The sequence below is a fragment of the Carassius gibelio genome, chromosome A7 (genome assembly GCF_023724105.1).
Source record: "Carassius gibelio isolate Cgi1373 ecotype wild population from Czech Republic chromosome A7, carGib1.2-hapl.c, whole genome shotgun sequence".
NCBI lineage: Eukaryota > Metazoa > Chordata > Actinopteri > Cypriniformes > Cyprinidae > Carassius > Carassius gibelio.
Genome location: NC_068377.1, coordinates 21223996 through 21438261, shown reverse-complemented (window position 1 = coordinate 21438261; position 214266 = coordinate 21223996). Strand labels below are relative to the sequence as shown.

The following is a 214266-nucleotide window of genomic DNA, read 5'->3' as shown; positions in this document are numbered from 1 at the left end:
CAGAACAGGAGAATGACATCACTGTCGATTCACTATAACATGCTAAAGCAATTGAAATATATATACCAGATGAAATTACGGTTTTTTTATGGTTGTAAATGTAAACAAAAAGACCAGCCAATAATGGAAAACAAGCTATTGATGTTCTAATGAATAGAACTGTATCAGCTCTTTATTTGTGTTTCATTTCAGAGGCATTGTCTGATGTTTCCCTGTTCATTTTATTTGCACTCTTTGTTTGGAGGCCCAGTGAGTTGAGGAGGCCTGTGTGCAATCAGTCTTATATACAATACAACATTTCCGGGAGTGAGGTCAGTGAAATTAGTTGTTTTCAGTTTTGGGATATGCATGAATATCTACTGTTTGATTGCATTTACTTAACATAGACATTCCTAGGAGACTCTTTCTTACCAAAGTGCACAAGTAGCTAGGAATACGCAATGCTTGCTAAGGTCCTCGACCCTACTATCCATCGCACAGCAGTGCATGATGGCAGCCTTCAGAATCCTCAGTAGCTTCTGCTGTTTATCTTTTTTTATTTCATCCAACACAATGAAATATCAGCTGGAAGTCAGTGACTCATCCTCTTCAGCTCTTGTGTCATTGGACCTCATTGCTGATTGTGATTGGCTGCTGCGTCTGAGATCTTTGTGAAAAAAACATTGATATAGTATAAAAATGGATTTCTGCACTCCAGACTAATCCGGGGTGACTGAACTAATCAAGACTTCATTTGTCCAGAAGTCCCACGCTGCCAGAGACTGAGTCAGACATTCTTTTTGTCAACATGTGTTTACATAAAGTAAAGAGCAAAGGAGACTCTCAGAGTTAATGAAAGGACACATGATAAGGTGCTTAGCATCTCATTCACAGACAGTGTAATTTACACTGTCATTATGTAGTAGATGCATGACACCCTAACAAACAAAATACTGAAACACATGATCAGTAAAGGTCAGTCACAACCAGCTTCTTTCTAACAGCTGTCATGTTGCATCTATCTATAATCTATATCTATAGCTATAGTTTGCTGTTTTATACAGAGTATTAAAATTGTAGAGTATTTTGTATTGCGTTGTACAGTATAAAACGCTTTACCAGTGAAACGTTTGAGGTCAGAAAGATTTAATTAGTTCCTTTCTTCAGCAAAGGTGCATTAAACAGATCAAAAGTAACAGTGAAGACATTTATAATGTTACAAAGGATTTATATTTATAGTAATCAAAGAATCCAAAAAAAAATAAAGTTTCCACAAAAACTGTTTTTAACAGTGATAATAATAAGAAATGTTACTTGAGCACCATATCTGTACATATAACTACAAAACATAGTTTCTATAAATTTTCTGCATAATGTGCATGTGCCAGAAACTCTACGTCATGATTTAGTTATTGTAAATATTGTAGACCTTGTATATTCTGTACTTACTGCTTATTGCACTTTTGGTTAGATGCTAACTGCATTTCGGTGCAGTGACAATAAATTTGAATCTAATCTAATTTAATCTAATCTAATCAATTAATAAGCAAAAAATAATAAGTTTTTTTTGTTAAGTCAACTTTAAAACATAGTGCCACTCTTGGCTAAAATTTTCATGTTTTCACAACCATTAATCAAGTCCAATTGACATAAGAAAGTAATTTTTCCTCAACATCACAACTTAACTTTTTGAGTTTCCTAGACTCGATTGCTTGCTTTGACAAGAAGAGATGTACCTGGAACCAGATTTTTTTATGAAATCAACACAACTGCAAAATTGAAACTCTCAGCATTTTTTTTTTTTAACAGATGCATTGCACCCAAAAACACAGACAAACGAGTTTCTGATGCGAGGAAAAAGACAAAGGAGCTCTTATTTGAATGACTAAAGGTGGATTTTTATGGACCGCAAATAATAAGTATACCCTGATTTGTGCTTTCTTTCATGTAAAAATTAGGATTGTTTCGTTTGCGCTCACCAACGGCATATTGATTTCAGGCTATCAAATTTGACAAACTTGATTAGTAATCAGGAGCCACACGCACTGCCAGGCACATTTTTGCTAACTATACAGTGTGTTAGACACCGAGCTGTCGAGACGTGAGCAGAAAGATAAGTTAATGTTGGTAAATAGATTTAAAAAAAGTGTACATATAAGTTACTTTTTAGTGTGATCTCATTATCGTTAGCAACACAGAATGACATTAATATCTGAAGCACCGCTGCCAGTCCATATTTGTGTTTACCATTACGAATAAAATTGATACAGTACTTTGGCTCAATTTACTGCAAGTTATTTCAACAAATACATATAAGTTGAGTGAACTTAACTCCTAATGTTGGCTAAACTTAACTAAGATGACTTGACCAAGTCAAGTTGTGTCAACAAAACATTTTTTACAATGTGTAGCTGCTAAAAGTTCATCTTTGTTATCACAGGAATAAATCATATTCAAATGGAAAATGGTTATAATGATTAAATTATTATTAATTTCATCTCAAAATATGATTGTTTTTAATTTGTATTCTTAAATTTTAAAAAAGCAACCTCGGTGAGCATAAGAGACTTCTTCTAAAACAATATATATTCTCCTTTTTCTGTTCTATTTTATTTTATTTTCTTCATTTCTATTTATCTGACTTAGGTCTCATGTAGTGTCACCATTTCTAGAGCCGAAAAGCAAACAGAAAACAGTGCTCATATAAACAGTGCTCTATACACTGTGTGCTGTAATACAACAAAAAAGCACACAGCAGATCTCAGTTGGTCAGACAGAGGTTCATCTTTCCATAATTGTTAAAATATTTGTGTCTAAGACACTGTGAGACTGGAGATAGTGTACACTTATTAGCTTAAAGCTTTGCTGTAAATGAATAGTGCTCATAAATGGCTCTTGAGATAGTATTCTCACTTGAAACAGAGCAACAGTATTCAACATTTGACTTAGCAAGCAGATACATATTTTCCTCTGACAGCTGAACTGCAATAGTGAGATATAATGTCACTGGGCCCGAGGCTATAGCTTATTGAAGGGCCCACCCATCACAATAGTTTATATATATACAGTGTATATATATATATATAAATGCTGTAGAAGTGTGGTTCATGCTTAGTTCATGTTAACTAAAGTAGTAAACTTTATGGTTACCATATAGGAATAGTTCACACAAAAATGAAAATTCTGTTGTTGTACTAAACCCGCATGAGATTCATTCTGCTGTTGAATGCAAAAGAACATAGTTGGAACAATACTGGTAACCAAACAGTTTTTGGGCCTCCACGACTTAGCATGAAAGAATGCATAGTATGAAAGAAATAAAAGTAAAATAAATGGAAAAAATGAAAAACATACACTATTGGAGTCAATGGGGACCAGAAACTTTCTGCTTACGAGCATTCCTCAAAATGTTTTTTTGTATGTTAAGGAAAACGAAGAAATTCATACAGGTTTAGAACAACTTGAGGCTGAGTATAAATGATGACAGTATTAAAACGTTTGGGTGAACTATCCTTTCAAGAAATCATCATAATGCCAGGATCTCATATAGCAGAAGCCTACTACTGTTTTATCTTTTAAATATTAACATTCATGTAAAACACAGATGACTTTAAAGAACTCAAGTTTACTTAGGCACTGTATGTGCAGGTGCATGCCGCGCATTTCAGGCTGAAACGGTAACGCTAGCTGTGATTTACCAAAATGAATTCTGTCCCGCTGCTTTATGTTCCTGAACATTTACATTTGTTTATTTTAAACCACAATGCTTAGAACGCGTTTAAATGATAAGCATACATCATGACGCGCAAAAAGATTGACATATTTCTACTGGGCTATGTCCCAACCCTTAAGCGATTATATAGTTTATTCAATCACACACAAAAAAAGCAATATACACGCATCAAGTTAATAATCAAACTAACCAAAAATCTGTGGGGATGATGACGCTGTGTTTTTATTTGCTCCATGTGCCCGGTCCACTTAAGTTGAATGACTAAAATTCTAAATGCAGATTCAAAAGTGACATTTCAATTTCTAATGGTAATGCATGGAATTTACAGAAAAGGTCCACTAATGACTTGACGTGGTGGGGCCTTAATGATTGGCGCTACAGATGGGCCCTATTGTTAATTCAACTCAATAAACACAACATCATGACAGGCAAACTCAATAAAGCTATGCTTTACCACTACCACTGTGTGTGGTGTTAGTTTGAGTGGCACAGAGTAAGCAAACTATGTTCAGCTGCTGAGGGTGCTGTGATCTGACATCTATGCTGAAGCTATAGCTGAACCACTTCTGCCTTAAACCTCTCATCAGGATGACCACATCCTTCACTCTGAACTCCACTCGCTGACACAAACCTTCTGACCTTACTACACACAGATGAAAAGGAGAGATAGAATTAGGAAAAGAGATGGTTTCCTTCCATCTTCCTTACCACAGAGCCCTTTTTGCATACTGTATGTTTCTGCCTTTTATATACCCAGTAATCACTGTCTGCCTGTTTGCCTGCTTTTATATGCTCTCTTTTTTAATTGAAGTATGTTGAAGTTCTGTCATGATTGTTGGATAAGAAATAAAGCTGTAACAGTTAAGAAAGTAAAAAAAAGAGAAAAGAATGAATGTTTTCACTGTTACACTGTAAAATATTAAGGAAACAGCTTGCATAGCTTTATAGAGTTGAATTACAGTAATCTACAATGGGTATAGAAAATAAACGCCCCTCTTTAAAATAAAGGGATGTGTTTGCTGTGTTTGCTTTGCCGTCTGAAATGAAGATGGACAGAGGTTTTGTTTTTGCCAGCTTTATTTACTCAGTGCAACTTATAACATGAAAGATGTCTGAAACATGTCTGAAAAACAGAAAAAAAAACAGAACTGAAGGTTGAAAAAAAGAAAAACACTTATGTCAGTATTTTGTTGAACCACCTTTTGCTTTAATTTCAGCTTTCAGTCTTGGGATGTACAGGCGCATCTCAATAAATGTGGAAAAGTTCATTTATTTCAGTAATTCAACTCAAATTGTGTTTTTGAGCGCACGCCTTCAGATTAGTTGGACGTGGTTGTGTACAAGAGGTGAAAACAGTATAAATACTGTTCGTTTTCTTACAAAGACCGCTCGTTTCGTGTCTTAGGTCATCAATGTGTACTTACGATGGGGAATTGTTTAATTTGGACTCCTCTGTGCATGCTCTTTGAGGTGGTGACCATAGACCTCCATTTTATGAGTCACAGACAAGAACAGTTTGACCTAAAAATATCAAAATGGAAACTACTGCAGAAACAAAGACACCTTGTCCTTGGATGTCCTTGAGGTAAGCTAAAACATACCAAAAATTAATTCGAATGTGAACTATCCCTTTAAATAGCCATGGTGTTGTTCTGCTTGTCTGGCCAGCAAACTCACCAGACCTGAACCCCATAGAGAATCTGTGGACTATTGTCAAGAGGAAAAAGAGAAACAAGAGACCAAAAAATGCAGATGAGCTGAAGGCCACTGTCAAAGAAACCTGGGCTTCAAGACCACCTCAGCAGTGCCACAAACTGATCACATCGACGCCACACCGAAGTGAGGCAGTAATTAAAGCAAAAGGAACCCCTACCAAGTATTGAGTACATGTACTTGCTTTGCTTTGCAATGATTTGTATCGAAAAAAGTGAACTTGAATTGAATTGAATGTACAGTAAATTAACATACTTTCCAGAAGGCCAAAAGTCTTAAACTACTTCAGTCTGTGTGCATTTAATGTAATACACGAGTTTCCGATTTGAGTTGAATTACGGAAATAAATTAACTTTTCCACGACAATCTAATTTACTGAGATGCACCTGTATCTCTGTCTCTACTTTGCACATTTAGACTTTGCAATATTGAGTCTGGGCTTTGATCAGGCCATGCAAGGACATTCACCTTTTTCTCCTTCAGCCACTGTGTGCTCAGTTTTGCTGTGTGTTTTAGGTCATTATCATGTTGGAAGGTAAACCTTCTTCCCATTGATAACTTTCTGGCAGAGGGCAGCAAAATGTCCTCAAAAACTTGATGGTGTTTTGCCCCATCCATTCTTCCTTCTATCCTGACAAGTTCTCCAGTCCCTGCTGCAGAGAATCACCCTCATAACAGGACATTACCACCTCCATACTTTACTGGAGGAATGCTGATATTTGGATGGTGAGCTATATTGGATTTCTGCCAGAAATATATTCTGTTGAGGCCAAATAGTTCAATTTTAGTCTCATCTGCCTCAGAATCTTCAAGTTGTGTTTTGCAAAGCTCAGCCGTGACTCGTGACTGCATGTGGCCTTTTTTTTGAGGAGGGGCTTTTTTCTTCCAACCTTCCCATACACAAGCCACATCTGTGGAGAATTTGTGATATTGTTGTAATATGCACACAATGACCACTCTTTGTCATAAATTCCTGCAGCTGCCTCAGAGTTGCTGTAGGCCTCTTGGTCGTCTCTCTGATCAGTTTCCTTCTGACTCTTTCATCCAGTTAGGAGCGACGTCCTGATCCAGGGAGGGTCTGTGTTTTACCAAATACCTTCCAATCTTAACAATAGACTTCACTGTGCTTCTAGACATTGATAAAACCTTTGAATTTTTTTTTTTATCCATCTTTTGATTTGTGTCCGTACACAACTTTATCCTGGAGATCTTTTCACAGTGCCTTTCCACTCATAACTGAGTGTTTGCTTCAGTTGCACTACCAAGGACTGAAATGCTCCAGGAAAGCTCTATTCATGCTGAGCTGATCAAAATGGCCACATCTTAACACAAATGAAAATCAAATGGCCTTGTGTGCCATTGAGAAAGTGATAAGCCTCACCTGACTGAGTTTACAAGTTATTTTCCGGCTGCAAAGCGACAAAATGTGATTATAATTTTTTTATTGGGGGTGATTCTTTTCTATAATAACTGTACTTAATTATTCTTATTAACTTTATTAATTATTATTATTATTATTATTATTAAGTATAATTTATTTTTCATAAACCATAAATGTTATACAGAAAGCTCAAAATATTTTAAGTTGTCAAGAATTTTATACAACTTACTTTTATTACTCGTGTAGTTTTAATGACTCATGATGCGCTTCGCCACCTTTTCTTTAAAAATATACATGGAGACTGAAGTGCGTGCTGTTTAATAAATAAAACTACTTCTGAATAGAAGAACTATACTAATTAAGTAAACCTTTTGTTATATTTTTAACAGATTTCACCCCAAAAATATATATCTACGTATATATATATATATATATATATATATATATATATATATATATATATATATATATATATATTTTTTTTTTTTTTTACAGTAGACTAGCCTGTAGATTATTACACTAAATGGTTGGACAATGGAAATAGTTCTGCATAAACTCTTCTATGCCAATGCATGAATTTGCCTCCCACAGAACAGTTTTAAAACTGTAGCTGACAGGATTCTTAGCAGCGCAGGTGCCAGCAATTCCCCAGAGGCTTTCCAGTGTAAATTGTGTGAATTAGAGCAGAATTAAATTGCTCATATTTCATTTTCAATGTTTGCAGCAGACTTGATGAAGAGTAAGTATCCCAATAACAGAACACTTCACAAGCTGTATGTTTGAAACTCGAATAGAAAAGGCTGCTGTGAAGTGGTTTTTGAATAAAACACACAAAACCCCCACAATATTTACATTTATGCATTTAGCAGACACTTTTATCCAAAGCAACTTACAGTGCATTCAGGCTACACATTGTTATTATGTGTGTTCCCTGGGAATTGAACCCACAACCTTTTTCACTGCTAACACAATGCTCTACCACTGAGCCACAGGAATATGAAGTTGTTTGAATTTACATGGAAACAGAAACATTACATGCATGTTTCTGCTAGAACAAATGGTATCACTTATTCACATTCACTTATTAGGTCCATTCTTTTTTTCCATTTGTGCTTGTATGTACATGTCTAGGTGTCTGTGTGTGTTTGTAGTTTGCTTAGTACAGATATTTTGGCACTAGTCTCGGCCTAAACTGTGCCTTTGTTGACCCTTACTTTTCTGCATGCATTCTGCAATAGAAAATAAACCAACTAATTGCTTTGCAGTATTTCTAGAAATAATGAATGTTTCCAGTTGTTCTAATTTATGAATAAAATGACCATAATAAGAACAGTGAAGCAGTCCTGATGACTTGGACAGAGCTCTAGGCATCCCTTAGGAAAATACTGACTTCCTCAGTAAGGCCAGGGATCTCTCTTGTGGGGTTCATTTGTGACTCATTTAACAGTGTTGACACACTGAATCATGTCAGTGTGTGCTAACATACAGTAGGGGCTGCTGGTATAGATTGTGTGTGCAGGATGTGTGTTATTGAACAGCACTTAACAGGCACAGTTTGTGAGTGATGTTCGTCTATCCTGGGAGTAATCATATGCAGCCTCACACAAATGGCACTTTAGCATACCGTCCTGAAAAGAAGAGGGAAAGTCTGAATCATAACATTGCAGAATGATCAGGTACATCTGTGCAGTTTGTGTGTGCGTGATAGCTTTATTACTAGTCATCTCTCCATCTGTTGCTAAATGTTGCCCCGACTCGTATGGAGCCAAAAGAGTCTCAATAAAGATAAATGCACACACTACATTCACATATGCACACACAGGATTCATACATGCACACACATGATTCATAAATACACACACAGGATACACAAATGTGCACAAAATTTACAAATGCACACACAAAATTTAAATTGTGTGTGCATTTCTGAATTTTGTATGCATTTGTGAATCTTCTGTGCTTTTTAAATTTTGTGTGTGCATTTGTGAATTTTGTGCTCATTTGTGTATCCTGTGTGTGTATTTATGAATTACGTGTGTGCATGTATGAATCCTATGTGTGCATATGTGAATGTAGTGTGTGCATTTATCTTTATTGAGACTCTTTTGGCTCCATAGACTCGTGCTGAGTTCATCTACATTTGTTTGTAGCACACTGATGAAGAAACCAGATCAGACAACGCCAGACTTCAAATAAAAAACTCCAGACCCCACACACCATTTGCAGAGGAGTTTATTTGTGATTATGAATTGATAAATTGGAGTGTTTCCTCAAAGCACACTGCAATTTTACATGCTACTGAAAGTTTCCGGAAGGATAAATAGCATTAGCTGCTGGTCATTATGTGGTACAATTTGGTGTGCAGGGAAAAGAGGTATAAACCAATTTTTTACCATTTTAAGAATTGGAAAGCAGCCTTGGATAAAAGTAAAAAAATATATCTATGTTGAAAGTAACTTAGGTCTTATGTGGTTTGAATAATTATTACATTTTATTGAGAGATTTGAAGTTTGTATAATAGTAGTATGTTGGCTTTGTCATGGCAACAAATTTATTGTAACTCTTGTTACTCAAAACACTTGTAATTACAATAATCACATCAGTTATAATCAGTTTGTAACTATGCACATTTACAAAGACTCCAAATCTAGTTTTTATGCTTATGACCAGTAATTGAGTTTGTTACGCTCATATGCTGTATCACGTGCAGATAATGTTATGTTACTGCAGACATTTTTGGAAGAGATTAATATATAATTTGACAGCAGTTAAATTCTGTCAATATTATGCCATACTGTAAGTCATGTCCAGTAAAACTAGACAGAAACATAATTTAAGTTACCAAAATCCAGACATCACTTTCCTTACGCTGAGAAATGAAGGGAAAAAAACTATCATTGAACTAAAAGAGGAATGGAACACAATGCCATGATCGCAAAGGTAGCCGTAGCTTTATTATTTTATGGATTATTCTCATGGTTTGGTGGACAGTGTGGTTCGTGAATCACTCAGGAAGATGAGAGAGGTTAGAGTGAAGTGGACTGCTTCTGGGTCAGTGTGCATTGCTGCTTTAGTGGGGGTTTCAGCCTCCTCATGCAGACCAGACCCCCAGTCTTCTGCTATTACACCCCCCCCCCACACACACACACACCATCACCACATCAGAACCATGCGGCCATGTGCTCCGCTCTCCAGCCTCAGAAGTGTGTGCTGCTGCTGAACAGGACTGTGGGAGCAGACACACCCTTCTCTCTTTCTCTCAGACTGGCAGACACGCTGACCCCATGGATTGATATAAATATCCCTCTTATTGCTGGCTGCTTCTGGGGTTGCTGCCCAAAGCGTCTCATTTTGTATTTTGACCGAAATAACCAGTAAACCTCAGAGAATAAAAGACACAGAGAGCGAGTGAGAGAAGGAGAGGCTATGAAAGGTGTGCGTCTGAGACGGAAGAATAGGGACAGATGAGGGAATTCACTACCGCTGAAAGCACACAAACATAATACACTGAAGACAATCTATCTATCTAAAAATTTAACTTATTCATGTGGTAAAGCATATATATATATATATATATATATATATATATATATATATATATATATATATATATATATATATATGTATTTATACCAATAAATTACTATGTAGGGAATTAAATATGTGTGTGTTTATAAAATAATAAAAGATCTAATTAAAATAGAATTTTAATATATATATATATATATATATATATATATATATATATATATATATATATATATATATATATATATATATTTTTTTTTTTTTTTTTTTTTTTTTTCACTTGGAAAATAATATAAATATAAAATGAAATGACATTTTATGTACACATGTTTAATTTTAAATATAATATATAAAGGATTATCAGGCGATTAGATTGTTTTGAACATATGATGTTTCTGTCCCTGAGGTCTGTAAGATGAGTCACCTGTCCCTTTGTTTCTGGGATACATCCCACCCCCTTCAATAACAGTGTCACATTAGAATATTTCATGTTTATGTGAGAATCATTCAGATCTGCCTCAGGTGGTGTGTGTGTTTATCAAACTTCACTGTTCTCACAGACGTCATAGGAAAATGTCAGGATCACACACATCCACACACATGAAAAGGTCACCCCTTACAGCGCATCCTGTGACCTCTGAGTCTGATCTGGTTCTGTCCTGCTGATGACTACTTTTAAATTATCATACTGAACACACACACAAACACACACCATAAAAAAACTATATATTACTACATATTAAATGACATATACAGTATGATATATGTACCAAACACACAAAACCACACCATACACCATGAATCGACATCATATTAGACAACCAGATGTATGCACACTATGAAAACCACTAATATATGGTGACATTTCAGCAAGCATGCATTTTCTGTCATTAGATGCATTTTTTTGCATCTATTGAAAGCCAAATAGAAATCTTGCTGTATTCTTCCAATGTTTTGCTTAATTATAAATACACCTACATTATGTACAAACAAACACATGAACACATTGACCAAATTGTAAATCTTGAAAGATGATTCTGTACTGTTGATGATTCCACATTCGTCTGTCTTCTGACGCTCTTCCTCTGGCTCTGCCTCACTCTGCTCTGAATAAATCAAACCTGATAAGTGTTCCCACACAGTCACAGTAGGCACTGTAGGTGGCAAACAGCTCAGTGTTACTCTAATGCACACTAAATATGGCTTCACTAATTTTGCCACCCTTAATTTAGTGCTTACATTTATCTCATTACACACTAAACACAACTGTGCTAGTGCACATACAACCCATACAAAATAGACTTTTAGTTACAGGTTCATGCATTTGCAAGCATTTCATATAATATGGTAATATAAATTTTTTATATTACAGTCAATCCAGATTTACAATAACATGTTATATCTGTTTCATCACTGAATTTCATTGAATTTTCCTCTGCTTCATTTCCAACAAAACAAACCGTTCAACCCAGATAACTAGCACTAACCAAAGAAGACACCACAAATGTTTACTTGTAAAGATATATAAATGTTTTCAGTTTATAAAGCTGCACTTTGTGAGACGAAAAAGACATTGTTGTATGATTGTGATTATGTGCAAATATCTCCAGGATATGCAGAAAATCTCAGGTGACTCTGCATTACTCTGTATGAATGCATGTTTGGATGCAATCAAATTAAACTGTGTCTAATTTGCAGCATAATGTTGTTTAAATGTTGCAATATTCCAGGTATCTGGCTTAGGGCATGTATAAAGCTGTCATCTCCATTATTCTTTCTCTTTCTCTCTTTTTTGTTTTGTTTTACATAAAAATCATTTTCTTTTCTCACTCATTTTGTCACAGCTCCCCCGCATGTGCGTACAAATATACAAACGTCCATCCCTTTATGTAACTACATTTGTAGCAGTGTCATATTGTTCTCAGTTTCTCTGTGATAGGATCTTCCAGAACAATGCCCCCCCCCCAAAAAAAAACCCCTCCCTGAGTGATGACTAACTCACTGACTCACTGTTGTGCACACATTGCAACCCAGCTAAAAGATGCATAAATCACAGGCAGCAGAACAGAGAACAGTTCTTTCCCCTTCTCAGACTGATAGTCTATTTTTAAACAAGTAATGCAATTTTTAGCCCTATAATGTGAAGATAACAATATAATCAATTTATTGCATTAGAAGAGTGGTTCTTAACTGGTTTTGACTAAGATTTTAGATGAAGTGACACATTACAGTACCAACACTGATTAGTGTGAAATAAAAGGGAAAGTGACATGACATCCAGCCAAGTATGGTGACCCATACTCATTTAACCCATCCAAAGTTCACACAAACACAGCAGTGAATACACACACACCGTGAGCACACACCCGGAGCAGTGGGCAGCCATTTATGCTGCGGCGCCCGGGGAGCAGTTGGGGGTTTGATGCCTTGCTCAAATGTCCTAAAAAACCAAACATCGAAATTTATTACAAAGACCATGGGCTGCATGGATGAATAGCACAAAATATGTAAAGAAATTTACTAAATACTTTACATTACGAAAATATAATGTAGCAATCTTACAATGTTTTATTTTATGACATTATATAGAACAATTTAGCACATTCTACCCTACAGTTATTTGTATGATGTCTATTGTCTAACTCTTTTTATTGATTGATTCTCATTACTGTAATAAATTCATTTTTATTAGTATATACACTATTTATGCTCAAAGCAACATTTATGTGATCAAAATACAGTAAAAAAGTGTATTGTGAAATATTATCATAATTGTAAAATACCTGTTTTTTATTGTAATATTTTATGTAGTTTATTTCTGTGATGCATTACTCCAGCCTACAGTAGCCACGTTATTCTGTTATGACTGTTGAAAACAATTGTTCTGCTTAATATTTTTGTTTTATTTGAGTTTATCTTTGCTTATAAAAGCATGATTAGGGAGTGGAATGAATTCAGCCAAGATGCATTACTGTTAGAACATACCGGCTACCAATCACAAGTTTGAGGTTGATGAGATTTTTGAAAGAAGTATCTAAAGCTCACCAATGCTGCATTTATTTAATCAAAAATGCAGTTTTTTACATTGTCAGATGTAGTTTATCCCTGGGATGGCATTACTCCAGTCTTCAGTGTCACTTTATTCTTCAGAAACCATACACTAGTATGCTGATTTGGTGCTCAAGAAACATATCTTATTATTAACATTGTTGAAATGAAAATAGTTGTGCTGTTTAATATTTTGTGGAAACAATTCTTTGATGAATAGAAAGTCATAGAAATTGATATATTTTGTAACATTTTGTAATTTTGTTTTTATAAAGTTATTTCTAAATGTCTTTTAAATGTTGAAAACATCCAGTTTTGTATGTATTAAGAAGGTTTTGGCTTTGCTCTGCTAATTAGAAAGGCATGGACAGCGACTGTAAGAATATTTAAAACTTGCTGACCAGTGTCAAAATTTAAGACAAAGTCATTTGAGTGCTCCAGACTTGCTGTGCTAATGCGAAAGGTCTGGGCAGATGTGTTCATGTGGGTTAAGCTTTGTATTTAAGTGAAGTCAGTGCGCTGGTGCGGAAGTATTAATGGAAACATCAGCCTTCGTGTTTAGCCCTCCTCAAGATCAACAATGTAAAGAACTCCGACCTGCAACTATACCTGCGCGACTCAACCGAAAATGCACAGTAGTACAGAGAGAGGCACAAAATCACTCTCAAGGACGTTTTCTTTTGCCGTACCCTGTTGATGGAATGACATAACTAACTTCATCCAAACAGCCAAATCCCTCACAATTCTCAAGAAACAACTGAAAACTCATCAACTGTATAATAATAATAATAATAAACATTTTAAAAAAAATTCTACCTTCACTTTTATTTTTAAATAAAGGCAGCACCACAAATCTTACAATAAAAAAATGTTTATCAAGGCCTAAAATTTGCTAGCCTGGTAATACCAGACTCTGCTACTTCACTTTGCTTCGTAGACAGAGTCTGAGTACAGAAGCGAAATGACATTGAGCGAAAGTAGGAAGTCTAAATAATTAGCAAAATTGTCCTGAAATTATATATATATATATATATATATATATATATATATATATATATATATATATATATATATATATATGTATGTATGTATATATATATATATATGTATATGTGTATATATATATATATATATATATATATATATATATATATATATATATATATATATATATATATATATATATATACACACACACATATACATATATATATATACAGGTGCTGGTCATATAATCAGAATATCATCAAAAAGTTTATTTATTTAAATAATACCATTCAAAAAGTGAAACTTGTATATTATATTCATTCCTTACACACAGACTGATATATTTCAAATGTTTATTTCTTTTAATTTTGATGATTATAACTGACAACTAAGGAAAATCCCAAATTCAGTATCTCAGAAAATTAGAATATTGTGAAAAGGTTCAATATTGAAGATACCTGGTGCCACACTCTAATCAGCTAATTAACTCAAAACACCTGCAAAGGCCTAATTCTTTAGGATACACAATCATGGGGAAGACTGCTGATTTGACAGTTGTCCAGAAGACGACCATTGACACCTTCCACAAGGAGGGCAAGACACAAAAGGTCATTACAAAAGAGGCTGGCTGTTCACAGAGCTCTGTGTCCAAGCACATTAATAGAGGTGAAGGGAAGGAAAAGATGTAGTAGAAAAAAAGTGTACAAGCAATAGGGATAACTGCACTCTGGAGAGGATTGTGAAACAAGCCCCATTCAAAAATGTGGGGGAGATTCACAAAGAGTGGACTGCAGCTGGAGTCAGTGCTTCAAGAATCACTACGCACAGACGTATGCAAGACATGGGTTTCAGCTGTCGCATTCCTTGCGTCAAGCCACTCTTGAACAACAGACAGCGTCAGAAGCGTCTAAAGACAAAAAAGACTGGACTGCTGATGAGTGGTCCAAATGTATGTTCTCTGATGAAAGTAAATTCCCAGAGTCCCAGAGTCTGGAGGAAGACAGGAGAGGCACACAATCCACGTTGCTTGAGGTCCAGTGTAAAGTTTCCACAGTCAGTGATGGTTTGGGGTGCCATGTCATCTGCTGGTGTTGGTCCACTGTGTTTTCTGAGGTCCAAGGTCAACACAGCCCTATACCAGGAAGTTTTAGAGCACTTCATGCTTCTTGCTGCTGACCTTTATGGAGATCCAGATTTCATTTTCCAACAGGAATTGGCACCTGCACAAAGTGCCAAATCTACCAGTACCTGGTTTAAGTACCATGGTATCCCTGTTCTTAATTGGCCAGCAAACTTGCCTGACCTTAGATTCTCTATGGGGTATTGTGAAGAGGAAGATGCAATATGCCAGACCCAAGAATGCAGAAGAGCTGAAGGCCACTATCAGAGCAGCCTGGGCTCTCATAACACCTGAGCAGTGCCACAGACTGATCGACTCCATGCCACGCCGCATTGCTGCAGTAATTCAGGCAAAAGGAGCCCCAACTAAGTATTGAGTGCTGTACATGCTTTTCATGTTCATACTTTTCAGTTGGCCAAGATTTCTAAAAATCCTTTCTTTGTATTGGTCTGAAGTTATATTCTAATTTTCTGAGATACTGAATTTGGGATTTTCCTTAGTTGTCAGTTATAATGATCAAAATTAAAATAAATAAACATTTGAAATATATCAGTGTGTGTGTAATGAATGAATATAATATACAAGTTTCACTTTTTGAATGGAATTAGTGAAATAAATCAACTTTTTGATGATATTCTAATTATTTGACCAGCACCTGTATATATATATCCAGCCTTTGACATCAGTAGTAGAAGGTATGGAATTCATTTTGTTATCCTAACTGTAATTATATGATTGGTTATTTGTTTTCACCATTGTTATTCCCCTGATGTCAATGGCCCTATGAGAACAACCCACAATATCAAAGCAATTACATTACAATTCTGCACAGTGTGTTAATGATTTGTGAAGTGCAGCTATGATTCCACTTTACAAATAGTAACAATTTATGTTAATCTCCTGTGCACTTGTTGATTAAGATCTTTTGTGAGTTGGAATATTCTCATTTAAAATCCTTTAACACATCATTTCTCGTGTTCTGTCTTCCTCTTTAATTTATAACCCCCCCCCCTCTCTCTCTCTCTCTCTGTACGTTTTTCCTCTCATTTCATGCTTGAATGTTCATTCATCAGTCCTGTTCTAGCTGTTGTCATAGTACCACTGGCTCTTCTTACAGTGGACTGCTTCGTAAACTACGCAAGTATGTTACCAGCCAGCATCTACGATCACGACATCATGACTCAGGTGCAGTCAGTGTGTCATCTGCTTCCAGATGTCATGGAAACACTGATGATCACTGCAGCACACCTGAAACGCATGTTTGACTCGATCAAAATATTTCCTTCTCTCTTAATGTCATTTGTTTTCAATCCCTCTGTCCGCCTTTTACTTGGCTGCTGTTGTTACGGTGCAGTTGACTGCTCTGCAGTTTCTCTGACCCTCAGTACAAACAGATCCCATGTTATTTAATGCGAGCGTGGTTGTCATGGATACAGTAGCTAGATAGACTGTCATGGATTTTGAACCCGGCTCAGAATCTCAGAACGGCATCTCAGAGGCAAGATCATACAGGTGCAGCTATTAACAGTGCACCTGTTAGGTCTCATTAATGTTGACCGAGTCCTGTGTAATGCAACGTCGCTTTTGCCAAATAATTCACTCTCCGTCCAAAGACAGACTTTCACTAAATCAAAGCCAGGAAATGTTAAATTCAAATCATATTGCCTTCATATGAAATGTGGGGTTGAGATGTCAGAAGATCAACATAAAACTACTGAGAACAGTTTCCTAAACAGCAATTCAGATTTCATTTATCCTCATCGGATTTAACCTGAAAGCATATTTGTAGTTTGTTTTGATCTAAGCCATACCTGCCCTGGCTGTGTTGTAGGACATTTCTTTCTTTCTCTTTCAATGAGCCACTCACACCCAACTCACTGAAATATTGAACTACATTGATGGCTATCGGCTCTGCTTGTTTCAGCAAGAAAGGCTGGGTTTCACAGGCCTGCTTTGTCAGCGGCCCAGAGCTGTGGTAGGCAGTACAGAAGGATTGTTCTCGGAGGCTGCTCGATGATTGTGTGTCCTGACCTTCCTGTCTTCAGTACCCAGGCTCTGTTCTCCAGTTTCATTGGGTATATGGAAACTCCTTCACCTGTGGCTATGATGTTACCTCACATACTGTAAAGAATGGAGAGACTGAAAGAGGATTTTACTCAGTGTCTATCTGAACATGTGACACTGGGGTATTCAGATTGCATAAGTGTTTTTGTTTTGAGTGTGTGAAAGATTTGCACCTGTTATTTTAGGGTGCAAAGTTGAGATCTAGCATGTGAGAGATGAAGTGAACTTTGAGCAGTAAGTTCAAGGCAGCTACAGACAGAAATTTATTTTTCTTTAAGGGATGATATATGTCCACTTAAATAGAATTTAAATTTTTTTAATTATCATATTTCATGTCAGATTCAAGTGGAATAATAAGATACTGTAGACAAACAATATTAAGACAATGCTGAGATTCAAATATAACATTATGTGACAATTCATGTCACTCGGCAGCCAAGTGCATCTCCTATCTCTTTGAATGGGGAAACATCAAATTCTCCAAAACTATAATCTAAGTTTAGGATTAAATTTCATATTTGAAATCAACAAAGAAGTCTGACAACAACTGTGTCATAAATGTTGTTACTTTTGCTCAAATAGTGTATAAAAAGCTTATTTCCCAGGCTAGATCAGTCAGTGCGCATGCGGAGTTCCAAGAGCTGACTGTTTCTATAGCAACCGGGACTTCTAACGGCAGCTGCAGTAGCGATTGGCTCTTCCATTCAGAAGGCGGGGCTTCCTGCGAGTGGCCATATTGAGCGTTGCATTTTTCCCCATTCAAAACTACAAGTGACACGTCTTGGGTAGCCTATATAGACTTTGACTGAAAACCACCAAATCTAACCTAAGTCTTAATGAGTTAATCATTAAATCATTCATTCAACAAATTTGTTGAAAACACTGGTTTATCTAGAAATTAAGCCTTTGACTCTTTGTAAATTGCTCATTGAATCATTCGCTCGACCACTTCGTTCAAAAATGCAGATTCCTTCAGCAACAAAACATCACTGTGTGTTGTTTGAAGATCATGCATGACTTGTTCTGCTGTAGTTTTGTGTGCCACTTTTTGTTTTGTTACCATATAATGACAACAGGCAATATTTTGACAAAATTGTCTTTAAAATACAAGTGCTTTAATATTAGAAAATTGTTGATTGAATAAAATATTGTATAAATTGCATAAAATCATTATCACATTTGCAGTTATGCTGACATTTTGAAAAACAACACTCTTATCTTGAATTTTTGGAGGATTTATATTAATTTTGGTGGCATTTTTTCTCTAAGCCCCTGTTTTTTCCAACCCATCTATACACATATTTCTTATGTAAGCTCTAAGTGCAAATGGCCCGTCTTGTTGACAAAGTCTATTTACGCTAACTCCGCCCAACAACGTTTGATTCAGCTAGTCAACATTACAAAAGACAACTGACAGTCCTTGGCTCCAGTGACGCAGATGATAAGACGTGTGTCTTACCTTTTTTGATGCGATCGACCTAGGTTCAAATCTGCCTTTTGGCTAACTTTTTTTCTCCCTTTTCAAATTTCAAATCAAATCACATCAGAAAAGCATTTATTTTCAATGAAAATTAAGGAAATAATAAAAAAGTTGAAAACAAAGTATCGGATAGGGTTAGGGTAGATGTATGAAGAGCTGTATTGTCCCAATAAGGTGCCATACATTTAATAATAAAAAAAAAAATGAAGATTTACACTCTGTAAGTTATTGCATGCTGTTTGTAGTAGATGTAGATAGAATGCTACTATTTGCAATAAGTAGTATCCTATATGAATGAAAGAGCAAATATATATAATTAGCAGAAAATCCTGCAATTTTAATAGAATCTATAGCTATTTGCACTTAGTGTAAATAACAATCACTAAAAAAATGCTGCTATTTTAACTTAGTGTAAATAGCATCCATTACTATTTGCCCTTAGTGTAAATAGCATCTATCGCTAAGAAAATATGCTATTTTCATTCAGTGTAAATAGCATCTAATTGCTATTTAAACTTAGCCTAAATAGCCTCTATTGCTATTTGCACTTAGTGTATATAGCCTCTATTGCTATTTACACTAAGTGCAAATAGCCGCTGCCTATTAATTTTGGTGTAATAAAGACAATGCTTTAATAAAGATGCTTTTTTTCTAAGCTGAAAAGCTTTTATATTGTAGTTGTACTAAAATAAATTATAATATTACCTGATTGTTATTAAATATGATAATAAACCTGAAGGGAAACATATTTTAAATATTCACTTAAAAACAATTTCAAACACTTTTAATTCATATGTTAATATATGAATAATATACTATAATATATTACAATTAACACATTAAATTTGATAGCCCTATAAGATTTTTTGAGCATTTGCCTTCCTCACTTTGCTTTAGTCTGGAGTAAGTGTCCAACATGAGCTCGGTGCGGTGTGCGTATATCTGTGCATGTTGTCCACATAAGAATCACTCTGGGAAGCTTTGGAAAACCTCATTTGTATTCAGTGGGGTGAACCTCTCACCTGACAGGAGATCTTGATTATTCTGGTGTTTATCTTCATAACTGAGTGAATGCTGCTGTGTTTAGAGTGACACCGGTGCAAAGAGTTCTGGCCCTCACCCATAACACACACACGCACACACACACACACACACACACATAGAGAGAGTAATGCTATAATCACATCCCACTCAGAGTGTGCAGTGTAGTCTGTAATTGTGGAGTGAAGGCTCAACGGTGCTTTTTGAAAAAGAGATGATCATCTTTGCTTCCTTGTCTTTGCGGTGTGCGTTACAGTGTCACCCGTGCCCTCTGGATAGCAGTGCGTGTGAGCATAAATGGCTCTGCATGATTAGTGAAGAATAGGAAGGACGAAGGGAGTGGAGATAATGAATGAATTAGATGATGCTGTGGGAACGGAGAGCAGAGATGTCATCCACTGATGCCACTGTCAGCTGTCTGGTACTCTCAGCCTCTTTCATCAACACAACCTTCACAGACCTGCAAACAGTGCACAACCATAACCTTCCTCCTCAGCCTCATTAGCATTAGCGGAGCAGTGAGCATATTAGTCAGTCATCTAATTGGTTAATTAAGAGAAAGAAATGTCTGATTTAATTATGCAATGACTGTTCACCTTTATTTCCTGTTCCCGACATGCATTGTCCCCCAGTAGCACTGCAAACATCAAAAACACTCAAATTTACCTGATAAGTTAAACCAGTACAGCGATGCTTTAATCTGATTTTAGTGTGTTTGTGTTATAAGCAAGTATAGTGCTGGTAAAAATTATCTCTTGTGGACTATTGCACCCTGAAGCATATAGATATTGCTTTCTCAGAAGTGAAAATGAAGCTTTTTCAACAATTCATTCTGAATTTCTCTTCCTCATTCTTCCTCATTCCGTCACACAATTGCAATGTCATTATCATCCTCTGGAGACATATAGAAACAGGATAGAGAAACTCCATTGAACCTTTCATACAGGACAACTGTGTCAGTTTTGGCACCGGTTTTGACACCAAACAGAATTTCAAAATAATGACTTTTCAAACAGGTTCCCCCACACCCCCCCACCCCTATCTGCAACCTGTTGAGCAAAAACCTCATGCCTTTTGTGAGATATAGATCTTTTGAAGAATGTTTGAACTCTTTTTGTCGTTAAAATGAAAGATTATTGAGCCTAAAATAACACTGGTCCCCAATGACCATCACTGCATTGATATTTTTCACAATATCTGGTTTTGTGTTCCAAAGAACAAGAAAAGCATACAGTTATGGTATGATATGGTGACAAAATGATAACACCAAATTTTCATATCTAGGAGAGACCATTATCTTGAGTTAGGAGAAAGTATTTTCAATAAACAAGCTACAGGTAGTCCAAAATGCAGCAGCTAGAGTCCTTACCAGGTCAAGAAAATATGATCATATTTTGATTAATTGTAGCACTGGCTCCCTATTAAGTTCTCCTGCGTACCTAACTAGCCTTATACCACGCTACAACCCATCACGCTCCCTTAGGTCACAAAACGCTGGACTTTTGGTAGTTCCTAGGATAGTAAAGTCCACTAAAGGAGGTAGAGCTTTGTCACATTTTGCTCCCAAACTCTGGAATTGCCTTCTAGATAATGATCGGGGTTCAGACACACACTCTCTCTGTTTAAATTTAGATTAAAAATACAGCTTTGGCCAAGCATTCAAATAATCCATCTCATAATTTTGGATTACAGTTACCGTATATCTGATCAAATGTGCATTATAATTCTTTAGCTTGTGTTAAACTAATTAATTTTACTTGGTTGGAACAGCAGTTATGCTAATGATGTCTCTATTTGTTTCTCTGTTTTGCCACGGAAGCTCCAGTCTGGATCCAGAACACCTGAGAAGAGATGATGCTGACCCATCAGAGGACCTCAGATGATACAGAACTACCAGATTTGGCTATAAGTTTGATTGCATCATATAATAATTGCTGTTAATAGTGTTCATCATCTGTTTGATTACGTCTTTAACTGATTTTTCTGTACATTTCTGCCATATGCAATAAACTGATAGTCACCACTAAGCTGCTACTAAATATTGTAGAAAAGTAATTTTCGATAGATGATGCAATGATTTGTATCGTAAAAAGCGCTATACAAATAAACTTTAATTGAATTGAATTTTTTCCTTAAGAAATTACACATTTTGAAACTAGTGGAAATTTACAACAATCAAAACTATTATGCATGAGATTTGAAAAGTGAGATTTTCTAATCAAAACTTTAGCTAACCACAAAGGGATTTCACAATTGTCATCAAATTTAACCTAAAGGTAATTTTACTTTCTGATACGGTGATGTCATTTAAGTGGTTTCCCTAGAATTTTAATTCGAACTGCTTTGCATGACACTTTTGAGAAAGTAGTATATTTAACAGGGTATACAGCGAAGCTGCTGATCTGAGAGGCGTGTGTGGGGACGGGGATGGGGGGATTGGAATTTGCAGCCCATGTGGAGACACAAGGCAGTAAATAAAGTGAAACCTCATGGTTGCTTTACTTTATGGTGTTTTTCCAGTTTGTCACATTCCACATACTGTTTATTAGATGTGTATGTGTGTGTGTGTGTGTGTGTTTATTGTGCAGGGGGAGGACGGAAGCTTCACATGACTATAAAAACCATACAGACAGGAGAGCTGACCAGGTGTGAGGGTTACCACGACAACTTTAAAGAGATAGAGAGCTCTCCAGTGTTTACAGGCTGATTGACGTCAGGGAGATTCTTAATCTGTGGAAATAAGGAGGGATTCAATTTAGCTCAAAATATTACTGTTTCACCTGCACCACATGCTCATTTTAGAGGACTACCACATTTCCACACTGTGGTAGGATACTGGTCGGTCATCACATATCCTCTCAGAAATAAAGGTACAACAGCTGTCACTGGGACGGTACCTTTTCAAAAAAAAAACATAGACCAAGATTCTGACTGATCATCAGCGTCAGTAACATGTAACAGTAATATCTGTTTGTCTCATCACATCGTTTGATCACTCTTGTTTTTATATTACAGTATTACTTTCTAAATTATATCACCTTTTAAAAGATTTATTAATTAGCTGACTAGTGCATAGCGCCTCCTTCCAATAAAAAATAAAAATAAATAAAAAATCAGTCCAGTGGGCCCAGAATTCCTAGCGAATCCACTGCAACAACCTCTAATATTATAGTTGGACTGCAATGAAAATGACACAGGTGCAATCCCAGGTAAGGGAAACCTGTAAACTAGACTTGCTTAGAGAACCCTATCACCAGTGTATCCTTGAGCTAATATGAACTTGGTCCATAAACATCAACCATAACAGTTATTAGTAATTCATAATAAGTAGAGATATTTCCACCTTCACTTGTCTGAAAAACAACTTGACTCTGCTTGGAGTTACATAACACAAAATCACTTGTAAACAAATGTAATGTGTAGAAGGTAGGATGTGAATTGAAAAACGACACCTTTCACTTCAAATAGAAATTCCATTATTAAAGAGCAGGTTTCTGGAAAACTAGGGCACCTTGAATGAAAGAGAAACAGAGAAAAAGCAGGAAAGAGAGCTGTAACAGTATCCGAGGTAAAGAAAACTGCCAATGAGAAAATCATTTCTGAGTTTTAGGGTTAATTCTTAACAACTGTTGTGTGAACCCAGCACACTTGATCTGAATTGATTTCTCATCACTTGAACGGACTCTTATCATTCCAAAGACAAGAGCAAATAATCTGAAAGAGGAGAGCAAATTAGTGAAATGATTAAGTGGAATCAATCTATTTAGTCCTATCCCCCTATAGTGAATTGATTTATTGCAATGACATAACTGGAGAATTATCCAGTCAGACAGAGTTAGTTTGCCATTCAAAATGTTGAAAAATAGGTAGTGTGAAGAATGCACGTTTTAAAGGTTAAATTGATGTCTGGTCCACTGCCTTTAATGGATCAAATTTCATAAAAAACGCTCTGTACTTTATACAGAAGACAACAAAAGACATCACACGGTCTTAGAGCACTCCTCCAAAACATCATCACATATGTATACCTATTTATCTTTTATTATAAGATTTGGTTTTACTGTTAGGACCTAAATGTCATCTTTAGTTGTGTATGACATAATTATGAAATCATTTATGTCAGTTCTCATTTGATATTATTGTCAGTACAAATGTATTTTACTGCGGAGTAAAGAATTTAACAAATACATAAAAACCTATGCCGTTATTAGATCTATTTACATGTGTCCCCTTGCATTGTAAATTCAAGTTCACATTTTTTCCTTTTTTAATCAACTTAGAGCATATTTGAGATCCATTTTAATCTGCGTCTTGTATGAATTCAACATGGTTAAATGTGTCTCTGTTTCATCAGTAAGGATTTGTAGGTGTTTTGTGGTCTTAAACACGTTGTACTACTCGTTTTAAAAGTGGAATTTAGATTTGCATAATAGACAGCCAGGGCTGTATACTTTGTTGAATTCAGTCTTTCATGTGCGTCAATGGCTGAAGTGCTCAGAAATCAATGCTCTGTCACTTTAAATGAAGTGAAAGGTGGGTGTTGCCATTGGGCGCAAAGAGCGAGAGCAGGGCGGGGACAATATTAAATATGTATGAGTCTAGTTACCCCTTAGAGACTCAACGCAGATGAATGATACAGATTTGGAAGAAACACGCACGGCCACCTCGCGTTAATCACGTCTAATTCCTCCGACACTTCCAGAGAAGTGTAAATGGGCAGACTAGAGACGCTCAGTGGATGAAGGCGACTTGACAGTGCAGACGAGCGCACGTCGCTTAAGCCACACATAACAGTCTACTGGTTGCGATTTTTGAATTGGATTTCAACTATTTTGCACCCTATCTCACCTTTGAGATATTGTTATTGCTTTCCAAGCATTTTTTCTTAATTCACAGCCGATATGGACACCATATTGGACAACCTCGCTTCGGACAAACTTTTTCCCAATTCCAACCTGTTGGACCTAGAGGATCTGAATGAGAGTGATTTCTTATCCAATGTGGTATGTCAAACCTCCGCATCTTCCATCATTATGAACAGTAGCAGAGAGGGAAGATATGCAGAATCTGTCTTACGTTAATAATTTTATAATAATTTTTCCTATCCTGACATTTATACCATATTTTCTTATAAAGTTCATTCGTATAGATATCACTCTTGACATACTGGTAAAAACAAATGTATAGTCTGAATGCACTGTAAGTCGCTTTGGATAAAAGCGTCTGCTAAATGCATAAATGTAAATGTAATGTAGAGATCGTTTTCTTATTATCATAGGCATAGATAGGATAATACAATATATGCTTATGCTTTACATTATATACATTTAATTTATACTATAGGCCAATATATATACGTGTATATATATATATATATATATATATATATATATATATATATATATATATATATATATATATATATGTATGTATGTTTGTGTGTGTGTGTGTGTGTGTGTGTGTGTGTGTATGCGTATAAATGTATGTTTGTATGTATATATATTTATATAGCTTATATGAGTTTCTTCTGTTCTGTGTTTATTTGTCACACATATCTGGGATGTTGTGCTGCGAATTAAACGTAAACAAGGGCAGGAGTTCTCAAGCTGTGAAGTTTGCCCAGCTGCACACAGATAGGGGCACTTTCCAATTTCAACCGGACCTTTGGGGAGCGGGGGCGGGGTTGGGGGTGGGGGTGGTCTTCGTTAATATGTTATTTATTCAAACCACGCCCACACGCCGTATCATCCTGTTTAACCAAATCACGCCCATACAACAATTCCAGACCACGCCCACTGATCGCTTCATCCTGTTTCTCGTGTCCGGCCACAGCGGGTGTAAGATGCTCAGGTTATTGGACTTTGCAGTATATTAGCTTTCTGTTTGGAGGCCAGAAACACAACTGACGAGTTTACCTGGCACAGAAAGTAGGAGAGCAAGAAAACTAATTTACTTGAGAACCAATTCACGTTGTGTTAGTTGTTGACTCGAAATTATGATTATCCATGCCAACAACAACAAAAAAACCTACCTAATCTTAGATGACATTTGCAGTTAAGTTAATGCTAGATCACTGTGAGATAAAGGTGTATATGAGTTAACTTGGGGCAAACAAACTGCACAACAAAACTGTGACTTCCAGCATGTGAAGACATCAGAAGGAATAGTTAATCCCAAAAACTTATTTCTCCATCATGACCTTCCAAACCAGACGTTTATTTTTCCATGGAAATCTAAAGGTGAATTGTTTTGAAAATAGCCCAGTTTAATATACTGAAAGTGCATGATGACTGGAGCGGTCAAGCTCCAAAGTCAAAGTGTGTGGGGGAGAAAAGTATTACAGAAGTGGCCTCAAAGACTAATCTGATCTCCATTCAGTTCATGAAAAAGAGCGGCCAGTGCATTATTCCTAAAGATCTTCTACGGAAGAAAGAAAGTCATACTGGTTTGGAGTGATGAGAGTGGGGAAATGAAGACTTTATTTTCATTTTTGCATAACATATTCCTTTAATTAGGTCTATAGGAAAGTAATGTTTTGGTAGTTAATGCATTTCACTTGAAGTTAGCGTAATGTTCCATGTGCATGCGATCCATTAGGAGCCCAGGACACTTCTGCGGTTTCCACAGTGATTCAGACACTCCTATGGCTAATGCTTCTGACTGACACACATTCATGCTAAGGTTCTTTTAATCCCTTCCCAGAGAGAAAGAAAGAGACCAAAAGAGTCATCACAAATGTCACTATTATGAGGCTGAGACGAGATGGAACAGTCTTGACCTTTATTTTAACAGGGAAGCTGCAACATCATCTTAGGATCTTGTGTGGATGGACAGACCAGAGATGTATTCTGTAGCTTCTTATGAGCTATAAGTCTAAATGCTATTATCTACAATGCAAAGTCAGTTGATAAACTATACATAATAAACTATATTATACCTCCTTAATGTAGATGCAGTGGTCAGATAAACAGAGGTACTGTATGTCCTGTGGTTTGACACGATATAATTAATCTAAAGGGTAAAATTCAACCAAAAATGAAAATTATCTCATAATTTACTCACCCTCATGTCATTCCAGTCCTGTTTGACTGATATTCTTCTGCAGAACACAAAAGAGGATCATTTGAAGAATGTTTGTAACTGAAAAATTTTGGTGACACTTGACTTCTATTGAATGGACTAAATAAAGTTTTTATTATTATTATTTTTTATTTTATTTTGTTAACTATCCATTTAAATAATATTTTCACATTCTTCTTTGATTGTATGCATATTGTGTCCTCATGTTAATTGAGAGACTAAAAATTTAGAGATGTTTCAAAATACATTTATCACACTGGAAGACCTTATTTTTTATTATAGACGTAAAATTAACTTGTGTAATTAATTAAAGTTGGTGAAAAACTTTTTAAAGAAATGGTGGCTATTTACAGTACCCAAAATATACACTTTCCCTTATACATATATATAAATTGGACTTATAACCTTGATGATGAAATAAAAATACTACCGTAAATAGAAGTGATATATATCAACTATATAGACATATCATTTTAGTCACTGTCTGGCTGTGGATCTCTAATGAAAACCTGTCTAGTCATATAAAGCTAAGAGAGTTAGTGTTTCTTATGAAGATTTTGTTTTAGCGCCTGTCTGTCTTTTTTTTTCCTGCTGGTCTGTTGGTTGTTGAGGGCATTTAACGGGTAGTATTCAATCCAGATGTCCCTCATTGAGTAACAGCTGTGCTCCAGTTTGCTCTGTAAGGACCTGACTAAGGCGAGAGTGATGATAGAGAAAAGAGAGAGAGGCTTGTGAGTGAAGGAGGCTCATTCATGGCTCCTGATAGCTGTCTGTGTATGTGTGCATGAGCATATGCATGTCACTATGCTCCTGTGTGGGTGTGTGAATAGATGTCTGTGAAAGACCACTCCAGACCCTCCACGGTCCCCCATTCTACCCCTTGGCATGTGTGTGTGTGTGTGTGTGTTTGTATGTGTGTGAGAGAGACACTGGCCCTTGAAGGCTCAGTGAATGACTGCCTTGTGCCCTCGCAGAGGAAGCTGCTCCTGGGTTACACACACTGGTTTCTGAGCTCCTGTGTGTTTTTGTTCATTCTTTCTGGCATTATATTTCTAAATGTTAGTGGGTCGCTCCGGCACTGTTGAATTGAGATCTATTTATAATCTGAAATTCCTCCACACTATGAATTTGTGTATGTGTGTGGGGGACCAAAGACAGTAACACCTGAAATCATAAGGAAAACAGCAAAATTTTTCATTTGTCACAATTTACCTAGCTTTATGTCACTGCCAATCAGAATGACTTTCTAACAGTGCAATGAATGGGGTCTAAGGCTTTATAATTTCTAAAAGCACACCTGAGTACCATAAAAGTATCATAAAAATATTACTATCTCAGAATAAAAAACTATAGAAGGCAATGGAAAGTCCCTACAGTGATATAAGAACGTGTGTGTGTGTGTGTGTGTGTGCACCAGTCTGGCTGCTTAAATCACAACTTTAGCGTAATTGCATGGCTTGTGCTAAAGGGTGGAAATCAGTGTGTCTCACTCTACTGTGTGTTAAAGCTACAGTAAGATCACAGAGAGGACTGTGAGCCACAACAGTGCAGAAAAACCTCAGGCTTATTTAAATGACTTTATATTATATATCGGCTGAATTTCATTGGTTCATCCTTTATATAAAGGGAGCTGCTGTTGTGATTCTGTCTCTTTCTTTGCATTTATATTGTTGTTTTTATACTGCTGTTTTTTGCCCAATTTCATAAACTGACAATGGCTTTGGTGATAGAGATTCGCTGTGTTAATGTCATAAACAGGATACTGTGATCCATCTCTTTCACACTAAAGAGAAGACATTAATATGGAAATAAGAGCATTTGATCTTAGTTCACACAATGCAGAAATATACATTCATGTAAATTCAATTAAAATCTCTCTCTCTTATTTATGTATTCTACCAACATTTGACTCTTCGCGTTGCTTAATTCAGTGATGCAGAGGACGTCATGCAACAATATTGTCAGGGAAATGTGTGAATAAAATTCCGAGAGGTAATTTGTTGCATGATGGTAAAAAGTCATCTACCAGTCTAACATCTTTTATCTTTTCAATCCCTTCCCACATGTGAGGAAAAAACAGAAACCTGAATAGCAAGGGTGGTCGGATGCTTTTCCTCAATCTATTCTGAAGTGAAGAAGATGAATCAGATGCAAAACCATTCTTTAAAAGCGTGTAGCGTGTCTAAACACTACTAAAGAAGACAAGAGTTGATATCTACAGGTTAAGCAGGTCCCACTCGTCCTAAAGGTTGTTTCTGCTGTACTGTTTCATCTTGTAAACTCTGAGCCTGAAGGGGATGGGTGGCATAGATACCATAACTAATATCTGAAGCAAAATATGATGCATTTGAAGCATTGCATGTGACTGAAATATGAAATGATGGTCTTTGGTTAGGGGTGACAGAGAACGTCTGGAGGTGAATGTTGAGGGTTTGGAGTAGGGGGAGGTGAGGAGCATCTGGACGGGAGGAGTGGAGGAAAGAGAGCACATTCCTCCAGAGTTTTCTCTCAGATATACTTGATGCTTCTGATGGAACCTGTCCACATAAAAAAAACAGACATAGAGAAAAAGAAAGAGAAAGAAAGTAAGAAAAGAGGTTGCGTAATCTGCAGAATGACTGGGCCAACGATAAAGATAGTAGTGATACGGCTCTAACTGTTACTCTCATCTTAACTCTCAACATCTGTGAGCTACAATTAAGATGACGGTAAAGAATGAAGAAATTATGACACTTTCTGGGTGTGATACAGAAATAGAGGCCACAGACGTTCAACTCTATGATCATGGAGTTTGATTCATCACAGCAGCCACATGATTTAACCCACATCTCTCCGACTGCCACCCAAATGAAGGTTAAAGCTTTTACTCAGTCCGTTTTTCCCAGTCTGTGTGTGAATCTACAGAGTGAATCCATCACCTGATCTAAATAAATTCAACCACTCTGTAAATCTCACATATGCTTAGTTTTCACACACATGCCTTATGCGTTCTGCACAGGACAATAATGACGATCAGTTTTGTCATTACACAGGATTGTATTCCTCAGTAAAGGTTAAGTATGGCTGCTGTTGTCATACCTTTGGCTTGGGTTTGTTCACATGACGGACATAAATAGAGAATAGAGAGCTCAGTGAGGTATGTTCTTACGTGAGCACACATTCACAAACGCACAAAATAACCAAATCAGCAGTTAGTGTCTAGAGGCTTGAGGGTGTGTTAGCTTTGGTCCTGTCAGACCAGATCCTTTCATTTATTTATTTAATTTTTTTTCAAATTGCCAGATGCTTTGAATAGCTTTGAAGCATTTGTAAAATACCTAATAGACAGGCAATTGTTCACTGATAATAGTGGGCGCCCACCCTGTTATTGTGAAAGACATCTAAATATATTTCACATACCGGTAATTATTTTATTTAAATATAAACAAATAAAACAAACCCAAACTAGGATCTCAGTCATCACTCTGATCTCTTGTGAGAAAATTAAATAGGCAGTATTAAGTTCAAAGCTAATAAGGTAAATTTTCTCATAAATATTGCATTGCAACTCACAGAATAAATTGTATTATGGAAAAGCATATGACCCTGTACATAAATCAGTTTATTGACTCTACAATGTAATTACCATAACAAATCAGACTGTACTTTTGCATTTTTACATAAATAAGCCCCTCTAATTTTTGAAAATATGTAATGGGGGCTCCAGGTCTGTCCATGCATTCAACAAAAGGGCTGAAAATCCACAATCTAGACATATTTTAGTATTTAGTGCTATAACTATGTGCCTGTGGTTGGAGAACAGTCAGGTGTCATTTAACTTGACATTATTAACTGGTTTGAAGTGCTAAAATACCCCAGATGAATTTTTCTTCATTCCTCTCCTCAGCAGGACTTTCTTGATGTACCAGAACTCCTCTTGCTCTCCAGGCGCTCTCTCTGTGTTTTTCTCCTGAGGGGCAGCAGTGAACAGAGCTGTGGAAGTCATAGAGATGTCAATCAACTGCTCTGTTCAGTGACCCCCTGAAGTGAACTAGATTTAACCTCCACAGAGATTCCTATCTCAGTTGAAACAAACTGCAAACTGGCATCATGATGGAAGAAACATCCAGACCAGTTTAGCGGATCGCTGTCTTTACTCTCATTGAGAAAATGAGCAGCAGTGCTAGGACAGGATAATGTCTGATTTATATCTAGAGCACTTATCTAGCTTTGCTCAAATCCTATCAGAGTGTTATTTTGCGACTTAGATGTTGGCCTGAATTGCTGCCAAAAACTTGATCAAAAAAGAAAGTCTGCGCTGGAACATATTACGTTACGGAGGTACAGAGGCTTTGGGGTAAGACGTTTCCAGAACCTTTTAAACTGTTCTCTTGGGTTGTGTCCAGTATGTGTTTTGACTCCTAACCTTTGCGTTAGAGCATGTATAACTTATTCTTCACATGTGGGAGACATACTCTTAGCCCCATTCTAAGCCAGTGAGCCCTGCAGAGACAGATGTGTACCCACTCTTAGCTCTGTCCCACCCCTCAGGCTCTGAATAAACATGTCAGGTGTGTGTCAGTGTTTGCAGGAACACGTCGTCAGCTTACCTTGAGGTCCCTAGATATTCAGCATAACTCAGATATCCAGCATTGTTTTCCCAGGCTCCCTCACTACTGAGGATCAAAAACCTAGCTGATTATATTAATTACACAATGACTTTTAATTCCAGGGAACAGTTTGAATATGCAGTATAACAGAGATGCTAATCAGAGTTTTTATTATTATTGTAGCTGCAGTTGATAATATATTTAATTCCTATCAAAACTATAATGAAGGGTGTTTCTGCCTCAAGAGTAAAAAGCTTTAATGTAATTGTGATTTTATTTTTCCTAATTGCAACTTTGTCATAACTACATTTTCATTTCTCATAACTGCAACTTCATGTTTTGCAATTGTGGCTTTCTCATAATTGTGTCACATTCCTTGTCTCACAATGTGACTTTCACATTATTGTGACTTTATATTTCAAAATGTGATCGTTTCACGTTTCACAGGTTTTTTTTTTTTTTTGTAGTTGTGAATTTATATCTGATTGTGGCTATAATTCATAATATGACACACATTAGACTTTCTTGTAGTTGTGACTTGAGTGTATCTATTTTTTTGCGATTTTATTTCACAATCTGAATCTTTCACACATATTGTACTTTATTTCTCGTAATTGCCACTTTATATCTCACAGTTGCAATAATATTTTTCGTAATTGTGAATTGCACATTTGTTTCTGAGAATTGCAACTTTATATTTCACAATGTGACCTCCTCACAAGTTGAACTTTTTCCTGTAGTTGAGACTTTATATGCCACAGTTGTGACATATTTACTCTCAATAGTGATTTTAATAATATATTTAAACTATTATGACAACATCAAAGCCTCATCTTTTCCTCGCTGTGGTCAAACAGGAACAGACTAGACTAACACAGCTATTTGGTCTGTATACAGGATATTCTTCTGCCCAGGGCTGTGTTGCCACAGGCTTTTTTGAGAGAGCCAATTTAGACTAGACAAAATTACAGAGTACAGGGAGCCCTTTGAAGGGGGGTGGGGATGGGGAACACACTTGGAGACCCCCTCCCCTCCCGAAATGCAACAGTAGCAGAAAATAGAGGCTGGTTATGGGGATTCCGCGCTCCCTAGGATATCCCTTTAGTTCAGCTGTGTCCTTGTTCCCTTTCCCCTCTTCCTCTAAAGGTTGCAGTGTCTGTCACAAAAATCTAGTTCAATTTTTTTACATATTTTTTCTCATACTTTCACCTCCAGAAGAGTTTGTCTGGTTTTTGGCCCTCAGTGGCTCCCGACTGGAGGTGGGGCTGAAGCCCAACTGCCTCCTGTGGTCATGGTTCTCTTGCTCTGTGGCTGACAGCAAAACGTAAGAAAAATCTGGAACTGAAATTAAGAAACCAGAGGAAAGTGAGAGGGGGAAGGGACCTAAGAGTTGTATTTGGAAAAGTTAAAATGGGAGGAAGAAGTAAGAAGGAATGACAAAGAAAGAAAATAAAAAAGAGGGAGAAGGGAGTGAGGGAGCAGGAGGAGAGCAGGGACTAGAATAAAACCGCACATGCAGAATTAAATCTACCTAGCACCTCGTTCTCCATCTTATCAGAACTGCATTCAAAAAGGTCTCTGGGTTATAAACACAAAAACTGGCTTCTTTGAAATCCTTTTGGTGAGAAACCTGTGTGACCTGATCTCCAGAGAGATGGGTCTGTGTCTGGTGGCAAGCTTACAAGAGTCACAGACTGCAGCTGTGAACTTGACGCCATGCCTGTAATCTAAATCAGCCCTCACCTGTGAACACCTGCATAGGCCTGGCACCATCATGCATGCTGAGCAGATCATAATGAGCGTTAGTTCATGACTATCCTCCCTGACCCACCTCTGATCTCTCCTGTTGAATCTGGATCTGAATCTGAGAATATGAACTGGCTTTAAAGTGCAGATCTGCTGGGTTGGAGACAAAATGAAGGCAAAAATACATCCTCACCCCACATTCACATGAATGTCCCTTACATTTAGGTAAAAAAAGTCAGATCTAGTGCATATGAGTTCATGCATGCCTCTTTGAAGAGACAGCTCTAAATACTTAGATATGTAAACAAATAAAACTGATCAGATCATGTTGTGGCTGAAGCTGATGTTCATGCCTCATGAGGGGACCATATTTTTAAATGAATCACACATTGACTAGTGTAAACACTAAACATCTGCAAACTCCACTTACAGTTCAAGAACTTCCCTCCCTCTCTCCGTCTCTCTCTCTCTTTTAGCAACTCTGAGAATGAATCTCCTCATTGTGACTCATTGTTCTCAGAAATAAATCTTTTGCTCTGCGAGAGGCACATATTCCCAAAAATTGTGGGTTTTACCGTATACCCAATTCCAAATGATTAAATGCTAAATTATTTTTATCAGCATATTTATTTTTCCAAAGACTAATGCGTTATTTTCTTCTGCACCGTGCTGCTCCGTTCGGACCCTGCACTCCAGCTCCAAAATGACAAGCTCCCCTCTCCTCATTTACATACTGAGCTCCGATTGGCTGGAGTGCAGATGGGGGTCTGGAATAAGGGAATGGAATGCGATGAGTCAAGCAGCCGTGCAGTTTACCAGCCCGTTTAGACCAGGACATGACCTAAACGTTACTTCAAGGAAATGGATCAGATGGAAAAATAGAGCATTGCTCAGCCTGTGCACACATGCTTTGCACTGCTGCAGCTGTGGTTCATTTTTAACAATTTATGAAGAGCGCCCAAGTGACAACTGGCTAATATTTTAAATGATAGTATTGACTAAGCTGAAAAAGTATTTATATACATATACATATATATATATATATATATATATATATATATATATATATACACACACACACACACACTGTATATAGGATATAAAGGAGGACTTCTTCTAATTATAAAATGCAGAAATATGACTTTGTCTTCCTTGTTGTACTCAATACAACATAGGGTTAAGCCTGAGATATGCCTTGATTTCATTTCTCCTAAAATCTGACCCTAATGACAGAGACACACTTTTCCAGTTCTTCCAAGTTCTTCTGGTATTCCTCCTCTGAGGAGTCTTCCAGGTGTGGAATTTTCATGACTCCTACATCAGCACCCCAGCACTGCATCATTACCATTGGCCCCTGCAAGGTCATCTGAAAACCAGACAGACACTACACTCTTAACTGACACTTGTCAAAACAGGAAAGCGCTCTACAGAGAGATAAAACCAATTGGAGAAGCGTTCTGACTGTCTGCTCTGATAACAGATGTACGCAGGACCACACAGACAGGGAAGTCGCACACGTGAATACAGGTTTTCATCAAAGCTCATGCGTAATAGGGATCCTTGTTGTTTGCATTTTGCACAAGGCTAATGTATTACTTGACAAAACTACTTAGCTAATTAAAATACACACACACAGCCTGGTAGCACATGCAGCTCAGAGTTATGAAATAGCACCTTCATATTAATCAAGTCTGTAAATATATCCGCCCCACACATCCAGGAGCAGGAACATTTAATTAACTTCAAAGGGTGGGACTGTTTATATTGTCATGCTCAGCCACGATTATTAGCCGTCACTGACGGCAGGACAGCTGCGTCATTTCACAAACTCTATTTACAGGGTGTTCCCAGGATGTCATTCGTCAAACAATACGGATAACTGCCATTGCAGGGTTTTTTTTTTTTTTTTGCCTATGCATCCATTTGGTGAACAACAAGTTTGACCACATACCATGAGCTACAATACTCCGTTCTCCCATAATTCTCAATTCAGGTTCATTGTTGTGGAAGCTCTGTTTGGTCAACTAGAGACAGCCAGAGTAAATATTCATAACAGCACAGCTTTCCCAGGCCCCTCTTCATAGAACTGTTGCAGTGGCCGGGGGTTTGTGTGGGATCTCATCCAGGTGCTGGGAGTGTGCATGTGTGCACGTGTACATATCTGTGATATGTACATAGCGGCTGGTTTACGGTCAATGCGCTACAGGTGTGTCATTCACACACCTGTCACCGTTCACCAGGATGTAAACACGATCAGGTCCTCTCACACCTTTTTTACACCCTTGCTCAGCAAACACATATTTGCATGCCTCCACTGCAGAGATGCGAACACACGTCTTTCCATTCCCAACATGACGACACACATTATAAACACACGCATGCATAGAAGAATCCATGTCTCTTTTTTTATACCCATCTTTCAGACACACACTCCTCGAACTAAATGACAGAAGGGTTTAATCAAGTGTTGCTCCGGATTTCAACAGTGACTATATTTAAATGATCACTTGAAAAGAGGCTGTATATCAAATAAGTATCTCAATGTTATTAGAGTCTATCTTTGCTAATAATAACACAATCAGAGAATTCAGCCAAATAATGATTTGTTCCCACATTACTGTTAGAAGATACACTACCTTTCAAAAGTTTACAGTTTGTTAAGATGTTTTTGAAAGTCTTTGATGCTCACTCCATTTATTTGATCAAATGTACAATAAAATAGTAATTTTGTGAATATAATGTTACAATTTAAAATAACCATTTCTATTGTGATATATTGTCAAAGGTAATTTACTCCTCTGATGGCAAAGCTGAATTTTCAATACTACTGAATTTTCAGTCACCACAGTTTTCAGTGTCACATGAACCTTCAGAAATCATGCTAATAGTTAGGGAACTCATGGCCTAATGGTTAGAGAGTTGAGACTCCCAATCGAAAGGTTGTGAGTTTGAGTCCCGGGCCGGCAGGAATTGTAGGTGTGGGGAGTGAATGTACAGTGCTCTCTCCACCTTCAATACCACGACTTAGGTGCCCTTGAGCAAGGCATCGAACCCCCAACTGCTCCCCGGGTGCCGCAGCATAAATGGCTGCCCACTGCTCCGGGTGTGTGTTCACAATGTGTGTGTGTTCACTTTGAATGGGTTTAAATGCAGAGCACAAATTCTGAGTATGGGTCACCATACTTGGCTGAATGCCACGTCACTTTCACTTTTTCACTAATATTGATAATTGTCAGTATTAATAAACTTATAGTGTCCTTGCTGGATAAAAATGTTAATAATTTCATTTAAATAAAAATATTGTCTTTGTGGTCTCTTCCCCCAGCACTTCTCCGAGCAGATGGAGGATTTCTCCAATGACCTTTTCAGCAGTTTCTTTGATGATCATCTGTTGGCGGAGAGGAACCCATTGTTGGATATGGATCTGGACCCTCCAAACCCTGCCATCCAGGCAGAACACAGCTATTCTCTCAGTGGGGACTCTGCCCCACAGAGCCCCTCCATGCCCATCAAATCAGATGATGATGCAGGTTAGCAAGCAGCTCAGCATACCCTATTCATTCCTTTTCTTGCTTGTCATCAATCCATGCAGAAAAGCAGCTATCCGTGCTAGATAATCAAGAGAAGATTTCACACTCCTGATAAATGCCATAGCTCAAAGCATCATCCATCAGCAGCTCTGGTTTTCTGTGAAGTCTCTTTCTTTTCTCTGCATCGCTCCTCCTTATCTCCCGAAGCACCCGTGCAGCACAGGGTTCCTTGACAAAGCTCTAGCCAAGAGCTCCGTCTACCATTGGAAGCTGGGAATTCCAGGAAGACGGCCAACACTCACACTCGCTCGCTTTTTCTGTCAGTTCTTCCGTCTCTCTCTCTCTCTTTCTCACACAAGCCACGATCAGGCCAAGGAGCTGTAGACATCCATAAAATAAAAAGGGATCTGGTTTCCAGCTTGAGATGGAGAATTTGGTGGGGGTGGCTCAGAGAATTGCATCATCCTGAACTTAGGTTGACTAGACTATGTGAGGAGTGTGTGTGCACTGCGCAGACTTCATTCCAGTTAGGCTTCAAATCAGCAAATACTTAAAGAAGCATGAAGGTACGGCAGAAATCCTTGATCCATTTAGCCATGTAATGCCCTGAGCATCCGAAATGAAGGTCTTTCTGAACACATTCATGCTTTTGTTTCTTTCTCTCGGTGTGTCTTCTAGCTCGAAGAACTGAATTTACTGAAAAATGGTACATTTAGGGTTATGGCTGGATACATGAATGTAAGAAATAACAGTTTAAACTGAATGAACAATTAACTTACTGGCAATAAATGTAATGATAAAATCTTCAGGCCTCATATTGAGCTGTCCAAAATTTTGAAAAATATTTCAGCCATCTATACCCTTCCATCTGTTGCCATTCTTATATGTACCTTTTAGAGGTAAATAGGCAACAAAGATGCCCCTTTAAGGCAGTGATCCTCAAATCTGGCTCGCGAGATCCACTTTCCTGCAGAGTTAGCTCCAACCCTATTAAAACAATCCTGCATGTGATTTTCTAATAATCCTGAAGACAATGATAAGCAAACTCAAGTGTGTTTGATTAGGATTAGAGCTAAACTCTGCAGGAAAGTGGATCTCGCGAACCAGATTTGAGGATCACTGTTTTAAGGGTACCACCGCAGTGACTAGATAAAGTGTTTGCAGAGCTTTTGTCTGAGAGTGTAGGGAATTTAGATGACCATAGATGTGTTTCAGTAATGTGTGATATCCCCTCTGATCCATTAAAGACTGAGAGTGGCTTTAGGGGCTAGTTAACGAAAGCACTGGCTGGTTCACTACTTTGTCTCCTGTTGTTCTGCTGTAACTTTAAACCCGCTAATGAGCATCGCTTTTCCATCCCCGCCGGCCTGGAGTCGCCTCACCATGATACCTGCTGTCCTGAGAGACATCAAAGACTTACAGTGCCCTGTGGCCAGGACCCAGTAGCTTCTGTGGAGGATATAAGGAGGGACTTTAAAAAAAAAAGTTTTTCATTTTTAATGAAAAAGTGACAAGTATGATTAAATGTTCAATTATAGTCAAGCTACAGCAGGTTTTTGCCTGGTCTTTATCTATATGTCTGAGTACATGACACAATGTACTATTTAACAACAATGATCATATGTTGCGATCAATCTTATGAAAAATTTGGTAGTTTTGTATGATGGTTCAGGGTTGGCGTCATCTGAGATCCTCGGAGGGGTACCTCTTTAACTAGCAAGACTTTCCAGGTCAACCAGCCTCTCCAGAAAGATTTTTCTGCTTGACCTGCTTCACAAGTAAAGTTTTGCAATTTATGACGGTTCACCAGCCATCCCATGTAGGTTTATACTGGTTATTGCAAGTTTGGTGCTGGCGTCAGCTGGTCTTTTCAGCAGAGATGTCCTCAAACTAGAGAGACAAGCGGTGAGAATGAGAGATTCCTTATAGATCTAAGAAAACCCTCAGATCTATCAGATCCTTCAAAAAGTGTACATTTGGTCTTATCATGTTTGAAAAAGCTGTAAAAAAGACTTCACAATAGAGGCTACGCAGAAGAGTGTGTTTGCTGTAGTGCACCCAGGTTAAGGACAGACTCTTATGGTCTAATCTGGTGTACTGAACTGAAGGGTTAGGCACTTTAACAGAGGTTCCCCACAGACTGAGAGCGGTGGAGTATAAAATCCAGCATTCTCCACCAAACAGCAGAGCTCCTAAAGAGCTTTCCTCTCCTGTTGTAATCAGACTCCTGCTGATGTCCTTCCCTAACAGAGGACTAATATGAAAAACCTGCCATCCTTCTTTTACAAGGCCGCATAATGTTTTATCGATTCGGCAGTGGAGCCTGCACACAGATGCTACCGGGTGCTCCCACTATACACAGTGCTTTCCTGAAGTGTCCAGACATGTAGAGCCGTTCTCTAGCCACCCTACATGCCCCCAATCTCTCACCTGCCCCTCTCACACCATAGGCTTTTGTGTTAACAGTATAAAGAAAAGCTGGTTTGCTTTACCCTTCCGGTCATTAACTGAGTCTGTCCTCTTCACCTGCAGCATAACAGGCTCTGCATGAAACCCCTTTATATGGGGTCTAGACTGTGAAATGTGTCACCTCCCTGAAAACATCACGCATTGATTACGATCCTGCATGATATTTTAAGACACATTTTCCCATAAGGCCCTTCTTTTAAAATGACTAATGACTAAATATTGTCTGATACACAGTGATGAATTAAATAATTTATTCATATATAATTATCTTTTGTCCATCAGTGAATTTAATTAATTTTTTTAATTGGTATGCTGAATAAATATATTAAATGAATGAAGTTGAAGCAGATAAAAAACACAAAGACACTGTGGACAAACAATTGTTTTTCTGTTTTCGTGTCATAGTACATAAGTTTATCTGTGGCCTACTGTCCACAGGATTTTGCGGTTCGATTTTTCCAATGTGGATTTACGTCATCTGTCAAGTATTTGAATTTGTGCTTTGACAAAATCTGCGCTTTGTTTGAGTCAGCAGCTCTCCCTGTTTTTTCACATCTGATTGATTTGATGTGATCCTTGCGTCTCTCGAGAGACTTTATTCATTAAGTATTATCGTTCCAGATGTCATTCCTCAAAGCATTTCTTAAAAACACTTTTAAAATGTAACAGTCAGTACATGTTCTCTGGTTTCTGGTTGTTCGAGCCTGTTATTTCTTTCCTCAGACTCTGAAGGGATGTGGTCGTTCAGTCAGGATCTCACAGCCATTCTAGTGAAGCAGGAGCCCAGCCTGATGTCGGAGAGCTGCCCTGATACAGCGCCCCCTCTGGCCAACACCAGCACCTGCTCACAACCCCTCACTCTTGCCCCTCCGCCACAGAGGAACCGCACAGGGGAGAAGGTAAAGCTAGTCATCCTGCAACTAATCTTAAAAACTGACATTGGAGTGAAATGCTTGTTGTATTAGTCAGGTAGATGTTACTCTAGAGTGGATATCAACAGATGTAAGTGAGCTAATGATAGTGAACCTTACACACACTGCACACCAGATGGACCATTGTGTTAGCGTGACAATAAAAAACATGAGCACACTCGTGCTTCATGTGCTATTTTGCTCAGCTGGCAGCTTGCTCGACTTCTCTGCCCAGTGAAAATGTTCACAGTACGAGTGTGTGTGTGTGTGTGTGTGTGTGTGAGGAGTTGCAGCATCAGCTCCAGCAGCATCAGTATTAAGTTGAGCGTAGATTAGTTCTTTGTAGCTGCTGAGGCCTCTCAAATCTGGCACCGGACTCTCTTTGAACATCAGAGCCATGGAACTGCTCTCTTCTCCTCGACTTGACACTAACTCAGGCCAGACTTTCCAACAGCTAACTTCCCATAAACTCTGCCCTCTCCAGGGAGCTGGATTGTGCTGTGTGAAGATACCTGTCAACAAAATAAGCAAACACACAGAACAAGGGACTGGACATTCTTTGCTTATAATTTAAAAAGTGAGAAGAATAACTTGGCTAGATTGATGGAATTTGTGTAAACACATGTCCTCTATTTAAGAAGGGCAGCAAGACGCACACGTGGTGTAAAGCTGTTCTGCTGTAATGTCAGAGTGCAGCTGTATTGGAGAACGTCCTCTTGGAGACTCTGTGACCGTGTGCCACAGGAAGAGCAGCTCTCACCAGATAAACACAAACCATATATATTACATGGCACCATAATAACTATAATTCACGGTATGCATATATTGCATAATCCTCAGGCAGTGCTTTGGAAGTTTTTCTTGAGGCCACCTTGGAATGTTGAAGAAGTCCAAGTTATTGGTCCAACTAAAACAGAGAAAGATTTTGCTGTAGTTTAATTTAATGAAGCTTAACTAGAAGAGGAAGAAGGTTCATTGTATTAGCTATTTGAAATATGTTTTCATAGACTCTTTTGAAAGATTCTGTAATTACAGTTTATTTGTGTCTGTGTATTGTTTTATAAAACAGTCCCAGTCCTCAGATTTGAGGCTGGAAGGGTGTATAGTGGTAAAGATTTTTCAGTGATTCTCTGCATGTTAAATCATTACACAAGTATGTAGCGACAAGTGACTAAGCTGTGCAGTGCACATACAGCCTGATACTGGAGGTGCGACGCTGGACTATTAAAAAAAGATCTATATAGTATTACGGTGTGCATCCAAAATGTTATTGTCATGTGACTTACAGCTTAGTCTCGTCACTTCATTGCCATTTACATTTATTTCCTGTGACATCTTGAGTCACATTTGTAATTTTGTACAAAACACAACTGCAGAAAGTAGTTGACTGCCTGGGTACTTTCTGCCTGCTTTTTTATGAATACTATGAATTTGTTCATACTCCTCTTTCACTATACAGATTTTCACCTACCGCACTTTTTTTCATAGTTTGGCTGGTCCTGCGACTTATAGTCAGGTGCGACTTATTTATCAAAATTAATTTGACATGAACCTAGAGAAATGAACCAAGAGAAATAAACCAATAGAAAACATTACCGTCTACAGCTGCAAGAGGGCGCTCTCACGGCTGTAGACGGTAATGTTTTCTATTGGTTCTTGGTTCTACATAAATGCGACTTATAGTCCAGTGCAACTTATATATGTTTTTTTCCTCATCATGACGTTTTTTTTGGACTGATGCGACTTATACTCAGGTGCGACTTATAGTCCGAAAAATACGGTACTATTTATTAGGCATATTTGGACACTTTATGTGCAACTCAATGAATCATTGACTGAACCGTTTTTTTAAAACAGTGATTCATTACGGAACTTATCAAGTGATTGTTTTTATGAGTGAGTCGTTGAATCATTGACTCAGCTGATTCAATAAAGGTTAAGTTTGCTTATTTTAACCAGTTTTGTTGCAATGATTATAGTACAGTATATGTAAATAAACCATGTGTACTCTTTCTCAGTGTTACCTGCACCCAGACGTCCCAGTTTATTTGTCAGCAGAAGTAGAATTTTGTATCAAAAGTTGAATTTTGTATCAAATGGCAGACATTTGCGGACAAATAAACAGGAAAATCTGGGTGGAGGTAACAGAAAAGTAGTGCATAATAGTCTTAAATCTGTGTTTTTCGATGTCAACTTGCAACTAGCAATATCACACAGTCGCACTGTTGTACTAAATATCAATAGCATATCAACAGCACTCTTGCTCATGTGATTCAGTGTATGTAGTGTTCAGTCTCTAAATACACATAAGGCTGCTTACATAATATAGGAACCCTGCATATGGCAGTAAAGTGTCATGGCTTGTAGCATTGCAAGTTATAATATAGCCTGACAACTTTCCAGCTAATAGCACACCACCTACATTTTTACAGCACAGTATTTTAGTCTCTCTGTGCAAAGGCCTTTACTAGTTCAGGTTGGTGGGAATGCCGTCCATGTCCACTGACCCAGAAAAATAATAAGAGGGAGGCATGAAGAAAAGTGAAGCAGCCCCTCTGATCTGAAGCTCATGTCACCTCACTTAGTGCATGACGGTTGGTCGCTGGCCAGACTGTGTGTGGTTAGCAGGCAGGTAGCCTTTGCTCTGTCAGTGTAAACAGTCTGAGTCTGCCTTCAGCTGTGTTTACTGTCTCAGACATTCAGCATGGAGCACATTTAGTCCAGTACCCTGCCAGTTCAGTACCATCAAAAATCATTAAATACTACAGACCACTGCAGTCTGATATCATCAGAGGCTCAAAGATAAAGATAAATGATGTCTCCGTGCCACATATTGCTGTAACGTGCATTGAGAAAACACAGACAGGATGCTTCTTTCACAAGTACTTCAGTGAATAAGCATCTGTTGTATGTTGTAATGAATGAGAATTTTACTTTACCTCTTTAATGTGCCAGCATTTTGAGTGATACATGATATTTAATGTATAAAAAAATGTAGGGTGAGAACATGAAAGTTATTAAAATATATGACACAAAAACGCACATATGAATTATGTGAGACCAGGAATGTGCTTTAATTAGTGCATTAAAGTTTGATGTCATGTTGGCATTAATTGTTGTTTTGCTGTTTGTTTTTGTTGTTAGATTTCCAAAAGCCTGAGCTCAAACTCTGTTCCTGCCATCAAAGCAGAGCCCAGAGAGGTGAACCAGTTCCTCAGTGTGCCCTCAGGTGGGTGTGAAATCTCTCTTTAGCCCTGCTAAGCTGTTTGACCGAGTCGTGCTGGTTTAGCTAGTTAAGATGACTGCTGGGGCCCAGCATTGAAAACATAGCAATTGTGATATTTTACTGTATACTATGACTGTACTTTAAATACAAGGTTAGAAAGCATGCACAGTAGCCCTCTACTTTAAATGCACAACAACAAACGAATGTACTCAACATATAGCACTCAGTTGCCATATATGACCAGTGCAGTTCTTCCACACTAGCTTAAAGATTGCAAAACTAAGCAAATTAGCCCTCTATTATTCTGCTTCATTGCTTTACGGTAAATTCAGGGTTATAAATACTCTAATGGTGTTCCCTTTCCAGTGGAAATGTGGCTTAGTGTGAGTGTTTCTTTATTTAACTTTTGCATGCGTTTGACAAAACTCTCAGGTCTCAACTTTAGCTCTTTCTGAATGACCCATTGATGAAAACCAAGTCTGATGCAACCTCTGAGAAATGCATTTTAGTCTGTTGTATAGTGAGTGAATTGTTTGCATTTTGTGGTCAGTTTTTATTTAATTATGCTAATTATGGATGCATTTTAATTTAATCAAAAATTCAGCAATATTTTGAAATATTGAAGATTATAAATTACAATTTAAATGTTCTCTGATTTAATTTTTTTATTTATTGTTTTTGCTGTAATGGAAAAGCTGAATTGTCAGCAGTCATTACTCCAGTCTTCAGTGTCACATGATCCTTCAGAAATCACTCTAATATGCTGATTTGATCCATAAGAAACATTTCTTAAAAAACCATTGTGCTGCTTAGTGCTCAATATGTTTACGGATACAGTGACACGTTTTAAAATAATTTGATGCATGGGCAATGCAAAAGTATGTTTTATTCTTGCTGTATATTTGAATACATTTTTGAACAGAAAAAGTAACTGGATGGTCATGATATTGATAAGATGAATCTCACTGTGTGTTCTTCAAATGTACACTTTGCTGTTATTTAATACAGTCATTAATGTTTGGTGTTGGTTCTAGACTATTTTTAGGATCTGAGCTCGTAATAATAAGATTACAGGTTTAATTAAGTCCTGCCATACCACAATTGTGCTGCTGAGAAAAGGCACTAAACCCTAAGTTTCTCCAGTCCCAGACAGCAACATAGTGTCGGCCCAGATCCGGCCCACATCTAGCCCGCATGAAATCCATGCGGGCCAGAAGTGGGCCAAATCTGGACCGAAACTGCTTGCTGCCAGGGGTGTGACTGTCCCCTCAGTATACCACACATGATTTTGGATGAAAATCTACTAATGGCAAGCAACATATAGCTCCAGCAGGTGTTGTCTGTCTGGCAGAATGACGTCCTTTCATTCTGCTCATCCAGAAAAATGGCATTAGAGCAGGGCTGTGTATGTAAGAACACATTGCCAGACCAAACACATGATCAATCCAACACTCACCACACTTAGAAGCATTGTGCATGCATGTGTTGTGTTGAAAAATGCCTGAAAGCTCCCAAAGAATCAGGCTTTATTGGCTTTTCATGATAAAAAGTGAATAGACTGAATTTCAGTTTCACACTTAGGCCTGGCATTGCAAAAAAAGAGCAAATTTTAACTTGCCGTGTTTGTGTAACTTGTACAGAATCAAACCACAGGTGTTTCAGGTACATCATGATTATCTCTTTGTTCCCAACAGATGAGCATCTGCGGTTGCCACCCACTCCTCCCAGCAGTCATGGCAGCGACAGCGACGGATCCCAGAGCCCACATTCACTGCCACCATTAAGCCCTGGCCACCTGCAGAGCCCACAGTCACTGCCTCCGTCCAGCCCTGCCCGGCTACAGGCCCGGACCTCCACAGCCATCTCCTCGTCCCCTCTCCTCACTGCCCCGCATGTGAGTCAAATGCAATTCCAGCATGTGACACAGCACGCTCATTTTATAGAATCCAAATGGAAATTCATATATAGCTATTACAGTTTTTTTCAATCGCTAACAAGCGCTTAACCATACTTCAGATACTTTTTCTAACCTCTTAACACAGACTAACACCTACAAAACACAATTGGCCAAATGGATAATTTCCTTCTCAAAAACACATTTTGTTAAATATATACTAAATCTTCATTTCAAAATAGAACACATCTTTCTCTGCACACACCAACTTTACCAAAACACTGGAAATCTGACTCAAAATTAAATTATTCTGTCAAAGAATAACACTTGTTTTCACCTCAAAAGGTACATGCAGTCAATCAAAGTACACCAGGTTTCAAAATACTGGCTATTGTTGACATTACAAAAACTGCATAGACTTTTCAGTCTCAGTTTTACAGGTATTTGCATGCAGAACATGCAATTCACTGTTTTACACTGAATTTCCTGGTTAGGAACTGCATGTCCAAATGTACAGTAATGTTCACATTCAAGCATTCCAGTAAAAAGCTATTTTTTTCCTTTACTGTTTACTGCAGGAGGTACAGTAGAAACACGGTATGATAGAACAGAAAAGGTTTGACAGTATTGCTTACAGTGAACAAAATATCCATAAAACACATAAGAGCATTCTGAATAAAAAAACAACAACAGCGAAAAAGCCAAAATAAAAAAAGGGGGAGGGGGGGGGGGGTAAAATAAAAACAATCTCTCACTGCTCCTCTCACTGCTCCTGCTCCTCTCACTGCTCCTCTCACTGCTCCTGCTCCTGCTCCTCTCACTGCATCTCTCACTGCTCCTGCTCATCTCACTGTTCCTGCTCCTCTCACTGCATCTCTCACTGCTCCTGCTCCTCTCACTGCTCCTCTCACTGCTCCTGCTCCTCTCACTGCATCTCTCACTGCTCCTGCTCCTCTCACTGTTCCTGTTCCTCTCACTGCTCCTCTCACTGCTCCTCTCACTGCTCCTCTCACTGTTCCTGCTCCTCTCACTGCATCTCTCACTGCTCCTGCTCCTCTCACTGCTCCTGCTCCTCTCACTGCTCCTCTCACTGCTCCTCTTACTGCTCCTTTCACTGCTCCTGCTCATCTCACTGCTCTTGCACCTCTCACTGCTCCTGCACCTCTCACTGCATCTCTCACTGCTCCTGCTCCTGCTCCTCTCACTGCATCTCTCACTGCTCCTGCTCATCTCACTGTTACTGCTCCTCTCACTGCATCTCTCACTGCTCCTGCTCCTCTCACTGCTCCTCTCACTGCTCCTGCTCCTCTCACTGCATCTCTCACTGCTCCTGCTCCTCTCACTGTTCCTGCTCCTCTCACTGCTCCTCTCACTGTTCCTGCTCCTCTCACTGCATCTCTCACTGCTCCTGCTCCTCTCACTGTTCCTGCTCCTCTCACTGCTCCTGCTCCTCTCACTGCATCTCTCACTGCTCCTGCTCCTCTCACTGCTCCTCTCACTGCTCCTGCTCCTGCTCCTCTCACTGCTCCTCTCACTGCTCCTCTCACTGCTCCTCTCACTGTTCCTGCTCCTCTCACTGCATCTCTCACTGCTCCTGCTCCTCTCACTGTTCCTGCTCCTCTCACTGCTCCTCTCACTGCTCCTGCTCCTCTCACTGCATCTCTCACTGCTCCTGCTCCTCTCACTGTTCCTGCTCCTCTCACTGCTCCTGCTCCTCTCACTGCATCTCTCACTGCTCCTGCTCCTCTCACTGCTCCTGCTCCTGCTCCTGCTCCTGCTCCTCTCACTGCTCCTGCTTCTCTCACTGCTCCTGCTCCTCTCACTGCTCCTCTCACTGCTCCTCTCACTGCTCCTGCTCCTGCTCCTCTCACTGCTCCTGCTTCTCTCACTGCTCCTGCTCCACTCACGGCTCCTGCTCCACTCACGGCTCCTGCTCCTCTCACTGCTCCTGCTCCTCTCACTGCTCCTGCTTCTCTCACTGCTCCTGCTCCTCTCACTGCTCCTCTCACTGCTCCTCTTACTGCTCCTTTCACTGCTCCTGCTCATCTCACTGCTCTTGCACCTCTCACTGCTCCTGCACCTCTCATTGCTCCTCTCACTGCTCCTCTCACTGCTCCTGCATCTCTCACTGCTCCTGCTCCTCTCACTGCTCTTTCACCTCTCACTGCTCCTGCTCCTCTCACTGCTCTTGCACCTCTCACTGCTCCTGCTCCTCTCACTGCATATCTCACTGGGCCTGCTCTTCTCCCTGGGCCCCTTGCTCTTACTCTTCCTCGTCCATACATTACAGTGTTTGTCTTTTCTGTTTCCAAAAATATCACTCTTCAAAGTCCTCCCTTTATTGTATAAGTGTCAATGTAATAGAAAAAAATAACCCCTGCCATTGAGTCTAAGCCAGATTGGAATCAGTTGTGGTTGGCCCAATTTACACAAAATAAATCAGCTAAGATATATTGTTTTTGAACTGATATCATTGCAGAAGCAGAGCTTTTTATACTGTATCTAAGGTTTGGAACATTGTTTTTGCTATTGTGGGATGTTGTGTGGTAACATTTGTAAATACTACCAAACCGATCCATAATTTTGTTGGGAGGTATAGCTTGTCTGTTCAGAAAATGTAAGCATTGTGGAAATGTGTTCAATGACTCCATATTGTGTGAAAACGACATGAAATGTGTGAATGGTATGGCCACAATATACAGATGCTGTGCTAATTGTGTTTAGAGTTTTGAAAATGTGACAACTGCTTGGACAAATGCTTGTTAGCGACTGAAAAAAACTGTAAACACATATATACAGAGTGAAAACCGCTGACTTGTGTTGTAATGCAGAAGCTGCAAGGAACATCAGGCCCTTTGATGCTGACAGAGGAAGAGAAGAGGACTTTGATTGCTGAGGGATATCCTGTCCCCAACAAACTACCACTCACCAAAACTGAGGAGAAAGCCCTCAAACGGGTGCGCAGGAAAATAAAAAATAAGGTATTACTTATGATCACATATTAATATGGAATCAATTCAGTTAGAATCATCCTATCATAGGACATTGGTGCATATATATATATATATATTATGTTAATGTATTTTTTTGTCTTTTTTTGTCTTAGATCTCTGCACAGGAAAGCCGCAGGAAGAAGAAGGAATATGTGGAGTGTTTGGAGAAAAAGTAATTGTCTCTCCTCCTTTGTTATCTACCTCTTCCATCTCTTCCCGCTCCCTTTCTTACAGCTTTTCTTTTCTCTCCTGCTCTTATTTTCTCTCGCCCTCTCGTGCATTGTTTGTCTAGCATCACTCTCCTCTATATTTTCTTGGTGCCTTCATCCTTCTTTCTCTTCGTTGACCTCCTCTCCTTTAATCCTCTCTTCTCTCTCACCCCTCCACACTCTCTCCCTGCAAACTACTCTATATCCTGCTTGCTATTTTATGGCTTTTGTTGTGTGAATGCGGCCAATGGCTACAGTCCATGCACTCATTGGGGTGTGTGTGCGTTTGGCGTTTGCATGAGTCATTTTCCCTGTTGAGCTGCTGTTAGGCTCTCAGGGTTTGGATAATGTGCTGGAGAGACTGGACTCACACTGGACACACACATACACTGTTTTTTCCACCATGCTGTAGTCAGTCAGGCCGACAGGGTTATGTATAGTTGCATGCATGGAAAAGGTTTATTCTGTCATTGTGACTGTGTGCAATAATACTCTCTTTCTCTCCTCCCCAGAGTTGAGAACTATACTTCAGAGAATAATGAACTGTGGAAAAAAGTAGAGACACTCGAGAATGCCAACAGGTGAGAGAACATATGTGTGCTTGTGTTTAATCACAGTGAATACTTTATAGGTGGATTTTAATAAATGTAATTGTAACCGTATTTGCGGTAAGTGTACGCAGAAGCCTCTTTGCAGTCAGCAGGTGTTGCTAAGTCGGTCCAGATGCACACAGGTTTTAACATCCCCTTCTGATCATATAGCACAGTACCTTTTCATTCTCTCCTGGGTGGCCTAGTCAGAACATAGGCGCTGTCGACGGGGCGCTGTCTGTTCCTACTGTTTAGAGAGGCAGAAAGAGAGAGCACCATGGGAGATAGGGTGTTATCAAAGTCAGCTCTTTTTTTGTGGATTAGTTGTAAAACCTTATTGAAGAGAGCAGCACTTAAAGGGGTAGTTCACCCCAAATTAAAATTCTGTCTTTTCATTCTTATTATGCCGTTACAAACCTGTATGAGTTTCTTTTTTCTGTGGAACATAAAAGTTTTTTTGAAGAATGGTTCGGTGTTTTTGGAGTATCCTGACTTTCATTTTATGAACAAATAAACAATCCTAAAAATATATTCTTCTGTGTTTTGTACACGAAAGTATGCTACATAGGTTTGGAAATGTTTAGAATGAAAACATGTTGGGTAATCTATTGAAATTATACAAGAAAAAGCACCGTATATAATATAATTTAAGTTTGGGGTCAGTCATTTTTTTGTAAAAATTCAGAAATTAGGATGCACTTTGATCAAAAGGACAGCAGACATTTATAATGTTACAATATATTTATATTACAAATAACTGCTGTTCTTTAAAACTTTCTAATTATAAAGAATGCAGAAAAACATGTATTGTGGTTTCCAGAAAAAATAAATATTATATGATGATAATAAGATATCATCAGTGTTCTCAGTATGTAGGTAAGAGTGACTTGAGTATGTGTGTTTAAGTGTATAGTAATGCTTTTTTTTTTAAATAGAGGATTGGCTCAGGCCATTATTAACAACACACTTAAAGTAGCACGCAGCACGGTGCCTACCTGCCCCTCATTACAGGATAAAAAGAACCGTGTGTGTCGGCGCTCTGCCGATTTTTATTAGGATAGATCCTTCTCCCTGAGATAGCTAAGAGAATTTAAAGAGACAGCAGGGGGGAGTTTGTGTTTGTGTGTTAGAGGGTGGGCTGTATATTAATCTGAATAAAACCACTGTTTATAGGATCAAATTGAGATGATTATTGCTAGGTTAGTAGGGCGGTCTGAGTCCCTCTCAATGCTGAAAACATACTGTCTGGAGCACTCATTAGAAGCAATTCTGTATGTGTATGTTTAGGTGAAAACTGATATACAGGTTTGTTTCGGGGTGATCTAGCCAAGTGGGAAAGCATTTACCTCCAGGGGTCCTGAGAGATTGTCTCTGTTATAATGTAATGTATGTTGCATTGGATAAAAGAGTCTGGCAATTGATGAAATAGTATAGTAGTATTTTTGTTTTGTTTTCCAACATGTTGCAATGGCTCCCTCTGGTGGTGAAGGAGCTCTTCATTATTGCATGGGATGTTGTTTCTTAGTTCCTCCACTAGAGAGAGCTCAATGTCCTTTTGTAACACAGTTTACAGCTTATATACTGAATACAGCGGGGAATATGTGTTTAAATATATTTTTACATGCATGTATATCATATCTATATGTGATTATCTCATTACACTGCATGTTTAATTAAGTTCAGTGATAATCTCGGAAATAGTTATCATACATTTTTATTGTCATTTTGTGTAAATCAGTCAAGAAAGAGAAAAATCTGGGGCTCATTTGAATTCCAGTTCATTCATGACACTGAAAATGAAAGGTTGCCAGGTTGAACACGTTTACTCATGCCATTTGCTCTCTACTGTAATTGTGTAATGCACATTTATTGTACTAGGTAATCCAAGTATCGAAGTATTCCATACATACCACATATATACTCCAAAAATATTATGCATAGCACGTGGCTATAAGTGTTGCAGTTGTGTCACACTTGTGTGTGAGAGGAAGTGTATGTTTGATTGGCAGCTGATGAAGGAAGTAGTTGAAGGGGAAATAAATCAACACCCACTGCACACATGCAGCAGCGTTGAGGAGGAGGTGGAGTGCATTTTTGCGAGAGACTGTGTGAGTGGTGTGAAGGGGAGTTCAGTTTATGTAACACAGTGATGAGTAAGAACTGTATTATCCTCACATGCCATTTGAGCTCAAGAATAAGAAGATCCTACTGTTACAAAACGGCACTGAGAAGAACACGCATAGCCTACACTGGGATCTAAAGAATTTACTAATCATTCTTCTTTTCTGATGTGTTTTCTGTATCATCTGTAGGTCTCTACTCCAACAGCTTCAAAGACTTCAGGCTCTAGTGAGCGGGAAAGTGCCTCGGTCCTGCAAGATCGCCTCCACACAGACAGGAACATGCCTAATGGTATATATATATATACACACATTAACTGTGCAAACACACACATTCATTCCAAACACTCATTTTCACACACACAATTTCCTTTCTTTCTAACAAATCAGTGTCTTAAAGGAATAGCTCACCCCCCAACCCCCCCCCCAAAAAAAACTGAAGATGTACCTCAGGCCATCAAATATGAATATAAGTTATTTTTGTCATTACATCACTTGCTCATCAATGGATCATCTGGAATGAATGAGTGCGGTCACAATGAGTGTCTAAACAGCTGATAACAGCATTACAACAATCAAAAAACAAGACTCCAGCCCATCAGTTAACATCTTGTGAAACAAAAAGCTGTATGTTTGTCAGAATCATTATTAAGACATTTTTAACTTTAAACGGTAGCTCCCAGTCCTCTGTCCATAATATTGCTTACTCAAATGAAAGCGTTGTCTTATCAGGAAAGATTGCGTGTCATTCACACTGCCAAAACTCTTCTAAACAAATATGTTAGTGGATTTTGATGTAAGGAGACAACAGTGGAAGAACTTTTTCATTGGAAGAAGCATTATTATGAATTGGTATTTTGACCAGAAGCAAAGTTTTAAAATTAAAACACCTTAATAATGGAGTTATTGTTATTTTACCAAACTGCAACTTTCATTTCACAAGATTTTAATTGATGGGTGGAGTTGTGTGGATTATTGTGATGTTTTTTTCAGTTGTTTTGATCCACTTCTCTCAGAGGATCCAAGTGGTGTGTACTAAATTTCTCCATGTTTTTTCTGATGAGGAAACAAACTAATCTACGTCTTGGTTTAACTATTCTTTTACTGAAATATCTTGTCTATTTATTTTAGTGCTTTAATCCTAAGCATGTAAAGGCAGGTCAGAGCTGCTCTGTCAGCTGTAGTGCAAGTAGATTACATTGGGGCGGTGTGCTCACCGTGTGTGTGGTGTTCCTCCTCCTGGCCAGGTGGTGGCGCTGTGTTTTGTGTTGGTGCTGGGCTCGCTGGCTCCCTGCCTGCCCGGGCTCTCCCTCTACTCTTCCTCCTTATCCTCATCATCCTCACACACGGTGAAGTCAGCACCGCTGCCCTCAGGTGACCTCTACACCACCAGCCAGGGTATGTTTCATCCCTGCCCGTAATGTGTAGATGAAGGTCATCAACTTTCATTGTGTACTTTGCATGATATGATTACATTTTCCTGCACATGTGCAAAGAAGCATTTATCTGTAGGTCATCCGGCTTTTAAGACACATTAAATTATCCAGTCAGCTAATAGCTATGGGTCTTGGACAGCACCTATTTCATTCCCCCCACTGGAGTCTGAAAGACTGCCATCCCGTCTCTTTTCTAATGGTTATTAGCAGAGCTCCTGGGCCAACAGTGCCCATTCTTACCCTCAAATAACTGTCAGACATCCCAGAGAGCTTTCGATTAAAATCCTTACTTCCCTAAGAGGAGATTGTACAATCCTCTTTCAACGTTACAACACACACCAAGCCACATCTCCTTCGGCTCTATCAAAGCTGCTCTTGAAAGGGGCTTCAGCTGGATGATGGTGATGGGATTGCTGTAGTTACTGAAAGTGTGTGTTGTTTCACCTAAAAAAGAGCAACTCACTCCAAATCTTGCTCTTTCTTTCTCCCTTAAAAACTCTCTTCCAAAAAATGCTTTTCTTCACTATACAGATCTCATGAGAGTCAAAGTAAGCAAAGCATGCCAGATGTGTGACATGAGTAACTCTGTTCTCTGTGTGTGTAGTCCGCTCCCGCAGCCTGCTCTTCTATGACGAGGGTGCCCCAGTGGAGGACGGCCACAGGGGCGTGCTGAGTGTGGACAGGATGGAGGGGGTGCCGCGACGTGTACAGGACCTGACAGACAGACACGTGCAGGATCGGTCTGCTCTTGTGAGCAGGTACTTGAGCCAGGCCCAACCGGAGCCTGCAAGCTACAGCAACACGTCCGCGGCCCCACTCCATCCCCCAGAAGCACACTACCACTCCAGGTGAGGCACACACTGACAGTGCTTTTCATTCAGTCAGGATTAGTTTGTGGTATATTAATGATTAAGGATGCAGTGATATAAAAAAATCTGGTGATATAGATAAGCTAAAGCTTATTTTGAAGTTATGGCAGATAACTGATAAGTAGCTGGTGTTCAAATTTGACACTATTTTGTCTTCATACATTAACATGCAAACACAAAAGAAAGTGAAAGTGAAGTGACATACAGCCAAGTATGGTGACCCATACTCGGAACTCGTGCTCTGCATTTAACCCATCCAAAGTTCACACACACAAACCGTGATCGTAGTCGTGGTATTGAGGGTGGAGAAAACACTGTACATGCACTCCCCCCACCTACAATTCCTGCCAGCCCGAGACTCGAACTCACAACCCTTCGATTGCAATTCCAGCTCTCTAACCATTAGGCCACGACTTCCCCTAAATTTAGGCCTTTTTATAGATTAACTAAACATGTTAGAGGATGGAAAAAGTTTTTTAATTGTACAGGTATCATTTGATATTGAAAATTTTATATCAACTGATAACTGATTGTACAGATTTAAAGTGCCGTTTAATTGCTCTTTAATTTATTTTATTTTAATGCTGTTCTTTTAAACTTACATCACAACAGTTTTTAACAGGCTTGATAATCATAAGAGACTTATATTTAACATTTAAAAATCATACCTACCCCACACTTTTGAATGCCATTGCATAATGTGAATAAATAGTAATGGTCTCTTTCTCTCTCAGAAAGCAGGATCCTGAGGGAGGAGCTGAATATTTTTAACCCCTCTGGGTCGAGCTGCCTCATCACACAGGCCTCCATTGACGTCCGATGATCCTGCACTACTTGGCCTTCGACCCTTGCTGTTACAGATCCTGAGTCTCCTGACACCGTCCTAACAAACAAACAAGCCTCATGCCACAATCCAACCCCAATGACATTCAGCCCCAGAACTGTGAGAAGAGAAATGTGTCCATCCATACACTGAAACTCTCCTTAACCGGCAAGCACTGAGGTTACGGACTGAGAGAGAAGAGAGGAGATGGATGTGATTCTCTAAACCCTTCACACACAGGGTGCGGGAGGGAAAGTACATGAGTGTTTGTTTTGATTTTTCTAAAAAGCCATGAGACTGTCCATTTACTACATATCCTTACTTCAACCCCCTTTCTTCGTTTTATGATGACTTTTCAAATCTCTGAATGTTTTCCAGCAGGTGTAATCACAGGTGCCTGACGTACTCTGCAGTTTCTTCCTCTGCCATCTTGGCTTGTTTTGTTTTTTCTAGCTGGATTGCACTTTTTTTGCACTAGGAAAACCAATTGATTTAAGTGCCTTCACATTCTTTTTCACATAGTCATATTTAAGATGCTCCTAATCGCATAGTTTCCTCTTAAACTTTTACTTCACTTACTTTTATTAATGCGTTTTATTTTCGTTTTCTACTTTTAAAAGGCAGAGGCTTTTGTACTGAAATAAAAGTTTATCCATAATATATTCTAGTATTTGCAGCATCCAAAAAGAGCATATTTATTTTATGCACAAAAAAAAAATATGAAAGTTATTGATTGTTTGTTTTTTAAATGAAAGATGATGTAAAGTTTACATGGTCTTGTTGTAATAACTGTTAAACAGTTTTTTTTTTCAGTTATCTTTATTTCTGTGTAAAGAAAGTTTTGTATATATAGAGAAAAGGGAACAGGGATGATCAAATCCTGTGCACATCTGATCACGTTCAATTTCTGAAGAATTCTGTACAATCCATATGAATCTATTACAAAACCAAGGCTATAATGGATAAACAATTGAAAACAAAGTCGTTCCCTTTAAGAAAAGTGAACCTCTTTAAAAATGTATGTTATTTAAACACATTTTTCTGATTATGGAATACTTGCTAGTTTAGACTGTCTATATTCTGTACATGAGCGAACTGTGACCACTGTAAAATTCACCGCAAATATCTGGGAGTTGATAGAGCAGTTATGTAAAAATGATTTACGGTTGTCTTTTTCTTTTCTTAAAGGAGAGAATTGTTTTTATGTTATAGATGTCGCTGTTTAGAAACTATTTGTTATTCATAAAATCATTGTCTTTTGATTTTTCTTTATTAAATCAATTTCCATGAAGTCCTCTGATGCTTTAGCCGCAATATAATTTTTATTGTACAGCTAGAGATAACCACTGATATTTTCATGCTCAATTTGTTTTTTGTTTTTTTGGTGCTTATTAAACTTTAGTAATGAAAGTGGTTGCCACAAAGGAATTCATCACTGCCAGTTTTAATAAATTACTCTGTGGTATATGTGCCAGAACACAATGGGAAAAAAACCCCACAACTGTAGATAACATCCTATTGTCAGAGTAAATATGAATTCACTGTAGTAGGTTTTTTTTTTTTAACTGAATGTTTATTGGTTTTTAACAGGAATATTCACCGTAGTTTTTTAAAGAGCTTTTTGACTTCATTGCACAATGTTCACAGAAAATTTGTCTCAAACCTGGAACCCCAGAATATCTTGAGTGTTCTGGAATTGAATCTAATGCCCAGACTATCAATGAAGTTTATGCTTTAAATGTAATTGTTGCTGATATTACCTGTATCTCTGCCCTTTGTACATATGACTGATTATATGGTTGGTTGTAAATATGGAGGACGTATTTTTATATTTCCTGTGCATTTTGTTAATCACCACGCGGCTTGGGTTGATTTGTATCTATGTATGAATCTGGCTCTGTATCTAAGCTCTGAACCTCTTGTTTTTTCTGTCTTATCTAAAGTAGAATTAGAATGAAGCAAAATACAAAAATTTGCAGATGCAACTCAATGTCTCCTGTCTTATTTTCACTTTTATACCATTTTTATCAGAACCAGCTTTATTGCCAATCTGGGTATACGTGTACAAGGAATTTGTCTTGATGTACTGGTGCTTAACAAAGACAATAAAATACAAGAATACATATGATAAGATAATAATTGTAATGTGAAACGGGTAAAAGGAAAAATATAAGAAATAAATTATAATTTATAAGAAATATGTTAGTTATTATTATTATTTCACCTAAAAAGTTGTGTGTCCCAACTGATTTTTAGGGTCATGGATTGTCTCAAGTGTTCATCGTATTTCCTTTTTTTATGACCAGCAGGGGTCAGGCCTTTAGCTGTCCCGTACTATACACATCTGTGCAGTATGTTGTTAGTTTTTTTCTTTTTTTCATTGGGCTATGACAATATGACCAGAACTTATTTAATTTTTATGTAAATTTTTATGCAATATATAGTGTATACATTTTTGATATTTACAAATATATTTAAAATTAAGCAATCTCTACCAAAATATCTGAGAATTTCTGGCATATAACCTGGTACAGCACTAAAAACAAACAGTATCACATATTCTGCTTCTGCAAACTACAGTATATGTGTGAGCGCATGATATGATAAACAACACTGAACAAATATCAGTTCAAACTGGTATATCAGGTTTAAAATGCATTCAGTAATGAACAGTAGTAAAGTGTCAATCAATGATGATAACTGTGTGAACATGTCTGCTGCTTGTAAAATGTTGAGGTCAAATAGAAGCATCACAATAGTTTAAAATAGTTTTAACAACATACATGAAACTACTATGTTGAAGATGTGCAAGTAAACTCTTTACCAGATTAACTGTAATTGATTTTTAGGCTTCAGAATGATTGTGCAGGACTGAGTGTTACTGTATAGAAACTGGATTCATTCAGGGGCCCTAGTATATTTCAAAATGTCTAGCATTGCTTTAGTTTAAAAGTGACAAAAAGTGCAGTTTAAAAATGACAACATTACATTTTAAAATATGCAGCATGAGCCACCTATGAATATTTCTACATTTTAATGCAACACCTACAGTATTTTATGTGGAGAGAATTTGCTCTGTGGTTTCTTTGGTTTCCATATCGATTCATCCACTTTATGACTAAAACTGTCCAGAAGCACACAATCTTGCAAACAGAATTCATTCTGACCTACTGTAATATTATTAACAAAACAATGACAACACTGTAAGTCACTCAATTTGTATGTGCTGTTAAATTGGGCTCCATCTTGTTAATGATATTTCCTGATAGATGAAGGTTATGTCTTTTCTAGGATCTTATACATGTAACATCAGCCATTTTGTGCTATAAAGGTACTAATTGTAAGAACACTTACACACTTCTCACAGAGGTTGTGTAAAGAAAAATAAAAGCCAAAGAGAGAGAGAGATGGAGGATAAAGAAATTATGAGAGGAGGAAGAGAAAAATAACATAGACTGTGTTCTGCCCACACAAATATCCATAGTTCCCCATACCATCATCCGATTCTCTCAGGAGAAACCTCGTGTTATGATCCTGTTAAGAAAAGTGTTCCTATTAAATTCAGAATTTTAAATATTCTCTCTGCCTCTGTTTCAACAAACTGAGCTTTCCATGCAATTCTATCAACACCAATAAATAAATAAATTAATAATAATAATAATAATAATAATGGTAATAATAAATAATAGTTCACTCTTGTCACTCTTGATCCTTTCATGGCAGGAAAACAAATAAATATAATTCAGTTATTGTTTGCACAAGTTTCTCACTCACTGACTACACATTTTCAGATGAAACACAAAATTGCAGAGGTGTGTGTGGAAGTACATTAGTAGGAGGTTGTAATGGCTGTTAGATCATCAGTGATCTGAATTTGAGACAAAAAGATTTGCGCCCTAACATTTACACAGAAGCTTTAATGCATGAAAATTCCAGCAACTGTTGGGACTTGAGAGCTGAGAATATGTGTGAGTATAATTCAAAATTCATTCAGGATGACAACATTCCTGGTATTGCATCCAGTGATCTGTGAATGTGTTGCATAGTGGTGACTGTAAAACCGACCTACATGATTCAAAACCATTGGAATATTATCGCCAGTGAAAACAAAACTATGTCAGTTTTTGCTTTATTGTACTGAATTGAGTTTAATATCACAATATGTTCACACGCATACATACTATTCAAAAAGAAAACAATGCTCTATTTCTAAAAGCAGACTTTTGTACACATTTATGTACAAATAGTGTCGACTTGTCAACAAATAAATAATACCGACAACTTTGGCTTCTGACACAATATCATGTAATGGTCAAATTTGACAGTACACGGAATCTGCGTTTTCCTGAGTCTTGTCTGAAGTGCTGTGGCTCTGTGCCAGTGCCAGTTGTTTAGGTTTAGTTTATGGTGACACAGCGAGAGAGAGCGAGAGAGAGAGAGCGTGTTCTTTTTTGTGATTGGATGATTCCGCGGCTGTGGTTACGATGGGTGGGGATTATTGACATTCTCACATATGATTGGCTAAACCTGAATCGGTAGTACATGTGGGCGGGGCCTTATTATGACACAGTCAGCTGTGTGTGCTTCGAGGTGGTCGTCGTAACCGACTGTGATGACCAAATATATCACAAACTGCCCCGATACAACAATTCTGCAGTTATTACACTCGTGCGACCTGACGGTAACCACACATATCCTTTCAACGTCGTCTGCACCTCTCAGTGTGACACTTCACGGTTATTAAGTTAGTTTAATAAATGGCATCAGACGCGACCGCTTACGGTTCGTCTCGCGAGGCGCTCAGCTCCGCAGACTCACCGGTCGTGATCTCCCCGACCTTGGAAGACGTGGTGGAAGAGGAGGACGTGTTCCTTTCTGAAACCGGACACGGCGGAGCAACTTTAAAACCTCACGAGTGTGAGCGACTGACTCCTGAGAACCAGGCGGAGAGCAGCGAGTTCCTACACCTCAACATCCGGAAACAGGTGTCATACAGGTGAGTCTCGCTCACGGTAAACAACTAGAGCAGCGCAAACCAACTCCCACCTGGTTCAACTGACCTTTGACCAACGGCAGTTATAATTTTTGAAATTGTTTTGTTAGTATAGTTAGTCACAGACAATTATTTAACTTACGACTTGTTGAATGATGTCGGTTACTGAGGAACTGTCTTCCGTGATTCTGCAGAATGATCTGTATCACTGGCAGCATAAGCTGAAACACCACATTCGTGTAACCTTCTATTTAACTAAATTACGCTTTCACACACACACACACACACACACACACACACACACACACACACACACACACACACACAGGGCTGGACTGGGACAAAAAATCAGCCCTGGACTTCATCCAGACCGGCCCACCATGCATGTAAACATGCGCACACACACACACACACACACACACACACACACACACACACACTATATGTCTATACATACATTAATCTGGATGTAAAATTACTGATTAGAATGTATTACTATCAAAACCAAGAAAAAACTATTAAAATAATAAACAAAGAAAATGTAAATTATTTTATCAGGCTTTATTTTAAATATCTAAAGGTCTTAATTTATGTGCTTCTTATTATTCTAATATAAATATTAATGCTTAGGGTACACAATTTCTGCTGTAACTATATTTCATGTGCTGCAACATAACACTTTTTTTTTTATATTAATTCACACAAATTACCTCTGACCTGTTGGCTGCTTATAGTAGGCTAGTATTAAGACCACTGAACTATAGTAAGCATTATTTATAAAGACCACTGATCTACAATAAAAATAAAAGAGTAATTAAGACAAAGAACGTTGTGTAGTGATTTATTTTAAATTTTTCATAACATAATCAAAGGCCTTTAAAAAGCCGCAGCATAAATGGCTGCCCACTGCTCCGGGTGTGTGTTCACAGTGTGTGTGTGTGTGTGTGTGTGTGTGTGTGTGTGTGTGTTCACTGCTCTGTGTGTGTGTGCACTTCGGATGGGTTAAGTGTGGGTCACCATACTTTGCTGAATGTCACGTCACTTTATTCAAATGCAGAGCTCAATGCTAGGGTTCAGAACTTTTCTTGCCCTGCCAAAAATAAATACATAAATAAAGATAAAAATAAAATTGCTATTGTTTTCTTTGTAAATAAGCTGCAATCTCATTTCACAATTGTAATTTCAATACCACAATAAACACTAACTATTAAGTTCAGACATTAATGAAGACAAGTGAACAGTCAGTAATAAAAATGTTAAAAAATCATCATAAATAGCACCGTTTTCAGGTACAGATATTGCATAATCAAATGTAAAATACTTTAGGTGAAAATATAATAAATATGTTCTGTAGTGCACATATTTTGCAAAATACTCCTTTCTTATGGCTTTTTTTCAATCTCAACTAACCTTGCTATGGTCTTTAAAGGGCTTTCTTGAGGTAAATGTAACATTCTGTGAAATAATTGTTCTCCTGCTGTTTTGACTGATAACTGATCGATATTATTTCTGAGGCATATATAAATTTCTGTAAGTTGTACTGTATCTTTAAACAGAAAGTAACAGATGATCGGTTTACTTGAACTGAGGCACTAAAGCGATCTGTCACGTCACATTCTCTGACGCCAAAACAGTATTGTCTGAATTTTGTAATAAAATAGACAGAACTTGAGAGCTGAGAATTTTAAATGCAATTTATATAGATCAGCGAGTGGTGGCATATTACACCTGGAATATCCTAACTTTTTTAAACAAAACAATGCAGTAGCCTCCGTGTATCATTATATTTCTGTCTCACCTCAGCAGTCAAGTCCCGCCCTGAGGACGTCTTCACTTAAGTCTTTTGCCTTCCAGCAAATCATTTATTTATCTTGACACATTTGGTGGCATCTGCCAAGTGCTTGTCGTTTTCTCTCTCTCAACTTTCGGCCCCTCCTTTACGCGTAGATATTTTATTATTTAACATATTGAATTTCGTCGCAGTTGTAAAGCGGCCGCTTTTCAAGGCTGTAACTTGATTCTGATTGGCCAATGAGCAGTGAACACGTCACGTCTCGCAGCTCGCATCAGCATCATGCGCACGCGTCATTTTATCTATTATTTATACTGCTTTTTGTAATGTTTTAAATAAATTATTGTGACTAACGTAAAAACAAAAAAAGCATCTTGCGGCTTCATGAGAGAGACACGTAAGGCCGGAATTGGACTGTACAAAAATATACTTACGAATATATTTGCGATAAATAATGATTTAAAAACAAAATACATAACGCACTGGCCCAACCAGACCGCGGCCCACCGGGAATCTCCCGGTAGTCCCGATGGCCAGTACATGCCTGCACACACACACACAGACACACAGACAGACGTTTTGCGTAGCTAAGTGAAGACATTACTTAGACTTATATTGGTTTTATATTCAGATAATTATACACTTTTTTTTTTAAGCCTAAACCCACGCTTACCCCTCACAGAAAACTTTATGTATTATTAAAATTTCTGATTTTTTTTGTTTTGTTTATTTTATACTACTTTTAGTAATGAGGACGTCCACAAATTTGAGTTTTCGGCAATTTGATCAGGTTTTGCTCACATTTGTCCCCCAAATCTGGTTAGGTAGGTACACACACACACATTTGCATGTACATTTATATTTGTTGCAGCTTGTTTTGACATGTAGTAGTGTGGTATGAGAAAATGGTGATTAATTATAGTTAATCAGGCCGAACAACATGGCTTTCCTGTCATCAGGGTCATGTCAATTAAATTATGGTGTCAGATGCCATAATCTCCTTGCATACAGTATTATCAACGTCCTCATCATTAGGACAGCTATTGCAGGCCTGCTGGAAGGGTCTTACAATGTAACCTCGGTGACATCAGCCATGCGTATTTATTTGTGCAAAATGCCACGTCTGCAGATGGTTACACAGTCATTTATCACAGCACATGCTTGGTTTCTTAGAATGCATTTGTGTGTGCACTCTAACTCTGTTATTTTAGTGGGGTTGTAGCTTTACTGGTCCATTTGCCATGCCATGTTGGGCAATTAATGCATTTGTTTTGTCATTGTTCCTCGCGGACACTTTGCTCTTTTCGTCTTTGGTGTGTCATGTTAGTTGACTGTATTATGTTACATGGGCTAGGCAATTGGACTTCATGTTCCCTTGAATAGTGACTGAAAATATTTATTGTAGTCACAGTAATGTAGGACTAACTTATATTTGACATAATGACTTTAATGGAGTCAAATAATGTTAAATATAAAAAAAGTGTTATAGATTTGTTGGTTTTTATTGTTTAGCACATTTTTTTGTGTTGGATATTGTTTCACAACATCTACACATAAGGTTTATGATTGTGTTCCTGAAAGTCTTGTTCTTTTAATGGTCTGAAAAAGAGGAAGTGTGGGGTCCCTCAGTTTTTCTTGGCCAGTGTAACAGGATCTTTGGGAAATACTACAGCAGATTTGCTCTCCTCTCTTGGTTTAATCTCAGATGAAACCGGCAGCAGCTGTGCTGATTATGTAATAATGTTCAGGGTTTTTATGCAGTGAAAAGTGATGGACCTGCATATGTGTCTGTAGGTCTGATGGTGGATGGGTTCTTTGCTCTGAGTGTGTTATGTAAGAGGATGAGGGAAGTGGTTTTGCATTGGTGAAAGCAGTCAATGCCTGTCTGACCTCATGCATGGAGGGCAGATGCTGATATAACCTTAGTGGTAGGGTCCTATGCAATCTCACAATTTTTCCCTAATTCTGTTATATTTTTCCCCATTTTATATTTTTTCCCCCATTTATGTTATTCCTGGACTTCGTTTTAATGGATTTTTTATTTTTTTTTGTAATCAAAAGGCATATCTATGAATTGAAATCATGAAACGTATATAATTTAACAACAATTTATTAACACTATAACAAAAGTAAATTTTTAGGGCCCTATGAAATGGGTTTTATGCGTCAGACAGTGCATGGTTTATAAGGGTGAGATCGGTTTATGAGATAGGAATTTATAGGGACCACCAATCAATTTTTCCAAATCGATTATCGGCCGATAGCAATCGGTAGCCAATCAATCAGAGCAAGAAAAGAAAGAGGATCTCAACCAAATCAGGTTGGAATAACCTGACAATAACAGGTGGAAACACAATAGTAACCAATCTGTCCCTGTAGCCTTCCTCCTCAGTGCTGTTATTGTGACCTCAGTAATGTGTTTGGGGCAGTCATCATGTGGATCATCCTTCTAGCTTTGATTAGAGTGGGAGTCAATTAGCAGCTAAAAGAGAGCGAAATATGTTGACAGCTGCCCATGGGAATATTAACGAAGCAAAACGATGCAATACATGATACATCTAGTCAACCTGAGCTTGTTGCTCTTGCTGTGTTTTGATGTAAATATCTACTAGGATATTATATTGTAGGACTAAAATCAGTTTCCTTTTGTAATATCCTCTCTTCCATCTTTACTTGACCCTCTAACTTTAACACTCACTATTTTAATTCTATTCTTAAAAAAAAATCTTACTACCTTTCTAGTCTTTTTGTATTCTATTTTATTTTCATTTATTATGCAATTATGTGTATATAGACCTCTAACACTAGCTTCCTCTATCCTTTTTCTATTCTATCTGTTTTCTTTTTATTTATTTTATTATTTAAAAGCCCTTGCTACGTGCACTGTGTTAAGCTAACAGCGACTTGTTATAGCCACTGATCTGTAATATATATATATATATATATAAATAAAATTAAATTTATGCATTTAGCAGACACTTTTATCCAAAGCGACTTACAGTGCATTCAGGCTATCAATTTTTACCTATCATGTGTTCCCGAGGAATCGAACCCCCAACCTTGCGCTAGCTTGCTTGCTAACGCAATGCTCTACCAAATGAGCTACAGGAACACACATATATATATATATATATATATATATATATATTTGCTGTTTTTGATTGCTTCGACTGTTCTCATTTGTAAGTCGCTTTAGATAAAAGCATCTGCAGTCACAGTTCTGGTATTTGCATTTAAAAGAGCTTCATATAAATATGAAGGTATGTAAATTAAAGGGATGGTTAAATCTCTAAAAATCTTGGTTTGTGTTCTACTAAAGAAACAAGGTCACATCTTAGATGCCTTGGGGGTAAGCAGATAAGCATCATTTTTTTGGGTGAACTACCCCTTTAACGTCAGTCAAGAGGTCTATGTGCAGCACAGATTTTGATTTAGATTATAGACAGTGTGCAACAAGTTACTGTCTCGCCTTTAACTTTAAATGAGGTTGAATTCATATTGACATGATCATATTGACATAACCTTGTGTGTATTTGACCTTAAGGACAGCAATGTCATGATGTAAGTGCAATGGAGATGATCATTATTTAAAACAAACTGATTTAATGTTTGTTGTTGCCATAGTAACCTATGGAGCAGCAGCTTTATTTGCATTTAAAAGGACATATAAAAACAGCATGTTTTTGGTTCCAGCCAAAAAGAGGCATTTACAGCATGGCATAATAAATGTTGCAATGTATTTTGAGTTGTGATAGGCACAAAACGATACTATAATACTTGTTCTACAGTTTTAAAAATCAACATGATGGGCCAAAACACAAGTATAAGCAAGTGCACATATAGGAATCAAGGAATTTGTGAGGTTAAATTATTTATATGATTAATATGCAATTGAATGTTTTCCTTTGTCTTTGGAGTGTTAAAAGCTGTTTGTGCACACAGAAGATCAGTAAAGTCATAAAGATTAAAGTCTCAAACCTAAAGACATATTCTTTCTAAAGCCAAGCCTTCCTAAAACGTCTTCTTCAAACACGCCCCACATATCTAGGTCACGGTGTGGGAAGATTTGCATAACACCGCCCAAATGTGTACACAAAGAAAGAAGGCATTGAAACATTTCAAATAAATACATAATCCACAAAAGGCTGTGTGTTACAGTGATCTTAAGAACTGTATTGCTCATGACGTCATGAAAGTGAAGCCGCCGCGTCGCCATATTGGTAATTTCTAAGTGTGCGTAAACGTTCCATTGAATGAATAGGAAATTGTATGATTTTAATGAGAAAACATCACCTAAAGCCTGGCTCACACTACAGGATTTTTAGCCCGATTTAGCCCCAATTTCCCCCTCCCGAGAATCGTAGCAAACATCTTGTCGAGCTCCTCGATCTGTCCCGATGTTCGGTGCGGATTATCTGGAAATGTGAGGCGTTCACCGATCGAATCTCGCACCTCCCGATCTGCTCGCACACAAATCGGGGCGGCCCCGATTATTACCAAACATGTTTGATATTTAGGATTTAAATCGGGATGATGGCTGATATATGATTATGTCAGTACTTTCACAGCCAATGCGCAAAACCACAGAACGGCTGATGTATTGCTCCGTTAGATAGCGGAGATAGAGGTTTCTTGACATTTTGTAGTAGCATAACTGTCTGTATAATGTGGCCAAAACGCATCACAACTGTAAGGAGAAAGAGAAGCGCTGGAGTGAAATCACCTCAGTATGAATGCAGCGGGTGAGTGCACAAAGGTAGCACGCCTAAAAAAAAAGATAATTTCAGTGACGATCTGCTGTGTGAGATCACGTCAGGCGCTCCCTCTGGCATGATAATCTTAATAATATCTTGCAGTGTGTGATGTGCCACGATTTTCAAATCCTGTAGTCTGTGCATGTTTAATATTTGAGGGAAGATAATCTGCCAAGATTCTCCTCATGTGTGTGCTGCAACCAGAGTCCATAATTATGTTCCTAAAGAAATCGGATCAGTGATTCCGTGTCAGTCTCTTGGCCATGGTGGCAACACACTACTAATGCAACTCAACCCAGCCTCGCCCTCTCATATTTATTTTTGTGTATTTCTTGGGTGCGGATTATTTAAATGAGGGATACTACTGTGCCTTGCTTGTTCCTGGAAAAACAACTCAGGACTGGAGTCGAGGCATTTAAGGAAGTTCAGAAACATTTCTTACTGAAATAGATAATAACTACTTTAGAGTGGACTTTGTGCTTTGTAACTTTGCAGAGCTTTTTCATGCACAAACAGCAACATTATGCACTAAAGGAAGTTGAAAATGTAAAACACACTGTAACGCACAGCCTTTAAAGAGATTATGTCTTTATTTGAAATGTTTTAACATTAATCTTTACCAGAATTCTTAGGTTAAATGATGAGCTGAATATCATATTATGCAGTGATCTTTGGAGCAGTGGTTGGAACGAGAGATTAAAATGAAGAACAAAAGAACTTAAGTGTTAAGTCTAAATTAAAAAGATCTAGGGAACACCATCCATAAACAGTGTTATTGTTCTTTTTATTATTTGAGATATCTTGATAATCAAAGCTCAGTGGCATGGGACACAATCCAGTCAGATGATTCAGACCTTGTTTTGGAGATGTACGTGGAAACTGAGCAAATCTGTCTTTATACAGATGACACACCACCAGCTGGTCTTTTATGAAACCACACATGGCCCATTGAAGCGGCCTAATGACATTAAAACCAACAGACCTACATGAATTATGAATAATGGGCTTTGTAGTCTACCAGACCTGATTAAGATGAAGGAGACGGTGATATGGTTCAAGACGAGTTACTCATGTCTGTATCAGATTTGTCTTTGATGAAGTTGGGGGGAGGGTTGCTGCTGGCCCTGCATGGACTCGGTTTGCCATGTGTTGCATTGATTTTTCCAAAGCAGATCTCTGTTTTACCAGGGCTGTGTTCTGTATCAATGGATTGAATTCACCACATTATTCAATACGTAATACCAGAAACCTCATGTCCATTCATACAACACATACCCTGTCTGATGTTTTTTTTACTTCCAGTCTGTATCTTCTCTGATTAAGAGTGAAAAAAAAAAGCAAATCAGGCCGACTTTGACCTGCAGGCCCTTGTTAGGCCTTCTCGGGATTAAACAAATATTTAAGTCTTGTCTTACACCATAATATTCTAAAATCTTAGTATCTGGAGACATCTATAAGTAAGGCATTTGTAGGCTGCAATGACTAGATTTTCTCTTTTTATTTGCTGGTTCGTTCTGTACACACCACTATGTGGATAGTCCAGAGTGGGGACTTGTGATTTCCCAGAAACCAGAACACTCAAGACTGGGGCTTATTAAAGCCAGATAATGACCAAGGTTTCTCTGTACTGCTGGGAAGTAAGAGGATCAAAATGGGAAGAAAATGTGTTCTTCAGCAGAATAGGCCACTGCTGCAGTAATGAAATACCTGAAAGGTCACGTCATAAAGGGGAATGATGCGGTAATAAGGATAATGACTGGCAGGAAAGCCTATTGCTCTAAAAACATTATCATTCTGGTTATAGACAAGAACATGTTTTTTATTGTGGAGTACAGAATTGAACTGAACCCTGTTTCTGTCTTGACATGTTCGGTTTCTCTCTCTTAATAGTGAGTGTTGTTTTCTTCTCTTGTCAGTGTGCTTCTATGGCAGCATCTACATCCATGAACAATGAAATTACTGACATTGAAATGTCACTTCTCAACCGTAATAGAAACCGTGCTGTTCTTTAGGTCATTTTGAATATGTAGTTGGAGGAGGAGGAAATCAGGCACACCTGGCCGAAAGAATACAAAGAAAAGTTTTACTGTGAGCTGAGTTCTGTTCATGTGTTGTGGATAGATGTGTGTGTGTGTGTGTGTTAGCAATTATATTATACGGTTAAAAATAGAGTTTGTTGTATGTTGACGAGTAAAAGGTGACAACGTAACTAAGCTCAAATGAAACGCAGAGTCTTGACTCATTAAGTGAAGTCTCTAGATTGTGGCCAGACATCCGTTTGCTTATGAAACCAGTCACAGTGTGAATGTAGCTCAATATGGGCTAAGTATATCCAGGGCCTTTGTATATGTGCATCTGTCCTTATTCTGCTGTAAATGCCAAGTCTCATGCGGTGCTAGGCTGAGCAGTACATAAAATATAAGTCATATAATCACAATATCTTAGCTGAGAATATACAATGTGAATATTGTGAATATCATGATAATGTCAAGTTTAGATTTTAAAGACAGCTTTTTCATCTCAAGAATATGACCGTTGCTTTCAGACGCTCCTGTGTGTATTTATGCAAGCGCTCTTTGACGAGTGTCAGTCTCTGATTACAGCATGTTTTTGTAGCATTGTTCATTGTAGCCAATCAAAGACATGTCTGTTAAGCTGAATGAGCACATAAACACGATGGCCAATCAGAGGAGTTTTTCTTCCATAAGCGACTGTTTACATTTACATTATAATTTTGCAGACGCTTATCCAAAGCTACTTACAGTTGGGGGATACATAAAGCGATTCTTCTTAAAGAGGCAAACAGACACAGGAAGTGTCTGAAGTTTTAGACATTGTTCAAATAAGTACAAGCTAGTAAAAGAACGAATAAATAGTTTTTTTTTTTTTTTGTTACACGATGAAGCCATGTAGTTTCGAAAGGGATTTTTTTTCAGAGACAATTTTTGTTTACACCTGATCACATACAGTAATGTTTTTTTTTACAGATTGGATATTTGTTAAAAATGTTTTAATGGTTCCATTTACACTTATCCACATATATTGAAACAAATATAAATCCAATCAATTTCTGTGCTATATGCCAATTTAACTGAGTTCACGTCAATTAAAGCAACAGATACAAGCTGCTTTCTTTTCATCCCCAGCTAAGCTCAAGATCGAAGACCGCAATAGGAGAAAGAGTGGCATCAGCACTAGTCAAATTATAAAATGTAGTCTCACTACTGCTAATGAAGATGATTGTGTGTTGATTTGTGATTTACTTTGTTTCATTTGTGGCAGTTTCTGAGTCGGCTTGCTGAACAGAAACTCAGCTACTCATCTGTGGCAATTTGTGTTCAGTATTGCTGTCATATCTGACTATAACATTATATTGCCTATAACACGCTTTCACACATGTTTTACCTTCTACTGGAAGGAGTAAAATTTACATTTGTGGTTTCAACAACAAGATGCATTAACTCTTGTCCAGTTTCATCTAGAATTTGTCTCAGACCACCTCCAGAATTGGTTTGAGTGATTGGATTTACAGTAAATTGTCTTGAAAGCGTTTCAGAGGGTATTTACACCTGGTCTTTTCACAATCAGATAGTTATCCGATTAGAAGAAATGCTTGAAGTGACCAGTAGTAAACAGGCCCTTACATGCTTGCAAGCCAGTTATTTTTTTCCAGTTTGTACCAAGTACTAAAGTACTGAGACAGTGATATTAAAAGACCTAATATAGTGTGTACCTTATTTTTGAATGTCCTGCTGTTTTTAGTGATTAAAATACTGCAGCCAGTTACAGTGGGGCTCAAAAGTTTGGGCACCCCTTGCAGAATCTGTGAAAATGTGAATAATTTTCAAAAAATAAGAGAGATCATACTAAATGCATGTTATTTTTTATTTAGTATTGTCCTGAGTAAGATATTGCACATGAAAGATGTTTACATTTAGTCCACAAGACAAAATAGCTGAAATTATTAAAATAACCCCACTCAAAAGTTTGGGAATTCTTAATATTGTATCTCATGAAAAGATGTATCTCAAAATCATACAGTCTGCTGGAAAGGGTTCAAATATGCGAAAGAAGCTGGAAAACGGAAGAATCCGCTGGACCTTAAAGATTTTTCTGAAGAACAGTGTGCAGTTTAACTGTTCAGAACAAACAAGGGACTCATGCACAACCATCACAAAACAGAAAGACAGTCGTGGATCATCAGGTAACAGCACACAGTACTAAGAACCAAGGGTTCCCAAACTATTTTAATAATTTCAGATTTTTTTTTTTTTTGTCTTGTGGACTAAATGTAAACTTCTTTTATTTACAATATCTTACTCTTACACATTTTTTTAAATAAAAATAACATGCATTTAGTATGATCTCTCTTATTTTTGAACATTATTCAAACTTTTACAGATTCTGCAAGGGGTGCCCAAACTTTTGAGCCCCACTGTATGTAGATCACAATTGACAAGAATGTGTAGTTTAACATTTTTGTTTTTCCTTTTTTTGAGAGGTGATCTAACTTACAGATAACATCAAACTGTTGCAGCACAACACGACAATGCTTGCACCAATTATAGACATGATGTAAGAGACATGCATGCACATTTAGACCATAACTACAGACCAAATAAAATGATGCTTGCAGCTTACCCTTGTAATTGCCCCATTTTTGTACAGCTATTTAGACAGAAGCTTGTAATGGTTGACAGAATTGGCGATATTTGCATTTTATGTATTATCAGCAACAACACAAAACTTGAAATAAGAAAAATAATGTTAAAATAGTTTCAAAGAGTCTGCACACCTGACACCTAGAGAGACTCACGGCAATCATGTGGCAAGTTCTGTTTACCAATGCTTCCTTGAATGTTTCACCAATCCTCTTTAAATACTCAAATCCAAACCAAACAATCATAACTTTAGCATAATAAAAGCTTCACAGTAGGGATGGGCGATATATATCGAAGACGATAATGAACGCGATATTGTGTAGCTTTTAAGTGATCTAAGGCTCTGTCTATTAAATGGTGCTCCATTTGAAAGCAGGTGATGGTGATTTACTGGTAATCAGGGAACTGGCTTTACTGACGAAATGCGCATGACAAATCTCATGCGATATATCACCCATCCCTACACAGGACCTTTTACTGGGACAGTAAGAACAAAGAAGAACAAAGACCTTATCAGTATGGGTGCTCCGATCACGATCGGTCGATCATTAATGCGCATCTCGTCAGTAAAGCTGGTTCTCTAATCAGCGGTAAATTCTATCAGGTGCGTGACAGGTGCTACACAGAGCCGTTGTTAGCTGAGAAGATAAATAAAATAAACGCTGAAAATGAATGTGGATTTGTTCAGCTTCTCCGTTAACAATGGCTCTGTGTAGTAAAAGCTGCTCGATGTGAAATCACGCACCTGAGGGAATTTACCGCTGATTAGAGAACTGACTAGAGGACTGACTGACGAGATGCGCATAACGATCTGCTTTACAGACATAAATGCATTTAGGATAAATTTGAAACATATTTCCAAAAGAAAACCAATAAGAGCTACCAATAATCAAAAAGTTGTAACGTCTCTAGAATAGACAAAAGTCAAAATAATCACTATAGTAAAGGTGTAAAAACATTTATAGACTTAAGGCAAAAAAAAAATATATATATATAAATTAAAAAATCCCGTGTCCAGGGACTTTATCTTTTCTTTTTTGCCATGCATTGTTCATAGAACTCATTAATTGTTGCGGTGCCTCAGGTGTTGAAATAGATTTGTTATACATTATACAGGTTCACAGTATGTGTAAGCAGTGCAGAAGCAGCAGCGAGAGTGCATTATTTTAACGCGAAAGCACATTAAAATAATGCACTAGCGTGAATCTCTCTGTTCGTAAGCAGATTTCCTTTGCTCTGTCACAAACCAGACGTGCTTGCTCAGATACACGCTGCTCTGCGTAGAGAGAGTGTGCGAATTTAAAACAAGTCCTGTGCACTCACAACTCTCTCTATGCTCATGTGCTAGATATTAATTATTTTTGCACGTTTTTATTTCTAGCCTCTTGCAGTGTGAACGCTCTGATCCGTTAACATGGGCTCGGAAAAAAGGTGCAATACAGACAGTGTGTAAACCTGGAGTTGGCATATGCCCAGTCTGTTCTGTTCTTGTGCTAGGCTCAATGCATTCTCATTGGATCAGATGGCATACTGCGGGAGGTCAGCGCCGCAGGAAATCATGCTATAAAGCGATTTAGAAATCGCGCACACTTAAATCATTATTTTATGATGATTTCTATTAATCGCACAGCGCTAAAATGAACTGGCAATGAACAGAAAATATCTCGGGCTGGCACCGCTCAGCAAAACGGGAAAACCAGATCCAGGCAGAGCTCAGCAGCGGGTAGACAGTCAGCGGAGCAAGCAGTCAGGAGGAAACATGGTTCGTTGGACTAATTAGTTATATAAAAGTGAAATATAATGACATATGTTCAACAAGGTAGCCCAATAACCCAAACGACGTAACAGGCAATGCCCCTGACACCCCCGAAGAAGAAAAAAACACCAACTTGTATGTTAATGTTAGGCTACTCAGTCAGGTGCTCGCTCACTCAGCGCGTACTGATGCAGTTCATGCATGATACTCGGTGGCCAGTGCGTTTAACAGACCAGAAATAGAAGATCCTCAAATAACCAACAGGTCTGGTGTTTGGGTGCACTTTGGATTCCCTGTAAGCTATAATGGTGATGGCAAGAGAGTGGTGGATAAAAAAACAACGGTATGTCGCATCTGCTACATGACAATAGGGTACACCAGCGGGAATAAAAAAAAAAAAAAACACCAGCGGGAATACTTGAAACATCAACTCATTTACGCCGACATCACCTTAGTGTGTCAGTATCTGGGAAAAGACGAAAAAAAGGAGAAACATACATGCAACAAACTATCCACGCAGCATTTAGGCAAACATTTCCAACTGACTCAAACAGGGCAAAAGACATCACCGCGGCGATTGGTAGACTTACGTTACATTTACTTTATAGCCGCGGATATGAGACCTTACTATTTACCATTCATTCTGTCATCACCATTATAGCTTACAGGGAATCCAGAGTGCACCCAAACACCAGACCTGTTGGTTATTGGAGGATCTTCTATTTCTGGTCTGTTAAATGCATTAGACATTTTGCAACGAGCCTTCAGCCCGTGCTGAGTGAGCGAGCGCCTTAGGGGCCGTTCACATATATTCACGCGTGGAAAACGCTAGGCGTGTCTTTCTCCTCCTTTCCAAAGCGCTCGGGCAGAAGCGCCCCTGCGGCGTCTGTCTTTGCTAAGCAACAATGACGTGCTCTCTCCATGAAGACGCGGAAATTTCAGCAAAGGATAAATGGATTTGCAGCTCTAAAAATCGCTTGCAGTAGCTCTGCTACTAAATTGATTTCAAAATTGCAATCCATATACAACTATGATCAGCTGTTCCTTCATCTTGGCTGAGCTTTCAACGTTGTTATGGGAAAGGATGAAGCTGATTGGTTAGTTCTTGTCACATGACCCGCGGTGGCGGTGCGCTTGCGGCATTCTGAAAAGTTGAGATATATTTTATATATAATAAAAGAGAGAATTTTTATTTTTACATCTTTCTTGAAATTTAACAAGTTTAATCTTGCATAATAATGACTTTATTGAGATGGTTTTATTTTTTAATTATTTCTTGTCCCTAATCCTAATCCTAGACTCCAGAATAAGGAAGTGGCTAGGTAAAACTATTTAACACATTTATTTTTTTATAGTTATTTCTTATTTATTTAAAGCTGCTTTAACTTTTGACGCTCTAGCGGTTAATAAACAGAACTGCTTGCGTCTTGCGGAAGAACATTGTAGCCGGAACTACTTCTCTTCTGTTTATGTCTATGAAGAATCACAAAGGTACTGGCTTACTCTGCCGCGGTACCCCTGAAGCAATCTAAAATAGTCAGAATATAAACACTTATTATAGGTGTACCCTAGTGATTCAGGACAGGCTAAAAACATGGTTTGGAAAATGGATTCATGGTGTACTCTCTTATTATATACATTTTGTATACTTTGAACACAAAAAAAAGTTACGGACCGTAGCTCTGATTGGTTGTTTCTTACCGGGAGCGGTAAGAGAAACAACCAATCAGAGCTGCGGTCCGTAACTTTAACACGGTCATTTAACATGTGAAGACAGTAAAGAGAGCGCTGGAAATGCACAAGTCAGCAATATTTCTTATTTATTGGCATGAAGAAAAAAATCACTGCAGGCTTCAACCCGGCTGCATTTATGATTTAGGCAATTCGAAAATCTCCAAGATTATTTTAAATAATGATTCAATCCATTTCAAACAACTGTTCAAAAAACAAAACTTTAAAGAACAGGCCATGTGTTTATTTTATTGAACGTAACCGACCCTTAAGGAAATGCGCAAATAGGCTAGGGCCATTACAAATGTATAGGACAGGAAAACAAGTCGATCAACATTTTCGGGGTCCAGAGCAGAGTGTTTTTTATTCACTATATGTCCTGCTGTTGAGAAGACACGCTCCGACCGCACTGATGTCCCAGGGACACTCAGGTACAGCTGCGCAAGGTGGGGGTATTACTGCCAATTTCCTTCACAAAAGCGGTCGCTGTCATCTTGCAATGGTCCTTTTCATAACTCAGAATCTCCTGTAACTGAGGCGAATTCGCGTCTACCGTGCGGCGAGACCTCCAGACGCGCGTAAATGAAAAAATTATTTCCTCCAGTTTATGCATTATTTAAATTCTAATGCAAACATATCAAGATATATATCGATTATCGTAAAAAAATGGACCATATCGAGATCTATATTTTTTTTCATATATCGCCCAGCCCTACAAAGTACTGCAAAAAGAGATGATTCAAAAAAGGTATTTTTATATGGTTAGTTCCTAGAAGATATCAGAAATCAAGTGCCTCAACAGACATTGTGTTGATAACATTGTTTGATGGAAAGGTCTTCTTTTGTGACCCAGTTAGAAAACAAATAGGTACAGATCTCCACAGAGATTATCTGTGGAGATCTGTACCTATTTGTTTTCTTATTATTTCAACCATCAGAATAGTGATCATGGTACTCAGAGAGCATTTGATCGTCTCTGACAGTCATCTGTGTGGGTTTGTGGGTTGCTCTAGAGGATAATGCTACAGCTACAGACATTAAGGAAGTGGGCATTTGTTAATCGAGTCTCTCTCATTTTCTTTATTCCTCCTCCCTCTTTCTATCCCTCCTTCTTACTCTCTATGACTCCCTGTCAGTCTTCATCTTTCTCAACCTTTATCCATTTCTAATTATTGTCACTCTGTTTCTCTCATAGGGAATATGTATTCAGACTAGCAGCATTTTATGTAGGCTAAATATGCAATGCAAGTGACCAGTGACGAGATGCAATGAGAATAATTTTTTTATAAATAGTCATTCTGTCTACACTGGATGTCGTATGAAGGATCTCCAACAATAAACTGATGCTTCATTCTGTTTCATAAAGGATAAATGATTTGAATGTCTGTGGTCACTTCTTTTGTAGACATAGTGTGAGAGGAAATCCCTAACCATGTACAGAAACCCGGGTTGGTGTACTTTAATGGGTACATTGGATGCAAAATTTACTTTTACATGGTGTTTGAACTTAAATATGTCTTGGCAGTGTATGTACACAACCACTCTATAATGATAAAATCCACCCAGTGATTTTTTTTTATTTTTTATCCCAACAAATCATAGACACTTTCTCAGAACAAGCTGTTCACAGATTCTGGGAAAAGTGATGTCAATTTGCACAGGCCCCTCCCACGTCTGTTGACAGACACTGCCGTTTTAGCATTAGACCCGCCTTGAGTGAGTTATGGGGTGTTCACACCAGATGCGACTTGCGCGAAAACTCCTGACATCTGAGCTGCTGAAGATGCAGTGGATTTATTTTTGTTGGGAATTTACCCCCGATCTACCTAAATACATTTATGTCTGCGTGAATCATTTTACCCCATTTTTCTTCCTGAATTAGGCACAACTGAAGGCATGTTTTGCTAAAAAGTTCAAACTGGGTGGGATGGATCAGTTCCCACTGTTGGTGTTCCAGCAGCACCTGTAATAATATTTCACAATATTACTGTTTTTTCTGTATTTTTGATCAATGTCATTTTTTCCAATATCGTGCAGCCATATTAACAATGATCAGAAATGCAATATAATAAACATAACTATGTTTCAGAGGTGTATAAAGACATTTCTTAATGAACTGTTATGTTGTTATTACCTTAGATTGAACAATTTCTATCTACTTACACCGCAGGTCCCCTTACATTGAAGTCTCAACCATGTTTGTACAGTAGCACTAAACGGTCAAACTGCTCTATGGAGAACACTGACACAATGATGAACAAGTACATTAACATTTGCAATACCATTGATTTATTGAATAATTATGTAAATATAATTATTTGATTTACCTTTGTAAAGAAATCTCATTGCTCTCTGCTGTCGATGACATCTTTACCTGTTTTGGCCACCGTAGCTTCTCTAAAGGAAGGGGTGAGCAACCTCACTGCTAGATGCCGTTAAAAACACATGATTTCAGTGAGATGAACGTGATAATCATAACCGAAAAAGATGTTTTTGCCAGGTCCAAGCTATAATGCCACAGCTGTATTTTGGAAAAGGGGGCGGGGAGCAGGTGTCCATTTGCATTTAAAGAGACAGGCACGAAAAACAGTGCGTTTCTACTTCAGCTGAATATAGGCATATTCAAAATTATATAATAAATGATCAGTGGGGTATTTTGAGCTGAGACTTTACAGACACAAAGGAACATATTATTGTCTTGTTTTTATGTTTTCCAACTCTAAAAAAAATTATAAATAAAATGAGCCAAAACAACTGGCATAGTTCAAGTTACATAATACATTAGTTTAATGAATGAAGCAAATATTAAGTGATCACTTCATTGATAATCCTCTTTATGGAGAAGCGATCGGCACAAAAGAATCGCAGGCGCTAAATTGAAGAAACTACGGTCGCAAGTAACTTTAATGTCATTATAGTTCAATGTAATTTAACAATCACAGATCGCTAACGATGCTTTTGGGAAACGCACCCCAGATCTATCCAGTTTAATGTCAACCATTCACACTGGTTTTGTTAAACAAAATAAATTATTAATTTAAAAAACTCATGTGTTCACAAATCGGATCATCTGTAGAGCACATAAAGCTATCGTTTGACTTTATTAACTTTTATTTCATGCCTAGTTTATATGGATCTATTAACTGAATGCAATATGTGAATTCTAGGAGAATTCATTGTCATTTTTTATCAAAAAATTCTTAGAAATTCTGTCAATTCTCAAAATATAAAAAAAATTGAAAAACTAGTTATTGGATACAAATTTTCAAAGATCACAAACAGCTTCCCTCAAGATGCTTTTTCAGATTAGATGTTGTATTCTTCAGTGCTAATAGAAGTTTTGTTGCCGGGTAATGTTAGGCATTGCATTGCTCTGAGATGTTACATCCTTTTTCAGAATTCTAAGTAAAATAGTCTTTGTATTTCAACGAGAGAAATGCATTACAGGAATGGCTTTCTGTTGTGTCGTCCAATTTTGTGTAGTGATGATGAGTGTATGCGCTCTCACTATGCTGACAAATGAACAAGCTATGAAACACAGTTTTGTTTTTTTTCTACAGAGAAACAGTTGTCTTATTGGGTAAAATCCCCAAACTTAAATAAAATTCAGAGTAATCACGTTGGTAATCTAAAATACTTTTTGGATGTAACTATTATTTGATAACCAGTAACCACCTATTTAAAATGTAATTATAACGAAATACAGCTACTCATATTTTGTATTTTGAATACATAACGCCATTGCATGTATTTCTTTACTTCCCAGCCATACACAGTGTATGTGTGTATATATATATGTATATAAATGCGTGTGTGTTTGTGTGTGTGTATGTATGTATGTATGTACATATGTATGTGAGTGTTTATTCCTTTTAAAGTGTCTGTTTGCTGTGTGTAAGAGTGAGTCAGAGGGTCCCAGCTGTTCTGAAGGATGTGTAACAGCTGTAGATTGGAGTTTATTGTGAGTGAGTCAGTGTGCCCTGCAGGTGCTGCTTTACCAGGAGCTCTCCTCCCACAGTCTAAGCCATCACAAAAACACCTCTTTCCCTCTACTTTGAGCACCAAGAGATTGCTTTCCTAAGTTTTGCCATTACCCGGTTTTAAAGGGAGTGAGTCAAACACACCAGGTTCAAATCCCACAGCACCATTTTGTAGCTAAGCACTCGAAGTTAGGATGTGCTGTTTCATGAGTCCTGTTCATTAGTTTATTGAAGCCAATGCCTGTAAGTGTTCTTAAGGCATCAAGTAGATGCTCTTGAGAGAGAAAGCAGCTGCTTAGATGTTGTCAGAAATCCTAATCCTAAACCAATCCTATCGTTTGCGTGAAAGAGAGCTGAAACAAATGCGATCTCACACATGTGATCACACACTTTCTGTACAGGATATCCCTCAGTGACTGACACGAGAGCCTGTGACTAAGTTCAGATTAATGATTCAAGCCTTTTCTGTACGACGTGCTGTGTGTGAGAGATATTTGAGTAGATGTAAACTGTGTGTGCTCAGTGGAACTGTGTGTACTCTGGAAAGGACTGAGGAGTGGGAACACAGCATGCCACAGACGGTATATATCCATAGACACATACTGTATTGTTACAGGAGATCAGTTGCTTGTAGTTTCTGCTATAGACCAATTTCGTGTAGACGTCACGGTTTCGTCACTTACAGCTGCACACGCATTGTGGTGGCAGAAGAAACACGGTAACAAGTGGAGTGAAACGGGAAAATCCATAGAATAAGAGATCAAATGTATTGTTGTGCCTTTGGATGTCAGAATCGGAATGCAAATATTTTTATAGAATACTGCCATCAAAAACACCATTTGAAGCTAAACGCAGGCCTTTAAATTGTAAGAGTAATGAATGAAACCTGCCATGGTTACTTTTAAAGCATCAATTTGATTTAAACAGTTGGTATACATAATATTCACATATGCTGTTGATTGGGAGCATATTACATTTGCCCTACAGTTGCAGCATGATATACTATTTAAACCTATAACATTTTGCATTTAACGCTTCCTATTTTGTTTCAAAATTATTTTTTTGAGACTTTTTTTTTTCTCCCAAATGCAACTTTAGATTTCATATTTCGGACTTTATAACTCGATTTAACTCGAGTCCATTCTGAGGAGGAAAAACGGCAGAAGTGTGGGATATAAACACAATGTTTACTAACAGAAAAAGGATCTATATTATGCTCCTAAACTCTGTACACATTCAATGGGTCATGTTTTATTAGACAAACTCAGCTTCTTCCAATTAGTCTTGAGGTCACTGTATCACGTCGTCATGACAATGCTGCAAACAAGCTAATAAGAGCCAATCACAACCGGCCTTCACTGCTTCCTATTAATTGATGGCTGTAGCTGCTAAGCAGTCACTACAGTACAGTGACAGACACCACGGTACCTTTGGCCTTGATCTCTCTGAACTTCATTGACTGGAACACAATGTCCAACACATTCGGCTGTGAGGGATGCAGCAAACGCTGTCACATCACAAACACACTGAAATGGCAGCAGGTTTTCTGATAAGCCAAACCACACAGAATCTGCATCCGCAAAACCAAGCTGTGCACATCTTCCTTGGTTATTTAATAAATATTTTAGCTGACTTTATTTGTGTTTCTAAGAATAGATAGCAGTACCATGGGCTCTGTGTGATATATTTTACCACATTTAAATCCCCTTGATCTAGGTTGCTGATAGTTGATCGTTGTAAGTGTGCCGGTGGGTCAGACTGCTCTTTGTGTGGAGATTCAAGATGAGTGAGCAAAATGTCACGGAAGCCCAGAGGGCCTTTCTGTACGTTTTTTACATTTTTTTTTTTTTTGTATAGAGTAAATATAGAAATAATCACCCCCTTTAAAATAATCAGACTTTGTTGCTTTGCAGCCTGAAAAGAAGAGAGTACAGTTTTTGTTTTATCCAGCTGTATTAACAACAGTTACTGTATAACATTCATGTGAAAGATATAGCACCAGCATGTCAGAAAAAAACAGAATCACAGAGTTGGAAAAAGGATCACCCTCTTGTGTCAGTATTTTGTTGAACCATTTTTGCTTTAATTACAGTCTTTTGGGATTTGTCTCTGTCTCTACTAACTTTGCACATCTAGACATTGTAATATTTGCCCACTCTTCTTTGTAGAACTGCTCAAGTTCAGTTCAGTTTGATGATGAGTGTTTGTGGACTGCAGTCTTCAGGTCATTGCACAGATATTCAGTGGAGTTTAAGTCTGGGCTCTGATCAGGTCATGCAAGGACATTCACCTTCTTCTCCTTCCACCACTGTGTGCTCAGTTTTGCTGTGTGTTTTGGGTCATTATCATGTTGGAAGGTAAACCTTCTTCCCGTGACAACTTTCTGGCAGAGGACAGCAGAGTTTCCTCAATCATTTGATGGTATTTTTTTTTCTTGCAACCCTCTCATATTCAAGCCACATCTGTGGAGAATTTGTGATATTGTTGTAAGATGCACACAATCACCAATCTTTGTCATAAATTCCTGCAGCTGCTTCAGAGTTGCTGTAGGCCTCTGGTCGTCTCTCTGATCAGTTTCCTCCGGCTCTTTCATCCAGTTTTGAGCGACGTCCTGATCCAGGGAGGGTCTGTGTTGTGCCAGATACCTTCCAATCTTAATAATAAACTTCACTGTGCTTCTTTAAAAAAATGTTTTGTCCATCTCTTGAATTGTTTTGACAGTGCCATGCCACCTGATTGTTGACCAAAGCTGACTGTTTGCTTCAGTTGCACAACCAAGGACTGACCACAGCTGAACACAGTTGAAAATCAAATGGCTTTGTGTGCCATTGAAAAAATTATTTGCTACACCTGACTGAGTTTGCAATTCATTTTTAGGAGGGGGTGATCCTTTTTCCAACTCTGTGATTCTGGTTGTTTGTTTATTTATTTATTTATTTTCATGCTGGTGTTATATCTGTCACTTGGATGTTATAAGTTGCACTGAGTAAATACAGCTGGATAACACAAAAACTTTGTTTTTATTTCAGGATTCAAGGCAACAAAATGTGATTTATTTTAAAGGGGGTTGATTCCTTTTTATTCCCAAATATGCAGGACAATAAGGAATAGCTCACCAAAACTGATTCAGCAAAGCATTGTTGATGGAATCATGGAATACAGTTATAAAAATGACATTTATTGTATAATGCTGAATGTGGATAAATAAAATGGTAGGGCTGTACACTTAATAAAATTGCAATGCAGACTACTAGTGTCTATAAATGTTAAACTGCAAAAAAAATTATAATTGCGCCTGCGTGTCTCTGTGGCCTCAATTTTGTCTCAGGCATGCACATAACCTAGACAAAATCTAGAAACATTTTAACCTCAGTTCTCATTCACCTCAAAAATGTTTTATTTCTTTCTTTTTGTTCCAGTGGAAGAAAGTAACTAACTAACTATGTTTGGAACAGCAGAATCGAAAGTTAGAAAGGATATAGCAAAACAGATTGCAGAGCCGTTAGTGAACAACAGGACATTCTCCCCCTAGTGGTTAAATGAGTTAAATGAAGTTCAGCAGTCTGGTCCATATTAGATGCAAAAAGTCTGCCTTCTCACATTTGCTAAGTTAACACAATCTGTAAACCCAATATTCTGCAAGAGACAATGAGAGGATAGAAAGTGAAATTCAGCGATGACTGATTATGAAAATGCTTTAGTTGTGCCGATTCCAGGGACTACAAACAAATAGTTCTAACTTTATGATTTGTTATTGTAATATTTTGGATGATAGTTTAAAGCCACCAGTGGCAGCGCTGTACACACAGAGATTATTGAGATGATGATAAAACAAAATATTTAAACATTGGTTGATTTCAGAATAAGCAAAATGTACATCTCTAATAGAAAGACAGAAAGTAGAAATGGACAACAGTCCTTGCTTTTTATCTTAAGATATGCATCTGCGAGTGAGCGTTTACTTGTGGTTAAAAGTGAGATGAGTGTGACAGGAAGTATAATGTCTTTTCATCATATTAGTTTTTAGTAGCAGCTTGTGTTTTCATGCACAGAAATATATACGTTTAAGATCCTCAGTCACTTTCCAGTGTAAAAATCAGGGAGAGCTTCCTGCCTCAGTGTTTGTGTGTGTGTGTGTGTGTGTGTGTGTGTGTTTGGGGCCTCTCCTTTAAGAGTATAAAAATAGTTTCCTACAGGACCCTGTTCTCAGTGTCAGTGTATTTCTGGGTCTGTAGCTCATTTTCTATTCGAGACAATTTCTTAAATGAGAATCAGGTTTTACCCCTGACCCATCTCTCTTTCTCCGTCTCTCTCATGCACACAATACAAACACAAACACACTCACATAAGGAAGTGTCACAACAGGAAGTAGGGGGTGTTGGGGAAGAAAGATTTAGCTCAGAGAGGCACAGACTGCAAGGGTCAGTTGCTGTCTATAGCTGTGTGTATGACAGTAACTAGAGCCAATCTGGCAGGCGTGAAAGAGAAAGAGAAATGTGGGCACACAGGGGGAAATGGGTCTTGCCCCCCACCCCTCCGCCTCAACTTTACCACAGGTAAGACTGAACTACACTTACTTATGTGTCCATGTGCTTACCATTTGATGACCCATGCTGCTCATGCCAGTTCATCTCTGAGCAGCACTACGAAGACGTTATGATATTTAAATCTGAAGCCAGCTGCAAAATCCATAACTCTTTCGCTGCATCGTAAATATGCCTACTTGCATACTTTTAAGTTTGATTGAAATGTTTTATGCAGTTGCCTCTGAAGGAGTCAGAAGTATTTACAATGTCACAAAAACTGAATGTGCAGACTAAGAATGCTCAGACCAAAGACCATGTATCCTCTTAAATACATCATGTGATTCAAGAATTTACAGTTACCAGCGGAACCTACAGTAAGGTTTAAATGTGCATGCATCTTTCTGTTCGGGAATCAATCTTGGTTGTTGTTACCAGGGAACTTCTGGCCATGATTAAAACTTTCTTCCTGCAAACAGTGCAAAAAGTAACATGGGAGTCGTGTCTGGTATATGCTGCGCAGTTGAGGAATAGAAGTACTAAATATTCTATTCTCAAAAGACCACTGCAAAAACGGTGATAGTGTTGGAAGACTATATATATCTGTCCTCGGGGTGAGGCTGTACGTATTAAAGATCCTGTGTTGGACCAGTGTAAACCTGAGAAGGGAGTGTGTAGAAGCTGAAGACCTGTGTGCTGTAGGGGTGCTCCGACTGAATCACTACCAATCAATATTGGCCGATAATGGCTTGGGGGAGTTTGATCGGCAGTCTCAATAAAGACCGATCTCATAAATAACCCAGTCTCAAGATGACGATGCGCTGCTGTGAGATGTTTGGCATGACATGCAGCGGCACAGTCTCCATCTCTGTCCGGCACAGGTCAAATAATTATAATGCTGATGGTGAGATGCAATTCATGTTTCTTCAGTAAATAACTTACAAATTTGAAAACTTTCTGTGAGAGATCATTTCACAAACAGCGAGCGTGAGCGCATCACAGTGTGCTCTCTTTTTTCCTTTCTAAATACGCGAATGGCTTCAGATCAGTACATCACATCTTCACAACAAGCGAGCTGCACGGTTCACACAGGAATTGTCAATTGCACAATCGAGGCAGTGTTGCATCATCACTGAAGTTTATCATTTTAATGTCTTTTTTTATTTTTTCCAGTGTTTAAATCATTCAGCACTTGTGCTCTCTCCCAGAGACGGTGCGCTCATGCACACTCAAAGCGCACACACACAAAACACCAGGTTCACACATACTCTTGCTTCTATTCATAGCGTTTAAACATGTCTGTGAATGATTATATTATTGTACGGCTTAATAACAATCACAATGCTCAAAAATAATTTTCATTAACAATGCTTGGATTTGAACTCAAAATGTTGTGCTTGTGGCAAACAGCCGCGGGTCAGTAGTGGACCTCTGTGTGAAAGCACAATGAGTGGATGTAGTATGTCAGAATCTATTTTACACCACCCATGTTCATACTATAGAACAGTGGTTCCCACCTTTTTCCATGCCCTCCCCACACGTACACATATGACAATCTGAACCCCCCCCCATATGTGTGTGCTCAATAATAATAAAACATTTAATAAAATAATAATAATAATAATAATTATAATAATAATAATATCTCTTATAAATGCACATTTGAAGTAGCTTGAGTTCAAATGAACCATTGTTCTTCCATCGAAGCATAAATCTAGATCATGAGTTAAAACCACACATATAGCAGCTCAATACCATGGTAAAATGCAACTATATGGTTTCTAGGTATTTCTATGAAAAATAGTAGTCTAAATACATATATAGCTTAATAAGAAAATACTGCAAATATATTCCATTACTCCTTTATTATATTTAATACATATCTGCATTATATAATATAATACTATTTAATATGAATATCTCACATTTCTGACACAATACCATGTGTTACTACAGTAAATCCATGGTAAATGATGGTGATTTGTAGATTGAGATCTAGTTTAAATCAGGAGTCATTTGTGTTCTTCACTGAATTCAGTTGCTTCACACTGGATCTCACAGTCGTGTGACCATTTGAACCTTAAGTGGATAAATATATGAGGGTATTTTTGGGGCAAAACAACTGAGTGCATATGACAGCTGAATTTGGAGTTGAGGATAGTCACGTGTTTCAGGAAATTCACAGACAAAAGCAGCACAACACAACAGTTTCACCTTCTCAAATCCTTCAATGCAGGTTCACAAATCATATTCTATGAATCACAAATTAAAAAACTCATATGCTTATGATTTACTACTGTTGCTACAGTAAATATGGTGCAAAACACATTCAAACACCCGCATCAAAAAATGTAGTGAATTTTGCACATCGGCAAATCAGTTTGTGAATTCTTTTTTTCTGTCATATTTTTTTCTAGCACAAACACAAGTACATTGCTACCATGGCTTGAATCTGCTGCTACGAGTCTCAAATGCTGTTTTTATACACTCTTCTTTTTGCAACGCATGTCTGTGTGATATATGGAGCAAAAGTGATTTGTGCACTCTTCAGAGTTGGTATTTGCTAATGTCAGCTTTTATTTTTTCCCCTGGTCATTCGGGTGCCAACTGATAGGTGCCTAAACTACACTGTAAAGAGATTTCTTTACATTTTACAGTAGCTGGATGTATTACAGTTTCTTTTACAATAGTATTACTCTATTGTCAGTTTTAGTAGATACGGTTTATTTTATTTTAATTTGTTTACCTGTATAAAACTATCCAAATACAGCACTGTAAATCATAATTTTACAACCTCATTAAAATCACTCATTAGCATTTGTCAATATTATTTTTAATTGTTAAACATTTTCTTTTTTAAATTACAAGTCTTGACCTCTAGCATGCACTAGCTGGAAAAAGTGCATCACCACAATCCCCCGAGGACTTTGTCTGTAGTATGTTAAAGCAGGCTTTCCAGAAATGAAGTTGAGTAAAACCTAGTTTGTGTTGTGTTCAATTTCAGTCATTTTGGCAAAGTTGACAAGCTCTCTGATGAGAAACACCATGAGGGGATTCAGGCTTTTTCTTTGCACCCTCTTTCCAGAATTCCATCTGATCTGTGACTTTGAATGCTTTGGTGACACCAGGGTTGAGCACCAAGCACAAGAAGAAAAACAAACAAACAAACAAAAACATTTGCCTAAAATTTACCCAATTTTTATTTTTAGATCAGTAAAAGCACTATATTCTATCTGATAACAATATTTATCATTATCATTTTAACACCAGCCCTACCTCAAAGCATATCCACTCCCGCAACCCCCCCCTGTGAACTCTGGCGCCCCCACCCAGATTTGGAACTGCATACTTTTTTTATTTTTTTATTTTTTTTTTATATAAACAGATGTTAGGATCAACTAGACAGTCTGATGTCTGATTTCTGATGCAGCTTTTGTGTAATCTTGTAGCATTAGTGTGCAAGCGTGTTCTGACCCAAATGTAGGTTAAGAATATTTACATTTACATTTTCATCCAAAGTAACTTACATCGCGCTGAATTATATTTTATCAATCATGTATTCCTTGGGAGTCGAACTCCTGACCTTGCCAATGCTGATGCCTTGCTCTGCTGCTAGTTAAGTGTCAGTCAGTGACCTCAAAATAACTGTCATTGTGGTGTGCATATACAGTAAATATGGGTGTGAATTTTACTTTCACTGGCTGGTCATTCTGTGTTCTTGAATGTATTTATGGCAAATGTAGTTAACCACCAATCCTGTATATGGAAACCATCTGTGACCACCAGAGCTTATCTCAGAATCTCATCACACAAGCGCGCGCGAGCGTGTGTGTTTCTGTGTGTGAGAGAGTGAGTGAGAAAGATAGTGGTATGGGTTTGTGAGAGATTGCTATGCATGTGAGTAGGGATTACACACATTTAATAGTTCCAGTTGTTCTATGTGTGTGTGTGTGTGTATATATATATATATATATATATATTTAGAAAGAAACATCCATAATATTTGCCTAGTTCAGAGTCACTTTAACTTTGTTATAAATATTACAAAACTATAATCCATAAATACACAATCTTAGACACACTTAAGAGTAAATGTATAAAGCAGTGTGAATATCCCTGCAAGCATGCAGCTACTCTATGTAACCACAAGGTGGAGATCCAGTCTAAAGATGCACAAAATCATCATTATAGTCTGTTTTAGGCTCAAGCCCATAAAAAGGGTGAATATGAGAATATGAATATGACAGTGAAAATGAGTATGGGTGGATTGATTTGTGGTGGAAATTTCTTCCAGCTGTTTCTGGTGGTATATTAGATCAGGCTGAATCCAGGTTACAGATCCCACTTGTTACTCCTACACAGTTATATTTCCTACCCATAATTTCAGCTGTCCTATTTTCACCTTCTCCCTCTCGTCCTCCTATATCTGTAGGTTGCTCTCTCTTACACAAGCACACATACATATTTCTAACAGAAGAATAGCAGGAAACAATGGTTTGTGGTTCAACCGTAATTGTGTAGGACTCCCATTTTAGTGACATCATTTCCTTCCTTCACAGGAAGTCTGTAGTGAGTGTGAACAGAAGGTAGTGGAGAGGAATCTTTCAGCTGGCTTTCTTATTGTTATGTTACAGTACACTCACACACACACACAAGATGACCTAATGAGAGTACTTCCCTTCTGGCTTTTTGCGGTTTTGTCTGCAGTGTTATTTAAGTATCACTGAGATTTTTTTATAGATTTTATTAATAATTTGAAGTAGGATTTTTTTAATTCATCATATACAGGTCCTTCTCAAAAAATTAGAATATTGTGATAAAAGTTCATTATTTTCCATAATGTAATGATAAAAATTAAACTTTCATATATTTTAGATTCATTGCACACCAACTGAAATATTTCAGGTCTTTTATTGTTTTAATACTGATGATTTTGGCATACAGCTCATGAAAACCCAAAATTCCTATCTCAAAAAATTAGCATATTTCATCCGACCAATAAAAGAAAAGTGTTTTTAATACAAAAAAAATCAACCTTCAAATAATTGTGTTCAGTTATGCACTCAATACTTGGTTGGGAATCCTTTTGCAGAAATGACTGCTTCAATGCGGCGTGGCATGGAGGCAATCAGCCTGTGGCACTGCTGAGGTGTTATGGAGGCCCAGGATGCTTCGATAGCGGCCTTAAGCTCATCCAGAGTGTTGGGTCTTGCATCTCTCAACTTTCTTTTCACAATATCCCACAGATTCTCTATGGGGTTCGGGTCAGGAGAGTTGGCAGGCCAATTGAGCACAGTAATACCATGGTCAGTAAACCATTTACCAGTGGTTTTGGCACTGTGAGCAGGTGCCAGGTCATGCTGAAAAATGAAATCTTCATCTCCATAAAGCTTTTCAGCAGATGGAAGCATGAAGTGCTCCAAAATCTCCTGATAACTAGCTGCATTGACCCTGCCCTTGATAAAACACAGTGGACCAACACCAGCAGCTGACATGGCACCCCAGACCATCACTGACTGTGGGTACTTGACACAGGACTTCAGGCTTTTGGCATTTCCTTCTCCCCAGTCTTCCTCCAGACTCTGGCACCTTGATTTCTGAATGACATGCAAAATTTGCTTTCATACGAAAAAAGTACTTTGGACCACTGAGAAACAGTCCAGTGCTGCTTTTCTGTGGCCCATTTCCTGCACACGCCTGTGCACGGTGGCTCTGGATGTTTCTACTCCCGACTCAGTCCGGTCACCTCTTCTCGTTATGCAGCGTTTTTTGCCACACTTTTTCCTTCCCACAGACTTCCCACTGAGGTGCCTTGATACAGCACTCTGGGAACAGCCTATTCATTCAGAAATATATTTCTGTGTCTTACCCTCTCAATTGAGGGTGTCAATGATGGCCTTCTGGTCATGGCCTTCTGGACCACAGTGAGGTCGGCAGTCTTACCCATGATTGCGGTTTTGAGTAATGGCTGGGAGTTTTTAAAAGCCTCAGGATTCTTTTGCAGGTGTTTCGAGTTAATTAGTTGATTACGATGATTAGGTTAATAGCTCGTTTAGAGAACCTTTTCATGATATGCTAATTTTTTTTTTTTCATGAGGTTTTCATGAGCTGTATGCCAAAATCATCAGTATTAAAACAATAAAAGACCTGAAATATTTCAGTTGGTGTGCAATAAATCTAAAATATATGAAAGTTTAATTTTTATCATTATATTATGGAAAATAATTAACTTTTTCACAATATGCTAATTTTTTGAGAAGGACCTGTATACACACACACACACACACACACACACACACACACATATATATTATGTAAATGTAAAAGTTCTAAATGGAAAAACCTTCAACAAAAAAAGAATCATACATACATACATACCTGCTAACACAGACAGATTTGTCAGAAATCAATAACGACTGAGAACCTGAGGCAATCTCTTTTCTTTTTTTTCTTTTTCTTTTTCTCAATGTCAAACTGCATTTATACATTGCTATAAGATCTTACTACTACCTGCTGTCCTGTTACAAGTGTGCTCGCAGAGCCATAAATGCATTGTTTTGTGTGTGTGTGTGTGTGTGTGTTTACTTAATATATGTTTCCGTGGCCTCAGTTATACATCTTTTATCACTGTTAAGTTTTGTATAGAGATTATTTCCAAATGACCATTTGTCTGTAAGTGATATTTGTGAACATAACTGGATGCACTACTAATCTGATCTAAAAACTATGAGCTGCTTTGTTCCATTGACAGAGTTATAGATGATAAGATGGAGAGAAAGTGAGCAATAGATGTAAAGGAGTAAGGAGAAAAACAATCAGGCACTTGGAGGGGCAGCTACATTTGGGGTCCTACAAATGAGTCTCTTCTGAGTTTGACACTTCCTGGTGTAGTGCAATGTTTGTGAGTGCAACCGGCAGCTAGAGCGTATGTGTGTGCTTCTGCATAGACGCATGTGTGAGTGCAAGATGCAGCTACTGTGGGAGGAGAACAGGAGATGAGCGCTTTAAGAGAGAGAGAGAGAGAGACATGAAGAGAGGACTGGAGGAACACTCTCTGCTTTATGACTCTGCTTAGACGGGGACTTTAAGAACTTCCTAAGAGAGAGAGAGAGACAGGGAGAGAGAGGGAGGAAGGAAAGAGAGGAGGGGGAAGAGGAATGTGGGGGTTTTCTTATAGGATTAAGTGTCTTGAAGGCAAAATGGGAAGCGGATCACGCGTAGAAGTCTGCAAGGATCTGGAGGACTGAGTGCTGATCAGGTGTCCTCCTTCTCTTTCCAAGAGGCGGAGAGCAGGATGGTGCGACCTTTCACTTCTAGTTTTTCTCAGCATGAGGACTCTCTGACTCCGTGAGTTTGGGATTAGTTACCATTGTTTGATTGACGCTCAAGGCTCCTAATGGAGCAGGAGCTAGGAGCAGGTTCACAGGACAGGGAAGAGGTCGTGACCTCTCTGGCCTCCACGTCTGCTTCTTCATCCAACTCTGACCTTCCATCCAACCCCCAGCCTGAGGGGGAGAGAGTCGCAGTGAGTCGCCGGCATAGCAGCAGGACTTTTACTGGGTTACGGCTGTTTGGAAGGAGGTGAGTCCAACACGCACCTGATGAGTGTGTTTATGAGCGTCTAGTGCACTAATTTTGTGATGTAAAGGAAGATTGCATATTTATGAGAACATGCGGAGAGTTTGTGTTCGCAAGTTTCCATTCAATGTTTCCATCTCAAACCCGAGCCTTGTACTGTGTGTTTGCAATAACAACACATTGCGTCTGTAACACTGTTCATGTTACCTAGACAGACAGTGACTGTGTGTTTGCTCACTTGACACTTTGTGTTGTGATCTGGCTGCAACAAATCAATGAAAATATTGAAAGTATTCAACACAGTTGGATTTGATTGTTGATTAATCATGTTTGTGAACACTGAATTGCACTGAAAACATCTGTCAGACACATCAGTTTTTTTTCTCTGTTTCTATGGAAAAAAATGCGTCTAGAAAACAGCACAGGATGCAGAGTGAGCTGCTTTGGAAAAAATATACAACTGAAATTGTCCTAACCATTAGAATGCTCAATATTTAATGCTTCAAAACAAAAGCACATAGTTTAACGCGGGCTAATCTCATATGCGTTTCCTCCAGTGCATTATTCCTTTTTACAGTTTTATTCTTTAAAATTCAGAAAGTATCTTGAATATTTCCATTTTACATAAAGGTTCATTCTGGCAACAAGCACATCTCTGTTAAGCTCCATGGACCTCAGTGAAAGAGTGCTGGCATGGACATGCATATCAAACAGACAGCGCACAATAGATTGAGCACATTTCTGACTAAATTTTATATTTTTGTGACATATTGTTAGACTATTTCATGAGCGCATTAACAGAAGGGTCTATTGTAATGAAGTATGAATGTGATCTGTTCAGATGAGTTAATGTGTGTTCATCCCTTCTACCTCCTACCAGTACCCCGTAACATGTTGCTATTTGGTTTTGTTTTTATGAAGTATAATTCTCATTTTAGAGATTTTATCTTCTACTTCCAAATGGCAAACAGTCCTTTGCACATTTAATTATAGTTACATCCACTGTAATTGTTTTGATTCCCTTGAAACTGCACATTTGTTAAAGGGATAACACTGAACATGATGTAGAAAAACAATTTTGTAAATAATGGATTAAAATTAAGGTATTTTTTAAATTAATTTAGTTTTTGGATAGTTCTCTTTTTCCCATCATTAGTCCAACTGATATCGTACCAGTCTTTTTTTTGTTCACTTACTGTACACTAACAGACCTAGGCCATGTCCACACTAATACGTTAGCTTTTGGAAAACACTCTCCAAGGTGGATACATTTGAAAACGCTGTTTTTGTGTTGTAGTGTGGACTGTGAAAACGGAGGCTTTTGAAAATGATGACGCAAATTTAGTCATGTGACGCATATTATATCAATAGATATCCGTGTTTATACTGGTATTGTGCATGTTATGTGCTATGCACTTTCACACTATTGCTATAGAGATGTTATTTTGTACACTCTCATATCACAGTTCTGCAAAGATTTACTCAAGATTTATTATTTGTGGCAAATAGGGCTGGGTATTGTTCAAAATCTTTCAAACCGGTGCCAATTTCAATACCTCAGTTTCGATACCGGTTCCCAACGATACTTTTTCCGATACCATATGTTTTAAAATCCCTTTCAACATAAACACAAATACATTAAACACAAAAAAAAAATGTTCACCTTAATTAAAACAAATTCTGGTAACACTTCACATTCAGGAAAACATTATTAATACAACTGGTTGTGCTTTTTGGATAGGGGTGTGCAGACACTAAGGATTTGTATCAATCCTAACTTGGCCAAGATTAACAAAAAAAGAGAAACCTTTTTGCCACAACATGAACATATTATAAATAAATAAATAAACAAATTATATTGTGTACAGGCTAAATTTTTTGTTATCCTACTTTTAGCCGCGAAACGGGCCATCATACTAAGTAATCTTTAGAAGAATATCAGAGTCATGCAATGAGCATGTCTGGGTTTATTAGACACTTAATATCATGTCAGTTGGTGCTTTCAGAATCGCCGAATCTGACCAAACAAAAGTCCTTGTCACGTGGTGGTGGACAGCCAATCATGGCGAATTTAGGTCCTTACATACTCGTATGCTACAAGCTCACACAGACACAGCCGCTTGGCAAAAAAAAAAAAAAAAAAACGCCGCTTGGCTTTTGGAACCGAAATTTGCCACCATAATTTTTTCGATACTCACAGTATCAAAGTTTTTCGTTCGATACCATAAAAGCATCGAAGTTCGGTACCCGGCCCTAGCGGCAAAACATGAGGGTAGTTGCGTTATAGATCAGACATACAACACTGGTGTGTGAATGGGGAGTTATATTTGTAAATAAAATAAATCAAATTCCCTGTCAGAAAAACTGAATGAAACCGTCTCATGTCTGTTCCATGTGTATCATATTCAGTGAACTTTTTTGAGGATTTACACATGCGCAGAAACTGAATTTAACATTTTCTGGGGTTTACGTGTGGATGAAGCACTTTTGAAAAAATGCTTGAAAACGCTAGTGTGGAGGGAGAGCATTTTAAAATGAAAAAGCCATTTTCAAATGTATCCGGATTAACGTAGACGTAGCCCTAGATAATGTGCTTTAAGCATGGCTTCGTCCAGCATATACATGCGTTAATCAAACTGCAGTTGACCTTCACACTCTTACTCCAAAACACAGAGGTGATGCTTTATGAATCATTCAGATATTCCATTAAGTTATGTGTCACAGACAGACAGAAGGCGGCTGTAGCGCTACTATGCAAAACCTGCTGTAGCTTAATTATAACTGTGCATGTAATAGGGCTGCACGATATTGGGAAAAAATGACATTGCGATATTTTATTTTTCTGCGATATATATTGCAATATTTTTTCTTACAAACAAAAATGGGGTGAGCACACTTACATTCTCATTTAAATGATTTAAACATCAACACCATCGTGTCAATTGATTAATATGCGCGAGGGAGAGAGATAGCGCTCGTGTTGTTTGAAGACGGCTCGCTCTCTCTCTGTCTCTCTCTCGCGCGCGCTCTCTATCTGTCTCTCTCTCGCGCGCGCTCTCTATCTGTCTCTCTCTCGCGCGCTCTCTCTATCTGTCTCTCTCGCGCGTGCTCTCTATCTGTCTCTCTCTCGCGCGCGCTCTCTATCTGTCTCTCTCTCGCGCGCGCTCTCTATCTGTCTCTCTCTCGCGTGCGCTCTATCTGTCTCTCTCTCGCGCGCTCTCTCTCTCTGTCTCTCTCTCGCGCGCTCTCTCTCTCTGTCTCTCTCTCGCTCGCTCTCTCTCTGCCTCTCTCTCGCGCTCCCTCTCTCTGCCCTGTTAAACTTGCATGTGGTTTTCAGTCCTGTCAATGATAAACTTTCACTATGATGGTTAAGCTGTGCAATTATTCTGCGAATCACATTCGTCAAGGACCGGGGGGGAGCAGCTGGCCCGTACAGTTAATGAATAACGGATCAACTACGACAGCCTACATCGCACATCCTGCGATGTGACTATCGTGGATTCGTACATCGCGATATCGATGCTTTAACGACACATCGTGCAGCCCTAGCATGTAAACATATTCACTGATTCTTAAGATGAGCATAGTGACAAGATTGTGTGTGTTTATGTGGACAAGTTTACTTAGCTATACTTAAGGGGCAGGTTGTAGATTTGGGTTTGAGTTGGTAATGGTATATCACTTGATTTTTTTACTTGCATTTTATTGAGAGTGTGAGATAAGGGCCTTTTGCACTGCTTTATTTCCAGAACTAAATGTACAGTACTATAGTACTGGGATGATTTTGCGCGAATGATTTTGCGTGAACAATCTTTGTATTGGTCTGAAGTTATATTCTAATTTTCTGAGATACTGAATTTGGGATTTTCCTTAGTTGTCAGTTATAATCATCAAAATTAAGAGAAATAAACATTTTAAATATATCAGTCGATGTGTAATGAATGAATATAATATACAAGCTTCACTTTTTGAATGGAATTAGTGAAATAAATCAACTGTTTGATGATATTCTAATTATATGACCAGCACCTGTATTTCCCAGTATAATTTTAAAGGGTTGCATTCGCACTGACCGTGTGTACTAGGACGTGATGTAAGACGATTGACAGTGATGTCATTTGTGTGGGGCGCTCAATAACGTTAACAAAGAAAAACAATGTTAACAACAGGAAGATGGAGGATGCAGTGATCGGAGCTGTGTTTTCGTTGTGTCTCGTGGGTTTCACATTAATGGACATGGAATTGCAATGTATACCTAAAGCGATTGAAAGAACAGAAAGGAGAATCTCCAATGACAACTGAAAGTGCTACATTTGCTACAAAAGCCTGCACTTCAGGGTCTGTATATTTATCGGTGTTCACCATACTTGCGAAATAAGTTGACAAAATGTTTACAGTATGTTACACAGGGTTTTAACTCATAGCAGGTGAGGGCATTTTCGAACGTGTCTGGCCAAACAATGTATACTTACATCACGGGTAGTACCAGTTGTGCTGGTTAGACCCTGCTCCGGTGTAGGAGCTAATTTGGTCCCCAAAAAGCAGTCCAGTACTAAAATCGCACCTAGTTCTGATGGTGTGAAAATAGCAAGAGTAGTGTGATTGCAGAGTCTGCCCATGCACTTAATTGGCTGGGATATGTGATTTGATTTTGTGGTTGATGTCTGGTGTGGACATACTAATCACTTGTCACATCACGTCTAGTTAGAAGACACTATGTTAGACTGGCCATCTTTTTCAGGGTTTTTCCCTGCCTTCAGCCCAACAGTAATATATGTAAAGCATGTTTTCAGAAGAGCATGTTTGCTGTTTGCAAGTGTAAATGTTAATGTGTTTGTGAATCTCTCAAACCCTCGGAAATCTTAGGTGGGACTATATCCTGGTTGTTCTGCTGATTAGTCACCATCTATTTTTAATCCGGTTTCTTCCTATCCATCAAACTGCTTCAAAAGGCAAACAGAACATGATGGACTGATAAATGAGAGCGATGCGAGAAAGAGAGAGAGAGAGGTGGAGGTAGATGGTAGGACAAACTTATCCTATCCAACATATGCAGAATATGCTTCAAACAGTCTTAACTTAATGATGCAGAACATAAAGAGAGATGTTATCGAGAGTGGCAGAATGGGAGGATTTGCTCAGTTAAAATGATACATGTTAATGTCAGCTCTATAAGGTTTGACAGAAGCTCTTTCAGCATGACAACATTTTTATCACCTCTATTATCTCTCGCCTTCTCAGCTCTGCATGTGTTCGCTCTGATGAGACGGCTCCTGCTGTGTGCTTTAGTGTGTGTGACTGTGTCAAGCTTAATAACTGATGCATGAAGATGATCAGAGATGTGAGAAGTGGATGCCAATCAGACTGAATTATTAATTTTCTCTGGAAGAGCTTGGTTTTTGTGGGATCAGTTTCTTTTCAGACAGGTCACAGGAATAATTAAGACTGCAGCTACCAGTATATTTAAGTATAAGTCTGTATGTGTGTGAATTGTGAAATGAGCATGTGTGTTTTCCTTGCTTGGTATGAAGTGACTGAGCATGTTTACATGCACACCAGTAAACTAATAACTTACAAATATCAATTTATTAAAATAAACAGTTTTCCCTATTTAAATGCACGTCATTAACCAGAAAAAGCAAGTAGGCTGCGTTTACATTACTTCATTAATAAATCTGTTTATTTCCCTGTTACTGACGTTGTTAACTGTTCTGTCTAATACAGATAGAAGTCTGTCTGATAATCAGACACAATGGTTAAACAAAGGAATTAATGTATACAAAAAGTATTATAATGATTGCTTTTATATTATTAGTAATAGAAAGGCAAACATTATAATACTTTCTTGTTTGTCATCAGCGTTAAGCAAATACACATTTATATAATTTAAACAAATCTTTGAATGACTAATGAACATTCAGTATCACAAAACTTGCAAACTTAGTCGAATCCTGCTGTGAGATCTTGTGTAATTATCATTTTTATCCAGCATGATCGCGTGTTCTCTGTCTGATGGTCGGTCCGTGTGAATTGAATGTTTTAAACTTTAAACTTGTGATTTCAAATTATGCGATTTTATGTATTTGCCCACTGTCATATTCATGTAATTTTCTCTGTGTGCTGTATGTAAAATTAGTGTTACCTTGGCTTTATTTGAAAAATATGATTCCCAATGCAGACAAACTTCTAAGAATACGGAGTGCCCTGTTGGTTACAGTGTTTACATCCTGTTTAATTATATTTTTACTAAGTATTTATTTATTTGTGAAAAATACTTTATCATCTTAAAGTATAAGTTAGAGGTGCTCCGATCACGATCGGCCGATCGTTATGCGTATCTCCTCAGTAAAGCCGGTTTTCTAATCAGCGGTTAATTCCATCAGGTGCGTGATTTCACATAGAGCAGCTGTTACTACACAGAGCCGTTGTTAATAGAGAAGATGCGCAAATCACGTTAATTTTCAGGGTTTATTGGCCCATCTTCTCAGTTAACAACGGCTCTGTGTAGTAACAGCTGCTCTATGTGAAATCACGCACCTGATGGAATTAACCGCTGATTAGAAAACCGGCTTTACTGACGAAATGCGCATTAACGATCGGCCGATCGTGATCGGAGCACCCCTAGTATAAGTAAGTATATTTTACACTTTTTTTTTTATCCATTCCATTGACAAATGATTTCAAATTTCTTAAATATGAATAAAAAATGATTTATATATTTACACACACACACACACACTGTGTTTTATTTTTATACCACGATTTACTCACTCAAAAGTGGTTTTAAACCTGAATGGATTTTTTTTCTCCTGAACAGAAATGCTATTTTTTTTAATTAACATTTGTTGGTTGTCACCATTCTTGAGGTTTGTGTGTCTGGTTTTGAGCCCTAGAGTATGTTCAACCACTTTTGTCCATACCCTGGCTATCTTAGTCTTAGTTGTCTTACAAACAAACACAATGTTGTCTGCATGTTAGACTAACTAATCATTTCACATTTGTCAATTATTAACAAACATAAATTTTAGGGCTGTGTTTTGCCAAGAATCTGGCGACACAATATATATCATGATACAGGGGTTCCGATACGATATGTTGTGATACATTGCGATACTGTCAGCAAGGTGATATATTGGGATATTTCTTATTTTATTAATAGGATACATTTTTAGGAATGCTGTTATTAAAAACAGTTCAATTCAAGTTTATTTTTATAGCACTTTTTCCAGTACAAATCGTTGCACAAGTTTACAAAATTTAGTTGTCACTTATCAGTAGTGACTGTCAGTTTATGAACATATGGCAGAAGTGTATGGAAAAATCAAATAAAGATGTAATCAAACAGACGATGAACACCATTAACAGCAATAATTATATTATGCAATCAAACTTATACAGTAGCAAAATTTGGAAGTTCTGTATGTTGTAAGAACACACCACCATATGCAAACCCGAGCAATAAATAAATAAAAAATATTTAACCAGAAGTAATTACATCTTAATATCAATAAATAAAAGTGCTTACAGGATTCTGAAATAAGACAAAATAATTGTAAAAACAATAAAATACAGATGTCATACCTTTCCACTTGGATTTTACAGGTTTTTCATTTTGTATTTATGTTCCTCGTGGAATCGCCGAAGCCGCGATGCGAGCACCGCTCCAACTGCACAAAACGCCCCCAAAATGAGAGAAAGCTGCAGCTGCGGCCCTACCACCCACCTCGCCCCACGTGAGCCCCTCTTCACATGGGACACGGCGGGACCGAGGTGGCACCCACAAAAGTGCATATGACGGCACACTTCAGCTTTGTACTTCAGCTTTGGATGGGCATTTTACGCGAATATCACATTTGAATATTTGAGCTCACAAAAAACGAATATTCGAATATTTAAATTAAGTTTAATGAGACAGAGGTTATTTTTCAGCAACATTTATTGTTTCCATCATTTTTGAACAAGCTTACACACAATAAGCTTGAACATTACACATCGTGTTTTGTAGCTGAAAACCTTTAACAATGCGTGCAAACAAACAAAAGTACAGATTAAAAGCAAAAAAAAAAAAAAAAAAAAAATGAACAAAGAAAAAACTTAAAGCAGCCTGCAGCAATTAGGCTATTGTACAGAATCCTTACACTTAATTTTGAAACTGTCAGCAAATATTTTTTGCTTTTTTTTCTATTGTTGTACATGTTCTTGTTAAGAAACACGGGCATGTAAACATGATATGGGGAAAGTCGACTCCTTAGTCTGTTAACAAAAAGGCCGGCCACTCGTCTCGGCTGGACTCTCTGTAATCATCGCTGAAGAACTGGCTCAGCCTTTTCCGACGAGTGGGCATTGCATCCTCTTCATCGTTAGTGACGCACCATTCGCATCAAGGAAAATGTTCTGATAATGTTCAAAAAATGTTTTTTTTTCTTACTTCTCATGTTTTCATCGAGAAACCTGAGATGTTTGTGTCGAGGGTCTAGGGCAGACGCGAGAAGAGGAGCTTTCACTGCATTCTCCAAGTTAGCAGTGTTTATTCGATGCTTGAGAGATGCCGCAACAGTGTTCTTGAATTCGGTCACTTTCTGTGATTCTCCACGGCATATTTAAAGTACTGAAGAAGACCGCAGTCCTTATTCATTAATTAATTATTTTTTTCTTGCATACATCTTCAAATATGCCGTGGAGAATTACAGAAAGTGACCGAATTAGATTTTATTGTTGACTTTTTTTTCTTTCTTTTTTTTTATGGCAAGCAAAAATAGAGCGAAATTCGAATATCATTTTTATTTATCAAATAATTAGAGCAGAACGAATATTCGAATGTTCGACTATCCGTGCACACCCCTACTTTGTACACCGATCCAGGAAAAGGGACAATTATAATGCTAACATTAGTGGCATGCCCTAATGCTAATATTTCCTGTTACTCTCACTGGTGTTCAGAGATGAAGACTGCCATCTAGCGGTCGGGATTGAAAACTCAAAACAAAACAACTTGCATGAATCTTGTATCATTTTTTTTTTATCGATATTCCGTTTTTGAGAATCGATACAGTATTTCCAAACAAAATAGTGCGATACTCACGTGTATTGATATTTTCTTACACCCCTAATAACTTTGATAATGTGATGATTTTTTTTTTTTTTTACTTTTTTTTTGTTCCAGGAAACAGAAAAATTGCATTACAGTACTTCAACGACAGTAATTGTTGTTTCAGCTGCTGTGAAGACAATTTTTCAGTTTTTTTTTTTTCAAAATTTTTCTAAGAAAATTCACATTGGATCAACAAAGTATCTTTATTGAGCAGAACTAGAAAAATATTGTTGAGAAAATTCAAAAGTCTTACTACATTGAGTACTTTTTGTATTCTCAACAGTTTATTTTACAGTGTGGAGTTCATTGCTCTCTTACTCTGTTGTACCGTATGGAGTGCAGCAGTGACTTGTTGCTTCAAGTGCACCATTCTGCACCCTGGATGAGCATAAGAGTTTTGTGCCACTCTGTTTGAGGCATTTCAGATTATTCACATTAAGTTTTGCGCACAGAAAGATTTTTAGAAGCACCCCCCCCCATGATTTCTATCTCATTGTCATGAATGTATTTTGTAAGAATACAAAAAGTTAACAGAACAAACATGTTTAAATTGTATAATGTGCAATATTGGTTTTGCTGCTAAATTATGCAGTCAGCTAGAATAATTTCATAGTTTACATATTTTCATTCAAATGTAGTTTTTCTCGGTTATGAGGAAGTTAGTATTTAGTGGATTATGTTTAACAAAGGGTTTAAAATGAGGGACCATTAGTTCCACAAACACATCATTGATATTCTGTAGTGATATGAAAAAAAAAAAAAAAAAAAAAGCACTGGTGTTGGATTCTTAGAATTTTGAATAATCTATGTAATTTTACACTGCAAAATAATTACTCAAAAAAGATTCAAAGATAACACCATAATTATTTACTGAACCCTAAAATTAATCACAGTTATATAATAAACATAAAAAAAGACAATTAACCATGATAATCGGCATAATCGGCAAAGCCCTAAAACAGAAAATTAATCGCAATGAGAGACAATTAATCATCAGCCAAATTTCATAATCGTGACAGCCCTACTCTTACCCTGATTTTGCGTGGCATGTAAACGCAATAACCTGCTTTCTATCAGCTTATTGAAGTGCAAATTGAGTAATCGGTCAGTCAGATTTGCAAATGATTATATTTTGACGACACTACAGGGAAATAACCTGATTTATTAATGAAGTCATAAATGCAGTTTACTTGTGTTGTCAGGTTACTGATGTGCATGTAAACGGGGAAACCTGGTTATTATAATAAGCTGATATTTGGTGAGTTATCAGATACTTGTGTGCATGTAAATGTGCTCTATAAGCTGACAGAAAGCAGGTTAATGCCGTTTACATGCCGCGTGGAATCAGGGTAAGAGGCAAAAAAACTACTTGTGTTGACCAATTTATGCCATTTATGACCTTACTCCAATAAAAGAAAACGGGTTACCGTGTTTACAAGACCACGTGTGCTTTTGGCTTATTAAGCATATTAATCACTGCAAGAAATGAAAAATCAGCTTTTTCAAGAATGGACATCATTTGTATTTTTACTTCCTCTGCTCACATACTCTCTCTATCTTGCTCTGTATTTGTTTGTTTTTTTCTGTCATTTTGTTTATTTACATTTCCATGTCTTTGTAAACAATCTCAGGCAGGGTTAGTTATGAAACCCCACCCACTGTTTGTTTGTTCTGTTTACTTTATTTGTTCAACTCTCAATTAAGTTTACAGCTAGAGCCCCTGTGACATCAGAGATGACGCTAAGCACAAATGAGAGTGAGTTGGTTGTGGTATGTGCATGTGTAAATACAGTACATTAGAGTGCTTTAGAGCATGATGGGATATTTCTGATCATGTCCTGGAACTTTCTGCTGTAGAACAGCAAGTTCCTCTGTGTCCCCAGGGCAAACCTGTGTTGGGCTGGAAGAACTCCGCCAAGACGCGTATTCATGTCAGACTCCAGCTATCTGGGCCACAAAAAAGCCATGTGATGGGAACTTTTGACAATACTGACTCATGTGTGTGTCAGTGTCTGGTCCCTTCAGTGTCTGCTCATATTCTTACAAGTGTGTGTGTGTATTGACTTCAACTGACAAATGTGCATGCTCCTGTCCCTGTATCTGGTCTTGACTAGCTACTGTACATAATAAATAAAAATGCAGTTTCTCATGCCATTTAATGATTATAGATTTATTCTGTTGCAAGTTTATCTTGAAATGAGCAACTCATCAGTACTTAGACTGATTTGAGTCTCAAAAACGTTGGGTAGCTGCACTGGACGCAGTGGTGCGCGAGGTTGAGTAAAGGAATCAGATTTTCAGAATTCAGAACCATCTAGGCTGATACTAGTGATTCAGTGAGTGAGTAAGTCAGTAGACTGATTCTAACTGATAGCTCAAGAGTTTTAGACAAGTTTGTGAGTGTTGTAATGAAATGATGGCATTTGGTAGCTGCTGTATGTAGCTGTGTATGAATTCTTTTGGCCTATAGCTGTGGTGTCAAACAGGCAGGGCTAAATTTATGCCACAAGAAGCCAGATCCAACACCTCCAGAGCTGGATCTGGCACCAGTTTCAGTTCATCTCCCAAACCAAACGCCATTGATTTGTGCTATGACTTGTATGCACATTTCACAAAAAATTATTTACATTGTCAATAAGTTATGTAATTCTAAAAGAAAAAAAATGCACAGAACAGGCAGTCTGAAAAATATATTTATGCATAGGCTTTTATGCACTTTAGTTGCATTTTGCTGTCAGCTCACCTTTTGTGCACAATCATAACTTATTTGTCGAGGTATAATCATGAAAGGACTATGATCAGCAATGCGGTCTGCTCTGTTTGCAGTGCAGGCAGCTTGATTTCAATGGGAGTGATGCTTAAACAGTTTTGTCGTGACACACTTCCACACTTTTTTGTCATTGTCTTGAATTGATTTAATTTTAGTGTTAAGTAGCAAAGAGAGAGATGGATGAATAAATAAGGAGAATGAATTCAGCATGCTTTACACTATCTTCAGGAGCACTTTCATGTCTGTGTGTGATTAGTAAGGAGTGAGAGATGTGAATGGAGGTGCAGAGGCTGGACAACAAGGACACTTTAAGTCATTTATGGCATGATACTCTAGCTACAGACTCCTGTGTGTTTATCGGCACATTCAATTTCTAATTTTAAGCGACGGAACTCTTAGTTCTTAAAGTTGGAATGAGGCCAGAGCTTTAGATCGCAGTACAAAAACAAAAAAAGTAAAGAGATATGACAGTTGAGCGCAGTGGTCAGTGTGGAACAGAAGATGATCTGTTCTTTCTCCTTTCTGTGTGCTTATCTCTGTCTCTCTCTGTTTGAGCTTCACTTTATGATGGCACATTTTGAAGTGCAGCAGAAGCCAGAAAACTGAGCATCTATCTGTCAGCACCTCACCACCTGGCTCTCCCTGCCAACTGCCCTACTTTACACTGAGAGAGAGAGAGAGAGATGGTGTGAAGGAGAGCGGAGGAAGGGTTTGTCAGTTCATTTAGAGTCAGTGTGTGTTTTTTTTGTCTTATAATAACCACGTCTTGGAAATATGTGTCAGTGTGGTGTGTGTAAATGTGTACGTGATAGCTAGCTCAACAGATTTGTGTGCCTGATATGTGGTATGGCAGTTAGACGTCTTAAATGTGTGGATGCACACACATTATGGGCTGCAGTGGTGTGTCTTTTCCTCAACCTCAGAGAGAGAGAGAGAGAGAGAGAGAGAGAGAGATGGAGTGAAACTAATGAAGGAAGGCAGATGTAATAAACAGACACTGTGTTATTCTGTCAGTGTTGAACAGGAATGCAGCATGATATCAAAGCTGTACTGTCAGAAGCAATCCTAACTCACATGGTGTGCTAGTTGGGATCATGAGTGAGGTGCAACTCAGAACACTTAACAAAATTAAGAAATACACAGTGTTCAAAAGTTTGTGGTCAGTAATATTGTATTGCTGTAAATTGCGAATATTGTGAACTGAAATATATTGTTTTTGTAAAAATCAGGATTCTTTGATGAAAAGAAAATTCGAAAGACCATTGTTTGTTTTAAATAAAAAACATTTGTAATATGTCTTACTGGTATTGTGTACATTAATTAAAAGAAGCACCAATATACTATGTTTGCTATTAAATAAATGATCAAATATAAATATATAACAGTACATTGCAACTGGAATTGAAATCAGTGGAAACATTTGATGACCCTGCATTGATTTCTAGCAGGTAGAGAAACTTTTTCTTTTTCCTAGGCAGGTCGCTTTACTTTCTTCTGTGGTCCAGACGGCACCATACAGCAGCTGGAGCGAGAGGGAAGCATAGTGGGAGCCGCACAAAAAAAGTTACCTGCTGCTGTAGGTCACTATTCATTTTCACTGAGAGGGCTGGAACGGATAGTGGGCGTATTGCTGTGAACATGCTGTGGTTGAGTGAGAGAAATGCATGTGTGGGTGCCCCAGAGAGCACTGCTGATCTAGCACATCGCCTTTACCAGGACCCTACCTCAGCTTCTTACATGGCTCTTGTGCTGCTGTTAAAATAGAGATCTGTGCACAGATCCTGCTCAGTAGTTCTCAAACAAAGTGGCTTTAAGTGAAGTTTTCAATTATTAAGTTGGCTTGAAAAAGTAATTTACTCTTGAAGTCAGATTTAAACTTCTTCTGCTGCTGCTGCTTCTGAGACCAGATGTTCAAATGTACCTCCTCCTAGACTTTTAAAGCTACAGCCACCAAACACAGGTCAGACCTTCAGACTGGTCTGACTCTGGTTGCTATATCTTTTCTTTCTGATCCGGATTACGGTGCTCGTAAACCAGACTATCAAAACCACCTAAAATCCCATAGACTTTCATTGAGGGGGTGAAAACTTTTACACAATTAGACTTGTGGTGTCTACTGTCTACTGCCATAGCTTAAAGGGGTCATATGATGTTGCTAAAAAGAACATTATTTGGTGTATTTGGTGTAATGAAATAAGTTTATGCGGTTTAAGGTTGAAAAAACACATTACATAAGTGACATGCTAGTCACTTGTTAATCATGCTGGAAACATGCTAGCAACATGCTAGTAATGTGCTAATCATGCTAATGACATGCTAGTCATGCTAACAACATGCTAGTCACTTGCTTATAATGTTAACAACATGTTAGAAACTTGTTAACGTCATGCTAATGACATGCCAGTCATGCTAACAACGTGCTAGTCCAGTGGTTCCCAAACTTTTTGCAGCATGCACCCCTTTATAGTGTTTGACACCTGTCAAGCACCCCCCAACACCTTACTCTGGTTGAACTTCACATGTTTAATTGCAATAACGAAATACAAATATTCACTGTAGGTTAGAAAACATAAAAAATCTGTTATAAATACAAAAGATTGCTTCCTTTTTTTAGTGAGATAGATGGGCCTGTATGTTTTCACACAGGTCCCCGGTGATCAGTCTGTACACCACTAGGGGTGCGCACACCCCAGTTTGGGAACCACTGTGCTAGTCGATTAGTAATAATTTTAGCAACATGCTAGAATCATGGTATCGACATGCTTGTTACTTGCAAATCATGCTAGCAACATGCTAGTTACTTGTTAATAATGCCAAAAAACATGTTAGCGACATGCTAATCATGCTGGAAAAGACGCTAGTGACATGCTAACAACATGCTAGTTTACTGTTTCTTATCTATTTATCTGTCTATCTATCTTTATTTTTTTCTGATTTATTGTTTTGACTTCTGAACTTTAAAACTACTTCAAATTAGTTAAAACTGAAAACCCTCACAATTTAATCATTTAAAACTACTTCAAACTTTCTGGCTAGGCTTTTTCAAGCCAACCTAAAGTTTGCCTACAAACCTAACTATCTAGTTGTTCTTTGTTTCGTTTTCACGTGTTTCTTTTTCTTTTTTAAATATTTACTCATAACACAAATGTTACAATTCTTAAAAACAGGCTGGTACCTGCCAAAAAAGGTTTTTGAGTTGCGTTTGTCAACAGAGAACCGAGTAGACTGAAGAATGAGCTGAAGTGTTTATGTTACAACCATCTTGGCCTTCTGCTCGATCATGACTGATAGTGATTCAGTGTTCTAGAGTACAAGAGCTCTTGGATAATGGATTAACTCAACCAAAACCTGCACTGCCTGATGCAGATTAAGTGCTTTATAGTTTATATTGCTCAGTGTTATACTGATGAACTAAAGCTTCAAATAAAAACACACAGGAGAAGAACACTATACAGACACACACAGAAGGTCTTGATCTATGAGCTGACTGAGGTAATAAATCATTGTTCACCGTTTGGGTTTTATGGCAGCTTGTGTGTGGGTAAGTTAATGGGACGGAGGTTGGAACTAAAACTTTTATCTGTTCACTCTCACTCTTTTTATCTCATTTTTTGCCCCCACTCTCTTTCGAACTGAAGTGATGAATATTTTGCACTAAAGAGGATAATGTTCTTTGTCATGATTTACAATACTTCATGCATTAACCTTATCGGAACGATAAAAATTAAAAAAAATAAAACAAATCAAAGCCAAGTAGCTTGTTTTAAACCACCTTTTTCTAGTAAAAAACGTTTCAATGATTAAGTGATTTAAAAATTTCATTACAATAAATGGGGATTCAAGCTTCTAAAAGGATGCACAAGGTCAATAAAAATATTATAAAAGTGGCCCATATGACTTATGCACTATATTCCAAGTCATATGATGACTTTGTGTGACAGAAATGTACATTTGCCATTCAAAAGTTTCTTGTGAAAATGCTCAGCTGTATTTAGCATTCTTCTAATCCAATATGTTCTTTTCTTTAGAAATTGTTTGGCTTAAATTTGGGAATTCCTTTGATGTTATTTGATATGCTCCCATTCAGTAGAAGCAAAGAAATGCTTTGGTGAGCTGTATTGTTAGTTTACTGCAGAATGTGGAGGTGTCCTATAACATCCGTGACATACAGTACTTCCTATTTAGATCTAAAAGGGTGTAGATGTGTTTAGAGCCGTATGCACACAGTCATACGCTGATGTCTTTTTGTGTTGTGTGTTTGAGCACACCTGTGTTAGTTTAAGCAGAAGGAAAGAAGAGGTGTGTCTTTGTCATTAATCATGACATTTCGGCCTGCCTGACAGATTATGTGTAAGAATAAACATCACCTCTATACTGATGTATGCCAGTCAGTGCCATAGACCAAATGTGATGTTTGGATATTGTTGAATTACAGCTGGTCTAATCATTGAAACAAATCACTGGTGTTTGGACAGTTTGATTTCAAGCAAATCAATATTCCTTTCTCTTCCTCTCCCTCTCACTGGTTCTCTTAATGGCTAAATCATCTGTCATAGGTAAGTGTCCATGTCTGTTTGAGAGCATCTGTTCTGCTGACACAGTTTGTAGGTAAAAGGGGGATCTTATTTCCTTTCTGTGCGTGTTTATCTTGCATCAGTAGTAGAGTGCCTGTCCTTACTCATTTTTTATTACACCTCCCACAGTGTAGTCGACACTAGAGATGCAACAATACAGTTAGCCCACAGTTCAATACATCAGTTTTGGAACCAGTTTTGGTTTGGTTTTGATGGCTTGCCAGTGTTTTATTGTGATTTGTGATTTTAAATGCAATGTTTTTATTTTGGACTTTACACCAATTCTCAAACACTCTCCACTTATGGGCAGGTAAGCGCCTAGTCGCGTTGTGGCAAGTCTCACATCACTGAAGGGCTACACGTATAGGTTCCCCAGCTCTTGGCCTCTTGAGAGCGCGTGGCGTCACACGAAGTAAGTGCACAAGACTGTCCCAGATCTTAAAAAAGCCAAAGCGCAGTGGTGTGTGCCCTTAACACGCAATAAATCCACACTATCTTTAATGCCGCTCCGGTATCCCATCATGCATCATGTTGTGGAAATAAATCGTGAGACTTTTTGACGAGATCTCGAGAGACATGTCACGAAAACCTTTCCAATGTATGTGAAATATTAATAATAATTAGATATTACATGTAACTTGGTAGAAAAACAGTGCTTTTACATTTTATTGGTGCAAAGATGAGTAGTGATGATTTATTTTGTACAACATTCGCAACTGATTTTTATCACTTAAAGCGCCACAGGGACCGAAATCCAGTATCCCTGCTGCTGTCTGTCATGTTAATCAAGGAACAAACGACAACGAAAATACATTTCTGCTCTTGACTGAATGTGTTTTGGATCTTTAATGGTAAGCATTAATTTGTATTAAATTTTTACAATGAAGACTACAGAAAAATTACATTTTATAAAAATTTACTTTTGATTACTTTAATTTCTGTAGTATTTCCTACCTGAAAAAAAACTTGCTTAATCTGAAAAACTTAGTTTCATAGCAATCTTTATTCTATTGCATTTATTTGTGCTGTTGTTCGCAACATTTTCAATTTGTTTTTAAACTGTTTACTTTATGTTTTAATTTTATGAAAATAAAACTTTGCTTTGAAGAAAAGTAGATTTCTGTTTGTATACAGTATGCCTGTCAAGCAGATCACACTAACAACAAATCGGTGCATCTCTAGTTTTACGGTACCCCTGTTGAAGCTGTGATACTGTGACTATTCTTTCTCCTCCTGTAAGATCTGTAAGATGGATTGTGTTTATTGATGGAACCAGACAGAATCAGGGTGATCAATATCTACCAAGGATCTTGGTCATAATCAGACCTGTATGAATGTGCATTGCTAAAAGCTCTGCCACTGTGCCATTGTGCCAATGTGATGGCTGATCTTACAGCTAGATCCAGCTTTCTAACAGCATGCTAGCCTCCATGATATGTGGCCATGAAGACTTTGGAGTCTCTGTATGTCTGGTTCTGTGAGTGTCTCTTTCACATTACACTAGCATTGGGTATTGTTCAAAAATGTTTGACATCGATACCTTGACTTCAATACCGGTTGCTGGCGATACTTTTTTTCAATACCAATTTAATAAATCTGTTTTAACTAGATTACATTAAATAAAATATTCGTTACACTGGTGTTTTTCCTTGATGTCTCACTAGAGCACATGCTGCATGCTTATTGGCTCACTGACGTTGATGAGTTTAGCCCCCTAGGTTTACTATATAGACATTCAGATGAACTGACTTCTGTGTTTATGTTTATATGTGGAACTTGTATTGTGTTCTCTTTTTCAGACAGTCATACATACTTCAGTTTTTTTTTATCTCACCATGAAGTTGTGGGATTCCATTAAGGGACAGGTTAGATCAGGGGTGTGACGAGATCTCGTGGCACGTGACGATCCTCACGCTATTGGCATACATCAGACCTTTCAGACATATTTGCATTACACTGGCTCGTTCACCAATCACCAGTAATGGTACGGAAGATATTTCATGTTCACCTGTGAATACAGTATGCTTACCCGCATTGAACCAGATGCATCTGAACGGCTGGACTAGTGCTGCTTCCTCATGAAAGTTTAGTATTTTCACGGGTTTTAAGCTTTGTCAGTTAAAGCATTAAAATGTTTTAAGCCATTCAAGCATGAGACAGTGCAAAAGAGATGTCAGTGGGTTACTTGTGCGCTGTGATAGACTGTTTCAGTGCACACACACAGCTCAGACAACATATGCAAGAAACACGTCATTTTGGTATTTGGAAATCTTATGTATATTCATCATTTGCTTTACGTGCCTGGTACTGGCAAACTTGTAACGTTCATGTTTAGAGCAGAAGCATGCATTGTTCCTTTACAAGGCTCCCTGCAATACAACTCTGATTCTTCAGTGGCGCCATCTAGTGATCTGTTCTGGATATAAATGCTGTAACGGATAACAGAGCGCTCGTGCTGCTGGTACTGCCAGTAGGGTTGCCAACCCTCCATTAAAATACGTAATTGTCCTGCATTTAAAGGTAAAATGATGCGTCCCTTATCAAATCAATACCGGACACGATTTGTCCCGTATTTTGCAATTGCCAACACATATATTTGAATAAACAAATAAGCATTTTTCACTGTTTATAATACTAATAGCAATTATAATGAAATCAATTTCATAAGAAGCATTAGAGAAGCTCATTTGCACTGATTTTGTGCTTCACTTCCACTTTAAAGGGATATTTGTGTTGTTGTTTTTTTTATTTTATTTATATAGTTCATAATTTTTGTGCAATTACTTGCCTGTCAGTTTAGTTGTTTGTAGAAAAACATTTTGCAGCATTTACATATTATTAGTGCATAAAATTTATTAAAATAAATGTTTAATTTCATATAAATAACAAGTTGATTTCAAAATACACCAATGTTTTTTGCATTTTGTGTTTTTCAGTTGAATAAGACTATTTCCCCCCTATATATTTCATCGAGGATTTCTTTAAAAAAAAAAGTCCAAATCTTGTCTCGTTTTCGTGAACCCAGTCTCATGTCTCGTCTCACCCCTGTTAGATTAGCATTCTCTCCTGAAGTTGTTGCATTATGCTGTTCTTCTCCAGAGGGACTGTGTATGTTTTGGTTGAGCTTGTTTATGTGGCATGTTGAAGTAGCAAAAGAGAGGGTCATGTTAGGGAGGGTACTGTCCTTTTCCAAACAGCAGAAATTAGAAGTTATCTTAATCTCACAAGATCATTAGAATAACTGTTTTATGGGAACAATAGAAGTTTATGGTATGCTCACATTTAGACGATTAGATAAAATACTCATTATAATACTCTGGGTGTATAGATTTCTAAATCTGATTCATGTACAGTGTACAGTGTCAGTGTGATACAGTCTAATTCTCTGGACATTCTTCAGGTGCACTACACATTATGTGGTGATATGCTGCCATCTGGCGGATATGTAAACTGTTGCAGAATGAAAATGGTATTCAATACCTTTCAAAGGTTTTGGGGTATTAAGAAATGTTTAAATATAAAAAGAAGAAGAAAAAAAGGATCATGCTTAAGGCTGCATTTATTTAATCAAAGATATAGTAAACACTGTAAAATTGAGAAACAAAATGTACAATTTAGGTTACATCTGCTTTCTATTTAAATGTTTTAAAAAATGTATTCCTGTGATGGTAAAGCTGATTTTTCAGTAGTCATGACTCCAGTCTTGATGTCACATGATCCGTCAGACATTATTCTAATATACTTATATGGTGCTGAAACAGTTTTTATTATTACGAGTGTTGTAATATTCCCATGGAAATGAAAAGAAGGTTCAAAAGTTCAGGCTTTATTTGAAATTGAAATCTTTTGTATAATTCTAAAATGAGTTATCACTTTGTTCAAGTTTAATGCTTCCTTAGTGAATAAAACCCCAGCTTTCGACCAGTAGTTTATATAACTCTGCATTTTGTGATGATCATAATGAGGGAAGTTTTATTTATTTTAGAGATGCTCCAAATGCAATTTTCTTGGCCGATTCCGATTTTCTTTCCTTTGTTTTTGTGACCTGGCAATATTGTGCTGTTTCTGATTTTCTTTAAACGCTATAACTGATAGGATATACAAACAAAAATCTACCTTTTTTAATGCAAAATAATTATTTACATAATAAAATAAATGATTAAACATTACAATTCCCCAATCTGTACTAAGATACAGATGTTCTCTCACTCAAACAACTCTGAAAAAAAAATACTTTGCGACTGGAAAGTGGTAGAAATAATTAACTGAAAATGAGTTGCTCTATATAACAAAGCAGATGTCATTTCCCACTATGTTTATAAATGATCATTTCTTTCCCTAACCTTATTAAATGTGTCATCTTTCACATCAAAATATTACATTGTTACAGTTAATTCAGAATAATAAGAAACCGCAGAACTGTTACCATTCAAATGAGATCAGTATCAGCAAACTCAATCTTTCTACTGCAGGAAATATGTTAAATAGTATATGAGATTAAGTGTGTCCCAAAGCATACTATGTTGAAAAGAGATGCCAAAAGTTCCTGGATGAAAAAAGTACATACTTTAAGGGTGTAGTATAAGTATGAACATTGAGACACAGGGCATTTTTGACTGAATCATTGACAGCAGTTCTAATGTTGATGTTCGGGGGAAACATATTTGTCGTGTAATATCAATTACCTATATCATATATTATGTGATAACTTTTTTTTTTTCTACCGCAGAATGGATCTATAACTTTCATGAGTTATTTGGTGTGCTGATTTGTGCTCATTTGATTTAAGTTCTGCACGAGTCTCTCTCTCACACATCAGACAGGCTGCACAGTCTGACACGACATCAATGCATCGTTAATACATCCTTCACACTGAATGCAATAAAATCAGTATCGTTTTCGCTGGAAACTTTTTTGTGGCCAGGTTTCATTGCTTCCCTAGTTTATGACGTTTTAACCAGGCTTCTTTGTCCAGTTGGCCAAGTAAAATTCTGTCTTACTTGCCCCTTTAAAAAACCTACTTATCCCAAACAAGCGTTAATCGAGCCCTGTGATTTCCCCCATGGTTTTCTTTGCCCATACACATGTAATAAATGGCTAACTTTGTGTCTTCTTCACTCACACTGATAACATATTTACATGTGGATGTGAGCATAGGTGTGACTTCAAAACTCCCCGGCTCGGAATCAGCAGACTGACCGGTGTTCTGCACCCCTGCCAGATTATGCACCCCCTCATTGAAGTCTATCCCTAAACCTAACCCCTCCCCTCCCCTCCCTACTACTAAACCTAACAGTATTAGGGGGTGCATAATCTAGTAGAGTGCAGTTCGGGCCGATCAAACGGGAATTTGGCTAATTCCGGTCCCTGGCCAGTCGATTGGTGAATGTCTAATGTATTCGTCTGAGCACACAGAATGATGCACTTTAACTTACTGCCAATATGTGTGATTTAAAACCTTCAAGGATTTATTAGGCAGCGCATGACACTCTATTACACCTGTAATGACAGCTTCTGACCAGCAGGCGCCTCCCTTCCTCAATATCTGCAACAACCCGTGTGCTCATGTGTGGATGTGTGCAGGAGTAGAACGGTTTATGAGATGGTGTATGAAGATTGAGCTGTCAGCGGATATGACTTACAGCTACCCTTAGTTGGTATCTCAGATGATTATCGGGTAATGATGTGCTGTGGCACCCAGACAGAAGCAGTTATAGTTGCTGTTGGAGATGGTTATCTGAGGTCTTAGATGGCACGTTTAATTCAAACACGGCAAATAAATATACAGACAGGTTTTGGTTGTGTTCCTTGTTTGTATGGCGACTCACACGCACACCCTCTCATTCCTCCCACTCTTACACTCAGAGACAGAGTTCTAAATATAATCTGCTTGTCTGGTTAATCTTAAACTGCATCTAAAACCCTTCTATCTCGAACTATCAAGACAATCAAACCACTTTGTATGTCTTGTGTTGAGAAGTGAAACATAAGCAGCCAGAGAGACTCAAAGCAGCATATTTACCGTATATGGCAGATGCATGTATGGTTATTCACCTAACGGCTCTTTGGTGAAGCATCTGCATAGAACAAACTCTGTTTTTGTGTGCACATGCATATCGACCGAGGCAGATTGAGTGTATGTGTGTTTGTGTGGGTTCAGGTGTGGGGGAAGGAAGTGTACAGTGTATGTGTGTGTGAGAATGCATGTGTGACTCCACATGGTGTTTCTCAGTAAACACTTTTTAGTTTCTGTCACTAATTACGTGTCTTATAGCTCAGAGCATCCCTTGCATTACAGTATGTTAAAATTTCTGGTCAAAGTCTGTGTGGTGGCAGTCAACTTGACCTTAATTAGAATTCGCCACAAATCACATTATAAAAAACAAAAAACGTTAACGTTATTATTACATCAACATTTACGTGCTACAATTTTGTTTGATATATTATAGCATTTAATAAGGAAAATTGTTGAAAAGCACTTCTCTGCTTTACTCGAGCTCAATTAGTAGAGCATGGTAAACTGAACATTCATGAGCTGATGAAAACATACACATTTAATGCAATGCATTATTGAATTGCATACACATTTAATGCAATGCATTATTGCATGATTGAACCGAATTTCTTCAGTTAAAAGTGTCTCCTAATGGATGAATGTAAATGCCCTCAGAGGGTAGTTTAGGAACTGACATAATACTTAAAAAAAATGTGCGTAATTGGATGTAAAAAAAAAAATCCTAAACATAATAGAAATTTTGTATACACATTCTATAATGCATTAAATTGTCGACACTGTGCAGGTAATTTCATGACCCTAAAAGAGAATAAGTCACAAAATTTCAAGAAGAAAATCATAGGTTAACCAGTAATTCAGAAAAAGGAAAAATTCTGCCAACAACACTTGAACATAATACAAGGGTTTTCACCTTTCTTTCTTTCTTTCTTTCTTTCTTTCTTTCTTTCTTGACAAATTTCAGTTTTTCTTTTGCAATTTGTGAAACAGAAACGGTGAAACTGAGAGCGTGGCTGTGTGTAGGCTTGCGTGTTTCTCTATGTGTGGCAGATGCCGTAAACTGCGCAGTCTGAGATCGGTCTATCAGTCATTCTAGGACAAAAAATCTTTTGCGGTCCAAACCACACGGGCAGCACTCAGGCGCACACACACACACACACACACACATTTGCGGCAGTGTCATTGCACTCTGATCGAAGGGATCCTTCTCTCTGTCACATCAGAGTTCAGAGACATACACACCCTCACACTTTCCCCCGGCACAAACACACGTACACACACACACACAGACTCACATGCTCATGGTTGATGTCCTCCCCATAGGAAACCATGTTTGCTCGTGCATGTAATAATAACTCTGCTCATGGCTTGAGTCTGAGGTGTCTCTTTTTTTCTTGCTCTCAAAGCTTAATGTGCAGAGATTACTATAGCTTTAAGGAAGGTTTAATCTTTCACACTGAGAGTGAGTTTGCAACTGGATTATATGTTTGTCTAACAAATGGCCAACAGAGGGAGTGTTTAGGATAATATCGTTGCATAATATTATTAGTTTCAAATGGATTATCATGTGTACATGCAAATGTGCATATGTTTTCAAGTTATTGGTTGATTCTGATCTGCATATATAATGTTTTTGCATCAGAGTAAGCATGCTTTGTCAGCAGAATCATGCTGCTATCTGTGAGCCCCACCAGCTCACTTTTTGACCCTCCCACTCTTTTAGGACAGACTGCATGCGCGCTCTTTCCCCATCCCCAGTCTCTGTTCTCCTCTTACTCTCCTCCTCCCTCTCGGTTGGATGAAGACGGTTGGATGATTTTGACTCCTCCATCAGGTTGTACATTTCAATGACTCTTCTCGTTCGAGAGCTTGATCTTGAGCTTTAGTTGATCTGGAGTTGTAGAGTGCAGTGCTGTTTCCTTTAGACTGTGACTTGTGCTAGCGGTGCGTGTGGGTGAGTGAGACGTGAGGGGTATAAGGGGAATCTGGTGATTCTCAACCAGTGACTCGAATCTCATTGCTTTCTGATTCTGTCATCGGCTGTTGCTGCTGTAGTTTAACAGCATTGTGTTGTATCGTCCCGTGGTTTGTCGTGGTTTAAAACCAGGTGTCAGAATCTGTTTTATATTTGTTTCGGAGAGAAAAGAAGAAATCGCAGGCTGCTGTTGATAGCAGAACTCTTCCTAGCTTTGTGAGTGAAACTCTAAAAAGTCTAAAAGTGCACTTATGCATGTCCCCTTGTGTATGGTAATAAGACAACTTGGTACACCACAGTTTGAAAATAAAGGAAATGCTTTTAACAGTCAAGTAAATTATTAACCTACTGTGTTTAAAGGCCACTGACTGTGTGTGACAGAGACTCATTTTTAGCATACTGACAAAGAGAGAACTTGGATATTTATATGCACAAACTCCTCATGCAGACTAGATATTTACAGTATATACTGTATTAAAAGAGAATAAGTTTGACTGTGCATTCGGATTGCATGAGCTGCATCTGAAGCCTAATATGCAGATGTATTGTACATTTAACCAATATGGAAAGAGAGGCTGTGCTATATTACTGTGAATATAGTCATAGCAAAAAACCACTGATAGGAATGATACATAGCAATGTGTTTTCATCAAGATTAAACAGCGATTTTTACCATGGATAAGGATTTGGCACTTCTAAATGGGGTTTTTGAGTACAACTGAGCACACACAGTTGGTGGAAAGTTCTATTAAAGAAGAAAATGAGAGCAGACTAAAAGAATGAATGAACGGTGAAAGCATGGGAAGAAATGAGAGCGAGGGATAGAAGCTCAGACTGTTAAAAACTGAGACATGATATACGACGGCAACAATTGAGGGTAAAAAGAAGCAAATATTCTACCTCTATTTTGATTCACAGTCACTATGCTGAAATACGCATAGGAGTGAGCGATATGGGAAAAATATTATATCCCGTTTTCTTTTTTTTTTTTTCTTTTTTTTTTTTTTATCAGGAAAATCACGATAAATTATTTTATCACGATTCTTTATCATGCTGGTTTTACTTGTTTTGCAAGTTGAGCAATACAGCCAAACTAATTTCTCTGTTTTAAAAACAAAGCCATACAAAAAAAAAAGAAAAGAAAAAAAAGGCAGAGATTTAGCGTGGCCAAAGTGTGCGAAGATAATGCTTGTCATTATTTTATCTTTGTTATTAAAAAAGAAGAACAAAGATACACATCATCAATTCACATTATATGCAAATTAACAAACAGTGCTTTGTTTTTCAGGTACATATAGATCTATTTAGCAGTAGCGTTCAAGAAATTGTCAAGTCAAGAGCAGTTAGGGATTTTTCTCTTTGTTTTGTTATTTTCTTAACATTAAAGGGATAGTTCACCCAAACATGAAACCTATTTGATCATTTGCTCACTCTAAATTTGTTTTTAACCTGAATGTGTTTCTTGCTTCTGTTGAACATAAAAGTGATTTTAAAAAATGTGGGTAACCAAATAGTTGCTGGTCCCCACTGACTTCCGTGGTATTTTTATTTATTTATTTCCTGCTATCAAAGCAATGGGAACCAACAACTGTTTGGTTACCCACATTCTTCAAAATATAATCTTTTGTGCACAAGAGGAAATAATGACAGAATTTAAATGTTTGATTGAGCTATCCCATATAGCAAAACGCTAGCATGCTTCTTACTATTAGGCTGCTGTCACTTTAAGACCTGCACGCCTCTAATATACAGGAAAGCATCTATTTTTCTCTCAATTGTTTACTTTCACTTTAGACATAACCAGCTGTGTTTATATGGAAATTTTGAGTGTTTTTGACAGCATTAACACAATCGTATGCAAAAGATAACATAGTCCAGTAATCGGTGCTGATTGAGAGGTTTTATAGTGTTCACACACTTCACAGCATGCAGTTGAAATGTTTAACTGGCAAGGCTTTAAAGTACATGCAAATAATGTACTTCTGTGATTGCAAAGTGCAGTGTCCTATGAGTGTAACTCTGCCACAGAGTTAACACTTGATGTGAATGAATGTTGCATTATACAGTATATTGAGATGGAGACTCTAAAAACGGTAACTGATAAAACGTGCGCTGTAGCACGATACAACCACAAAATCAGATCGTGGAGACATTTTAATCATCCATGTTTAAAAGTCATTGTATCGCACACCCCTACACATACACATCTCAGAATCAGTTGCAGAGACTCAAGTTTCATGAACAGGCTTGTTTTGAGTTTATGTACAGTATGTTTACCAGGCTTTGTCAGAACAAGGTGCATAATTTAAAATTATGTCTTAAAGTTGTGTCTGCTTCATTAATAGATTTCTGTTCTATTCACCTTAACTTGTGTTTCAGCAAAAGACATGAAGAGGTGCTAAACCAGAAACCAGCTTCAAATCTCCTTCATGTTGAAAATATCAGATTACCTATGGACAAGTCCATTTACAGAAATGCCTAAATAAATGAGGATGGAGGTGAAAGATTAGGACATGTATACTTTGAAAGTGATTTGAAGGTGGTTCTTCACCTCTCATTATGTGCTGTTAGTAAGAGAACATAAAGTATGGGTAGACTCAGGTTATCTTTGCTCACATTAAGTTGTAACCTACAACAGCTCTGCAGTGATTTCCAGTACGGAGGCAACAGAGAAGAGGTTGTGTTTGACTCATCCACTCAAAAACAGACTGAATTGAGCTATTTAATGAATGTATTTTCACTGAAATTCACAAAGGGATTTCAGAAAAGGGCCACAACAGCCCTTAAGCACACACATAAGGTTATTTTTATGGCACACACTTCACACAGTTGATCTGTGATGTTGAGACAGAGGCAAGGTCAGAGTTTCACATGTAGAATGGCCTGCAACAACAAGGCAGAATGCAGTCATAGCACCAGAAAACGACTGCTGCAGATGAGCATTTGCATTAAACCACTGACAGCTAAAACCAGCCAAAAATAGGTGATAACCTCATCTATGCAGCTCTGCTAGCTTGCGTCTCATCTGAATTGCTTTCCCCCTAAAATGTGCATGTGTGTGTAGCTATCAATCAGCTTTACTTTCTAACCTCTCCTGCGACCACCAAGGCCTCCTTTCATCTCCTCTCCTCTGGTAGATTAAAGTACAATTTACACTCTGATGCAGGGTATGGAATGACTAGGTGACAGCCATCATTTTAAAGGTGAAGAGATGACATGTTGAATGCTGATTTGGTGCACAAGAAAAAGGCATTGTTAATATGCTTAAGGTGTTTTTTTTTTTTTTTTTTTTTTGCATGGCTTTGCAGAAGGCATGATGCATTTTTTTTTTTCAAGATTCTTCAACAAGTGGAAAAAGTAGATGAAAAAAACAAAAGAACATTAGAAATTTACAGCAAACAATAAGTTAACAGAATTTTTAGGTAGTTCACACAATTTTTATTTTTTATTTTTTTTTGGAAATTTAATTTTTTAGAACAAAATGAAACCAACATGAATACAAAAAGTATGTTTCTTCCTTTTGTCTATTATTGTCACTCCTATTTGTCAGTGACCCATAACGCATAACACTTCAGTGTCTATAGTGTGTGTGTTTGTGTGTGTGTGTGTGTGTGTGTGTGTGTGTGTGTGTGTGTGAGTTGAGTGAGTGAGTGAGTGAGTGACAGACAGACAACTAGTGGGAGAAATTGGAGAAACCAGGCTCAGCCGGGACCAGTTCTCCTTAGGCCAGATGAAACCAGCATGTTGTGGTTTAATTCCAGGCTGCAACACACGTCAGATTGAACAGAGGAATCGTCTGGTTCTTGTGCTCTTATCTTCATATAAACAAAATAAGGTTTTGTCTTGTGCTCTTTCCATTTAAAATTAGAGGCAACCACTGCATTTGAATCATGATCCAAACAAAGATGCTGCATACATGCAACATTAGCAGTTTTTAATCTAAATTAGATTGAATAATTTCAAAATTTCGAAGCAAAGACAGAGTGATTTTGTGAAACTATGCATAAAAATTTCTGCATGCAAAGGCTGAATGAGACACAGATTCACTCTCTGACAGCAGGTGGCGCTTAAAGCGTTTCCTTGTTTCTGCTGTAAACAAAGCAGCGCTGCACTTATGAACTTTAATATGCATTATACAGAGGCAAGATGAAAAGAAATAACAACCATCTAAACTTTTATTAAGACAGTTCCCCTCAGACATGCATTCATATAAACACCTACCCCTAAATGAATCGCGACTGATTTGAGTTGATTTTCAACCGACTCGCAGTTAATAGTTACATCCTTACTGATCCACCATCTGGACTGGATCCGGGTGATTGCAGTGACCATCGGATCTGCTACAGTGACCCTGGAATAAGAATAAAACAGACCAATATTAGCGTAGATCGATCATTTATTTATGCAATGTTTAATAGGGAGCCAGTGCAGTGTTGACAGAACTGGATTTACAGTACAGACCAAAAGTTTGGACACACCTTCTCATTCAAAGAGTTTTCTTTATTTTCATGACTATTGAAAAAATAGATTCACACTGGCATCACTACTATGAATTAACACATGTGGAATTATATATGGAATTATATACATAACAAAAAAGTGTGAAACAACTGAAAATATGTCATATTGTAGGTTCTTCAAAGTAGCCACCTTTTGCTTTGATTACTGCTTTGCACACTCTTGGCATTCTCTTGATGAGCTTCAAGAGGTAGTCACCTGAAATGCTCTTCCAACAGTCTTGAAGGAATTCCCCGAGAGATGCTTAGCACTTGTTGGCCCTTTTGCCTTCAGTCTGCGGTCCAGCTCACCCCTAAACCATCTGGATTGGGTTCAGATCGGGTGACTGTGGAGGCCAGCTCATCTGGAGCAGCACCCCATCACTCTCCTTCTTGGTCAAATAGCCCTTGATGCTTTCAGTGTGACTCTACAATTTTCATTTTGAAACGCTATTTCATGCATATTGAGATTTTTACACTGTTAAAGAGTTGGATTCCCATGCTAAACATGGACAAAGTTTAAAAAATTAAGTTGTACGTTTGAAGGAGTATTTCTGTTCCAAAAATACTACTTCCGGTTTGTCACAAGTTTCTGAAAGTTTTTTTCGAGTATGGCTCTGTGTGACGTTAGATGGAGCGGAATTTCCTTATATGGGTCCTAAGGCACTTCTGCCGGAAGAGCGCGTGCTCCCGTAGAGCAGAGCAATGAGAGGCTGAGCACAGACATTCATTCACTGATCAGAGCGAGAGCGTCGCGAAATGTCACAAAAGGAGTGTGTTTTTGGTTGCCAGGGCAAGACAACAGCATTAAGGGACCAGTGGATGGAGTTTATTTTTACGGAGCATCAAAGGAGCTGTGAAAGTGTTTGTGTTTGTTCCCCTGCATTTCGAAGATGCTTGTTTTACAAACAAGGCCCAGTTTGACGACGGATTTGCGTATCGTTTATTTCTTAAAGGGTTAGTTCGCCCAAATATGAAAATTATGTCATTAATAACTCACCCTTATGCTGTTCCAAACATGTAAGGCCTCCTTTTATCTTCGGAACACAGTTTAAGATATTTTAGATTTAGTCTGAGAGCTCTCAGTCCCTCCATTTGAAGCTGTGTGTACGATATATTGTCCATGTCCAGAAAGGTAAGAGAAACATCATCAAAGTAGTCCATGTGACATCAGAGGGTCCGTTGGAATTTTTTGAAACATCGAAAATACATTTTGGTCCAAAAATAGCAAAAACTACGACTTTATTCAGAATTGTCTTCTCTTCCGTGTCTGTGTGAGAGAGAGTTCAAATCAAAGCAGCTGGATTTCCGGTTCGCGAACGAATCATTCAGTTCACCAAATCGAACTGAATCGTTTTAAACTGTTCGCATCTCTAATACGCATTAATCCACAAATGAATTAAGCTGTTAACTTTTTTAATGTGGCTGGCACTCCCTCTGAGTTCAAACAAACCAATATCCCTGAGTAATTCATGTACTCAAACAGTACATTGACTGAACTGCTTTGAAGAACACCGAGCCGAGCCAGATAATGAACAATAGACTGACTCGTTCACGAGTGAAGAGCATTGTCACTTTTTAATTTTTTATTATTATTAAAACCGTATTAGATTACCGTTATTTAAACGACTCCTGATTAATAACTGCTGTCCAGCATAAAGCACAGCTTTCAGTAACAGTCTCACGTGGGCACAGCATGCAGAGTAGTTTCGTTTTGAGTGAAAACAGGGCGGAAAAGCTGAGGGGTTTTAAAAGGGAGCCAAGGGAATTATACAAATGAATATATGAATGAATTAATTATATGAATGTACCTCTGAAGGTTCTCACTGTCTTCAGAAATGATTAGATGGCATTTTTTCTTCTTCGCTCCGTGATGTAATGCCTAAAGGATGTGTCCTTCATCGCAATACTGCTTTGTCCATGGAGTTTACAGGAAACAGCGTAATTCAGCTTTTCCATAAGTGCCACCTGCTGTCAGCAAGTGGATTTACAGAGACTTATATTAACATTCAGTCTGTGTCTAGTTTTTGTCATGCCAAAAACGGACCGAATTTGCACGCCTTGCTGTAAATTTTGACCGGTTGATGAAAATTAAGTTTATGTGGATTCTACACATTTGTACTATTCAGATATGTTATCTAGAATTATTAATGGAGCATATAAAATACATATAATAATTTATTAACCAATTATCATTTTGACTTAACCCTTTTTTTTTATTTTATAGGCTCAAATGTGAGGTTTACCTTTTTATGAAATGTTTTCAAAGCTTTATTTGAACATTTACATTCATATATTTGAACTTGCTTTTAACTGTTCTCAGTCAAGGTGTCATTTAAAATCCAAGCATCATTGGTAATGTTATTGTTATTGTTTTAGTGATTATGCAAACAAAAAAGTCCTTTTATTTGTTGTTTGTCGATTTTGTTGGTTGGTGAAGTGGTTTATGTGTCGGTACATTTTTAACAGCTCCAGCACATTTGAACAATACGGTGATAATACTGATAACCGTGATAATTTTGGTCACTATAATTGTGCCAAGCAATATTCATCCCTTTACATCCCTAAGTGACAACAACAACAACAAAACAACATATTAGTATCAGTCTGATTTTTAATATGAGTGCATCTCTAGTATCATGAGTCATGACAGATTTTGCCACTGATAATATACCGGCTGTATTTTATTATTATTATATGTTTATTTTCACTTTTAATTGAAAAAGTCCTATATAATTATTTATACATTATCATATCATCATATATCATTTGTAACATTTTGCTGTACTGTATGGGGTATACAGTGAAACAATGTTTGTTTTGTCAATTGTGCACATCTGTTCAGTTTTGCTGAAGAAGGGTTAAATGTGAAGATGCTATTTAAAGTAGCTATTCACCAACCTTAACCTTTAACTCCAGACCACAGCAGTCTATCACGCAATACTAAGCCACCCACATGCCACCTTCTCTGCTGCTTTCTTTGATCTCAGACCATGGTATAGCATTAGCTCTACTGGATTACACACACACACAAACACACAGAGACATACAATTCAGCCCCTTAAGACATGAGTGTAATCTGGTGAGGACAAGCAGACTAAAATGTTTGGTGAAGTGACAGGCTGCGTAGCGATTAATTTCGGATTTGTGCAGAAATGTATGTCTCTCATTTATAATGTTCACTGTGAGTATAAAAACTTTTACATTGTGCACTCATTATGACACATTTGATGAAGATCATTTACTGATGATACAATGACTGCCTTATTAACTTGCTTAGATATTATGTGAAACAGCATTCCAGTTATCTCTGGGTTGTTTTTTTGCTTTTGTTGGGGGGAAAAAACATTAAGCCATCTTTTTTTTTTTAAATGTCAACATCAGCTTTTATCATTAAATCATAAACCAGAAACTGCAGTGTTACCTGATACGGTACCTTTCAAAACTGGGGGTCTTCCTCCTTCTCAGGAACATAACTTCAAAGATGATAATAATAAAAAAAGAAAAAGAAAAAAAAACTTACTTTGTGCATTACAATATATTTTATGAAGATAAATTGCTTTCTAAATAAATAATATATTTACTTGATTTACTTGAATTGTTGTTCACTCTGGTAGAAGAGTATGTTAACAGCACCGGACAAGTAGTGATCAGTATGGTTTGATGTAGTGTGTGTTGAGAACCAGATAGAATCTTCTAGACAACCGTGCAAACTTAGTGTTGTAAACAGTCTTGCAGACTGAATATGTAAGACTGTTGAGTCGATTTATTTGTCTATGCATTTAAGCAAACTGGAACGGTAAATTTCCGGAGGTGTGCCTCTGCTGCAGCCGATGGGAAGCAAGAAGCGTATAAACAATACACGAAGGAGGATGTGATGTCCATGGTTTATCACTGCACTGTTGAGGATAAACCATTTCAAGAGGTCATTCATGAAATAAGGCGCAGATACTGTTTCCACAGAACAGTTCAGAATAAATCTAAGAAGAGAGGATACAGAGGGGGTGTGAAACAGCAGGTCAGATGACGAGGAAATAAACCTCCACAGAATGTAATCATGTTGACCAGTTAAAAAATCTGCCACGCTCTACGTTAAATGGATACACCACCATCAGAGCCGACAGAAATGAGGATAAATCATGAAAGTCGGTTGGAGGTGGTTTGTGCATGTTTGTTGATAATAAATGGCCTGAGGATTTTTACATAATCGTCCCCTTGGAATCATAAGGTTCTATCTGACATTTTTGTCAAAATTGAGTTATTCACATATTCTTATTCTGTGTATAACGTATTTACATTATGTGATAGGTTTTTTTATGTTCTGTACATTATGGGACTTTTTATTTAAAAACAATAAGGTTCTATCTAGACAGTCGAATGGAACACAAAAACTTTGAAGCTCAGTATCTCAAAACTACTCTGAATGCAGATAGAACCTTCTAATTCCAAGGGGACGTAATGGAGAAGATTTGCACCCTGTAATAGGAAATTTTAAATGTTTCTTTCAGAAATGTATATTTGGTCAAATATATTTACTTATGATCTCAGTCCGAATATAGACAAGGCTGCTGAAAGTTTAGCAGAGAGCTATAATTGTGCTATCTCCCATCCTGCTGATCAGTCAGTTTTCTTTATTTCAGAAGATTGTAGTTTGTCTGATTGTCTACTCTTATTGCAGTAGTACAGTTTGTGGCCACTCCAACTCCATCCACTTGTACCTTGGACCATTATGGAAATGTTAACAAAGCATATAGAACGTTGTGTCAGCCACCTCTGGGACAATCTGCCAATAATAAGCTAAATTGAGCTAAATTAAATTATTAGAAAAAGATTGAGGGAAATCACCACCTAGGGTTGGGTATTGATTGGGTTTTATTCGATACCGGTGCCATTTCAGTATTTTTAAAACAGTACCGGTGCCTGAACCGATAATTCTGTAAAAATAAATAAAAAAGCCTAAAAAGGATAACATTAGGATAACAAGAAAAGGTTAAAAAGAACTGCATTTATTCAAAATAAAAACAAAATTCTAATAATATATATTCTAATAATATATTTTCTTTACTATCACTTTTTATCAATTCAACACATCCTTGCTGAATAAAAGTATTGATTTTATTTAAAAAGAAGAAAGAAAAAAAAAATACTGACCCCAAATTACTGACCAGTAGTGTATATTGTTATTACAAAATATTTATATTTTAAAAGCATAGATTTTTTTTTTTACTTTTTATTCATCAAAGGATCCTAAAAAAGTATCACATGTTTTGAAAAAATATTAAGCAGCAGAACTGTTTCCAACTTTGATAATGAATAATCATATTAGAATGATTTCTAAAGGATCATGTGATAATGATCCTAAAAATTCAGCTTTGCATCAAAGACATAAATGATAATTTAAAGTATAATAAATTTAAAAACAATTATTTTAAATTGTAATAATATATCACAATATTACTTTTTTTCTGTATTTTTGATCAAATAAATGCAGGCTTGATGAGCAGAGGAAACTTAACATTAAAAACATTAAAAATAGTAATGTTTCCTAACTTTTGGTCTGTACTGTATGTATATATGTGTGTGTATGTACCATTGTGTTCTTTCTGCACTAAGTTTGTTATTTGAATTCATTTCATGCTCTTTATTTTAATGAGTCAAGTTTCCAGTTAAAAGTTGGTCTAACAACCTTACCTTACATGAGTCACCAAAACCTAATTGCAGGTCTCTCTCGCCCTCTCTTTCTCTGCTAACTGCAGCCCACAGGCCTCTGAGCCATATACAGTAACAGTTTAGTGTGTGTTGAGTTGTTTCATCTCTTTTTCCTTGAAGCGAGTTAACACTCTCTGTTGTAGGAAGGCCACAGGGGCGGCCTTTTAGAACAGGTCCTCCACCTCTCTGTGCCGTGAATATAGTGCAAGAGTATGACAGTAGATGAAATATCAGCTCATTATATAAGACCAGTAACAGATTTCTTAGATATTTGTGACCGACAGACTAGCGGTTTGCATAAACTTAAACTATCATAATATGAAACATGACTGCATTTTCTTATTAAAAACCAGTGGGTGCATATAAAATGAATTAGAATATTATAGAATATAAAAAGAAAACAGGAAAGGAAAGAGCATCTGGAAATAGCGAGGACATGCTCACGGTTCATCTAAAAACCAAAGGTCACAGTAACTGGGATCTGTACTAACCTTTGTTTGGTCTTTTTACTTTAATAGTCCTTGCTCTTTGCAAACTCTACTCTACTCTGTTACTGGTTTGGATTTAATCATGAACAGTTACAGTATAAGTGAATTATTACAATAGGGCACAATTTGCAATCTGTGTATTTGAAAGTCTTGATTCAAGTCTGCAATTCAGTCAGACCCACCTCTACTTAAAGACTACACAACAACCTAAGGCCAAGTGGTACATTTCTTGACCTTTTCTCAGCTCTGACCTTTTTGTACTCTTCTGTACTGACCTCAATTTCCTCTCAAAACACAGTTCACACGGTGTTACATTGAAAAAAAGTCACCTGAAGACATACACAGATTTTACCGCAGCTATCATCTTCACATCTAAGAATTCAGCAAATTTCTTTAAGAAACTAAAAAACATTTTTAGAAATCCTTAGCAATGAACTTAAATCACAAAGCATTGGAATAATCAGTAATACATGTTATTGAAAGTGGCTGCTCTGATCATTTGTGATGAACATACAGTAAGAGTGCATGACAGTGTTATTATCATGCAAATGACAGTATAATATCTTACTTAAATGGACTGTGACTGTGTCATAGTTATATTCGTGGACTTCTGTTTATGGAAAATGCATATTTTCAGTATAAATTATTCTGCTCCTATCCTTTAGTTGCAGATATGTCAGTTGTGGTGTATTTCGACAAACAGTTACTCACTGGTGACCTTTAGCAGTGTGGGAATCTGATAATAGGCCGCGATCTCACATGAAACTTCAAGTTCAGGCGAGATCAAACTGTGGTGCTTGAGTTATGCACATCTTTTTTTACAAGGCTGTAGAAATAAATATGCACACTTCCAGTGTTGCTTAACTCTGTAGTACTTAATTTGTCCGTTTTTCATTAGATTTGCCTGTTTTTGAATATAAAGAACCTGTATAGTACACTGTTTCACAGCAAGAAACATCTATTGCTCATTGTATTATTCTATGTGTTTTATTGGAGTGTCATGTGGTTGGTCTTTTTATATGAAAATTTGCCAAATAGAATAATTGATCAATGAGCATTAATCCCATTTTAATCCCATAAATTTCATCTCACTTTTTTTTTTAGCTTAATTGTAAATTTGAGTTTTTTTCTAAACACTGTTTACTACTTGCAATGTTTGTTTGGTTTTCCAATCAATAAGTAAATGTGCATCAAACTAACAGCACAATAGAACAGGGGTGCAATAATTCTGACTTAATATATTTTAATCTATAATTCTTGTTAGGCAGTAGCCTATTATTTCTTGTTAGATAAATGGTATGCAAGCATTGCTTATATTCACCCAGTTTTACCCAGTGTATTGCATATTCTACATAGATGCATTCACTATATTTATTTTCATAGCTTTCAGATTGCACATTGATTGGAGGACAACACTGGGTAGTATGTTGTTCCTGTGGCTCAGTGGTAGAGCTTTGCGGTAGCAGCGCAAAAGGTTGTGGGTTCAGTTCCCAGGGAACACACATACTGATTAAATATAATACAAATAATATATAGCCTGAGTCCACTGTAAGTCGCTGATAAAAGTGTCTGCTAAATGCATACATGTAATTGTAGTGAATAATATTTAGATTTTTATCTGATTAACTGAAGAAATAATTGAGAGATCAAAATAAATTGTGAATATAGCTTTTTGAGTATTGATGCAGAAATCAGGCAATGGTGTTAATATTTGTGATTGTGCTGGTCTGTTTTTTTTGAGGTTGATTTCTCATAGAATTGTCATTATTTTATGTAGTTATGTATTTTATGTGGAACACAGAAGGCATGTCTGAAGTGTTTGTCCATACAGTTAAAGATATATATATAAATATAGCTGTCAGATAACATTACCGGAGCGCAGTCAGGTATATAATGACCACATTATACTCCTGAATCAGTTGTGATGATATGTCATTGAGTTACGTTGCATTGCTGTTTAAGGGAGGTTTTATTTGCTTGGTTACAATTCAGACAGATACTTGGATGCAGAGGATTTAGATGCTTAGGGCCAGTGATTTTCTTTGGCTTCTTGTGAGCTGCTAAACAAGTCACACTTGTGAGGAGAATAGAGTTGATTGGCATTGAATAGCACTGAATAGAGCTGATTAGAATGATTTGTGGTGGTCTGATATCCCATCATTAGCCAGTTTTCCATCCAAGGATTTTTCGCAAAATTTTTTACAGATATAGCTGATTGTTTTTCTGTAGTTCAAAAGTGCATTAAACAAAACAGCGCAAAAATTGGATGGAAACTTGGCTATTGTTATTTCACAAAAGGTTAAAGGAACAGCACTGCATTTGAGGAGACAGTTAGACCAGATTAATTCATTTATGTTTTAGGTAGTGTTTTGTGTGTGCTGACCGACTCGCTCTTGCGCCCACAGTGTCCTCTGGGGAAGACATCAGTCGTGGCGTATAGCATCTTCTTTTATTACTGAGTCCAATGGATACATTGTTTGGCCTGCGTTTCAGACGGAAAGCCTGTGAGCCAAGCGGACCTAGGCGCTCCAGCATGTCACTTCCAGGGAGTACAGCGCGGCGGCGCTCCAGTGTGTCACTTCCAGCAAGTAAAGCACGGCGGCGCTCCAGTGTGTCACTTCCAGTGAGTAAAGCACGCCGGTGCTCCAACACGGGCCTGGCATCAGCGGGCCTGGCTCAGAGACGCAGGTCTAGTGCTCAGCTCCAAATCAGCAACGTGCAGGGGGTCTTACACCACAGCAGAGGACACTTCACCAGGAGGAGGTCGAGTGGAGGAACAGCCTGCCTGGCCCCACGGTTCGCTATCCGACGGAGACCAGCTGCCAAACACCACAGCATTCACAACCAGCTCCTGGGACCATCACTGTTTTTGGCTGGCGTGATGCAAATGAGTGAAGATCATGAAACTGAGAATAAGAGTGAAGAAGAATACTCCTCTCTCTCTGATAGTGACTGTAGCCAGGAGGAGTACAAGCAAGCAGGGATGGATTTAGAGTTGGAGTCTGATAAGTCTCTGACGTGGTTGGCTGAGGGTTGGATGCCGGGGGAAAGTATTCAGCCTCGTCCCCTCCTCCGTGCCCCACGCTGCCTGAGGCGAAACTCCTCACACCTACTTCCTGCTGAAGCCGTTTACCAGAGCCCAGCCTCTTTTGGACTGTACGGCCGTTACCGTAGGACCAGTCAGGCACAGGGTCTGTCTAATGTAGGTGGATTGTGGACAGGGAGGCGAAATTCTCTTGCAGGTCCAGGATCAGTTGCACTGTACAGGAGGAGTTCTCCTTGCTGGACAGATCTCAGTCTCTCACACACACTGCAGGGAACTGATTACAACCCACAGATTGACACATGGAGTGAATTCCTATCGTATGTAGAGCCCTAACTACTGCTGTATGTCTCAGTATGTGTGTGTTTGTAATGTTTTCACCGAAAGCTATTTGGACTTTGCGATCAAATTTTAATGCTGTATGTGAAGAGTACATATACAGTTCATTTCCCTTTTCAAACTTTCAGCACTACATAATTTAAACTCCAAAGTAAATGACTTTAATACTAGCCTTACTGTATATTGAGCGCTCCAACAGTGATTCCAGTGTAGGTGATCATGGAACTTTGTCTCTTGTATTCTTGTATTCTCTTTGATATTTGGACTTTTACAATAGTAACTTTTTTTCTTCTTGTTCTTCTTCTTTTTTTAGCTGTATTTGCAAGAAATAAGATTGGTGAAGTTTTAGAGAAGTGGGATTATTTTATGAGTGTCAGTTTGTATCTCACTTCTCCTGAGACATTTTTTTGTTTTCTTTTTTGTAATTCTTTTAATAGTTTGCATGTGACGAACACTGTTGAACAACAGGAACTTAATGTATTGTTTTGTTTGACATTTTTCCTGTCCTTCTTTATGTATGTGTACATCGGGGCTATATGTACATTGAGTTTCTGTTCATCATTTTTCCTTTGTTTTATGGGACCTGTCTATTTTGTGTTTGTCTGTAGGAAGGCCATTGCCAAGTCCGGTCTCCAGCACCTGTCATGCCAGCCCAGTGCTGCGGTGTTGGCCAAGGGGGAAACGGACCGAGAAATACGCAGCACAGTGGACTGGAGTGTGAGTAACACAAATCTCAATAATCTAGACTTCAGATCTCTATTCACTGTGCTCTTGATAGAGCTGCAGTTATTTAATGTGATTCTTTGTATTTGAGCAGGAATCCGCTCTGTATGGGGAGCACATCTGGTTCGAGACCAATGTCTCTGGGGACTTCTGTTACGTTGGAGAACAGCACTGTTACGCCAAGACCCTGGTGAGTGTGTGTTCTGTAGGAATGCCAGCGTAAGTCCCTCTTTACTCTGTTAAAGATAACAAAGTGAGTAAACAGAAAAGAGCAAATAGTGGGACGAAAATGAGATGAGACAAATTCCAGATTAGAGAGATTATAAAATGGTATAATATACTGTACAGCAAAATGATGATGAAGAATATAGTAATGGATGGTAAAGGGAGAAATAAGAGAGATTCTCTCAGTTGCACATTTCTGTTTTTCACTTATTTTCTCTCTTATCGTAATGCTGCCCCCTGTTGGTTAGCTTACAGAATGCATTTCAGAATTTCAATTATGTGCACTAAATCATTATGATTTAGTTCTTGATTGTTAATTTTTCATCAAGTGAAGATCCCCTCAGTCAGAGCAAATCTAATGTCTCTTTTTCCCGTTTTTCACAGCAAAAGTCTGTTGCTCGAAAAAAATGTGCCGCTTGCAAGATCGTAGTTCACTCCATCTGCATTGAACAGCTGGAAAAGGTGAGTGCCGTTAACAGTGGCAGGTAGAGTTCAAGACTTGATCTGACACTGCATCACAGACCATACATGTTCCTCCCTTCAGTTATTGGACTGGAATGTTCCGCCCCAAGGGGAGGGGCTTGATGAGGTGCCTCTCAAAGACCCATCATTCAGAGTGAGAAACCCTCTAGCTTTTACTCAGACTCGACTGGGGCTAATGGATCACTCACACATCTGATCTTAGTAAAGACTGGTGACTGTCTGGCCTGATAAACCTAGAACAGCCAAATAACAGAAAGGTTTTCTTGCCAGACATGTTCTTTTTTCTTATTAGTACCTTAATCACTATCAATGCGATCGTTCAAGTCAGTGTGGGGTTGTTGGTGGAGTTTTATTTTACCCATGAGGCACAGATCCTGTGTGCTCACTCTTGAATCTGGCTGGGGTCTTCAACAGTTTCTGTCTGGTATGTGGGGCTGGTTGTGGTGAAATGATGCTTGAGCAGAGATGATTTTAATCATACTTCACACTAATCACTAATAAACTCAGAGAAGATGTAAAGTAAGTGGTGCTTTTGGTTTTGGTTCTGTTCTCATATTCACTTTAAAAAACCAAAATGTATGTTTCCCTCTGTAGAATTACAGAGGGACTACTGTGTGTTTCATTGTTGGGGTTTAAATTTGGGTAAATACTGAATAGTATTTCAGAAAATACGATTTTTTTTTTTCATTTTCTTTCAGATAAACTTCAGATGTAAGCCATCTTTCAGGGAGTCAGGTTCACGGAACATCCGGGAAGTGAGTTTCTTCTTTTTCTTTCTAAATATCTCTTCCATTCTGCCTGTTTTCCGATTCTTTCAAACTTATTGCTGTTAAACCTTTATAGCTTGATATAAACAGCCAACAGCAGTGTGCTAAAAGACAGTTGTTTTTTTGTTATTGTCATTGTATTTTTATCATTTTATCATTTTTTTTTTTTTATCACAAGTTCTTTGTCTTCTTGATTGTTATTTGTAAGTTTGACCCTGGACTGTTTTACACACAACACTTCAGGGGCAAATGCTGTTTGCTGTTTAAATCTTTCTTTTATCCTTTTTACACGTCTCCTATGTCACTCTCACTGCTGTAATCCATCCCTCGTCTCCTCACCCCTATCTCTCCACTGCACTTTTGCTCCTCTTTGTGCCTTGTCTCTTCCTGTCTCCCATCTTGCCTTGTTGGGTTAGCACACCTGGCGACGCAGAGCTTTCAGAGGTCGCCGTGCTTTGGAGCAAATGAGAGGTGCTGCAGCTAAATGTAGTGCGCACCCCTCTATCACACAGGTATCACACACACATCCACACAGATGTGATGACACCTTTATACTTGGCTAAATGAGGGCTTGTACATTCCTGTTCTTTACAACACAATAAATAGATTTAGATTTGCTAAATTGCCCAGACTATTACCCTTAACCATAAAAGTCATCTTAAAACTGCAAAAACTTATTGATAGATAAGTTAATAATAATAAATATATACTTAATTTTTTAAATGTAAAAAATTGGAATATAGGTTTCTCTGAGGGAGTTTGTACACCAAGGATCTAAGCAGACATTTTCCCACACTCATACAGGAAACTCATCATGACATTCAACTCTGAGTTTACAGGCATTTGGAAAACATCTCCAGAGGTCTTCTGTTCTCATGATTTCTGTTCTGCTGTCTGTTCCTGTTCATACCATACCCCAAACCTCAGATTTGATCTTAATACCCCCGAAGCACAACCCCACAACATTACTGCTTTGATGTGGCATTTTTAGCACAGATTGCCATAATCTATTGATGCCACAGCTTTATGAGATCTTGTGTTTTTTTTTTTTCATGGCAGCCAGCAATAGTTCGACACCACTGGGTCCATCGGAGAAGACAAGAGGGCAAATGCAAACAGTGTGGAAAGGTGGGAGGAATGGATCACAGCACGAGTGTAGTTGAGAAATTATGTATATCACATGTACGTTTCAAAAGACTAATGAATGAATTCTAAAGTTTATAACGGAATCTGATCTCCACCTACAGGGGTTTCAGCAGAAATTTGCCTTTCACAGTAAAGAGATTGTAGCCATTAGCTGCTCCTGGTGCAAACAAGCAGTAAGTCTCTCAGGCTGTATGCGTTAGTGTGTTTTCATGTCGCAGAGTATGTAAATGTGTGTAACTTTCCTCTCTTTCTCTTTTTGTCTGCAGTATCATAATAAGGTGACATGCTTTATGCTGCAGCAGATAGAAGAAGCGTGTTCATTAGGAGCACATGCTGCCGTTATAGTACCTCCTACCTGGATCATACGGCTTCGCCGACCTCAGGTGTGCACACATCCACACATTGAATTAGATAATTAATTTAATTTGGTGGCTTGGTAAATGATTATGCAGTGATATCAGCATCTCTATGGCTAAATTAAATGTAAAACGCTAAATATAAACACCTTCCATACAACCACTAAGGCATTCTGGCTAAACAGTGCTCTGAGCAGCATTTCTACAGACATCTAAATCTTCAAATCATGGTTTAGTATTACTTACTTTTGCAAATGTGTTGAGAACTTGAGAACTGTAGAGAGGATTTTCATGCTGAAATGTAAATCTTTTCCTCAACAGGTACTGTAGTTTTCCACTGTGTTTTTAATGAATGTGTTTGATTTTACTGTGGAGTGCATTTCTAATGTTATCGTGCGACTTTTTAACCATAGTCCTCACTAAAGTCAAGCAAAAAGAAGAAACGAACCTCTTTCAAACGCAAATCCAGCAAGAAAGGAGCAGAGGTATGTGTACAGTCAAGTAATTGTTTATGTTTGCCAGATAATGATTCAGTTAAATAAGCAACACTTTGGGGGATTTTTACACCTTCACCCCTAGTCTCTCTCTCCCTCTCTCTCTCTCTCTTCTTATCCAGGAGGCTCGATGGAAGCCCTTCATTGTGAGACCAGTTCCCTCTCAACTCATGAAGCCACTGCTGGTGTTTGTAAACCCAAAGAGTGGAGGAAACCAGGTATTATAATTACACGCTATAACAAAGACATGAAGTAATTATTCAGTACTAATTACATTGATAATCATTAGATAAACAATAAAAATGATAAATCAGCTATTTCCCTCCGGCTGTCTCGTCCTCTCTCAGGGAGCTAAAATCATCCAGTCGTTTCTGTGGTGTCTGAACCCTCGGCAGGTCTTTGATCTCAGTCAGGGGGGTCCTCAGGAGGGGTCAGTACCTGCATGTGGAATACTTCACTACAGGAGTTCCCTGTTTTTGTCATCCAAATCAGTTTTTCATCAACTCATAAAAAAAGCAGTTAGTTTGGGTTGTCCTGCTTCAGAATAACAATACTTATCTGGCTCACTGGTATGATGTGTTTCAATAAGATGATTGTTGTTTTTATGTGTATTAATTTTTTATATATATATTTTAGCTTGGAGATGTATCGCAAAGTTCACAACTTGAGAATTTTGGCCTGTGGTGGGGATGGCACGGTGAGTGTGTATGTTTATGTGAGAATAATCTGCTAAGAAATAGAAGTTGATTTTTATGGATTTTGTTAAATGTTTTTTAAATATTCAATGCACCCCCAACCCCTCTCTCTCTCTCTCTCTCTCTCTCTCTCTCTCTCTCTCTCTCTCTCTCTCTCTCTCTCCCTCTTTCTCTCTCACTCTCTCTCTCTCTCACTCACTCACTCTCTCTCTCTATATCTCTCTATCTCTATCTCTATCTCTTGCTCTCTTGCTTCTCTCTCTCACACACACACACACACACACTAAATCATGTTGATTGATGCTTCTTTGACTCAGGTGGGCTGGATTTTGTCCGCTCTTGATCAGCTGCAGCTGAACCCTTCTCCTGCTGTGGCAGTACTTCCTCTGGGCACAGGAAATGACCTCGCTAGGACGCTAAACTGGGGTGGGGTGAGTGAAATCTGCACAGTCAGACGCATTCATTTTTAAACATCAGTCAGAAGAACTTTATTATATTCCTTCATTGTAAATTTCATTGTGATTCATGCAGCATAATCTGCTCATGCATTTGTAGAATGGTTTACTGAATGGGCATTTTTGTACAACTGTATGCATGTAGGGTTACACAGATGAACCTCTAAGTAAAATCCTGTCTCACGTTGAGGATGGGAATATTGTGCAGCTGGATCGATGGAATCTCATTGTGAAGCCCAACCCAGAGGCGGGGTCAGAGGAAAAAGACGAGCAGGTGACAGACAAGGTACACTAGAGCTCCACCCACAGGACTGTTTCTGTATGTAAGCAGCTGAAGAGTGACTGATGCTTTTCTGCTCCACAGCTCCCTTTGGACGTCTTCAATAATTACTTCAGCCTTGGCTTTGATGCTCATGTGACTTTAGAGTTCCATGAATCCCGAGGTTGGTGTTAAGGCACTAGTCTGTCATATAAATGTGACTGTTTAATAGCTAGACAGTGGCTGTGTGAGAGTAAAGGCTCGAGTTTCTTTTGCGAGGTCATACTTGTTGGTGCTAATTGAGATTAATGTTGGTTTGTCCTCTTACTCCTCAGAGGCCAACCCTGAGAAATTTAACAGCCGATTCAGAAACAAAATGTTCTATGCAGGGGTAAGTGAAACACACATAAACAGCCAAGTTGTCTATTTTCTAAATGCATGCTATTTTTTATGTGTGTGTATATATATATCTATAATTTATTTTTATATATAATTTAATTATATAATTTTTTTTTTTTTTTAGTTTTGACATTGTAATTCTCAGTCAAAATGTCATAATGGAATCTTCCAGTATGGTGGGCTTCTCCAATCATTTGATCCACTTAATCTCCACCTCTATCTTACAATCGACTTTGAGATCTGCCTTTATCCAATCATTAAACAATGCATAGAAAGTCCCTGCCCAACATAATTTTTTTCTTTTCAGTAACCTGTTTCTTTGTATCACAATACAGAGAAAAGTATCTGTTGCTACTTCTGTTAAACATCATGACTTTAATAATTGCAAACCTCTTTGTCAACCACAACATTAATAATGTGACGGTGAGTTGGCGGTGACAGAAATGCAAATGATGTTTCCTTTTTCTACAGACAGCGTTTTCTGATTTCTTGATGGGCAGCTCCAAAGACCTGGCTAAACACATTAGAGTGGTGGTACGTATGGAGCAGGCCGAAACAGGCCCCTTTGTGCAAAACAAGAGGGGAAATATGTGTGTTTTGAAATGCAAATGAAATTGCTGTGGTTTTTTTAGGTTTGACTCTTAAGTCTCTGCGTTTGCATGCTTGTTTGTTTGCATTTCTTCCTCTTGGTCTTTAGCACTGAGAGGTAGTCTGCCTAAATTTGAGTTGCAACCTTTTTTCTGCTGACTGTTGGTTTGTTTTGCTTACTTATTTAGTTTATACCTCTATCTTCTCTCTCTCTTATTCTCAATAGTGTGACGGCACAGATTTGACCTCTAAAATCCAGGATTTGAAGCTGCAATGCCTGGTCTTCCTCAATATCCCCAGGTAACACACAAAATAATTTTCTGTTTGTTCTTTCTTACGCTACCATTCAAAAGTTTGGCATCTGTAAACTTTCCTCATGAAAGAAGTCTCTGATGCTCAGCAAGGATTTACTTAATCAAAATACTTTAAAAATATTTGTACAATTAAAAATAACTATTTTCTATTTTTATGTATTTTTAAATGTGTTCCTGTGATGGCAAAGTTGTAGATAAGTCTGTGTGAAGAGTGCATGTTTGGATGTTCATAATAACACAGGTACTGTGCGGGCACTATGCCATGGGGCAATCCAAGTGAGCATCATGACTTTGAGCCTCAGCGTCATGATGATGGCTGCATCGAGGTCATTGGATTCACAATGACATCACTGGTATGTTTCACCTTCTCGAATTAGTTTGAAGTGAGTTTTTATACTACGACTGGTGGATTTACAGTCCCCGAATTGTTTGTTATGACTGTAGGCCACGCTGCAGGTCGGAGGTCACGGTGAGAGGTTAAATCAGTGTCGAGAAGTCACCCTCACCACCTCTAAGTCAATCCCCATGCAGGTGGATGGCGAGCCTTGCAAACTAGCTCCATCTGTTATTCACATCTCCCTGAGAAACCAGGCCAACATGGTGCAGAAAACCAAGAGACGCACATCAATACCACTGCTCAACGAGTGAGTGCAACATGCTCCTGTGTGAATACTATATCATATATTCACTACATGGTTACCCTGGCCAGATATTTTTATGAGCTCTGTAGAAAAAAATGCTGTCAAGTCAAATTCATCTTTATCTTTGTCCCTTTTGTGTTTTCTCTTTTTGTCTTATGAATCCCTCCCAAAATAAGAGTGTTAAAAGGCAGAGGGAGAGAGAGTTTGTAACTATAATTGAACAAAAATAACTTACTTAGGGTGTCTAACACAACATATTTTCCATGTAATTCAAACCAAGAAAAAAAAACTACACTGATGAGCTAACTTTTCTCGGGTGTGGGTAGTGTGTCTCACTTTTGTCCATCATCTCCGACCACATAACATTTTGTGCAGCAGTGGTAATATGTGACCCTGGACCACAAAACCAGTCTTAAGTGTCAATTTTATGATTTACGATCTTAAAGCTGAATAAATAAGCTTTCCATTGATGTATAGTTTATTGGGATCGGTCAATATTTGGCCGAGATGCAACTATTTGAAAATCTGGAATCTGAGGGTGCAAAAAAATCGAAATACTGAGAAAAGCACCATAAAGGTTTTCCAAATGGATTCTTAGTAATGCATATTTTAATCAGAAAAAAAGTTTTGATATATTTACGGTAGAAAATATCTTCATGGAACATGATCTTTAAATCTATAATTTTGACCCATAAGTTTTTGGGCTATTGCTACAAATGTACCCCACTGACTTAAAACTGGTTCTGTGGTCCAGGGACACACGTTATTGCCGCTGAATTCAGTCAATAGCTGGTTCTGGATTATTTACAATATTATCATGTGAAGTATTAAGTATTAACATGATATTAATATTTTAATTTTTTTTTATCACGGTTATCACTAAAACTGGTATATAGCAAAACCCCAGGTATGTACTGTATGTATGTGACACCAAGGAGAAGGTCTGCAATTTCTGAATGAAAGAGCATGACTGCTTTTTAAAATGGCACAGCACCAAAATGTGTACATACACACACACACACATTTAAGTATTTGTATGAGCTGATGCTTAAAAAAATAGTCGGAGTGAGCAGAAAGTTAAACTGCTGGATTGAAGTCTCTTTCTATTGAGCGGTCACTGAAAGTGTGTAAATTTAGTGTGATTTATTCGCTGTCTCATTTCTTTTCCTTGACACTTGAAGTGAATAATATATTACCCTCATAAATGGCTGCTAAGGACAGATGCTTGCTTAGACCTGCTGAAATTAGATAATCGCTCTCTCTCTCTGTCTCTCTCTCTCTCTCTCTCTCTGAGGTTTTGATAATTTCACACTTGGCTGATTTGAGGTGAACGAATTGTATCAATGGCAGATAGGCCTGTAATGAAACCTCATTTAAAAGCTAAATATCGGAAGTGGAGACAGATTTAATTAGTGTGGTGACAGCAGCACTGTTTAGTGAAGTGCAAGGCAGTGTCCCTAGCCAAGACCACATTATACTCACTGTTACACACAGCTGTTCTTGAAAGCTTTGTTTTGCACTGTACATCCTTTGTGTCTGCATGTTGTTGCTTCTTTATTTCTATACATGTTATTTTCCATCCAGTAGTCAGCAGCCATTTCCAGAACGATTACGGATCAGAGTGAGCCGCATCAGCATGCACGATTATGAAGCTCTGCACTACGACAAGGAGAAACTCAAAGAAGCGTGTAAGTAGAAAACACACACATTACAGTCCAGAAAATACACTTGTGACTCCTGATGTACTGTGATTAGAGGGTTAGTTCAAAGACATAACCATGTCCTGAGCACTGGAGGGGGGAAGGGTTGTCATGTTCGTTTGAATTAAAGGAATTCAATGATTAAAAGTGGTTTAAGAAAACAAAGAAACAAGAACGTAAAAGATATTGTTGGTCTAATGGCCTGTTCACTCCAAGAACAATAACTGTAAAGATAACTATTACGATAAAGATATCAGCATCCACACCAATACTGTTCTGTGTATTATAACACAAGCTGCAGTTATGTCTTCTGCTGCTTTAAACGCACCACTCTTTAAAAATCAGGTGGATTCTGATTGGCTGTCAATGTTTTTATTGTTTATCAGCTGGACAGGAACATTCAGAACAGCATCAAGAATATTGAATATTTGTAATTATTAGGGGGAGGGGGAAACGTCAAGTCTGATGATGGTTTGCAGGTTTCCAAGTACTCTATCAAATCCCAAAAGCAAACCACATATGGTGCTAGTAATAAATGCTCACTGTGAAATATTATGATCTTAACCTTTATTATCTCCATACAGAAATCTCTGTTGGCCAGACAGTGATTCATCTTTTCTGAATCGTTAAAATATTTGTGTCTGGGATACTGTATATGATTATAGAGTAAACCGTGAATTTTTTTAATCTTAACTTAAATCTGTGTTTTAAAGAAGCAATGCTTATAAACAGCTGTTGAGAGAGCATGCTCACTTTTAACGGAGTACAGGCTTGGACCCAGAAACTCTATTTGTTATGTCACAACTTAACAAGTGGATATCTATAGTGGTTATGGCCCTAGGTTAGCTTGCTCAAAAATGGACAGAAGTCCTTTAGATTTTATTCAGTGTATTTATTTCACTTGTGTTTTGTAGAAGTACATTCAAGCTGCAGTTGTATTTCTCAGCACTAGGTGTCGTCCCATCTCTGCAGTGAGTGATTATTGCGTGAACTTGATAGAATTCATTGAATCTTTGAGAATATATTCAGATGCAGCTTTATGTTGCATCTTATGTGTTTTTGACATTTGACCCATCAGAGATAACGTCACACATTTCTGGTTTTGGCTATGTATCAGCAACTATTCACAAAAATCAATTCTCAGCCTCACAATAAATTTAGAAAGATTTGTTTTATCCTTCTAGTGTGCAGGAATGTCTTTGTGTTTGTGAGCAAGCAACAGTAAGTCCATATACATGTGCAGTTATAATCAAGATATTTGTCTAAGTATACATGACACAATTTGTAATCCGATCATTTGAAGTATTGAACACTCATTGCACATCACCTGTTTTTCAGATGTGCACTATGTAGAGACAAACTGTAGTGTGATTAACTTCCATACATGCTGCACAAAGCTGAGCTGCAATCATATTATCTAGGCCTGTTTAGTCTGTCATCTCAAAACAAAAACTGACTGCCGTGATGTTCATGTAACATCATAGAAAGACAAATTATTGCTCACTTTTAAAGTGCATGTCAGCTGTGAGGAAGCGATTAGCTCTTTGCCGTTCATAAAGCTGTTCTGTACGCTCTCCTTTGTGATACAAAAATATGCCACACTTCCCTGTTTCTCATCTGCTTTCTGCTGTCAGTACCTCTGCACCCTTCAGAAGAGCCTTGACAATACCACCAACAGAACAGAACAGAAAGAGAGAGAGAGAGAGAGAGGAGAACAAACCTGAATTGAATTTGGGGATGACTATTCGGATGTTGCTAAGCAACCCAACATTCCTCAATGAAAGAGACCTCTCCCATCTTTCTCTCTCTCTCTCTCTCTCTCTCTCTCTCTCTCTGCTCGTTTCTTCCTCCTTCCACTGTCGCTTTCTCTCTGTGTCACTCTCTCGCTTCCCACTCTGTCAGAGAAGCTGGCTGTCCTCTTGAGAATGCTCATTTAATTTAGAAATATTACCCTGCCTCCGTCTCTGAAGCCTGTGAGGCTCAGCTCGGCTCGGCTCGGCTCAGGGTAGGGCATGACTACTGCTCCTCCAGCTTTCAGATCTACACTACTGTATCTTCATGATGCTAAGGGTGGTCGAGTCTATAAACTCTACAGTTAGGATCCGTGCTTTTTACCCTTGGACTTGAGAATATCCCTATGCATGAGAGGACACATGTACTGCAGACACATCATATTTCATCATATTCTCTCACTGACAGCACATTTAAGAGCAGGCCTACGGGCATGTGTCTACAAATTGCCTGCAGTGGTTTAGACTCTAGTGCAAGAAAAATGCCTCATCCTATTACTGTCTGACCCTGTTTCTTGAGGAATCTGTGGATTAGTTTGAAGGAGTTTGATTGGGTCTGAGCCAGTGCATGTTGCATACAACTGCCATAAACCATATTCATCAACTGTTCTGCTCACACATGTATTCACAGATACAGAGATAAATTAGCTTACACCATACATCAGTGGTTCCCAATCCTGGTCTTGGAGAACCCCCAACACTGCACATTTTAGATGTCTCTCTCTATTCAAACACACCTGATTCAACTCATCAGCTCCAAGACCTCAAATGTGTGTGTCAGATCAGAAACCAGACCGTAAATGTGCAGTGTAGGGGGTTCTCCAGGACCAGGATTGGGAAACACTGCCATAGTTTCTTTCTTTCGCAGTCGTCCTTTATTTTTAGTCTTTCGTCCACTGCTGATCAGCATCTCCTGAGAGGAACAATGTGGGCCAGGTTTCTCACAACACACAGTAGACTGTTACTGTGAGAGGGATAGAAATATTCTGTTTCTTCTCCTCATCCCTCGTTCTAACTTCTCTTTTTATCTCTTTCCTTATTGTAGCAATTCCACTGGGTCTCATCGTTGTCCCGGGAGACAGTGATTTGGAAGCCTGCAGAGCTCACATCGAGAGACTACAGGAGGTAAAAAAAAATTAGAAGGTTGGATAAAAGTGAGAAATCTAGAGGACCCGAAAAAAGAGAGGAGGGAGAGGTGTATGAGTTTGATTAATGATGGGAACAGTCAGTCACAGTCACTATATAATGAGGGAGAAGTTATACTGCTCTACAATAGCGAACAGTTGTGCTCAACTGAATTGTCCTTTAGGATGCAGATAGTACATCGAGTGGCCAGTTAATGAAAAAGCTATTATGAAATCAATGAACAAATTAATTTATTCACCCTCATGTTGTTCCAAACCTGTTTGATTTTCTTTCTTTTGTGGAACATAAAGTTTGTAACCAAACAGTTTTGGTGACCATTGACCATTGAAAAAAAAAAAAAATCTCATGAATTTCACAGAGAAAAGAAAGTCATACAGGTTTAGGACAACACTGAGATGAGTAAATGATTACAGAATTGTCATTTTGGGTTAATTACCCCTTTAAATTATATCTAGCTATATAAACTATTTTTATATTGTTCATTGTTAGTACATGATACCTAATGCATTAACCAATGTTAACAAATTGAACCATATTGTAAAATGTTGCCCAAAAACCAAACATTAAAATATGTTGCTAATACTATAGCCCAACAATATGCATATTTATTAATATGACATACAAAATAAGAAAACTGTTTTTTAAATTCCGATGATGCCAAACTTTCTAGACAATAATCCACAGAAAAAACTGGTGTTCCTGTAGCTCAATTGGTAGAGCATTGAGCACAAGCGCAAGGTTGGGGGTTCGATTCCCCGGGAGCACATGATAGGTAAGAATTTTTAGCTTGAATGCACTGTAAGTCGCTTTGGATAAAAGCGTCTGCTAAATGCATTAATTTAATTTAATTTAATTTAATTTAATTTAATTTAATTTAATTTAATTTAATTTAATTTAATTTAAAACTAATTGGTAACTGTGTAAAAATGTTTTTCCTTTTGCAAATGAATCCATATTCAGCCTTATGTACTATTGTTTTTTTGAATCCAAGCCAGCATCCGCCTCATGTAGCTTGTTTCTGTGAAGTGACGAATGAAATACTTTATGAAATACTTTAGTTTAATCAGACACACAGTCTTTGACATCAGCGGCTAAAAGTAAGGTGGAGTGTTTTTAAAAAAATCTATTCATATAATTTACTGCTGTGAGTATACTCATTTTCTGGTTAAGTGAACATTACTTTATGTATTTACCCTTGTTTTTCCCCTACTGTTGTGTGCCCCCAGTTGAGAGCAGCTGGTATAGATGATCTTATCCATTCATTCCACACCATTCCTTGTTTTAGTTAATACTAAAATACTACAAAAAATTCTGTCGGGAAACTGTTTTTATAACTTCACAATCAGATGAAAAAAAATATACTTCAAAACCAGTCAGAGTTTTCATTTCAGAGGTATAAGTGTAGTAAATGATGATCTAATTTTAGAGGGGAAATCCCTCTCACACACACTCTCATACACTCTGCAGCAGGTCATGATAAAACACCCTTCACAGTAAGGTTGTGTGAGTGTCTGTGGCACAATAAAATGTTCTTTAAAAATAAGAGTAGTCTCAAATTCCCATGCTCACATTCATTCACATTCTTTAGTGTGTTCTCTCAGAAACACTGTTGTCAACCTGCTGCAAACTGAGTATGTATCTGAACTGACTGGCTGATCTGATGGGCTTAGTGAGTGTTTATCTAATTGAATGGGGCCTCCTGCAGGACTTTGTGTCGTGTCACCCATCTCTGCAGCGGCTGGTGCTCCAGGTGGGTGAGACACCTGCGAGAGGTGAGACAGGCACTCCTGGAGCACTTTCAGGAACAAGCCTGGAAATACAGCCTGGACAAAGAACCGAGAAATCCAAACACAAACCCAAACTAGATCAACTTCAGCAGCACATTTGTGTACTCTAAAAGTAGGCTCGGAGGCAGACATGTTTACCGCGAGAGTGCATAAACCCCTAGAGAGATCAAGTGAGCAAGAGAGTTGGTTTTCAAATAGAGCTTAACATGATCCCTAAAGCAGAGTATTCTGCCATTCATCCTAAATCTCTCCCACATCAGAGATTAAGAGCACTCTAGCGCCTCCTAGACACTAACATGTTTATAGGCATGACCCTAACCCTTGTTAGTACAGCATTCCCTTATTACAGATGTTATGGGTGTAATTTCAAATAGTTGAATCCACTCGTTCAGAACTCGGTTCCCTGGATATTTCCTCTGGGTCCTAAGTGCTCCTGTGTGCTTTGTTTGGATGGATGCCTTGGCTCAAGTTTAGCCTCTGTTGAGAATGGCAGCCTTCTTTATAGTGATGCTGCATGCAGGTCTTGTGTTCTCTTGTGCTTTGTATGTAGTCTTTTGTAGTGTGTATTTGACTCTGTTGCATGACTTATGTAGATCTACAAATGTCAGTTTGCTGCTTTAGGGAAAGAACTAATGTGACCGAAAATAAGATAGGTCTTTGTGTGTGTGTGTGATGAAAATGGTAAACTAATGCATTTCATATACTGTTCATTTGCTTTGAGTGGCATACACTAATCAGTATTTTACCAACCGTTCTTCTTTTCCTATCTCCTACCCTGTACTTTCTTCTCCTTTCATTCACAGGAAGGTGATGGGACGAAATTGAAGGCTTTGTCATCTCAGAGGCTGTCTCCAAAATGGTGCTTTCTCGACTGTGAGTACTCACATAGTCTGGATGTTAGAATTCAGAGTCCGATCTCTGGTACTGAACAGCAAGTGTGCCATGGTGGTCCTCAAGAATGTGGGCTGGAGATGTGTTTATCAGTTCACAAAGCTGTAGGAGTTTGCCGTGAATAAAATGGCAAAGAGTAAAGGTCAGAAATTCAAAACCATGAGTCAGACCCACAAAATATTTTCTTTTCTCAGTGCTAGAATCAAAGCTAGGAAAAGACAGAGTCATGAATCTCCATACTAAAGAACAGAATCTACTGGCAGACTTGTATTCAACAAGGATGCAATAAATTGTGCGTTGTGTTTTATAATGTTTAAAATATTTTTTAAATAAATGCTGTTCTTTAGAAGTTTCTATTAATGAAACTTAAGAATAAAAGAAATGAATGGCTGCTGAAAACTCAGCTTTTCCATCATATTAATACATTTTTAAATATATTCCATACATTTTTTAAATAAATGCAAATAGGGAACAGTTTTTATAACATTATAATATTTCACATAATTACTTTTGTTTACTGTATTTATGATCAAATAAATGCAACCCTGGTGAGCATGCAGTAATAGACTTCTTTCAGAAACAGTAATTCATACTGACCTCAGACTTTTGAACAGTAGTGTATTTAACAGTGCTTTGTTTGATTTACGCTCCATCCTACAAGCTCATTGTTGGCATTATGCATACCTTCATGTGAACAGCCTTCCAGTTCTTGTAGTAATCTCCTTTTTGATCAGTGTGAAGCTGTGAAGATGTGGATTAACATCAGCTCAATGAAAAGTGGAGAGTGTGACTAAGTCTTGATGAAAAGGATGCAATGATGTGTTCACAACCTAGTAGTATCAATGCACACTTATATAGTGTCATATAATGGGAACTCATTTTAAATGCATTGATGAGAGAAAATGATTTACATCTTTTAGATGACATTCTTTATATGTAAACATTCCTTAATGCACTGAACTTTCAGGAAGCAAAGAGATAATTATACACATGAATTCCATGAGAACTGATAATTAAATAAAAATAGCTATTCACATACAGGTGATGCTTTTGTTTAGAGGTGCATTGAAGTATTGACGTTGAAAGGGCCATCAGAATTCCTTTTGACAGCATCTAAAGATACGGAGAGTCAGTCATCATTACACACAAATCCTCTGTGACAGTCACATTCACATAGATCCGTAACTGCTACACATCAAACCAGTGAGGTAGGAGATCACCCTGTGAATCCCCTCTTCAATTCTTGCATCTTTCCACCTTTCATTCCAGTCCCTCCTTCCTCTCCTCCCACCGGCCCAGAGCAAAACTCATCTCCTCATTTCGAGACTAAAAAGCTTCAGAGGGCTTTATTACCAGAGCGGAGAACTGCAGGATGAGTCAGAACTGTTCTGAGTGATTGTGGCAGCACTTCTGATCTCGGCTCAGTGTTATGAAGTTACTGTCAAATAACTACAGGTGCAAGCAGGGGGAAAGTCTGATCTGAAGCCAATGTTACACAGTTGATCATGGATCATCGAAGATCATTCATGCCCCACAGTGTGAGGAATCATGTGTATTAATTACTTATGCTGCAAATGTGTTATCTTCAGGTATGTGGACAAGCTCGTGGGAATTTCTGTATGCATTTTCAGCATGTGCATTCTCTTTGGGAGTAATTTGTTTGAGACGTGAGACCCACAGCAATCTCTGTTTTCCCGCTCATTAAGACCACACTAGGGGGGTGTTTGTGTCTGTGTCACACACCTTCACAAATCCAGCAACATTTTGGCAGCCTCTGATTCACTAAGATCATCTTACTGACATTTGTCGTAGCCGAGCCTGTCCAGGAGTGTCAGGGGCCCATGTCAACTATGAACATATTTCTATTCTTTCTTTGTTAAGACCCAGCTAGGTTAGGTTATACTGCTGAAAATGATTGTACTCCAAAAATCAAAATCACTATAACACACACTGAATGACTACTGAAAAAAAAAAATAACCCAGGGTTTTATAGAGTGAAGACTTTGAAACAATACTGTTGTGTGTCCTGTCATCTCTTCTGCTTGAACTTGCTCTTGAATGTCTGGTTCCTAATCAGAGGCCTGATTTGTGTTGTTTTGTGTTTGCAGCTACAACAGCGGATCGTTTCTACAGGATTGATCGCGCTCAAGTGAGTCTTCCGTACAATATTTCTTGGAGTAATTCAAACTAAAGTTGAGCAATTTTGGGTATCCACAAACAAACCATTCACATCTGTCTGGTGTCTGTGTCATCCCTCAGGAGCATCTTAACTACGTGACAGAAATCTCTCAGGATGAGCTGTTCGTTCTGGACCCAGAGCTGGTTGTCACAGAGACGGTCAGCACATCGCCAGGTATGCCAGACCTGGTGGATTCCTCTGGTGATGCCCCATCTGATCCATGTAAATTTGCCTTCCCATCATCCTCCTCTTCTCCACCAAACTCACCCGGTCCCAGGTGAGATATTGTAAACATACACAGACAAACACAAATGGAACCGTTTAAATGTATCCAGTGCCACTGTGCCAGCTAATCTTTGCCTTTCTTGTCAGTTTAACGGTGTTGTGATGAATGAGTTACTTTATACACACCTTCGTACAGGAGACACTTTCATTATAAGTGGCGGCTAATAACTCCGATGGCTGTTAGCTGTCAGCAGCTTCTGCTCTGTAATATCAGCCAACAGGGAGCAGTAGAGCATCGAGATGGCTAGTGGCAGGCTTTGTACAAATGCTACATTAACAACACTAATTCTAATGTACCGATAACTGTATTTTTAACATCCATCTTGGGTGCCTTATAGCTGTTGCTTTTGAGATGCTTTTTATATGGTTTTTCTATGTACACTTGTGTGTAGGCAGGTTTATACATGAATGTCTATACATGTTTGCTTGTGCAAATGATAGCAGGATAATTGTGGTTCAGCGTGAATAAAACCGAGCGTTTCCTGCAGCACAGAGCTTGATCCGATCCTCTATTTATAGAAGCCTGAAAAAGTCATACAGCACCGCAGCCCATGCTAATCTCCTGTGTGTGTGTGTGTGTGTGTGTGTGTGTGTGTTCAGAGGGGTAATAGAGCTCATGACAGAGAAAAACAATACAGACAGTAATTTAGCTTTTTTTCTGTATTTCTGTCTTTGTGAATGTTTAATATTTAATTATTAAATTATTGGATTTAAATTATGTCAAAATATTTAGCTTAGGCTTCATCATCACCCATCTTTTCTATTTGGTAAATGTAAAAGGTCTGTCAGAAGTGTGCATTTGTTTATTTTCTATAATTATATTATTTAACCTTAGATTAATATTTTGAAGAAAAGAATTAACTTCTATTGCTGGTACAGGCCGGTTAATGGCAGTCAGTGCTGATTTTGTGCTGGTCAAAGGTTGGTCATTCTGGTGAAGCTGATTGACCATGGTTAAAGGGGTCTTATGATGTTGCTAAAAATAACATTATTTGGTGTAAAGCAATGTGTTTATGTAGTTTAAGGTTAACATACTGTATATTACTGTTGCTCCTCTATGCCCTGCCTTTCTGAAACGTGTAGATTTTAACAAAGCTCGTTGTTCTGAGAAGCGTATTGCGCTGATTGGCCAGGAATGTAGTGCGTTGTGATTGGCTGAATACCTAAAGCATGTGACGGAAATGTTATGCTCCTTACCAGGTTCAGGAAACTTTCCTCTGTAAAATGCGCTGCACACACTCAAATATTTGGGTTGTAAATAAAACTTGACCACTGATTTCTTCTTGTGTCCTCTTTTGGAAGACCAAACAAAGTAGTTTGGTTTTCTCAACTAAACACACAGTGTCTACATGAGACTAAATAAGAATAAAAGTTACGCCTTCTTTCTTTGTGTACACATCTGGACGGTGTTATGCAAATCTTCCCACACAGTGACCTAGATATGTGGGGCGTGTTTGAACAAGATGTTTTAGGAAGGCTTGGCTTTAGAAAGAATATGTCTTTAGGTTTGAGACTTTAATCTTTGCGACTTTACTGATCTTCTGTGTGCACAAACAGCTTTTAACACTCCAGAGACAAAGGAAAACATGAAATGTCATCATACTGTATGACCCCTTTAATAGTGAAGAAGCCTGGTGAGCAAACCTGCATGCTGGGATCCCACAATCCGGCATCCAAAATGCAACATATTTTAAGGTTCAAAACTGTGGGGTCAGTAATATATATATATATTTTTAAAGAAATGAATTAATTTAAATTTAAAATAAATAAATAGATAATCACAGTTTCCACAAATTGATTGACCAGAATGATTGAATATGATTGCTTTGTGCTGTTTGAGGCGGTGATGATGTCTGTGTCTGGTGATTATGTCATGATTGTATAACCCAGCGGATAGGAGCTTTTGTTTGTGGCTCCCAGTGGAGAACATTGAGTGAACCCTCAGGGCACTTTCAGTCCTGATGCTGTGATTGTGAGATAACAGTCTGCCTTTTGTCTTTAGGGGCTGTGGGTACTGAAATATCCTTTATCTTTCTGTATTTGAACTTCAGAATGTCTTTCTCTTACACTCGATAGTTTCACTGTAAATGTGTCATTTGTCAGCCTTAATGATTCAAATACTACCTTTTCTCTCACCCTTTTTCTTGGGTTCACTCTAAGCCACTTGGGATTTCCACATCAAAGCTGAAGTTTTCTTTAATTATTATTGTTTACTTCGATAATTGTGTGGTGTCTATTGAACTCTGTTGTGTTAGAAACAGCACAAGCATACAAAGCTACAAAATGTGGTTTCTGGTTCTGTAATGATTCCTCAAATACACGTCTGGGTTCTTTTTCTTTTAAACATTGAAAAGCAGCAACATAAAAGATTTCAGATATCATTATGTCCATTCGCTTTGCTTTTTGTTGCAATAGGCTTGGACATTTTCTTCTTTGTCAATACTTAAACACAGTTTCTGCAGTACTAATGACATGTTTGCGAAGCAGCGACAGTCTTCCAGAGTTTCAGAGAACTTTGGCTCGCTTTCTTGTAATTGACATCTGTCCTGTTTCCTCAGCTCATCCTTCTTTCCTTCCATTTTTGTCCATCTTTAATTTAGCTGTTTTGCATTTCATCTTTTTCTTTTATGTATTAAATCAGTGTCACTTTTTGTTTTGGATGGAATTTTTTGGCAACTTTTCTGCTCTTGATTTGTTGTTGCTGATGCGTTTGGCAGGCATTATTACATCCCTTAACTCCCTTGGGCATGAAATAACGATCTCTCGCCGAGGCAACATTGAACATGCTTTTGCTCAATTCAGAATCACACAGAATCGCTCATGAAAGGAATATTAAATTAACAAAAAGATGTAATTAGCCTTTGTGGTGTTCTCTTTATGGTGTTAAGTGCTGAGTTTGCCAGGGTGAGCTGTGGGTGAACAACGTGACTGGAAGCTTGTTTTTTTGTCTCTAGAAATGTCTTCAAGTTTTTCCACTGGTTATGCTTTTCCACCAAATGAGATCAGACTGCTGTAGGGTGATACATGCACTAGTGAAGATCAAAGTATAGTGTCTTTCTCTATCTCTCTGTCTCCACCTGTCATCTCTCCCTTTCCATTTTCTCTCACATAATAAAACTAGTGGTCCACCGAAATAGTTTTTTTGACAGCCGATTGCGATAACTTAGAGAGCAGGGTGACCGATGGCCAATATAAAAAGTTTCAAGTTTGTAGATCCCAATGTCCAGTGAAGCTGATCCAGTGATACTAATAATATAAAAGCAATCGCTATAGTACTTTTTGTATACTTTTTGATTCCTTTTGTTTAACAGTTCTGTCGGTCAATGAGAACAGTCTGTTAAACGGCAACAGCAAAATATGATCTATATATGTATGATGTTCTCTATTGTAGATCAGTAGCGCAGGCTCTGGCATTCACAGCGCCGTCAAAATAAAAGTCCTGCCTCAACACATCGGTCAAACAGATAAACTAATCGGCCGATACCAATATTTCAGTATGATATTTCAGGTGTTTTTTATTAACCAGACAGTAATTGTGGGTCTTTTGCTTTTTGTGTTACAAAGACTTTAGAAGAATTACAGAACTAGCTCACACATCAATAGATTTGTTAGCAGCTGGAATGTGGTACATCACATCATTTTGTTTATTTTTATTTTTTGGCTTCATATATAGTTACTGGCCTGCTGTTTCAGTACCAAATCGTCCTCTTGATAATGTGTCTGTGTCTCTCTCATTGTTTTTTCAGGGGTGCAGAGCTCCAGAGAAAGCGTGTTTCCAGTGACAGTTCTGTGGCAGAAGCTCTTGCACACAGTGACTCGCTCAGATCAGCCAAACCAGCTCTCAGCAGGTAAGAGCTACACAGAGAACGTTTATGATCCTCTAGAACACATCTTGAAACGCCAGCCACGTGGATCAAGCCTGCTGCCACACACAAATCGTTTTTTTCTTTCTTTGTCAGGCTGAATGTTTTTGCATGTTATTTTTGATCTACATTCGTATGGCTCTAAGCAGAATACTGAGTTCTGTGCTAGTATGAGAAATGCTGATCTGTGAATCTTGAGTAGTTCTGTGAGAGAACTCTTTCTAGCTTATCTTTGTTATAGCAAAAAATAACTTACTCCTTTTACATATCTCTTTTTGTGAGGTTTATTGATGATATACACAGTATGTAGGGCTGGGCAGTATGAAGTATCTCAGAATAACTTCATTAGTTGTTTATACTTGCTGTACAACTACACAACTAATGTGTGTATAGTTGTTTAAGAATTGTTTTATAACCGTTTCGACCATTGTATCTCGTCCAGTCAGAGTCAGTACCAAGTACCTTCTTACTGCATTACTTTTGCTGTTTTGAGTCTTTTGTTTTTGGCTTAATACTAGATTTTTAATTTATAATAAATAATCATTATTATAATGTAATAATAATGTATAATCACATTTTATTCTGCATTCTGAACAAAAATAGAGTTGAGGTTCTCTTGAAAAGATGTGGAAATGTGCTCATCTGTGTGCCTGGGTCTGTGTGGGTTCATTTGCAACTTCAGCTGTGGCCACCAGGCTTTTTTTTGTTAAAAGGATGACATCTCATTTACTGTGCAGAAAGGCATTTTGCGTTTTCCTTGCACTGTGTGTGTGTGTGTGCGTGTGTGTGCGTGTGTGTGCGTGTGTGTGTGTGTGTGTGTGTGTGTGTGTGTGTGCATGTGTGTGCGTGCATGTGTGTGAGAGACAGAGAGAGTGCATTCAAAGGATTTTGTTTAAGGTTTTTTAAGGATGCATTTAATAGTTTCCAATGAGCATTTCATGAGGGCTGCATAAAAGATTAACTCTTTTCACATGTATGCCATAATGCTTACAGTACAATGAAGAAAATGCTGGAATATTATATTTGCTTAGAATATATATCCATGTTGAAGATTTTGTAAGGCATAAGTCTCCAGAAATGATAGTTTTTTAGATCATTTATATTTAGTTAATTTATTATTAGAAAGACATTAGGCTCCTGCTTCTTGTGATGATGTGTGTATCTGTTGATGTGTGTATATGTGATCAGGGGAAGATAAGGAACATTTTCCTTAGATGCCCTTTAGTCTCCCCGACCTCATAATGACATACAGAGAAATGAACCAATCACTGGAAACAGGCCAAGAGATAAAAATGCAGAGAGCTGCTGGCAATGAACAGTTAGGTTTTACTGCTCAGGAAACGTAAGGTTAGCAATGGCTTACTGTTTTCTGGTCTTGTGTAACATCAGTTCTGTAAAGCACAGAGGGCTGTCCTGGACTCAAAAACTCCTAAATGATGGTCTCTTTGGGTCCCATTAAGTTTCCCCTAGTTTCAGAGATATCTCAGTAAAGGAAACTCCAATGTCTGTCTGTGGTACATTATGTAACATTTGTGTTGGCCATGGATTGATATGCTCCAGTGGGGTCCAGGCCACAACCCTGCCTGAGGGGTGGAATATCTTTTCAGACCAGACATCATAGAACCACTGCTGTTTGTAATGGTGAAATGTGTCTGCATTACATCACATGATAAATGCTGTCTTTAAAATGCCACATCAACTCAATCCACACTTTTTTTTTTTTTTACGTTTTATTGCCATCTTGTTTTATTTAAATAAATAAAAATGTATCTGTGTGTTTGTGTGTTGTGTGTGTGTTTTATTTATTTTCCATGCCATATCCTGTATAACATTCTGGTTAGGGCTTGTTCTATTATTTTTCCAGCACAAAGCACAAAGTGCCTAACAGACTCTTTATACCTGCATGTGATTTCATACTTGATTTTATACTTGATTTTTTTTTTTCAGTTGATAGAAGATTGTCACAGCTCATACTTTAAAATATTAATTACCTTAAGAATATTCAGTACTCAAAATGCAACAAAACGGTGTTACCACATTCTATTTATTGGAAAATTCATGCTGAATTTTTGATTTGCCCTCTTTTCATGCATATATTTAACAGTGTATATCTAATTTTACAATACACAGTGAGCATGTACTGTATGAGCTGTGCACAGCCAACAGAAAACAAGCTGTTCAAAGTCATAACAATGACAGAGCAGATCTAATACAGCATTTTATTTACACCAAACCAGAACCTAAAACCTTAACTGTACCTAAAATGTTTATACAATTTTTTGCCATGTAAGCATCGATATTTCCTTTGGGAAATGCAAATCTCATTGGTACTGTATCACTGTTATGTCAAACGATGAATGTTTATGGTTGTGTATTTATAATTTTTGTCTTTTGATGTTTTGAAGGGTGGGGGGTGTACATCGCTCAAATACAACAGCAGCAGATTTCAAACCTACCAGCAGGTGAGACAAAGCTTCACGACTATGTGTCTGTATCCCTCTCTGTTCCTTTTCAGTGGCATCTTCTCAGAGCTGCTATAGATATTATTGGGCTGGTGTTCACAGAATCCATTTTATTTTCCACTTCACTGCTTTTTGGTTTTCTATGTACTGTAAACAGCTGCTAAACCGACATCTTTGACAATCGCGGTATGTCTCGCTGTTTTTTCAGCGTCTCGCACATCATCTCCGTTTTGAAAACACTATGAAAGGATAAAATAAGTTTGACTTTTACCTTGAGACCTTACCTTTTTTAATCCAATTTTCATTCAAACTTTTCATCCTATGATCATTTATGATCTTTTTTTTTTTTTTTGGTGAACTGTCCTTTTAAGGGATGGCTTCAGCGTGGTATAGACAAGCACAAAGATGGCTTGTTCAAATTGTGGCAGCCTGAAAACCTCATCAATCTGTTCTCATACAACATTATCTCTTGCAGTTCCCATATTTTACATCTCATCAAAACCTCAAATCGGCTTACCGTGCTCGAAAGTTTGATTAAACCAGCAGCTTGTGTGTTTATCTCTGTCTACCAGGGAAATTGATTAGGTTGTTGGTTTAATTTTGAATAGGAGCCTTATTAATTGATGCATGTTTTATGTTGTTTTTCTGTCTTACATAAATTAGGGATTTGTATTTTCCTCTGCAATGGAATTATAGCCAGGCTCATGAGTAACTCTCAGTCTGAGGCAGATTTACATCTGAACATTGATATTCGAAGCAAATAACAACAGGAGAACGCAGAGCTGGAGTGAGAGATTAGCCCCTTGTTTCCTGTGCAGTCTGAGCAAACCGTCTTTAATGTGGTGTCTGCAAATGGTAAATCAGGAGGAGCATAATAAAGGTTATATTGATGAGGAGAAGGAAACAAGGAAAGATGCGCCAGAGCAGCGGGGGCATTGCAGGCGTCATTATCAAGCTGAGATCCCGTTGATAGCCAGGTCTGATTGGTCCCTTGTGAGCTGAGCTTTGTCCTTTTGAAACCTTCCTACATTTAAGTTTATTGAAGTTTCCTCCACTGGTATTGTATTCCCAGCACAGACCATCAAGTACCCTCATTAAGATCTGCTTTTGGTAAAAGAAAGACTTCTGCTCATAAATCTCAGTGGTGATTAGAGGAGAACATTACAGTCCACAATCAATAATAAAACTACATCGCAAACGTGATTTGTTGTATTTGTGAGAACTGGTTGGAGCTGGTGTCTCTCAAGAGCTAATAAGGGATTTCTGGACTCATATCGAATAATTGGCCTACTGTCACATTTCTACCCTTTCTGTAAACATGTTCAATTACTAGCAATGACAGTTAACAAAAACTCAATGACCCCATTAAGCTATTTTGCAGTGTTGAGCATGTGTGTGAGTGCGGGGTGTCTTTTTGAGTGTCTTTGAGTGTGTTGTGAAAGAAGACTGAGGAACATCAGTAATTATACAGCTGCCGTCTGGGTCACATACCAAGGAATGGTTCACACATGTTTAAACACTGGATGATCATTTAGGCTGGAGGAATAAACCACTGCCGTCTTTTCCTCTGGGATATGATGATTAAAGCGATTCATTTGCCATGATTCATGTCACATGCATCAAGCTCTCTTAATGCTTAGAGATTTGAGAGACAGTCAGATCTTTCCTTCTCATGCACTGTAATGTGAGTCCCAACTCGCCTTTTTCCATCTGAGGAGGATGAGGTTGTATCTTAGCAAAATGGATTTGGCTGAAAATAAATGTGGATGCTGATCACTTCAGCAAGAGTAACTCTGTGATGGATGAATCTGTTTAAAGTGGTTCAGTTATGTGTTTCTCAGCAACATTCAGTCACACAGGAGAATCTCTTCCTGCTGCTCTGGTCATTCCCAATGGCCGACCAAAGATCAGTGTATTTGAACATCATTTGTCATCATAGAGCTATATGAGAAGAAAAATTATGATTGATAGAGAGCGGTTTTGATAGCTGAGAGCGATTTATGGTTTCAGGGATAAGAAATCCACTTTCGTGAGAAAATTTCTCTGCATGGAGTCTTGCAAGGCTAGAGGAGGCATGCAGACATTACAGCAAAGGTGTGTGTGTGTGTGTGTGTGTGTGTGTGTCTGTGTGTGTGTTGAAAAGGCATGTCAGAGCCCAGATTTATGAGCCTGTGAACCGCTTTTAATTATGGGATACACTCCGATTCCTTAGCCAGGTTAACTCTCTTTCTTCTTCTTCTCTCTCTCTCTCTCTCTCTCACACACACACACACACACACACACACACACACACACACACACACACACAATCATTCATAGACACATCAGAATGGAAACGTTGTGTTGTGGCTTTGGCTTAGGTGTTCGTGAACTCCTTTACCTTTCCCGCCCTTTTTTTCTGTCTCACTCAATTTGAGGCAATGTGTTTGAAGTGAAACAGGTTTTCAGCTGACCATAATCTGACCCCTCTTTGACCTCTGACCCCTACATTGCAATTCATTATGGTACACCAAAGATCTGAATTAAAGTCAAGTCTTATATGAAAAGCTGTAGGACGTTCCTAGTGTCGTGTTTCTGCTGAAGAAACGCATCTCAGAGCAACGCTACTTCAAGCAAAGTTCAGGATCCAAAGCCCTGTGCACCACATGTCTCCATTTCTTAATGTCCCAGTCTTCATAGTGTGAGGTGGGGAGCTCTTTGATCAAATATTCTTTCAGGTGAGAGCGCACAGAAGATGCTTCAGTCAGGGGAAGAGACAGAGAGGAGGTGTACTTCGGCTGCGCCTGCCCTTACCGATCAGCAAGATTTTGGGGGAGAGGAGTTCAAATTCAAATTGGACACTTTAAACATCTCATAGTGATGGTTCGCACAGACTTTTATGTGTAGTACCCAGAAACACTGTTCATTAAATAGGTAGAGTGCTTCTTAATAGAGACAAGTATGTTTTAGGTAAGCTGTATTATTTAAACACTATCTTTATCAGTTTTATTTGGATTGACATAACATTAATATTACATCAAAAGAGATTTGACTGTTATAAAAACACAGATCTGTGTCAGAATATACATGAAATGCACACCAGCAGTGAGTCTGTCTGATTGTCATCAGTGCTCGTGCTGCAACTCTGGAAAAATGATGCTGGCTGATCCAGCCAACTGCTCTCAAATTGCTCCTGTGGTACTTTGATGGCATCAGCACCAAGTCGAAACCAAATTTCTAACCAACACGCCCTGCTCAAGACTCTGATCGTCCTGCGCAGTGCCATATGAAGTCAAACAGAACTCATGTCACACAGATAGCATTGCAGTGACATTCACAGAGTTTGGGTTTCTCACCTCAATTCATCTCTTGCTCTTAAAGACGAATACACTACTAAGCTCATTTGAAGTCATCATTCTTTTGCTCAATTAATCTCTGAGATGGGGAATGTTGGGGGGGGGGCGGTAAAAGAGAGTGCATGCATGTGCATTGTAGCTATTCTTTAGGATCATGTGAACAGCTTCATCAGGAAAAAGATGATCCAAGTTGAGATTAAGTGTGCATCAAGAACTTTAGTTTCAGATACTTGCTGTGAAGAAGTCCTCTAAAAGATTGTGTCAGTTGATTTGAAGTGGATCATTCAGATGTTTCTGTTTCTCCCGCAGGCTTGAGAAGAACGACCAGAACAATGGTAAGGAGTTTAAGGAGTGCTCCAGTTTTGCTTTCAGCTCTTCAGTGAATTAACATTAAGTGAACTTTATCCTGAGTTTCTTTGAATGAAAAATGAATAAATGGAAACACAATGAGGGCTGATTTTTTTAGTTCAAGTAAGTTTGAGTTGTACAGGTCTCTGCGAGAATCAAATTGGGAGCAGCTCTTGCTCACTGAATCGTTTCTTAATTTCATTACATGTAAGTTGAGGGTTAAACGCTCTTTGGTCTTCGATCTTGTTCCTTTTTAATGAGCTGCTGCCGGTCAGCAGAGGGCATGTGCTTAGACTGGTGTTTTCCGCTCTCTTGGCATTGGTAGAGGTGGAAGAGAGAGAGGAGGAGGAAAGCACTGTCTAACAGTCTGTGAGGTGCAGTGAGGCAGAGCAGGTTATCATCACACGCATTGATCCACATTAGAATTCAGCGCTCGCTCCAAAGCTTCCTGGCTTGAGCAGAGGAGGTACACATTTCCAAAACCTGATTTGGCCCTGTGCACGCTTTTTCTAGACAGGAATAAAGACTCTTCTATTCCATAAAGTGTTGGAGTTTTGAGAGCTGGATTGGAGCGGGCATATCTTTACACACAGGCGTAGATTTAGTCACGCAGTGCGCTCTACAGGCGTGTTAGCCCGACATCCCAGCTGGGTGTTTTCATATTTTACCTCTCGAGGTTTGTGAAGCAACACAAAAGATCGCTGGATTAGGAAGGCAAATCTACAAAGGGCATTGCAAAGCTTTGAACACAGATTTAGCACATTGAGACTGAACCCTCAGAGCCAGCATCGGCTAATGTGATTAACATCCGTAATTAAAATCGTATTTTTTACTCCCTTTTTAATGTCTGCTCCCAAAGCATTAAATAAACATAACATGTTCTTCTGTAACGCTGAATAACTTAATATTTAACAAATATGCATAAGCGATTTGTGCGTGCAGGCAGTTTCTGAATAATAATACCTTTAAATAATAATGGAGTCGTCAACTGTCATGAGGAAACTACAACAACTTGCCTCGATTCTGTAAAGATAGCCTATAAAAGTTATTTATGTTCTAGATCTGTCGGGTTGGATTTAGCGGGAAACTGCATGCTTCCGTCATTTGTCTGTGCATGTTTGTCATATTCATAAATAAAGGAAACGTCGGGTTACTGATGTATGCAGTGGAAAATGTCACAGCAACACCAGTGAACATCAAACTGAAAATGAATTGCAAGTAAAGGAAAAGCAATGCCTGTAATAAAACTTAAAACTAACAAAAATATGTTTAGTTTGCATAGCATCACATTTACTAGGTTCATAAAAAATGTCAATCTCTAAACTTTGGTATTTGCTTATAATTACTTATTATAATTAACTAGCCAAGCTGTAATTGTTTCCATGTTTACTTTATATGATGTGAATAGCAATAGTGTAATACCCAACTTTTGTACATTAAAAAAAAACTTTTTTTTAAATCAGGCAAATCAACACCGCCATAAAGAAACTTACTGTACCTTCTAGTAATTTTTTTTCTTGATATCATTTGTGACATTCACACATATGGTTCTTATGTATTCATTCATCTGTGCGTAAGTGTACGTCAAAACATACGTAGTGTAGCTTTAATTGCATGTTAAGTAAAGTTATCAAATAAGATCCAGGATCATAATTTAAAAAGACTTTGTTTCAGTTTCAAAAACAGCACAATTATGCTTCAGTCTTAATTCATTTTTTTATGCCAATGATACTTACTGTTCTGGTCACATTTCATCTGGATAAACTTCGATTCTGCTTTAATTACACTGAAGTAATCATATCAAAATAAGCTCAAGATAAATTAAAATGGCCTCAATTACAGTATCCATTAACTCTAATGACATGCTTTTCCCACACATCTAATCACATTAAATCTTAGTAAACATTGTTTGCTTTGTAATTATTTAAGAAAAATGATCAAAGTAAGTTCAAGATCAATTGACAAACTCTAAAAGAGAAAGATACCCATGAATCTCCATTAACAGAGTACTCTTGTTTGTCTAACAGTGTCAGCAGACAGTCTAATTGAATGTGTTAAGAAGAAGGACCATCAGAAGGTAAGAGCAACGTTTGAACACATTAAGCACATAAATACAATAACCTTGATTTTGGTGTTGATTTTTAACAAAATAGCTTGCAAGAGCATACACCAATTATTTGAGTAGGTAGCTCGGATGTTGTGTTTCACAGTGATTTAATATGCAAGAGAGCGATCTATGTGCTTTTAGTTAAATGTTCACTGGGCCTAAAGGATATTCTGTGGTCTCTAACACAGGACTGACCTCACCATTAAATGTCAAGTATCTTGCAGAGCGGAGGCGGAACCAAATAAATGTTCCTGCATATTCTACTGACCTTTCACTCCTCCTTGGTTTCTATGGAGACCAAACAGGCTTTCTCTAGATGATAGTCTCTAACACCCAGCCCAAAACCTGTCCCCACTCGTAATGCCTCGGTACAGAGAGGAGACGAGGGGACATTTCAGGTATTAATAAGGATGTTTGGCATGTTTCAATGGGCAGTGTACAGTACACAGCATCCTTTCCCCGCCCCAATACGTCTTCTTTAAATAAGCATCTCTCTGCCCTCACGGCCGGACCATAGAAACATGAACAGTCAGCTCTAACATATGTAATATGCAGAACTACATCCAGACTCTGGTGTCTTCTCTTTCATCTCAGGGCATCTATCAGCAGGAGTGAAAACTGGTGAATAAAAACGTCTGATACCAGTCTTTCTAGACTCACGGGACTTGTGATAATGCCAGTATTTAATGCCCAAACTCTTTCTGGTGTATAAAAGAGTCCTGGCAAATTTCTGACAGATTTTGGGATTTGTCGCATGGAAGGGTTGTTTGAACCTATTGTTTGAACCTCCAGCCAAAACCAGTACTTTTTGCGACTTAATTTGGCAATAATTAATAAGGCTCAGGGATCAGGCTACCATGTTGCTTCCCATAATGGTGCTCTCTTTGGTTTCCTATTGTTTGGCATGTTTTTATCCCAGTGTTTGTTTGTATGACCGGCAGTTTTTCTCTGCAGTTGAAGGAGCTGCATAAGAAGGGGGCAGACCTGTGTGTGCAGGACCCCGTGGGTCGCACCCTGCTCCACTATGCTGTGGAAGTGGGAAGCAAGGAGATCGTCAAATACATCATTGATAATGGTAAAATGATCACATTATACATGTCTGGAACATCGCTCTCAAAAGCCACTGGCATAGACAACATGACTTTGTCTTTGCAGTTTTTATGTCTGTATGTCATTTCTGTTCAGCAATCAATTTAAAAGCTGCATATGTGGAGTAGATCTTTGAAAGAGTGAAGTAAAGCTCTCATTGTCTCTCTCAATTCTCATATATAGTGGGGGTTGAAATGCCTAATACTTGTGAAAACTGTTAAATTCCTAAGCTACAATTGCTATTATTAACAGACATTTAAGTGAAATTTAAGTTGATTTAGATTTAGATTGTTAGTTTGTAATAATTACCTCTTTTTTGATATTTGGTGTAAAATACCAGTAAAAGTTGGTTCACACCTACAGTACTTATTCTTTGCTATATTTTAAAATGTGGAAGATGCCATTATTGAATATTCTATATCTAGATTCTACATTTGTCATTTTATTGGATACTACATTTATGTAAAAAACAAAACAAAAACAAATCTGATATAGACATGTATAACCGATATTTGTCTACAAAACAAATGTCAAGCTTCCAGTCCTTTAGATCAACAGGTCTCTATCATAACAAACACATTCAGGTGTGTCCAAGCTTCTGACTGGTATCGTTTGCTTTCAGTTGTTGATTTGTGTGTTGTCTGTAGTGTGTGTGTGTGTGTGTGTGTGTGTGTGTTGGGCAGGTCATCTCACTCTCTCATCTTTACTGCTCTTCATTAAGCAACACAGCATCTCCCCTGTGCACATGCTTTAGTGCGAGTTGCAAGGTTTGATTTGTATTTTATTTATTCTTTCTTCTTGTTCTACAGCATCCACCGATATCCTGGATGTAACCGAGAGAGAAAAGTGAGTGCACACTCGATGCCATTCGATATTTTTATCTGTTGACAGTAAAAGTTCAGGTTCTGTTTTATGATACTGTTGTAAGGGCTGGCTCACTTAGTTTTGAGTTTTATTTTTAACAGCCTCCAGCTTTGTCTTGTGTTTTTCTGCCTCCTGCCCTCTCGGTCTATTTATCCCTCTCTTTGTCTCTCGCTTCCTCTTTGTCTGTCTCTCTCTTGTTATTATTCAGTGGAGAGACGGCATTGCACAAAGCGGCCTCGTTGTTTCAGAGGACAATCTGTCATTACCTAGTGGAGGCGGGAGCATCTCTCATGAAGACAGACTTACAGGTGAGATAGACACGTAGAGAAATAGTTCATGCTCATGTTTGACGCTGGAATAAAGGATGGTTCACACAAAAATGAGTCATCATTTAATCACCCTCATGTCATTGCAAACCCATAAGTCTTGGTTTAATGTTAATCTTTAAAAAACAAATATTAAATAGATTATTTTTTGTATTGTTTAGATAGATACAAAGAAGCCTAAATGAAATCTGTTCAGCACATAACATGATGGTATATCTTCACCAGACTTGGATTAAATGGATTGAGTCATATGGATTTGTTTTACAATGCCTTTTTTACCTTTTGCTTTGATACACATCCTGTCAGAGTTTATTCCTCATTTGACCTTGATTGGAGAATTTAGGAAGGAATGATTTTGGTCAGTTCTGAATCCAGATTCATGCCAAGCCGGTTCTCTGTAGACGTGTGTGGCTTTTGGATCTCTCTGATTTTGGCTGCAGCCTCCAGCTGGTCTCCGTCCCTGAACGTCTGTGTACTCTGTGCTCTGTTAGTCAGTGCTGACTAAGACCTCTGCGTGAAACAAGGAACCATTCTTCCTTCCAGCAGCCCACCCTCTCCCCCGCTCACCTCCACAGATCCAGCCGAGAGACTCTTTTGATCGGTGTACCACAAAATTACACACAGCTGTAGACACATTAGACTCTGATTACTGCCTCTCTTCTTTTCAGAAGAAACATCCATTTAAAAACTTCATATTTGAAAAGATATGTGAGGGACTGATTGTCCCTCACAAAAATCGCATTTGTGGATAGAACCCTCAGCAGTACTTCCTATCGCTTACTGGCTCTTTTTTTTCTTCTGTAGTTTGTATATTTGCACCACTGGGCCTCGGTGTAACAGTCTCCTCTAAAGCTTTTAAAGGACCCTTCCCATCTGATAAAAGTGTGAGACGGCACTGATTGAGTCTCCCGGGGGACTCTAGTCTTCTATCTGTGTAATTATCAGTAACTCGTGTGCTGTTGAGGGAGAGGAAATGTGTAAAGTCACCAGTCTGACACGGGCTGAGAGCAGGCCATTATGAAGATTTTTCTCTTCAGAGGATATCCCATGATTTTCATCTACCCTCACTCTTCAGGGAGATTGTACTCCCGTGCTCCTGACAGACTCAATCTGAACAAGACCTGATTTAGCGGTGCCATTTTCCTTGACTGTGGTCTGTTGCAAATAACAGCTCCATCAGCACTTTTCAGCCCTGCTTTTCCTCTGTTTCCATCAAATCTAAGGATCCTGCACTCTTGGTTTCTTTCAATCCAGAAAACATCAAATCCAGGATATAGTGACTCATCGTTCATTACCCTGTGATGAAGCACATTCCTCCTCTCTAACTCCCTCCCTCTCAATTCCTTTGCTCTGTTTCTCTTTTACAGTCAGTCCATCTGTCTTTGTCTTTATATATTGAGAAGCCCCATTATTCTTTCCATCATTTTCCCCTCTCTTCTTTTCGACTTGTATGAGGATGAATGCTGGTTTTAAAAAGCACTTTAAAAGTGTGATTATCTTATATTTCTGTTCGGCATGCCCTGCAGAGTAACTCTCTTAACCACCAAGCTTTTTTTTTGCCTTCTGTGAAACTCGTCTCTTTTAGTTCATGGCTAATATTCTCCATTGTGCTGTAGCTACAGGACTCAGTAGCTTTTGACAGCTTTTCCAGAACTGTCTTTGTTTGCATGTGAAAGGCTGAAAATGGAGGGATGCAGCACCGCGCTGGAAGTTGTGCGGTATGAAAAGGTGCTGGTGGCCGGCCGTACTGTACACTCTTGAACAAAAGCAGCTTCATCTGTGCCTCAACAATGAAAGCGCCTGGCGGGCAGTCTGAGTGCTCCGAGCTCTGTCCGACTGGAACAGTCCAGGCCTTTCTCTCAGACTCTCTGCTCCAGGCCTGCCTGCAATTAACAACAATTACTGTAGAGCAATGCTGGCACAGGCTACAGAAAAAGAGAGGCGTTTTCTAAAAAACAACATGCTTACCATTAGAGACTTGTACCATTTACCATTGCTCGTGAAGAATCTGTCTGAAAGAAACTGTCCCTAATTAAAGCCTGGAGCAACCATAGATGTTCTTGAAGCGTGTTCCGGAACTTCAGCTTGTGTTTGTATTTGAGATTGCAGTCTCAATGGAACAGAGAGCAGTTTCATTCTAAACTGTCAAATTATTATTATTATTATTATTATTATTTTTTACCTTTTCAGCGTTTGTTATAACACATGTCTTTATTTTCAGGGTGACACTCCAAAGCATCGTGCCGAGAAGGCGAAAGATGCAGAACTTGCGGCGTATCTTGAGAACCGACAGCACTACCAAATGATCCAGCGTGAGGACCAGGAGACTGCAGTTTGACCTTTAACCTCTCACCCTTCCCCCTCAACCGGCGTCCTCCTGTTTGTGCCAAAACAACAGTAACCAAAAATGTATCGCTAAACTGCACGATGGTGACACATTCCTAGAGAGATGGTGGCACACTTTGCTGTCTCTGAAGAGGTCCCGAGCTTTCCTGTTGGACTTAATGTCTTTCATTTTATTGCACTGCCAAAACATCTTCTAGTTTGTATGTATGAGACAGAATGCATTGCCCTCTATGTTACTGCACTCATCAAGCTTGCTTTTCTAGTGTGACAATGCTGAATGTTAAAGGATTTAAAGATGCATGGGCTGGTGAGGACAGTGCTGTGTGTGTCTCCAGAGTTCTCACTGTCTGTAGAAGTGCACCTGGAGCGTTTACCGTAGATTTAGTATTGCTCTGTTATGGCTGAGCGTTAATCTGATCCGTGCTCCAGAACGTGAAACGGAAACAACATTTCAGTTAGCTGATTTCCTAATAACAGTAAAGCCATTAAATGAAATGATGTTAATGTATAATGTAACTTTCTAGCTTCCCCTGCACTGGAAGTGTTCAGGTTGGTTCAAACATAGGAATGTTTTCTGGGCTCTTGGTTTGCAGTATCAGACCTATTTAGATCTTTTTCCGGTGTGTTATTGGAAAGATTTAGCATTTTCATAGATTTCTCTGCTGTTTTCTAACTTTAACATGGTAATAACATTCGGTACTGTAAATGTATGCAAGTAGCTTTCTGTTTAAGAGGCATTTGCACTGTAGCTTTGATTGCCGCCTTTATTCTGTTCTCTGGATTTATAATTGATGTACTGAAATTATAGCTTCTTTCCTACATTTTTTTTAAGTAAATAGATGTTTATATCATTTGTAGCTATAAAAGATGTGTTTTCATGTTTGTATTATACAACTCTGTAAATTAGATTTTGGTTTATGAGAGTAGAGAACAGGTCTCTGTCATTTCAGCTCACTTTTCTTAAATCTTTGTGATAAAAAAAACACTCTCTGTAAGAGTTTTTGTTTCATATTTTTTTTAGTGCTGGTGTCTTAATGCAGATTCAAGATTTAAGGATGCTTATATTTATTTTCCTAAATCTTTATATATTGAAATTAATTAGGCCTTGAATTTATAGATATTTAATAATGTTAGTAACTTGTGACTTATTTCAATTATTTGCATCATAGAATGAAAATCTTCTCTGTCTAAAGACTTAATACTTCATTTTATGAAAGGACCCACTGATTTCAAAGTTTCAAATGTCGTTATACAGTATGTATGCATATTCATATTGTAATTTAGTAACACAGGTCTTGGGTGAACACACTAGCATCTTTAGTGCTCTTCATTTTTCTGCACTCTCAGTTGCATTTGGAAAGTTTGAGTGTTAAAAACAACAACAACTATCCATCCATCTAACCCTTTAACCCAGACAGCTATTTGACAGGAGTCTTGATGAATGAGACCTCACTGAACTCTTTCAATAAACGTGATACGTCTTGATCATTTTTTTTAAATTCTAAAATACTTTTTTGGTAGCACTTTATTTTACAGTATTGTTCCTTATGTACATACTATGTACTTATTATAGGAATTACAATAACTATGTAATAACTAGGTACTAACCCTAAACTTACCCCTAAACCTAACCCTACCCCATGGAGTTACCTTGTGTTACCAGAACTTTCTTAGATAAATACACTGTAAGTACACTTTAAGTACATGTTAGTACATGTACTGTAAAATAAAGTGCAATCCCTTTTTTGTGCTTTAGACCTTTTTAGTATGACAAATTGGGTTTTGTTATCCATAATGCACGTAATTATTATTTTTTTTTATCCTTTTATTCTGTCCTTTTTCTGTTTCGTCTGAGACCCCAGTGTAAAGGCTGATTGTGTAATGTGTATAAGATGATAACACTTTAAGGTTTTGAGTATTGGTGTTACTAATTAGCTCCTGTAACACAGTAATTGAAAAGGCGTTTATATACAGTAGTTCAGACAGACACTGGCTGACATCTGCAGTCTGGGACGAAACAAAGCTAGCAAACGGGCTGAAACTGTAAATGGGCTTCAAGCCAACAGCGCTTTTTTCTCAGTCATGCCAACTTCATTTCTTTACTGAGGAATTTTGATCATTTAATTTTCCTGTCTGAGATAAACAGCCTACAGAAGCCTCTCACGCTCACGGTGACTGAAGGGATTAAGTGAACGTTTGTGAGTTTTAAGGCTTTCAGTTTCTTCCTAATTATCATAATCCTAAAACTAGTTTGTCAGAATAATAGACAGAACAGATGGCATAGATTTGCCGCGAATGTTTGAATTTATTGCAAAACACTTAGAGGACAGTTTTTCCTCATGTACCGTTATAGTAAGAACCATTTCTATTGTCACTTAAATCTTAGAAAGCAGTTGCACTGAGAGTATGATACAACAAATTCAGTTTGTTACAACTTTTCATTTCTTGTTTAAAATATGTTGGAGCCTTGCTATAATACTCCACAGTTTTTATCCTTTTCTGTAAAACTTCTAAATGATTTGGACTTTATTTGACGTTTATTGACATAGAGTCTCTAGAAATACAACAGCCTTAAATTAATGTGTCCACAATTCCATACTTGATTATGAGCAGTATGTATTTTTGACTGGCATGATGATGTTCTGCTGCATGAAACAGTACACATCTATTAACTCAGTGAAGTGGGTATTTTAATGGCCAGTTTTTATTTAAGTGCTGTAGACTGCACTTATATCATTTATCTTCCTCTAAGAGCAAGTGAGGTCTGTGACCCTGCATTAGCCCATCGTCACTTTGAATTTAGTCTGGTTTTAAGATTTTATCACCCAGATTTAATGAAATGGTTCTTTTGTTTTGGTGTTGATCCATTTACTCAGGGGAGATTGTAATTAACGCTGGCAGCATCTTATTCCACCCCAACCTTCTCTGCTAGGATTTATTTTCATTTAACCAACAGATCATGACTATACAGTAGTTCTGTAAAGTGCTTCGTTATAATTAATTCATACTTGCATGTGTTCTCAGGCAGCTGTTTACCGCTGGACCTTACATGTCCTTCCAATATCTTATTAAAACCAAGTTTTTAATCCATAGCTTAATTAAGCCTAATCTTTTCATCAGCGATACACTGTCAGCAAGCACTATTTTGCAATTAATTACTTTTCTATAATATCCTATTTTTCTTCATGTAGTGGAGATCCTATTGAAGTATATTCCATGTTCAGTACTTCACCACCAACATTATTAATACACACTCAATTTCGTACTGTATTATTACAAAAGAGATGAGATTTTCCAAGAAATCTCACATTTTTCCATTCTTATATGGAAATCTCCTTACATTTACTTTCAAAAGGCAAAGCAATGTAACATGTATGTACAGTAATTTAAATTTCTGAATGTGTTTTGTTGCTGTGTATTTTCTTACTCATTTAAGCTCTTTAGCCATCATTGAGATGCATGAAAGCAGAAAGAAGAGGAAGAGCTGCGTCTTTCATTGATTAACAGGGAAAAGGATCTGACATTGATACTAATTAGTGTCTGTATTTTTTATTTTTTTTTGAGTTGCAGTGCAATTCAAGGCTACAGTGTATTATAGGATTTTGAAAAGGAGAATGCAGAAGGCATGGGTTTCAGTGCAATATATTGTTTAAAAAAAAAAGATTTTATGAATATTTTGTTCTGTAACATGTAGTCAATATTTATCTCTTCAGTGAACTTATTCTGTTACTGTCTGATTAATAAAATAATAAAGCATTCTGCATATTGCATACTGAACAGCAAGGTCATTTGTTGCTAAAATCAAAGGGATGTTTTTTAAGGCATTGGAATTTGAGTGGTCTTTCTGTTGCTGTTAATATTTTAGTGTCTAACGAATAAGAGTGAGATCTGATCCCTGGTTAAATCTAATGTGAGCTTCATTTTGATTTGTTCTGTACTGCGTTCAGGTCTCCCTCTACTCCACAGATGGGTGAACGTGAGGCTTTGGAGTCTGGAACAACTAAAGTTGAATCCTTGGACTGTATGAACAACATTTTCCTCAGAGTCTGCTGCGTTTCTTTCAGTCTCCGCAGGAGTGAGTTGAGCTCAGAGATGAGAGGCAGGATTTAAAAGGAGAAATCAAAGCTTTAGTATAAGTTCTACCAGAAGGACTCAAAAAGACATTGATTTATTAACAATTATCAAATTAGCCAATTAAATTTTGACAAAAAAAAAAAAAAAAAAAAAATCTGATCTTACTCTCATACTGCCAGGACCTGCCAGAGACTTGGACAAAGGAAGAAGTGATATGTGTGTGTGTGTGTGTGTGTGTGTGTGTGTGTGTGTGTATATATATATATATATATATATATATATATATATATAAAACTTATAATAAAGTTCAGTAGGTTAACATTAGTTCATGCCTCGCAAACTAACATTAAACAATTTTATTACAGAATTAGTCAAAATTTTCAAGTTGTGTAAATTAACATTATTGAATGTAATATAAATGAACATTAAGCAAATGAACAATAATGCATAAATTAACATTAACCTAGAATTTAAAATGATGCTGTAATTGTTGTCCATTGTTATTATGACGCCTAGCATTAACTAATGTTGCCAAGTGAAACCTTGCTTTAAAGTGTTACAAATATTTATTTGATACAATAACGTCTTCACTTTTTGTGAACTTGAAGTAATTGCAGGTACCTTTCGTTAGATATTTACTAGTTTTCGGAGTAAGAAAATAACAAGAAGCATGTGTACTGTATGTGAGAAGAAGTGTAGAGTCTGTTCTAGTGACCTCTGCTTTAAGCACGGACTTCATCCTCGGCTCTTTAACCTTTTCATGGACACTCACATGCTAGTTCACCTTTTGCCCATTTGGCAAGCGTTCCCATGACTTCCCTGGTGACCCAGAGAGGAAGAGATTGGGGAGAGGGTTTTGTTGATCATTTGTGCTGGCTGTGAGCAGTCTTTTATTCAAACAATGATTGTTCCATCTGGTCCTCTTTTGGGAGACAGAGGTTTCTCTCTGGAGAGCAGGGAGGAGGTCTTGCCTTTTCAGTTTGCTACAAAATATGTAGCCTGTATAAACCTCCCAGCCTTTCTTTCTTTCTTTTTGTTCCTCACCCCACTTTGATTTCCTCCATCGCCCCCATTTCCCCTGTGGTCTATTTAGGCGTCTTGGAGTGGATGTGTGAAACGAACAGTACTTTGCACTTAAAAGTTTATATATACATGCCTGTAACTTATTTTTTTTTTATCAGATCTTACATGTAATACATATGCTATTACAGGCATTAAAGATGTGCTCTGATTGAAATGAAAAACTAACAGAAAACTATAAAAACTAGTTTTTCAATCTGTCCTCAAAAGTGTAATCTGACGCTCCATATCTTTGTAGTTTACAGTCACTTTTTAGTGAGATTTTTCCACGTTATTGATCTGTAGGGTCTTGCTGTAAAACTGCATGATTGTTGCGGCGAGTGTAGGTTTGTATTGTAAGAGAAGGTTTTATGTGAGCTTTATTTATGAGAATGGTTTAATGTGTAGTTGGCTCAGGTCGTCGTGTGTTTTGTTCTGGCCTGTTTGAGCCTGCAGAGAGATTGTTTATCTGACTGCACCATTTGTCCTATTGAGCCGCTGTTTCCTGCCCTTAGGGGTTTACACACACATTAACAAATACACCCACATAAAATCTCATAGCAGGCAAAAAAAGAAGAGAATCTGTATCCTCTGTAATAATTTTAGTTGTTTAAAATGTTTTAGTTGTTTGTAGTGTAAACAAGAAATGAAAATATAACTCTACCAAGGAACTTTTATGAATTAAAGAGATACGTTGTTAAAGCTAGCTGTTCATCAATACATAAGTATTTTACAGATTCAGACTGTCCTGTTTTTATTGGTGTAGGTGCCTTTATGTGGTAAGAGACTGAAATAACAGCTAGGTTTGAACGTCCTACCAAAGTTTGTGCCCATTACATTTCTATAGAATTTTTATTTTTATTTTTATGATGATTTGCAAAACCAAGATGGTATTTGTTTGTAATCTTTATGTGGTTAGAGTACAAAAGGTGTTGTTCTTGTAGCCAGGTTTCTGCAGTATGTCTGCTTGTCTCTAGACAGATATATTTGCTGAATTTGTAAATAGTCATAACTGGTAAGTTCAGTATCTGTAGTCGGATGTTTTGCCACAGTATATCCTCTGTCGAAATATCATTTTTATGATTATTTATTTATTTATTTGTACAATTAGTTCTTTGATCAATTGATTTAGTTTCTTGAGTTTCTGTCCTGGGGAAATGCCAAAAGTGTTTGTGAACACAGCCATCTCAGTTATCAGTTAATAGGTGGACTTTCTTGCTTTCACAGAATTTATAGCTTAGTATTTAATCTTTTTATTTTATTATTATTATTATTATTATAGCTAATAAAAATCTATTATACTTTTTTAGGTTGACAAGGTCTCTTGGCTGTGCCTGAGGTCTGTTGACTGACGTGGGCTGTGACGTCACGGTGGGGTTCATTTAAATGGGGTTCAGGGAGAGAGAGGAACCGATTAAATTAGTTTGGGGGGAAACACAGAGGCGGAGTGAGTGACACATAAAGGCGGATGCTGGAGAAGAGTTCACACGCGAAACTTCAGCAAGACATCATTTCAGCGTTTGAGTGTGGGAACTTTCGACACAGAAAACAAGTGAGTTCAAAAAGTTCTTATCTGACCAGTGGACTGCATGGGTTTTCTATTTGATTTAAGCTACTCCGTTAAACTTTTTGAAAAGTGGCTTTGGTAAGTTATAAAGCGAAAATGTGGACAGATAGCCTAAACGTTTTTCTTTTCAAACGATATAGAATATTAAGAATATTCAGATATGAACAATTATTTTATTTTATTTTTTAAATTGATTTATCTGAGGACATTTGAACTTTTAAATAAGATCGTTTATATATAGCCTACACCCAGTATGAATTCAATGGAATTATTTGATACGTTGATAATCATTCGAGTTGGTCTAACGGGTTTTTGTTATCAATAAACTAAAATAATATCCCTTCTGAGGTGCGCAAACATTAGATTAAGTTTGTACCGCGATCAATGTTACATTCAGAGTTGCCATCTTGTAATGTAAGAAACGGTTTTACTTTAAACATGGTGCGTTAAGACCATCAGAAATAATTTAAAGGAAAGTGGAAGTTGTTATATATATATATATATATATATAATTTTTTTTTCAGAAAATACATTTGATTACTACAGTAAATTAATGTACAAACTCTAAAACTATAGATAATATGGATCTACTAGCCTACTTGACACTGATTTCCACAGTTTAGGTAGAAATAATACATTTCTAAACGATACTTGAATTATTAGCAGACAACTGTAAGATTTTTAATTCACAGTTGGAGACATGTGAAGTATTGAGTAGGCTACATTTACTGTTCATAAAGTAAAGTTAGTAAAAGTACAATTAGCATGTTGCAAAATCTCAGATTCGCCAAAAAAATTTTACTAAAAAAACAAAACAAAACAAAACAAACAAACAAACAAACAAAAAAAAAACAGTTGCTGGGTGGATAGGCAACTTGTGAAAAGTTTTTACACAAAGTAGGTGGTGATCTGCACTAACCCATTGTGATGCAAAGTTGCTTGTCAGTGATATGCGTCTTATTTTTCTATGTGATAGTGACCTTTGCTAATTTCAGTCCGAATTAAATCTAAATAGTAAATATTGTTTTAATTTCTGATGCATGTGAATTGTGCATGTGTTGGGGACAACAGCAAATGCCTTAAGAGGAGAAGAATCACCATAATTCAGTTCTCTTGCACAAATCTTTGTGTGCGTGTGCGTTAGAGATCATTGTGCATTTGATGCTCTGGGCTTCATTCGCTCCCTCTCTCTCCTCTTGAATAGAATGGTCAAAGAGTGCAGGGCAGAAAGGAACAGGACCGCGTTCCTTCTTTTCTTCTCTTGCTCTTTCAGAGACCCTTTTCACCTGACCTGCATTCTGACCTGCACCCTCCCACATCCCACTCTTTCATTTCTCTTTCTTTAGACACTTTTAGGGGCTTTTCATCCCAGAGTGGGACTTAAAAAGTGCAAAATGCACTTTTATTGAAGGGATTACACATTTTGGAGCTATACCTTTTCACAGCACTTCAGCAAAGTTGTAAACATTCAACCTTTTGGCCTCTGCCCTGTTTTGGTGTGAGCATGTAACAGAGAGAGAGAGAGAGAGAGAGAGAGAGAGAGATTCTCTGGGTCAAAACACTGTGGTCAGATCAAATAAAACAGACAGAAAGTGAGAGAAGAAAACTGACCACATAATATAATATAACATAATAACCAGTTCATATGAATAATTTTGAGTGGTGAGTGGAAAAAGCATGTTATACATAGACATTATATTATTTATATAAGACACCCCTCATGTCTATTTAGCCAAGTGAGTTTCATTTGTATTTCAGGCTTTATTTCACATTACTAGAGGAGAAATGGAATGTGTTTCAGAACAATATTACAAAGCCCTCTTGCCCCATGCATAGTAGAGATATGCTCTTAAGTCAACTTCTGCTTATATGAGTGTATATCCTCAGGGTGTGTATATAACGCTGTGGTTACGTGTTGATGTGTGTGTGTGTGTGCCTCACTAACTCTGAACTATGCTGGTCACAGTTTCCATCAGAAAGCATTGTTGTAACACTTACCTAATGCTTTGCTGCACGGGACACACAATCTGTGTGTGTGTGTGTGTCTGTGTGAGTGCATGTGCGGACATCACCCAGCTGCACACACCCATCAGAAAGAATGATGGGAGACTCACAGTGATTTATGACTGCTAGCCTCAAACCTGTGTTCGAGTAAATCTTGTGCTGAGGTGAACTTAAACAGCTGTTTTTGGTTTGAACACTGTCTCCAGACGTCCCTCTCCTCCCCCGTGTCTGTCTGTCTGTCTGTCAGTCTGTCTCTCTGTGGTTTAGATGACTGATAAAACCAGTGCAGACTTGAAGACTAACGCTCAGTTCCAGCTCAGCTTTAAGGGCCTGCTTTGCGTCAGACTTAATGAAAGCACCTCAATTTAATATAGTCTTTACAGAAAAACGCAGTGCTCGTAATAGAATTTAAGAGCTGTAGAAAGGAAAGACTCCAAATGGAAACCTGTTGAAAAGTGGCACTGATAAGCGTGAAACTTTTCCATATGTCTGACTATGAGTGAAGTGGGTCAGAGCTTTGTGTTGTTTTCTCTGCTATGGAAATGAGTTTGAGGGACTCGCACACTCGAACACTGGGTGCTGGAACGCTCTGAAAAGATGTGCGGGGCGGAGAGAGGACCAGAGGAGGGGAGAGAAGAGAAACCGTGTGTGTCCAGCGGTCCTGCATTCCTCTGCACTTGTGATAATGGAAGCCCCATGGCGTATGATGAGTGAGTAAGGCTCTCAAAGAGTGTGTGTTTCTGTGAGAGGAATGGGGCTTTTAAAGGGCTTTCCACCATCAGAGTGTGTGAGATGTGTGTGTGTGGACCAGAACAGCCTTGTTAGGATGTATGGAACAGCCCCCCCCCAAACACACCCATCATTCATGCACACACACACACATATCATATAAAGAAGACCGCCTGATTGCGGAGAAAGGTCAGAGAAAAAAAGGTGAGGAGGGGGAACTTTTTTGGACACAGAGAGAGGGTGAAGACATTTTTGGGCCAGGAAAATGGGGGTTGGGGCTCTCAAGATTTGTGTTTTTCTGAGAGAGGTTAGTCACGCTCCGCTGAGCGGCTGACACTTAATTACTGTTTGGAGGGAGTTGCAGGATTTACTGGGTCAACAGAATATTTTATAAAACGCTTTAGAAGAGCATTTAGTGTCTGAGAGTGAAAGATGAAGGGGAAAAACAGAGGTAGAAAGCATTTTTACTGCCTCTGCTTAGGGTGACCTCTAAAGGTCCGGCGCCTGAGTGATGAGGGACGGCATTTGTGCTGGGACAGGAGTTTGAGTTGGAAGTTACGGATGAGAGAGGAGTCCACAATATTGCCCTCAACCAACAATGTGCTCCGATGAAACCTCCAGAGCAAAACGGCCAACGTGATTGAGTGAATGGACAGATGGACTGCATTAAAGAGAAAGTGATACAGTCAGAACGAGGGGCTCGTTTGGACTTAATAGATGCTTAATTGTCATCAGAGACAGTTCAATGCTGCTTTTCATGGGTCCAGCTAATTCTGGCCGCTTTGAGTCTTGCGACTTACAGAGACTGCCCTCTCTTTCAACAGGAGATCAGCTTTTGTTACCGTTAATTACTTTTCCTGCTAACAGAGTTCTGAAGCAGGCTGTCGTCTTATTTACAAAAAAGTGACTCCCACACTGCCAGTGGTGCCGAGTTGTTAGTAAATGTGTCTGTGGGAAGCTGGCTGATGTGTGAATGTGCGTTCTGTAATCTGTGTGGGTCCATATGTGAGTGTACGTCTCTGCATGAGCTGCTGCTTCAGTCCTTTTGCCTTCATATCCACGGAGCGTTCCGGAAGAATGGCGTCCCGCGGCGATGATTCCATTCTCTTCAGACAATACGCTCCTACTATCTCACAGCACGCGGGCGAATCATCGCCATGGAGATCACAAGCCGAGGATAAAGAGCGCACTCACGCAGCTAGAGCCACAAACCACATATAAGCAGATCTGTGTACATGGCAAAACCCTCATTTGAGATGATCCAGTCAAATAGATCTGAGATTGAAAAAGCTCTTTTATCGGGGGAAAACATGATTCAGTTGCTCATTACCTCTCATTCGTGGTGTTAGTGGAAATAAACATCCCACCATTGTCAGTGCTGTGGGATCTTTGCGTTTTTTTTTTCAGTTTTGAATGCTGACGTGTTGAGAAGCAGACGAGCAAAAGTGTGGTGTTTTCATACACACATTTACTAACGCACACACCGTGTGTACACAGCTGAGGAGAGACGGAGAGAAAACACAGGTGTCTCTGGAGGGTCGACGGACACATTCAAAGACACACGTCGACTCTCTTTCTTTTGAGTGTGAGTGGATGTCAGTCAGGGTTGTGAATGGTCTTGTATGTTTGTGAGTGTCGTTTTGCATGTGTATGTTTGATGATTCACAGAAACAAGCAAGTACAGTGGCGGTGCTTTCGGTGCCGAGAGCGTCATTATCATAATCCAAAGAAAATCACTATGTATTCTCCAGTTGTGCAGTTGCTGTTACATTATACTCCTGTGTAATGTGTTTATTCAAACGCTTTTGTATCATTACTATCAGTGATGGCAGAGAACCATCAGCATTATGACCTTCTGTGTTTGCACAAGCCAAGCCAAGCCTATGACATTTCAATGCCAGTCCCTTGTCAATGAAGCTCTAATTAATCATTCTGAATGATCATCCTTATCAGCTCCAGCCATTCATCTCTAATTGGGAATTTGAAATGCTAAAAGGGCAAAGTAACACCTCAGCATAGATTTTTGGATTACTGTCCTGTCCTTTGACAACAGTACTTAAGACAGAAACTGTGTAGTTACTGAAAACTGTAGTTTTGCTCTCCAACAGCTGATTATCTTGTGTTTTTCAGGATGCGTGGCCTGTTCTCCACCATCATCGTGGTGCTGGTGGTTTTAATGATCGTGACCACAGAGGCTGGAAAAAACAAGAAAGGTATAACATGTTGGTCTCTTCCAATAATCTCACATCTCTCCCCTCTTTCTTTTCTTCCATTAGTTCATCTCTCAAATAGAATTATATCCTGTGATGTATCGCTTTGAATCTTAAGGCTGGAATACACTACTTTTTGGACAGATTTTGCCCCAGTTTGCTGTCTGGACAAGTTAGTGTTAGCTGATGAAAATCTGAGCCAGTCTGCCAATTTTGGGCATTTTATAGAAAATTGCATAGTGTATGATGGGCACAGGCTGCAATTTTCATCGCCAGACTGTGATTCCATCCAGCTGAAGGATTTCAAACATGTTATTTTTATTTGATATTCAAGCATGATATTTTGAGCCAGTTTTAGAGCGCATATGTATTGCTTTCATTTGTCATGCTTCTTTAAAAGAGGAACGCATGTTTGCTGTGTTTGGAATAAATTGAAAATCTGGTGTGTGATTCTCAGTTGTTACTGTATAATTCCCAGTTTTTCCTTCTGTAACCATTTACAAAGTTGACGAGTGATGCCTAGTGTTTTAAAATCTAGTCTGATTTTAAAAGTCGTGCAGTGTTAGTGTATTGACTGGGCAGTTTTGCATGAGTTTATGTGATACTTGGCTGAAGGGGAGATGAAGTAACGCTTCTGCCCGTGTGTCATGTGACAGAGAAGAATAAAGGAGGTAAGGGTGCTTCGGACTGTGTGGAGTGGCACTATGGCAGTTGTGTGGCCAATACCGGGGACTGTGGAGCAGGCACAAGAGAAGCCACCTGCAATGAGCAGACCAAGAAAGTCAAATGCCGAGTGCCCTGCAACTGGAAGAAAGACTTTGGACGTGAGTGAAACCTTCTCAACATTTCTTATTATATATAGCCATCACTTTTCATTTTTGGTTTGTTTTTGTGCTGCTGTGTATTTCTGCACCTTTCGTATCATCTTACATAGTATATTGTATCTCATTTCATGCAGCCGACTGCAAGTATAAGTTTGGTAACTGGGGCGAGTGTGACACAGCCACAAACACAAAGAGCCGCTCTGGCTCTCTGGTAAAGGCTCTCTTCAACGCCGACTGCCAGCAAACCATCTCTGTGTCCAAACCCTGCACCACCAAGATCAAAAACAAACCCAAAGGTACATCCTCAACACTAATCCCAAAAATGACATTCAGTGACGGAAGGCGATCGTTTTGTGCATGTTATGTTCAAACGTTAGCATTAAAATAACATTTAACTAATAGTAAATAATTATGCCTTTAACATTAAATTGATTTAAGAATTGTTTGAAATTATTATTAAAAGTCATTAATTTATGTAAGTTTTTTTAAATAAGACACACATGACTCAGCAGGTGTTTGGTTTGGTTTGGCTGAATGGAAACAGTAATGCGTGTAATCTTGACCTGCTGGCCGTGGTGGGTGTCTGAGTGGGATTCAGAAATCAATAGTCAACCTCTGCTCATACACGAGAGGCAGATGTCTAAGTCAGTCCTTTCAAATGGTATGTTTGTGGTTAATATGCTTATCTGAATATGGATTCCAGCAGGAATACTGTAGCATTATTTTAGAAGAGCATTTGCATTTCCTAACCAGCGTGAGATGGGGAGGCGGCGTCAAGAGGTTCGGCTTTACTGCTGGATCTGAATAATCAGATTTTGTGTCAATCTCTCCACAGGAAAGAAAGGCAAGGGGAAGGGGAACTAAAAGCAGCAAGAGATCCAGAGGGGCAGTAAACACCTCGTGATCATCCATCATCCAAACACGGCCTTTTATATCTCTACTCAAGTGTTCTTCAGCATGAGCAGGACTCGCTCTGTAGCCACAAACACATAGCTTTAGAAGACTATGACAGAGTAACAGCTGAGTATTTGACACGTTACATGACTGTTTCATGTGTGAGCGTGGGGAGAATAAAAAGCCTTTGTTTAGTGTGCGTGTGGTGCCCTGTTATTGACCCAATCCTCCGATGTTTCCCTCTCTCTCTATCTATCAGCTGCCTGAGCACCAGGCCTCTCATTTTTTTAAAGGACAACAATCAGTAGAACTCAGTCAGACACATCTATTTTATTATGGTTTTACTTCAGATTTGGTTTTGTAAAACTGTTATTTTATAGGATTATATTACTAGTGGGGCATACAAGTAGTGTTTGGATAAGTCACCCTTCTCTTTTTTGTATTCCAAAATATAAAACTGAGGAGTGTTGTTTGAAATAAATGATTTCTTTTTTTCTATAAAAGGTGTAGTTTATGTAAAAGCGGAAATACCCCGATGCTGTTACTTTTCCTTTTGACTTGATTGTTACTAACAGATCCAAGGTTGACAGAGGGTTATGGGAATTAAACTGCATGGAGAGGAGACCATTCCCTCTCATGCAAACCTGTTTCATAAGCCTTTAAGAAAGACAGTAAAGTTTTGTTACTGAGCGTTGTGTGCAATATGTCCTGTTATGGTGATGGTGAACTGTGATGACAGTTCATTATTAAAAACACTTAAGCCCTCCAAATTTCCCATTATCCGAACCAATATGTGTGTTCATGAATATGCAAATAATAAGCATTTGTCTCTCCTCCTGGTCAGTGCGATTAAGAGCTTTATTAAGCTTTATGCATTAGAAAAAGAACCACACACTCTTATGTACACTGGCTCGTAAAGGTAGATAAGTCAACAATTACAGTGTGTTCATTCCATCAGCTTCACTTTGCCCTTCAGCTGGTACAATTAAATGGGGGAAGTCTTTATTAATCCCTATACGATTTACATTTGATACACATTTGAAGTGGCCAAATGAAAGAGAGCATGATGGGAAAAGTCATTTAGCTGTATTGGTCATCTAATAGATGCTATTTTCAAAATTGCAGAAGGACAATATTTAGTAACTGATCAGATTGCATGATTGAATTTCTTTAGTACTGTTACATGAAGAACTCTCTTGGTGATACTGATATTCCAATGTGAAGTCTTCTTAGAGTTGGATCACAGTTGGGCATACTTTTATAAAAGCACGTTTTTGAATGACTAAGATATGTAGTGGACAGCCTACTTCAATATACTCCATTTATCAGAAGAAGACTGGGAAATTTAAAACATTCTGAAAAAGAAAAATGGAACTCTGGTTTTAAATTCTTTTTCAATGGCATAATAGTCACTTAGTCTGTCTTTAGCACTCATTAAAAAGAGATTCAGAGCTGGTTTGGAGACACAGATGCTATGAATGGAAATTTGATTATGAGGTAGAAACATGAAACCAAACCCAAGATGTTAGAGAGGCAAGTCTCTGCATCTTAAAATGATGCTAATGACTGAATAATCTCTCTTCCAGACCAGGCCTAGTAACAGACCAGAGCGCCACAACCTCTTTGGTTTAATGCTTTAAAGTCTGTAATCGCTGAAACCGGGCAGCTTGTTAATGATGTAACATCATGAGCCCTAAAACATCAACACATTTCTCCCTCTCGGCTAATTCTGACCACATGTCCTCAAGCTAACTGTGGGAGATCATTCCTGCTGGTTAACATGCTGCGGTTTCATCAGCTACAAACTGTGTATTTAAACACAAACTAGGCAAAACTATATTGCACCATGAGGAAACAATATCATGAAGTGGGTATCTACTAAATCAACATGGTGGTTTACAGCGGGAAATAAAACCAATTTTCCGTCTCTCAAATTTAGGGTCAGTCCTTTGTGCCTTGATTTAAATGAAATGCTTGAAATCGAACATCTTATAAACAGGTTAAATAAATGTACTAATCATCTCTAATAATTTTTTTTTTTTTTTTTGCCAAGTATATCACAAATTATAAATGGTTTCAACAGTTTTGCATACAGACGGCAATACATTTAATATTTAATCTGTAAAATCACATGAAGATCACCAACTAAACACAAGAGGAACACAAACATCCATACATTAAATGCAGGGAAGAAATAATACTTTCAAGAGCATATATTCATCAGAACTAAACATATTTACACACCTCTGTAAGAACAAACCCTTACAGTGACATTTCTCAGCTCAGTATAGAGTGTCTCATCCCATTTCAAGTCTATAATGCCTATCCAAATCCATTGAGATCCTTTTCAATTTTGACCTATTCCAGATCCTCAAGAGGATCACGCTAAGAGGATAATGATGACTAACTTCTCCCAAGCTGAACCACATGCCCTGAAATATTGGTCCCTATGAATGTAATGGAATACACAGCTGTTGTGGTCAGCTTCAGCATGTGACTTCCTTCATTTGGAAATGGAGGGTGCAGGTATAGGAAACCGAATCTCACTTGGCATCGTCATGCTTTCAGGAACAGTCGAACAGAAAGCTTTTCCACATGGTAACATGGTAATGGTAACTTTTCCAGATGTTATGGGTTTTGGCTGTAGTATGTTCTCCAATCACATCATCTTCACCTCTGTATGACAAATGAGCATCCTGTCACAGAAGTCTGGCTTAGAACCAGTGTTTCTACTAACCAAAAGGACTTGAAATTGATAACATTTGTGCTATCCTGGGATTATAAATGAATCAATAAAATCCTATTATTCGCCAAGTCTCTGTTTGTTTGCTGTTGGTTGGTTTGCTAATTTGCTGTGATTCTGAACTTTTGGAAAAAAGCCACTGGCCTGTCTAAAGCATAGTCTTTGTCTTGATCTTCACATTACTCTAGTGCAGAGTTCCAGTGGTCTTAGCAATAGAGCAATGATCAGATTACTGGAAAAGTCATTTGTTTCATGACTTCCACTTGATTTCTTCAGTGATTCAGTCTCTTGTCCATTGCTCCATCACCCTCTTGTAAACATTGATTCCTTAATACATTAACTTTTGGTTATGACACACTGTTTCAGCATTATGACTATGAAGCCTCACAATTTACTGCACAGTGCTGGGACAGCCTTTGTACCTTCCATATCATATCTCCATCTTCGCTAGCTGCTTCTTCCCTTCGTTCATCTGGTGCCGATGTTCTTATACTGGCACATGAGCAGGTTTTTGAAGGTCTTTTTGAAGGTGGCGTTACAGAGTGCATAGCAAGCGGGGTTGATGGTGCTGTTGACGTAGCAGAGCCAGTAGCCAATGGCCCAGACTGTGTCTGGAACGCACGACTGGCAGAATGTGCTGATTAAAACCATTACATTGTATGGCGTCCATGTGATAATGAAGGCCAGCAGGATGGCAAAGATTGTCTTTGTCACTTTCTTCTCTCGTGCCGCCATCTGCCTTTTCCTCTTCACCTGGCTGCGGGCGATGCTGGCAAACTTGCGCGCCACTGTGCGGGGACGGTTCACAGGAATGGAGCGCCTCTCGCTGGCACTGTTAGGCGGGACGATCTCGATGGCTGTGATGCACTCATCTCCCGCTTGTTTGGTGACGATCTTGATCTTGGACCATTTGGATTGAGGGTTGAGTTTAGGAGCGGCGGTGGGCACGGGTGTCAAGCCGGCCTCTGAAGTCACCTCACTGTTCGCCCGTTCTTTAGGCTCTTTAGGAGCTATGCTGACTGTGCTGGAGTCATTCGAGCTCTCCTTCTCCTCCGGCTGCACGCAGGAGTCAGCTTTAGCGGACACCACAGACTCGTCTAGTTTACCGTTCTTCATGGTGTCCACTGTAGAACAGGTATCCAGGCTAGGTTTAGGAGGAGACTGGTTGTTGTTGTTCTGCTTCAAGATGTGACTCTTGAGGAGACCGCTAGATTTTGGGCCTTTCTTCTCCTTCTTTGCCTCAGGGTTCTGCTTGGACACACGGCTGCGGCTGGCCAGAGAGATGTGCACATAAAGCACCGTCATGATGACCACTGGCAGGTAGAACGCAGCGATGGCCGTGCCGAACGTGACCGCGGGGTTGGAAAGGAACTGGATGTAACATTCACCAGGCTCTACAGTCCGTTCTCCGACGATGAACTGCCAGAACAGGATAGCAGGAGCCCACAGGATGAAAGACAGGATCCAGGCGGAGGCGATCATGAGGCCGGCCATCTTGGTGGTTCTGCGTGCCGGATAACTCAGGGGTTTGGTCACACAGAAGTATCGGTCGAAGCTGATGATTAACAGGTTCATGACAGAAGCGTTGCTGACCACGTAATCCAGCGCGAGCCACAGGTCACACACAACAGGGCCGAGCGGCCAGTAGCCCTTGATGATGTAGACGGTGTAAAGGTTCATGGAGAACACACCGATGATGAGATCTGCACAGGCCAGGCTGAAGAGGAAGTAGTTGTTGACGGTCTGTAGGTGTCGATTGACCTTGATTGAGAGCATGACAAGGATGTTGCCCACAACGGTGACAAAACTGAGAGATCCTGTAACCAGTGCAATGAAGACCATCTCCACCGTCCTGTTTGGGCTGTAACTGTCCGCCACAACCGCTGCACACGAGCCATTGGTCCTGCTGCTGTCACAACTGAAGTTGACATCACTGGATACATTGCTCAGCGAGCCTGAAATACACACACAACACACACAGGCAATGTTATAAATGACTAAAATCATAAATGATGCTTAATATCTGCCAATATTGTCAGCTTGATTGCAGAGACACTATTGGAAGAGAGCTGAGCTGGATGAAGACATCACTTAATCATCAATGAAATGACTTGAAGTGCAAAACTGACTTTGTTAGTGTCCTCTTGCATTATTAACAAACTATTTTCCTGTTTCGACACTGTAAAGCTGCTTTAACGTAATCAGTATTGTATAAAGCACTATATAAATAAAGGTGACTTGACTTGTCAAAAAAGTGTGGATGCAATTACTGAAACTATTCACATACTGATAAAAAAAATAAGCAGTATTTGCATATGGGGAAATAGCATGGCAGTCATTATGATGCATATTACTGAAGAGCATTCATTTGCATCCTGAAATATAAATATGCTGTTTATATTAAAAGGAAGAGGCCCAGTTCTCCATGACTTCTGTAATCGTGCCCATATGGAAAGAAATGAATCAAGGAAGAAAATCCTTTGGGACATCATTGTACATTTGTTTGGTAGAATGTGGCCCAGCTGGCAAGAAATAATTCAACAGCTCTGAAATCACTTTGAGCTGTTACAGTTATCATGAAACATACAGCCATATATATCTCAGTCTAATTTACTTTTATTTCCTTGCAATTTTGTGCAGCTTTGACTTCTTCTTGAAATGTATTAATTATGTTTTCTTTTATTATAAAAAACTTGACCCTCTAAGACTAGCTCTATGTTCGAACTTCTTTTCTATCTACTTTTTATTATTTACTTGTTTAAAAAAAAAACACCTTACTACATGTACTGTGTTAGACTATGGACCCGGACTTGTATCAGCACTATTTTGTTGGTTGTTGCTTCAATTGTCCTCATTTGTAAGTCACTTTATAAAAGCATCTTCTAAATGATAAAAGTATATATATATATATATATATATATATATATATATATATATATATATATATATATATATATATTTATACAAACACTGGCACATAATAAACATGACAAAAAAAAGTCATTAGTTCATTAGGGTCAAAAACAATGTACTGTTGTACAGTATATGCTATATGTTAATGTATAAAGACATTTAATATAATTTATTAGGAAATATTTGGTAAAGGTAAGGTTCAATTTATTAAAATTAGAAACATTAATGTATGATACTTTTATTGCATTTATCTTGGTTAATGTTAATTTCTACATATTTTTAACATTTTATAAATTAACATTACTGTATAAAGGACAAACATTAATTAACAATGACCTACAGAACAATGAAAATGACAAAATAACATTAACCTAGATTAAAACAAGTTGTACAAATTACTGTTCATTGTTAGTTCATTACAGAGTAGCTTATTACAAAGTGTTACCAAATAATTACTGATCTACACATTTGTGTTGTGTTGCGTTGTGTTGGGCCATCAGGTGAGCAGTCTCAGGTGAAACTGAATCCTCATGATTAATAATCATATTTATATTTATATCATACAGTAGATATTCAAGAAAGTATCTTGTTTTATAAAATATTAAGGGTTTTGGCATGTCATTTGTGAATGTGGGCTGCATTTCGAGAGGTTTCGTCATAATGCAAGCTGCATGCTTAACATTTACAAGAGACAGTCCAGGACATCCTGCACTAACATATAAAAAGGTAAGTAAAAAAAATGACAATTATTAAATGCATTAATGTGAGAAAGTTTTGGTTTTAGATCATGAATTATCTATCACCCTTATTTCTAAGAGCTGTTGTCATACTGAAAGTATTGATCCATTGTGTAAAATCCTATTTAAAGCAACTCAAGTCGAAACTAAATGCACAAAATACACTAAAGCAAGTGCATCAGAACAAACACAAGTGTTTTAAAAACTCTTTTTGCCTTTGCCCATTTTGATATCTAGAGAAGTATTGTCTGTCATATCTTTTGAAGGTTGCCATCTTCTGGATAACCAGAGAAACGACAACCCATCACCACAAATCAACACAGATAAAGACATGCAAAGACTGCCTCCCTAAAATGCTTCAAACTACTCATGATAAGTGAAGACATAAATAACCTTTTTTACTATTCGATCTGAAATCAGTTTCCCACCAGAGGAAGGACCTAGACCCAGCTTCTCTCTTTATCTTTATTCTCTCTTAAAACCACCGGACTGATCATCAGCAGGCATCAAAGCACTGCCAGACACCACATCTCCTATTCCTTTTGAAAGCTTCTGACAAACAGACATACATTCTCCCCTCCTCACTCATGCCAAAACAGATCACACTTCTTAAAGACTGTGGCTACTGGTTACGTCACAGATTAGAAAGTTGATATAGTTTGGGTCTCGTGCTGTATATCCCCCTTGGGTGCAGGTGATTCAGTGTGAGGAGAGGATTCTTTACCTCTTATCAAATATGAATCGGCAATTACTCAACTGTGGATTCGAGCAGAGTGGAAAGATAAGTGCCAAGCCTCATTAAATATGAATCAAGAATATTCATCTGATATAACTGTGGGAGAAAGCTCTCCAGGACTGTTTTATTCAGCTTTCTTGTACAATTTGACTCTGTACACAGGCCCCAACCCCTAAAACCCCAAACCACTCTAGTGAAGCAGAACAGCTGAAGATCTACTATGTGTGAGAGAACACAGTATATTTGATTATTTTTAAAGCTGGTTTTTATTTCTGTTTAGTTTATGGTTTTTTTTATTTATAATTAGTTTTTTTCAATGTGTCAAGATCGAAAGCAGAACCTCATCTAAGCACAAACACAAAAGTGCACACGCTCTGTTGCACACGTCCCATGCATCACAGAACCAGAGGCAGGGTGTTCGGATCACTCAAATACAGGAGTCCTGCAAGTATGGCCCGTTGAGGAGCTCCACTACACTGTAAGACCAGCTTCAGGTGAAAGCTTGACTTTTCTGCCTGCCTTCCTCTGATCTGATTAAAAATCTTAAAGTTGGAATCAGAATTCATAAACAGAACAATACCAGTACAAAGCTTAGCATTCAAAATTGAAATCTGTTTCCACAAACAGTCTGAGACTCAGTCATCCTCAAAGTAAATGTATAATGAGGCTTTCAATGTCAGGACAAATCCTTCTCTCTCTCTCTGATGGTTGGATTTTATTGGCGTATGCTTTACATTCAATGATATTCATTTCCTTCGACAGGTCGGGTGTAAGGTTTTGTTTTTCCACCCATGAAGACTTGTCCCCTCAAAACTCTGTCCCCTCAATGCTGCAGGGCGGCACAGAAACGCCACCTGACAAAGCCTGCATTGCTTGTTTGTTTTGTTTGAGGGTTTTCTCCTCTTCTGAAGATTAATATTCAGAGAGTCAAAGCTCTTTGAGGATGGAGTGACATTTGTGTGCTGAGAGGGTGGCTGAGCTTTGAACCAGCTGCTTGTGTCAGGAGATAAAAACAGTCTGGAACATTTCGACATGCTGACAAACACCTCGGCAAAGTCTACACTAAACATTCGATTCTTGCCGTTACCAGTGGATCTTGAACAGATTGTGCAGTTGCAGGAAAGCAGCACTTTGCATCTCCATTGTAAATTATGGCAAGCCAAGCCACCACCCTCCTCCTCCTGATTCTATCAGTTTGCATCCGATGGGCGGAACTGAATATCCATAACAGAGTCTCAAATTAACCGATGATTCCCGTATCTCACTGAATGATGATTACGTGACTCTGACGGTGCAAGCTACTGAAACCGGACACTCAATGTACATCCAGTTATAGTCCAAGAATAATATATTACAAGATTAGCTGTATCTGTTTTTATTTTTATCCATTATGCTCCTAAAAAGGGTGAACAACAAGTGTCCACTAAACTGCAGCAACCTCTCAAAGAAATGATTTAGTACCATAACTGCATGATGCAACCTCAAAATGGCTAAACACTTATTGCATGCACAATTAGTCAGGTGGGAGTCAGTGGCATCTCTTTTTCTGTGATGGGATCTCATTCTGTAGTTCTCACACAGCTGTAGCTGTGGCTGTGGAGTTGGCAGGATGCAGATGCAGAGAGGGTGATCAGTGCTCAGCCTGCAGCAGTGAGATATGAGGGGTCTGATCTCAGCTGGCTCTCAGCACCACAGCAGCTCTGCGCCTGATCCCAGCCCCATGCCAACGCCACGCAGATGTATTCCTTTGCCCCATTCTGTGCTCCTCAGCTCAATGTCCTAAACATGTCGACACGGGACCTGCCTGACAGAGCTTTGAAGAACAATACCAGCGTAACCAGTCTACAGTTACCAAGAGGACGGCAATCTGTGTCCACAGAATGACCCCAGAGAGGAGAGCAGTGATATGTCATTGATGTGTCAAGATGTTATTAATGGTGCTCATTTCTAAATGAACACCATTAGGCTGAAGCAGAGCTCCGTGGCTTATATAATCATAATAATTCATCTACTTTTACCCGCTCTCACCTCGACTCATCTCTCTCTCTGGACACATTCTGCATATTAACTCCTTATTGATGACCCTTATCTCTCCCTCTCTCTCAAACACATGGACTTCTTTTCAGTCAGTTATTAAATATGTGGTTTGACAGACAAAAATTCTTAAACACAAACCAAACACTTCTGGATCCATCTAAATATATTATTTAGTCCCAATAGAGATCCCTCTAAATATATCCTTGTAAGTATATTTAAAACTTACAAAACTGCATAATTACATGCCATAAAATTAAATCACAAAAAAGCCATTATGTCATACTGAATATATAATTACATTTCATTGTAAAAAGAGCATTAAAACATGAATATAATAATAATTATATACTATTACTGCTCTCTTTTAAAATGGAGAGAGAGAAAAAAGGGAACAAAACAAGCAGAATCACTAGGTATTCTGTCACACATTATAGCGATGTTTGTGTAAGTACCTTCAAAAAGCCTGTTATTTTTCATTGGAGACTCTACTTTCTTTCTAAGCATTTTGCTAGGCCATTTTGGCTGGCTTCAGTTTGGCTGCATGTACAGTGAGGCGGTGACACCCTGACAAAAATACAGGAAAAGATGTTTCCAGAGTCTCCTAACAAACCGAGTCACAAACCGAGACTTTTATATAAGCTGTCATTCTCTCAACTGTGTGTCTGCTAAGCACAAGGATGCAAAAGACAGCAGCTGTTGCTCCAATACTTCTCCGCTTAACACACGCTGGCACACTCTTACATGTTCATAACGGCTAAACGCTTCGACTTTTAAATTTAATTGAATGACAGAGAACAGGAAGGGAGTCAACTCAGCTGCAGAGGATTCGACTATGGATGTAGTCACACACGCTTGTCTGCACAAATAAATGCATGCACACCAACAAACACATGGATGCTGCTCATTTAATGACTCTATTGGGACTAAAGGCAGAAAGCTTCCAGTTACCAGCTGGCAGCTCGAAACACAAAGCCATCTGCTACCATATATACTTTTCCCCACCAGTATCACAAAAATCACACATTAATATCTGTTAATTAACATAAACATCTATAACAATGTGTCAGCATACGGATAACAAGCTGAAAGGCTCCATTTAACCATCAAAAAAGTGTCTTCCCAGGACATTTTTCCAATTTTTACTGGGACAAGCAATGGAAAGCATCTTGGACGATCAAAAGTTAGAGTTTGTTAACAAGGTAACCAGGACACACAGACAAATACACAGATGGTGTACAGGCCTCTGCAGATTCGGACAGACATCACAGTGGGAGTGTGTGTGGGCTGCTTTGTGGTCTGTTCATCAGACTCTTCCTTAGATTCTGCAACGTGCTCGTTATAAGATCCCCCATACTGGCCACTGGCAAACTAATGACTCTCTTGTTCTCTCTCCCACACACACACACACACACACACAATTCTAATTCTCTGCTAATTCTCTGAAAATTGGTTTGAAATCAGGAACAATGTCCTGCTGCGCTACAGTTTAGTAGCACTGATTAAGCTGATCAGCACACAGATGAGCAAAACATCAAAAGCTTCGTGACAAGTGACCCAGGATCCTTGCATCATTTATAGGCTTGATAACACATTTTTGTTTATACAATTAGTTTAAAGAACTAGTGAATATTGTAGTTGTTTCTGATTGGCAGATAGTATAAGATACATGGCGATGTGGGTGATGGTTTCCTGTTCACGGTGCCAGCCTGTGTGGCATGAAAAGAACATTTGCAATTAATCACACACACCATCCCACAACTCACACAGTTATCAGCATCATCCTCTCCAGGTAAAAACAAATTTGTTATTGTTAAATAAATAAAGTTATTGTCTGACAACTTCCAGTGGCATTAGGTGGTATTCATTAATGATAAGTGCAAAGGTCAGTATTGCTTTTCTCCAAAGGGGCTGAAAGATACAATGAACTCCATTAATATTACAATTTGAGTCAACTCCCTTGAGAAATTAATACAAACGAACGAACCCAGTCTGAACTCTTAGCATGTCAAGTCGTGGCTGATCCCCAAAGCTACAGGAATCCACCCGGGGAATCTTTATTGATTTTCAATCAAAGGTGATGGTTTCAGAAGATGTTGACTGGTTGAAATTCTTGTTGTATTGATCTACCATTAAAATAAAGAATAAATAAAATCCCATTACTGTCAGTCCATGTGCACATTTTCATAACCTGAGTTTATTTTATGTTCCCTCAAAGCCTTAGGTGTATGCTGACAGTAGAAGGTGCCATTTGGGATCAGAATTTGCTTTGATGTCCCATGTGAGGCTGTACATGATGTTATAACTATCCGCTCAAGTCTTCTGCACAGTAGTGCTATAACTATACTGAAATGTAAATGCGACTAAATGTAAATGCAACTAAAATGTGCAAAGACTGATGAAATTTAGTCTAAAGCGATGTCACAGGTGATGCAACTGTTGGTGACCAGTAGCATGATGCTCAGGGCTTAGTTTAGAGCTACAAGCCAATCCTGCTGCTTCAGCTGTTATACTGTAGCTGTTTTCTCTCGCCTTGTTAAGATCCCACAGAGAACTGGCTGTGTCTCCAGGCATTTCAATCTTTCCTCAGAGTGTTTGTGTGCAGCATAGCGACACACTTTCTACCGTGAAACTGGGTTAACACCCAGCCAGAGACAAAGAGAGAGCGAATGAGAGAGAGGAAGAATGACAAAAACCGGCACAGAGAGAGAGAATCAGACTTTGACTCTGAGGGATTCTTTTAGTACTTAACCAGTTCACACAGTGAGAAACATGGTCACAGAATCAAAGAACCGCCGTCATCCGCAGAAGTGAGATGTGATTGAGTTAGTCAGAGATAACGGAAATGAGAGATTTGTATTCTTTTAAAATGCTCTCTGAGTGAACCTCGACTGATGCTCATTCTTTTAGTTTCTTTCTCCCATGTTCAGTGCCCCAAAATGTCTCTGTTTTCTGTTTTTATGTCAGTTTGAAGAGTGGAGTCTGTGCAAGTATCTGAGAAGGCATGTGTGTCTGCTCTGTGGTGATATGCACTCAGCTTCTTATGAGCATAAAAGTCAAATTTGAGAACTGGATCCAATGCACAGAGAATCTAGATCAAATATAAATGTGCATTATGGGATTCTTTGATGGTTCTTGTCGCTGAGGTTAACTATTCCACTTTCTCATCTTTTTAATCTATTTAAGACCAGAACAGAACAAGAGGAACAGACAAAAAGTCACTGCATGTTCAAATATACATCATACGTATTGGGCTGTGTTACTACTCTACATTAATCATACAGAGACCACTGAGGCTTGAGAATCAGGTCCTGAAAGATCAGTTAACAGAGTGGCATAGATAGAGTGGAGAGAAACCAGTATTCAATTGGCCAGAAATTCCTTTGTGCCTAAATCTACACTAATCTACATGTAAACATAAACACTAATCTCACCTAAATGTCAATCATCCTTTGTCAAATCACCCAATGTATCAGGACATCCAGCATAAATCACCACTGAATCACTCAACAGTCACACACAAACTCTCAGCCGTTTAAGCTGTTTGATGTTTATATCCCTTTATTCCTGCAAATGCATTGCATACATACCTATATACAAAAACATAAGTGGTTTGTAGTTGTAGTTGTAGTTTGTAGTTGTTGTTTAGAGCAAATTAGAGCCAAAACGGTTTTAGTTAATAGTCTTGAATTTGATAACACAAACAAACCATTATATTTAAATCTATCTAGAATTAACAAAAGCATTATGCCACTATATACTCGGAGGTATATAGTGAATGGAATAAACAGGTTTAGTCATTCTGCTGGTGTTTATAAATACCATTGACACTTATTTCATATGCTTTCCCAGTTCATACTGACAAGTTGTAAATGGATCTATAAAATATTTTTTTTTCTTTTTGGAATAACACCGCTACAGTCATTCTTGTCATATTAAGCTTGACGCCTTCACGCGCAACTTACCGTTGAAGTTCCAGGGCGCGAGTCCCTCTGCTTCAGTGCTGTTAGTTACATTCATGTTGCATGATTTTAAAAATGCTCAGCCAGCCAGAAGGGAAAAAGAAAGAAAAAGAATCCACCCTTCCTCATTCACTCCGTCAAGTTTCTGCTCAAGATTATTAGATGGCTTTCCTCATGTTGCTTTTCACATCATGCGCTCTTGACGCGCGCGGCTCTCGCCAGCGGAGAGAAGCTCATTAAGTCTCTCAACATCGCGACTGGCTGCTCACATAAACACACCTCGAGCGGATGGTTTTCTCTAGATCGAGTCGGTTTACAATCCACCAGATGTGGCTCCCATCTGCGCGAGCGCCTCTGATCTCTTTCCAGGAGTTTAGCGAGCGGCTGAGGCGGTGGACTTTTAATGATGTCATCCACCTCCAGCCAATCACCTGAGAGTCCGCAGGTTCGACTGAATCAACCTAGAGCTAGTACTGTCCTGTGAACCCAGCGCTGTCTGATCCCGCAAACTCGAAAACAGATAAATGCAGTAACTGCAATAACCCCCTTAGAGACTGTCAGACCTCATTACTGACCATGGCTAACCGCAGGGCGAAACATCTACCAAGGTGTGAATTATGGTGGTTTTACAAAACAAAAGGTTCAAAAAGGTTAAGGGGTCTTAAAGTATGCTTGAGGTCAACTGTGGTTTCTAACTTTTCAGTAAAGGGTTAGCACGTGCGCAACTGTCAGTAAACATCGCATTCGCCCGAGGTAAAGCAAGAGGATCGATGACGCTCGAGATTCATTTGGATCATACTGGAAAAATATAGACCTAAATATTCGTCTAGAAATACACCACACTTACACTTCACTTACAACTAAGTGAAGTAGTGTTTTGAAAAAGAGAATATATTTGGCTCCTCAACAGATACGCCCTGAAGGCCAAGGGGTTGGAAGAGTGTTTTTTGTCCACCTCCAAAATATTAGTTACTTTACTTTAAAAAAATATTTACTACCCAGATCATCTTATTCCAGTTCTTCAAAAAGACGCTTACATAACATGTTTTTTTTTTTTGTTTGTTTGTTTAAATAAAACCAATAGCTGCTCGTTTAAAAAAAAACGTTTAACATACTTGTTTTTTACGCATGCACAAAAAATAAATAAATAAATAAATAAACTATGTAAAATAAAGTTGTAGGTAGCCACTGATCCTACGCCTTTCTTTCACTTCTCACTCTTATAAGATCTGGATTTCGTGAGGGGAACCTGATCTTAGACCAGCTATCCCGAAGCAGTAGCTGGAATCCCACGGCGTCTGTGGTCATATAAACAAATTCTGCACGCGTTCAGAGGAAGGCTAAGCTTTCCCCAGCCATACAGACGCTCCGCCTATGTGGCCTGTGTCTGTACATCAGTATAACTGATTATGATGAGTCTGGCTCTCAACATGTGCCAGGCTCTTGGGTGAGCGTGATTTCACCAAGTACAACGTGTTCCTGCATCAACATCCTTGTTGATCCTGGAACAACATTCCAATCAACCAATCAGAATTGAGGAATAACTTTTCAGGAAATATATGTTTTAGGCTTATGATTGGGGTTATGTGCTTCTACACCCTTGTTAATCAGCTATCATTTCACACTGATTTTAGGAAGAAATTATGGGTAGCGTTAGGTTTTGCGGTAGAATTGGGTTAAGTCTATATTTTTGGACAGTAATGTTGATCAAGGATCATCAAAAGATGTTGATGTTGTGAAATCACGGCGAGCAGGCTCTTGAGCGCAGCACACAAGTCCAGCACCATCGCTCATGGACAGCGCCCTACAACTCCAGCTTTCAGCTATATTCCAAAAAGAGCACTTTATAAGTTAGAAACAAAAACAGGCGTTGTACATTTATAGTGTCATGTTTTTCAAAACAATAGCAAATTTCCATTAAATACATAAACCATAATAAAGCGTATAGTGAAGTTCAGGCTTAGGCTTCAGTTTTAAAGTGTAAGAGTATTTTGGAACTTGTGTAAGGTTTATGAATGACAATTCATCAACAAGACATAGCCCTCATCAGCCCATCTCGGTGGATTCGGATGGTTTGCGCACAGACTCGCGGATTAATCTTGCAGCTGTCTCACAGCAGACAACATTTAGTGCACAGAAAATCATTTCAATGGCAGCACAGAGCCGAAACCTGACCGTCACTAACAACCCGGAACGAAATCATCTAAATCAGATGCGGGCGGAACGTTCTTTCATCAGCACGCGCTCCGCCGCAGATGAGCGGCGCTGTTAATTAAAGTACACAAGCGTAAAATGTGGAATAAAGAAAGCGCGTTCTGTCAATAAGTTTACAAATATGTAGGCAATCAGTTCGCCTTGTTTTATTCATTTTGCTGCTGCCAAATTACTATTTGTCATTTTCATGTGCCGTTTCTGCAATAAGACATAGGCTAAATGTCGCCCATAATTTGGGTGAGATAGTTGTTTAAGTCTGTTATAATGATGAGTCTCACGAATTTTTTATTTGCTGTTAGATTGTAGCAGTTTAACGAGGCCTGATAAATGCATGTCACAATCGACAGTCAAAAACAAAGAAAGGTGTCTGGACATTTGAAGGGAACATTCGCACCAAAATATAGGCATGAATCATAATAAGTCCTGTCATTTACCCACCCTCATGCTATTTTTGCTATGATACTTAAATATTTGTAAATGAGGGTAAAGATACTGTTTCGGGAGACTTATATACTATATCATTTTTATTTATTGGAATTTGGATGTTGGAATTGCAAAAATGTCAATACACTAAAACAAACATTTAGTGTATTTGTGATATGTAGCCTAATATGAACGCACAGTAGGTGAACCAGTTGTTAGCTCTGATACACGTAGTTATGCAATTCATGTGATGTGCCAAAAACAGAGACAGTAAAGTTATGGTTATAGCTGTGTTTAGACTTTCACCATCAGTGTGCAAAGGCCTTGAGATTCTTCTGGACCAGGCATGGTGGGAATAAATTATTTTAATAGTGCATAATATTCAAGCAGATAAAGAGAAAAGGAAGAGAAAGAGAAAGAGAAAGAAAGAGAGTGAGAGAAAGCTTTTTTAGAACACTCATCAAGTTTAATCTCAGGTGCATGAGCAGCCTTTGACCTACAGGTTAACTTGGCGAGTCATTACTAAAATCTTATCTGCTATAGGCCCTCCTTACAGATTTGTTAAGCATTGCTTCCTATAGCGGCGTCACCTAGCTATATGTCACATTTATAGGATGCAATTATAATAGCATATTTTCTCCTTTGATTCTAACATCAGAGTGTGTTCCTCTCAAATGCAGAGCCATTCTGCAAAGAGTAAAGAGGGAATTCTGTTAAATTCACAGAACAAAAGTACATCTTTCACAGCACAGCTTCACTAAACTCCCAGTAGCTCTTCCCACAGAGCGGCCAATCTGTTTCCATTAGCTGAGCAGGTATAGGCAACAATTAAAGCAGATAAAAACACGGTGTGCTAAGTGACTTGGATGATTAGTCTGTTATTAAGATAATGTGTGTTTCGAGGCATCAGTAATCCGCAGGGAGAAAGAATTCGCCACAATGACATCAAACAGCACCACAGAGAGAACATTAACAGTCGAGTGCTGCTGTAACTTCACCCACTCACCTCCTATATCCTCTCTTCAGTAAAATGAGGAAAATACACACAAAGAGAACAGCTAGTTTTAACACAACAAATGACACAAATCCCTATTCTCTAGTAAAAGTGTTTTGTTATTAGCTACAGTCCAAAATCACAACCCAATTCTGAAACTTGATTTAACTCCTTAGCATTCCTGTAAAATTAGCTTAAAACGCCTAAAAAAAAAGGCATACCAAAAGTAAATTGCATGCTGGTCTTGAACCATTTGAAGGATATGCACGGTTTTGGTCTCTTTTGAAAGATGACACTCTGAGGTTTGTTCCCAGGGATCTCAGACTTCCAGAAGTCTGAGATCCGTAAGTGAGCCATGCCTCCTGGTGCCATAACAGAGAGGCTCAAAATCACTTTCCAGGACATTCTCGTTCACCATTCTTGGCTGGTGGAATGATCTTCACAGCCCTATCCGGAATACTGCATCCCAGGCAATTTTCCAGCAACAGTTGAAAACTCATCTCTTTCGAAGCTACTTGAATTCATCAAAAACAAACAAACAAACAAGCAAACAAAAAAATCCTTCGCCTTTATTTATTCCTTCTCTTTCTAGCTTGTACTTATTTGAATAATGCCTAAAACTATCCCCCAATTGTAAGTCACTTTGGATAAAAGCACCTGCAAAATGACTAAATGTAAATGTAAACAAAATCACTGATCACTGAAAGTCTAACTGGTACTGAGTAACAGAACTTTAAACAAACTGAAAAACATTCCGCCTACATTATTTTTGCAAACAGATGCCTGCAGATGACTGTAGCTGGGAGCTCTCAGCTCACAGGATGAAGCCTTGTTGGCGGTCTGACACTGAAAGACACTGATTGTACCTGCTGTGTTGATTGTATCTTCAAGTGGGCATCGTCAGAATGACAAGAATCTCAGCTTTCCAAAGATACGTGACATGTTTAGCTTTTCTTTTTCTTTTCTTTTGTATGTCACAACGATAACCCTCAAAAACATGAAGTGTATCTCAAGCAGCACATTGGAGGGCTAACAGGTTAATATATTTTCATTAATGATGGATGTATTAAAACGTATTTTGGGAATCAGTCCCTCTGCAGCTCATAGTGTCTAAATTTGGCTGGAAATGAAAAAATATTACACTCCCATCCCTCTTGAAACAAGCACACTGTATTGTATTTTGTTAGGTCAGGTTTTGTTTATTTGGTTGCTTATTTGTGCAGCAAATCACAGATCACCACACAATATTACGACATCATCAATAATTACCTTATTAAAGAGGTAAATTAACAAAGTTAGTTCAACCCTGAAAGATGCATATTAGTTGCCTTAAAGAGATAATTCCGCAAACTTGTCCCAAATTTGCAATGCTTTCTTTTGTCTGCAAAATACAAAAAAGACAATACTTTCAAATATGTTGGGGTCCAGAAAAGTAATGCATGTTTGGAACAACATGAGGGTCAGTAAATGATGACAGACAATTTTTTTTAGGTCAATTATCCCTTTAAGGATGCAAAATATGTTATTTTTGTATTCTAATATGCAGGTTTTGACAAGTGTACTATTAATAAGTAAATACTGGATTATAAATAAGTAAATTAGAAAATAAGACACTATGAGAATACTGAGGCATTAAAGTATTTATGTAATGTGTTTGCTTAAGGCTGTAGTGACTGCTGCAGGTAGGAGGAAGATATATATATATATATATATATATATATATATATATATATATATATATATATATATATATATATATATATATATATATATATATATATATATATATATATATATTCCATTCTCCAAAAAGAAGCAGAGTTCAACTATTGCACAAAGCCAGCAAAAAGACACAGCATGAACCCCAGCATGGCTAAATACAACAGGACACCATTACCATTGAGAACAGGAATAACAGAGCACACCTGTGTCTCTGGAAAGCCAAAGAACAGGAGTGCAGGGATATAAATATTTGTGTAAATTTTTTTGTAAATTGCATCTGTCAGTGCAGAAATATTTCTTCTGTGTTATACTGTTTCAGACAGTTAGCTTTATAACTGTTTTCTAAAGCAAAAGGAAACACACATTAAATTGTCCAGTCAAACTCATATGAGCAAGTGCGTGTGAGGGGAATTGCATGCGAACACACTCACTGGCACTTTGGCCTGCTCTGCATTCCCAGCCTCTCTCTTCCTCTGATGTGGTTATGTTAAATTGGATTTCCTGCAGCATAGCTGATCTAACTGGACATAACTTGCCTTCGGGGAATGCCAGTATTACCCAGAATGCATCTCTCAGGGGAGCAGTCATGAGCATGTCAGAGGTGGTGGTTTCTACAGGTGTGGAGTGAAAGAGAGAAAACAGATTTAGTTGAGCACTTGTTAGACAGGTATGATGCAAACGCTATAATGCATCTTGACTTTCATGACAAATTTTTTTTTCAATTATTAATACTGTTGAATGTCTAGATTATAAAAGTAGCAGCTGATTCTGTTTTTATGGCGATATATTTGTCAGTTTTTTTTTTTTTTTTTTGCTTGTCCTGAAATTAGCCTATGTAATTCTTGGTCAATTCACCTGTCTGTTTCAGTTTAATGAGGTGATGGAGAAGCAGAATAGATGTGGGTTTTTTCAAATATACACCAGCTAACATCAGACTAGACATTGGTCTGTTTCCCTGTCACCTTGAATTTCAGACACACTGAGATGCACATACACACATCCACATTAATACTCAAAACTGTAGACCATAGACTACATCAGGGCTATTCAAATCTTGCCCTGGAGGGCCAGTGCACTGCAGAGTTTAGCTCCAACCCTAATCAAACACACCTGAACCTGTTAATCAATGTATTTGGGATCATTAGAAAATCCCAGGTAGGTGGGATTGATCAGTGTTGGAGCTAAATTGTAACCATATTAAGACATTTTTCCACACTAACCCAATTATTGTTATGGACGAGTAGTGGTGTGACGTTACTGGCAGATAAATAATTTATAGTGAAATGCCAATGACAGAGCAGTATACTTGTCTTCTGACAGTTCAGTGCCACAGAAGACATATGTGCATGTCTGCGTGAGAGAAGACATCTGATTGACAGAGACTAAATGCAAGCCTGACTTCCTCTCACAAACAACCCTATTTATACTGTAGCAGCAATCTCACCTCCACTTGGATTTATGTTTTCCAACAGCGCTTTTGTCTTCCTTATTTTCCCAAATAAAATCAAGCTCATTAAGAGGTTGCTTTCACACAGGAGGACATCTTCAGAGAGATCTGCATGCGAGCATTCTCTCCATAACAGTTGGAATCTGAGACAGGGACAATTATGTTACACCAGACTGAGTTAATGGCAGAATTATACCAGCAGCTCAAACGGCATTTTGATTGCAACAAGAGGTTAACTGTGTCTGATCTCGCCACAGCTGAACAGTGTGTCAAACATGCTTTATTGCTGAGAGAGAGATAAAGAGAAAGACAAATAGAGAGATTACTGTGGATATTTATTCCTGTAGTCTGCAGGGAGAGCACTGCTTCTTTCAGAGTCTTCTAGCCCATTTGGTTTTGTTTTTCCCAGCCCTTGTTAATGGCCGGAATGGTCCTACCCTTTTCTAATGTGATTTACAGCATACTGCATAGACATTGTTTCTCATCTTAATATAATTCAGGAGGTTCCAAGTAGTCCTTGTCATTTCATTTTATTTGAAGATTTATCGTATGAGACTTAAAACAATAATTAGTCATTGTTTTCCTTCCAAATGACCAATATTGTCATCAGTATTTACCAGAGTTTAAATCAATAAATGATCCAAACAATTTAAACTGAATTAAATTTTTGAAATGAAGTGCATTTGCGTTAGGTTGTGAACTGCATCTTATCTTCAAAACATGGAATTAGAATATCCCTAATCTATGGACATCAGGATTTAGAATGATGTTCTTAGAGCACTGCATTTTCTTAGAATGCATTACATTTTATGCATTAAGAGTGAAGAAATGTGAAAACCTTTTTCTTGACCTAAAATCAAGAAAAAGCTTAAATTATACATCAGACCAGGCTCTGAAGTCTGAAGGTTTAAACTATAGACTTGTGAAAAAACAAAACTCTTTTATTAATACTTTTTCATGATATGGCAGTCACAGTGATTGGCATTGCTGCAATTTGAGTGAATTCAAGACCAGGCTCTGAAGTCTAAAGGCTGTTTAAACTGTAAACTCGTAAAAATGTATAAAAAAAAAACCTTAATACTTTTTCATGATATGGCAGTCAGAGTGATTGGCATCGCTGCAGTTTGAGTGAATTCGCTCTCATCTTTCATCACTCCCTGCACAGCGTTTCATACTTTATAATGTCTGTCCTGCTGTCGATTGCACCGCGCTACAGCATCATCCTTCTACATGACTCCAAATGAAATCCCAATGTCTCCAGACTGCTTAAGCAATAGACTTCCTGGGAAATGAGGGAGATTAGCAGGAGAAAAGGGGGCCAGAATGACGGCCCACAAATCAAAACTGCTTCACAGATGAGCAGTGTTCATATCTCTGTAAATAGAGTTGAGTCTATTGGACAGTAATCAGATTTAGTCGTATTTGCTGCTGCCGGCAGATGAGGAGCACAGTAAACATAGCCAGAAAGAAAGAAGGAACCAGGGCAAATGTCTGGGGTAGAGGACAAATTCAAGACAGTTTTTGTAGGTGAAATGGCCCAAGGCAAGAAAGGCTAAATGTGCAAGGCTCAGGTTCCAGAACTAGAAGATGTTAGACTTCATGTTGGGGTGTTTTCATGCTTCTCTTATTTACTCAGTGTGAAGTCACTGCTCATTAGGCTTGACAGATGCTGGGGAGACAGGGCACTAGGGATGTTGTTACTTTTGCGCTTATTTGATTCAGGGTACAGTAACTGTGGGAAGGGATTTAATCAAGAGTCTTCCTGAACTACATCAACAACTGGGACTTTGGGCTGTGTAAACACTTTAAACACCTTAAACACGTTCCCATTGCCAGCCAAAATTCAACCCTGACAGCCCAACCATCTGGGCAATACACAAAGAGTTAAGCTTTGTCCATCCCATCATTTACTTCACCAAATCCACAATCTACTGCAGGTTAGCTCTCTGTTTGTACTGGCACTGCAGTGTAATCTACAGGGCAACATGAACCAGCTGAGCCAAAAGACAGCGAACAGTCCATCAGAATAAATGCCAGTGGGTCCTTGTCTCCCCTTGCAGTTAAATGTCATTCTTTTACGTTCTCCTTTCTCTCCCCTCTATTCGTTCTACCTCTGCCTCTCTCTCTCCTCCCATTTCTGACAGTTGCTCAAAGCTGTGTGATTATTATGCCACTAAAATCAATGGCATTCAGGAGAACCTGTCCTCCAGGAAAGGTCAGATACACACTTTCTCTGTTCCTCATATATATATAGAGAGGTAGAGATAATTCTATTAGTTAAACAGATAAAATACGACCTATGACCAAACACTAGACATGCATAAATGTGTCATTAACTAACTAATAATCAATCAATACTGCCTATAAAAACTTTTGTCATCTTTCAAACAAGGCCAAGTCATTTCAACAAAATTATATCTTTTAAAGTTCATTTAAAATGTAAAATTTTGTTAATTCCAACAATTTGATTTGCAATTCTACATTCTGTTTGCTATCAGTTAAAATTAAAAGCAAATTCAGGAACTGAATTTTACTTTAAAAGGCATTCTCAAATCTGAATTAACACATCTGCATTTCTGATATGCTCTGACAAACACGTTCTATTTTTAGTTCATTTTAAATAAAAAATTGTCAGTCCAGCAAGATTTAAACTCATGACTAAGCACTCCTAAAGCAGGAGTTATGAGGCACCACAGAGCACATTCACTAGGGGTCTGAGCCCCCCTAAGCACGAAGTCCCCCCTGGATTAGGCCTGTTTTCCACGCAGAAGGTCAACAGAAGGCAACAGAATCCTAAACCAAGTTCTACATCATTAGAGATCTAAATTATTAAGATACGGTTATCCTGATATAGTGTTGATGAAATCTACAGTATACGAGTTTGTAATAAAAGAAAACTCATCTTTCACAAGATTGTGCATCTGGAATTGCTATCATTGATCAGCACATACCTACACTCTTTCTTTATGAGTCAATTTCTCACAAGTCTCAGGAGATGGAAAAAAAACACATGAATGTTTAAGAATCAAATATTCTGTGCTTGTAGAGTGTCTTTATTTCTCTGTGGATTTCTTAGAATGGAAGCATGTTGATTTAAGAGAAACACTGAATGCAATACCTTAGCAATTATCTTAATAATTCACACCAGTTCTTTATTAAAGAATTCTGTACAGTAAACACAAGTTTGTGGATTTTGAGATTTCTAAGAGCATCTGGGGACGGATTCTGAGGGGGACTGAGAATGAGAGAGTGCTGCACAGTTTTGTGTGTGTCCATGGTCAGTTTCACACAGGCATTAAGGGTTCATTAGTTCAGTTCATTCTAATGGTGATTCTTGGTGACACATCAAACAAGCTCGTGATTAGTTCTGAGAGCTGCCGAGCCATGTGATGATTGTTCCAATCATGTCTAGAGATTCAAGAAGAAGAAAACAACAACTAGAAACAAGGTGAAATGTTCTACAGTTTTTTAACCACTATATGAATGCTATACATTTTAGACTGGCAGGACTATTCAGGGTCAGTTCTGTTCAATCAATCAATCAATCAAACAATCCATAATAAATATTCAGCTACTTCCATTGTAGATGAGGCACAGAGGAAGGGAAATATGTTCTCTCTGGCATAAGAAATAAGAAGTACCACACCTGACCATCATTGCTGCCTCTCTACTCAGCAGATTGATCTTTCCATAGACAGGGTTCATAGGTCAGATCCATTAGATGTTTGTCCAGCACTTCCAGCCTGTTATTTAAAGCATACTGACCGAGGCTAAAGAAAAGCACAAGCTGCTTAACATGTCTGAAAGCCACTCCATCATTCTGCAAATTTCAATTTGTATTTTTTTTTGGTTAAAAGAAAAGTAGATTTAATTCATTCAAATGTGCAGAGCTGAGCAAAGAAAGCAAATCTTTGAGGGTGTTATAACATTCAATTAAGTCTGAACTCTACAAACAACAAAAACACATCAACAAAGACAGGCATTGACAGTGGACATTCTTTTCAATTTACTATTCATTTTGACACTTTATAAACCAATACTTATAAATCAATTAACAACTTAAAATAATGCATTGTTTTTTTTTTTTTTTTTTTTTTAAGCAATAATCAAATGTTCACACACAATTGCTACTTTTCGTTAGAGGTCAGTATTTGTTTTACTCAATGTGCCTCGAAGATGAATTAGGATTAAGAGGACTCCTTTGTTTTATCACAGGGCAAATGAAAACCACTTGAAAAAAGTAACAAGAAGAATGAAGAGAGAAATAAATCTTCCTCCCAAACATTTCACTTTCCAAAACAAGAGCAATATGATAACGCATGTAGAGAGCTTCCAATTCTTAGGCTTGCGGTTTTCAGCACTAAAGTGAGGCTGGGAGATAGATAGGAGAAGGAGACAAATCACCACAATCTCATTCAGTCATGTCAAATGTTTGCCTAAAGCACAAAAGGGATTTGTCATAAACATGTATCATGTATACAGCAGCAACATCAGTGATGAAAATCTTATAGTGGTGAATTAATTATACCTCTCCTATACTTACAATCTTGTGGAGTTAAAGTACAGATACCTTGACGAAATAAAGTTGAACTTGAGTAATATTGTACAGAAGCATGTTTGCTTTTGAATGTACTAAAGAATCAAATGTAGAGGTACTGTGTTATTGTTTATTATTTTTGCATATGCTCCATTAATTAAGATTATTTTATTTATTTTTTATTTAATGTTTTTTTAAATAAAATATTTAGACTTTTTTAGTCTTTTATTCAATCTATTATCCTTTCACTGAGCCTTTAATAAAGCTGATTGGCTTTAAGAAATGCACCCTTAACAAGTTCTGAAAGCACAGCCTCACACAGCGGCTTGCAGTTTGCTTTCTGCTATCAGCTCCGAAACACTGTACTTTTAAAATACTTGTTAAAGGATAAAAAAAAAAAAAAAATCCATAAACAAAACGTAAACATTGGACCGAAACTATCAATGTTGCATTAAAAATAATCTTCAGTTGCTCATTTGAACTTTGAGGCACTTCAGAAGGATATGCAGACTTACAGAAACAGCATCACTTCATGCTTTTCCATTTTATGCCATTATTTTTTCTAGTGTATAAGAACAATAGTATCTACTGTAAGTAAGTAATATATACTGTATTGTATATTGCTTTAAAAAAAAAAAAAAAATCACAATATACAGCTCAGTAGCTTTTCGTGAAGAGGATCCAGATGGTGTAGTTACCACATCTAGGGGCCAACGGCTCCATACCGTGGAAAAAAGTTTGCATTCTGAGCTACAAAGATTTCATTGTACATCAAGACTTTTATCTCCAGTGATCAAAGAGAAACTGATTCCTCATTATGTGACCCCTTTAATTAGTAAAGGTATACCCCTATGAACCCCTATGAAATTCTTTAGCAATTACCCAAATTATTTTTGTAGCTTTTGATCAAACCTGCAAAGGAGTTTTGAGGCCTACTTTTCAGCAACAAACGTGCTCTGATTTATTTATATCTTTGGCCTGTTTGATCACCGTCAGAACATCCATAAACTTCAATAAGTCTAAAGTCAATCTGACTTGGCCATTATAGGATTACTTCTGTTTTTGATTGCATCTTTTGGGCTTTAGACGGCAAACAGATGTTCTGACGTTTCAGTGTAAAACTGATACAACTTCTCAATTTTAGTATACCATTAGACTACCTTCACAGTTACTGGCAGCTGGGATGAAGCTTTTATTACTGTTATGGAGCTTGATGTTTTCATTCAACATAATGCTTTGTACCTTGACCAAATGTTCAGCTGCAGTTTTGTCTATCCACAGACCAATAAATTATTTATTGCTTTGGAGAGCAGTGGTTTCCACTATAGTTACCTCTCATGTACAACATTCCAGCATCATTTCTAATGTTTTTCCACCTGTCATCTATCTGTCTGATGGTACTCTGATCGAGGCCCCAGTCTTTAGAAATTCTTTTGTAAGGCTTTCAAGTCTTGGGAGCTTCAACAACTCTTCCCTGGGGTGCAAAAATGGGTTTATATATATATATATATATATATACTCAAAGCAAAAATCAGTTCAAATACGTATATGTTAAAAAAAAAAGTTTCCTTATAGCAAAACTACAGAACATCTGATTCGTGTGTTTTTTAGTTATGTAAATTCTATTTTGACATCAAACTATGTAAACATACTGTGCACCACAGGAACAGTGTCTAATTGCCAATATTGAAGATGCTGCTGCATTGTATAGTACTGTATAGAAGCTAGTAGTTGTGACAGGTACAGGAAATCTGTATTTGTTGTGAATGAGGCCAGTTATTGTAATTACTACAGACAGTCTCATGACATTGTAGAAAAAGAAGTGTGATTTTCAGGGGACAACAGAAATCCATGTTAATAGATGTGACTCTGTAAGAGATGCTTTTTCAGTTCATAGTTAATGGTTGATTGCATGTGTGTTGATGCATGTGCTTCTTAAAATGGGGAGAAGTTGCTTTATAGGGGCATATGGACAGATTTGGGACCTCTATAAAAACTGTTGGCCTGATTAAGTCAATGCTTGTAAAATTTTGGAAACAAACACACACTCACTTACTCACTCAGGTGCAAGAATAAAGACTGCATGCTCCACTAGCTTTGAGATGGATAGAGGGGAGGAGTAATTAGAGGAGAACGAGGGCATGGGAACGAAACCATAGTGAGGGATTGAGGAAAGAGAATGAAAACTTTACATTGACATTCCTGTGCTCTGAAACTCTGCAAGGATGCATGAGCTCTCTCACACATGCATACATAAACACACAATTTGAAACAATAGTACATAAAATCACTCAAAAAAACTCAAATCAATGCATGTATAGTAACAGTAATACGCTCAGGTCATGGGAAGAACCCATAGTAGTCTGTCATTAGTTCAGTACCAGTTTGAAAGAAGCTTGATGAACTGAGAAAAGCAGGACAGAGAGAGAGAGAGAGAGAGAGAGACCAAATATCACTGTATTTAAGCAGAATATCAAAGTACAAATGCTTGAGAAACTACAAAACCCCTTTAATAATAGGCGTACTACTGAGACAGTTGCTTTTTATTTAGTTTCATTGGATGTTTAGAAATGCCCCATCTAGGAAACAACAACAATAAAAACAAAAAAAAGACGGCTAGAATAAGACTATAATAACTCATGCAGGTGTTAAAAACCATTCCCAGTCAGGAATGTCCATAAGCTCTCTAACACATCAAATAGTTTCATTCATGTCTCAGTAAAACAACTGATAATAAAACTGATTTGCAATCACTAACTGAATTGCTGAGAAAGTAAATTACTTTTTTTCTAAGTTTTCTTGCTGGCTTTTTCTGTTAATGTTTATTAAGATAATAAAAGCTGTTTGAAGTACCCATCTAAATTAACTTTGTGTAGTTGATCTAAACCAAACCATAAACTGAAAGAGCCACTACTGACTAAAATGTGCCATGAATGGCACTCAAGTTTGTGATTCAGAGAGAGGTGTTTTAGGCCTGGGAGTGAGGGAATATTGGTTGAGAGAAACAGATTTGATTCAATATACTGCACATCTCTTTTGGTCTCTAAATTCAATTAATTAGGAGGCTTCTTTAGAGTAACAGAACTACTGTATGTGCCCACTTACGTCTTTACATGGCAAAGAGAGAAAGAAAATTCTTTAACACTGTTTGCCTTCTGTTTTAAAGCTTTTCGTAATGAAATAAAAATCAGCTGACTTAAAGAATGGACCATGTTCTCCTCCTCTCAACCCATGGTAGCTAGTGAGTCTATTTAGTTTCACGAGTAAAACTAAAAACTTTTCATACAAATGGCATCAATTTTAAAGTCTTAAGGTGGCAATGCTACAGGCAAACTTTTCCAAACTTTAATGTCCAATTAGTTTCACTATGGATCTGACTGCAGTTCACTTCCTGTGAGAATGATCCATTCTGCCTGCTGCTGGAATACTAACATAACAAGCACTCATGCGTCTACATGCTTGTGTTCTCATCTGAATATTGTAGAGAAAGATCGGCAACAGAGTTCTACATCTCACCCTCTTCTGCTTCTCTCTGTGCTCTCCCTCCTCTTCTTATATTTCCACCCATTTAAGTTATTATGTAACACTCTCAGTGACTCTAAGTGCAGTGTGTTCTCTCTGTTTAAGAGGTGTGTGTTTGTATTAGGTTCATTATTCACCTAAAAAAGACAGAGATGTATCAGAGGAGGTGATTAGATGTGTATGTGTGTGAGAGAGAGAGGGAGAGAGAGAGAGATCAATAATTAAACTAATCGAAAACAAAGCAGTTATATCTAAATGGAAAGTTAGACTAATGTAATGCAATGATGAACATCCTTTTTTCCAATGAACAAGACGTTAAGTGTCTAAGAGAGAAGGACATGCAAAACATCTTTTCTGTTGTGCTTTTTATAGCAATTACTTCCTGAAAAAAAATATGTATGTATATACAGGTACATATTGTTTTTATAAGCCATAAAGCTGAAATTGTGACCCCTTTCATGTTCTTCAGTTGAGCATAACATTCCAGCATACTGTAAGAAAAGATACAATTATGCAAATATGCACTCTTAAAAAAAGGTGCTTTGGATGACAAACGGTCTTTGTGGAAACATTACTGCTTGGAGATCTCTTTTCAAAACCTGGTTCTTCACAGCCCTGAGGGGTTCTTGGGATTGCAAAGATGGTCACGACATATTGTCTCTGTTCCCTCCATCAGGGAATGAGGGTTACGTATTTAACTGAGAAATTCTTAATTCAAAGGGTTCTTGCATACACACTGAAACACTTGCGTATACATGTGAAACACTTGCTTGTACATGTGAGACACTTGCACGTACATGGGAAAAACTCTGTGCATATATATGAAAGACATGCGATTACATAGAAACTCTTTGCATATACCCTGTAATCGCCCACGTAGCTACTGTTGTACATGCACAAAGACTGCACTTTCAAACATTCTTGCGTTTGAGAGACTATAAACATTTTCATTGTGTCCAGAATTCATTTCATTGCAACCGGGTGTTTAGTTCATTTGGAAACAGAAGTTTGGTTTATGCATAGACTTTCTACGTAACCGCATGTCTTTCATATATATGCACAGATATGTAGTGTTTCACATGTATCCTCAAGTGATTCACATGCACATGCAAGTGTTTCACATGTATGCACAAGTGTTTCAATGTGTATCGCAAGTTTTCAATGTGTATCGCAAGTTTCAATGGGTTTTGTCTCAAATGGCCTCCCATCATACTGAACTGTTTTAATACATTGGCCTTGTCACACACACACATATGGCACACCGTGTATATGTTATTCACTTTCTTTTTTTTTTTAAGTTGAAAACACTATTTATTAAAAAAATATACAGAATTATTTGCATCAAATTATTATTATTATCATCATTTTTTTTTGTTATCGTATAATTTAAAAATGTGTATGTACCGTTTAAATACAGATTACATCTAATTGCATGAAGTTTGCAATTAAAAATGGCATGTCATGCAGAAAAGGTTGCCGACCTCTGCTATGATGGTTCACCCCAAAAAATTAAACTTTTATGATTTACTCACCAAATCATATTAGTATGTATTTTTTCTACTGTGTATCATAAATGAAGATATCTTGGAGAATGTTGGAAACCAGTAAGCTTTGGTGACCACAGACTTTCACTGACTTGTATGAACCAAAAAAAAAAAAAAAATCAACATGGACAAATTTCACAAATCAACTTTTTTCCCGTTACTCAAAAGACATATAATGGCAGAATTTTCATTTTCTGACTGACCTACTGCTTTAAGAATGGCACTGTAAACAAATAAACAGAATCAATATTAAAAAAAGGAGTCTTTAATTACCCTGAAGTGGATAATTTAGTAATTCTAAATAAATAGACATGAAGCATGCAGTTTAGTTAAAGTTATTTTATTATCAAAAATAAGAGACTGCAGAGTCAAATGAGAGCCATGACATTAGCAGAGCTGTGTAGCAAATGAGTTGCTGGGGAAATGGTCAATTAGGACTCTACAGTTAAGTGATCATTATCTAAAACTATATGACCCCAAAAAGCCACAACTGACCAATCAGAATCAAGTATTCCAGAGAGCAGAGTAATTAGCATAAATATAACACAAGCTACATGTTCCTCTACTTTAATACTAACACTAAATTGGTGCCAAGACTTTAGGGATTAAAGGCTGCATGAGATCTGAATCACCATCATCATAAACAACATTTAGGGCTTCATGAACACTGCTGCATGCATTTTATACAATACCACATCAGGCATTTATACTTTTTAATATATCTGGGTGTCTTGTTAGAATAATCTAATTCTGAGGCTCCTTTAGTGGCTTACCAATTTGATTCACAATAATTGTATTAAAGACACATGGAAATTTGGCTGCCATTTAGGTAGCCTATTTGATATTTAGTTTCTGTTTTTCTGATAAATAATATCCATGCATTTCACATAACCTAATCACTGCTTAATTTCAACAGCTTGTATATAAAACAAATCTCTAGATGCTCGATTCTGTTATATTCAATACTGCTCAACAATACTACTCACTGGCACACAGACTAGTTTGAAAGTTGTATTGTATAGCTTTTACAGAATTTTTTTTTATTAAGGCATGATTTTGTTTACTACCGTACTACTCACTTTTTATGTAACTGATTTAAAAAGTTTACTTTGATGTTCTAAAAAGCTATAAAAATACCAAAAAAAAGCTCATAAATATAAAGAGTCAAAAAAATATATTTATCAACTGTGAATGATAGGGCAGATAATCATATGATTATGAGTCCGGATTACACCCAATTTCAGGGTCATATGTCCTATTAACTAATGAGGCCAATGTCAATTTTTAGAGTATCAATAGATAAATACTGTATGGATATTTCCTGTACAGTCTCGAAGGCTTTATTAGTTGGGGATGTACAGCAAATTATAACTGAAAGCAGCGGAAAAGCGCATGGAAATGTTCAGTCTGCAAACACACACACATTTCCGAAAGAAACAAATAAATAAATGTAAAACATGCCATATCTGTTAGAGAAACATGTGATAGCTATGTAATTACATACTTATTGGCTACACAGTGTGAAGATGGGTTTTTAGCAATAGTAAATGGGCCGGATCATTAGCAGCATGTTTTGCTGTAGTCATCCCCATTAACCTCAGCCCACTCTGTTTATCTGCCACATTATACAATTAAGGGGGGCTTTGCATAACATCCTTTCTCTCTCAGAAAACACCCATCATTAAATCTACTCTCTCACAAAGCCTAGCTATCCATGTGTGCACTTGAGCGCTCAGAAAAAATGCCACCACACACACACACAAGCAGTGCCCACTTACACTGCGATGTAGCTCTTTCAGAACATCTGTGCCAGAGCACTTTATGCAACAGCAGTTATAAAGAGCTAGAGCAGAGTTAGTGTAGGTGATGATAATGCTCAGCAAGGCCTGTAATCATGTCAGTATCAGTGTTTTGTTTCTACATAAAATGACTGAGATCCACTTCATAGGGAGGTCTCACTCATGGTCTGAAACATAGTGCCTGCCGTTGTCAGCCTCACAGGTTAACATGCAGTGAGCTATGATTTCCTCATGGCAATCTCTGCCCTCTTTACTCATTCATAGCATCAACACTGATATCTGACACAAAAGACTCAAAAGAAATGCAATCAGCAAAGTTTAAAATAAGACACACTAGGCTAATAGCGAACAATTTTCCTGCTAGACAGGTAAGATTTTTTCAGAGCCTTTAGGGAAGTGTATAATCATTTTCTCAGTATAAACAGTGAGTGCAGCGGTGGCTCCCAGCCCTTCAGGGACATTCTGTCATCTCAGTCTGGGGGAACAGCAATCGGTGTCATTTCACATGGCAGGAATGGAATGTCTCTAAGCTGCATTAAAACTATCGGTTTCTGTCAGGATGACACTGATTAGCCAGCTAAAGTGTTTCTATCAAGGTGGTCTATAATACCTGAAGAAAGTTACTCTAATAGCAATATCTTGGCTATACTGGGATCAGAATAACCAATCCATGAATGTAATAAAAAAGTGACATTTACCTTTTTCTAATAAATACAACAAATAAAGAAATCTAAACTATATATTTAGTCTCAATACAGTGCTGCTTGGAAAAGTTTATCATCAACGGAGAAATATGTGTTTTTGCACCAGAATGGTGTAGTAACAGCATCTACCAGCAGGGTAACTCCCTCATGCAAACCTGCCAAATCTTGAACTGGTGGGATGTAGGAATCCCAGGAATCTTTCTCTTTTAATGACTTGTCTTGAATCTACACCAGCAATTAGCCACCACAAAGTTTTAGTTGAGTGGATCCTAAAGCACAGACAGTTCTCACATATCTTATTGCATGTTGCTTCTACAGCCTCATATTAGCTAATTTGGTTTCTTTCATTTACGCATGCATGGTTAAGTGTTTCTGGGTGTGTGTTTCATACCATGAATCTGATATTTTTAACAGTTACGTCATCTGGTGTCACCTCTATGTGCGCATCAGAGTGGTCCTTATTACAGGTTCGTTCCGAAGAACAAAGACTTTTAACTTTATCACATTTAATCAGTGTGAGGACTTCCACTTGCCTGGCACTGCGTCCCTGATATGCTGCCTGTGGGCATAGAATACTTTTTTTTTTTTTGCTTTGAAGCCTGATATTAACACGGATTCAGTTTTCGTTTTATCCAGCTGTATTTATTTAGTGTAACTTGTAACATTGTAACAAGTGAAAGATATTACACCAACATGTCCAGAACCCCCCCCCCCCCCCCCCCCCCCCCCCAAAAAAAAAACCAATCACTGCTGAGATGGTAAAAGTATCATCACCCTCCTGAAGATGACTCAGACAGTAAACTCCTTTAAATCACCTTCTCAATGGCACACAAAGCCATTTGATTTTCAGTTGTGTTCAGCTGTGGTCATTTTGATCAGCTCAGAATTAAAAGAGCTTTCCTGGAGCATTTCAGCCCTTGGTAGTGCAACTGAAGCAAACAATCTGCTCTGGGTGGCAAGGCACTGTGAAAAGATCTCCGGGATAAAGTTGTGGATAGGCACAATTCAGAAGATGCATACAAAACAAATTCCAAGGCATTATCGGGGGAGGTGTCACATATTGTGAATTTCATGTTGAATTTAAATGTTAATAAAATTCACAATTAATTTCTCAGAATGTCTGGGGGTTTTTTTGTTACTGAAGTTGGAAACCTCATAGTGGAGGCTAGCCTACCTTCTGGAATATCAAGCAATCATCATAGAGAAGTTAATTATGTGATATTAGTTTTAACGTATCGCGCTGATCATTTACCAAGTACATTAATGAATAGCGAATTTGAATATTTTATTGCCAACAGATTTACCAAGCTGTCATTCAAACAGTATATATATATATATATATATATATATATATATATATATATATATATATATATATATATATACAAAAGAAAAATAAAGGGAGCTAGAACAGTTGGCTTAATTAAATGGCCTCATGCAGTCACAAGTCACAACTGAGCATTGCCTAAATGCACCTTGAAGATTCTGAGGCGGATGAGACTAAAATTGAATTATTTGGTGTCAGCACAACACGATATGTCTGGCAGAAATCCAATACAGCTCCCCATCCAAATAACAGCATTCCTCCAGTAAAGCATGGAGGTGGTGATGTTTTATTATGAGGGTGTTTCTCTGCAGCAAGGACTGAAGCACTTATCAGGATAGAAGGAAAAATGGATGGGGCAAAACACCATCAAATTCTTGCTGCCCTCTTACAGGAAGTTGTTAAGGGAAGAAGGCTTACCTTCCAACATGGTAATGACCTAAAACACACAGCAAAACTGAGCACACAGTGGTTTAAGGAGAAGAAGGTGAATGTCCTTGCATGACCTGATCAGAGCCCAGAGTTAAACCCCACTAAAAATCAATGAATGTCCTTGCATGGCCTGATCTGAGCCCAGATTTAAAGCCCACTAAAAATCAATGGAATGACTTGAAGACTCTAGTCCATGAGAGACAGAGATATATCACAACAGACTAAAAGCTGTAATTAAAGCAGAAGATGGTTCAACAAAATATTGATACAAGAGGGTGATCCTTTTTCCAACTCAGTGATTCTGTTTTTTTTTTTTTTTTGTTGGTGTAATATCTTTCATTTGGATGTTATAAGTCACACTTAGTAAATACAATTGTCCCATCTTCATTTCAGGCTGCGAAGCAGTAACTGTCATAAACTAGGTTCCCTGAGAGACTGGAACAGGACATGGCGTTAACACCTTGGGGACTCCCTTCCTTCCTATCCTACCTGAAAACTTATTACACAACGCCAGTGAAGTTGCAACTCTTACTGGCCAATGCCAAACAAGACGGCGAATGGGGGCTAGGCCCCGCCACTTTATAATGCGCCATATTGGCGGCATAAACTCAGAATCTTCCGACTGAACAGATAGTACAGCAGAACTGAGAAGTGAACACAGCGGCCTACGCCATGTCTCGTTCCCATCTCTCAGGGAGCCGAGGTTATGACAGTAACCAGAGATGTTCCCTCTCGAAAACGGTCTCTTGACATGACATTAACGTCTTGGGGACTAAATAGAACAACGCCGTGGAAACAGCGAAGTAAAAAGGCTCAGCCTCGGTGGTGCCATCATGAACAGTTCTTGCAAGACACTAAAAATGTATCCCCAACAAATTAGCTACGACCCTGCGCCATGCCTCGAGGGGATTGGATGTAATTTCCTGTATGGGGTTCCAATCAGGTTACTTAGAATTCATGTCCAACGACAGGCCTCTTATTGAGAGAGATGCAGCGCAGTCGCCATACAAGATAAGACATTACAGTCCTGTGAACACATACACGCATGTAGTAAAACAGTGCAACAAGCATGTGAGTGGCAAGGCCGGGCACAGTATAACACACATAGAGACTGGCCACATTGAGGTGCAACAGTCTGAACCTGACGATGGTCCTGCCCTCGATCTCCCTACAGGACCTAGTCGAAACCACCAGCGCAGTCAACTGGCTAGTGGTTGCAGGTAGAACCATTGGTCGTACTCACTGATTAGACCTGTGAGGCTAATGACTGCACATCCAAATTGTAGAATCTGGCGCAGGTATTCTGCAAAGACCATCCAGCTGCAATATAAATATCTTTGATAAAAAAAACTCCCTTAGTCCATGCCCACGAGGAGGTAACAAATGGGCTCAGACATCAATAGGATATTCCTTACTACAGCTAGAATATGCCAAGGCAATAGCGTCGACCACCCAATGTGACAGCCATTGTTTGGAGACAGGCTGCCCTTAGGCGCTGCTTCCGAAGCATACAAACAGCAGCTCGGACTGCTGAAGCTGTTGATATATAGTCAAAAAGCCCTCATCGGACACAAAACCGGACTCAGGGCGACATCCAATGAAGTCTCCGACTCTGGAGTGAAAGAAGAAAGAGCCACCACTTGCGCTCTGAACGGTGTCAAGAGGGATTATGGCTTGAGCGTGACATTACAATCACCTGGTCCAAACTGCTTGCAGTCCACATTCACAGAGAGCACTTGCAAATCACCCACATGCTTGACCAAAGCAAGGGCAGGCAGCAGCGCGGTTTTAAGCGAGAGCTCCTTCAAACCGACAGTCTGAAGTGGCTCGAATGGCGGGAGGGCTAGTGCTCCCAGCACCAGAGCCAGATCCCAGGATGGACAGTGTAAGGGGGGCGGAAGGGTTTTAGTCTTCTTGAGCCTCTCAAAAATCAGATCACTAGATCGAGTTTTCCCACTGAGTGCCCGTCAATAGGCACTCTCGCATCCTCAGCAGGAAGTGACTCATTGCCTTAGAGCATTTCTGTGCCTCTGAGAAACGCTCTCCGCGATAGCCTCCACTGTGTCTCCAAATAGACCAGATGGAGATACAGGTGCGTTGAGCAGCACCCTCCTGTCCGTGTCCTTTAGTGAAGCACGACCATATAGCCCATGCTCCGTCTGATTGCCTGGGCTACCTTCTTTGTGGCTTTAAGCACGGAATCTGCTGTTGCACGTAGATCTTTAAACGCCTCGGGATCTGCCCCACCCTCGTCCAGGGATTTCAGAAGCTGTGCCTAAAAAACTTGGAGCATTGCCATCATGCGCTTCTCCCGAGGCAGCGTATGTTTTCTATGCGACGTGTGCGGTCAGATGGCAGGGCCTTAACAGCAGCGTAGCACCTGTCTTCAGGGAGACAGAGGAGGGGCAGAGTTGCACGGCGATGGATTCCTCTGCACATGTATCCTCGGGCTTCCGCTCTGTGGACTTTAGTGAAGATATCTGACCTGCAAGCGTAAGCGTGAACCAATTGGGGTGCAGCCCACGCCTTAGCGACCTCGTCATGCAAGTCTGGGAGGAATGGGGCTCACTTCCTCTGAGCAGTAGCTTGGCGGCCCAAGTAAAGGAACCAAGAATCCAGCTTGCTCTTAGCTGTTTTGACGGGGGATTCCCACTCTAGGCCGAGATCGCTCACGGCGCAGGTGAGAATCCGGACAAGTTCATCCTGAAATATAGCATGTCCCTCCGCTTCAGAGCGCTCCTCTGGAGTGCGGGCCCTGTCCTTCTTGGACGCCGTTAAATTTGAGGCAAGGCGTTAGCAATTTTACAGGCCTTTTTATTCAAACGTTCTCTCAGAATCAAAGCACAGTGATAACCATCTCATCTTCATCTCGCTCACAGATTTGCAATCATCTGAATATGATCTAATTATGTGAGAAGCATAATCTTAAATCAGTCAGCCCCAGAACAACAAGACTAATGTGTAGCTACTGTAAGTGTCTAACTGAAAAGGCTTACAGTTTATAATGAATTAAATACAGTGGATAATAACACCTGGACCTCTCATAAGATCTGCATAAGACTTCAGTTTAAACAATCGATAGGTGCAAAATCAGTCAAAACTGTTACAGGATGTGAGACATCTCTTATCCTGGTCATCTGCAACAAAAAGGAACTTAATACAAATACAGTTAGAATGAAAAATAGTCACTTTTTAATGTTAAGTACATAATCCATCAGAAGAGCTGCTGCCGTAATTTTTCTTCAGGAGTAGAAAAAGCACTAAAATGTGTTTTTACTGTAGGAAGCCAGTGAGCTGAGCTCTAAAGCAGAGGTAAGACTGTTTCCCAAAGCAGCAGGCTGTGCTCTGACTTGATTCAGGAGACACTGCCAGACATTCATTTTCAGGATAAATTGGTTCGCCAAAAGAAGCATAGAGAGCCTCTCCATATTAATGCAGAACATTATGCATTAAGCCTGTGAATAAAAAAAAAAAAAAAATCTTACCTAGACATTCACTGACAATGAATATACTGCAGCACTGTGTGTACCAGACCACTGGGCAGCATTTCAACACTGACAAACCCATCATGAATAAACTCCCTAAGGTCACATACTATATCAACATAAGGTACACGTAAGCAGATTAGACATTGTGACTGGTTATTAAGTGGTTTGTGGATGAGCTGAAGACAAAATGTGCTGTAAATTCTCAATTTCAGAAGCATAACAACAGGCCAGGGGCAGGCTTCAGGCAGGTTCAGCGGACAAGCTCTCTGAACACACACATACAACACCTCAGAAATGTTTTCTGAGAGAGCAGATACGAACCAGAGAGCTACATAAGAAATAAAAGGGAAGGATGCAACATTTTGTTGTCAGGTGCCTGCTTAACTTTCAATAGGCTTTGAAAGTCTACAGTAGCTGACAGAACTGGGATAGCGTTTCTCTCATACACAAACCTGTCAAGACTTCATTGCTTCCATGTTGAGGCTCTGGTGTTTATCACATTGTGTTGAGAAGCATTTTACTGTACACAGGGAAGGGAAGACCCTTTTTAAGAATCTGTCTTTTTGATTTTCTGAAAACAGAAATACTGAGGTGTTTTTGTGAAAAGGAGACTGACTTGACCACATGGAAGACAGCTGATGATGATGGAAGCAGCTGGACATCACCAAATAATGGAAATTGTCATCATTAACTCACTCTCATGTCGTTCCAAACTTATATAACGTCTTCTGTGAAACAAAAG

The 214266-nt window shown here is 38.2% G+C and overlaps 4 protein-coding genes across 19 annotated transcripts; 3 read left to right on the top strand and 1 right to left on the bottom strand.

Moving 5' to 3' along the window:
• Positions 1-24643: 24643 nt before the first annotated feature.
• On the top strand, positions 24644-56573 carry LOC128016808 (cyclic AMP-responsive element-binding protein 3-like protein 1). Of its 2 annotated transcripts, XM_052601624.1 has the most exons (12): positions 24644-25077; positions 36815-37019; positions 40212-40387; positions 43544-43628; positions 45320-45519; positions 48351-48500; positions 48626-48684; positions 49234-49302; positions 51624-51723; positions 52679-52829; positions 53472-53715; positions 54471-56573. In XM_052601624.1, exons 1-12 carry the CDS (start codon positions 24976-24978, stop codon positions 54505-54507), a joined length of 1578 nt encoding a protein of 525 aa, XP_052457584.1. In that variant the 5' UTR covers positions 24644-24975; the 3' UTR covers positions 54508-56573. The 2 variants fall into 2 exon arrangements, with proteins under 2 accessions (XP_052457584.1, XP_052457585.1); XM_052601625.1 differs by lacking the exon at positions 54471-56573 and having other exon boundaries at positions 53472-53719.
• Positions 56574-59125: 2552 nt separating this feature from the next.
• Positions 59126-166665, top strand: LOC128016807 (diacylglycerol kinase zeta). 15 transcript variants are annotated; one of them, XM_052601610.1, is made up of 36 exons: positions 114444-114609; positions 127849-128806; positions 129434-129542; positions 129643-129738; positions 130158-130235; positions 130318-130389; positions 130955-131011; positions 132083-132151; positions 132271-132342; positions 132436-132552; positions 132939-133010; positions 133142-133237; positions 133367-133449; positions 133656-133716; positions 134032-134145; positions 134315-134455; positions 134534-134612; positions 134764-134819; positions 135299-135361; positions 135642-135715; positions 135971-136082; positions 136174-136373; positions 137958-138058; positions 140906-140985; positions 142712-142756; positions 143597-143666; positions 145793-145833; positions 145944-146140; positions 149895-149996; positions 152417-152473; positions 156118-156143; positions 158184-158233; positions 159218-159338; positions 160162-160198; positions 160425-160524; positions 162764-166665. In XM_052601610.1, exons 2-36 carry the CDS (start codon positions 127908-127910, stop codon positions 162878-162880), a joined length of 3864 nt encoding a protein of 1287 aa, XP_052457570.1. In that variant the 5' UTR covers positions 114444-114609; positions 127849-127907; the 3' UTR covers positions 162881-166665. The 15 variants fall into 15 exon arrangements, with proteins under 15 accessions (XP_052457576.1, XP_052457579.1, XP_052457577.1 ...); XM_052601609.1 differs by having other exon boundaries at positions 137955-138058; XM_052601616.1 differs by lacking the exons at positions 114444-114609; positions 127849-128806 and adding an exon at positions 59126-59555 and having other exon boundaries at positions 137955-138058.
• A 2764-nt stretch (positions 166666-169429) lies between these two features.
• LOC128016806 (midkine-B-like) lies at positions 169430-176448 on the top strand. Its single transcript, XM_052601608.1, has 5 exons — positions 169430-169573; positions 174452-174534; positions 175188-175355; positions 175490-175651; positions 176191-176448. The coding sequence occupies exons 2-5, from the start codon at positions 174453-174455 to the stop codon at positions 176217-176219; spliced, it is 441 nt and encodes a 146-aa protein (XP_052457568.1). The 5' UTR covers positions 169430-169573; position 174452; the 3' UTR covers positions 176220-176448.
• Positions 176449-177088: 640 nt separating this feature from the next.
• On the bottom strand, positions 177089-189852 carry LOC128016805 (muscarinic acetylcholine receptor M4-like). Its single transcript, XM_052601607.1, has 2 exons — positions 189378-189852; positions 177089-180947 (listed from the first exon to the last, which is right to left on the bottom strand). Exons 1-2 carry the CDS (start codon positions 189430-189432, stop codon positions 179461-179463), a joined length of 1542 nt encoding a protein of 513 aa, XP_052457567.1. The 5' UTR covers positions 189433-189852; the 3' UTR covers positions 177089-179460.
• Positions 189853-214266: the final 24414 nt, after the last annotated feature.

Coding starts and splice junctions, on each gene's coding strand:
- LOC128016808 (XM_052601624.1), top strand. CDS start 24,976: ATGGACACCATATTGGACAACCTCGCTTCGGACAAACTTTTTCCCAAT. Junction 40,388..43,543: donor GGAACCGCACAGGGGAGAAG/GTAAAGCTAGTC, acceptor TTTTGTTGTTAG/ATTTCCAAAAGCCTGAGCTC. Junction 52,830..53,471: donor CCTCTACACCACCAGCCAGG/GTATGTTTCATC, acceptor CTGTGTGTGTAG/TCCGCTCCCGCAGCCTGCTC.
- LOC128016807 (XM_052601609.1), top strand. CDS start 127,908: ATGGATACATTGTTTGGCCTGCGTTTCAGACGGAAAGCCTGTGAGCCA. Junction 135,362..135,641: donor CTAAACACATTAGAGTGGTG/GTACGTATGGAG, acceptor TATTCTCAATAG/TGTGACGGCACAGATTTGAC. Junction 159,339..160,161: donor CAAATACATCATTGATAATG/GTAAAATGATCA, acceptor CTTGTTCTACAG/CATCCACCGATATCCTGGAT.
- LOC128016806 (XM_052601608.1), top strand. CDS start 174,453: ATGCGTGGCCTGTTCTCCACCATCATCGTGGTGCTGGTGGTTTTAATG. Junction 174,535..175,187: donor GGCTGGAAAAAACAAGAAAG/GTATAACATGTT, acceptor GTCATGTGACAG/AGAAGAATAAAGGAGGTAAG. Junction 175,652..176,190: donor GATCAAAAACAAACCCAAAG/GTACATCCTCAA, acceptor ATCTCTCCACAG/GAAAGAAAGGCAAGGGGAAG.
- LOC128016805 (XM_052601607.1), bottom strand. CDS start 189,432: ATGAATGTAACTAACAGCACTGAAGCAGAGGGACTCGCGCCCTGGAAC. Junction 180,948..189,377: donor CGCGCCCTGGAACTTCAACG/GTAAGTTGCGCG, acceptor TGTGTATTTCAG/GCTCGCTGAGCAATGTATCC.